This window comes from Emys orbicularis, chromosome 8 (assembly GCF_028017835.1).
Source record: "Emys orbicularis isolate rEmyOrb1 chromosome 8, rEmyOrb1.hap1, whole genome shotgun sequence".
Taxonomy (NCBI): Eukaryota; Metazoa; Chordata; order Testudines; family Emydidae; genus Emys; species Emys orbicularis.
The window spans coordinates 95,032,223-95,256,468 of record NC_088690.1 but is presented as its reverse complement, the minus strand read 5'-3'; the positions used below and the strand labels follow the sequence as shown (position 1 = coordinate 95,256,468).

Sequence of the window (224,246 nt, the reverse complement as noted above, 5' to 3'; positions counted from 1 at the left end):
GTGTTTTTAATGATCCTTCCTTTTTTATGTTGCAATACAGAGAGTTTTGCCACTTTTAATTAAATCATGTCTCTTGCTGAATCAACCTGTTAGTTGATCAACTACAGAGGGTAGTTCCCATTTTTTTAATTAGCTTGCATTCTACCCTTAAATGGTCACAGAAAAATCTGAATCGCCTGCAAAGCCTCCCCTGTAAGGTTGAAGCCCTCTCACCCATGGATGGACCTGTACACTGTTGTTCTCTCATTTTAATTTCTGTACTGTATCTAGCTATCACAGGGAATAAGCGGGGTGTGTGTGTGTGTGTGTGTGTGTGTGTGTGTGTGTGTGTGGCTTGAGGTGCTAATATAAAAATAAGCCGATATTAATGGTCTATATGTAAACACGTAAAGGATGAGCTGTGCAGTAGGTGAGTTATAACATCATCTGCAGCCCCATCCCGTCACCCCTGGAACTCTCATTGTCTGCAGTGGGAATTCTGGCCACCAAAATAATAATGAATTGAGTTCCTAATGCTTACAGTAGAGGGTCTGAGACTCGGGACTCCTGGGTTTTGCTCCTGGCCCTGCATCTAGCTTGCTGTGTGACCTAAAATACTTACCTGTCATACCTCATAGAGAGGTTTATGATAACAATTAAAATTGGCAAAGAATGTTGAGGTCAGGGTGTGAGGTTCTATGAAGATTTAAAGTGGTATTATTTATGGTATTATTTATTAAGATAACGTCTTCTAGTAACCTCCTTCCACACACTCACACCCTTAGGTAACAGGGGTGTGAGTGTTACAGACATAATGGAATTGGAGCTACAAAAGATAAATACGAATAAGTTAAAATGTTTCTGTGAAGGAAGTTGAAAGAATAATTTCTTTGGCATTCGTAAATAGTCAGTAATGGATGACCATGCCCACAGTAAATTTATTTGACATTCGTAATTAGTCAGTAATAGATAACCATGCCCACTGTAATTGAAAATCAAATTTTACAGTGGATTGATTAATGGTAAAGAAAATCTGTAACCTTATATAATTCCTAAACTGAGTATATCATTTGCCATGAGCTGATTTGCAATTTCCTCTAATTTATTCATTAATTGAAGGAATTTTATTATTTTTAGAAGGTTCTTTTAACTCTCTGGCTTGATCACAGACAGCTGTGAGTATTTACTGTCTGAGCTGTGTTGGTTAGTTGGGACTGGTCAGACAGGTGACATGGTATTATTTCTCTTCCCGTGGTTGAATTGAGAATGTCATTACTTCCAGTTTGTCTTCTCACTCCTGGTAACTTAAAACGCGTGACTTTGAAATTCAGTTCCCATGAACTTTCACGCAGTAAAACTTAATTGCATGAAGGTGTGTGGGAAGCAAATACCTGAGGCATGGCTGAAGAAAATTCATTGAGGGCCACATTCTGATTCCCTACTCACATTACTCCCAGCCCGAAAAATGCACGGTGATTATTTGTGGAATTGTTTTTAGTGTTCACTCAGCCCCACCCAGTCTTTCCTGTGCCTTAAAGTTCTTTATTTCATTGTCTTTCAAACATGCTATTAGATTGAATTTTCAATAAACACTATATACAGGCAGGGATCTTACATTTTTTTTTATATGTAAGAACCCACTGTTACAACTTACCTCCCTCGCATAGTAACATACGCAGCCAGCAGACTTAGAATAATATCATGTTAAAGAGACTGTGGGCCTGATCCTGTACTCCCAGTGCACTGTCAAATCCTACTGTAGTCAATAGAAATTTGAGGTACCTGGGGCGTATGGCATGAAGCCTGTGTAACATGTTTCTTAAGGTTTATGAGCAAGATTAACTTTGGTTTGGGACCCAGTTGTGCAACCCTCATTCATAGTGATGAGCATCTACCCTTGTGAGAAGACCAGCTGAAGTCAATGGAACTACTCCTGGGAGTGAGGACTCAGCAGTATAAGGGATGCACAGTTGGATCCTTGATGTCTACTCCCCTGGGTTTGTACAGTGTTTAGCACAATGGCGCCCTGGTCTTGATTAGTTGTGAGGGGCTGCTGATTAAGAATAATAATGATGTTCTTCTCCCTTCTGAGACTCATTTGGTTTTGACACCATACGTTAACAGCCTGGCAAATGTGTGGCGACGAATTTGCAATGTTCCTTAGTCTGTGACAATGACGGTGAGATGCTTCTTTTCTCTTTCCCCAGGTTCTGCACATAGCAAGTTCTACAGATCTTCTGAGAGAGCACTAGATGGTAATGCTAACTTCAGCGCTATGTGTCCCAGGCTGGTGATGTAACTGCATAAGAGAACTTTGGGCAAACTTCACCATGGGCGCAAACACCTCCAGCAAGCCACCGGTCTTCGATGAAAATGAAGAGGGTAAGAGCACTTTTTTACTGTTCTGTTTAAAAGAACAGATGGTCCCTATGTGTATTCCACACGTGGGATACGCATGTGCACCAGGCACCGCACTTTCTTGCAAGCAGTGGGTGTTGTCCTGCACCTGCGCTACAGCTGTCCTTGTGCTTCCAGCCCTGGGCATAAAGGGTGGTGCGGGCCGACATCTCTCGAGTTCTTTCTTACCACCGCATGGTCTGGGTTGGACTCTTCAGTGTCCTCAGCTCCGTTTTGCTGTGTCATTCCTCTAAGAATTGTATAGAGTTCATTTTTTAGTAGGTTTTGTAGTATAGCATAGCATAGATAGTTAGATAGCATTTTTCTCCTGCCCAGGGACTTTTCCCCCAAGAAGTCTGGCATTATGCCCAGAGTCCTGGGGTTCACACCTTTTCTGTGAGTGACTAACATCAATGCTGTCTTTACTGCCTGGGTGATGCTCACATCTCTGCCAAATGCAGCATCTGTCTCTCTTCTCCCCCCAGAACTCATGAGGGTCAGGAACTGAGACTCAGAAAACACCTCATGGAGAAGGCAATGAAGCCCAGCCAGATCTGGGCTGGGGACCCTCCCCTGTACATTAGCCTCAACAAGCAGGGAGTACCCTCTGAGTATGAGCTCAGGAATGGAGCTAATTCTGTTAAGCCTAAAGAGATGGCTTCAAAGGAGAGAAAGAGGCATTGTCATAGACATAAGGACAAGTTATCTATTGCCCTGAAAAGAAGGGATCCTTCCCTGACCCTGTCAAGACTCGGGAAAGCCAGCGCACCTGGGTGCTAAGGTCTTAGGCCCAACTATATCTTTTCAACAAGAGAAGGTGGTGTACAAGGGTATGTATCGAACAGTTCCAAAACCGGCTCTGGGGGTGAAGACTCAGGATAGACAGCTCCTAGTGCTTCCATCCACTTCGGGTACCGAGGCTGTACGATAGCAACATGGTCCCGGTGGGAGCTGACTGCCATGGTGCTCTCAAAGAGTCTCCAGATCAGCCAGCTCCACCAGTGGACTCTCCTCATACTCCAGGACAGTCGGAGACATGCATTTCCCCGGAAGACATATTTACCCTCCCCATCCGCATTCACAGATCCTATTGGGTCCATGTATATTCTGGGATGTTGTTACACCAGAGGAGGAGTCTGTCACAAGGAGGCGGAATCATTCCCCCCTTTCACCCACCAACCTTGAAGCACAGTCCTGCTGGTGATCAGGGATCCGGCCTTTGCTTCCGATCAGTCGGAGGCTCCACAGGATTCTTTGCGGCACTGAGGAGAGGTGGCCCCAGACAGAAGCCCTAGAAGATGAGGGTTCCAACCTCCAAATAGACACAGGAGGTACCCTATGCTGTGGGGTCCCCCCTCCATTAGTGGAGACATTTTATTGTCAGTATTGGGGATCATGGGAACCCTACCCCAGACACCCAGGCTCGGTGCACAAATTCTGTTTACCATTGCCTGGCCGTACGCAACCAGCCCCATTGGAGTATTTGGGAGGAGGAAGGAGGATCTGACCGTTCCAGTGGTTCCAGGATCAATCTCATCATGGTCACTGGATGAGGCAGCCTCTCCATCTTCTCGGTCTCTGCTGGATGACTTTAAAAAATACCAAGAGCTTATGCACAGGGTAGTGGCAGAGCTACAAATCCAGCTGGAGGAAACTCAGGAGCCTCAGCACAGCTTACTAGACATTCTGCAACCCTCCCGTCCCAGAGTGTCCTTCCCCATCAACAAGGCCATCACGGACCTAGCAAAGGCGGTCTGGCACACCCCTGCTTCTTGTGCTCCCACTCCTAAGAGGGCTAAGAAGTGCTACTTTGTCCCATCCCAGGGGGAAGAGTTCTTGTTTTCTCACCCTCTGCCAAACTCCCTGGTGGTGCAGGTGGTTACAAAGCGGCCCAAGCAAGAGCACTCAAAGGCTACTTCCTCTGATAAGGGATACAAGAGACTCAACCTTCTGGGAAGAAAGGCCTTCTCTTCCATCTTCCTCCAGTTCAGGCTCTTTAATTATCAGGCTGTCAATAACCTCAATTTTCAATGGGATAGATAAGTTCAACGATGAACAAAACACCTAGAGTGAAATGTGACTCTGAGATCCACATAACAGCCCCTATTCTGTAATCGCAGATCACCCAAACTTATTGGTTAAGCAAAGGCCATTCATGCCTTCTGACTGCACACACCAGCTATTACTTCACTTGCCTTTCCCAACTACCAGACGGTTTATAATGCCCACCTGAGGGCGGGGTTTGAAAAGTGACCCTCCCCCTGGGAGCCATTGGTTTTGAGAAGTGCCAGGCGAATCCCCTGGTGATTTGAGGGTGAGAACTGCTGGGTTTTGGAGATAAGAGAGCTTCTTGGGGGGTTGGCAATCACCTCAGTCACATGAGGAGTGCTGGATTTAAGGGTGGTGGGTAAACAACTTGAGGGCTGAGCGTTTCCCTGCCTGCTTTGGGCTTGGTGGGAAAGCTGCTTCAGGGGTGTCAACCAGTATCCTCGTTGGAGGGTCTTGATAACTTTGCCTTTCCAGGCCACCGTATTAGTTGTCACCATGAAACTAGAGCTCAGGGTTGGTATTACAGAACATGAGCATGCATTATCACAATATTAGCTCTGAGAGATAGTTGTCTTGGTGCTGCCATGATTATAGATGCGGCCTTTCAAATATGGCTCCATAAACATTTCCTGATGCACAGCGAGAGTCAGTTTATTAACTACCATATATGCTTCCACATGGCTGCATTAATACAATACATAAATAAATACAATACATAAAATACAGGTGACACAACATATAAGCTACTGTCCTAGACAGATAAAAGTAATACTGGTCAAATACTGAAAGATAACAGTATTTAATCATTAAAATGCTCAGTTTATCTTAGGAAACTTTGACTTCCACAGTAAGTTTTGAGTTTGGTTCAACACCTTATGAAATATATTTGATATTTATCAGTTGCAAAATGAAACCTTTGAAGTGCCTTTTTGATAACACTCACAATAACCTTTCATATTTTTATGCATGATGAAAGGCAGCAAAATATTAAATGTTAAAAATCCTGGAATGGTTGGAACAATTTTGTTTACTAGTTGCTCAGTTGCTCAGACCAGGGTTAGAGAAGGAACAGGAAGCTTTATACAAAGTGGTGTCCAATCAGCAGCCTGCTGCTAGTCATCTGATCCCACTGAGTCAGCAGGTACAGCATCTGGTTGCAGGGCCGTTGCTGCGATTCCCTTATCTGCCTTCACAGTGTGGTGGTGCAGTGGGTAAGGCTCTTGCCCTTTAACCCCATGGACCTGGGTTGGAGCTCTGTGGAGGCTGGCAAAGGATGGAAGTGTTATGGGGGTAGTATGCCTCAGGTGAAGGGAGCTCCTGCAGCCAGAACTCCCTTTCCTGGTTATCAGGAATGGTGTTGATAGGCTGTACTGTAAGCTGAGATTGGCATTCCTTAGTTAGCCTGAAAAATAGGGAGCAGGGGTGTGTGCTGGAGCCCAAGCAGAAACCAGTGCCACCCCCATGTCTATTTCAGGCCTGTGCCTCAGAGCACAATCTACTATTCAAACACCAAATTCACGAAGTAACACAAAACAGCCCTGGCCACTGCAGGACTCTGAGTATCTCTCTTCACCTCCCCGGAAAGAATACAGCCCTTCCTTTAGTCCCCTGCTGAACCGTGTGTCAGGCAAGCAGTCCTTAGCCCTTTCCAGCTGTTTCACCCTGCCCCAGTATGGAAATGGGGAGCTGGGGAATGCTGGCCTGCCTTGCTGCACAACTGTTGGGCAGAATGCCTGCCTGGCTCTCCGGAGAGCACTAGGAGAGGAGCGTTGGTTGTACACCAGCTAACGCGCCCTGGACTCAAGGGCATAGAGCTGCCTAGGGGCCTGGACAGCTCCTAAGTCTGCTTGTTGCAGTGCACAGTGAACCCCAGGTGCTGACACACGCTGTTCCTTTGTAAAGCAAGAGCAATTACACACAGCAGTGTATTCCCTCCGCTATCCTGAGCCATCCTTCCCTGAATCTGCAGCCCCAGTTCATGGCTGCTACCATGCCATTCCCCTACCTTCTGTTTACGGTGCTCTAAGACAGGATTTCACTCTCTGAGCTCACTCAGGGAATGGATTTATGATGATGTCCTCCAAATGTTATGAAATCTGATACACCACTTCCATTATTGCTTACCGGATTGCTGGCCTCATAATAAATGCTGAATAAGTACATGGACAACACTAGCCTGCACTTGGGCTAAACTGGCTGCTGGCCTCACTCCCTGATTATTATTAAACTACTGTTGGTTATTTTGCATTAAAGTAATTGGAAAAAATGATGGAAAAAAACCTCCATTTTGAGATTCTCCTGGAGGTTGCACCTCTTATTGCTGTACATTCGAATGCTCAGTATTGGCCTCTGTCATAAATAGCTGCCAGCACTGACTCAGCAGTATAGGTGGGTGATTTTCACTTTTCCCCTGGCCTTCCTTGGAGTGGCATGGCTGGGAGATTGTTGGTGACAAGGAGACTTCTCATCACATTAGCTGGGTCTCATTCATTTCCCATGGATTTGACATGCCTTGCATAACATCAGAGCAATGTGGCTTTGCTGATGGACACTTTTATAAACTGAAAATTAAATACATTGGTAAGAGACACAGTACCCTCTGCAAAGCAACTTTCCTAGCTGCCATTAATCTTTCAGGACAGGTGCTTTCCTGTGAGAGGAGCATTGGGGTTTGTCTGGAATGTGGCTGGTTGTAATGAATGAAAGCTGACAGGGCATTCAGCTTAGATGTGTAGATCCATTATATGGAAAATGGAGTTGGGTTTTCCAAATGTGAAGCACTGTTGCCACATGCCGTGTAGGGGTCAAAAAGTTCCGTGAATTTGATACGTATGTTAGTAATGACTTCCTTTTCATCTGTAGACAAGAGAAAAGCATGTCCAATCGTTAATGTCACATCTCAAAGGATTAAATACACTAGAACTATTCATAAACACTGTGATGCGTGGGAGACATGGCAGAAAGCGAAGGATTTCCCTGCTTAGGGGAGGATTCTCCAGGCATAGACCCCAATTCAGGAAAACACGTAATGTGCTAAAATCTTTCCCTATTCAGGAAAGCATTTAAAGTATGTGTTTAAGTCCCTTTGAACTCAATGCGATTGAAGCACTTGCTTAAAGTTAAGCATGTGAGTAAATGCTTTCCTGAACAGGGAAGCTTTCAGAGCTTTAATTCACACTGGAATGGCAAATGAAAAGTATTAATGCTATGGTGTAAGTTGAGGAGCGTAACTTAAAAAATAACTTTATACTGTTTGCAGGCAGATTCTGATCATGCTACAACCTGCACAGCATTATCAGCATTATCATAAATGTGCACATGCATAACCATTCATCCAAAGCTCTCAAAGCACTTTATATGTGATATTATTTCCATTATACAGTCAGTAAAAGTGATGCACAGAGAAGATAAATGATTTGCCCAGATTTACATAATATCTGATCCGGTGCGCATTGGAGTCAGTGACAAAGATTCCATTGACTTCAGTGAGTGCAAGTCCATAATGAGCCAGTGGCAGATTCAGAAATAGAGCCCAGGTGCCCTTCCTGTCTCCTAACCAGCTGTCATCTCACTGCCTCTCTTAAAGTGAACTTAAAATTCCTCCCCCAAATGGTGGACTCTAATAGGAACTGTGGCATGGACACTTTTAAAATCATTATCCCTCTATGGGATGGTCTGTCCTAAACAGCTGATTGTAAAAACCTGTGCTTTTATTTTCCCCCAAGTAAAATAGGTTGGATGTTTTGTGCTGGGCAGTGTCTTTTATTACATTTCCAATTAAATCTGTTCTTTTATGATCATAAGCTCTTTGGGGGGAGGGACAATCTCTTCCATTCCATTTGTGCAGTGCCTAGGACAATGGGGTCCTGATCCTGATTGGGGGCTATGGGCACTACCACAATACAATAACGGTAATACTCAATGCCAAGTGCAGATGTTTGACAATCTGCATGAATCCCATAAGTCTAATGTTCATTTAAAATAAGCATTCAAAACAATCTTTAAATGAACAGAATATCAGAGCTACTAGTTGTCAGGATAATTCATGCTTGATAATGTTATTTAAAAGGAGTTATTTTTATTAGTTGCTTCTTGTTTTCACTAAGTCTCACTGAGGACCTGATCTTCAGCCTACTGAAGCCAATGGAAAGACAATGATAGACTTCTAAGGGGCTTTGGATTGCCTTATTGCTATAACCTTTGTTCTACCTCCTCCCATCCTCTCCGTACTGTTTGTTAACCTTATGCATCACCACTTCTGTGTTGCAAGCCCTTCTTGGCAGGCACTGTGTGTTTCTGTTTGTGCTGTAAAGGGCCCAGCAACTTTTGGGCACTATAAAAAAAATATTCCTTGAAGTCAATAGGTGCTGAAGGTGCTGAGCAGCTGCCGGGAGGAACTCAGCATCTCCCAGTACTGGGCCCTAATTGCATCTGCACATCAGGTAATTGCCTGCTCAAGTATATTCTCTGGTCAGTGTTGTTGGGCTCAGTTAACAGGAGAGCAGTTGAAAGACCCTGAATGTCAATTGCATGATAAATTACTCTTGGCAAGTACTTAAATCCAAGGACTTGCTTATAAATTGTATTTATCTACTTATTTAGGGACCGATTCTGTCACCCTTACTCTCACACCAGAGTAGTACATTACTCTGTGAGTAGTTCCCTTGATTTCAGTGGGTCTGTTTCTGGAGTAATGTACTACTCAGCATGAGTAAGAGTGGCAGAATCTGGCTCTCAGTGATTTTGTCTCTCACGACTGTAGGAAAGTGATTCTTATAACACAGAGGTTCTCAAACTCTTTCATAGTGTGGCCCTTGCCTTAATACAGACAGCGTCTCATGGACACTTTCCCTCTCATATCTGATCTTATGGATTGTCCCTTCCCTATTTCCAATCTTCCAATCCCTGTGATAGCTATGGCCTTTACTGACATGGACAAGTGATATTAGGAAAGCATTGAATATATGCTTTGAGACTCTTTTAATGCGAAGTAGCAGCTGCAAACAATGAAAGCCAGCATCACATACCTGCCAAATCTCTGTGGACAAGCAGTAAGTGTTTCATGGACCAGGGGTTGAGAATCCTTGCCATAAACTGGTCCTCCTATCCCACCTTCCATTGAGGACTCATCTGCCATAAACTTCCAGCTGAGGCATGGAAAATGTGATGGGCCACAAAATGTGAATGTCCATGTCATTTTTTGCAATAATACACATCTCATTAAAATGCATGTTGAATTGCATGGCTAACTGGGCTATGCAGTGGTTCTGATTGCATACATAGATTGAGAAACTGAGTATGCAGATGGACCCCTAGATGTGCTGCTGGCTGTATGTTCAAGCAGGTACCTGACATATTCGTTGCCAGCACAAATAAGGTGCACAATTATGCATGCATTTTTCCATGCACCTAATTTTGAAAATCACTTCCTAAATGTTCAGTCCAGGGGTAGGCAACTTATGGCACACGTGCCGAAGGCGGCATGCGAGCTGATTTTCAGTGGCACTCACACTGCCCGGGTCCTGGCCACCCATCGGGGGGGGGTTCTGCATTTTAATTTAATTTTAAATGAAGCTTCTTAAACATTTTAAAAACCTTATTTACTTTACATACAACAATAGTTTAGTTATATATTATAGACTTATAGAAAGAGACCTTCTAAAAACGTTAAAATGTATTACTGGCATGCAAAACCTTAAATTAGAGTGAATAAATGAAGACTCGGCACATCACTTCTGAAAGGTTGCCGACCCCTGGTTCAGTCCAAGGCATGGCTGAACCAAAAAATAGGTACACTGAATGCAGTTTCATAAACATATTTGTGCAATTCATAACTGGGGAGCAAAAAGCTGAGCATATCTACCTCCACATTGAGGGAGGGGGTGAATTTCATGAGCTTACGTTCTACAATTCTCTGTGCAGTGCAAGACAATACAATTTTGGGTTTACACTCCAGAGGGGGTGTGCACTTGAGTGCTGGGCAATCCCCGAGCTGAGTCTTCCCACGCAGAGCTGATCTCAGTGTCTGTGTCTTTCTGCAGCTGGGTGTGGCCCTACCTGTGTGTGTGCTAGAGGAGGCTTGAGGGCCTGGCGTAGCAGGACAGTGAGGGAGCCCAGGCTGGTGGTACCCCAATACATCAGGTGGCACCCCGAAAGAGGGGGTAACCCATCACAGATGGATGGATAATTACTGGTACCTAGATTGATCACTCCCATAGTCCCTGGGGAGATTTGGAAAGGCATGTTGGTGAGAGTGGACAAGAAGTCAGCAGAGAGCTAGAGAGGAAAGGATTTGGCTGGGAGATTGTGTTTTATAGTGTGGGGAACCCATCGTGAAGATCATTAACTACTGTTCAGTCGCTATTGGAGAGAGGAGTGTTACATACTTCTGGAGAGAGGAGTGTTACGTACTTTGACCTGAAATCAGGCACTATTGGTATGTTGGACAAATATCATATTCCTGGATCATCATCTTTCCAAAAGCATCAACTAGCTGTAGAGGCAGATGATAAAGAGTCAAATATTTGAAAGGTTTCTGGTTGGAGTTCTTTTAAAACAAGGTCATTTTTTACTGAGCTAGTGGGGGGGGGGTGGATTTGTTTGTTTTGTGTTGTTTAACTAATGGACTCATTCAGAAGAAACCTGTCTGTTGTTTCTATCTCTAGAAACGGCTCATTCTGTACATTGGCCTAAATAGCATTAATAATGTATCACTTGGTACTGCTAGCCTGACAACATCAGTGATAAATGTCAGTTAATACCCGGTGCCAGATGCCAAGACATTTAAAGAAGAAAGGTGCTGGTGAGCCCATGAATAAGTTAAAATGGTAGTTTGAAAGACTTTTACTAGGACGTTCGTTTTATGTGCGCAGTAGCCTGGCAGGTTCCATGTTTGTTGATCAGCAATTAGCGCAGAACTTGGAGTACATATTTCTGGGACTTGCTTGGGGAAGGCACCGTCTCTTGTGTTTGGATTTGTATAGCACCTCGCACAACAGGATCCTGATTCTGACCAAGCCTCCTGGGGCTAATGTAATATAAATATGATACATATGTAACAGATCTGCATCTGACTCTACAGTCTCATCACTTTCTGTACTGCACTAAGCACACTCACTGCTCAGCTGATCATAAAATAATGTGAATCGTTCCTTACCTGGGTCTGCTGTACAGTAACGTAGGGTCCCACTGTCAAGCCACAGTGGCAAACCACTATTGTGCATGACTTTTATTCACTCCAGCAACCCGTACCGTTTTGTTATCATAATATCCTCATGGGTTTTTTATATTGCTTTTAACAGCACCCAGGGATCCATTGTGCTGGGAAAGGCATTCTGTAAATAACTTGATTAACAATGGGGAGGATTTTCCATTCTGATAATTCCTAACAAGTAACCAAAATTCCTTAATGGCTTCTCTCTGCTGGGGTTTCATTCACAAAGGGATCTTTTTAATATTTCCTGTAAGATGGAATGTGCATTTGTCAAACGGTGACACATAACAATACATCATTACTCCCGTTATTCAGGAAATAAACATCTATTTGTAAGAAAGATGTTGTGAGTATAAATAACATGCATCCAAACGCATGCCCCTATAGAGTTGTATCTACTTGTGCAGTCATTTAGCAGAGTCTCTGTATTGTGATAGTTCGGTATTTAATTATTCTAAAAGGTCTTTAGTTTTGCTAAGAATACAAGTGGCTTGAGAATACCCACCCAGTCAAAATGATGAATTTTGCAGAACAGAGACATGAAGTCAATAGACTGGGGCTCCGGAGAGCTGGGTGTAGTTCCCTGCTCTGCTACAACCTTCCTGTGTGACCTTGAACAAGTCACTTAGGGCATGTCTATATGGGAGCCTCTCAGCCTAGGTCCGCAGGCTTGTGGTAGCGGGACTCATGCCCGACCCCCCAGGCTTGAGAGCCTGAGCTCCAGCCCGAGTCGCAATGTCTACACAGCTATTTAGTGCAAGCCCCACTAACACAAGTTTGTCTACCTGTGTGGACTGTATTGTACTATGTATATATACAGTAACTAGCACAATGGGTCCTTATCTCAGTTGGGGTCTCTAGGCACTACTGTATTATACGTAAATAATGATAATGCATTTTGGATAACTTTCAGAATTGTTGCTATAATATGACTGTTTCAAACTGCGTTAGATGCTTCCTTTAAATGGATTTCTCAAGGGGTTTAATTTGACCTCCAGTGAAACAGGATGACGGCATTATTTTTCCATCAGTATTTACTCCAAGTAGGTACAGCTGCAGATTACAGCTAGTTAGTTAGTTTTAAAAGGAAATGTATTAACCAAACTAAGGGCCTATCGGATGAGTCAGGATCAGTCTACACTTATATAGTCAGGATCAGTCTACACTCATTGAGGGCCAGATTCTGGCCCCTGGCGCCATCCTCTTTGCATCACTCCTGTGCAAAGGGGCATGGAGAGCTTCCCTGAAGAGGGGAACCAAGATCCCTCTAATGTAGGGGGAGTTCCTGGTGGTGCAAAGCTGGCATATGGGGAGGAGACGGGTCGGCATGCTGGGTGTAGGACGGAGTACGTGATGCTCTGGCTGAGCCTATACCAGTGCTGTGGTCCCTACTGAACAGCTCCAGCTTGGAGTAATTTAGACCGAGGCTGTTAGGCTACAGTAAATTATGCTGGGGTTGTTTTGGTCTCAGATTGCCCCAGGATTGGAGGAGACAGAAAGGTGGTTTACACCTGCCTTCCTCCCCAGCTTGGGTCCTGCCCTGAACACCGATCGGCTGTATCTGGGGACTGCTGATACTTTCACATCACTGGGAAAGGGCTTTGTTTTTCTGGGGTGACAGGGACTTTTGTTCTTAAAGAAAAGGGGGGAAAACAGTCAGTTAAGTGATGGCAAATGGTGTCCGATTGACAGACCTAGAGACTGAGGGCCCATCCTCCAAAGCGCTTCCTGTGAGGTGCTGATCCCCCTCTGCTCTGGCTGAGATAGCTTGGTACCTTGCAGAATGAGGTGCTAAATCCTCTCCTGATCCAGTACGGCATAGGCAATATGGGAACACACTGCCTTGCCAATGTGCCTCAGCCCTGACCTGATGGGTGAGAAGAAAGTTCAGGGTGGGATTTCCAAAAGGACTCAGCATTGGCTTAATTTCTGTTCCAAATGAAGTCGATGGGGAATTTTACTGAACTGGGAATAGAAAATCCCTCCCTGTTTCCAAGCCCATCCATTCCTTGGCGCCTCTGCTAAAACTTCGAACACATAGGTTGGTCATTTCCAGTTGTAGGGGTGTTTTTTGTGATGTGAACCTCTTTCCAATGGGAACTGAGGTTAATCTGGTCCACGTCAGTCTACGAAGGCCCCCAAATAGCCATCAGATTGTAACAACCTTCTGTCACCTATAACTTCGGGCTGGGTTCAAGCCAGCAGCCAGAAATTGGAGGAACTTTCCAAAGGAATGCAGTATTCGTATTATAAAATGCACATACATGAATATGAGAGGTGTATGTGTATATACTGTACTCTAGATACACGGCTTAAGTCTATTCTCCCATTGGTGCATGCACAAAACTCCCATTAATGGAAATCAGAAGTATAGTTTGACGGAAGGAATGGAAGCCCTTATATACCATATGTTTCTGCTTCTCTAGCTGTACTGGAATGGGTGATAAGTATCTTTAAATCCTTGACTGCTGCTTAACAGATGGGGTTTTAACGAGGCTTTTGAGGGGTGATGTGTCCTTCATGAGGACATTTCTTATGCTTTGTTAGTTTGCACATATTTTATCTAAACATTGGTCCTGGTCTCTGGGTTCAGATATGAAATACCACCGCCTCTGGCATTAAAGTGGCATTTCCTACACATGCTTCAGCAGACACTTTAAAGCTATAGCAGTGTAAGCACTGCTCCCTGTCTCGAACACAGTCCGTTTGTCTGACCTTACGTTGTAACCAGGCTTGGCAGGAGTCAGTTTAAATCGTTAGTTGTCGCTAAACGTCCGTTTTACCCGACACACAGAAATAATGAAAAAAGAATCCATTGATAATTTTTGGCAAGTGCAGCATCCCCTGCACCTTGCACCTGCGGGGCTCCTGTGTCACCGGCCCCGCAGCTGTGCAGAGAGCCATGTGCAGCCCTGCTATCGCAGCCCCAGTCACTCACTCACCGGCTGGGAGTATTCGGGACTGTCCCCCAGCAGAAGCCATTCAGCAGCGGTCTGGCCTCCCCTGCACCTGGGCCCTCGTACTCCTCTTTGCAGCCCTGGCCAGGGGTCTCTGCTCTGCTGGGCCAAGGCTGTAGCCTCCTCTGTACCTTGTGCCTGGGTGTCTCAGAGCCCTTAGCTGGGCAAGGAGCCCCCTGCAGCCCCGCTGTCAGCACTGACCTTACCCTACCCCCCTCCCCCAATTTCCCACGAGTGTGAAAATTGAAATTGCTTAAAAATGCTTAAAATCAAAATTGATATTAATTGTGGAAATTGCAAAAAAATAAATGTCAACTTCTGCCAAGCCTAATTGTAATATGAATTCTGTCTCCGACATGGGAATGATTGAAATAGTTCCTTATCTGATGGCATCTAAAATGAATTAAGATTCTTGATTATGCAGACAAAGGTCCAGACTAAAAGATTTGGATTTAGTTCCAAATTTTGGTTGCTAGTGTTTGCACCTAAGATTTTTGGATTAGCCCATTGTGAGAGGCTAGAAACATAGGTAAGAAACAATGATCATCCCTAATGAAATGTTCTTCAAATCAGAAGTGTCATGTTACTTAGCGTTCACTTAGCTGGGTTAGCTGTATACTTTGTGTTAAAAGTGTTAGTAAATACCTTAATACAAAAAATGGAGCTGGAGAGTGCAAGTTTGTGAAGACTGGCTTCTGGTTTAGATTTTTAGATTTTAAGGATGGAAGGAACCCTTATGATCATGTAGTCTATCCAGAGGTGGATTACGGTTTTGTGGGACCCTGGGCCAGAGCAAGTGGGGGCCCCTCCTCACCCCTTCCGCTTGCAGTCTCACCCCTCCCACCCCCCACCCCCGGTGCTCCTGCTGGGGAAATGGGGTCGGGGCACAGGGGGTTGCCCCACCCCCCATCCTAGCACTCCTGCTGGGGAGTGGGGTCGGGGCATGGGGGCTTGGCCCACTCCACCCGCCTGGCGCTCCTGATGGGGAGTGGGTTGTGGGGGCAGGGGCTTCCCAACAGGAACGCCAGGCAGACAGAGCGGCTCAGGACACAGAGCCCATTTTTCTGGGACCCCCCAATTGGCTGGGGCCCCTGGGCATGGGCCCCATTGGCCCAGTGGCTAATTCGTTACTGAGTCTATCCTCCTGTGTAACATAGGCTGGGGAATTCCACTGTAAACCATAGAAGTTTCCAAAGCTTGCATGTGTTTGGGTCAAAGTGTTTGATTTAGATCCATTTCTATTAAGTAAGCAACAAAAGAAGAGTGTGCAGTTAGATCAAGATACCCTAGAAGAATAAGCAGTATCAATGAAAAAGACCTATTTGTTCCTCTACCTTATGGATTGTTCTCTGTGTAGATACCCATTCAGCATAAGTACATTCAGTCTCTGGAGAGAAGAAGAAATTTACCGCCACCAACACTTCTAGTTTCACACTTCTGGCCAGATGTGTTATGGGTGTTTTCACTCTTTCTCTGGAATATCATATATTGAACAGTGCTGGAGGCCAGTACCAGACCTGATGTCTGATGTCGTATGGTGAATTCTATGTAACATGTTGTTTGTGTTGAAAGAGGCCCAGTTTACATTACTGCCGTGTTAGTTTCTGTCTTTGGAAAACATGTTCATTTCTATATGAACAATATTTTAAAAGTATGAGGTTAAGCTGGGACTTAAATTTTGATCACATTCTGAGTTCTTTGTACTGTTGTGTACAGCGAAGCTGTAGCTTCATGTCAGTCTGTGTCTGTCCTGTTACCATAGTGAGATGCCCTTGTTTCAACTCCGAGACAGTGTATCCTGGAGAAAATGAATGTATTTCTGGCTGTTATCCTGTGTGAATCCTTGGTGGGGGAGAATGTGTCTGTTGCTGGGGAAGAGTGATTTACAGCAGCATTCTTGCTGAAAATCTCCGCTGATAAAATGCTTTGGGGACAAATGGCGCTTGGTTTCTGTGCAATTCAGTTCAGCTAATGAACAAGGCAGCAGATGGCAATTAGAGGACAGCTGGGCTTTCCAAGGGAGCCTTTGGTCTAAGAAACAAAGAAGAAGAGAGTTTAGTAGGGGTTGAGGCAGAAGGTGCTCACACACCAGTGGTGCCGTGAAAACAAGATTTCCAAACTCACTACACTTATTTAGCCTTCAGACTAAGGGAGGGTAACTTAGAATCTCTTCCTGGGCCTCAGAAGCCAGTGCCAGTAGCACATCATGGAATCTACCAGGAAGGAGTTTTCACGTGAGAGGTATGGTTGGAAACTGGGGCTGGAGAATGAAAGGATTAGAGGGTGTCGTCAGCATGGTGAACCTGGGCACCTACGGAGCCCGGGATGGCTTTCTTGGTCGCACTTAAACCTGCTGTAAATCCTCTGAAATTGGGGTAGGTGGAGACTTGATTGTGGGTGGAGCCTGAGAATACCCCCACTCTGTCTTCCCAAATTGACTCTGGGATATGGGGTTTTGTTTTGTGCTCCTCTCTAGCTCTGATGAGACGTCTAGGCAGTGATTTTCAAAGGGGCCTTAGGGAGCTGGACTCCTAACTCCCTTAGGACAAATCCTGTTGTAAGCAGTCAATGAAGCTTAACCTTGCTGGGCCTGGCGTACGTTAGTTGTAACCCAGGTGTCAATTTATTTTGGTTTTTAAAGCAAGCTCTTTCACTTTGATTTCACTTAAAATTCAAAATGGAATTCAGGTGGAGTGGCCATTATAGAGGAGAAAAGCCTTCAGACTTTGAAATGGCAATGTGTATTTAGACTGAAAGCCTTTCAGGTGCGAACTGTTTCACGTAGAGCACATTAGGTGTGCCCGGTAAATGATGAGGATCATACTGGTTTCATCTCTTTATGGTGGCTGCAGAACGCAACTCTTCATTGAGTGCTGGTCCCTGTGGGTACTCACTGTGCGTGAGTTGATGCTCCATGCGCATGAAACCAGAAGACTCTTCAGAGTTCATTGGTCCATGCCTATGCCTTTATCTCGCCCTCTATTGATTAACTCTGAACTGGGAATATAAGAGGCAGCACGGACAAACTGCTTCTCCAATTCCTTCCTATTGCTCATGGTCAAGCCTCCATACGTACGCTCCCAGAGCACTGTGCTGAGGACTATGGAGCCAGGTGTCTTCTAAAGTAATTAATAAAACGTCCACCATCCCAACAGGTGCTTTTGCTGGCAGGCCCATTACACCTGATCCTAATTGGCCCCCTTGCTGTCAATCTCAGCAGTGAGGCCATTGATTAAATGGGGCATGGAGGCTAAACTGTCCTCTGAGCCTCTAGGAAAGGGACATGTCGATAGAGCTGTGTGGGGAAAGCTTGCGCTGCTGCTGTTGCCTGTGTTGTCCTTGTTCAGGGGATAAACATTGGCATCTAAGGCTGTCAACCCAGCAAAACTCACTCTCTGTATAATATACCCTGGGAACAACTCTTTAAAAAATGTCATTGTCTGACCCCAGTGCTGAAGTTTTATTATTAAAGCAGTGAACAGTTTAGAATGCAACCTGCTGCCCAGCTAGTGGTGCAACTGTATGACAGGAAAAAGCTGGCATGAAGGAGTAATACGGTGTCTCGCTCTCTGTCACTTTCAATCCATCACCGACATTCTCGCTGGCCTGTATTGTTCCACTCAGAACGGGTTTTCAGCAAAGCAGGTCAGACGCATGGTCCCCTCCCATCCACTCACTAATTGACTGGAAATAAAGCAATGGACAAGACAAATTAACTCTGTGATTTCAGGCCCATCACTTCGGTGGTGCCTGATGGTTCTGGGGTCACAGTAATTAAGGCTAATGTGTTATTAGAAATCTACCAGTAGCTTTGATTTGGTGCCTCAAATCAGCCACCTAGTGAGGTTTAAGTGCCTTTAAAGCAGTGGCTAGTATAAGGAATGGATTCCCCATTATGAACTTTTCTAGCTAATGGCTGTATGGTATGGTGCTGTGGGATCTCGGGGTGTTGCTTCATACGGGTCTTGACCTAGTACTAGCTGAATTCAAACTCTGCAACTTAGAAATTACAGTTATGGTGCCTTGTCTTGCCTGCTGATCACCCTCAATTTCCAACTGAAGGCCATGGGTGACAGGGTTTGAACCCAGAACAGTTAATCTACCTCTTTGCTTTGATCTGCTGTTCATCTGGAAATCTCTTGCTTGCTTCTGCTGGGACACAGCCTAGCACACTGATTGATCACAAGCGCTTGATGTGAACAGATCATTCCAGTTAGTGTGAATGAGTCACCTGCCTAGCATTCACAGAGCGTATCCCAGGAACCCATCTCTGTTCAGAGGTCCCAACGGAGAATGAAATGGTTTCCTCCTTTGGACTACAGTTCACATTCCATAAAGCTGCATGGACGGGGCTGGGCTTTCCCCCACTGTGCAGAGACCAAACAGTGTTGATTCTGGGTGACAGAAGAGTTCTCAACTTTTGGGGTTGGTGGTTTTTATTAGTCGTTTAACAGAATAATAATCTAAAGCCCAAGAAGTACCTTCTGTACCTAGTCTCCTGAGCCAGGTGGTGCTTATTTCACAACAATCAAAGTGCATAGATCTTTGATGGAATGGACTCCGTGGATATTTTGCAGTTGACTTCAGTGGGAGCAAGATCAGACTCCCAGAGCTCAATAGTTGAGGTGATCTGAAAACATTTGTTTGATGGTTTCCTGCCTATATGCCATTGAAGAACGGACATTTACTGCCCCAAGAACTTGCTTTTACAGCCAAATGGGAAATAACATGAATAGCGTAACTACTGAGGGTGGTGCCCCAACTGTCCATCAGCAACCAGAGGAGAGAATCACTTGGAAATCCTTCATTTTTATTAACCGTCTCAGTTCAGGAGGGGTGGTGGAATTACAAAATCAAATTGCAGCTCAGACATTGAATTTATGAACATTTGTTGTTTCCTGCAGTGACCTTTGACCACTTTGAAATTTTGCGAGCCATTGGGAAAGGCAGCTTTGGAAAGGTAAGCTCCTCAAGAGTAAAACTACTGTATGAACAACAGAGACTGTAGCTAGCCAAGTACTGGGCACATCAGAGACGCTTACATTTGAGAGCTTATTGCAGAGTAATGGAATATTGCTTGTCGATGAGATTTGACCTGAACTTCAACTCCTAATAATCCAGGAAGAGTCTCTAAGTTTGACTCATCATCCATTTGGAATCCCCAACTTCTATTACAAGATATTAAACTGCAGTTAATGATAAACCCAATCAGCTGACTTTCATTATGTTAAATGGGTAAACATCCTCCGAATGGAGACTCCCCCACCAAAGCCCACTTGAGCATCCTGGTGTCTCCTTGACAAAGCACTATGATTCTCCGAGAGCAGCACTGCAGGGATCAAAGAAACATCTGTGTTTGAAATCCCACTTTGGGGATTTAAACATCGTGTTAGGGCTGTGGGTTTTTTCAGTAGGGTGATTTTCTATGACAAAACCCATGTCTGGAAGATGCCAAAAGCCCAGAGGTTTGATGGATCAGCTGTGCTACACTAGAAAGATTGTGCTGATCCTTATAGATAGGAGATGATGTCCCACTAGTACTCACAAGTCCTGCCTGCAGGGAGTGAGGCTGTCTCGGTGAATGCCCTCAGCTCCTACCCTACAGTCCTGCTTGGCGAAAGGGAGGCTCAGGGAGCAGCATGCAACACATGAATGATGGATAATTATGGGGAAAAAGCAGAGATTAGTCAGTCAGTTGATAAACCTGCAATACCCCAACTTTGCTTTGACAAACTCTGTACTCTAACTATGATTCTTCTTAGCATGAATATTGAATGCAGCACTTACAGGTGATGTGCAGGGTTAAATCATAAGAGCATGGGGCTGTGACCTAGTGACACGAATCTCATTGAAGTTAACAATAGGGTGCTCATAAGGGTACATTTCACCTGCACAAACTTGCTTTCATGTCTCCTAGCTACTCTGCCCACTCTAACATCTTGGTTTGCTCACTTAGGTCTGCATTGTACAGAAGAATGACACCAAGAAAATGTACGCCATGAAATACATGAACAAACAGAAATGTGTGGAGCGTAATGAAGTGAGAAATGTGTTCAAAGAGCTGCAGATTATGCAGGGCCTGGAACACCCCTTCCTGGTTAATTTGTGGTAAGTCATTAGTACTTTCTTTATACCTTTTCCATTTATTAGGAGCCTGCCTTTCAGGGGGGCTGAGCTCTTATCGACGTCAGTTGGAGCGGAGGCTGCTCAGCAACTCTGAAAACCTAGGAGGTTTTTTTTAAAAAATCCCTGTTTATAAAAAAAGCTGTGTTTCTAGTATGTGTCTTTTTGTTTCCCTTGTGGCTATTCTCCAGGGGTGTCTCCGACTGCCCGTAACCCAGTTTTATTTGACTCAGCTCCTTGATAAAAACAGCTTCCATTTCTAGCTGGAAATACAATTGGACTCAGATTCAAACGGTGCTCCCATAATGGGGCCCCCTTCCAGCTCCTATTTAGTTGAATGGATACCCACTGGCCTGAGGCAGCAGGTGCCCACTCCTTCCAGTTTTATTCCTCTCACAGTGGAGGCTGCCATGTCTTGCCTGGCAAAGTACAAATGCAATAGATTTTGCCCTGAGCTTTCTTTTTGCTGTGAAACAGTCACCTTTTGTGCCAAAGGGCCTTAGTGGACACCAAATGGGTTAGACCAGGTCGGCAACGTTTGGCACGCGGCTCGCCAGGGTAAGCACCCTGACGGGACGGGCCAGTTTATTTACCTGCTGACGCGGCAGGTTCGGCCGATCGCGGCCCCCACTCGCCGCGGTTCGCTGTCCCGGGCCAATGGGGGCGGCGAGAAGCGGCGCGGGCTGAGGGATGTGCTGGCCGTGGCTTCCCGCCGCCCCCATTGGCCCGGGACGGCGAACCACGGCCAGTGGGGGCCGCGATCGGCCGAACCTGCTGCGTCAGCAAGTAAATAAACTGGCCCGGCCCGCCAGGGTGCCAAACGTTGCCGACCCCTGGGTTAGACAATCACTGGTCTCCCAGACATACAAAGGCCGAATATAGTCTTTAGAAAATTGACACGATATGCTTCCTCTGTGGCATTTATAATGCCCCAGTTTACAATAAATGAAGCTTGATCCTCGGAGGTGCAGAGCACCCATAACTCCCACTGATTTCAACTCTGCAGGATTGGGCCTCTCAAGCTATTAAACAAGCACTAGCCCCATGGCTGGAATAAAGAAACATTGCTGGCTTTTAATGCAGAGTGCGTTAACTTCCTGCGCTAATGTGATTGATAGCCTTGGTGAAAGGACTGGATGTTATTCAAACTGGCTCCCTCTTGGCAGCAGATAACCAGAAATCTAATATTAAAGAGTGGGGTAGAAGCATGCATCACCCACTAAGTACCTCTGTAGATCAATCTTAATCTCGATCAATGTTGGTCTTCATCTTTCCTGTCCCTCCCTTTGCTCCCCCCTGCCTCCCGGTTGCTATTTTGTGGTTTATTCTATGCCATCAAAAGCTAGCCTTAAAACCTTATTGATATTTGCTGAACTAATGCTATTCAGCAAAGATAAAAGCCTTTGTTCAGTGGACAGAAAAAAAAATCCACCACAATTCAGATTTTATTGCAGAAACTCAGATCTCTCTTTGTGCGCATAAAACAGTCTCTTTCCTTTAAGCATACTTGATCAATGCAGCCTATACAGCCTTTTTTCAGTGGTTTGCCAGCCATCAGCACTGGGATTGATCAACACAAGGATAAAAGACATCTTAATCCTTCCATCTTCATTTGATTCAGCATGTTTTCCTGCAATAGCACAGTGGAACGAAGGTTTAAATAAGGCTCTGTTACTGTTAAATCCAGACAATAATTTTATTAGGACATCAATAACATTTCCAATTGTCTGGGGCTTAGATATCATGTGACTTGCCTTTAATTACATAGCAGCTTAATAGAGTCAATTGGTAAATAACATATAACTAGAAGGTCCCTGCAGGATACTGGGTAATTACACTTATTAGCTCTAAAGGTAATTTTCGAATGGGGTAAAACATTCAAAACAAAACCCAAACCCGTAGGAATCTTGCTTGGTTACTTGGAGTTTTGAGTTAAAAACTCAAAACCCACTGAGGATCACAAATCTTTGGAATGATTCGGAGTTCATTTATGGTTTCTTATTGAAATCTTCTGAGATATGTCGTTTCAGTGCTAAAGCAGGTGAAATGTAATAATTTTGATGGATAGAGAACTCAAAGCAGAACTCAGCCATGCAAACCCAAGTAGCACAACATGAAAGGTGATGTTTATGCATAGACCATTCCAAAGCAAAACCTCGGAATTTCCCATTTCTCTCATAATTATGGTGACCTCCAGCTCCCTTGTGGCCACATCCCCAAAATATGACAGCTAAGCTTTGCTTACGATCCATGGACCACATTTTTCACTGGATTATTTTGGTTGCTTGGTTTTGGTGATGCTTGCTGGTCTAACAAATTGATGAGATGCCAGCATGAATAGCCAATAGAAGGATGCTGCCCACAGCTGATCAATAGAGTTTTCTTGTGGGATACTTAGGAAACCTTACGCGATAAATGAAGACATCCAGTGGAGCTACTTAAACTGGAGCAGTAAATAACATCTGCATCCCCTATCTGAGCAACTGGTACTGCACTATTAACTGGCTCTTGGGAACCAGTCTCAAAAAATGCATGTGAATTAGTCATTCCTATACAAACCCAGACCCTATTTGTTGTGTTAATTGTGATTTTGAGTGCAGCTATGTACACCACCTTATGGCTTCATGCTGTGTCATCTTCCTGATTTTGATAGGATTCTTTGGGTCTACATAGGAGGAGACAGGGTAGCCCATCATAATTGGCAGAGTGATGCCAAAAGCAGGTGCACTGCCAGTTCAGAGCTCAGGCCAGATTGCTAATGCCATGCTGCATTTCCAGTAGACCAACCAGCCGGGGCTAGACACCATTATCTGGGGAAATGGCCTCCCTTATCCCCCCTCAGGCTTCCAAGATACAGGAGTATTTGGGGTCCATACAGCCTGGCTTTTACTGCCACTTTTTACCTAGCACCATCAAAGTAACTGCATTGGTGACTTGTTACAAGTGCACCAGGGTATAGTGATCAGCAGTAGCCTGTTTACATGTTTTTGTATTATTCCCTAATGCCTCCTGAGCGTACATGCAGAATAATAACAGTAAAGTTCTCCCGAATGGATTTCATAAATAGAAACTTTTTATTAGCTGATATAGATTTGCTGGCATCAATTCCTGACTACTCGAAAGAGGGAACAAATGCCTGTTGTATCCTGCATGAGGCTGTAGGAAAGGTTTGGAGGCCAAGCCTCCCAAAATAAGGGTGAGTTTAGGGTTTTACTCTGAACCTAAAACAATTGCACAGGTCCACAAATATGCAGCAGATCTAGGCTGTGCTGTTCAGTCAGACCAGCCCCACTACCTGCGCGATACGCACCTGCTGAGCTGCCCTCTGCCAAATCAATTTGCTCCCTCTCCCTTTGTTTATGTTTTGGGAAGCGAGGCCATGCCTACGTCCTGGTGGCCTCCTCACTTGCCCTCACTGGACACTGGGTAGCCACTCCCTCTGTTACATAGTTCAGCCTCCTCCCCCCCCCTCCCCAAAGGGAGTAGAAACATTTGAAATGTTGCTGTTCTTACTACTACTGACTGCTGCGCTGAAACAGGGACATATATAACCCACTCCACCTGGGCTGAAAGGTGGGTTTGAACCCAGGAGCTACTAATCTACAAGCATGAGCCTTTAGCACATGAGCTAAAAGACTTGTGTCCCATAGCTAGCGGCAGTAGCAATGGCCCGGTCAGCAGAAGGGGACAAAGAAGCACTCTTCCCCGATGAGAGAAACACAGATGCTCCTATTATGATGGCTAGTGGCTCTGGGGGATCCTAACACAGTTTCTAGGGAATGCCCAGTACTCCCCACATACTATAAAAATTATGATGTGTCTGTGTTTTATTGGTCACTGTGTTGCAGCCCACACGACCCAAATTCTGCAGGATTTACCTACCTCAGATTATGTACTGAATAGCAAAAAGGAGATGCAGATGCTTGTGATCCATCTAATGCGGGAGTGCTGGAACAATTTATATAGTGGGGGTGCTGAGAGCCACTGAACCAAACTGAAAACCCTGCATATGATAGAAACCACTTCAAGCCAGAGGGTGCGGGAGCACCCGCAGCACCCTTAGTTCCCGCACCTATGCTCTAATGGCCATGTTCTTTAAGCTAATGCTGTCAGAGAGGCAAGATATGAAGGGATTGATCCTATTTCATAACACACTGAGGACTTTGTTGAGGATTTGGAGAGAGATTACCTAATGTAGACACACACAAGTGAAATATCCGACTTCCCAACCTAAATAAACTCAGGGGCTGAGAGCGCTGCTGCCTGAAGCGCTTTCAATATTAGCGGGTGGAAAGATGACTTTTGTGGCTAATTAGTTAGTGAGGAGCCATTGGCTCTCTTTTTAGCATAGACACCCAGGTTGTCCTGTATTGTTGCACAGACTGAAGAACCCTGTATGGAGCAGCGTTGAGTAGCACCAGCTGAATTGCTCACTGGTCTTATCTCTTATAGACCTTTTTCTCAACAGAATTTTTTAGTCCTCCATAAAGCCAATCTGAGTCTCACTCCAGGCATGGTAATAATGCCATGTTGCTAGTGGACAAGTAGATACACCACAAAACTGCCCTAACTGGGACCCTCGTTGGCAGTCCCAGCAGAGCCAAAGACTGAAACCTCCTCTCCACAGAGGTAGTGCCATCAAAACAGCTTTTGGGCAGGCTGCGAGGAAAGTTTACTGCTGCTGCCTGTTCCGTATGTGTTCTGTGGCCCAACATAGGACTGCCTTGTCCAGCTGTAACTTCTTGCAAGCACAACGTTCACTTAAAACCCCCTTCTTATAAAAAAAAAAAGTGACCGTGATCAGCCACTCTTAGAGGCACGCGTGTGTGTTACAGAGCTTTTTGTGACTCAGTTTTACAGTGATTTAAGCCTTCCAGTATGATGAAGATTTACACAACTCTGCCACCTGGTTTGGTTGCTGAAGTTTGTGCAATCTGCTTTGCTTTTAAGCAAAGACGGAACCTGATTTAGCATCCTATTTGCTTATGCTGTTTCTTGGGGGAATCTCTTGGCACAAGATCAGGCATTTTTCATCTCTATATTCAGGAGCCTGCTGTGAGCACTGACTGCTCAGCGTCTGGAAAGTATTGATTACTTGAGCCATCGTTTGACTCCCAGTATTGTAGGCAGAGCTAACAATACCCATACCCACTTTCATTCTAAAACTCTGTTTTCAGTTACTTTTAACTTTACAAAACTTCAACAGTTTGGGCTGAAATTCCCCATGTTGGATGTCTGCCTCAGGTCTGAATTTTTTAGGAAAACTTCAGGGAAAATGGTCCAGCCTTTTCTGACAATGAGATTGGGGGACAAATATGCTGTTTTGTGCATTCTGATTTTTTTAACTGCTTAGCTGAGAAACTCTAATGCCTGCATGCTTTGGAGCAGGGACTTGACATTTGGCAGGGTGTGGCAGTGATGTGCCTTTTGCCATCCCTGTGCCGGTTTGCCCAAATTTGCCCACATTATAAGACTTTGAAAAATATCAGTGCATGCATGTTTAGTCAAGACTTGCTAGAGTTTATCAATGAAATTCTCTAAAGAATGCTTCAGCCCGAGGGACAATGACTGAGCAGGATTTCCTCTGCAGTTGCTGTTCCTGGCTAACATGGGCCATGTTAGGAATTAAGAGACTGAGATTTTCAAGGAAAGGTTGATGTTGATGGTGGAGCTATATAAAATCACCGTGTTGTGCATTTATACTCCTATAGTTATCTGATGAGCCGCAGTTCATTAACAAGGGCAGTACAACAGTTCTGCTGACTTCAGCGTTGATGCTGTTGCACAAACTAAATAGAGTACACAAATAAGGCCAAGCTGATGTCAAATTCCATGGTTTGGAAGCACAACTGAGGCTGAGGTGGGGTTGAGAGTTTAGAGGCAAATGGGAAGGGACATGTTAAAAACAGGGAATCCTTGTTTGCTAAATGGAAAAGCACAAATTGTTAAGAAAAAAATTTCATTTCCTGAGCCCCTAAGTCACTACTGGATAAAATAACCCTGAAACTACCCAAAGCATTTAACTATGTCCAGTCAAACATGCAGAATTTTTGCATTTGAGCTTTATTTCCGTCCTGTCAGAACAATAGGCTCATGACCTGATCCTAAGCAGAACAATTACTGTTCACTCCCACTGCTTTTAAAAGAGACAGAACTTTACCCAAATGAAATACCTACTTTTTACTATGTAAAAAAAATATCCTTCTACCTAAATGTTTGAAACACCTTTTCATCTAGAAAAATGGCTTTTTAATACTTTCCAGACACAACTTTACTCTGCACTTTATAACTACACCACTACCTCAATATAACGCCACCCAATATGACACGAATTTGGATATAACACGGTAAAGCAGTGCTCCGGGGGGGGGGGCCGGGCTACGCACTCCGGTGGATCAAAGCAAGTTCAATATAACACAGTTTCACCTATAACGCGGTAAGATTTTTTTGGCTCCCGTTGACAGCATTATATCGAGGTAGAGGTGTACTAACTGTCCTCACAACACCACTATGAAGTAGGTAGTAATTTAAAGGATGGGGGAATCAGGCAGCTAATGTAGGTGACTTGTTCAAGGTTACAGGGGAAGTCAGTATTAGAACAGGGATGGCTTTCATTCCCAGGGTCAGACATCTCCTTTTCCTAATAAAATTAGATGGGCCCCTTTCTGTTTAAGAAAAAAATTGGCATGTTGTTGCCTTTTAGACTGTCACCTTTGATAGCATCTGTAGCTAGTAGCAGGTCTCTGTTTTTCAGGTATGTACACAGCACGATGATGTGGGACTCTCTGTATTCTTGTGCCAGTATTTACTCAGGGGCACCTGCACGGTATGAACCGCTGCTCTCTCTCTCACTGGGCGTAGTTAATTGGATAACCAAACAGATGTGCCCAGATCAATCCAGTCATGAAATTGCCACAGAAATGTAAATAGAAGTGTGTGTAATTCAGCCATAATTACACATATCGGTATGCCTTGTGACTTATTGACATTAAAGAACACACTTTGAAAAATAACAGTATTGTCAAGGTCTCTTTTCGATTTGTTAAAAATAGTTTTCCCTTCTTCCCTAAAATAACTCTTTGGAAGCTTGAAAACAAAATCTGCTTCTTTGCTGATCTTACCTCCCTTCCGACATTTGTGAATGCACCAGCACTAGGCTGTTTGGTTATTTTACGGTTGCTCATAAGCACTGGATTGTTGACCCTGAGTTTTACTTTCCTATTTAGAAATAATGACCGCTGTGAACCAATTCCTTTTTCAAAAATACATATATAAAGATGTGTAAAGATGTATAGAGCTATTTAGAGAGGTATATCGAGAGACAAAGTCTTCATCAGTAATCAGTACATTTGTCCCAAATCTGATTAGTGTTAATACTATGAACTTACATACAGTATCAAACACAGACCTCGATCTCATTTGAAAAATGAGGGACCCAGTCTCAGGTGATGCTGAATGCCCTCCGCTCAGCAGGATTGCAAGAGGTGCTCAGCACCATTCTGGATTGGGCCCATAGGCTATGTCTACCCTGCAATTAGACACCCACGGCTGGCCGGTACCAGCTGATTCGGGTTTGGGCTGTTTCATTGCAGTGTAGACTTCCGGGCTCTGGGACCCCGGCACCTCACAGGATTCTAGAGCCTGGGCTCCAGCCTGAGCCCAGAAGTCAACACTGCAGTGAAACAGCCCTGCAGCCTGAGCCGGCTGGCCGGGTCAGCCACGGGTGTCTAATTGCAGTACATACATACCATATGTGTCTGTAAAACGTAGTATAGTCCAGACATATGAGTGGGAGTGACAAAACCCCATATCAGGATGTAGCACTATAATAATTTTGGTCAGATGTGGCTGTTGAGGGCAGCACTTTTGATCCCTTTTTCTTTGAACATTAGCTCTCCTGAGTCAAGACTTGGCTGTAGCATGGTGTTTCTACTCTCTCAGGTACTCATTCCAAGATGAGGAGGACATGTTCATGGTGGTGGATCTACTTCTTGGAGGAGATCTGCGTTATCATCTACAGCAAAATGTTCGATTTCAAGAAGCCACTGTGAAACTCTTCATCTGTGAGCTGGCATTGGCACTGGACTATCTCCAGAGCAGACACATCATCCACAGGTCAGTCATGGGCTTCAAAGGTGGGTTGATGTTGACATTCTGTTGTTGTGTCTTGGTACGCATTACCTTATGGTTGAGGCAGAACCAGTGGAGGTGATTTGTTTTAAACCTTAGCTATGAGAAAAAGACGTCAGCTTGTTACTCTGAGTCACAGCTGCCAACTTTACTCATTTTTGATGCCATCCACTAAGTGGAGCAAGGTGCATTCCGTTCTGCCTCATGCATCATTGCTGCAAAGTTAGTCACTACATTCTGATTCATAAATCTTTATAGCTGATGATCTACAAAGCAGAAAGAGCACAGCTTGATTTTCTGTTAGCAGGGGAGCCTGCTCTGTTAGTTGTAAGAAAAATGTTTTAATTTGTAAACTGAGGTAATTTGATAGGGAAATCATTGTTGGAAAGTAAATGTGATCATGTTCAGAAAATAATAATACCTAGCCACCTGTATGGTGACTTTTACTAGAGAACCTCAGAGTGCCTTACCAAGGAAGTATTTTTAACACAAAGGGAAATTGAAGCCTAGTGAAGTTAAGCAACTTGCCCTGTATCCTACAGAAGTCAGTAGCAGAATCAGGACTCCTGAGAAAGGTTTCAAGTTCTAACCACTTGACCATGTCTGGGTCCAAGTTGCATTTTTACAAAATAATTGTTTTGAACTGTACTTTGGCCAACTTTTCTTGGTTCAGGTCTTTCCCACTGCTCAGGTTTGGGAAGCACTTTGGAGGCAATGTATATCTATAGAAATTAGAAGTGAAAAAGGTATGTTAAGTCATCTGCTTCATTCCACCCAGGTCAGTGTGGCATACATAGCTTCTGGAACACCTCACATCATTCAACAGTGAAACTTGTAGGAACATGGACAGACTATTAAGGAAGTCTTTTCCAGGCTGCCTTGGTTGGGAGGAGGGTGCCCAGGATGTGGAGCATCAGGATGAGGTAGAGAGTCAAAGCTAGAGGAAATATTCTATGTAAGGGACTGCAGATGGCTCCCCTTTCCTGACAAACGAGAGTGGATATAACAGTACTCATCTGTCTTGTCCCTCACTGATATGGAAGGAGAAGCAGAAGCTTAGGGACAGGGCAGAAAACTCATATTTGTGTCTTCCTGAAATCTTTCCTTAGAGAAGTTTAAGGTTTTAAATATTTCTAATGCGGAGAGCACGCTATTTCCCTCCCTTAGGCAGACACCATAGAATATTTTTCCACTCATCCTGCAAGAAGATATAACTACTAGATTTAATTATCTCCAGCTCCTCAATGTCAGACCTATCCACTGAAGGAAATGCAGTGGAGAGAAGGCACCTCTACTGGGACCGCTGTTGTTGCATTTGAAGTTGTAGGCAGCAGGGCTAACTCTCTGTAAGAAACAGAAGGAAGAGGAATGGAAATAAATGCCCCTTCTCCTATATGTGAATTAAATGCCTCTCTCAATGTTGGGAATTTCTCACTGGAGTTTGTGCATGGCCAATGAAGCACAATTTGAGTTCTTCCAACCAATGAAACACCTTCTACTGTCTTTATGTCTATGTGGTATTTCTGTTAGCATGAATGGTAGCTCCAGTAGGATACAGGGTAGTAGAATATGGCAGAAGGAAACTGCCCCTGCGGTTCACAGGATACCACCTGCTCTGCAAGGTATCTACCACAGGGGGGGAAAAGAGAACTTTGATAACAGGTGATCTTGAAGGTGACCTTGAATTTCCACATCTCCTGTTCTGATTCCTTTCCTTTGCTTGCTTTATTCAGCTATGTTGGGTGGCAGGGAATGTTCAAAATTTGGAGGAAGTGATTACTTGCTTTTAAAAATACCCATAAGAATAACAAAACTAATTACAATCAGCCCTCAGGGCCTAATTGCAACCATCCCTCAGAAGAATAATTTCATGGAAACTAATTATTACAACTGAACACTACCAAAGAAGAATTTATATTTGTCTTTTAAAGTCTGATTTAAAAAAAAAATTATTCTTGACTGAATTATTAATGTGAGATTAAAAAATAGTGTATGCAGTACAGAGAAGTGATAGGTCACTTTCCATCACAATCCCATTATGATTGATATTTGGTATGTTTTACCTCAAAGAGGCAGTAATGTCAGGCTCCAAATGCAGACATTACTGGTGGGATTTTTTTTAACTTCTGGAACAATGATACAGCTTAATTAGACAACTAGTTATAAAAATACAGTAAATGTGATGCCAGAGGGTGAATCTGATGCCTTCCTTCTCTCTGTAAAACTCACTGTTTTAATCAAAATAGTAGGAATTGGCCAATATGCTGCATTTGTACATCATGACCATATTCTCTGCTGGTATAAATGGATGAAACTCCATTTAAGTCAATGGAGCTATGGCCATTTATATCAGCAGAGAATTTTTCTCTGTTTCAGTTTATAATAACATCATATTTCTATTACCTCTCATCCTGAATGATCACAAATATCTTTACAAACCTAATAATCTGATGTACAAACTGTACACAGGGTTCAAGTCATTCTACATTGAAATGCAGCCACCACAGGGGAGAAGCACAGCCACTGTTTGTTTTTCAGTGCACAGCAAATAACATGCAACAATTTAAGTCAGGAAGTAAAGGATACACCCTGCCCAGTTACAATTGCTTTGGGAGCTTATGTAGGCGCTTAGATGCTACAGTGATTGGTGGAGGGGGGAAGGCATAGAAGTACCAAGAGAGAGAAGTGAAAATGACCTAAAATAAAATGTAGCTAGGATCTCGGTTAGCACCCTACTCTTGAGAACAGTGCCATGGAATCTTTAATAGCCACAAGTTATCCAGATGTCGTTTTTACAATTTATCTCAAAGATGCCATTTCCATCAACATACGGCTGCCTAATATCATGTTAGGACATTGGTTCAGTACTGACTGAGAGGAACAAACGTCATCTACTGAATCACTAATGCCAGCCCTGTGGTACTCTGTGTTTTCCTTGGAGCTTTCAATAACTTCCATACAAGGATAGACCACCCTAGTGATACCTTACATAAGAACGGCCATACTTGGTCAGACCAATCATCCATCTAGCCCAGTATCTGGTCTTCCAACAGTGGCCAGTGCCAGATGCTTCAGAGGGAATGCACAGAACAGGGTAATTATCGAGTGATCCCATCGTCCAGTCCCAGCTTCTATCAATCAGAGGTTAGGATACCCAGAGCATGGGGTTGCATTCCTGGCCACCTGGGCTAATAGCTATTGATGGACCTATCCTCCATGAACTTATCTAATTCCTCTTTGAACCCAGTTATACTTTTGGCCTTCACAGCATCCCCTGGCAATGAGTTCCACAGGTTGAAGAAGTACATCGTTATGTTAGTTTTTACCCTGCTGTCTATTGATTTCATTGGGTAACCCCTGGTGCTTGTGTTATGTGATATGGTAAATAACACTTCCTTATTCACTTTCTCCACAACATTCATGATTTTATAAACTTCTATCATATCCCTGCTTAGTCGTCTCCCTTCTTAGCTGATAAGTCCCAGTCTTTTTAATTTCTTCTTATATAGAAGCTGTTCAGTACCCCTCATTTTTGTTGCCTATCACTGAACCTTTTCCATCTAATATATCTTTTTTTGGATGGGGTAACCAGAACTACGTGCAGAATTCAAAGTGTGGGCGTACCATGGATTTATATAGTGGCATTATGATATTTTCTATCTTATTATCTATTACTTTCCTGGTGGTTCCTAATAATCCAGTAGCTTTTTTTGATTGCTGCTGCACGTTGAGGAAATGTTTTCAGAGAACTATCCACAATGACTCCAAGACCTCTTTCTTCAATGGTAACAGCTCATTTAGACCCCATTGTTTTGTATGTACAGTTGGGATTATTTTTTCCAATGTGCATTACTTTGCGCATATCAACACTGAATTTCATCTGCCATTTTGAAGCGGAGTCACCCAGTTTTATGAGATCCCTTTGTAACTCTTTGCAGTCCGTTTTGGGCTTACCTATCTTCAGTAATTTTGTATCATCTGCAAATTTTGCTACCTCACTGTTCACCGCCTTTTCCAGATCATTTATGAATATGTTGAATACTTTCACTGGTGCCTCTTATTTTGCGTGACCATATAAATCAATTTGCCATTCTGATGGCAAAGAATGTAGGGAGGTTTAAATCAGTTAGCTGTAAATGATCATTTAGAATCGCTAGAGGCATAGGTTCCCCTTATTCTTCCACATGATCTTCTGTTATGGCAAGAGGCCTGCAACACTGATCGTATGTTCCATTCAGTGGAATCTCACTGCTTGCGTGTTGTTTTCAAATGACCAGCAGATGCCTACTGATTCTTTTGATTGGCCTTGGTAGCACATGAGTTTCTGGTGTAATGTGTTATTCCAATGACAGGTTCAGTAGAAATCCACTAAAGATTTTCAGTCTTTACTCAGGCAAAAAAACAATTAATCCAGTGGAATTTTGTTTGAGTGAGGACTGTAGGATTTGGCTTTAAATGGATAAATTGGTTGCATCAAAGTATTGTTACTTCCTACTTCTACTACAGTATGCATTACAAACATAACACACCAGAGACCTTTGGAATGAATATCTGTTAATAGAGAACACAGCTAAGGAATATAAAAAAGGGAAGAAGAGAATGAATTTAAAATTTGCTACAATAAGATTTATATAATAATAATTCCATGAAATCAGCTCAGCAAGAAACTCTGAGGTGTGAAGCTGTAGAAACAAGGCACTGCACAAAATTTAGAATATAATATGATTAAGAACACAATATAGAAAAAAAAAAAACCCAATATATTAATGAACGTTAGAATGAGTCAGCGTCACTAGACAGGGAAGGAACATCCTACTCAGGAGACAGTGAAGCTTAAAATACCTTTGAGTCTGATGTTTTACAAATGTGACAAACAGCAAAAGGCCTGACTTTCAATATTCTCATAGGAATAATTCACCCCTCAATTAAGAAGAATCCCAGCCCTGTTGAAAAGTTCAGCTCTTCTTGCAGCTTGAGACTGGCTCTGGCATGTTAGAGCTCCTATTTTCTCAGTAGTTTTATTTTTTCTTTCTTTTTCTTTTGTTTTAACACATGCCTGGATTTCTGCTTTGTGATGCGTTGAGCTCTCTGCAACCAGGCACAGTTCAGCTGCCCCTTTCAAACTCACTTACCCACAGACACCACCTTGCTCTGGGAAACAAAACTGTAGCGTGGTAATGAGGGTATTGGGTTAGCGTCTCTACCCTGCACCTGCTCACCAGCCACCAAATAATGGATGAGTATGAATTATACATTGTGAAGTAGGGGATAAGGTTTCTTTGGTACGGACACAGCGGCGAGATGAGGACAGACACATGGATGGATTTTAGTGGCAGCCCGCAACTTTTATTAAACATTAACCGGGGAGGTGCACATCTTGCCTATCGCCCATAGAGCCAAAAGATGCTCCACATGGCCGCCGTTCCAGGTTATATTCTGGGAGCTGGGGAATGCTGGCCAATCAGCACCCCTCCTCACTATCTCCCTCCCTCGCCGCTGGCCCCATCAAGTTCCCTTATCCGCCGAGGCAGGTAGTACTAGGCACTGTACTAGTACTGGTATACAGTACTAGTACTGGCATTTGTACTAGGCACTAAGTGCCAAAGCCTCAGGCCAGTGCTTGGCTTGAGTAGCTGGGCTGAGCATGTGCATAAGGGAGCAGTGGGGAGAAATCCTAACTCTCAGGTTGACATTGTGGGTATAATTGTTGATGTTATTAATTTATTTCTCTGTGGTAGTTCCTAGAGGCCCCAGTCAAGTGCTAGGGACTGAACACGTTATACCAAGAAGATGTTTATACTGCAAACCGAAAGAGTTTGCAGTATAAAACAAAAGGCAACAGGTTTGATTCAACAAACAGGAGGGAGCACCAGGCAACAAAGAGACAGTTCACGATTTGTGTGATAAGCAGCGGTCACACCAGCTGCCCCTTGACTTAACCACTGTTGAGTGTTGTGCATCCAGGCATGGGGTGTTTTAAGAAGAGATTTAAAGGAGGACAATGTAGTGGCCTTCTGGATTTTTTCAGAGAGCTCCTCCCATACACAAGTGGTAGCATGGGAGAAAGCAAGAAGCAACCCTCTGCTCCCATACATGCTTCCCACTGTAGGGTTAGGGGCCAGAGGATCCTTGGCTCACTCCTGCACTTCCCTCACAAGCTGACAAAGCTGTGCTGTGCTCCTCATGAGGGGTTCGCATCACCCTGTGTGCTGCCCTGCACAAAAGAACCACACCAGTCCAACTTTCACAGGACCCTCTATGGCCATTTTTTATGATTAACTTATATCAACAGCTGCTATCGGGACTCAACCCGCCTTCTAATGGCAATAGAAAAAAACAAAACTAAACCAGTCTGGCCTTGTTTATCATTCCATCTCTATGAAAAGCCACAGTTCATTAGAGGATGGCTAAACACTGCACATATACATGCACTAACTAGGAGTTGCTTGCCTGTGGGGAGTTGTTTGCTTACTACCCTTCATCAGACCTTTAGCAGAGAGGATATACTCTGGGACAGAAAACATATGCAGCAAAACTATGCATCTCTTCCCATCCACAGTTTCCACACATGTTTTTTCAAATAGACTGCAGAGTGCAATATGTCATTCTGTCTTTCCAATAAACACTGTTTAGGAATATACAGATCTAATCCCTAAAATGTGCATTGTAAATGGAAGAAACACTCACGTAAAACAGGCCTTAATCTAATGTAATTGAAACTTGCGAAGACTAAAGTCCAACAAGTATTTGATTTATTTGCTTCAGGTTTTTCCTATAAATTGCAGTGATGTGCCAACATCTGACTTGGGCTTACACTAGGTAAGAACTAGCCCGTAGTCAGAAAAGTGACTGCAGGAAATACCATCTCAGGTTCCATATTTATTCTTTTCAAGTGTCTTCAGAGCAAACATGCGCCATTTACAGATCAAAAGATTATATGTCATGGTCAGCCATCTTGGGGCATGGTCCGCATCCCAGCACATGTGCTGTTGAACTTTCTGCTATTCAGAGGCACTCTCTGCCTCTTTTTAAAGGAAAACAGCAGCATACATCCCAGCCCACGTTTCCCCACCTGGGCCAGCACAGGATGACTTTTCAAATATATACGAGGCTCTGAACAAATATGTGTCCTGTGTAGCTCCCAAGGTTTAGGGCAAGATGTGGCCCTAAATTAGAAGAAAATTTCCATTTGCCTTCCTTTACTGTCCACTTTCTGCACTTGCAACTGAAAGTTACATTACAGTCAGAATTCCAGTGGCATGACCACACCATCTCCAGAGGGCTTTGAATGGCCTCCAGCCGAGCAATAGTTCAATTGAGCCAGGGCTCCTTAATGCCTGAGAACAAATGCACTAAGCCCTGAAGAAACCAGCCTCTCTGCTCCAGAAACATTCACAAGAAGCGGAAGCCACCCTTAAGGAGCATGACATGCAATTGGAGCTGCAGCTGGGGCTGTTCGAGGTACACGTAATACGATGAAACATACTTGGCCAATTGCAAGATTTTGCAGGTCGTATAATTATCACTGTACCCCGAGGGGACGACATTAAATTGATAGAGTGACTGAGCAGAGGAGTACCGCATCTGTAATTGGGAACCTCAGGAGATGTGCAGATAATTGTTTACTTTGTATGAGCAAAGCTGTGACGAGGCAGCAAAGACAAAGACTGATGGCTTGAAATGTTGGTGCACGTATTTTTAAGGAAAGTGGAAAATATTAATTAATGTGTAGACATTAGGGACTGATTCTGATCTCACTGACACTGGTGGGACCCCACAGATTGCATACCAGAGTGAGTGAGATCAGAACTGGACCCAATGGTAATACATCATATTTAACCCTAAATAATTAGTAAAGCTGGTCAAAAAAAGAAAAACAATTTTTAATTAAATATTTCAAAATTTTGAAGGTGTTTTCATTTCAAAGGGTTAGAAAAGGGCCTGTTTTTTCTCTTTTTTGGGGGATTTTTTTTTAAAAGAAAAAATCAAATTATATTATAAAAAAACATTATTGAAAACATGATAGCAGTGGTTATTAAAATTTTTCATTTACCAAGAAGCCACACTTTTGACAACCTGGCCTTTATGTTTTGAACTGTGGTGTAGTAGGTACTGTGGACCGTTGCATTGTTTAATAAAAGAAAAAACCCACCTGCTGCATTCGACTCTGGAAGTGGTATTTCAGTGATGGTGAATTGATCTTTATACTTCTCTTACCCATCTCACGGGGGGTTCCAAGACGTAGTCAATTGGTGTTTGTGAATCATTGTGAGTTGCTCAGATGAAAGATGCTGTGCCGGTGCAAATTATTTAGTATTATGATTATACACATTTTCTTTTTTCCAAGATAAAGATGACTCTGTGAACCATACTTTTTTTTTTTTTTTAATAGATTATATTTTAAAAAGGCTAAATCCTAGCCTTTAGATTGTTCTCATTGGAACCGCGGGCCTGGTTGCAAGCACTCCACAGTTAAAGGGTTATTTTCATTGTGGCTGAAGGGTGTTCTTCGTGATTTCCATATGCTGTATTAAATTTCAAGGTGCCTGGCTCAGTCCCAGAGCAAGTGAGGGATGTGGTGTAATTAGCTTATTAAAACCAGGTAATGTCTTGTAAAGTCAATCAAGTGCATACAGCAGGAATATCAGTTGTGAGTTTTCTCTTGCAGTAGGGAGTATTCCCTTTCTTCACTTGTTATGGAAATAGCTTTTCCCATTGACAAAACAAAACCCCATCGTATGGAATGCATTTTTTTTTAAACAAAGATGTTAAATAAACTGTGTTAAGAGATCACTTCTGTAGGGGCACTTCTGTAATGATTTGTTTTGAATGGAAGCAAATTAAAAAAGAAATCCACATATTACAGCAGCCTGTGTATTTTTCATTAGCAAACCAAACTTTACTAAGGACCTTATTTTTGCTCAGACTATGCAATGTTGACTTCTCAAATGTTTTATTTTTCTGCTGAAATACTGTCTTCCAACAGGTGCAAATATTTTCTTCTCAGATTCTTTTGTAATTTAACTTTACACTGAGTTTTGTGCATTTCCTTTTCTTCCCTCCTGGTATCTCTCATCAGCTCCACTAGATCTCAGATTTTGTATAGTTTCCTCATAGAATCATAGAATATCAGGGTTGGAAGGGACCTCAGGAGGTCATCTAGTCCAACCCCCTGCTCAAAGCAGGACCAATTCCCAACTAAATCATCCCAGCCAGGGCTTTGTCAAGCCGGGCCTTAAAAACCTCCAAGGAAGGAGACTCCACCACCTCCCTAGGTAACGCATTTCAGTGCTTCACCACCCTCCTAGTGAAATAGTGTTTCCTAATATCCAACCTAGACCTCCCCCACTGCAACTTGAGACCATTGCTCCTTGTTCTGTCATCTGCCACCATTGAGAACAGCTGAGTTCCATCCTCTTTGGAACCCCTCTTCAGGTAGTTGTAGGCTGCTATCAAATCCCCCCTCATTCTTCTCTTCTGGAGACTAAACAATCCTAGTTCCCTCAGCCTCTCCTCATAAGTCATGCACTCCAGACCCCTAATCATTTTTGTTGCCCTCCGCTGGACTCTTTCCAATTTTTCCACATCCTTCTTGTAGTGTGGGGCCCAAAACTGGACACAGTACTCCAGATGAGGCCTCACCAATGTCGAATAAAGGGGAATGATCACGTCCCTCAATCTGCTGGCAATGCCCCTACTTATACAGCCCAAAATGCCGTTAGCCTTCTTGGCAACAAGAGCACACTGTTGACTCATATCCAGCTTCTCGTCCACTGTGACCCCTAGGTCCTTTTCTGCAGAACTGCTACCTAGCCATTCGGTCCCTAGTCTGTAGCTGTGCATGGGATTCTTCCGTCCTAAGTGCAGGACTCTGCACTTGTCCTTGTTGAACCTCATCAGGTTTCTTTTGGCCCAATCCTCTAATTTGTCTAGGTCCCTCTGTATCCGATCCCTACCCTCTAGTGTATCTACCACGCCTCCTAGTTTAGTGTCATCGGCAAACTTGCTGAGAGTGCAGTCCACTCCATCCTCCAGATCATTAATAAAGATATTAAACAAAACCGGCCCCAGGACCGACCCTTGGGGCACTCCGCTTGAAACTGGCTGCCAACTAGACATGGAGCCATTGATCACTACCCGTTGAGCCCGACGATCTAGCCAGCTTTCTATCCACCTTACAGTCCATTCATCCAGCCCATACTTCTTTAACTTGGCAGCAAGAATACTGTGGGAGACCGTATCAAAAGCTTTGCTAAAGTCAAGGAATAACACATCCACTGCTTTCCCCTCATCCACAGAGCCAGTTATCTCATCATAGAAGGCAATTAGGTTAGTCAGGCACGACTTCCCCTTGGTGAATCCATGCTGACTGTTCCTGATCACTTTCCTCTCCTCTAAGTGTTTCATAATTGATTCCTTGAGGACCTGCTCCATGATTTTTCCAGGGACTGAGGTGAGGCTGACTGGCCTGTAGTTCCCCGGATCCTCCTCCTTCCCTTTTTTAAAGATGGGCACTACATTAGCCTTTTTCCAGTCATCCGGGACCTCCCCCGATCGCCATGAGTTTTCAAAAATAATGGCTAATGGCTCTGCAATCTCATCCGCCAACTCCTTTAGCACCCTCGGATGCAGCGCATCCGGCCCCATGGACTTGTGCACGTCCAGTTTTTCTAAATAGTCCCGAACCACTTCTTTCTCCACAGAGGGCTGGTCACCTTCTCCCCATATTGTGCTGCCCAGTGCAGCAGTCTGGGAGCTGACCTTGTTTGTGAAGACAGAGGCAAAAAAATCATTGAGTACATTAGCTTTTTCCACATCCTCAGTCACTAGGTTGCCTCCCTCATTCAGTAAGGGTCCCACACTTTCCTTGACTTTCTTCTTGTTGCTAACATACCTGAAGAAACCCTTCTTGTTACTCTTAACATCTCTTGCTAGCTGCAACTCCAAGTGTGATTTGGCCTTCCTGATTTCACTCCTGCATGCCTGAGCAATATTTTTATACTCCTCCCTGGTCATTTGTCCAATCTTCCACTTCTTGTAAGCTTCTTTTTTGTGTTTAAGATCAGCAAGGATTTCACTGTTTAGCCAAGCTGGTCGCCTGCCATATTTACTATTCTTTCTACACATCGGGATGATTTGTTCCTGCAACCGCAATAAGGTTTCTTTAAAATACAGCCAGCTCTCCTGGACCCCTTTGCCCTTCATGTTATTCTCCCAGGGGATCCTGCCCATCTGTTCCCTGAGGGAGTCAAAGTCTGCTTTTCTGAAGTCCAGGGTCCGTATTCTGCTGCTCTCCTTTCTTCCTTGTGTCAGGATCCTGAACTCGACCATCTCATGGTCACTGCCTCCCAGGTTCCCATCCACTTTTGCTTCCCCTACTAATTCTTCCTGTTTGTGAGCAGCAGGTCAAGAAAAGCTCTGCCCCTAGTTGGTTCCTCCAGCACTTGCACCAGGAAATTGTCCCCTACACTTTCCAAAAACTTCCTGGATTGTCTGTGCACCGCTGTATTGCTCTCCCAGCAGATATCAGGGTAATTAAAGTCTCCCATGAGAACCAGGGCCTGCGATCTAGCAACTTCTGCTAGTTGCCAGAAGAAAGCCTCGTCCACCTCATCCCCCTGGTCTGGTGGTCTATAGCAGACTCCGACCACGACATCACCCTTGTTGCTCACACTTCTCAACTTTATCCAGAGACACTCAGGTTTTTCTTCAGTTTCATACCGGAGCTCTGAGCAGTCATACTCCTCTCTTACATACAACGCAACTCCCCCACCTTTTCTGCCCTGCCTGTCCTTCCTGAACAGTTTATATCCATCCATGAGAGTACTCCAGTCATGTGAGTTATCCCACCAAGTCTCTGTTATTCCAATCGCATCATAGTTCCCTGACTGTGCCAGGACTTCCAGTTCTCCCTGCTTGTTTCCCAGGCTTCTTGCATTTGTGTATAGGCACTTAAGATAACTCATTGATCGTCCCTCTTTCTCAGTATGAGCCAGGAGTCCTCCCCTCTTGCGCTCTCCTGCTTGTGCTTCCTCCCAGGATCCCATTTCCCCACTTACCTCAGGGCTTTGGTCTCCTTCCCCCGGTGAACCTAGTTTAAAGCCCTCCTCACTAGGTTAGCCAGCCTGCTGGCGAAGATGCTCTTCCCTCTCTTTGTTAGGTGGAGCCCCTCCCTGCCCAGCACTCCTCCTTCTTGGAACACCATCCCATGGTCGAAGAATCCAAAGCCTTCTCTCCGACACCACCTGCGTAGCCATTCGTTGACTTCCACGATTCGACGGTCTCTACCCAGGCCTTTTCCTTGCACAGGGAGGATGGACGAGAACACCACTTGCGCCTCAAACTCCTTTATCCTTCTTCCCAGAGCCACGTAGGTGAGATGCATTCAGTAATATGGCCAAGATTGGTAACGGACATAAACTAGGTCTGTTGATTAATCGCAGTTAACTCACACGATTAACTAAAAAAAAATGAATTGCGATTAATTGCAGTTTTAATCGCACCATTAAACAATAGAATACCAATTGAAATTTACTAAATATTTTGGATGTTTTTCTACATTTTCAAATATATTGATTTCAATTACAACACAGAATACAAAACGTACAGTGCTCACTTTATATTTATTTTTTATTATAAATATTTGCACTGTAAAAATAAAATAAATAGTATTTTTCAATTCACTTAATATAAGTACTGTACTGCAACTCTTTTTCATGAAAGTTGACCTTACAAAAGTAGAGTTATGTAAAAAATAATACAATGTAAAACTTTAGAGCCTACAAGTCCACTCAGTCCTACTTCTTGTGCAGCCAATCGTTAAGAGAAACAAGTTTGTTTACATTTACGGGTGATAATGCATAGCACGATAGAAGGGGCACCGCTGGCTCCCATGACCCTCAGTTCCTTCTTGCCGCCAGTGATGGTGCTAGAATGTCTGCTGCTTCGGCTAGCATTGTTTTGTTCTCTGTTCTTGCAAACTTTGAAAACCTATATATAGTTAGTAGTTTATTTGTTACCCTTAGTAGTAGTTCTCAAATTCTTCATTAGTCCCGAATGGGACTCAGCTGGGGGACGGGGCATGCCACGGTCACCAGGCTTTAAGCCCTGCGATCGTTGCAAACAGCCTATGCCCAAGCAGCTCAGGAGATCCTGACGCTCTCGGTGCCGCCCACACTAGCTCCAGCAATACCCCGGGGAGCAAGCTGCTGGACCACCAATGGAAGTGGAGGTTCCCGTGGCACCGGCATCGTCCTAGTTGTCGCCAGACGAGGCTATCATGGGGCCCCCTCACCCAGTTCCTCAGGACATAGGTGCCGACTTCTGGCGCCAGTGGATGCTTGACCTCCTTCTGCCCCCGGCCCCGCCCTGACTCCACCCCTGCCCTGCCCCCATTCCAACCCCTTCCCCAAAGTCCCCGCCCCAACTCCGCCCCCTCCCTGCCCCTATTCAACTCCTTCCCCAAATCCCCGCCCCAGTCCCACCTCTTCCCCGCCTCCTCCTTTGAGTGCGCCATGTTCCTGCTCCTCCCCCCTTCCTCCCAGAGCTTGCTACAGCTGTTCGGCGGTGACAAGCGCTGGGAGGGAGGGAGGAGTGGAGACGCGGCACGCTGGGAGGAGGAGGTGAGGCGGGGGGGCGGGGAGCTTGGCTGCCAGTGGGTGCAGAGCACCCACTAATTTTTCCCTGTGGGTGCTCCAGCCCAGGAGCACCCACGGAGTCGGTGCCTATGCCTCAGGATGACGCCATAGTGCACCAGGAACTTTTGAAGAGGGTCACTTCCAACCTGGGGCTTCAGGCAGAGGAATTGGAAGAGCCCTCGGACTCTCTGTTTGACATCCTCTGTTCCTCGGCTCCTGCCAGGGTGGCTCTACCCCTTCATGAAGGGGTTTCCAAGATCACTAATGCCTTGTGACAGACCCCCTCTTCCCTGGCCCCCATCTCTAAGAGGGCCGAGCGCAAGTACTTTGTGCCAACCAAGGGGCATGAGTACTTATACTTCCACCCTGCCCCCAATTCCCTTGTGGTCGAGGCAGTTAACCACAAGGAGAGGCAAGGACAACCCGGGGCCATGTCCAAAAATAAAGACTTGAGGAGGCTGGATCTTTTTTGACATAAGATTTATTCGTCTTCCAGCCTTCAGTTGAGAGTGGCCAATCACCAAGCTCTCCTTGGCTGATATGACTTTAATATGTGGGAAGCCATGGCCAAGTTCAAAGGGTCACTTCCCGAAGCTTCCAAGAATGAGTTCTGAGCGATCCTTGATGAAGGCACGACTGCGGCCAGGGCAGCCCTCCAGGTGGCATCAGACACTGCTGATGCTGCTGCCCGCACCATGGCTTCTGCTAGCTCCATATGGCAAGCCTCCTGCTGCTCCTCTTTGGGTTGTCCTCCGAGGCCCAGCAGTCAATGCAGGACTTGCCCTTCGACGGCCGAGCCCTATTTGCGGAGCAAATGGACAGCAAGTTGCCTGGCCTCAAGGACTCCCGCACCACTCTGAAAACCCTGGGTCTCTACATCCCAGCCCCAGCATAAGCGGCTCAAACCGCAGCAGCCTCAGGGCCAGGAGAGCCAGATTTGGCAGTACCAGCCCCACAAATGAGCCACGGGCTACAAGCGCTGTCCGAGCCACCCGCCTCCACCCTCTGCCCGGTCAGGCTTGACCCGTACCAAGTAAGGGGCCAAACGGTCATTTTGAGGGTGCGCCCAAGGGCGACCTACCAGACTATTCCCCGAATCCATCTGTCCCAGTGTTCTACAACCGCCTTTCCCTTTTCCTCCCTGCCTGGACAGCTATAACCTCGGACTTTTGGGTCCTCAGCACAGTGGAGCAGGGTTATACCCTCCAGTTCCTTTATACCCCCCCCCCTTCCTACCTGCCTTCCCCGTCCCTCTTCAGGGACCCCTCTCAGGAGAGTCTCCTCATGCAGGAGGTAAAGGGGTTACTACAGCTGGGTGCAGTGGAAGAAGTTCCTCTCAAGTACAGGAACAAGGAGTTCTATTCCCAGTACTTTTTAATCCCAAAGGACAAGGGCGGTCTATGGCCCATCCTGGACCTGCAAGATCTCAAGTACCTAAAGAAGCTAAAGTTCCGCATGGGCTCCCTGGCTTCTGTTATCCCCTCCATGGATCCAGGAGACTGATATGCCACCCTCGATTTGAAGGACACCTACTTCCACATAGCGATCTTTCAAGGACACAGATGCTTCCTCCGGTTTACGGTGGGGCCCCACCATGACCAGTTTGCGGTCCTCCCGTTCGGCCTGGTGACAGCACCGAGAGTGTTTACCAAGTGCATGTCGATGGTAGCTGGTTACCTCTGGTGCCGGGGTATCCAGATCTACCCGTACCTCGACGACTGGCTAGTCAAGGGCAGCTCCAGGTCTCAAGTCCAAAGGGATGTCATGGTGCTGCAAGCCAGGTGCTGCTCCCTGGGCCACCTGGTAAACGACAAAAAGTCAATGTTAGTGTCGGTGCAGAGGATATAGTTCATCGGAGTGGTCCTCGACTCGACCTGCGCTAAAGTGTTCCTGTCGCTGGAAAGGTTCCAGACATTTCCGCAATGAGGTTCGTCAGTCTCTGCGTTCCCTCTGACAACAGCCAGCGTCTGTCTGCGCCTGCTGGGTCACATGGCAGAGTGAACTTACCTTGTCTGCCATGCTAGGCTCTGGATATGGCCCATGCAGCAGTCCTGGGACCCCTGAAAAAGATCGTTACCATTCCCCAGATGATACTTACCTCGCTGTGATGGTGGACTGACAACAGGACAGTCCTGGAAGGGGTTCCGTTCGAAAACCCTCCACACTCCATTGAGTTGGTGTCGGACGCCTCTGGCCTTGGCTGGGGGGGGGCGCATCTCGGCGACCTCCAGACACAAGGGATGTGGTCCCTGGAGGAGGTAAAGTTGCACATAAATGTCAAAGAACTCAGAGTGGTCTGGCTGGCGTGCGGAGTCTTCCGGCCCCACCTGTCGGGCAAGGTGGTACGAGTCCTGACGGACAACACAGCCTCGATGTTCTACATCAACAGGCAAGGGGGAGTGTGCTTGTTGGCTCTCTGTCAGGAGCCGCTCCGTCTATGGGACTTCTGCATCAGCCACGAAATCCACCTGGAAGCTTGTCACCTTCCCGGCGTCAAGAATAGGCTGGCGGACCAGCTCAGCAGGGACTTCTCCTCTCACCACGAGTGGTTGCTCCATCCAGAGGTAGCCTGCATGATCTTCCAAAGGTGGGGAACTCTCCAAGTGGACCAGACAGAACAGGAAATGCCACTGGTTTTGTTCTCAGCAAGGTCTGGACAAGGGCTCCCTCTCCAATGTCTTCCTCCTGTCATGGTCAGGGAGCCTGATGTACGCGTTCCTTCTGATTCCACTCATCAGCAGGGTCCTGGCCAAGATCAAGAGAGACAAGGTGCAGGTATCATGATCACCCTGACGTGGCCTCACCAGCACTGGTTCGGCATGCTCATGAACCTGGCAGTGGCCCCTCCCTGGCCCCTGCCCAGGACCACAGGAAGAGGTTCATAAAGACCTGTTGTCACAGGACCACAGGAAGAGGTTCAACAGGTCCTCCTGGGAAGCAGGAAGCCCTCAACCAGACTGACTTACCTGGCCAAGTGGACGAGGTTTTCCCGCTGGGCATCTGAACATGGCGTCTCTCCCTCACGTTCTTCCATACAAGATGTCCTGTCTAGACTACCTACTTCCTTCCATTAGAGTTCATCTCGCGGCCATCTCCGCTTTTCACCCGCCGATCCAAGGACAGACGGTGTTTTCTCATGACATGACAGTCAGATTCTTGAGAGGGCTCAAGAGACTCTTCCCGCAGGTACAGACTCCTGTCCCACAGTGGGATCTTAACTTGGTCCTCTCTAGGCTCACCGGCTTGCCCTTTGAGCCGCTGGGCTTTTGCTCCCTTTCCCACCTGGTGGCGGTGACATTGGTGAGACAAGTCTCTGAGATTAAAGCCTTGACCTCAGAACCGCCATACACTGTCTTCTACAAAGACAAGGTTCAGTTGCGGCCCCACCTGGCCTTCCTGCCAAAGGTGGTGTCTACCTTCCATATGAACCAGGACATCTTCCTCCCCGTGTTCTGTCCCAAACCGCACAGGACCAGTGAAGAAAGGCGTCTTCACGCCCTGGATATCTGGAGGGCCTTGGCTTTTTACTTTGAACGTACCGAGCCTTTCCGTAAATCAACTCAGCTCTTCGTCACTACGGCAGACAGGATGAAAGGCCTTCCGGTGTCTGCGCAGAGGATTTCCAATTGGATCACCTCGTGCATAAAGACCAGTTATGACCTGGCAGGGGTTCTGCCGCCGCTGATTGTCAGAGCCCACTCAACGAGAGTTCAGGGGTCTTTGGCAGCCTTCCTGGCGCACATCCCTATCCAGGACATCTGTAGAGCTGTAACGTGGTCCTCTGTCCACACGTTCATGGCTCGTTATGCCATCACTCAGCAGGCCAGGGATGATACTGGGTTCGGCAGAGCTGTGTTGTAATCTACATGTCCATTAGCTCCTACCCACCTCCAGGGGTACTGCTTTGGGGTCACCTAATATGGAATGGACATGAGCAAGCACTTGAAGAAAAGACAGTTACCTTTTCCGTAACTGGTGATCTTCGAGATGTGTTGCTCATGTCCATTCCACGACCCACCCTCCTTCCCCACTGTCGGAGTTTCCGGCAAGAAGGAACTGAGGGTGTGGGGAGCCAGCAGCGCTCCTTATACTGCACCATACGGGCGCCACTCCAGAGCCGGTCCCCTACGGATACTGCTAAGGGGAAAACTTCTGGCACCGGTGCATGTGGTGAGCACATACACCTAATATGGAATGGACATGAGCAACACATCTCGAAGAACACCGGAAAAGGTAACTGTCTTTTATCAGTGTAGGTTCGGGTTATTTCACCCTTCAGCAACCATAATTGCATAGGTTTCATAAAATTAAAAGCAATGAAATAAAACCACCACTTGAAGAAATTTACATTGATCTTCAAGAGCCATTAAGTACGTCGTGAAATTCGATTAATCCTTTTGTGTGGGGTAAAAATCATTTTTTGCTTTGCAATTTTCATAGACGCCATATTAGAGAATACCACATGGTTACTAGCAAATATTGCCCTGCTTCTGGGAAACTCTTACACCATCTGGCTGGGAATTCCCTTTTGGCCATTCCTCTTGATAAACATATTTATGAATAATCAACCTTCTGGGCAATCGAAAAAACCATAACACAGCTGGAAAATTCAGGCTTTGAAACAATTACAAAAACTCTTATGATTAGAGAAGTAATGCAGTTTCATGAGGATAAACACAGTCCTTCTTGAAACTTTGTAAAGTGCATGGACCACTGTGTTACCTTCTTACTCTTCCCTTGATATCAGGTGCTTCTTCTGTTCTCCTCTCTTTCTTCTCTGAAAGTATAGCTGCTGTTGATTTTATTCACTGCGTAGTGTTGTCAAGCATATTCGAGGCTTAGTGATTAGCTGTATTCTCCTCCTTATGGGATGAAATTCACTCCTGTAGAGGGCCAGTATAAATCCTGTGTCCGATTTAAGCCTTGTTTTGGGCGATTAAATGGAATTTAAGTGATGCATATGCCCTGTTCTGGGCCTCTAAATGTGTGATTTTTACCCATGGAGAGGGATGGAGTGTGGAACTAATTCCAGGGGGCACATATCTTTCTCTTGTTATCTGTCCCTTTTTTAGATTTGGGCCTAGAGCACTGAGTTCAGATTCAAATTCACTGAAAGTTTGGACTTATGATATCCAGGGTTTTGGTTTGGGCCATTCTTTTTTTCCCCTCAATAAAATATTTATTACAAAAATTAACTACTGTGACAAAGTTCTGTCCTTGACTCCGTGGGTCCTGCGTTTCCTGACAGATTTTGCTAACCTCAGAGGCTCACTGTGACCCTCCACATAGCCCTTCTCTCTCTAGAGGCAAGGGTCACAGTCTACTGAGCCATTTTCATCATAAGCCAGCAAGGGAGGTGAGGAGAAACAACCCTCCCTCGCACAGTCTCTGTTGTCTCCCAGTATCAGTGATTAATCAGGGAGGGGAGGGGGGAGCCCGGGCCCACCCTCTACTCTGGGCTCCAGCCCAGGGACCCTAAAATTAGCAGCTATGGAAGCTGACTTTTTGGAAATGGGACATGTACAATTCCCTGGGCTACTTCTCCACAGCAGCCCCCACTCAATATCTTCTTCACAATTACCTCAGGATCTCCTTCCTTGCACCTGATATGGATTCATACTACTTCGTTCCTCCAACAACACAGTCTCCCTCCTATAGCTCCTGACACCCACACCGCACTGACTAACTGGGAGGCTTTTAACTAGTTCCAGCCAGTCCTTGATTGGCTTCAGGTGTCCCAATCAATCTAGCTTTCTCCGCTGCCTTCTAGAAGGATCTTAATTGGCCCCAGGTGTTTTGATTAACCTGGAGCAACTGCCATTTGGTTACCATGGTACCAGGGATTTGTTTAGCCTGGGGCTAACATACCTGTTCCTCACTACTTTACTGTAGCCATCTGGCCTTGCCCCATCACACTACTTTTAGGGTATATATTCCTTATGATTGAAATATAATTCATATTAAACCAAAATGGACTTCCATAACTAATCACTCACTTCTAAAATGTAATAGATGAAAGCAGAAACTATTCCAGTGCATTTTCTAACCAGTTTGCCCTCTGCATCTCAGTTTTTAAAATGTCTGCCAAAGTGTGATATGGCATGTTTTAAAATATTTCATATTTTTCATTTCATCATTTGAAAACTTTGAACAAATGTATGTCTTCCTGAATAACTACACTGTCATACTGCAGTGTAGTTTTCTCTTGCAAGCTCTTGGTAGGTACTGTTTGGCCAGAGAAGGGTAACTGGTTCGGAGTTTATGGGCTTATAGTGTCTAAATTATCACCGGACTGAAACCTATTGAACAGCCGTAGAACTCTGCAAAACTGGTGAACATTTCATGGCAAAATTTTACAAGGAAACATTTGTTCTTACATTTCAGGCAATTTTGCACTCTGTGTTTTAGTTTGTGAAATTCAATCAAAGGGTTATTTTTACATCGAAACATGAAAAAGTGTTCATTTGGGGATGTCAATTTTTGAATTCACCTTTTGATTTGAATGATCTAATTTTTGTTTGGCATGGGCCATTTTAAAGGGGGACACTTTTAAGCAAACCAGTGCAATTTTTACACCAATTTTCAAATTCATAATGAAATTTTCATAGTGAAAAAAATTATTTAAGATGTCACTGAGAAAGTTTTGCAGCAGCTTAGTTACTCCTTTTGAAACCTCACCAAGATATCCAACAAATAAAACATGCATCTGCCATGAAGAGCGGTTATTTTTAAGGAAGAGGGCATTGGTTTCAGATATGAAAACCGCCATGTGAAAACTGAATGTGAAGCAGAAAGCTGTACATCCTGACTCTGCTTGATATGTGTCTCCTGTTTAGGTCTGCTGACCCAAGGGAGGTCTGCTTTATGCCAGTCAGAACATTCTGAAGTAAACAGAGCTTTTGCACTTTTAGAGCCTTCCTATGATTGCACCTGAGAGAAGGGGGGAAGCTTCTGCTTTTTTTGTTTAGTTCCAAAATATGATTCTGTGATGTGATTGAACGCTTCTTAGTACAATACTGTGACACATTGGGGAATAGGTCTGTGTCTAATATGAATTCTATGAATTCTAAAGACAGATCTTGACTTTCCGCCCACTATAGATGAGATTAAGAAAGCTGTTAGCCAGATGAGTTCAGGGAAAGCTCCTGGAAAAGATGGGATACCAGCAGAGATATACAAAGCAGCAGGTCCAGCAGCACTAGCAGCGTTCCACAACATCTGGGAGGATGAAAACATACCACAGGACCTTCGCGATGCAACTATTGTCTCTCTTTTCAAGAACAAAGGCAGCAAAGCAGAATGTGGAAACTATAGAGGCATATCCCTCCTCTCTGTTGGAGGGAAGATCATCGCCCGCATCATCTTGAACCGCCTAATAGCCAGTATTTCCAAGGCAAATCTACCTGAAAGTCAATGTGGTTTTCGACCTGGCCGGAGCACAGTCGACATGGTGTTTGTTGTCAGACAAATACAAGAAAAGTGCATTGAACAGAACGTGCACCTGTATGCTGTCTTCATAGATCTGACAAAGGCGTTTGATACCGTCAACAGGGAAGCCCTTTGGACTATTCTAACACGACTTGGCTGCCCAAGCAAATTTGTCCAGATTATACACCTTTTTCATGACAGGCGAAGTATTGTCTGATGGAGCCACATCAGCCCCCTTTAACATCACCAACGGCGTGAAACAAGGATGTGTTCTCGCTCCTGTCCTATTTAACCTGTTCTTTGCATGTGTCCTTAACCATGCAATGAGAGATCTGGACCGAGGTATATACTTGAAATACCGGCACGATGGTTCATCTTTTGACCTCCGTCGCCTGAATGCAAAGACTAAGACAGTGCAGAAACTCTTTCTTGAGGCACTCTTTGCTGACGACTGTGCCCTCATGGCTCACACTGAAAATGATCTTCAGCACATTGTCAACAAGTTTGCTGAGGCCTCGCAACTTTTCGGACTAACTATCAGCCTCGGAAAGACAGAAGTTCTCCATCAACCTGCACCTGGATCAAATGCTTCTGTCCCGAGTATTTCCATCAATGGCACTCAACTGAAAGTGGTGGAGAACTTTAAATATCTGGGTAGTGTCATATCCAGTGATGGATCACTGGATAATGAGATCAATGCACGAATATCCAAAGCAAGCCAGGCACTTGGCTGTCTGCATGTCAAAGTTTTAAATCACCACAACATCCACCACAACATCCACAAAACTGCTTGTGTACAGAGCTGTTGTTCTTTCATCTCTTTTGTATGGGTGCGAAACATGGACACTATATAGGTGTCACATCAAGCAGCTCGAAGCATTTCACATGCGCTGCCTCCGCAACATCATGAAGATCCGCTGGCAAGACAAAGTGCCCAATCTCGAGGTCCTCAAGAGAGCCCAGATGACAAGCATCGAAATGATGATCATGAAGTCACAGCTATGTTGGACCGGTCATGTCAGCCGCATGGATGCCAACAGAATCCCCCGTCAGCTTCTGTATGGTGAGCTCTCCCAGGGCATCCGGCATATAGGTCGTCCACGGAAACGTTACAAGGACGCCATCAACGCCAATCTGCAGTACAGCAGTATCAAACCTAGGGACCTTGAGGACGCCGCCAGCGACAGAACACAGTGGCGTGCAACAGTCAGAAATACCTGCATCGCCTTTGAGGAAGACCGCTGCCGGCGTCTGCAAGAGGCACGCGAACGACGTCACAGAGCATCAGCAGCGCACAATCCACTGACCGCGAACTTCCCATGCACTATCTGCAGCAAAATGTGCACCTCTAGAATTGGCTTGTACAGCCATCAGAGGGCACACCATAAGACCATCAACAGATGATCTGCACAGATTTTGTCATCATCGGATCGATGGACTACCAAGAGAGGAATATGAATTCTATTTGGTTTCATGAACACTATTTGTAATTGTAACAATCATTGTGAATTAGCCCATCCATTTTGTAGCAAAAACTTGACATTTAGTGGGGAAATTATATTTGGAAAGCATGGGTAATGGAGTGGAAAATTTGTGGATGACACCAAGCTGGGAGGAGTTGCAAGCACTTTGGAGGGCAGGATTAGAATTCAAAATGACCTTGACAAATTGGAGAATCAGTCTGAAATCAATAAGATGAAATTCAATAAAGACAAGAGTAAAACAGTTAGGATGGAAAAATCAAATGCACAGCTACAAAATGGGGAATAACTGGCTAGGTGGTAGTACTGCTGAAAAAGATCTGAGGGTTGTAGTGGATCACAAATTGAATGAGAGTCAACAATGTGATGCAGTTGCAAAAAAGGCTAATATCATTCTGGGGTGTATTAACGGGAGTGTCATATGTAAGACATGGGAGGTAACTGTTCCCCTCTATTCGGCACTGGTGGGGCTGCAGCGGGAATACTGTGTCCAGTTTTGAGTGCCACACATTAGGAAAGGCGTGGAAAAATGGGAGAGTCCAAAGGAGAGCCACAAAAACGATAGAAGGTTGAGAAAATGCGACCTGTGAGGAAAGGTTAAAAAAAACTGGGCATGTTTAGTCTTGAAAAAAGAAGATCGAGGCAGGAGCTGGTAAGTCTTCAGATATGTTAAGGGCTGTTATAAAGAGGAAGGTGATCAGTATTTGTCTGTGTCCACTGAAAATAGGACAAGAAGTAATGGGCTTAATCTGTAGCAAGGGAGATTTAGGTTAGGTATTAGGGAAAATTTTCTAACTGTAAGGGTAGTTAACCTCTGAATAGGCTTCTGAGGGAGGTTGTGCAATCTCCATCACTGGAAGTTTTTAAGAACAAGTGGACAAACATCTGTCAGGGATGGTCTAGTTTTCTTGGTCCTGCCTCCATGCAGGGGGCTGGACTTGATGACTTTTTGAGGTCCCTTCCATCCCTACATTTCTGTGATTCTGTAACAGAGACATCAGGGATTATTAGCACTGAATGGCTCTGCACTGGTGAAACAATGAATTTGCTATGAGCAGGACCATTGACTTTAAATGGACTCTCTTCACAGAAACTTGTCTGGGGAGAAGGAAGGGGGCTGGAATTCCCCCACCCAGGTCTAAGCGAATGGGCTGGGAGAGCTGAGGGACAGGGTCTGTTTTAAAAAGGGGTGCTTCTCTAAACAAAAGGGGCCTTTTCATCTCCAGGACCAGAAGAAGGAGTGAAGGCAGGCGGGAACAAACCTGGGGATTTGCAAAATGGGATGAAATCAGACTAGGAGGATTCATTCAGGAGTTTCTTGGTTTCCAAGGATCTGTAACTGTCTCATGCTTTTTAAGAGTAAAGTATGTATGTATTTAAGAAATTCCTATGCTAAGCCTGTGTTCCTGGCTTTCCTACCACACTGTTCCTGAAGGGTGAAGCTAGGAAAACAAGAGCTTCCACAGCCAGTGGACTCTGTGATAAACATGTTGAAGCAAGTAGGAGGCTCTGGAGGGCTGTGGCAGTGGTTCCAGGGTTTAGGTGGCTGGACTGTAAGGTCCCACTGCCCAAGAATGTGGCAGATATGGGGTCTGCACCTGGAGAGTGCACCTGAGAGACCCAGAGCTAGGAATAGTGACCAGTCACTGTCCAGACCCAGGAAGCTTAGCAGCTTGTGAGATTCAGCAGTTGGATCCCCTTACAACAGACTCAGAGGCACCAACTTCTCCTGGCGCCGGTGGTTGCTTGACCCCCCCGGCCCTGCCCCGACTCCCTGCGCCCCCATTCCAACCCCTTCCCCAAAGTCCCCACCCCCTCCCTGCCCCTATTGGACTCCTTCCCCAAATCCCCGCCCTGGCCCTGCCTCTTTCCCACCTCACCTCTGCCTCCACCCCTGAGCGCACCGCGTTCCCGCTCCTCCCTCCTCCCTCCCACAGCTTGTTACGCTGCGAAACAGCTGTTCTGCGGTGGCAAGCGCTGGGAGGAGACGCGGGGCGCAGCGCGCTCAGGGGAGGAGGCGGAGGTGAGGTGAGCCGGGGCGGGGAGCTTGGCTGCCGGTGGGTGCAGTGCACCCACCAATTTTTCCCCGTGGGTGTTCCAGCCCCGGAGCACCCAAGGAATCGGTGCCTATGAACAGACTGGTGTCCATTCTGAGAGCAGGACTGGACCAGGGTCTAACAAATACTACTTCTGATCAAAACAAAGCTAATAGTAAAAAGAACCACTAATCTAGCTGGACTATCAAGAACCAGACACTGCAAACCAAAGCAGCCACATGATCATATCATAGGAACTCTAGTCCTCCCTTCACTTCTTTATCATCATTAATCTAATTATGTCTAAATTAAGGATCACCGGCTCACAGAGGAAGAAATACAGGATAATCCCACCCCACAAGGTCTCTGGTATACCAAGCCTCTGGTATACCATTTTACTCCTGTCTGTAAAATGCCAGCAAATGTGGGTGCTGTATAAATTATAATAATATATCTCGCACAAACCTTTCCCTAGGCTTGTACAGTCACATTATGTGTCACCATTCTATGCTGACATCCCTTTTTCCCTTCTCTGTCACTTCTAGGGACATGAAGCCTGACAACATCTTACTGGATGAGCATGGTAAGTGCCGGTTGTTTTGTGGTAACTGGAACATACGTGTGCACAGAGCAGCACAGAGCGGGTGACTTGAAATGGGCACCTTCCAGCCTGGATTTGGAGCCTTGTATTATGCAATGTGTTGTGTTGTCTGTGTTAAATTGTAAGCAGTTTGGGACAGGAACTGTCTTTTGTATTTTGTTTGTCTTCACCTGCTTTCTGTAAAGCACCATCATGTAATCTTCTGGTGCTTTACAGTCATAGAATACCAGGGTTGGAAGGGACCTCAGGAGGTCATCTAGTCCAACCCCCTGCTCAAAGCAGGACCAATCCCCAGACAGATTTTTGCCCCAGATCCCTAAATGGCCCCCTCAAGGATTGAGCTCACACTCTGGGTTTAGCAGGCCAATGCTCAAACCGCTGAGCTCTCTTCTACATTAATGTCCCATAATTTACCTCGTCTATTCTTAAATACTTACTGTAATTCAGTGACATTTCTAGAAGTCATTATTATAGGTGACACAATTAGCGCTGCCTGGAGTTGATTGCCCAACTGATCTCCTTAGAAGATCCTGGTTTCAGCTGCTTATAACTTTGTCAAACTTCAACCATTTGGACTGAAATTTTCCATGCTAGATCATGTAATAATAGACTCTATCATAATGCAGACACACACAGAGGGAATGAGGGGGTTGCACAGGCAACCTTAATTCTGTCATTTCCTAACTTTTGAATGCTTAACTCTGCAACCTTAATGTTCTTTTAATGTAGTTTTTTGTTTATAATGTAGATATAGATTTTAATCCTGGAATCTTCACTTAAGCCTTTCTCAGGCAGAACTTCAGATGAACTCCTGTATTACTCTCTACACTTTTTTTTTTTACTCTGGCAAAACTCCCATTGAAAATTTGTCTGATATTTATCTGCTTTTAAAATGTCAAATATCTGCTGAAAATCCTTGTAACCGGCTCATTTGTGAGAAATTTTTATTAGCGCTTGCAGTAAGCTACTTGTATAATAAAAAGCTGTTGCAGAGAGCATAGAATATATGAAAGTCATTATCACTTTGCAGGTTTGATGGGTTTTGGTGCAGATGCTGAAATTCCTAGAGAACTGCCATTGTTTTAGCTTGTAACTAGCTTTGTCTGGCATCACCACCTGTCCCCAGATTGTACTCATTTTGCATATGACCTCTAATTTCAAAGTGCTGGATAATTATTTATTTAAGAACTGTCAGAAAAGCTTTCCCTGCCTTTCTTTACAAATACACATCTCTTCCTTGTCTCACTCAGGGACTTCCTTCTGTCTCCTCAGACACAGGTGTAAATAAATAAATGGGCCATATTCTCGCTTTCTCTCTGCCCCCAATTCCAATCCAACCCATTTGCATTCATCAGACGGCACAAGTGGTCACCTATTGGCAATATCTAAGAATGCTTCTGGGGGTGGGGAGCTGCCAGCTAGCATTGTAGCTGGCTCCTACATCACCCTCTCCTCCTTGTCCTAGAGAGGGGAAGCTAGGCCCAGAAGGGGCAGTATTGGAGGTGGGAAGGCAAGTTGACAGAGCACAGCTCCATTCTGGCAATTCTTACCTAGTTGACTGAGGCCAATGGTGAAAAGTGCTACTCTGGCCTATATTGAGACCACGGCTTGAGCTGTGAAGGGCAGATATGTGCCACCTAATGTGTGCACTTTAATTGAATTCTTGTGGCACATCAAATTAGAACTGGTCCGGAAATGTCGTTTTTATTCCCTTGAAGAATTTCAAATTCTGTTGAAACTTTCCATCAAAAGTTCATGTTTTCCTTAAAAAAACAAAATCCCCCCCCCCAAAAAAAAGTTGGTCAAAATTGAACATTTCCTATGGAAATTGCTGCTTTGACAAAAAAGCCATTTTTCACTGACAAAAATGTTTCAAATGACAAATTTCAACTATCTCTACATAACATATTAAAATTAATTCATTGATATGTGTACAGAAATTTGATTCAATAGCTTTGTGCACTAAAGGGCTCTTTAATCTAGCGGAAGAAGGCATAACAAGAACTAATGTCTGGAAGTTAAAACCAGACAAACTCAAATTAGAAAAATTTGTGCCATCTTTAACATTGAGGATGATTAACCAGTGCAACAAACTAGCAAGGGAAGGGTGAATTCTTTGTCTCTTGCTGCCTTCAAATCAAGACTTGGATGCCTTTCCGGAAGACATGTTTTAGCTCAATACAAGAGTAACTGGGTGAAGTTCTATGGCCTGTGTTATACAGGAGGTCAGACTAGATGATGTAATTGTTCCTTCTGGTCTTAAAATATATGAACAATCAACATTTTATCTTTGGCTTTGAGGTTGCTGAGGGATATCTTTTGGGGATATTTAATTGATTTCCTTTAGTCTTCGCTAGCTGTCAGACCACTAGAACACCTGTTTCTGTCCATTTTCTTGTATGTAGGGGGTGAAGTTCACTTCTGAGGAGCTGATGCTGTTATCCCCAATTGCAAGAGTGATGGAGTATTTTGACAGTCTGATCCAGTAGGTGTCAGTCATAGATGGCATTCAACTCTAAGTGGTGCCTTTATTCTCATGTTCCTCTTGTTGTCCATATGCAGCCCAGCTCATTGGGGTTTTTCCTTCTTTCTGTGGGTAAGCTTCTGAGTTCCCACCTCTCCCGATGAAATTGGTGGCAATTGAAAGTGCTCACCACCTCTCAGGATTGGGTTTTGCAGAGTCAAATTACAGAGAGGCCTGAGCACTAAATTCAGATCCAAAACTGGGTTAAATATTTCCCAGTACAAAGTGGTGCTTGGATCTGGGATTGTGTTCTGCTTGGTATCAAGATAACTGCGAACTTCCTTAATGTCTGTGCAATTGGGGCTGGGTTTTTTGGCCCCATCTCTAGTTCAGTCTGAAATTTTAACTGGTTCAGGTTGAGGATGGATTTGTTTTAGTGTGTTCTTTTCTGGAGTTGTGCCCTGAGCTCCAGTGCCCTCCTGACTGTGACTTTCTGCTCTGTGGTTTCTCTCCCTGTGTTTGCTTCGCCATGGCAGTAGAGGTGTGTAATTCTATTCATGCGTGCAAAAAGCTTTTTACCTACAGTTCACATTTTTGTTTTCCCCTGAGCAATTGTTCTTGCAGCATCTGCATCTATATTTAGACTGGTAGATTATGCTTGTTTTCCAGTGGCTCTTCCCCTTTGGGATGGAGCTACAGACTCCACTTCCATCTCATGTTACTTTGACAGGTTTATGCCCGCACTATATGGGTACAGAGGAAGCTCTGTCGTCTGTTCAGATGTTCTTTCTATTTTTTGTTGTTTTGGTTCTTCCTTTAGGTGTAAGGGTCAGATTTTGAAAGGCATTTAAGCGCTTAAAGATGCGAATAGGTGCTTTTGAAAGTCCTACTAGTCACCTAACTTCTTCTTTAGGCACCTAAATACCTTTAAAAAAATCTGGCCTTAAGTGTATTCATTTAGATTCTGCTTGCCATCTGCCTAGCTTTGGGCATCCATTCAGTGCAATGCAGGCCTTTGGCCAAACTGTACATCTGTGAAATATATTTCAACAATTAAGCTCTACTTCCACATTGAAAGATATTAGTGTTTGGGTTACAAAGGGCACTGACTTTTTATTGATTTTGACCTTTAACTATCTTTGTAGATAGGACTTTCTTTTGTAAATTTTACTTACTCCTGATCAGTGGAAATACCTATTATCACATTACACATTAAAATAATTTTTATTGCATTGACTTGAATAAACTGAATATACGTACATAATATATTTGCAACTACTGTAATTTGGTTCACAGTCTGTAAGGGGTTGTTATGCATTGGAGATGAAATTCAGCCCAGTGCAGAGAGCTGGGTGAAGCTCTATGTACCACTGAAGTTCCAACCAAGGACCTACGTTGGGGCTTAAATGGCATAGGCCCTAGAAGGGCTTAGGTGTAGTCCCTAGAAGGGCCAATTCATCTCCCACTCAGGTCAGTGGACTTCAATGAGAGTTGGATTGAACCCTAGGAAAGAAGCCTCTTTCAACACCTGGTGATCACTAAATAATCATTCCAAGGCTAAGGTGATAGTTCTTTTTGATAATTTGCACATACCTCTTGGATTAAAGAAACCACAGGTTCATCTGAGAATGAAAGAATCCAGTTAAAGTAAATTTGCAGGAATCATGATTATTGTTTAAAAGGATTTGCTTAGTTTTACTACACTAACAAAACTGAGACAGAAGTGTCTCGTAATGGCCTCCGCTCACTTCTGTTTCCTCTGCTGCAGCCAGGAGTTTCTGCTTCTCACGTGGTTTGGTACTGAATTATACTAGTTCATCCTATCTCATATATAAAATCAGTAGATCCTAGCATGTAGCCAAGATCCTTTCTTAGTAACACCAGTCTGGGATTTACCTGTAACTGTCCAAGGTGAACTGGGCTGGCAAGCCATGAAGACTAATTTGAACTTTTAGTTTTTAGACTTAAAACATCCTGTTCACACTCATGGGGTTTCTTAACTCTTAAATTCCCAGCAACAGCCATGGATGGAATGAATAGGCTGCTTTCCTACCAAATATTAGACTGTAGCTACATCCCCAGCTGCAAATATTGAGGATTGAACAGACATAGATTATGATGTCAGGTGACTCTGCAACATTTTTGGCTTTCAGAACCCTGCTTCCAGCTTAGTGTTCCAATCAATCTGAGCTCTTGAGAGGTTAAAAGTTTTTAGGAAACTTGGGATGTGTTTAAATTAATCCCTTCAAATAAGTGATACATCTAGAAGAGCATGGATTTTGGCTCAGAATATCAAAGTCTGAATAATAATAACAGCATCTATAATTCATATATATTAATGTGATTTCCGGCAAAGAGGAGATGAGAGTGGCAGAGAGAATGAAAGCTGACACAAGGATGTGAAAAGAACCAAGCATTTGTCTCGTCTCTACGCAGTTCCTCCTTCAAGTGCTCTCCAAGGATTCAGTGCTGGGGTTTTCTTTTTGGAGTGAGAAGGGTGGTCTGGCTGATTTTGGAAGGCTGTTGAATTGGTAAAGGCAACACATGTTCTGTCTGCTAATTAGTCGGTGGCTGATAGATGCACTCTGACATCTCAGTCATGTTCTTCCAGCAGTGCAGATGGCAGGCCAGAGGGACAGTGGCTCCTCAAGCTTTGCTTTCTTCCATCAAAATCAAGCCAGACTGAAGCCTCACAGCATCCAGAAGGAAGTCTGTGCTTCTGTCAGCACTAACCCTACCTACAGGGCACTCAGGCACTGAGCAGGGTGTGGCCTTAATAGTGCTCTTAGCATATAAGCATTTATAGGAATCAATGCAGAGAACCACGTTTCCCAGTTTCAGGCCAGGCAGGCTGTCCGTGGAATGTGAAACTGCTGAAACTCCAGAAAGTGACTTTTTTGGAGTTATTCAGCATTGTCCTCTCCCGATGAAGGTGGATATATTAACCAATGAGCTGCGGCCCCATGGCCTTTATACTCAGACACTGTTTGGAATAAGACTTACCTACCTTTCGTGCCTAATCTATTATTTGTATTACAGTAGTGCCTAGAGGTATCCTAATTGAGGGTTCCTAGTGCCAGCACTGTTCACAAACGTCACAAAGAGACAGTCCCTTCCCAAGGGGCTTACAGTCTAAGCACTGTACAGTTAAATTTGCTTAATGTTGCCCATTTAAGACTTCATACTGGATACTCATCTTCACCTCCCTCTGTTGAAGCTCTGATTATTTTCTATTTTCATAGATTCTAAGTCCAGAAGGGACTGTTGCGATCATCTAGTCTGACCTCCTGTATAAAACACAGGCCATAGAACTTCCCCAAAATAATTCCTAGAGCAGATTTTTTAGAAAAAATATCCAGACTTGATTTTAAAGTGGTCAGTGATGGAGAACCCACCACAATTAATTAATTGCAGTGGTTAATTACTCTAACTTTTTTTTTTAATTACACCTTATTTCCAGTTTGAACTCTAGCTTCAATTTCCAGCAATTGGATCATATTATACCTTTCTCTGCTAGACAGAAGAGCCTATTATCAAATATTTGTTCCACACGTAGGCACTTGTAGACTGTAATCAAGTTGCCCTTAACCTTTTTTGTGTTAATATAAATAGACAGAGCTCCTTGAGTCTATCACTATAAGGCAGGTTTTCTAATTTTTTAATAATTCTTCTGGCTCTTTTCTGAACAATTTTTTAAACATCCATCTTGACTTGTGGACACCAGAACTGGACACAGTATTCCAGTAGTGGTGACACCAATGCCAAATACAGAGGTAAATTAAACCTCTCTACCCCTAGCCAAGAGTCCCCTGTTTATGCGTCCAAGGATTGCATTAACCCTTTTGGCGACAGCTTTACACTGATAGTTTCTGTTCAACTGATTATCCACCACAACCCCCAAGTCTTTTTCAGACTCACTCATCCCAGGGGAGAGTAGCATGGCCTACATTCTTTGTTCCTAGATGTATACATTTACATTTAGTTGTATTAAAACACATATTGTTTGCTTGCACCCAGCATACCAAAACAGTCTAGATCACTCTGTATTAGTGACTTGTCCTCTTTATTATTTACCACTCCCACAATGTTTGTGCTATCTGCACACTTTATCAGTGATGATTTTAGGTTTTCTTCCAGGTCATTGATAAAAGTGTTAAATAGCGTAGAGCCCAGTGGGAGCCTGCTTGTAACCCACCCACTCGGGGATGATTCCCCATTTATAATTACACCGTGACATCTATCAGTAGCGAGCTTTAATCCATGTAATGTGTGCCATGTTAATTTTATATCGTCTCATTTTTTAATCAAAATATCATGTGATACTCCATAAAACACTGTACAGAAGTCTAAGTACATGAACACTATTCACTTTATCAACCAAACTTGTAATCTCATTAAAAAAAAAAAATTAAGTTAGTTTGGCAGGCTCTATCTTCCATAAACCCATGTTGATTAGCATTAATTACCTAACCCTCCATTAATTCTTTATTAATCAAATACCATGTCAACCACTCCATTACCTTGCCCAAGTTTGATGTCAGACTGACAGGCCTATAATACCTGGGCCATCCAGTTTACCCTATTTAAATATTAGCACAACACTACCTTCTTTCCTGTTTTCTAGAATTTCCCCGGTGTTCCAAGATTTATTGAAAATCAACATTAATGGTCCGGCCAGTTCCTCAGCCAGCTCTTTGAAAACTCTTGGATGGAAGTTATACGAACTTGCTGATTTTAAAATGTCTAACTTTACTAGCTGCTGTTTCTGACTCATGACCCTGTTAATCTCCCATTGCAACAGACCATGGGAGAGACCAAATTGGACAACACACACCAAGATTTCAGTAGACGATATAGACATAGATGTTGATATAAATGGCCCTTCCTCGGGTCTCAGCCAAAGATGGTACTTAAAATCCTCACCTCCAGTGTGGAGGGATTCCCTGCAGAGAAGGCTGACATGCTGTCTGGCATGAAAGCAAATATCATATCCTGCAAGATACACTCAAAGGGACAGTAGCACCAAATATCCCTTGCACTCATATTGCTGTGAACATTGAAAGCAACATTTATGGCAGTATCACAGTGCCAATGGGCCTTCAGGAAGGATCATGGCCTAACAGGCCCATGACGACTCTGTGGGGAATACCTGGGAGCAAACAGGTGGTACCCCCTAGCTAATTAGAAATAGACCAACTGAGTTAGAGGGAGACTGCTAGAATGCTATAAAGAGAAAGTTGCCCAGCAGAGGGGTGGAAGCTCTCTCTAGAAAAGCTCTGTGACAAGCTGGAGGAACACACAGGAGGTGGAATAGGCCTTTGTGGGGACAAGCCCTGAATGGGGGCTTAGAGTTGACAGTAAGAGCCCCCAGAGAACTGTCGGCAGGGCTGCCCGGGGGGGGGGGCAAGTGGGACAATTTGCCCCAGGCCCCGGGCCCTGCAGGGGCCCTGCGAGCCCTGGCCGAGAATCCCTTTCCTCACCTGGTGGCTATCCGGGTCTTCGGCGGCATTTCGGTGGCAGGGGACCCTTCAGTGCTGCTGAAGACGCAGAACGACTGAAGGGCCCTCCGCCGCCAAAATGCCGCAGACTCAGAGTGCCGCCCGGTGAGTACAAGATACCCCGCTTTGCCCCAGGCTCCCTGAATCCTCTGTGCGGCCCTGACTGTCGGAGTCCCTGGGGATGGGAGACAGTGGGGAGCTTCTGTCAGGAAGCTCCAGGAAGAGAGCTGGAGACTGCCTCTAGACCAGAGAGAGCTACAGCGAGAGCCTGGCTCCTGGGAATGGAATAGGAAGATGAAGAGACCAAGAGACACTCTGGAGAAGGAGCAAGTAACTAAGAGATTAGCTCTCCAAGGAGGAATAGCAGGATAGGAACTGAACTCCAGCATGGGCACGGGTGGAGCAGTTGAGTCTGGGAGGCAAGCAGGACTGCTGGTGATTTACTGAAGAATGGAGGTAAGAAGCCAATGACTTCAGTGAGGAGGAAACTGAAGCCTGGGACAATTTCTTTGTTAGTTTATTGATGAATAACCCTCCTCCTCCCTCTCCCCACCCCAACATGAGCTTATTGAAGGTAAAGTCTGATGCAGATAAAGTCTGATTTATGTAGCCAAAAGAGGAAACCGAGGCACAATATGAGGCCTGGGCTTGTGACAAAGTGGTACCAGACTGAGTAAACATAGTTGTGGGAGGAAATGTGGACATGGAGGAAGTCTTGCGGATCCTGCAACAAGAGGCAGCAACATTAGAGCAACTGACGACAATATCTGTAAGGGAAATGGATACCTCAACTGAGCTACTGCTAGTGATTAAAGTGACAGGACAGAGTTTGACAAGAGCTCCAAAACATGCAGACATGGTCTCCCCATCATGATTTTTCTGGGAAGTGTAAGGAACCATGGAGCCTTGAGGACTATGGAAGCTGGATGAGAGGAGAAACCCGTGAAGGAGGTGTCTGCCTGGGGAGATGGGGCAGACTACCCCGGGTGTAATCAGACTAAGTAACAGGGGGGTGTCTGTTAGAAAATGAGATTAGAGGGGTCTTGCGGGAAGAACCTCAGAGCCTACCAAAGAGAAATGCCCTCACAACTGGGGGGGGGGGGGGAGTGGAGGGGGAAACTCTCTCACTGTGATGAAAGAGTGGGTGATACAGGGTCTTGGAGACAGCACCTGATAGGGGAGGCTCTGGTAGCAGGCAGTGCTTAATAAGGGAAAGGAGACAGGTTCCCAGATGGAGATTGTGATGGAGGAAGATGGGCTCCTGGTTCAGTCCTGAACACTAAAGGGATCTATATTGACTGTGCCCTGGGGAGGGTATGGAGTGTAGTGTGGGCCACACTGCACAGGATCTGAAATGGCATGGACTAAGGACTTGTTCCCTCCAGGACTGGGTTTAGGACCTGTGGGGAACTTGTGGGGAGCAGGGCCAGTGCACCTGTGCCTGGTCTGCTGACCCCAATTGATACTGAGCTCATTCAATCCTGTAAGATCATCACAGTGCAGAGGCGACTCATGGGGGGAGGGCATGGAGGGTCAAGTACTCTCCCCAGATTGGTTGGTCGGGGCGAGGAGCTAGGGTGACCAGATGTCCTGATTTTATAGGGAAAGTCCTGATTTTTGGATCTTTTTCTTATATAGGCTCCTATTACTCCCTACCCCCGTCCTGATTTTTCACATTTGCTGTCTGGTCATCCCTAAGAGGGGCTCTGTCCTTCTCTCCCTCCATTACTATTGATAATTCCCCCCCCCCCCCCCCCATCTAGTAAAGGACCAATACCATTATTGGGATTCTTTTTGTTCCCAATATATTTTAAAAAACTTATTGTCCTTAACTCTGATGGCCATAGAGTTCTTCTTGTATCTCTTTGCTTCCCTTATCAATTTTCTATAGTTTCTACCTTCTAATTTATATTAATTACTATTAATTTTCCCTTTCTTCCATTTGTTATATATTACTTTTTCATAGCGGCTTTCACTTCCCCTCTAAACCAAGTTGTTCTTTTAACTAATATGGCCTTCCTCGATTGTAGCTTTTGGGGCGTCTATTAAATTGTTCTTAAACAGTTCCCAATTGTCACTCACATTTTTCTGACTAAATTCTTCCTCCCAGGTGATTTGGCTCATAATTGTTTTCAGCTTTGTGAGCTTGACCCTTTTAAATTTCAAAGTTATATTGATTAGTTGTCTGGACTTTATTCTATTTTATTTCCTCTCTACCTGTGTGTTTCTGTGAGATATTTGTATAGCGCTTTATATCCTGATCACTACATGATCTTGGGAAAGTCTCGTAGGCTCTAATTTTGGTTTTTAATTTAGCCACAGAGTACCTGTATCAATAGCCCTATTCTTGTGTCTTCACAAGAAATATTTAGCCAGGATTGTGGAGAGGCACATAAAACCCTCTTGCATCATTCAGGCCAGAAACTCATTAGTAGAGTCTCTGTTCTTGCTCTCCAGAAAAGCTGATCTTATTTTACTTATATAGCTTTAACACCTGAAATAAAGCCAGGAGTGAATTCCTAGCTATGCCTAAGCAATACGATTTGATTTCATGAGCCCTTAACTCAGTGAGCAGAGGTGGAGGTTCTTACAGGTGTGGGCTTGATCTCTGGGGTAAAGGAAGGAAAAGCAATTCAACAATGTTCTCCTGTTTCAGAAAAAAGGCTGAGGAGTCTTTGAAACATCATAACATGCACAGAACCTCTCTATGAAGCTTGCTGTTCCTGATAAAGACACTGTTCCTGTCAAGCTCGGCACTCTGCAATCCCACTGAAGTCTCTGGGGACTGAGAGGCTCAGCACCTTTCAGGAGATGCTTGAACTCAGTGGGAGTTGAGGGCACCCAGTCACTGGCAGCCTTCAGCACCTTGCAGGGTTGTGCCCACACAGCCCACAGGGGTTCAAAAGGTGAAATTCACTGCAGTGCAGAGGGCCTTGCGGTGGGTGTTCGCACCACTCTGCATCAGAGGTCTGCCCGCTGAGCAGCTGCCTGACTGTCCCTTGTATGTGACAGGAAGGGTCTTGGCTTAGGCTCCACATAGAATGCCATGAAAGGCCACATTAGGGGAAGGCTGGAGGGGGAAGGGAGTGCACAGGAGAAGTTACAAAGCCATATTTATGCTGATCCAGTGGCCCCAACACCACCTTCAGCAGGTGCAGAGGGACTGTGCCTCTTAATCCAGGACTCAGCAGACGCTGTGGATTTCACCTCCCTAACTGCCAGGTGCTCCATGCACATAGAGCCCAAATACTCAGGTTCTAGGTGGTTGCAGTGATTTCACCCTTAATGCCCCTGCCTTCCTTATGCCAGGTTGGCATTTAGGTTCGCAGACGTGTTTTTGTTGCTGTTTTGGGGAGCAATATTACCTTAAAAGTGCCCTCCTTGTTACACTAATATAAGATCCTGTTGGTATTATTTTAAGAGGGATGAGGCAAAAATGCCAGGTTTATTGTAAATACAGAGAGAGAGCGAGAAATCAGGATATGCAATTCAATATTATTTCACTACCATTCCTTATTCATTCACACACTCATTCATACAAGTTCTGCAGAGTTGTTATAGTTACCAGACTAGAGGTTGCTCATGGCAGAGTACTGGCCAGGTAGTCTGCACATGAGGGTGGAGCCGAGTCCTTGTCAGATGCGCATCCGATGCTCCTGGAGGGTGGTTGCAGAACCAAACTCAAAGGTTTTCAGTCTTTAGAGTCTGTTCTTATAGGATTTTGTCCTTATACAAGTCTATGGGAATTGCTTCGTCCTGCTGATGTTTGTTTGAGGTGATTATCAATTAGCAGGTGGCACATCCCTGATGGCTGAATGTCTGAGTGTTATCTTGTTCTTCGGGAGTCTTCAGTCCTCCATCCGGTGGGGGGGCACTTGGGTGGATTCCGGCCTGCCCACCGGGGGTCATCCAATAATCTCTAGTCTGCGCATTCTTCAGCCAATCGAGACTGAAGTTGTAATTCTTAGGCTGGCACTTCCCTGACCATTCATTCTTTATCTAAATCAATTTATCCTTTATCTAAATCCAGCATCCATTCACATACATCCTCTATTTTAACATACATTTATCACTTATTACTTTACTATTTCTTAACTTCTAGCAACTCTCAGGATGTTGCAAATCTACTTAAACTTTAACATACATAGCAAACAAGTTAAAAGCTGTGTTCTGTTTTGAAGAACAATTACAGTTGTTTTTGCAAAGCCTGATTCCTTTTTGAGAACAGACTTTCTGTCTTAGGATGTGTTAACACAATTAGCAGTTTGGCCTTTCATGTTTCTCACAGAGAGGGAGAGACACAGAAATGGAAAAGCAAGAGGCCTAAAGTGTGGGGAATTCAATTGAATTCAATCTTACCCCTTATCTGTTAGTCTTAAAGGTGCCACAGGACCCTCTGTTGCTTTTTACAGATCCAGACTAACACGGCTACCCCTCTGAATCTTACCCCTTGTCTATCTTGGCCTCAGACTTGTTATACACGTACACTTTATGGTTCTAATACAGAAATTCCCTGATATGGTCCAACATCCTTTGGATTGAAGCAACACTGCAGAAAGGTGCCAGATTGATTTGCCTGCTCCATAATTGTGGTTCTGAATTTAGCCAGGAAGCAGTAACGTACAAAGTGCCTGCAAGAAAATGTATGCATCAAAGAGAGAAGATGAGGTAGGTGGAAACAAAAGGAGGGGGAAAGCCAGGCAAACACGTTCTTGGCAAGTGGCAAAACCCTTGTGTCAGGCTGCCTGAAATTTTGTACAACAAACTTTGCATGCCTTCTGCTGGGAAGTCCGTCTCTGTAAAGCCAATATTGTCAAGTTTAGAATGTTGAGATAAAAAGATTCAGGTCAGTACAGAATGAGTTCTCAGTAATAACAATTACCCAGACACCAGTTTTAATATGATGGATCAAAGATAATCAACATAATAATTTTAACATATGAATTGTTTCTTACCAGAGAGCTATGTGGATCTGCCTCTTTGGGCCAGGTACAGCTGCCCTCACTGAGTGGCCCACCCTTATGAAAAAAATTCTCTCTCCCATTTGAGAGGAGCAGTCTAGTTTACTTACCTAAGATAGAAGTTGGTGATTCTCTCCCTTTAACCTACAGGTCCCTGTGGTCTGCTCACCAGCCCTTGAGTTCACTCACCTATAATTTTCTTTACCTTTGGGAAGGGACTCATATTTGCCACTTCCCTGTGTATAGCCCTAATGAACACTCAGGAACAAGACAATTACAACCAACCACCTGCCTTCCCATCCCTCCAGAAATTACTGCCCCCCCCCTTTATTTACTTTTGTATTTTGAAGGGGATGACTATGGCTATTTAGAGAGAGGTAGCAATGAAACTGGCAAATTATCAAAGAGGATAAAAACTTGGAAAATATTTTCCAGTGTGGTTCCTCCACCCCTCCACCCCCACCCCAAGAGTGGATTTCACCACATTTAACAAACTTCCCATGCCAAACATCCCAGTTTTGCTGCTAAGGTTTCATCAATACAGAAACATTTGGTGCAGATCTAGCTATGTCCTGCTGGAGTAAGATGGCAAGACATTAAAAGCATGAAGTTATAAATGGGCAAGATTTTAGGTAGGCTAGAAGGTCAATGCTCAAACACTTGAAAGCAGTGGAACTTTAAATGAATGTTCTCTCTTGGAATGTGCTGAAGACCTTAGAAATGAGCTACAATTCTGGCCATGCCAGTTGAAGGTCACGGGGATAGTTGAAATCGGCATTGCTGTAGCAAGGTCTGGATTACGTTCTTTCTCGATAGCGCAAAACATCTTTATGGGTGTCTTCTTTGAGTGGGTAATGGTATTCTGAGCCCATAATGTCACAGCCATATTGTAACATAACAAGGTGAATAGAATCAAGGCCAGAAGGGACCACCAGATTCTCTAGTCTGACCTCCTGCACATCACAGGCCACTAAACTCCGCCCGGTTACCCCTGTTTATGAAACATGCCAAGAAATGAATTTACCTTGAACCAAGTCTTTTATTTATAATGATCCAAGACAAAATGAAAAGGGGAGACAGTAAAGGGAAATGTGTGCTCAAATCTCCCATTTGTGGGATTATGCATCAAGGAGTAAAATTCATTCCTATTAACCATTAAGAGACTATATTTATTTAGATTAGATTTGTAAAAGCATGAATAATTTCACAATCGAAGGTGCTTCCCATGTGAACTGCTCAAGAAGTGGGCTGCCACATTCTGCCCTAGCTTTAGTTTTTGAGTGGTCTTAATGAGGAGCTTCATGCAGAGCACATTACGGTAATCTAATATTCCAGCTATTAAACTGATTGGAGTCATGTACTTGCAGTTTACCCCAATTATGAATAAGAGAGGCTTGTGCTCCTCCTGTTTACCAAAGTTTTGGGGGCCTTGGGCTCACTTGGAAGAGTTAGGTTCCCGATGAGTTACATTCCCAATGAGTTGGATCCCCTTCTACACAGGCACCTTCCGTGTCTCCAAGCAGGATCCTGGTTAGTTGAATGGGATGATTAGATTATTTAATCACTAGTTGATTATCAAGGATTTATTTCTTGATAAGTGATAATTCAGTCATCTATAACACTAATATCATGATCTTAATGAATTATTCTATGAAATATAAATTAATTGCAGGGCTTAAGTGTGATTTGGACCTTTTAGGCGTAAATTTGCTCTTGTGGTTCACTGGATGTTTCCTTCAGTTTCAGTGCTCAGAAAAATGCTGTTTTCTCTTTTATAGTCTAGCTTCTAGCCTGTATGTTTCTATCTACTTGTTGCAATTTTCATAATTTCTTATATCCTGTATACAACTGGTTAATGTACTATTAAAGTGCTGCATATCTATGGAGGTGTGTTGGGTGCTGCTGTGAGAAGTTTTACAGTGATGTGTATCAAATAGGATATCAGAAAATTTGAAAGTCTGTTTCCCTTATGCTGTTCCCATAGACATGTTAATAATCCCCTCTGCTAAGGTATTATTAGTCTGGACCTCATTTACTTTGTCATCCGTGTCTTGCTCTTCCAAAAAGGAAATGAATTGGTGACGTAGTACATTTTGTTATTGCTTGGATTCTTAGCAGGTTCCCAGTATTTATTTATTTACTTACTTGTATTGTGGTAGCACATGGGAGCCCCAGTCATGGCCCAAGACCCCATTGTGCTAAACACTGTACAAACAGAGAACACAAAAAAAGCAGCCCTTGCCCCAAAGAAAGTATATACCTTGTTGTCCAGACTGCAGCGATTAGCTGCTTCCATGAGCCATTTATAGTCAATTGGAGGGGTGAGCCATATAGTTAACTAGCAGAAAAAGTATTTTGTTTCCTTTTCAAAAATCCTTTAGCACTGGATGCCGAAAGAGATGTTGTGAAGAAGGTTATGTTGCCTATGAAACCCCCTTTCCGCTCCAAATCTTCATACCATTTAAGAATGTATAAAGCAGATTAGGTCTGGGTTTAAAAATCTACTGGCAGCACCAGAATTGAACACAAAATAGAAATGAATGATTTATTAACTCCAATTTTTCTTTCAGGACATGTGCACATCACAGATTTCAACATTGCCACGATACTGACTAAAGGGATGCAGGTCACCACGATCGCTGGCACAAAGCCATATATGGGTAAGAATTCATAAAGATCTAGGCTACTTAAATGGCCATTCTTTGTTTAATACCTGCCCTTAATTCAAGGGATATATGAGGATAGAAGTAAAATCCTTTCAGAAAGTTTTAACTTTTTCCACTCCTGCCAGGTAGGAATGCTGTGGTTTTAAGTGAGATAAGCCACAGATGGAAAAAGGAAGATTCTTTTTGCCAGAAATTTTTTGTCTCCTATCTGTGAAATATTTTCTCATACAGATTTAGAATTGGGATCCATAGAGTGATTAACTATCAAAAAAAGTGGGGAGCCAGGAGAGGCCTGCTGGAGGCACTAATTTCAGTGACACTATTGTCATGCTACAAGGCCTTGTTCAAGTTTCTTGTGCCCAGGTCAGATGAGTGTTAAATAAAATTTCGCTCTATGCATTTTACAAATTTTAGTTAAGCTTCATATCCCCTCTATGAGGAAGGTACTATATGCATGATTATCCTCATTTCATAGCTGGATAAACTGAGGCACAGAGCTGAATTAGGCTGTCTGTTACACCGGTGTAATGACTCAATCCTGCAAAGGGCTGAACATCACCTGTGTGTGTTGAGCATGGACTGAGTACCTTGCAGAAGCTGCTCAGAGGCACCTCTCGTGATTGGGGTCTCAATCTGAACTAACTACACTGAAGTTCATAGCGTTACTCTGGATTTAGACCAGCTGTAATGGCAAGCAGAATTTGGCTTGTAGAACTTGCATGAGCTGCATCGATCAAATAGCATGCCAAGGGAAAGAATGCAGGGTCTCACGCTGTAAATTACGTTGGCATATAAACCCATGTAAGGAAGGGATGAATCAGGCTCCAGGAGTCCTGGGTGCTAATCCAGTGCTTTACCACTAGCCCAATATCCTCTGTTTAACATTGTATTCCTTTGCAAATATAAAATTAAAAGGACAAAGAAAAGCCAGTGTGGCTGCACAGTAGTATATAGACATTAAGATAAAAAATGCACTACACTTATATATAGGGAGCATTGGATAGATGCAAACATCACAGCCACAACTGGCAGGAAAGTAATGAGAATGGTTTTCGATCTCATTTTGAAGATTCCCTTTTTAAATTATTTACCCTGTTGATATGAATGAATTTGTGCCCATCTGTACCAAACAATCAGCCCAGCTGCAGTCTAGAAACTGAGGTGCACAAGGGAAAAAGCTTGAAAATAAGCTGGAGGGAAATAAGGGCCAGCAGGATGAGTCAGTTCCCTAGTGCGCAGCACATTTGTGCACTGACCTTCTGCACGTGTTAAGTGTTATGCTCTTGCTAGGAAAATGTGGTGAAAATCTTTGGGTTCCCATTGTGCTGGTAGCAGGGTCGGTTGCCATGGTGACAGAGGGAGTAGGGACACCATTTTTTTTCTTCTGTCCTTGGTTAGGAGAAAGAACAAATGTCCACAAATATTGCATTATTGCCCTATAGAGAGCACAAGGCACTAATTTGGTCCCATGCTAAGTAAAGTAGCAGGGCTACTGTGTGTATGAGTGAGGAATGTTGCTGTCTAGTGGTGGGGCCACAAAGTAGATCAGTGGTTCTCAACTGGGGTCTCCTGGGGGGCCACGAGCAGGCTTCGGGGGGGTCCATCAAGCAGGGCCAGCATCAGACTCACTGTGGCCCAGGGCAGAAAGCTGAAGCCCCACTGCATGGGTCTGAAGCCGAAGCAGCTTTGCTTCATGGGGCTCCCTGTGGTATGGGACCCCAAGTAATTGCCCTGTTTGCTACCCCCTAATGCCGACCCTGGCTTTTATATGCAGAAAGTCAGTTGTTGTGACAAAGGTGGGCCACAGAGGTTTTATAGCTTGCTCAGAAAGAAAAAGGTTGAGAACCCCTGAAGTGATAAGACTTGCTGCTACTACTACTCACTATAGGAGCTACTTTAGATCAAGGAGCAGCGCCCTCAGTTTTTGAGGTTGAAGGAACAGGGTTCTAGTCTTGGTTCCCTGGATACCTATGACGTTTATACAATAATGGTGTCTACTATATATGGTTTTACTACAGTGGAGGCACACACTAGAATCAGTTTGTTCAGTTAAGCCAGACTGAGTATTTAAAATGCAGCGTGCAGGGCTGGAGGTGAGTATTCCCTGCCACTGATGGGAATCTGTTCCATGTCTGGATATTGCTAAACTATCACTGCCACAGATACTGTTTCTTTCTTCATCTTAATGCTAGTCAGAGCAAACTCTTATGTCTTTGGAATGTACCAGATCACACCAATAGCACAGAGTATTACACATTTTTTCTCCATGTGGAATGATATTCCAGCTGTCACTAAAAAGGCTGCATCTATAACCTCCCTCCAAATCTCCTCTGTCTACCTACCCACTCAAGTTTGGGTGTATGGAGCAAAAATACCCAGTCTGTTTTTCAGACAGAGCTTGCTTACTATTCTTGCTGCTGCAGAAGTTTCATCTATTGATTTTCCCCTGCCACTAATGCAGAAAATTCTTACTTATACCTCTTTAATTGCTAAACCAGTAAAATACCTGGCTATTCAGAGACAAGAGGAGCCTGATTTTGACATCACTTTTATATAGTGTTGCCAACATTGTATTTCAAAAATAAGAGACTGTTTTCTTAGCACCCCTGCCCCACCCCTCTTCCCAATATTATCATCATCAACAATAAATAATAATCCTAAGCAGTACTCACCTACATTCACCAGAGGTATTGCTTGCTGCTTTTTGCAGTACTCAGCAACTCCCAATCTTGTTGTACAGAGATGAAAATAAGGGACATCCCATGTAATAAGGGACTGTTGGCAATCCCACTTTGTATGGGTGAAGTCAGAGGGGTTACACTAGGGTAACCCCACTGTAAGTAAGAGGAAAATCTGACCAACAGTGCACAGGAAATGGCTGACAAAAGAAGGTGCCAGAACTAGGGCAGTTTGAACTGAGAGGTTCCTTATTTAAAGTTAAGAAGTTATCTGTAAAATAGGCTATAAATCTGACCAACCATAACAGTCATGAAAGCATTTCACTGCAGATAGCACAAGGACCCTCACCTCACACAGCAAGGATGGTCTGTACAGGAAAGTTAAAGCATTATCTAAGGTTTTCCCCTTACTGCTGCCATCCCATCATAATTATTCCTTCCCTCCATGGGGGGCTCCTTTTATTAGCATAACAGAGCTGACCTTTCACCCTTCAGATCACCTGACTCAACCCTGTAGTATAAAAAGAAACATACAAACAAATCCCCCGCACCAGATTTCCCCCTTTGTTTTGTTTTATTCCTTTGACACTGATCCTCACCCTCCACCCCCTAAAAATATCACAGCATTTTCCTTAATCTTTCACATGGAGCTAATAAGGTCAGGTCATCTTCTGACCCTGCCCTACTTCCTGTCAGGCTAGCAGCTTTCTACTATAAAAGCAATGGCTGTTAGGCCCATGCCCAGCTAGAAGTCACTCCTTGCTTTCCAGAAATATAGCTTGCATTAGGTCCATGTGTGTATCTCCCAAATGCAGTGTTTACAATTTACCCTTTTAAGTTCTGCTAGACAGAAAGTGTTTTTGGATTCAGATAAAGGAAAGGGGATATGAAGGAGGAAATTAGCTGACCTCTCAAATAAAAAAGGTTGAGACGGCTCTAACTTGAGAGTGAGGACATCTCCTGCAGGATAAAAAGAGAGGATAGCTGGGTCAATATTAGCCTTGGACTTGATAGAGCAGGGTTCAGTTCCCTGCTCTGACACAGACTTGCTTGGGGAAGACACGGAGCCTCTTTATGCCTCAGTTCCCCATACGTGAAATGGGGATAATAGCACTGCCCTGCCTCCCAGGGGCTTGGCATGTTGGGAGGACAAATATATTAAAGATTGTGACGTGATCAAATATTATGGTGATAGAGGCTGTATAAGAACCTAAAATAGATTGAATTCCCACCCCCTAGTCAGTTACGTAATATTAGAAAACTAGTTTAACCCAATGAGTGGCATAATTCTTAGGAGACATACAAACACTTTGTAACACCAAATTAATTAAATTTTTTATCTATTATACATTGAGTGTTTAAATAATACTTTGTATTTCTCCATCCAAGGCTCCCAAGACTCTTACATCCATTAATGGATGTAATCTCACAACACCCCTTTAGGGTAAGAAAATAGTAATAGTACTATTTCCCATATGAGGGAAACTGAGGCAGGGAGGTGCTAAAAGTCTTGTCTAGGATCACAGAGCAAGTCAGTGACAGAGAATACTTCACACTAATCCTGTTTATACTGTCCATATCATTAGATTGCAAAGTCCAAATATTAATATGTGTTCAATTCTCAGTGTAGACATATATGAAAAGTTGGGTCAAACTATTAAATGAGTCAGATGCTGGTTCCACACCAAAGTGCAGTAATTTCCTAATGGATGGGAATTGGCCTCAAGTAACCATCCCACGGAAACTACAAATAGTAGCAGTGACACATTATATAGACCTTGTCATGTAATGACCCCAAAGCATTATATAAACATCAGCATTTAACTTAGCCTCCCACCATGATTTTTGAAGTAGCTAAATATTACTGTAGATTATGAAACTGAGGCCAAGAGGTTAAGTCACTTCCCCAAGGTTAATAAGCATAGCAATGGCAGAGCTCGGAAAAGAACTGTATCTAGGTGATAGGAATCCCAACCAGCCTGATACTGTCATCGCTTGTTAAAAACCAAAAAATAATCAAGTGAAAGACTGGGCAAAGGGGAACAAATTAAATATACGGTAACTAGAACAGTCTGGAATGCTTTTCACACCTTGGGACTGAAACATTATATACTGCTGAAAATAGTCAATGATTACTGTTTGAGACTCTGAAATAAAGCAAACAATTTTTTCTGTATTTTTCAGCGCCTGAGATGTTTAACTCAACAAAACCTACAGGCTATTCCTTTGCTGTTGACTGGTGGTCTTTAGGAATTACTGCCTATGAGCTACTTAGAGGCCGGGTATTGTACATACAGCTGCATTCATTATTTGTTTGGGTTTTTTTTTTTTTTACTCTTTACTGTTTTCAATACTGTATTGAAATAATAAGTGCTTTTTAACAGGGATGAAAAAAGGACGAGTAGGAATCTGGGCTTTAAAATCTATTATAAAACAGGCAGCAGAAATCAAATCTCCATCAAGATTCTTGTGATGGACTCATAAGAATTCAAAAAGAAACCACTGCAGTGCAGAATAACTCAGGGTGACAGGTTCTTGGAGTGTCCAACGCCCTGTCAGTTAACATAAGTTAGGCAGTAAAAACTGAGCCATCTAATTGATGGATAAGAATTCCAAAAGCAGGGACTGTAATAGAATTTAATCTGAGCTCAGAACACGCAAGAAAAAAAAATTAAAATCATTTTACTATTGCATTAAGGCTCTGCAGTCTGAGCAAACATGAACCACTGTGTGTGAATTATTAATACAACACTATTCATGCCCTGTCATGCCTCAGTCTTTGGCTGTAATTTACTTGCAAAGTTTGGTGCATCTTGGAGAAGTCCTTTTAAACAATTTTGTAAAAATAGGTGGGCAACATGGAAAGTTGCTTAGCATGAAATAAACTGTATTTTCCAAGCAAAAAGATTACATAACAGTTTGTGAGATTAAAAAAATACTCTTCAAATAATATTTACATGTCCAGCATATAGCACTTTTTATCTTTTAAGAAGCTGTGTGGGCAGAATGTATTTTAATTTATATCTATATATAAACTGATCTAAATTTTAAAGTGAATTTTGGGTGGCTCAAGTTTTGGGCCCCAACTTGGACAGGTTAAAAGGATATGGTTCTCAGATGTGCAGTGCACCCTTCCTGCAGCCGAGCACTCAAAACCAAAATCTCTAATCACTTTTGAAAATGTAAGTAATATATACTCACTTTATAATTAGAAAATAAAATGGATTGCGACACTGTTGCACTTACTATTCCAAGGCTTTTGACTTTGTGTTATTTCCAAATCTAGGTGTAGAAAATACTGCAGTATATTCAAACATCATAGCACAGCAAATTGATGATATTAGTGGTGACCACAGTATAATGTAATAAACTTTTATAGGAAGACTTGAGTTCCCCAGCATTGTTTGCAAATATTCAGTATAATGCATCTGTTTCCACATATTAATTTGTATCTGCTCACATATATTTTAAAATGAACACTTATTGTCAACATACACCTCTACCTCGATAGAACGCTGTCCTCGGGAGCCAAAAAATCTTACCGCGTTATAGGTGAAACCGCGTTATATTGAACTTGCTTTGATCCACTGGAGTGCGCAGCCCCCCCCCCCCCCCGGAGCACTGCTTTACCGCGTTATATCGGGTCGCGTTATATCAAGGTAGAGGTGTATTTTAATAAAAATCTGGGAATTAAAAAAACTTCAAAAACAAAATTATACAGCAATCCTTCCCTTGTATACACAAACTTCCCTTATTAATTTCAAGTTAAATGTTGAGCTGCATGTAGTTGCACGTACCAGTCAGATGTGCAATTGGTCTACATGCATTGTTATTGTGATTGTGCTTTGCCTGCTCGGTTGCACATCTTTTTTTCTGGAAAATTTAGACTTTGCACGCTCCAAGGTGCAACATCCTCTCCATCTTGCATATGTATCTTAAAGGTCTGTGGCCAGAATTCAGGTTGGCATCTAAAATGAAAGTGAAGCGTCCATTTATTCCTACCTCTAGGACATTCACCATGCATAAATGAACAGCCCTTCTGCATCCTGAGCCATACCTGTGAAACTCTGTTCAACTACCTCTGCTATGAGGTGTTATTTTTCAAATTGTTCTTTTTTCCCTTTGTTGCTGTTGTTATCTTTCCAAAGGAAAGAAGAAGCAGAGAGAAAAACCACTAGCCTCTACCTTGTCAATATTATCTCAAACTTGAGAAATGAACAGAAAATACCATTTACATTTAACAGAGAATGTTGAGAAAGTACTGGCCTTTGCAGTACCAGTAAATTAATTTCACTGTAATGGCCTCTTTAAGTACAAATACTGGCTTTGTCAACGAAATACCAGCTGGGTGACAGCTCTACCCTTTGCTTTTCCCTCCTATTCATCTTGCTGTTCAAATGTCTCATTATTATTATTTGTTATTATTCAGTCCTGTAGTAATCTATTTACTTCTATTGAGTTAGCCTCTGCAGTGACTGACTTTCAATGGTTCAATCTAGAGCAGCAATGGGGGGGCTTGGAGAATGGCACAAAGAGACTCTGTTTGGAGACTTCTTGCCCTAGGAAGATTTCCAAAAGATTTTTTTTTTTTTAATGAAATGGTTTCCTTGTGTTTTTCACAGAGGCCCTATCACATTCGCTCCAACACATCGACAAATGAAATTGCTCACGTGTTCAAGACAGCTACTGTCATGTATCCTGCTGCTTGGTCTAAAGAAATGGTGTCGCTACTCAAAAAGGTGAGGGCAGGTGGGGAAACGGGATAACTCAGGGGAATGGCTATATTCACATCTAAGAGGACATTGTGCTCACTGGCCCTTGGATTACTCCTTAGGTGTCCAGTGCAAATCTGGTCCAGGTCAGATCCAGTGTTAGTGACTTTCTCATGGCTCTTGGTGCCCTCTTTAAAATGACTAAAGGTATCCACACTGATATAATCACTAGCTGGAAGCCTTACTGACCGTGTCACCTCCAGGTCAGGGTACATTGAGGGCCCAGTAACAGGGAAGCTTGCACTGGTGTTGCCCCTGTTCTCAGGATATATGCAGGATTAGCGTCCTTCAGACTGGCCCAGTAGTCGCTTTTGTCCCTCTGAAATCATCGTTGGGAATTAGAGAGAGAATGAAATAGAGATGGTCAAAATTTTTCACACGAAACTTTCTATTTTGTTGAAAAAAAACATTTTTTCCAAAATGCAAACTTTTCACAAAAAATGCTGATATTCTCACTTTGTTCCATTTCCCATATCATTTTCTGAAACCGTTTTTCTCGATTTTCACTGACATTTTTATCAACATTGTTTTCAAAATTGTTATAAAAACTGTTTGTTAACCTAAACCCATGATTTCTTACTGAAGGCAGGTTTTCAGGAAACAAAACATTTGATAAGGATTTCAGAAACCATTTGAATAACAGTCTTAGCAGAAAATATCATGAAAAAGGGTAACTAGTCCATTTTGAACCCTGCTAAATGGGAACGTCAACATTTTGAATGATTCCCCATTTACAGTCACATTCTGAGACCTATCAGTTAGCCAGCTTTTAATTCACTGAATGTATGCCATGTTAATTTTATCTCATTCTAGTTTTTTTTAATCAAATTGTTGTATGGTACCACATTAGATACCTTATAGAAGTCTAATTATATTATATCAACAGTTTTGCCTTTATCAACCAAACTTCTGTAATCTCATACTATCAAAAATATAATCAAAAAATATATCAAGTTAGTTTGACAGGATCTATTTTCCATAAACCATGTTGATTGGCATTTAATTCTTTATTAATCAAATCCCATATCAGCTGCTACATTATCTTCCCTGGAATCAGTGTCAGACTGACAGGCCTACAATTACCTCGGTCATTCTGTTTACCCTTTTAAAATATTGGCACAACACTAACTTTCCTCTAGTCTTCTGGAGCAGCCCAGTTTTCCCAAACCTATTGAAAATCAACATTAACGGTCCAGTGATCTCCTCAGCTAGCTCTTTGGAGCTCTTGGATGCACGTTATCTGGACCTGCTGATTTAAAAATGTCTAACTTTAATAGCTGCTGTTTAACATCTTCCTGAGATGCTAGTGGAATGAAAAGAGTGTTATATGATATTACTACATCTTCTGTTTTTTCACAAGTACAGAACAGAAATATTTATTGAACACTTCTGTCTTTTCTGCATTATTATTGATGATTCTACCATGTCCATCTAGTAGTAGGCCAATACCAGTGTTAGGATTCTTTTTGTTCTTAAAGGTCGAGGTATGTCCCTCTTCATCATCTGCCATGCTGCATGTGTGGACACTTCTGACTCAGGATATGGGTCCCAGGCTGCTTATTCATCCACCTGCCCTGCTGCAGCAAGTGTTCTGCTGGTGATAGATTAGTTAGTCTCTGTTCTGTCCACAGCACCACGCCATTGGAGCACATAACTCTGTAACCTTTGGGCAGCTTGGATGTTCTCTCTGTCTCTCTCATACGCACACAGGTCAAACACTAACATTAATCACCTCTACGGAACCTGTCTTCATGCCTCAATGCTCACTGCTGCTGCCTGGGAGGCCCCAATTTATGACCGCTCTCTCTCTCCCTCCAGTTTACAGTCCCCCATCATAGCATACTCCCCAGTCCTTGCTCTCTGCTGCCTGTGTATCTGTCCGTTATTACCAGGAGTTTTGGGAGTGGAAGGGGGGGGGGGGAAGGTTTAGTGCACTTGTCCTTTTGAGTATAATTTTTGCCAGATTTCTCTGGCCAGCTCCTCGGAACGCTAGGGCCCAGAACTTGTTAGCATTTCTCATTCTGTCCACACTACTGATGCCTTTAGCTACCTGAAAGAATGAATTTCTTGAGACCAGTATTTCCAAAGCCTGTCTGCCTCAGATGCTTAGTGATGCTGTTCTACCTGATAACTAGCCCTACATATGAATAACTAGCCCTACATATGAATAATAAAAGAATCCCTAGCATTTATGACCATATTTCTTCCTAAAGACTCTGGGTACGGTTATCCCCACCACTGAAATAGACGTGGGCTAGGCTATAGACATGGGAACAATTCTTCATTGGAAATGGAGCACAGCAGTGTTTTTAGGAGGAAGATTGAAAAATATCCATTTAATTAAAATTAAATGGGAGAATTTAGGAAAGAGGAATAGTTAATACCTGAGCTAGAGTTTAACCAGGCCAAATAGCGACACAGGGATCTTTATGCAGACGTCCTTTGTATTTCTATATATTTTTACCTTTGCTGGAAGTTTTATCCTGAACCACAACATGCTGTAAATCCCACAGGCTACCTCTTGAATTATTAATGCAGTGTCACAATTTATTTAAATTTCCATGTGCCCCTTTGTATCTGGTTTAGCATCAATATTATATATGAGGCCAACTGGGATGTTAAGTTTTGTCCCGTTCAAATAGCTCAAGTGAATTTCATATTAAGGTTCAATGCGTTTGATCATTGGCAACAGACCCACATTACTTGCATTTTGTGTTTAAGCACAGTACTTGGAATGGGGAAAATGAATTGTGAGTGATGTTTACACTCAGCCTGCATATCATTCACACTCTGACAGTATAGATTTTGCACCTCCACTTTATATCATTCACACTCTGGTTGCAAGCGCTAATGCTAAAATGGTGTTTCAAGTTGTCAGCTTATTCATTACATTTGAGGAAGTGTTTTTATGGGGTTATTTTAGAATGTGCTACCAGAAGTTCTTGCAATCTTGAACCACAGAACTTGAAAGACACAATTCAGTCGCTAACTTGTATTATAGCTAATATGAAAAATCCCCACTGGTTTCATTGAGAAACGTGAAGACAAGTAGGACCCTGCCATGGTTTCATAGACTCATAGATGTTAGAAAGGGAGGATGGTTCAGTGGGTAGGGTATTATCCTGGAAATTGAGAGACCTGAGTTCAGTTTCCTGCTCCATCACAAATTACCGTAGGCAAGTCATTTAATCTTTCTTTGCCTCAGTTCCCCATCTCTAACGTGGGGGTAATGGCCCTTGCCTACCTCACAGGGGCATGTTGTGAGGATAAATCCACTGAAGGTTGTGGGGTGCCTAGATACAATAGTAATAGGAACCATCTGCATACCTCAATTAAATAAATATTAAGACAGCCAGTTGTTTCCTAACAATATAGAGCACAATCCATTGTGACTTCCACTGGTGTCCTTGGCAGACTATGATACAGCCTAATAGAGCTCACAATTAAAAACTTTTCTTAATATCCATACCCTGCATTTTTTTGCATCCCATTTCTCTTAATTATACCCCCTTATTACCACTCTGGCCAGTCCCTCTGCCTCCCTGGTGTTAACTAAGTTTTCTGTGCTGTGATTAGATGTGTCTTCTTTGGAAAGATGCCTTTTTGATCTGCAGTTTCCAATTTCACTGTTGTGTTGGAGACAGGAGAATAAAATGCCAAATACACGTACATTTTCAGTAGAGTTTAGTGGGGAAGTGGAGTGAGAAATCAGATCCAAATACCGAGAAAGTGAAGATGAAGCTGGTCCCACAGGGATTTTATTTAAACTGGAGAGAGGGGGGAAAGAAACATTGTAGAACCTGTTCCATTTTTCTGAGTTTCCCTGTGAAAGAAAAGAACCTGTTAAAACAGAGCAGTTTGGATGACTTGTTCACACTCAAGGACATCTGGTGACATCTCGGTGGATGTGCCGCTTAACTTGCTAATAAGAAAGAACTCACTGAGTCGTTACTAAAGGAAAATCTTCAGTTGTAGCCAAGTAAGCAGCCCAGTTGAAAAGTCATTAGCAATGAGATTACTTTGGCTCTGATGCTGGAGTCTGTGTGTCGCACCCTGGACTGGGTGATATGTGGGACCAGAGAATGGACTGAGATCTCTGTGCTGTGAGCTTCAGGCCAGCACAGATTAAACGATGTGGCTTCTGACCAAGATTAAAAAAAGACCCTGCGCTAAATGTGTACTGATCTGTAATGCCAGGTTGCTAACACAACCCTCTGGAGTGGTGCTGGTGACTCTTCCTGCTTGTACAGGAGGGTGGACGCCTGGAGCCATTGTCAGGCTGTTTAACTCTTACAGTATACTCTCAATGGGAGGGTTAAGGTTAACTCTGCCCATCCAGGCACTGCAGTCAGTTACGACTGCCCGAAAGCTAATGGAGAATGGAATCTTTCCTAAGAAGAGGAGGGGGAGAGTGGACAGAGTTAGGGTCAATGACATAGACAAGGGGCTACATTGTGCTGTTAGGCACCACTCTTAAGAGACTGGGCGGTGCATAAACTGCCAAACCAAGAGTAGCCCTCTTTGAGGCACCACTCCCTCCCTGCTACCCTCGTGCTTTGGGAATGGAGGAAATAATTTGCCATTGGCCTACAGCATAACAAATTACATCACCACCCAAACCAACTCAACTCTGCCAGCTGCTGTGTTGGGGAGCAGGAGAAGAACTCTGCCCATTCCCCTCTCTCCCTACCCACTTTATTGTGTGGTCTATAGTCAATAACAATGTAGCCTAAATTCTGTGCTCTTCCTACACATTGATAGATAGCAAATAACATTGATATTCGTGGTATCAACGATAAGCTTGAGGGTGTGCTTGTGTGTATATATTCCTATATAAACACAGATTGTTGCTCTTCAGAACTTTTCAATTTCCTTTATAACTACATAGCATTACTACTGTAGTATTTGAAGCATTCCCTAGGTATTCACTGAATAAAGAGAATAGGGTGAATATCATGGGATCAGTATCGAGCTAAGGCCAAATTGGTACATTTTAAAAAGTTAACTGCTGTACATATAGACAGATATAGATTCACAACCATGTGATTGATATATATACACACACACCCTTTTTCTCCTGATTGTCTTCCCATGGCCTGGTGTGTAAACTATTGTGTTTAATTCCCATTGCCAGTTGCTTGAACCAAATCCTGAGGAACGTTTTGCTCAGCTGAAAGATATCCAGGACTTTCCGTATCTGGCTGATATTAACTGGGATGCAGTCCTACAGAAGAGGATAATGCCAGGATTCATTCCCACTGTAAGGCAATTTAAAAAAAACAACAACATCGTTTAGGATGTCTACACAATCAGAGTAACCTCCTATACACTGCACCTGATTCTCCACTACTTTGCACTAGATCAGAAAAGTAATGTACTTTTGCACACACTTTGCACAGGTATATATGACTACACAAGGTGCAAGGCAAGGGAAAATCCAGGTGAGAATTTTCATTTTATGATTAAGACTATTAAAGGGATAATTACCAATGTTGGATGCTCACAATTTGTATTATTGTTAGAGTTGGTAATGTCCTCATTAATTCTCTGTCTGTGTATTCAGAAGAAGTGCTCTAATGCACTTACAAGAAACCCTGTATTTTCAAACCTGTGTGCAGAGAATTCAGTGCTTGTAACCAACCCTATAATAACAAACTAGCATGCCTATCCACTGTGCTTATGAGCAATCCTGCAGTAACAAACTGCTGTGAGCAACCGTGCTTGTGATCATTCTACAATTTAAAAAAACGTGCACAGCCCAGAACTTTCAGATAACCCTATGCGTATAACTTGGTTCTTGCCAGCCACTTTAGAATAGCCGCTTATCCTGACAAATGACCCTTGATAACAAACCAACGCATATATACCTAAGGAAGAAAATCATAATTATGGAAAGGAATACTCTAGATTTCTCTTTGAAGCATCCAAAGAATCAGTATAAACAACAATGAATAAATGAGAAAGTGATTTTTAGAATGATGCAATGTACCTTGACAGTGTCCTTCTAACCGAGGGGAGTGATAAAATATGTAAAAGGTTCAGCAGGAGCTCTGGCTAGGTTATTGTTGTTGGTTTATTCATTAGAGAGTTATTTCCCAGGTTCTTTCCTGTTTGTAAGAGCCTCTTCAAGGCAGGGTCGATTCAGCTAAGGTGACCTTTCTCTCCCCTATAGAAAGGTAGACTGAATTGTGACCCAACCTTCGAACTTGAAGAAATGATCCTGGAGTCCAAACCTCTTCATAAGAAAAAGAAGCGCTTAGCTAAGAAGGAGAAAGATACCAACAAAAGCTATTCCTCACAGGTGAGAGAGAAAGAGAGGCTGGTACCTACAGTCTTGGAAATTCCTTTCTTTGCACAAAAATCCTCTTGATATTTCATATGGATGCAGCAAAATGCAAACATGTAAATAGTCTGATTGTTGCTGTTGGGATGGCTTTGTTCACAAAACCTCTCTGTACTAGTGACAGAATATGTACCAGGGACAGCATGATATTATAATATGAACATTAACTTGTGCATAAATCTCTTTCCTAAATCTCTATCTTAATTATGTAATTTTGATGTTTCATAACATAGATTTTGCATTTAATTTCCTTTATAAAAAGTCAGAAGAGGGGGAAAAAGGAATTGCCTGTGGTGGCTAATGTTCGGATTTAAACAGTCTCAGATGGCTCTGAATTTCAGGGAATGGAGTACGGGAAGGACTAGTTTCTGACTTTGCTGCTGATAATGTTTTGCTGGAGATAATTTACTGCAAGACTGGGTCAGAGTGATAGGAAATGGTGTCGCTCCAGTTTCTCACACCTGGGCACAAGTCAGAAAGGTGTTTTGCAAGCTTCTTCCAAGCAGCGCTTCCAAGGTACCAGCAAACTCTTATGACTCCCCCACTATTCCAGACCTTGGCCTCTCTGCAGCCAACATGGCTCCATTATGCTAAGCTTGCAGCAGGATTTGCAATGTGGGCAAATCTTCATTATGGGCTAGGACAGGGGTAGGCAACCTATGGCATGCGTGCCAAAGGCGGCACACAAACTGATTTTCAGTGGCACTCACACTGCCCGGGTCCTGGCCACCAGTCCGGGGGGCTCTGCATTTTAATTTAATTTTAAATGAAGCTTCTTAAACATTTTAAAAACCTTATTTACTTTACATACAACAACAGTTTCGTTATATATTATAGACTTATAGAAAGAGCCCTTCTAAAAACGTTAAAATGTTTGACTGGCATGCAAAACCTTAATTAGAGTGAATAAATGAAGACTCGGCACACCACTTCTGAAAGGTTGCCGACCCCTGGGCTAGGATCAGACCACCCACAACCTCATTTTCAGTTGTGATCAAACTAAACCAGACATTGAGTCTATGTCTCAGGAAGTGGAAAGCCAGTTTTTAAGGCACACAATGTACCACCCAGTTTATTTGTAAGATGCTGAAGGCCAGTTTGGGGTAGGAGCCTGTCCTTCCTTTCAGTTCAGTCATCTAAAAGGTGAAGTGTTTCCAAGGCCATGTTTAGACTAGGAAAATCAGTTGTGTTTAAAACATGTTGACAGGTCATGATAACATTAGGAGGGAGCCTAACGAAGCCCTAGAGTGAAATCCGGGCCCCACTGAAGTCAATGTCAAAACTCCCATCAACTTCTGTGTGGCTGGAATTTCTCCCCTGCATAGATACCATAGGGCTTTGTTAAAGCTGAAGTCTCCCTTATCCCTCTTCTATGATAAAGATCCTCTAAGTAAATAGAATTGGATTCTTTTAAAAATTAAGTTATTTTAAAGGTCAGCTGAATCTCTGAGCATCTTAAATATTTTACCATGGCCTGGGATAAGAGCTCTTTCATTTACAAAACTGATCCTTTTTAATACTCTTCATCAGTGGAAGCAAAAGCAGCCTGATCCCCACTCCTTCTGAATCAGCTGTGCAGAGTGAATGTTGCCAGCAGGTTGAGTGCAGCCAAGAGGCAGCAGAACCCTGTAGAATGTGTTGGGTTTTGTGAAAAACCTAGGAATTTGGAAAGTTTATTCCAAAAACATGTTGTTATTTTTTAAGTAAAATTTCTCAAGAAACAAAATAAAACAGTGTTTTCTAAGGAGGCTGGTTTGACTGACAACCTATGGCATTAAACAGCAATGGTCTCCCTAGATGTGATAGTGGGTCATGCTTTGGTCTTCGCTGCACCCTTCCCCTCTCTTCTCATCTCTGGCACCCATCTCTTTCTTTGCTGTCAGGACTCTCTTCCTGCTTCTCCTCTCTTTGTCTGCATATCACCTCCCTGCTATAAAAGGCCTTTCTTTCCTCCCTCCGAACCCGCTACCGGTTTCCTCCTTTTAAAGGTATAGGTTCCCCTGCGCACACTTTCCCTTGCTGTAGGCCTCATTCTTTTAGTACCTTGAAAGGTAGGAGGTGTGAGGTGGAAGTGTCTGCAGTGATCATCTTTTTGGCTCCCATTCCTTTTTGATGGGAGGACTCTTTGAGATCAGAGGTTGAGGAGGAATGTACCGTCTGGGCAGTTTTCTCAGAAGCATCTTTAAATAAATTTAGTTTATAGTAGTTCAAAACCTCGTGTGTGAGGTAAACATTACAATATTCTTCATGTAGACCAGGGGTGAAAGTAAAATTGAGCTCTTACTGGTACAGGGCTGGCTCTCCCCTCCCCCCTGGAAGGGGCGGGGCCTCAGGCAGAAGGGGCGGGGGCGGGGGCCAGCGTCCCCCAGCCAGTCCATCTGCACTGCCTGGCCCGTGCCGCCAGGGGCTTCAGCCGTGATTTAAAGGGCCCAGAGCCCCACGCCCTTTTAAATCACCGGCCCCAGGGCAGCTGCTCCTTTTTGCCCCCCCTTCACCCTGGCTGGGGGGGCAAAAGGGGCAGTGACATTAAAGCGCTGCCGCGGCAGCGCTTTAAAGTCAGTGGTACGGGCTGGTACCGGCGGGCACATTTTACCAGTGCGCCGTACCAGCTCGTACTGCCTTACTTTCACCCCTGATGTAGACCATGGCTATAGGATTTTCTAGGGCATTTTATGTCTGCTTTACCGGTTTTCTTTGTGCATTTAGGTCTGGAGTTTACTGACACTAGTATTCATTCAGGGAGACCCTCAGGGTTAAGTTCGTTGTCAGCAGGCAGTGACAAAACCCGAGATATCTCTACTGTTCAAATCACTACCACTGTGTGTGTGTGTGTGTGTGTGTGTGTGTGTGTGTGTGTGTGTGTGTGAATGATGGCTCTGAGGACTGCAGCTGTATGAAGGAAGCAACAGCTGCGCATAATGCTCAGAGGAAATTAAAAGTGAAATGCAAGGTTATGAATTCTTGGGGTTGCATTAAACCAGAGCCTGTGTCATACATAGCAAGGAGAGGTGCACTGTTGCTCACGGCTTCGGGGAGTGCTAGAGCTGAGTCTTTTTAAGGAATCGTGTCAGTGTCTGACTTGTACAAATGGTTCAAAGAAGGCATTTGTCACTTTTTTCCTTTTACCATGCGCCAGTGACTGGAATGCAGGTGGTGTCTGGTGGCCCAGTGAAACGCTGTCTCTGAGGTGAATGAAGCAGCCAAACTCCAGAGCTATCAGAACCGATCTTGCCAGTCAGAGTTAGGGCTCGTAAATGTTTTATTTGCCTTCAGGCAGGTTTTTTTACCCCCTTTGTTTGTAGTCTGTGTGTGTGGCTGCTGATAGACAATGATAGAATGGAGTAGGTGTGACATTGATCCTGGCCTGAGGCTTGCCCATCTCTTCCATCAAGCTTCACTGAGCCCAAATGAGGCAGGCTCTCGACAGAGCTCCGTCACCTGGCCACAGCAGAAGGAAATCTGGCTTTCCATACTAACGCTTTGCCATCCATCCTAGGTGCTGAAAGCACTTGACCAGCATTAATGAAACCTCCCAGCACTCCTGGGGAGTGGGTATCATTCTCCCCACTTTACAGATGGGGAAACCACAAGCCAGAGCTGGGAACAGAACAGTTTTGAAACAAGGCCTGCACATAACTAACTGCATGAATCTATTTCCATTGCTCCTTTCCCCTCACCTACCACTTGTAGCTCTCACATGTTGTGCCCTGCCTACCCTTAAGCTGTCAGCTCTTCAGGGCAGGGAAAAATGTCTCTCTGTGTATTTTGTAAGGGGCCTAATGCCCTGTGATTAAATGGCAATCACAATAATGCGAACCCCCTAATTCTCTGCTTTAGACACAAGACTGCTCCTCCTTCCATCTCTCTTTATCTAATGAAAGAGGAGAGAGAAGAAGGTAGGTCTTTCTGTACGTTTTCAGCTCCCATGCCGCAAATTCTCTCTTTCAGACGAGAGGTAAAACGGAGGCCTCGGTCACTTATCATTATGAAAGATATCAATGGCACAGTTGGGACTATTGAGGAATATCAACCAGTCTGCCTTGGGGAAATTCTAGTTTGGGGATTTAATCTTTTGCCAACTTCAAGTGCCTCCTGTAGAATCAACTGCTGAAATAGTTCTTCCCAACTTCCTGGCCAAAGCAGTTGTGTGGTTTTGCTTGTGCGGTTCAATCATGCACCTTATTTCCCTTCCCTAAAAGCGTGTGGGAGGTATTTCAGGAATGGATGGAGGGATCCCTCTATACATTCTGTAAGGCACTTTGGGTTCACCACAGCATTAACTCAAGCAATTTACACTTAACTTACTTCTTTTATATTTGCCTAGCACGAGTGAGAAGAGGCAGCCTGCACAATAATTCTCAAGTTGTAATACCCTGCATCCACATTGGCGCTGCTCTCACTCGTGTGTGGTGCTAAGACTTCTGGGGGCACATCCCATGCTTTGTATAGCTGCGGTAAACTGAGCTCTTCTATGAATCCTTTCTCAAAACTGGAGACCTTCTGTGATGGAATAAGCACTGTTGAATATAATACATTGCCCTGATTGCCATTCTTCTACCTGTAGGGGCATACCCATTTATGCCTAATGGATGGGAACACCTCAGATACTGTCCTGTGTCAGTTGTGAACTCTAACTGTCCTCACCTCTGTTTTTTCCCTATTTCAACATGGAAGGGCTGCCGTCTTCAGAAGCACCTGGAGTCACTGCAAAGGGACTTCATTGTTTTCAACAGAGAAAAGTAAGTAGTGACTTAGGAGAAGTGGACCACTCTGGCAGGTTTTTCAATGTGTTGGTAAGACCTTCGACCCGACTAGCTCTCCATCTGCCCAAACCTCTATAGGGTTCTATTATATTTAAAAAAAAAAACAGTTGAAATAGCAGTGGAGAGGAGCAGATGTTAGTGAATGTTATTTAATCCAGGATCTGAAGGGGAACGGAGTGGCATTTTTACTCATGAGATAAAGGGTAAGGCCCACAGTACTGAAAACTGGAACCCATACTGCCTTAATTCCTAATGAATTTGGATAAACTGTTGTCAGAGATTGCATGGGATGTTCCCTGATGGTTTTTAATGGAATTTATTCTGCATCCATTGATGTTGAATCATATAAACCTCTCCAAACAGGGGACAGGCTGAGGAGGAGATAACCAATAAATCAATTAAAGAAAACCAAATACCCAGAAGTGTGCTCCAGCTTCATAAACCCCAGAGTGGAGACTGCCTCCCAGTTCTATGCATTAGCCACAGAACACAGCAGGACCAGTTCTACCACATCTAACCGAATCTCTGCAGTTACAAGTAACCCCTCATCGTCTGCTATAGAGCTGAACCTAGAGCCTAGTTAGTATATCTTAAATGAACAAGAAGTGAAGTTGGAATAAATTCCATTGAAATGCACTGAACATTAGATGAAATTAACACTCCAATCCTATGATATTCCATGCAAATTCATATGATTTTAAGGGTACATGCCTGTAACACTTGCTCATACAAGTAGAACCCATGGAAATCAGAGTCTACTTCTGTAAGTAAGTATTGTTCATGTGAGCAGGGATTGCTGGAGTGGGCCCAAAGTTTGTAATGATCCCCCTGAAGTAGAGCCTCCTTTTCGGGGGACGAAAAGAGCGCTAACTGTGAAATTGTCAGACTTGGCCCACCCAGGAACAGGGGAGAGAATATATTAGGGTGTACTCAGAAAATGGGTGGGGAAGAGTGCTGATAAGGGTGTGCTCAAGACAAGGGCTCAGCGGGCATGGCTGTTGCACTGTGCTAGCAGAAATAATGTAGCTAGCCGAAATGCTGTAGCACTCACTAGAGGAGAAATCGGCTGAAATCAAGCTTATGTATGGATTAAGAATTGACTGGTAAAATACACACCGAGCTGGCGGTGAAACAGGCATACGCTGCTGCCTCATGCTGGCTTTCTCCCTTGGGTTTTGACTCTTCATTTCTTTTTCTTTTTTTTAAGGATGAGGAGACACCACAATGAAATCCAAGAGAATATAACACTGGCACAAACCAAAGACCCAGAAGAAGAAGACAGCCAGAACAACAACCTCTGAGCTCACTTAGCCTCTGCCCTGGTGTGTTTCCCAAGGGTTCATTGCACACCTACACATGTTCATGGAGCTCGGTGAATAGAATTACCCACTGATAAAAGGACAATGCACATACCCCAGCACGGGGCGTCTAAGCCAGAAATTTGTGCACCTTTCTTTTCCTCCTTCCACCCTAGGTCAGGTGAATACAGGGGACCAGGGAGAGGTCTTTAGTACTGCCCCTGCAAATAACCTGCCAAAATTAACAAGAGTCAGAACCTCCTTCTCTGCCGGAGATGGTTGCAGGAATTTTACCACAAGATGTCTCTTTTTCAGACGAGATCCTGAGTGCAGGAAGGAGGAGCTTATCCTTGTGGAGCAGGATGCCTGCTGGCACAACATTTGGGTATTGAGTGCCTAGTGTAAATCTGGGCTAGGGATCAGTTGATTGCCAGTGGGAAGCAACAGAAGGGTATTTAATGCATAATTAGATCTGTCACATAGAATCAATATTAGAGAGGAGCCAGCAGCAGAATTACAGACCCACACTTTTTGGAAGTTTGGATTTTGACATGAGCCTCATAGCTTAGACTCATCTTTAATTGTTAGAGGCAGAAGGGGCTGCTCTCAGCTGCTGGGCAGAAGACAGGATCTTTGCTTACAGCAGGGTCACTTTCTAATATTTCTTTAGTCTGTGGTAGGGAAATGATCTAGTTCCTCAATATGGGGAAAAGGCAATAATGGTTTCTTATGTTTGTTTTGCTATTTCTGAGTGATGAAATTCCCTAGCTTCCCTGACCTTATGCTGTTGGGCAGGGCTGGCTCAGCAATGGCTAAGAACATGTGAACAATGGGGACTGGTAGGGAAACCTACTCATTTGGGTCAGAAAAGGAAAAGGAAAAGCTCTGTATTGCTGGATAACACGCTAGGGTGGATGCTTCACTAGCACATACTACAGACTAAGTTCACCACTGGAATAAGCAGATGCAACTCCATTGAGTCCAATGGGGTTGTGGCCCCTTACACCAGAGGTAAATTTGGTTATGCATCTTTAAGTGTGCTAGAACGTCAACTTTGTAGTCTCAATTTCCATTTCACTAAGGTGTTAGACATGAACATTATGGACCAAATTCAACCTTGGTCTAAGCAGCCACAATGCCCAATGGTAACTGCACCAACTTACACCAAGACTGAAATTGGCCAAAGCACCTGGTTTATAGTGATGCTGCGAATGATGCTATCTGTTAAAGCATTAGGGCCCTGAGTTCTCACCTTCTTGTTTTGCTTCTGTCTTACTCTCACTGTGTGTTAAACTGTCTCCCATCTGCCCAAAACTGTTCTTTGTATCCCCCTGCGACTTCCGTTCTCTCCTTGTCTGAATCTGATCAAGTAGAAGTCTGAATAAAAAAAAGGTATGAGACTCCTTCCCAGACAATTAAAAGCCAGTGTTGTTTCTGAGGTCACTTGCATTTCAAGCCAAAGTGTGAGTTTCCACTGTTCTGAGCCAACCGGGAATCTCCTTGACTTTTATTTTAAATGTGCTTTTCTCCTTCGCGAAGCTGTTTTAAAAATTCTTCAGGAACAGCATCTGCACACTGCAACCTGGAAGCAGGTCTTGGTTCCATTCTCTGATACAGTCAGAAAACTCAGGAAAAGAGCCATCCTTGCTTTACACGTTTAGACCACCTGGGGCAGGATGGGTGCCTTCTTACAGATGCAAATGGTTTATTAGTATTATGAGTAAGCCATATTCTGTTGATTAAACAGTGGCTATGTTGTTTGGTTTTGGAGGATGCAGTTTATCCTTAGGCATTAGCAAGCAGCTGCCCCAAGGAGTGCTCAGAGGCCTCTCCCCAGGCCCTGTGAGCATGCTTGAAGCTGAGTTGAGGTAGCTGTCAACAGAGTGAGCAAATAGAAAATAAAGCCCTTGTCTCAGTCCTGCATGGAGTCCGGGGTCTCAGCACCAGGAGTGGCTGATCCACTATTCCTTTTTAAAAATGTTAGTCTCTCGAAATAAAATAGTCCCAGGTAGGTGGCAGTGATTCAGCTCTGCTTTGCTTTGAGGATCAGCAAAGGACTAGAAGCCAGTAGCTCCCTCGGGCTGCAGCATGGCTCTAGGAATAGACTACTTTGTGAGATACCTTTCACCCACAGCTCTCCCGTAGCAGCAACCGGTTGGGGGGGCTGCTGGGCTCTAGGGAGAGTGATCGGTGTATGCAGCATTAGAAGTAGCAGCAGTTATGGCACCAGTGCACAATCCCTTTCTGAGAAGGTTGGACCCCCAAACCCAAACTCCAGATCTGAATGTCCCTGAACTGTGGGTGTGCTTGGAATCTGAATGCAGCACTGTAGCCTGAAGTTAGTCCCCATCTTTGTAACAGGGGAACTTTAGGGGGAGGAATGAAACACTGATCTGAATGCTGAGGCTTGAGCACATCACTGCTTTTAGCAGACAGAATCTCATATCGGAAGGATCTAGTGGGAATGGCCCCATCCTCACAGTGGGGTGTTTTGAGTTTGTTTTATTTCCCCCTATTTCATAAATCTACTAAGAGAAGCCCAACCCCACTATGCACTAGCCATGGCCCTCTTTCCTTCACAAGAAGTTGGATACCCTTCAAGATGTATCATCGCCGAATGATTGAAAACGGCCAATGGTATGAATTGAAGTCAAATGAAGCTAGCTGTTTCCTAGCTAGGCAGCTTCCGCTCTCTCAAATGGTCACCCAATGCTCTCTCTGAGGTGGTAAAGTCACCTTCTCCAAATTCCCTACCACCTTCCTCGTGGAGTCATCTTCAACGTTGATCCAATGAAAGCAGGATGGAAAAGACCAACAGAAAACCTAAAACACGATGGCTGGATGGCATCAATAGACACCTGTCCCTCACAGGCATCCTACCCCATGACATGCTCAGACACAGCATTGGGTTTTCAGTCAAGTCCTTACTTTGACCCAATTTGGATTGATTGATGGAATTACAGGGGGATCAAGTGACCCTCACCACTACCACCACATTCGACCACACTATCAATTAAAACTTACAACAGTCCTGGCTCCCAGTCCGTTGCTCTGAGCAATCTCAGTACTAGTACTTAGTGCTTACCTTAAAGTGCTGGTCAAGCATTAAGTAATGAATCCTTACAACACCCCACCACAGTGGTCCTGACACCCTTTTACAGATAGGGAAACTGAAGCAAAGTAAGGCTTGGAGTGCTGACCTTTTGCTTACAGGAACTGGCTGGGGCTTCAGGAGCTCCCGATTCAGTTCCTGGCTCTCCCAAACTTCCAGTGTGACCTAGCTCAAACTGCTTCATTTCTCAGTGGATCAGTTAGTCATCTGTAAAACAGGGATACACCTACCTCAGAGGGGTGTAGTGAGGCTAAAACGGACTCTTGGCGAAGTACTCAGATACTATGCTAATCGGTGCCCATATAAGGACCTAGTTGAAATGACCCAGGAAGACTGTTGAGAGCTAGGACTTGAACGCTAGTATGCCTAGCTGCTTGTTTTATGTAGCACCCTGGTATTCCAAGCCTTCTTGCTACAGACCCACTGCCTCACCTTACTACCAAACACAGGTCAGCGTTTGTGCTTACGCCCACCCCCAGGGTTTTGTCAAATCTGTTTTTTGACAGTGGGAGCCTCCTAACAGAGGAGAATGTTCTAAATGCCCCCATAGCCGAGCACTCTAAGTACTTTTGGACAGAACAAGCATGCATTGATTCAGCCCGCAGCTGTCAAAAGCCCCATGCAACCTGAGTGATAGGACTAAATGTCTCTCTCAACCCAGATGCCCACTTTTTATCCCTGACAGTGGGATCAGCTTGAGTTTGATCTCATCGCTGAAAGGAATGCTTGGTTCTCACACAATTGGCTGCATTCATCTCTTTCACCTACAGGTGTTAGCCCCAACCAGAGCTGCTTTGTTTTGCAATGGGCCATGCACATTGATGATGCGAAATAATTAAATCATAATCCCAGCGTTCCTGGAATCTCTGGTGGGGTTTTATTTGAGTAAATTAGTCGGTCATGAATGATTTCTGCCTTCAGCACATAGTATCAGCTGTGTAGGTATTTTTACCACCTGTGCCACAACAGTATTTGAGCACCATACTAAATACCAACAAGAGCTTCCCCTCACCCACTGATTCCAAGACATGAAGTGGAAGGAGTTTTCCCCCCCCTGTTGTAATGTATTATAAAATTCCAGGAAGCCTTTGCCCCGTGGGCATGTTTCACATTTCATGGCGACTTTCCTCGTGACCATTCCGAGTTCCACAGTCAGTGGCCCAATCCCAAGAAAGCATTGCCCTCCTCATATTAGTTCCATTGTTTCTGCTGAGGGCAGGTCATCTTTTCAGAAGTAAGGGAGGATCTCAGAGTTCCTCGGGCCCCACCCCAGTGGCCTTTGTCCAGGATAAGGAAGGAGTGTGAAGGGAGCCAGCATGGAGTCTGAAATACATGTAGATACAGTAGGTGGATTGCTTGTCAGCCTTTTAGAACTACATCATCTACCCTCATTCTAGATGAGGCTCCTGGATTTTGCACTGAGAGGGTTGGGATCCATCTCGCCCATCTACACATCCTAATCAGCTAGCTGACTCCCACTCCTCAAACTGGCCTGCAGGCTTTCTGTTGACCAATGAAAAGACCTGCAGACGGCAACCCTGAAGCACTATGCACCCTGTGTGGACCTTAACAAAACCATGCAGCTCCCACAGGCTGAAAAATCTAATTGCAGCTTGAATTTAGTGTTGAAAGCTCACTCAACAAGTAATTTGATATAGCATCTAATTCACTTTAGATGCAAGGGGCAGACAAGCACACGTTAAAGGTAACTTGCCATTTCTTCAGTCCTGTGGATGCTGGCACATTCGCAACTATCAGCCAAATGAAGAATTAAGACAACTTTTATACATGGTCTCCAAAAAGGACAACTGTGTGAACAGCTGCAGAGCCTCAAGGCGGATGAGAGAGAGCATTTCACTGGTGATTTGTCCATCCCTCTGGGCCATCCACCTTTTCCTTTTCTTCCAGAAAAGCCCAGTTGCTGTTAGTACTAAGAAAATCTCAATATTTTTCTCTACACATCCTAAAAAAAACCCCAAACAAACCTTTGAAGGTTTTACATTTTGACTCAACACCTGAGCCACTTCAATAGCTACTGTCACTTACATAGTGGGGAGCTGAAAGTTTTACAAGGTTGCCAACTTTCTCAATATTTTTTTTAAAGACCCAGCTGTTGAAATCATGTGACTACACAACACTGTCAGTTTTCATTTAAAAATAAATACAATTTCTAGCCCTTAGAGCTGTGGAGGAAACCTTGAAAACATAAAGCAGGTGCCACCAGAAACCATAAAACAAACAAGAACCAATTTAAAAAAAAAAAGCCTGATTCATGATTTTGGAATTCTTATGGTTGGAAATACTGCATTGCTCTTAATTCTCCCTGGACTCTTTATAATTAAGATGACAGAGTTTATTATGAGAGTGAAATGGGAACTGAAACTTTCATTGCCCCAAACAGTAGCAGTTAAGTTTTCCAAGTGAGTCCCTGATTTTGAATGTCTCAGTTCTTGTTGCCCAATGTGAAAGATGGTAGCCAGGGCCTGGCTTTTTAGAAGTGTTGTGTATCTATATATAACTCCCATTGATTCCAACTGGAGCTGTAGGGGCTCAGTCATCTGAAATATCAAGCCCACGATGTTTAAAGTTGAGCACCCAAAACCAAAGAACTCAGTCAGTGGTCATTTTTTAAAATTTGAGCCTAGAAATGTATCCAAGTTGAGTTGATTCTTCTTTCTCCTGGCATTGGTAACTGCAGGGTTACCAGGCAGTAGGAGAGGTCTAACCTCCTGCTACTGACCCAGCTCTGCAGTGGGATGGTGGAGACAGGCTGGCAAACACAACGTTTTAACTTAGTCCATTTTGAGTGTTTGCAATAGGTGTCAGCTTGGCAGCCCTGGAGGTAGAGATTGAAGTCATCTGTTTATCCCTGGCTTGGGCAGTAGCAAGAGAGGCTTCTCCCACATCTCACTACCCACCCTGTTCTGGAGGGGCCACTTCTAAACAAGACGGGATAGTTCAGGGTTCAAATCCATTCGGTTCCTGGCCTCTCTGAGACTGCCAAGAAATGGATCTCATTGTGGTATATTTAAAAAACCTGAAACCATCACTTTTCAGGGTCACTCTCCGTTGGATTTCTCGCCCCCTTCCAAATCCAGGAAAGCAGCTGAGGAACTAAGTAACCTGCAGCTCTTCGTTTCTGATATCCCAGCACCACCTTGTGGGGACAAGTTAGTATTGAAAATATAAAAAACAATCCAGACTCCAACGAGAAACTGCTGAACTTGAATTAACATGCAAACTAGATACAGTACCATTAATTTAGGCTTGAATAGAGACTGGGAATGGCTGAGTCATTACACACATTGAATCTATTTCCCCATGTTAAGTATCCTCACACCTCTTGTCAACTGTCGGAAATGGGCCATCTTGATTATCACTACAAAAGTTTTTTTTCTCCTGCTGATAATTGCTCATCTTAATTCATTAGCCTCTTAGAGTTGATATGGCTACTTCCACCTTTCCATGTTCTGTATGTATATATATGTCCTTACTATCTGTTCCATTCTGTGCATCTGAAGAAGTGGGCTGTAGCCCACGAAAGCTTGTGCTCAAATAAATGTGTTAGTCTCTAAGGTGCCACAAGTACTCCTGTTCAATCCACCTGCTAACATTCAGTAGGATCCAGGAGCTTCTTGTGATAGTGCCTGTTTGCTGAAGAGGGCGGAAGGAGGCACTGGCCATGTCTCAGGCGCCCTGTTGTGAAAGGGGCAGCATTAAGGTCACCTGCAATGAGCACCTTCCCGTAGTGCATATAAATGTGTCTAACGTGTCAGGCAGGGTTCATGGCAAAGTCTTCAAAAGGAGACAGGAACATCAATGCTGGGTCTTAAGAGAGTAAAGTGGGAGCAGGGAGAGGACCAAACAAGGATAAGGCTGTCTCAGGAGGCGCTAGAGTATTAGCAGGGACTTTTCCACAACCCCCTCACTTCCCAATCCCTACGCACACACCCCATGGGAATCTGGGGCCAACAGAGAGTTTCCCCTTTTATGGCCATGGAGAAAAAACAAACTGGTGCAGCGAATTGTTTGGAAGGAACAGTTGCTTTCTGTTTTTTAATAAAATGTACAAAGTAATAAAGTCTTACATGAGGCGATACAACAGAGCTGTTACAGAGATGATTCTGAGCTTCCCGATGGGCCTCACAACACAAGACGGAGGCAGCCATGTCTGACCAGCATTGAGTGGAAACAGATGAACACTGACACAACACACAGACCCACCTTACCCCTATCCACCTCCCACGATCCCTCCCCACAACCCTTCCACCCCACCCTCCCGCCGATTCCTTCTGAATAACCTGCCTAGCTAGTTCGTTCATGCCACGGTCATCCCAGCTTTCTCCGCCCCCTCCTTACGATGCGGCATCACACAAGCACTCAACACGTGTATTACAGACTCTTAACTTAGTGACCTGTCAGATCTGCATGCATGTAAAAATGAAAAAGAAAAAAATTAAGGCTATGCATAAACAGAAACCAAAGCAATATTTTTAAAGCTAGGTAGCGAATAGCGTTTGTGAAACATAAGGCTTGAGGCTTATTGATTCTTCAGCTCTGAACGGTTTTAAATTGCTTTTCCTTCTTAAATACCAATGTACCATTTTCCCCCTTGAATATTGGTGTTTCGTTCCCCGCTTGGGTGCTTAACTCAGGGAGGTTATATTGGAACGGCCTCCAGGGGGCGCTACAATGCGCTTGCTTGCTGAACGAACACCTTCGTCGACCTGGGTACCTGAAATTAGGACATGACCAGAAACAAAGGGAGGGGAGAAAGGGAAATTAGAGGGTTGTGGCTCACAGGCCAACCAGTCAGGAGGCCTGTGGTCTCTGAGAAGGTCCCTACACGCCTCACTGGGGGCAGATTACTCTTAAGAGACCTACCCACTTCCCTGTTCCTCCTTTCACTCCAATAGTACCTCAGTGCCCCCAGGCAGCCCGCAGCTGCACTGACCTCTCTGTGGAGCCTCCCCACTGGAGCTGCGCTGTCAGGGAGTGAGGGACTAGGAGGCAGTAGAGGGGCTCTGGCATTTAATCCCCTTTTAAGTCTGCAGGGGAAAAGGAGCTTGGGCAAGCTCCAGCCATCCCCCATTTAGGGGCCCCTCCGTGCAGCAAGCCCCACAGACTGGCAAGGGCAGCTCTCCCCAAGTCATCACCACAACCATTTGTACAAAATCTAACCCCAGTCCCACCCTGTGCCCAGCCCTCTGGGACCTGGTGTCACTGGGTTCTTCGGTCCATGGGTACGCAGCACTTTACCGCGCAGAGACGGCTCACACTCACCTGACAGGCTGAATCCAGATTGATGGAGATTCCTGACGGGAGGCGTCTGCCGGGTGGGGGATCCCCTGGTAGAGCCTGCAGGAGTACCGCCTTTAGGCGTGGCTGTCAAATCGAACACGGGCCCGTCATACATTCCTCTGGGCACGGCGTGCATCTCGGCCATCTGTTGTCAGAGAGAGGGCACGGGAAGCAATGACGCTGCTTCTCTTAGTTACTGAGAACACTGGCACTGGGAAACCAGGATTCCCTGAACAGCGCAGGGAGCCCCTCCATCCTCCACAGCCCTCATCTGATTCAAGGCCACCATGCCCGCTGCTGCTGTCTGCAATGCTCTCACCCACCTCACAGGGCTTGCCGTGCACCAGACCTCCCCAGCACAGATGCCCATGTTCCTGCTCCCTCACAGACTTCCTGTGTGACCTGGGGCAAATCCCTTAGCCTCAGTTCCATGCCTCAGTTCCCATCTGTAAAAGAGCCCTAAGCCCAGCGCAACAGGCGAATCCTTCACTGTGGATTACTGCCCCCCTGATGGGGAGAAAGTCTGCCCACTCCCCAGCAGGGCCGGCGCTTCCACTAGGCGACCCTAGGCGGTCGCCTAGGGCAGCAGGATTTGGGGGGCGGCATTTTGCCACCCTCGGCGGAAATTCGGAGGCGGGGGGTCCTTCCGCTCTGGGTCTTCGGTGGAAATTCAGCGGTGGGTCCTTCACTCGCTCCGGGACCCGCCGCCGAAGTGCCCCGAAGACGCGGAGCGGAAGGACCCCCGCCGCCGAATGCTCGGAGGAGGAGCGCTGCTGCCTAGGGTGGCAAAAACCCTGGCGCCACTCCTGCTCCTCAGCCTTGTAGCCTTTGCTTTCTTCAGTTCCCTCCAGACTGGCCATCCCGCCATTTACAGCAACGTGCAAACAGCCCAACATCCTACCTCTGCTGGTGGCATATACTCTACACCCTTTGATGAGGCACCAGGGCCCAGTTGGGTGCCTAGCTCCCGTTGATTTCTCATTTGAAACACACTAAGCGGGCAGCACTCAAGGGGCACAGTGACCAAAGCAGGAGAGTCCACTACTGCGGAAGAGAGCGACTCAGACATGTAGCTCCATTGGCGGTACCATTACAGCGATGGGAGTACAGCACGTGCACACGCTAAGCCCCTAAGGCAGCTGCAGTGTTTTCTCACACCTACGGGACTCGTTCTCCTGTGTTCCGGGTCTCCTCAACTCCTTACCTTCCTCCTGGCTTTAATGCGCTTGTAGACATAGTCTGGGAAAGGACTGCAGGGAATGAAGCGCCCAGCTCCCTGTGTCACATGCAGGTTGCCATCCTCCAGCATGATCTTCCCCTGGCATATGACGACCAGCGGAGCCCCACGTAACTCCATTCCTTCAAAGATGTTGTATTCAGCTGCCTGCAGCACACGGGGAGGGGCAACAGGAGCATGAACCCAGGCGTTCTGAACCAGAGCCTGGCCAACTGAGATGATGTCCAGACTCTGTTACTAACCAGTACCCACTCTGTGTACGGCCAAAGACTGGAATAGCAGGGGGTGCGAACAAGAACTGTGGCTAAGCACTAGAGCTCAGAACTGGCATCTTCCCCTTTTATTCAGGTGAGCACAGAGGTGCACAGTAGAGCCATGTGGGCCTGGAATAGTAACTAGGGGAGTTGTAGGTCAGGACAGAGGGGCGTTCGATGCTGTATTCAGGCTCAGAACTAAAAGAGCAAGAGGTGGTGGTCAGGACAAGCACAGCCCATCTCCTAGAGCCAGGGGCTGAGTGGTCTAACTCTGCAATCCAGGACCGAGTTACTTTCTTACATCCAAGTCTCCTACTTGGCAGTACAGAGCAGCTAACCTATCATGCCTGCCAGTTACACCAACCACCTCCCAACACTCCCTAGGCCAGCAGCTGACTTACCGACTGGTGGCTTTTAGCTGAGACAATCTTCACTGCATCAGGATCCCATATGACCAGGTCGCTGTCCGACCCCACCGCTATTCTCCCTTTCCGTGGATACATGTTGAAGATCTTGGCAGCATTGGTGCTCGTCACTGCCACAAACTGGTTTTCGTCCATCTTCCCCGTGGCCTGTTCAGACATAAAACGGGTGGGTCTTCAACCTAGTTGCATTCATAGCTCCACAGTTCAGTAGGATCTCATGGGGAGGGAGAGGATGGTATCCAAGGAAACAGTATACCCCTTGTGTGAGCTGTGAGAACAGAAATTTAACAAGCCCAGACTAAAATGCCCACTTCCCTTTAAAGCCAGTAGGATCGACTAAGGGTCAGCCACTGAATATGAAGGGGAAAACCCACCCACTGGAATTTGTTTAGAAAGGAAAATCTCTGCATTAAAAATTACCTGGCTTTTGAAAACTGATATAAGGGGAACTAGAGTCTAGCAAGCCTTGGGTATGTTTCCCTTACACAGATAACAGTAATACCCAGCTCTTATACAGAGCTTTTTATCAGACACTCTCAAAGCCCTTTACAAAGGAGGTCAGTAGCATTATCTCCATTTTACAGATGGGGAAAACTGAGGTGCAGTGCCTTGACCAAAGTCAGCCAGCAGGCCACTGACCAAGACAGAACTAGAACCCAGCTCTCCTTGATCCTAGTCCAGTGCTCCATCCATTAGGTCACACCACCTCTCAGCAGCACTGCATGCTTCACAGGTCCTGGATTCTCACCCTGAATGTGCTCCACTCCCCACACAATTCCCTCTCTTATTCCTGCCTGCTTGGCTTATGTAAACCTGCCATTGAGAAAGATGTCACCACGGGCAGGACCATGCCCCCTCCTCTGGGGAACCTGGATGAGTTACCCTCCCCTGACCCCAATCCGTTTCTTACCACTGCCTTGTCCCAGATGACGGACATCCGCTCCTCGATGCCATTGGTCCCTTCTGGGATTCCTGTGAAGTTGTCCTTCCCAATCGCCTTCTGTGCAGTGCTGAATGTGCAGTGAGCACTCCCCGAAAGCTGCAGGTCGCCACTGGTCGGGTGGGGACAAAAGGGTTAATGTAAGACATTTTGTTGGCCTCAGGCACGATCTGCTCCAGTCTAAATGGAGAGAAGGGTCAGGGGTGACCTCTATGCATGGGCAGCCCCTGATTTTGTCTGTTTCCTTTCCCCAAGTCCTGTTCCTATGACCCTTCTACTGTGGGGATATCCCTGCATCTTCCTATGTAGCCACAACCAAAGCCACTCAATGGACCAGCCTTTGGGGCACTGCAGAGTCTTTTGGCCCGAGCACACCCGCTGCGGAGGGCAGAAGCCACACTGGGTGGCTTGCAACAGACAGGATGGAAAACTGAGCTCAGACATTGCAATTAAACTGAAATGTGGCCAGGACACCGAGGTTAGTAGCCCAGCCCATGGGGAAAGTGCCATGGGATCTTTAATATCCACAAGTGGCCAGGAGCTTAGTTTTATGGCACATCTGAAAGAGGCAACCCTGAAAGATGCTCATCCCCTTAGCGGATCATCAGCACCCTACTGGGGCACAGACCTCACTGGAAGAGCCAAGTCTGGCTGGCTGCCATAAACAGCCTCATCCTAGGCCCTACCCTCTTGTCTCTGGAGTCTGGGGCAGCAGACACAAAAGTGCCCCCCTCTTGGACATGCCAGGATTACTTCCATTCTTGTAAATGTGCCGTATCGCTGCACACATGACATCTCCAGCAAAAGTAACCAAGCCAGGGGGCTTGCTTCAAGCCCATTTCATCTCAGCTGTTCAGAGAAGCTTCATTATTATTAGATTCCATGTCCCAAAGCCTGTTTAAAAAGCACCCCTAAAGAGCTTGCAGGGACTGAGCTGCCTGCTCTAGTCTGGTATATTCGTGTGTAAAGACACCAGAGGGCAGCAGCAAGCAGCTCTAGTGTCCGAACCAGCAACTGCATTTAGTTCTCTGGAAACTTCCTGGCTGCCGGGTATTCAGGGAGCAGAGAGGATGCAGGATAATTATGAAGTCATCCTGGTGGGGTGGGGGAGGAGGTGGGAGGAAACAATCCTCAAAGCCATGTCTAATGATAAGGAGGAAAAGTACAGGGATTGCTGGGTTTCCAGATGGACTGGGCGTGAATCTGAAAAGCACAGAGACACAAATACCCTGAGCCTTGTGCCCTTGGTCTGGGCCTAGGAACCTCAGTTCTAATCCACTGATAATCTCTATCTCCCCTTCACAATTGCTGCCATATGTCTGACCTACTGCCCAGACAGAAACCCAACCAGACGACAAAACAGGCTTCCTAATTGCCATCAGCTTTGTACCAGGACAAGAAAACAAGCCAAAGAGACCAGCTGGGATCAGAGAAGAGCTTCCTTTGATCTCTGGTTGGAGAATCCTACAGAAGAATATAAGGGGCTGCACACAGGAGGAAATCGGTGCAGTTTGGGAGAGGCACATGTGGGTCCCAAAGCTCTTCATACTTTTCTCCTTTTGGTCAGAGGCAGGTAAATGTGGTGCTCTTGTGAAGGGAGGGGTTGATAAGTCCATGCAATGGGCTCTGCACACTTTCCCACAACCCACTCAGCTAATGCCCCTTAAATATTGGTCTGCAGCTATTTCATTTCTGGGACCTCAACACAGCTCTGCCAGTGCACCTCAGTGCTGATCTTGGGCACATCCTGCTAACCCAGTCTTGGAGCTGCCCAGGCAGCACGACGTAGCCACTCCCGCTCCTGAACTGCGGCCGCACCCCATTATTCCAGACATACCCCTCCACACAATGCTAGCAACGCAACTCAATCCTGGCCTGCCGTCTCCTGTTAACCCAGTTTTGTGCCAGCACACAACTCTATCTACACACCTCATTCCTGTTCTGCAGCTGCTGCTTATCCAGTCCAAGGTTTTTCTTCAGTTAACACGGGAGTCAATACCATTGCTTTGAATGGTAAATATCCTCCACCGGCTAGCAAGGACCAGCCACCATGTATATAGTTAAATGTACAAACACTGGGGTAAAGCCTTTAACTTCCTACATGATGGACAGATCTGGGTAGCAAATGAACAGTGTCTGTGGGCACTGTGTTGTAGCACCATCCTTCATGTAAAGTGTAAAGTGTTCTTTACAACAGGGCCCATGTAAAAACAAGGGGACTTGGATCGTTATTATTTGCTCAGTATTTTCAACATGGCAGAGCAGGAGTTGGAGAATCCAGCAGTTCATTCTGCATCCCGCAAGGTAAGCCTTTCTCTTTTACTCTTAGAATTGTTAATCCCCCGGATCCAGATACCCCAGAACTTTGGGGCATTTCAAATATCAACCCCGGTTTTGCAAGGTTTTTGCAGCTTACAACCCAACAAATAGTCCAGTGCTTCCACTCTTCCTGCTGTGCCTCGCTGCTGAGTCCACAGCCCCCTCAGTCACTGACCCATCCAGAGTCAAGGTCCCCCTACACAACCCCAGATCCACAGCAGTCTCAGGTTCCTGAGAGGGAACTGCCCTGGCACAGCCCCAGCAATTTCTTCAGTGCAATTCTTGTGGGGAAAAGAGAGGTTTTCTCCCACTGCAAATCACCCACCTGGCCAGTAAGGAGTTGATGTAGTCGGGGGTTGTTGGGTCTGGACTCAAAGGTGGAGAGGTCACAAACGCAGCAGCCTTGGCCCAATTCTTGCTCCAATAGTGTGTCCCATCCGTACCAAGACTGGCTGTGATAGGCTCACCAAACACCACATTCCCTGTAGAGAAGAGATACGGATGGATCTCAGTGTGTTTTAGCTGAGCATGGGGGCATTCTCGTTTCCCCAGTGCTTATGGAATTGGACCTTCAATGGACAGATCACTTGGTTTATCTATTTTGATTTAGGATATTGGCTTGTGTGGATCAGATTGGGTGTGACTCCAAGTGGGAACGTATAGGGGCAGGGAGAACAAGCAGTGTCCAGTCTTTGCCTCTGGCACAGGTTCCAGGCATGATCCTGGTCCTGCACTCAAGGACCTGGGGTCTCAAGTTGCTGCGGTGAAACCCCAGTGGGGTCATTGAGGGGAAAGGAAAGAACTCTGGGGGTGAGCGATGCCGGGAACACCCACTGAGACAGCACAGATCACACTAGTGAGGATTATTGAATCACAACTTCGTCTGTGTATTTTCAGCTCTTTGGAGCAGAGGCTGCATTTTCCCCTCATTTGTATCGAGCACACTGGCACCACTCAGCGAGTAACAGCACAAGTGTAGGAATCCAGCTTGCCAGATGCATTCCCTTTGTGCCTGTTGCCTTCATATCTAGCCCCAAGAACAACAGCCACACGGCTACCAGAGTGATTGGCACCCTAGTAATACCTGACAGGAGTCAGAAATCCCACTGGCTGGCAGCAGGGTGCTCTGTCCAGAACAGATCTCACAATGCAAGCTTCCAACCTGAGTCAAATACACACAGTGCAGTTTGACACACCGGACGAAGGGTCAGACCTCTCAGGGTGTGTTCAGTTTCATCTGCCTCATGTTCTCTCTCTCCCACTCCTCCCTCTCTGCACATTTCAGACAGGTAAATATTTACCGAACACCATCAAAGCTCTGGCCACCTCTGCACTCCACAGATTCAGTTTCGTCACACTGATAACCTCTCTAAACCTGTGTAAAGGCCCCAGACACATGGAGATCTGTCTGCTAGCGTGAGGGGTTGGCTCAAGCGAGCCAAGATTTTCAAGTGTGTGTGTCTGTGGGTCTCTCTCTATTCCCTGTCAAAGGCAGTGGTGAGGAAGGTGAGATGTGGGTGCCGGACTTGGACACACAGAAGGCCAATAGGTTTGACAGACATTTTATTTAACATCTCTAGGGAAAACCAGGGAATGGTGAGGTAACTAATGCATGTGTGTATACACCCGTGTGCGGTGCGGGGAGTCACCTCTATCTGCCAGGAGCATCCAGCCTGCCAGACGGGGCTCCCCACACATCTAAAAGGCCTGATACCTCAATACAGACACCCACTGAAAGCGCCGGCACATCAAAAGGCAGGCAGGGGATATTTTTAGCAACGCAAATCACTTGCACATGGACGATACGCCTCTGCTTGGCAGAGAGAGCGTTTTATGGTCGGAGATAAACTCTGGTATTTAAACCAAACCCTCCATCCCTGATGTGCCTGCAGCTGGCACGCAACCAGAGTCAGCTCCAGATGGGCCTGGTACAAAGGGCCACGCATCAAACTATCCCCATATTAGCCAGAAAACCATGCAAGCCAGAGATCAACCCCATGATGGATTTCAAGTTCTGAGTCAAACTTGGCCTCTCACTCATATGCACACTCTACAGAAGCAGCTGGCCAGCTAAGTGCACCGAGACCATGGTGAGGGGCCTGGTTCAAGACCATGGGCAGGCTGGATGTAAGTAAGCAGGGATGCAGTCAATTTTTTTCTACCCCAATTGTTTCCTGCTAAACCCAGTTTCACGTAAGGGGCACGAGGACTCCAGGATACCCCCACTTAACAAGTCATGAAAAACCTCACAGTGGCTGGGTGACACTTCGGGAAGTAGGAGGCATTAATTTAAATTAGCTCAAGGGACATGTCTCCTTGCTAGCAACAAACAGAAAGACACAGAGGCCCTCTGCAGAAGGTGTTCCAGCAACACACACTCAGGGGGCAAGGAGGGTGATCTGAGACAGCAGCCACTCACCTTTTTTCCTGGCTTGCGAGATGATGTCAGCAGCACTCTTGCTCATCACTTTGGTCACATACAGAGGGCAGTTGGTCTGGCTAGCAATGGTGATGGCGCGGAAGACGGCTTCTGCCTCCAGCTGGAACACAGCAGCGATACACAGGTTGCAAATAACACACAAGGAGGAGGAGTCACCAACCACTCCACGATGTGGTGAATCCCACCATGCTGTGTCATTTCACTGGTCACGGGTGCCCTCTCTCTTAACCTCACCATGAGACCATCCCTCTCCCATTGGGTTTCAACAGGAAATTCCAAGGTCTTCATATAATGGGGACAACTGCCTATGAAGATGACCAATTCTGTCTCATTGTTTCCTTGTGCTCCCCAGTTGGTCACTCTGTATCCACCTTCTGTCTTTTATCTCATACTCAAAGCGTAAGATCTTTGGGATACTGACCGTCTTTTTTGTTCTGTGTTTGTACCGCACCTAACACAATGGGGCCCCGGTCCACAACCGTACTCCTACTACCACAATGCAAATGATAAATAACAACAAGATCAGAATGAGAGAGATCATTTGGGGCTGAAGTCTTGTAAAAAAAGCTTGACAGATCTGAGTGCTACGGAATCAGATGCCCAGCCCGGAGTCATAAACCCCAGCTTGCGCTTAATCTAGATCCAGATCTTTTGCTGCTACAAATTCACCAGCTTCTCAGCCTTTAATAATATTTAGCACTTATTATGGTGTTTCTTAGCCATATAGCTGAAAGAGATTCCTGTAGGGAGTAAGCATCATTATCCTCATTTTACAAAAGTGGAAACTGAAGCAGAGACAGGTTAGCTGACTTGCTCAAGGTCATACAGCAAATCAGCAGCAGGATCATGATTCCTGGCTTCCAGTTCAGTTCCCTCTCCACAGGGCTGAGTTGCTACCACAGGCTTCACTATGCATTTATTTTAATATTAAAGCTTGGTTGTCTGGGTGGGCAATTCGCAGCTGGTTATTTTGCAGGTAGTTCTGCCCCTGTCTGAGTCTGTTTGTGCTGCTACTCTGCTATTGGGGTTTTGTGCTATTACTCTGCCACTTCAGCCTCCAAGATTATCAGCCCTGGACTTTTATATCTTGTTTGCTGTTGTAACAGGGTGAATTTTCAGTACTTCAGCATGAGGGATCTCTTTGAAGAATTACATCATCCCCCATTCAGCCTGACTTCACTCCAAAAAGCCTTCCAAGATCTTTGTCAACAGTTTGGCTTAAGTCTTCAGTATTAAAAAAAATGTACAGAAAAAGAAACCCCAAACCTTAAAAAGGCAGGGTACCAATAAGCATAAATGCAAATTCCCCTGGGGAACTAGAGGCTGCCTTCTGCAGCCAGCACTTCTTGCTGAAACACCCATTTATGCAAACCTGATTTCTCCCACAACTGGAAAACTGAGCAATGCACACAAACCCGTTACGCTATTGTCCTTATGGTTACTGGATTCAACAAAAATGTTTCATCTGGGTGCTAAAATGGTTCTTGGGGGCACAGAATGAAAAATGTGCGGAAGAAAATATTATACAGTATACAAGCTTCTAAGTGTGTGTAAGTCCATATGCAGAGATGGGTCAACCTCAGCCACTGCAAAATACTCTTAACATTGGATATTGCAAACCACTGGGATGACATTTTGGAGCAGTTCACTTGCAGTATCAAATGATCACTGACATGACACCCTTACATTTCAACCCCATTCCCCTCACTAGTGATTACGGTGAACATGCCACACACACAGCTTGTCGCACTCTAGATTGACCCTTCAAACTGCAATGACACAGGACAAGTAACAACACTAATGTTTTGTCATCCACAGGTCGACTCTTCAACATACAAGTTTTGTTGAATGTTACTTGCTCTCAGCCTAGTATTCTAGCTCCAAGGAGTCCCCCAGTTAATTATTCCTAGGAGCAATGGTTCCAGAACAGTAGGATGCCTTCACAGACCATAGCCACAAACAATGGGTCTAGAGCACTTGAAGTGGGTATTATGGGCCAGATGGCAAGGGATAGTTGTTCTGAGAACCCTTGTGTCTATTTTTATTTCCAGCCTAACAAATGCTTACTAGCTGGTCATGAGGTTGTACTTCTGCATGTAACATGTTTGCAGGTGCTAAATAGAGCTCTAAGAGCAGAGATACCTGAAACCCTGTCACAGAGGAGTTGTGCTTGCGAACAAGTATAACTTGGTCTGCAGATATATTTTCTAGGTACACAATCAGCTTCATCTTCCCCTCCATCTTGCAAAATGATACTAAGGGTGCTATTTCTGCTCCTGTGTCATCTGGCTATAAGATTGGATGTGCTCTGAACATCCATTGGGTTATGCTAGCCTCAGCCACATACTCAACCCTTCCCCAGTGGGTCTGGATGCATGAAGTATTTCCGTGCATTTGTTCCCATGATGAAGACAGCAAGGGAAAGACCTTGAGAACTAAACCTTCAAACAGCGAGGACAGGAATATTTAGCTTCATGATTCCCATTTAGGTCAAGGGGAGCCATGCAGTTAAACCCCTGGCACACCAGATACTCATTGGTACTGGTTTTTTTTTAAATGGCTTACTCAGTTCTAACTGTATCCCTCATTCTCCCCAAAACCTCCCAATTTTTGCAGGGTTCTATAGCGTTAACCACCCCACTCAATTCCTAAGAGCCACCAAGGTGGCACATGTGCCATATGGCTGCAAACATTCAGGACCAGACAGGCTATGCTGAGTGAGTTCAGGCCACATGTGCCATCTGGCCTCATGGTGAGGAGACCACGTTGGTGGTTAGTGTGTAATGCCACGCAGACAGCTCCGTGACAGAAAGGATGAGATTGTCCGTGTGGCTCTGTGCCACTGAAACAGCGGAAGCACCTGAGAGACACATATCACGTGGACATTGGAGAGCAAGTAGCCTGGGCTTCCAAACTTTGTGGATTTGGGGGGCGGAAATAGAAAGCATAGGCAGTGTACAACAATATGATTTTCAGCTCATAGTGGCAATTAGGTCACAGGCAATAGAAGAGAACTTCCTCCAAACAACTGGGAGACATGTTAACATTTAGAATTCAGTGGCCAATCTTTCCCTCCCAATTAAAGTGTAATTATAGTAATTAAAGTGATGGTGTACAAATGGCAGCTCATTACTCCACATCTCTGCTCCCTATAGGGATCCAAATCTCACTTGAAAAACGAGTTTGCACTCCCTAGTGCTGCACACCCTGTACAGCTGTGCTGGGGCTACTTGTAGCCAGGGGGATTCTTTACTGCGTCATGCAGCCCTTCCACTTCCATTCACTCTATGTTCTGGCTGGGGAATCTTTGTGCCTGGCAAGGATGGAGGAGGCAGGAAGAACCCTAACTGACTTTCAGGTCCCAGGTTGAGTTTGATGAGCCAGCAATTTGTTCTGTGTTGGTATAATGCCTAGCACAATGGGGTCATCATTCAGGGCTAGGGCTCTTAGGCCCTGCCACAGGACAAATAGTAAATAATAATTAAGTAGGAAAAAAAGTATGAATGTGTATTTGCTGAACCAATGAGCTCTGGAGCCAGTTGGATGGAATGTGGCGCCTTCCAGGGCTATTTTTAGAGTCATTTTTCCAGCCAATCACTCTTCAAGAACAAAACATTCCACAACCCTTAACCAGCCTTGGACAATGAAAACCTCAACATTTGCCTTCTGATAACAAATAATGGACCAGATTCCCAGATGGTGTACATCAGCCTGGCTCCACTGAAGTCAATGCAACCATGTCAATTTACACCAGCTGAGGATCTGTTCCAGTAGAGTTAACATTGGGTCTTTTTTTCTGGAGGAGACATTTTAACGTCCCACATCTCAAAGAGAATAAACTATATATTATATAAACCTCGTTGGTATACCATTAATTTAAGCAGATTTATTTTATTTCTGATCGTAAATCTGAAGTACAAATCTTCACATCTACTCCCCTCTCCTCCCTGTGACTGCAGCAGATTTCAGTTATATTTTCTCTCTCTTGCTTCCATGTGTTGTAGAAAGTTTAAAACAGTTCTGAGCACACAGCTACCACAATCTGACATTTATAAAATAATCTAAAATTAGACTGACCTCAGATTAATGGGCAAATAAAAAGAGTAGACATAATCCAGTTAAATGTCTTGACAGTGATTCACAATCGGGAAATCCCCCATTCCCACCATCAGAGGCTTTGCGTGTCTTATTTTAACACATTCTAGACTGTAAGTAGAGATTAGATGAGGGAGAAGCTGGAGGTACAGTCCGCACTATTTTCCTTTACAATATGAATGCACTTTGAGAGTCAGTGGATGATGCCCTTTTTTTAAAGGTACTCTCATTTTCAGTGCACTGATTCTCTGATCTCAGGCTTCTTTCACCACTGGAATCACCTACCAAATGTGAATGCATCAGAAATAGCATTAACTGCAGCCTGACAGCACTGATTTCCTATGGCTACTGCATTACAGGAAGACCCGTGGACTCCTATCTATGCTAGGAAACTGAATCATTATTGAACATGGTTTATCACCAAAGGCCCCTCCCCTGAACTGATGATGGTTGAACTGCCAGTATTGATAAAATAGAACTGTTAGACACCAGTATGCTAAGTATGGCTGAAACCTTGTGGGGAAAGTGCCTCAGTGTAAGAAGGATGGTGCACTGTTTATCTTTTTTTCATTTGTCTTTTACCTCCTCTGGTCTACTCAGCACGTGGCCCTCTGGGCCAGTTATTCCCATCTCCAACATCCTGGTTTGTTCCTAGAAGAATGAAAAGACACAGGGAAGTTTAGAGACTCTGAATTTGATCTGACAGTTATGTCAAAAAACAAATGCCACCTTACTCAGCATTTTGTAAGGATTTAGATTATCAAATAGCACAGCAGATCTCTGTGGATTTGCTGCAGGTGGTTCACAAGACTACCAAGACACACAGAGAAAACAATGCGGAAGATAGGTAAATACATAGGTTGAGAGTAAGATAATCTTCCTTTGAAGTGATAATTCAGAATAAACAGGTCTGATATAATTGTAGCACAGGTGAAAAATAACAAATACAATTCCGGGGAAGGCATGTGTCTAATTTACTCTGCCTTTGCTATTCCCAAAGACATCCAAGCACTACTGAGAAAGAGATCATGAAAACTAAAAGAAATCCACTGTAGGCCAAATTCTCTTCTCAGTCACACCCGTGCAGCTCCATTAACATCAATACAGTTCACGGGTGTCAATGAGAGCAGAATCTGGCCCTGTATGAAAATGTTTTTAAATGTGTGGTTGCTTTCCCCCCACCACACAATCGGCAACACATTTTACTGCTATAATGAGGGACCACAACCACATACAGTACCATCGGACAGGCATGTACATGAATTTAATGGTATGCCTGACCCTTGGCATTCAGAAATTGTTCAGCTCAGTGGAAGATCGATCCTAACTGACATCCTTATCAGTGTGTTATCATCAGCCCACAGGGGGCTTGCAATCTGTTACATGGGGAAAACAGAGCTTGGGAGAGGCTTCCCCATACCCTTTACCTGGCTTCCAATCTGTCAGTCATGAATGGGTCAGGCATTCTGAATGCAAATGTTACTGCAATGTGCAGATCTGTTGCATTTTGAAATATTATCCTGTAAGTGTCTTTCAGCTTTTAAGCTCTTTGGGGCACTGATTGTCCTAATTTTTGTGTCTAACAGAGCACTGAGCATGCTGTTGGCACTAAAAAATAAAAAAATCACATCTAGATGAATAGTGAAGGTGGGATTCCAGTAGTGACAGTTAATATCTATACAACATTTGAAGAGGTAAATTGCCATATATATAATTGCCACGCATTTTTGCCTCCTACACCTACCTTCTCAGCCACAACACAAAGACCTGACAAAATAATGACTCAACAATGTTTTTTTCATTTCTCAATCTTCACCAACAACAAGGACCATATTCCACATCCCCCTGTTTCAGTTTCCACTGCTTGGTGCATCCCCCTTACTCTGCTCTATTTATCCCCTCTCCTCTCTCTTATGTGGATCAAACTCATACGAAACACGGGTGACCTTAGGACAGTAGAGAGAAAATAGCTCATGACCCAGAATAGAGGGGCTGGGGTTGGGGAAAGTCCCCTAACCTTCCTCCTAGGGAACAGAAGCAGGATCACTGACCAGCATCCTCACTTTTACAGCCTAACCTAATCCCATTCTGGATCAGTCACCAGTTTGTGACATTTTGTATCCATTAGCTTGGAAGGCAGAAGTAATTTTCAAGGCTGCACAGCACCAGTAAACCTTGCACACAGCTTTGGGTGGTTAGGGTGGGACTGAAGTAGCAAGAACTCCTAGTCAACACTGATTCTTTGATCTCTCCATTTTCGTATGAAAACAGACATTGACTAACTTTGGGGATCTTTAAATTGATTCTTGCCGTCTGCAGGGTTCTTCAGAGCTTAGTTTGGAGACTCTACTCCTAATCCACCCCCTCCAAAGAAAGGAGAAAGAAGAAACTGAGGATGTGCTACAGAGTAAAACTGAGCACATTTGTCCCTGGTTCTTCAAAATCACAGAGGTACTATTCTCTGTATCCACAATTCCAACTACAAGGCACTATAATAGTGCAATCCATCCATTTCAGATCAAAACAATATTTTCCCCATTACATATCCCATGAATTCAGCCCCATAAGCTGATTGCTTCCTTGTATTGGGCAGAAATTCCCCCTTCCCCTATGGCTCTGGTATTCTGCACATCATACTATAGCATAACTGGCCTTGCACATTGTGAGGGTCTTTTCCTTCTGCTGCAGCTTTCAGCATTGGCTGCTGTTAGAGTGAACATACTGGACTCAATGGACTGTTCTGTTCCATTAGGATAATTTCTGATTCACTGCGCATCAATTTCTCTAACAGTGAACGGAAATGTCTTCTACTGACTCCTGGGTTTAGCAAGGAAGATAAATTAGTCTTGTTTCTACATAAGAGTGACATGCACAGGGTACTGTGTACCTTTATTTCTGCTCTTAAGCAATAACAGAGCCCACTTCAACCCAAGAGAAGTCAATATAAAACACGAGAAGCTCATCCAGTTGGAAAATATTAATCTTTTCCTGATAGGCGTTTGCTTTTCTATTGCTGGCCACAGCATGTCTGGAAAAATCAAATAACCTCCACCCAACACTCTCTAGCTCAAAGGAGTCTATAGAGAGGAAAGCAGCTTCCATATAGGAAGAGCCCAGGTAGAAGCCATTTTCCCAGACATGTTTGGTTCCAATGAAGAAGCCATATAATATTCTAAAAGCAGCAGACTCTGGGAAGCATGGCCAGCAAATTCCCTTCCCAGTGCCATCCGGCTTTCTTCCTCAGGAGCAAAGGTACCAAAGCATTTCTGAGAAACTGTCTCACTTCTTTTAATGGGAGGAGGAGGCAGACTACAGTCTAGGGTATCAAATTACACAGAGCAAATGAATAAATTCTCTGCAGCATTAGCCCCAGTGCTGCTGCAAATGAGGCTGGGGAATGGTGATTTTGCATCATCCACCACCGGGGTGACAGGCTGGTACCCACTGATAACACAGCTTCAGAGGTAACACTATTTGGAAAACCTTCATGTTATGATACTACCAAGCTTCCTGGGCCTAAATCTGAAGATATGTTTGGAGGCATGGGAGGAATAACATCAGTTTCCAAAGTGCATGAGAATAAAAAGTAAAAAAAAAAACCCACACAAGCACATAAATTGGCTGCTGCCATGGTGTCTTATCAGGAATCACACTGTAATCAGATAGGAATGACTGTACTGTATCAAACCATTAGTCCATTCCTCCTACAGAGGCCAACACATATCACTTCAGGAGAGGATAAACCCTCCATAATGCACCCTGCCAATTGGGCAAGTCTATACAGGGGAACACCCCCCCTTCCCCATAGCACAAGATTTCATTATCCCACCTCTATCAGTACCTTAATTTACATAGCTGCAAAAGTTTTTAACAGTCAAATAATTATCCAGTCCTCTTTTTAAACCCAGCTATTTCATTTTGCTTGGTAAGTTCCCCTGACTGCAAGTCTACATTGCATAAGGAAGCAATTCCTTTAGCTAGTTTTAAAAATACTGCCCACTAATTTCAACAAGTATTCCAGCCAAAGTTTAACCAAAAAATAATTCTTATTCCGAGCATGAAATGCTGCAAAATTTTGTCATAAAATGGCACTGACAGGCCAGAATTAAAAACAAAACAAAACCCATTTAAAAACAAACAAAAACTCATCTATTGTAGAAGTTATTGCTTCAGATTAAGTGAAAGAATAATGCAAAAATCTCACTTTTCACGGTTTAATTTCATTCAGTTTGAACAACAAAAATTGATTAGTTAGTTTGTAGGGCTGGACTGCCAACATTGCAGGGAAATGGCGATTTGTTAAGAAAATTATTACCAGGGGAATTTTCATGGAAACACTCTCATTGTTCTTCAGTTTTATAGTACAATGATGGATGGATTTTTTTTTTTTTTTTTACAAAGCCTAAATGTTCAGCTGTGTCTGGCATGGCAGTCTCCCTTATGTAATATATATATCCTAGACCAGGGGTTCTCAAACAGGGGGGTCAGGACCCCTCAGGAGGGTTGCGAGGTTATTACATGGGGGTCGCGAGCTGTCAGCCTCTACCCCAAACCCCGCTTTGCCTCCAGCATTTATAATGGTGTTACATATATAAAAAAGTGTTTTTAATTTATAAGGGGGGGTCGCACTCAGAGACTTGCTATGTTAAAGGGGTCACCAGTAAAAAAGTTTGAGAGCCACTGTCCTAGACAGTAATCTTTTTGGGTCATTTAGTACGTATTTGTACAGTCCCTAGCACAATGGGGCCCTGACTTGGTTGGTCTCTAGGAACCAGATTTACAAAGGTATTTAGGAACCTAAAGACTCAGATAGGTATCTAGTGGGACTGACTTTCAATGGGAGTTAGGCACCTAACCTGCTTAGGCACTTTTGCAAATCCAACTAGGCATCTCTCTGCATCTTTAGATGCTTAAATACGTCTGAAAATCTGACCCTAGGTGCCCCACAGTATAAAATATTAAATAACAATAATATATTCCAGAAGATGTCTGCACAGCTTCCATGCAGTATCTTTCCTCTAATGTACAGCATCAAAATCTTTCTGTCTATACCACACTTTTCAGCAGCAGTGTAGGTAGAATAGCATTTACCTGTTCAATGATATCCCCATTTTCGGCATGAACTTGAGCTATTGCACCTAGATCTCCCAGGCAGCTAAATATCTCATACAGCTGAAACAGAGTGAAAGAGGAAACATTATTACTACTCAGCCATTTTCACTTGGTCTGTTTGACCTTTAAAAAGTTCCCACGCTGTATCTTTCAACCGAAATCTAGACAGGCCTTCAGGTAAGAACAATGGAGGGTTGGAGAGAAAGAATTTGGTGTCAGCACAACACAGACCTCATTCACAGTCAGAACAAGGCTTGGTGTGTGAACATGCCATGTCTCCCCTTTCAGAATGCCTCTCTGCCATTCACTGAAGCACTCAAAGATTTCACCAAACCTTTGGAACTTGTATCTACCACCTCTGCAGGTCCTCCCAGCCACATCATCACATCTTTAAAATGGAGGTGCAGTATGCAAAGACTATGCACCCCAGCAAGCTGCTGACAGCAAACTGAAACACTGCATTTCGGGATTGATAGAAATAGACTCCAAGGGCCTCTGGATTAAAACCAACTGTGGCTGCAAGCCGCACTGTAAAATTTAGCAACCTGAATCATGATCATCTTTGCCCTGCTCTGATCACTCAGTACACTGCTTTGTTTCCAGCTACTGTTCTAACGAAATAAAAGGGGCCCAACAATGATTGCACACAAAGCAGTAATGTAGCTCTTACCTCTGTGTTTGACATCTGGTACAAATCCTTGTAGGCCATGTAAACCATGAAGGAGTTAACTCCTAGGTGGAGAAGAGGGAAAAAGAAGAAAGAGAAATGATTCCATTCCAGCTCTCTCCCTCTTATACATTCACAAGGCATGTGATAATTACACAGACCTAATGGAATGGGAGCCTTTGGCAGTAGCTAGAGGTGAAGCAGACAGTTTTCTGGTTTTCTTCTTGTTTGTTTATTTTCAGGACATTCTAATTCTCCATCTACGGCTACACAGGATCCCAAGAGATGTTAGAAAACAAGGGGATAGCAGAAGGCAGTTCTCCAAAACTCTATCTGCCACTCATTTTAACCCCTTTAGCACTGTCTAAAAAGGTCTAATAAAGATGGTGGAGGGAGCGTGCTCAAAGCCACAGAGAGGACCACTGGTCTGGAAGGACATATGCAGAATGTGCATGAGACAGCAGACTGACGGATGCATGCACAGCTGACTTCCCCACTGACTAGCATAAGCATAGATGCTGTTATTGTACCTTCATGTTGGGACTTTCAGTGGAAATTCTGTGCCTAAGTCATTTAAGGGCGAGATTTTCAAAAGCACGCGAGTGTCTCAGGCCCTTTGTGAGACCTACTCAAAAAACCCAACGACTCTGATGTGTTGTAATGACGCATGGACTGTGATCTGAGGATCTCATGGTGCTTTATAAATATAAATGAAATAACTCTCATAACTTCTCTCCCCACATGAAGTATTATCTCCCTATTTTACAGATGTGAAAAACCGAGAAACAGAGCCTTGCCTAAACTCAGAGTGAATCGGTTGCAAATCATGGACAGAACCCAGGAGTCCTGAATCTCAGTTCTTTAATCGCACTTCATGCTCTTTCCTATGCCACACACACAATGGCCCAGATCCTCAAAAATATTAGACATCTAATTTTCATTGACTTCAATGAGCATTAGGCGCCTAAACTTTGCGGATCTGGGCCTATGTGCTAACTGAGTCACCAGAGCTGAGGGTGATGGGAGCATTCACTGGAAAAAGGAGATTAGGGTAAAGAGACTTGAGGAATAAAGGGCAAAGGCAAAGAGGCCCTCCCCCCATCTCTCCACAAACCTTTTTCTTTAATGAGCATCTGTACTTCCTGTTTGACACTGTCGTTCCAGTGGGTGATGTCCACATGCAGGGAGTAGTCACAGCAGGTCTTCCCATCGGCCCACTCTCGCCACTTCTCATATGCCTCTGTCAGGCTGGCCTCTGGCTCAGGGATCACATGGTCAACTGGATGTGACAAGAGAGGCAAGCAGAATTGAGGGTGTGAAAGAAGGGCTCTTCCTCCCCACGCCATGTGCCCACTATCCCATTGGTTCCTCATGTGCTCAGCGACCCAGTGACTGCTGGCTTCTCACTGCATCCTTTACTGGGTGCTTCTTTTAATCTGCCTCAGGTCTCTGCTACCTTAGTGCCTTACTGCCCTCCCATATCCCAACCAGATTAAAACAAAATACCCTGATGGGTCCAAACTGCTCTCCCCGGCTCCCACAGCACAAGGGGAAATGAAAACAGCAAGCAGGTCTTCAGAGCTTCCCCCTCCATCATTTTCTCAGACACATCCGAAGTGCATTTATCAGACAGGAAATGCACTGAGCCTTGGCTTAACAGCTTTTGGCATCGCACCAAGAGCTTTTACAGGCTTCTGCTGAGAAATCAGCTGGAAGCACTAGGACCCTCCTCCATCCCCACCCCTACTTCCACCCCATTAAAACTTAGTTTCCTGCTAAGACGCAGTCCTAATGCACCTTTTATTGCCCCTGATGTAATCTGCTGCGGCAGTCCATTTTACACAACAGATGCTGCGAGGAAGACCATTATTCCAGTGGCCACCAGGGGAAGGAGAGCAGAAAGAAAACCCAAACTTTCAGCAGTTGGATCAATGATTTTTCTTACACCCTAAGAAGCTATCCAAAGCACAGACAGCTGTGACCGCTGCAGTAAAGCCCAAGTTATAAACCAGAGCACATCTATAGCATCCTTGAGGGCAAGAATCACGAATTCTGATTCCTTTTTCATTAGTGCTGTTTATTTCTTTGGACAGCATGGGATACTGGGGTATCATTCTGTCCCTGTGCTTGAGTTCATCTGGACATGCTGCCCTATTGTGAAGAATATTGTGTTTGTTGTTGTTCTTTGTTAAGTTGCCCAGAGGCCCTGGCTGTGGGCACTGGAGCTGTGCAACCTCATGATGTGGATTTGGATGAACAACTCCTTAGGTTTTTTACCCACCCCAGTCCCCTGACCCTCTCCTGAGTTTCAGTAGGTTTAAATGACCCTCACTTGAGTTCTGGGTTCAAATGAATTTACCTCCCTGATGTAAGTGAACCTCAATCAAAAGAGCACGAAAACAGGAGTAAGTGCTCATTCCACCTACTGTTGGACTGAAATGATAACCCTACCCGTGTTTGCTCCAAGCTGGGCCAGGGATCACTCAGAAGATTCATGCACCATGGTGATCTTTCAGAAACACTGGGCTCAGTTGCAAGATGGTAACAAAACTTCAAAGCAGGAAGTTTCACCTGGTTTGGGGTTTTATTGCAGATGTCTTACCCAGCTGCAGTAGGGCACCTAAATATTAACATGGCTAATATGTGACACTTAAGAGCAATCAGGATGAGGGTCAACAAAAATAAAACTCAGCATTTAGAATGTGTATTATGGGCCAAATTCTGCTCTCAGCTACACAAATGCAATCTCACTGATGTCACTGGCGCTGCATACCTGTAACACAGCAGAATTTAACCCCACATTCTTCAAAGCATTGCACATTCATCAATCCTCTAGGAGAGTTTGAGGCGCAATATGTTAGGTGCTGTGGTTTATTGGTAATCTAGGGCAGAAGTGCTTCTGTGGCACTCAAGTGAGCCTCTTCTGAGCAAGGTAGGGTCGATGCACTAATAAGCCTCACATTTCAATACCCAAAGGCATATTTTGTCCATTGATTAAGGAAACTTATCTTCACAACCCTCCCCAATCAATTCTGATAGATTAAAAATACTACTACTGCTAAGATCTAGCAAACATTCTGATGACCATGTCTGCTGGTAGCAAATGCTAGCGTTCAGGCTCGGTTCCACTTTCTATTCTAAACCCCTTTTTAATTGGAGATGTCAGCGAGACAGGCCAAGAGATGGGATTGCATGGCAAGAGACAATTTAGTCTTGGAGAGAGAGAGAGAGAGAGAGAGAGAGAGAAAGATGTGTTTCTCCCTCTGTTATATAGCAGGTTACTACTTCCGGCTGCATGGGCATGGATGCAGACAATTTGTTTATCTTAGCTGCTCAGGTGGCAAGTTTTCTATTGGCATCTCCTACTCCACCTAGGGGCAGGCAAACTTTTTGGCCTGAAGGCCGCATCGGGTTTCAGAAATTGTATGGAGGGCCGGTTAGGGGAGGCTATGCCTCCCCAAACAGCCAGGCATGGCCTGGCCCCCGCCCCCTATCTGACACCCCCCCTGCTTCTCGCCCGCTGACGGCCCACCCTCCGGGACCCCTGCCCCATCCACCCCTCCTGCTCTCTGTCCCCTGACCACCCCCGGACCCGCCGCCCCTAACTGCCCCCCGCCACCCCATCCAACCCCCCTCTTCCTTCCTACTGCCTCCCCGGGATCCCTGCCCCATCCACCCCCCCTTCTCCCTGTCCCCTGACTGCCCCCAGAACCCCTGACTGCCCCCTGCTGCCCCATCCAATCGCTCCTCTCATTCCTGACAGCCCCCCCCGGGACCCCTGCTCCATCCACCCCCCTTCTCCCTGACCGCCCCTGGAACCCCCGCCCCCATTCAACCCCTGTGTTCCCCGGCCTCTGACCGCCCCCACCCCTATCCACACCCCCAGCCCCTGACCACCCCCTGAACTCCCCCGCCCTCTAGCCAACCTTACCGCACTGCCTGACACACCGGTGCCTGGCGGCGCTACAGCCGCACCGCCCGGCTGGAGCCGGCCATGCACTGCGCAGCACAGAGACTGGGTCAGGCCGGGCTCTGCAGTTGCGCTACCCCAGGAGCTCGCAGCCCCGCCGCCCAGAGCATTGCGCCCTCGGCGCAGTGAGCTGAGGCTGCGGGGGAGTGAGGACAGCAGGGGAGGGGCCGGGGGCTAGCCTCCTGGGCCAGGAGCTCAGGGGCCGGGCAGAACGGTCCCGTGGGCCGGATGTGGCCCGTGGGCCGTAGTTTGCCCACCTCTGACCTAGATCCTGCTACGGTTCTCCTTCTATTCAACCATTCTTTCCTATTTAACTTGGGTCTCCCGCATATCTACTGATGCTCCCCATTACCCCTCCTTGACACCAGTCCTTTTTCCACAGCTCCTGCTAGGGTCTCCTCCAGCTGTCCAACTCCTTTCCCCTATGCCCACATAGCTCCCACGCATTTCTCCCCAAATCCCAGTCCAACAGCTGCCTTCTCCTAATTCATCCCTCACCCTTCTTTCTGCATAACAATAGCCCCTTTCCATTGTCATTCTCACCCAAGCTTCTTCTGCCAAAAAACCCCCCAAACTCCAACCACAACACACACCCCTTCTCAGGAACTACAGAAGCCAAGACAGTAAACAAGCTAGTCTTTTGCAAGTATAGGATGCTGAATGCAGCAGGCCCTTTTTAAAGCCTCTGTGGAGTCAACATGAAAGGAACTGCCCAATGGACTTACTGATCATGGTGGTTCCGCCAGCCAGGGCTGCTTTCGTTCCCTGGAAGAAGTCATCCACAGCGGTCATCCCCTTGTATGGCATCTGCAAGTGAGTGTGGACATCGATTCCTCCAGGGATCACCATCTTCCCATTGGCTTCTATGGTTTTAACTCCTCCAGGGACGATTAGATTGTCTCCAATTTGCCTGATGAGATAGTAATCAGGATGGTGAGCCACACACATATGAAACTTGACTAGAACGTACTCTACCAATAACCTACCAAAGTAGGGAAAACCCCCTATCAGTACAAGACAGCAGTGGACTTGAGACAATCTAAACACAGAAGACAGCAAGAACCTAAACCAATGTGAACAAGCTCTGCAGAAACCACCACACAAGGAGTTCATTCAACAGGACCGCTTTAATGTATGAGTGACTGGGAAGGGCTAGAAAGAGTGAATGGTTTCAAAATCTCTAAATGCCAGCCCTGCCCCCAGTAAATATATTTACCTCCCCACCCCACCCCTTAAGGCTCAAGTCTGAGGCTTACTTCTTACAAAGAATGAGAACTCCTAAGAGCAATGATACACTTGCTGGGCCAGCCCTGGGTTTGCAGGGTTTTGCCATTCCACTCACATCACAAGGTCCCTAAAGTAAACAAAGGCCTCTCTCACAGACATCGCTGGCTGCAGCTTTTGTGAACTCAAGTGTGGTTTTCAAGCCCAGTGTGTTCACCGTGCTTCTATGAAATTAGGGAAGATGCCTTCCCACTCAGGGAGATTCCCATTAGACCCTGTCCTTCTTGGAGAGGAAGGACACCTTTGCTAACTGCAGTACTGCATTGTGGGCAAGGCAGCTAAAATCCCAGTTCACTAAAAGTCTCCTCTAGGACCCTATGTATCTAAAAACCCTCAACTATATACGTACCTAAAACCTAAAATGCTCCTTCACTTCTAATCCCTACAATCCTGGAATTCCGTATCCTATATCCACATAACATTCCCCTCCCTAGATGCACCCAAAGTATAAAATCCTCCTCCCCATAGGCACTTACCTCTCTTTTCTCCTATAAACTAGTGCACCTACACCTTAGTACTCCCTTCTCTATAAGCCCCACATATGCATCTCAATGCCCTTTGCACATCGATTCCTGCACCCAAACCCATAGCCCCTGCCCCTATAAGTCCTATATTCACCAATCCTCTTCTCACTCTGCCCCTATAAACTTAGGATAAAAGACTGTCTGGCCTCATCAGAGAACTTTCAATCTCTTTGGTGTATCTGGAAGGGACGTAAAATAGGACTATATCCCTGGTCCCTGCATTTCAGTGTCAGCCAGCCTAGAACACCTCTCGCAGACCAGTACTGAATATTCGGTAAACACTACTTCTTTCCATGACTCCTTCATGGCACCAAACCAGTGGTTAATAGGCTGCCTTTGTCTTCAGGCTTAAAACAGACATGCCTCTTAAAAATTATTTTCCTACTGCAGGTTTTAAAAATACATTGCCATCAAGGGAAGGGTGAATATTTTCTTTGTACCACAGGGCAAGGCATGTTTTTTTGGAAGTGTTTAAGTTCCCTTGCTATGAACTATCCTAGGGCTTGCAATCCACCAAACTGGGATTTAGTCCCATTTCATATACTTTACACATTAGAACAATTTCAGCCTTTAAACAGTGGAGTCATTATTGTACTCCAGAACACACCCAGAAGCCAGATAAAAAGATGAGATTCACAGTTTTGCCTGAAATCTCTGAGAATTTTAAAGACGTAGCTTCTCAAAAGCACAGATCCATCCTCTTTAGCTCTAACAAATGGGATCTTGTATAATTAGGGAAAGTGTCGTTCTTGTGACATAATCCTGCTGGATACTGGACAAAACAGAAACTAAAAGATCATCCCTGTTCCCACTGCAGTTAGATATTATCTCAGCATACAATGGATACTGTGTCATAACTTATCAGTTTAACTGAATTTTATTCACCGAGAAAGGAGAAGGAATTCAGTGTCTCACCAGGTGGGCAAGCAAACTACAGACTCCACCCAACCTGGACTGGCATACAATAGCCCACAGACCTACAATTCCTGCAGTCAAGAGGTAAAAAGAGTAGATAAGAGAATATGGGAATCCTGTACATACTTTATGAGACCATCCTCCATGTAAATGTCAGCATGGAACGACTGGTCATCATTGACTATTCTGCCTCCTTTAATAAGAAGACGATCACTCTGTGGATGGAGAAATAAAGCAGTCATGAGTGTTAGAAAATATATACTTGTTACTGCAAGGAACCTTCTTACTGCAAAACAGCTGTGCTTAGCAAATACATTATCTTCTATACAACATGTGCAGTGTGAATTAGTTTAGGTTATAAATTCTGACTGTTTAGTGATGTGCTGCGGTTGTATTAAGCTATTTCTGTATAAAACAGGTTTGCAGAAATAGAGGAGTGGCAAATAGCTTAATACAACCTGAATTTTCGAGTCTTTGGCATTACTTCACCTTAACATATAGGACGTAACAGATGAGTTACACAAAGCACAGGTGTTTTTTCAATTGTTGAGAAAGAACTCAATGCTTCCTAAACATAGCATGCAAATGATAAATATGCATATACTTTCCATACCACATACCAATATCTAATGTGAATTCAGCAGCAGTGCTGAAGTATTGGACTGATCTAATGCCCAACAAAATCAATGGAAATCTTTCCACTGAATTCACTGGGCTTTAGATCAGGCTCTGTGTCAATAATTGGCATAAAGTAATAAGAAACAGATTACCATTTCTTTGGATATTTGTATATTATTAGACAAAGATTAGAAAGTTACCAAGATTGTGAAATAAACCCCAAAGCTCAAGGATGAAAGGTTTCTCCCTCTAGCATAATCAAGCTCACTTTTTTGTCCTTAGAGTGATATCTGGTATAGCTATTGACAAGGGAAAAAAAACACCCTTTCAAAAAGTTATACTTATCTCTAGTTTTTCCTTCTAATATACAACTAAAATTCAGTACTAATGAAAGGTACAAGATAAGGTACAAGGTACAAGCCCTGGATGTGGAAGTTCTGCACTATTTACAGTACCTATATAACAGCATGGGCAACAGCACTGTCTTCTCCTCCCCACAGTGCCTCTGCAGAGGACAGAGGGGTAGTTCAGTTTCCGTAACCCATTCAATCCTGGGTTTCTGTTAACACTTCAAGACTGCCGAGAAGCGCCAGCTGTGCTGGTGGTTTTTGTGATGTGGGTATGTGTGTCCAGTGGAAATGGGAATGGAGTCCACCACACCCATTTCACATTCCACATAAGTAGGGTGACCAGATGTCCTGTTTTTAAAGGGACAGTCCCATATTTAAGCCATCCTGCTTTTTCTTTAAAATGGGCAAATTGTCCCGTATTTTCTGTCTCTCCCGCCCTCTCCCGAATCAGTACTGGTGAGTCCTGCTGCTGGCCAGATCCCTGCTCGCCAGCCGCCCGCCCACCAGCGGTGAATGGGGGTGGGAGGGTCCAGTGGCCGAAAATGGGTGTGGGTGTGCAAGGCTGGTGGCGGGGCAAAGATGCACCAGCTCTTGGCCAGCAGGGCTTCACCCCCATCCCATTTCTGGCCGGTGCTGGCTGTGCGCTGTGGTGGCTCGTGGGTGCAAGCAGGCTCCAGGCAGCGGCCAGTTATGTGTTGCCTCTGCTGCCCATCCTTTGGCCCTTTATGTCCTCTCCCTGCTTTTCCCCTCCCCCCCCCCCCCCCAGCGGGGCGCATCCCACTCCCAGCGCTATGTGGACAACCAGCCCCTGGTCAGAGCTTCACCTCCCCACCCCTCCCCCAGAACGTGGGGCTGCTCCGTCCCCTAGGCACCCTCCCCTGCTGAGCCACCTCTCTGGCCTGGTTCGCTGAAGCCCTGTAGTCAGGTTCCTTGGGCCCGGGTGCACAATCATCCTTAGGGCTTAACCCCTTCCTGCCTGTGCTGTAGCCGGAGGCGGCTGGGTTATGGCCAGTAGCAACCTGGAGGTGTTTGCTGCCTTTTGACATTATGCAGCAGCTAACCCCACCTTCCTTTCCCCCCCCCCTTCCAGCTGGAAGCAGCTCCCGTCCCTTCCCTCCCACACAGTGCCGAAAGGCTGCTGCTGGCCACATTCTGGTGTGAACCCTGGCAGAAATCTGGGGAGGACGGCATGTGACCCTGCATCCGTCCCTGTCCCCCCGGCATGTGTTGCCTCAGGAAGACGCGGCACCAGGTACCAGAAGAGGCAGGTCCGTCCCGGGGGCCCAGCTAGATATGGAGGGCAGAGAGCACCAGGCAGGGAGGGTCGGGTAGGTCAGTCATCCCCCGTGTGAGAGAGGTGTACGGGAGTGTGGGTGGAATGGGGGTGTCACCCCTCCCAATGTGAACCCTAAAGCCTTAAAGATAAGAAGGTAAATAAAAAGAATCTAACTATGCAGTATTTCTTTTTAATGGGGCTCAATACACTTGATGTTAATTTGAATGTTTGTACTGCATAGTTTTGATTGATTGCTGTTGAACTTGCTTGAATAAGTGTAATTTTACCAGGTGTCCCGTATTCAGCATAGGAAATATGGTCACCCTACATATAAACCTCCAAGCAGCCCTTCTGTGGCAATGATGTTTGGTCACTATATTGACTTAAACTGAATTTTAAAAAGTGAACTTGGAGGGGCAAGGCTATGTGTTCCATTCCCCATCCACTGATTCATCAACACTACTGTTTCCTGTTACAAGTGGCATAAGACTTCTCTGAAGCTATATCGCATGTGTATCTACAGAATAGTCGAGGAGCATCCATGTTATAATCACTAAAGACCCATCAGGGTATTAATTCTGAGGTCATCGTGAACCACTGCACAGTTGAACAGATGTGTTCTGGGAATGAATTTATTTTAGAAGTCAGAAAATAAAAAAGTAGATTCACACACACAAAGTCTGATTATGTGAACACATAGCTGTGCAAACAATGGAGACCTTAAGTCATCCAGGACATTTACCTTGATTAATTCACTCACAACTGAGGCTATGTCTACACTACCGCGGTAAGTCAACCTATGCTATGCAACTCCAGCTACAGCTGGAGTCAACGTACCTTAGGTTGAGTTACCGCTGGGTCTACACCGCGGGGGGTCGATGGGAGAAACTCTCCCGTCGACTTACCTTACTCTTCTCGTTGGGGGTAGAGTACAGGGATCGACTGAAGAGTGATCTGCTGTCGATCTGGCGGGTCTTCACTAGACCCGCTAAATCGACCGTTGGTGGATCGATCTCAGAGCGTCAATCTGGGCTGTAGTGTAGACCTGCCCTGAGCCTCATCTCTCCATGGGATGGAAGTGTTATTTTCCCTTTCCCACAATACAGAAACCAGGGGTCACCCAATAAAATGAATAGGCAGCAGGTTTAATATAAACAAGAGGAAATACATTTTCACACAACGCACAATTAACCTATGGAACTCATTGCCATGGGATGTTCTGATGGCCAAAAGTATAATTGGCCTAGGTATGAACTAGATAAGTTCATGGGGTACAGGTCCATCAATGGCTATTAGCCAAGATAGTCAGGGCAATCCTAAACCTCTGACTGCCAGAAACAGAGAGGGGAAGACAGGGGAGAATCTCCCCAAAATTTCCCTGGGCTGTGCACTGCCTCTGAAGCTCTGGTACTGGCCACTGCCACAGATAGGATACTGGGCCAGATGGACCACTGGTCTGACCCAGTATGGCAGCTCTTTCGCTCTTAAATACCATAATGAGACTGTAGCTATAGCAAAGCTGAGGTTGTTACTATACCAAAACTGTAATGAAAATCTAACGTGTCACAGCATCAAAATAACAGCTTTTGTGCCTCTGTATTCCAGTGTATATTGATGGAAGAACTGTGGCTATCATTTTAAGCAGCAAAATCCAGGTAAATAACAGTGTGAGTCAAGACTTAAGTTGGAAATCCTTGTCATTTCAGGGATCTGAATTAGGCCTTTTACAGCAAATTTCCCCAAGGCCTCCAAAATGGCTTCCCCAAGCGCATTTACACATATACCCCTTTGGCTTTTACGCACAAAAATGATTGTGTGCACAAATTTTGGAAACACATTTGAGGCTCTTTTACAACATGGCTACATGTTATTTCCATATACATAAACACTGAATTCACTTTGCGTTATTTTAAATGCTACTCGAGAAAGGGGAAAAAAGACAAATGTATGAAACCACCAGAATTTTACATGGGACGGTGGTGGTTGTTCAATCAAGGTGGTAACAAGTCCAATGGCAGCACACGAGAGAGTTGGACTGAAACTATTGTGTTTGCTGGAACAGTTGGGATTCTCCCTGGAGAGTTAGCCAAGTCAATGGAAAGCACACAAGATCGTCCTACTGTTTGTGGATTATTGACACAAGACTGGTCTGGCTAGTAATATATCTAGATGGTAGATATATGAGAAAAGAGCCTTTGGCGTGGGCTAACTTGGCAGTTGTTTTAGCTCAAATGGAAGAGTCTTTGCCCATGGACACCGGCTTGTATAGCCAGTGGCCTACATTTCCACTTCCATCTGCACCTGAAAGGATACTCTCCATGTTGGCAACCCAAGCTCATGTGACCTGACATTATACAAGGGTCCCTTTTGGCTTGGTGGCATTAGTTTTTTCTTCTGGGGAAGTACGTCCGCAACAGTAGTAAGGAAAGACCTTCGAAAAAACAAAATATTAATGGGTCGTACAGGAAGGGCAAGTAGCTCTCAAGACCACAAACCTCAAAAGCTAATACTCTGGCCGACCTCTGACATTTGAGATAAGGATCAACCACCAACCTTAACTACTTACAGTTGAGTCTAACCAGCCCAGCTCCAGGGACAAGCAACGTGGACAACTTCTAAAAGTCTTTTCTAGGGATGCCATACAGGATTTAGTCTTCTCAAAAGAAGATACATGGGATCTAAACAGTCCCCTTCAATCATCAGATTTTTTTTTTAAACTAATCTCCGACCCTGGCAATGTTCTGATCTGCCCCATCACTTTTCAAAACCCATCCCTCCCTTACTGTACTCTCAACTCCACCCAGTACCAACAGCAGCATCTTCCTCTATTTCCATTGGTAGGGAAGTAGCGTTTTAGTATCAGAGCCCCCCAACCAATACTGACTGAAGGTTCCATCTGCTCCCAGCAGCCACGGTCATTCTGAACTCTCACTCACAGCCCTTCCTCCTACAGCAAGTTCAGATTGTCCCCCCTATATCTCCCCACCCCCAAACTCTTCTTCAATTAATGAACTCTGGAAAGATCACCATAGTGATTGCAATTGGCAACCTAGCATAAAATGAGAGAAATATCCTCCTGGGGGTCTCTTCTGCATGCAACAGCCAATGCACCTGAGAGCTGTTTGTTTGTACATTCTCAATCATGTGCAAACAAGACAAAGAATCAGGGTGGGGAAGGGGTTTTAATGAACAACGCTCTGAACACTGACTGCACCTTGGCTCTGGGACCCGGAGAGAAAAGGCTTGTAAATTAGCCAAGGTTTTACCATGCAAAGGCTCTCCATTATTGTATTGCCTAAATCCTTAATTACCAGCAGCTGAAATAGCCTCACCCCTCTCTGCACCCCAAATATGCAGCATTAAAATAGGCCATGAACTCACATCCCACATGCAAAGTCAAACAGACACAGACTGAAAGTGTACCGCCCCGCCCCCCACCAAAGTGGCCTGGCAGAGAGAACTACAGCTTCCCCTGCTCCTTTTCACGGTTGACTTAAAGTTCAGACAGCAGAACTAGGCATTTTAAAAGGTTCACCGGCTAGAGGAAGAATTTTGGGGGCTGGGGTGTGGCCGCAGGTTATATAAATAGCTGTACAGGCTAGCCCAATGGGAGTGTCTAAACGGTCTAAACAAAAGATGGAAATGCAGCCGCACTGAAAGGGCAAGCGATTGACTATGTGACCTCTCTTCAACAGCAGAGGAGGTGGTTACAGCACTGGGCTGGAGTCAGGAGACCGGCTGTTACTGACTCTCTCTGCAACCTTGAGAAAGTCACAACCTGACTTGGTGTGTCAGTATCCTCATCTGTATAGTGAGGATATTAAGGCTTCCCTCACCTCTGTAAACACTTAGAAATCTGTGGATACACCAACTAAATATTTAGTAACCGACACTGGTTTGGTGAATAGCATCAGGAAAGCCCAACATGGAGATTACTACTGTTGTTATAAACCAGGGGTCGGCAACGTTTGGCACGCAGCTCGCCAGGGTAAGCACCCTAGCAGGCCGGGCCAGTTTATTTACCTGCTGACGCGGCAGGTTCGGCCGATCGCGGACCCCACTCGCTGCGGTTCGCCGTCCCGGTCCAATGGGGGCGGCGGGAAGCGGCGTGGGCTGAGGGATGTGTTGGCCGCGGCTTCCCGCCGCCCCCATTAGCCCGGGACGGCGAACCGCGGCCAGTGGGGGCCGCAACTGGCCGAACCTGCTGCGTCAGCAGGTAAATAAACTGGCCCGGCCCGCTAGGGTGCTTACCCTGGCGAGCCGCGTGCCGAACGTTGCCGACCCATGTTACAAACATACATTATCTAAATGTTTATTTCCCATCTCTGCTGAGTCCTGAGTTCCATGCTGCTGCTCTGCTTGTATTGTAGTCTGTACAGTCCTAGTAGTTAATGACTGGGTATAGTAACCAGTGGGAACGCAGAACTTCAACCTGATCTAATGGGTTCAGAATTTATACTAACTGCAGAAAAAATGAATGTCTATCCCTAGGGCCCCAAGGCTCTGGCAGATACTGGCATGGCAAGGAAATTCCCACCAAAAGCTATGCCTCCTACACTTCAGTCCCCACCAGCTTGGTGCGTAGGGATGCACATACTGCAGTGGAAGAGCGTACACCAGCACACCCCTGGCACCTCCCACCTTAGGTAGGGAGTTTGGGAAGCCCCAGCTACTGCTCAGAATTGCTTGGCTAGAAGAAGTTCAGAGAATCTGGAATAACTAAAGCTATTAAAGAAATAAAATAGTTTTAAAAATTACTCATTTTAATTGCCAACAAAAACATGCAAAAATAAATAATCAACTGGAAAAAAAAAATCTGGTCTCCTTCCTCCTGACCCCTCCAGGGCAGTTCTCCCCTCCTTGCATACACTAGCAACTTGTCTACACGAACAAGCTAGGGTTGCCAATTTTGGTTGGACATATTTCTGGAGGTTTCATCACATGACAATCTTTAATTAAAGAAAATTAATCTTTAATTCCTGGAGATTCCAGGATAACCCTTGGAGGGCTGATAACCCGTTAGCAAGCTGGGGTGTGAATCTATCCCATACTAGCCTATCCCAATCTATCCCACTGTCGCGGACTAACTGTCCATGGGCACCTTGCTGATGTGTGCTAACAGTTTGTTAAAGCGCTCTGATATAGTCCTCTGAAAACAGGACTAGCTCAAAGTGCTCTAACAACCTGTAAACACATGTCAGCAGGATACACACGGAGGGTTAGACCATGGCAGGCTAGTGCAGGGTAGATTCAAACCCCAGTTTGCCACAAACTAGTCATTCATGTAGACAAGCCCTATGGTTTCTCTCCCTCCACTATCTGTTATGGCCTATTGTTCCTTTTTTTTTTTTTTTTTTTTAATGTTCCAGATCTATTCTAGATCACAGGAACATTCCTTCTTTACCTACTTGCCAAGCACACCCATGTACCTACCCAAATCAGCAACGAATGCTGGTGACTGTTTATATCCTGTCTGAAGCTGAATTTCCTAAATGACTGGACAAAAAAAATACTGATTGATCAGCATGTCTCTTCCAGATGCCACCACTTAATACATACACATCATGGTGCTGCTAAGATTTGTCGTAGCTGAGAGTATCACAGGCTCTGAGGTCCTGAATCTGCAGAGCTTACTTGGGCAAAACTCCCATTAAAGTAGTGAATGGGAGTTTTGCTGGAGTCTGATCCACAGGATCAATTCCTGCCCTAAGTGCTGTGGCTTGGACGTGAGCGCACACAGAGCCTGAGCCCCAGTGAAGTCAATGGGAGTCTTTCGGCTGGCTTGTACGGGCTTTGGATCAGTCCCATGAACGGAGAGTGTGCTGAGCACACAGAGCACAAGCCTGTGTATTGAACACACATGCTAACCATTGTTACGCTTTGGTAGGGTTTTCTGAAGGACACTGAACCCTCATTTCAACAGCTGCTGTGGGCAAGTAGCTACTCTGTGCTCAGCACAGCATGCCTGGTAGCTCCTCCCTATTGGAGCTGCATAATGTCACTAATACAGATTAAAAAAAAAAGCACAGCATGATATGGACCAGCCTCCTCTGGCCTGCAAACCAAATGCAACTTCCATAGTCATCCTAAGGAAACCTCAGCTGTGAGTGGAAGCCAGCTGAACTGATTACAGGCAAGTGAGGAGGGAAGCAAAACACAAGGTGGCATGGTCACTATTTGAAAAAATATTAAGTGGCCCCCTCCGCTATAGGCAGTTCTCTGAAGAACGCTCTTCTCTCATCTATCTCCCACATCCATGTTCAGTTCTGGTGGTTGAGAGGCAGGTGGCTACGGAAGAGCAGAATGTTATAATTAAGGCCCTTCATTTCTGGTTTTTACTGATTTTTACCGAAAAAATCCCAGGTTTTACTAAAGCTATTGGTTTTTTACCAACTTTCATCCCAATTTTGGACCACTCAAGTACATGAAAATCCTGCTTATGTTAAGAAAATCCAATTAACTACATCAAGCAGACGAGTTTATATCAATAATAAATCAGTCTAAGTGTAAATGCGAAGCTGCCTATTAAAGGAAGGCAATGACATGGAAGAAACAGACACGCACACACATGCAGGTGCATATGTGTACATACTGTTAAGATTCAGTCCGTGAAATAAAGCACAGCATCAAAATGCTTTTACTTTCCAGACTCTTACAATTCTCTATTTGTTGCTTTTTCTTCTGTCCTCCAATATTAGAAAAAACGTTGAAGTTAATTTTTTGCACCAATTTTCACCTGATTATTTTTGTAATAAACACCAATACATTCCCAGGAAATGTTAAACAAAATAAAAACTGAAAACAAAGACCCGTGGTAATAATGCAGGGTAAGAAGATAGAGATTAGATAAGTACATAGCTGCTTAGAAAGAGCTCAAGGGCATCCAGGAATCACCTGTTCTCTATCATTAGCAAGGGGAGGAAAAATCCTTCAACCAAATCTGAAAGGTGGCCCAAGCTGCGGTCCCCAGAGACAAGGGATCTGGGCTTTGGAATGTGTCAGTGGGAAATTCAAAATTGCAGGCAATTGTTCGTCATCTATTTGTGGAGGCAGCCCGCTCCAGAGCTGACCTTATACTTTCAAGCTGGCAGCCAGCGTTGGGGATTGTGGCTTTAGGCAGATAACCACCAAATTACGCAACATCCTAATTCAGCCCAGCCAGGGTGTGTTTTGAGGGGCTCTGTGTCTGAGCTGCTCTTCAGTTTACACCATGTTTACAGGAGTCTGTGCAAGATGCAGGGGGATGGTCCCTTTGAGTGAGCAGGTGAGAGGTCTGATTACTATGCCTTTCAGTTCTAAGCACTTGGAAAGACTTTGCATTTTACATAAAATAAGCCAAACGCCGATGAATTGCTCAACAGGCACAGGCAGAATCTAGGGCTTTCCCTGCTTCTAATGGTTTGGGCTGAAACAATGATTTCCTAGGTCTTCCTAGATATTCAATGCCATTAAATACATTCAGCTCATTTTGTTTTGCAGTGTTCCCTCTCTCGTTGCCTGTAGTGCTCAAGCTGTGGTCTGAGACCCAGACTGCGAGGCAGGGACTCTGGAGTTTGAATCCAGGCTCTGACACTAGCTCCTTGTGTGACCTCAGGCAAGCTGCTTAACATCACTATGCCCTGCATCTGCACCCTGGAGAAATTACAGACCAGGGCCCAAGGGTAATACATTTTGAATCCAGATCCAAACTTTACCAGCATTCAAAGGGTGTTTCGATCAGAGGTTTTGAATCATGCTTATCTCTACTTATTCGCCTATCTAACCAGAGTGTTTTGACGATGCATTAGTGTTAAGCTCCATATATACATGTATATGTATCAGTGTACTAGCCCAAGCTGAGGTTACTTTGACTTTACTGGAATACATGCCTAATTTTCATCCTCCTCTTTCTTTTTCCTTGAGCTCATCAGATTTCCTTAGCTGTCTGCTTTCTGTCTGTCACACATTCCTTATAGCTAGCCACCTCGATGCTTGCTATGCTAGACAATATTGCTAGGCTGTAGGATGCAGCTACTGCTGTTTCCAAGCCCAGAGAAAAAAATCATCAAACGCTTTTGAATTTGAAGACTTTTTGGTTATCACCTTTCCTCCCCCACATAGTGAATGCAAACACAGGTTAACAGCACACACTCCTAATAAGAACAGAGCAGGCCTGGCAGCACCTCGTCATACAGAGCTCACGTACAGAAGGTCTTGCAGACTGAAGCCTCTTTAGAATGGATTCTTTCAAAAAATAAAAATATATTTGACACCACCTGCCCAATGGCATCCTAAATAAATAAGGCATCAATGTTTTATGGTGACAATGACAATCTGGGTGGGTGGTACAGTGCCTAGTGCACTCATCCTATAATGCTGGGTACCAGAGAGAAAATAAGAGAAAGAAGTGAGTGAGACACAACTGAAAAGAGAGAAACCACAACTGGAGAAGCCTTAGGACAGACAGAAATGGGACACCCCAACAGAGACAATCGGATCAGTCACAGACACTAAGGGCCAGGTTCTCAAAAGTGCTCTGCCCCCAGCAGCACTTACTGTGACACTAAGAGCCAGATTTCCCAGAGAGCTCAGTGGTCAAGGTGCTGAGAGCTCTTTTGAAAGCATGTCTCCAACTGCGAGTGCTGAGCTCTTGGGACAATCTGGCTGTAAGTGCTGTCTCCTGAAAGGCAAGAGGAACATTGGGATAAGGCCAGGGAAGGGGATAAGTCAATGGGTCTACCACAGAGCTAAGAACTCAGTGGAGATGTGACTCTGTAATCCATGACAGCATTTACACAGCACTGTAATAAATACAGGTGATGATTTATAAGAGTCAGCATCAGACACAGTCCCTGTTCCAGAGAACTAGCAGTTGCTAACCTGCTCTGATAATATATCTGTTACATGAACTTCATATTCTTAAGTGTATGGTTGCTCTTCTCTCATCCATGCCCTTAAAACCCACAATAAAAAATAAAAATAAATACCTCTCATTCTGATTAGGGGCATCATCCTAATGAGTCCCCCTCCAGAGGAGAATTTATCATTTAAAACTAACAGATCTGGTTAGCAATAAGACTCAGTTTTGTGGCAAGTAACTTGAAAGAGTTTATCCTGTCCAGCTAAAAGGGCCTCTGTCCAGATTCTCTGGGGCCAAAGTTTAATCTATATTTAGAATTTGATGGGGAAATATAAATGTCAAGTCCACTGCTAAGAAATTGAATAAAAGCTTGGTGGCCACCATTTGTGTGTGAGATACAAAAGTACCACCCCCACCCTCACCCCCTTACTCCTGCAGCAATTCTCTAACACCACACAATTAGCTGCTCCAGAGCCCATTGACAATGCTCCCAGTGACTTCAACAGGAGCAGAGTTACTTGTTCTCCCTAATTTGTGCAGGTAGTTTATCACTGCAGCACAAATATGCTACATGAACTGACGTGCTTGCTAGACACATTCATCTCATGAAAGTAGTATGTGGGTTATGGGAAAGGGAGCAAAATGTTTACTTCTTTGCTTCAAACAAAGGACAGTACATAAAAAATAAGAACTAAAAAAAAACCATCTGACAGCATCATTTTCTTGAGCTGTCTGGACTCCAGTTTTGAACATTTGTTACCGTAAAAAAAAAAAAAAAAAAAGAACCCCTACAAAACACAATAACATTAATAGAAACATTTGGCATTATTTGCCAAGAAAGGCAAAAAACAAAAAGGAAACAAAGGTTAAGTGGGGAAAAGGAATTGGAATTTTAAAACTCAAGATTTGCAACCTAAGGGTCAATCCTGCTAACACTTGCTACCAAACCTACCAAATGTTCAATACTAAGTGTCAGAAGAATAAGGACCTGGGCTAATGACACAGGAAAGGACATTATTTAAAAAAAATCCCAAACATATGTCCCAATCCTGAAATCAGATCCACACAGGTATGCAGAACCCCACTGACTTAAAGAGGACTTCATTGCAATGATAAGGATAAGCCTGACAAGATCAGATTGCAGGACTGGATCTGTGATTTTTATCTTAACCACGTCCTTATAAATTTAATCTGACTTGTTTTCCCAGCAGGCCCCTAGGATTCATTCCTTCTAGAAAGGGGAGGGACAGTAAATCAGTGAGAGCTGAAGACAAGGCAGCTGCAGGTGGAAGAATAATGATTCCTACACGCCTCACTCCACTGACTTGAAAATAGAGAGAGACAAACGACTGTTAAATAAGGAGATGAAAACACTTAAACCATTAAGGGGGGATTTAATTATAATTACTGGATAAAATGATGACATAATTTGGGGAACTATACATTTTTTTTTATTTCATTTTGTTGCAGATGTGAAGGGCTGCTCATTGCTAATAACTGCTAATGACCCTAATGACTTTATTTGTATATTATATGCTAGAGGATGAATGAGGCCTCAAATAAAAGGATACAGCTTTATCTGGGGTTCATCCTGGGCGCTGGAGCCAGACACTCTCCCCATATGAATAAGAAAGAGGAAGATCTGCATTAGCTCCTATCCATTAGCTTCAAGAAAAAAAAATGACATCATGTCTATGGGCTCTGGAATCTGTTTAGGAGGTGTCCAGATGTAAGGGGACTTGGGGGGGAGGAGGAGAAACTGAAACACTTTTGAGGAAATGGGCCTGAGTAATGGCCGGGCTTCTGCAGCATGTTCACTCAGAGCGGCCTCGGATTACAATAAAGACACTGTTCGCCCTGCCAAAGCTCATTTGTGCTTTTCCACACCCACCGAGTCTCCATGCCAGCCAGCGTCAGGCTGCAACATTAACCATTGTTGGACAAGGGACATTTATCTGCAACGTGCAGAGAACTGTGGAGAGAGTATGGTCATGGGGTTACATGGAGGAGACCAAGAGTCTGGATTCCTGGGCTCTCTTTCAGGCTCTGCTAGACTTGTCACGTAACCTGGGACAAAAATGCACTTCTCCGCTCTGTAACCTCAGTTTAGTACCCTGTGAAATGGGGATACAGCTAGATCTGTGGAGAGGTGTCGAGAGACTTGCTATTTGTAAGGCACCATTAGCTCCTCAGATGTAAGGGCTCTGCAGGTCATGTTGTCAGTGGCACAGCCCTCTTGTCACAGATACAACTCTTAGCTGTTGCACATCTCACTACCTGATTGCAGGCACAAATATGTGGCCTAATTTTCAGGAGCTGCTGCACACTCGTACATCCTAATGAAAGTCACTGAGAGAATCTCTGAAAACCAATCCTATAGCAAGCTTTTCACAATCAGTTCCAAGTGCATTTCTTTTGCAGGCACAGACTATGCACCCAACCCTGGTGGGATCTAAGCTTGGCTCAAAGTTTCCTCCTAATGCAACTTTGCCAAAATCCTTGGTGAGACAGCAGACATCTCACTCCTCATCTCCTTTATCCTTTTCCTGCATTCTTGACATTGGCATTTTTGACTGAGGTAATAGATTATTTTTTAAAAATAGTTACATTCTATCATGTCCATACTCAGCTGACATTCCAAAATATTGGGTATGCTCGTAATGCTTCACAGCATGATGCTGTATGGACCACAGGTAGCAATTCCAGAAAGGCATACTACCTCTAGCCAGGGACAGCAGCGCTCACCCTGTTTACAAGACACAAAGGCATAGGTAAGCATTCCATGGAAGCAGATGTGTGGCTTTAAATTCTCCTCTCATTAAAGGAACAATGGTAACTAAGATGTTCTTGCACCAGTGGTTTGATGTCCCCCTCTCATAGCAGTGAGTCCCAATTTTGTCCCCTCCTACTTACACAAGAGCCCAATGAGGGCCATGATCTGGAACTGTAGGGGTGGTAAATACCTATCTACCTCAATAATTCTCAAGCTATTTTCTATGGGTCACGGGTGGTGTAGGGAAAATCATAGCGGCTGGGGGTCTGCAGAGAGCTGGCTGGTCACATGGTGGTGGCCCTTTTGCTTGTTTCCATATGCTAAATCACATCAAGGAGGCTAAACACAGGTTTTCCACATAAGCAATTGTTGTAGTTGCCATAAAAGGTGTTAATGCAATCATGAATAGGGGGAGAGGTGGTACTTGCAGTGAATGGAATGGGACTGGCCACAAGACAAGCTATGTAGTACAACATGGTCCATAGTATGAAAAAGTTTGAGAACCCCAATCTATGCTATCTGGAGAGGAGGATGGATCTAGCAGTCAAAGCACAAGACTGAGAATCACGACATCTGGATTCTATCCATCACTCTGCCAAATACTGCATGGTTTCAGGCAAGTCACTTCACTGGGCCTCAGTTTCTCATTCGGCAAAATAGGGATAATAATGCTTACCTACCTCCTAAGGGGAAGAGGAGTGAATTATCTTTCTTATATCTAAAGATAATTTGGGGAAAGGAGGTGACCAGGAGCATCTCTGCTCACAGAAATTCAGGGGCTGAGATGACTTTCTCCTGACCTGGGGTCCAAGATTTATTACTGACATGAACTATAAGCTCCTCATTGCAGGGATGTCATTTATTATTCTCTAAAGTGCCCTCAACTTCTAAGGCACTGTATAAGCAGCAGTACTTACAGTCCTGAAGCAGTAAGTAATATTTCTGGATGAGCCAAGAATTATCTTGATACCTCTCCAGCTGCTCCATGTTTGTCCCCACATCCTATACAACAGACACTCTGGGCGCAACCAAATCAACTGCTCCGGGTCTCCCTGTGGTCCCCCTTCAGTGTGGATCATGCTTTAGCCATCTCTAACCTCTCTACAATCCATTTCTATGCAGTCCTTCCAGCTCATGCCGATACAGACTGTACACACACTCCACTCATCATCTACCACTCAAACGCTTGGCTCCTCCATTGCACTGGATTCTTGCCTATCACCAGTAGCCCTTGGAAACAGATTCACCAGAAAAACTCTGGGCCTCCTAGAAAATTATACAGTTGCTAACAATAATAAGATGGTCAATCCAAGGGACAGTTTATGCTGCAATTTTGCTGTTTGACATGGGAGAGGAACCAAAGGGCTGAGGAAGTACACGGAGTCCCACAACTAGATCCCTTTGATTTCCCAGTGCTTATAATTCCGAGGCACTGTATATCCTCTAAATCCCAATACATTCTTCAGGACAAAAGCCACTAAACCAAGTTTCCTCCTGCCCATTGCTAGTGGTTAATGAGGGAACAGCACTCTTGAGAGTGAGAGATACTGTGTTATGCCCATTATTCTCTCTCTCAACAGACCACATTTCTCATGCCCAAGACTCCAAGTGAGCTACCTTGGAGCACTGACCAAGAGCTGCATTTGCCTTCCCAGCCACAGCATTCATGTGATCTTAACTGTAATGCTAGAAGGTACTTTGGGCGACTTCATTTCCAAATGGTGTTATACTGCGCCAAATTCTATTCTAATAAGATGTGTAACTCCACTGGTGACCACTTACCCATAGATGCTGCTATGCACCCTGGTGGGGACAAAACAGATGCTGGGATGAGACAAATCTGGACTCTTAAAAAAAAGGAACTTATAAAGTTATTGAAAGACGATATGCAGCAGTGACCTTGACTATAGTGGGCCGCAGCCCTCATCAGCTAATGGAATGACTGAACAGGCTCATTTCTCCCTGAGAACAGAAGCAGTTGAGAGTGGAACTCCCAACCAGAGATAAGAAATGTACCTACATTCATTCCTTCATTGCTTCCTCTAGAGCTCAAGAAATTTTTCCTGGTACAAGGGCCATCTGAAATCAAGAACTTCAGAGATAGTGCCTCATTCCCCTCCACCCCAAATAAAGGCTGGGACTGGCTTTCAAGAGAGGGCAAAAAAGCAGAGTCCTGGAGAGCAAAAATACTGCAGTAATTACAAAGCTTTAAAAGTGGCCAAGAGGGTTACTAGGAAAAGAAAGTCAAACAGTGCAATCACAATTGACCATAGCCTTTAAAGCTTCAGTAGTTTGATGTAAGGATTTAGTGGAGGGAAAAATGTGGCATTGTGAGATTTATTAATAATGAGTGAGACCCTGCTCTCAGTAGCAAAAATTCCTATTGAATTCAGGAGGAGCAGGCCCAGCATTTGTAAAGTACTTTGAGATCCTCGTATAAAAGGTTGCAGAAAAAGAGCAAAGGGTTGTTTTAAAATAAAGACAAATTCCCTTTGTGCCATGTTCTTTTTAATGTCTTTCAGACAGGATTTTGTTTGCATTTGGATGTTAAAGAAAATATTTTAGCTCTCAAATAGAATTCTCTTCTTTCATCTTACAGCCAGAATCACTCCCGGGAGGAAAGCAGAGTTATACACAATTCAGGAGGAAAACAAAACATCAACTAGGTGGCCAGCTGTAGTGCCCAGGATCACCTTCACAGGAAGAACATGCACACAGCCTCCCATTTTCCTGTAGCACAGAAACAAATGAACCCACAACAGAGATAGAGGCTGTGTCCCAAAGAGGAAGTAGCAGGATAGATCAGAATATGAAAAATCCCATAGAAAGCCCGGCATCTGGAAGTGTTGACAGGACTCCCATGCAGAAGGCTTCCTGTGGCTTCAGAGAAAACATGTCGTCCAAGCCTCTTTCTCTTTCCTGAGAAGTGGCATGATGAAGGCACTCTGAGAGTAGGTGTGGTCACCCTGTGCTACTGCACAGAGCTTCAGACAGTGAAACTGCTGCACCTGATGCAGCAGATAAAGGAGCAGTATATCGAGTAATTTAGCTGATAATGTTTTACATTTAGATAACACCTTGCAGTCTCTGGATGAAGAAAAGCTACTGTGACTATAAAACACACTCTGTTGTTTTGAACTTGCCTGTCTAATATACATACCCCTTAACTGCATTGATCTTTAAAACCATTTGAAGACAATAAGAATTAGATTACATACAAAGACATTTACACACACACACCAAAAGTGTTTTAATACATTAAAAAAATCTAAATTATTCTGTAACACTCAGGAATCGTAGTCTATACTGCTATGAGTATCAAACAGATATCATCTCTATAATTAAGTCTCCATATCATTATCCCCTGCAGCCCTGGACAGGTTTCATAATAGATGGCATTTAAAAAGATAGAAAGGCTTGATGCGATGCGAGTCTGTCCCTGTGTTTATAACTGTACCCTTCAGTGAAACTGCTTTGGAGACTATAACACCTTAGTGAAATTGTTGTGTTTCTCCCAGTGAAATTTACAAGCTTGCAGCTATAAAGACTTGCTCCTTTGAGAAGCTCAAAGGTACTAAAATGTGCTTGCTCACACGCCATAGACGTCATTAAAATTTATATACGAACACCAAAATAGATAAAGAAGATGTTCTAAATCCAAGGATCTCTCAGGTAGGCTAACAAAACAAAAGGCTCTGATCAATAAAATGTTCTGAATCAATGTAATTTATGAACAAATAAAAAGATAGTTTAGAGAATTAATTATCATTTAAACAAGTATATTTAAAGGCCAGGCATCTGCAAAGACTTTTTTTCATCTGCTTGTGCTTCCTTTGTCTGCCTTACAAAGATGGAGTAACCTCCCATTTCCCCAATACACCCCCCATACCACAAAGGTTTAATTAAATTCACTGGAGACAAAGCACAGCTGCACTCCTTGCATGCATTTAAGCCAGCAACAATAAACCCCAGCCAAGGCCTACTGGAGACCAAGAGAGTACCCTTACCACAATGCATTTCATTGCATGGACAATAAATCAGGGTGGGCTATTTATCCACTGGAAAGGCACTTACAGTGCACAGCAAGAGGGATGCAGCTACTGGGTCTGATTATTACATTTCATTGCATTTTTCCTCCCACCCTGCCCATCTGACACCAACCCCATCTCCCCCAACACAAAAGATTTGTAGTGCATCTGTTTAGTTGCAAAGGAGGGAAATTGCTGCTTTTATTCTTGATCAGTTTGGCGATGTTCCTTATTTTTAAATCGTGACTTTCGCTTCTGCAGATGAATCAGTTCCTATTTTCACCTCATTTGCACCAGCAAAGCACATGACGCACCCATATATGCAGTAACGAAAAGAAACCGCAAAAGAGCAAGAGGGAAAACCCTGTCTTTGCTCAAGATAAGGAGTGACATAATCACAAGATAGCGATCAAATTGTTTCCTTACTTAAAAATCCAGCCCGATCTCTGAATTGAAAGGTCAATTTCCCTCACCCCCCTTTTTTCCCCCTCGTCCAAAAAGACGGCGACTGTCCAAAGAGGAAGGGAAACACTGCAAAAGCCTCTTGCTGTTATGCAGTGGGTGGGTGAGTAGGGGGACATACACAAGTTCCATTAAACTAAACGTCAGTTAATCCACCGCACACAGATGCACAACCGGGCACAAACACACAATCCCTTTTGCTAATCGCAAGGGTGAGTCGACTGCAACACAGTTCGCAAAGCGACCATCGGTTTGTGCCATGCATGACAACTGCATCCAGTCCAACCAACGGGAGGTGGTGGGCACCGCGCACCACAAATGGGTTTCACTCCAAGGAAAATCGCTTGCCCCCGAAAAGAAATTGCAGGATTTTAAATTCTCTCCCCAACCCTTTGCAAGCTGCGAGATTTACTGCCCCCAGGAATACCCAACAAGTAAAGATCCCATTTTGCACTGGATCCTTTCGCGCACTACGGGGACAGGGAGGGAGGCAGTGGGGGGCTGATACAAAACATACCAGAGGAGGAATAAGGGGGGCGTAGGGTGGAGAGGAGTAAGGCACTCACTGTTATCCTGGGGATGTTTTTCTTGCCTTGGTAGGACATGGTGATCTCCTGCTGCAGGGACAGAGCCGGCTCCTACCCTCCAACCTGAGCCCCTTTTGCAAGCTGGCGTCTGTCTAGACTGGTGCTTTGCCCAAGATCAGGTGGAACAAATGATGCTTCGTGTCCCCCCCCTTCCCCTCTCTCCCCCCTTTTCTTTCTCCTTCTGTCTTTCCCCCCTCCCTCTTGTTTTACACAATAGTCAATCCTCACACACACCCCTTTTTTCCCGTGCCAGCTGGGACCCTGTGAGACACGAATGGCTGATCAGGCGGCTCCTCCCTCCCTGAGTCTCTCCCTCTATTGATTTTTTCCCCTCTCTCTGCTGGTTACATTTGCCTCACCCACTTTGCGCTGCTGCTGCGGTGAGGCGCCGCGGCCGCCAGGGGGAGCAGCGAGAGGCCTGAGCTGCAAAGGAGGGCGGGGGCAGCAGGGTGGGTCACACAAAATCCCCAGGGATGTAGCTGCAGCGAGAGAACTAGCCCGCTAATCCCTAAACAGCAACGCATAAAACAGACCAAAGAGCAGCGGTAGCGGCTGGATTCTCATCTGTTATGCTCACCCCTCCCTTTGCAGAGGAAGATGCATCTTTCCCTCTCACCTAGACCTAGCAAAATCCCTTGTGTTCCGTTAGCAGACGGCTGGCTGCACCCCCTCTCTGCTGGTCCTTGACTCTCCATGCACAGGATTTGAACCCATTTGCAATGCTAAATTAATGTATGTAGAAGAGGGGGGCATATGTCCTTGATATTAATGCAGCAGGGATTGTTTTGCCCCAATTTGTTAAGAATCCTGTGCATCGATAGGGTGTGGGCAGGGCCAGCTCTAGGTTTTTTGCCGCCCCAAGCAAAAGAAAAAAGAAAAATCTCTGGGAGTGCAACTGCAGAAGCAAAAAAAAAAAAAAAAAAAGTGTCCGGAATGCCGCCCCTCTAATTGTGCCGCCCCCCAAGCATGTGCTTGGTTTGCTGGTGCCTAGAGCCGGCCCTGGGTGTGGGGATAGCTTTCTCTCTCCCTCCCCAGTATCTCTGTCCCTTGTGCATTTAATCCCGTCCTTTAGGCGCCATCCCAAATATATATTTATTAACTGAACATTAGGGCATGTCTACACAGAATCTGAAAGTGAGCCTCGCAGCCTGGTTCTGTGGACTCATCCTATGGGGCTTGCGTGCTAGCTGGCTACAAATAGCTGTGTAGACATCCCAGCTCCGGATCTCCAGCCTGAACAGCAAATTCTACTCAGCTATTTTTAGTGCAAGCCCCCTTAGCACAAATCTGTGGAGCCAGGCTCGCCCCTAGCTGCAGTGTAGACACCCCTAAGGGCCTGGTCCGAAGCCCACTGAAGTCAATGGAAAGGCTCACATTTACAGTAGAACCTCAGAGTTACGAACACCCCGGGAATGGAGGTTTTTCATAACTCTGAAATGTTCGTAACTCTGAACAAAACATGGTTGTTCTTTCAAAAGTTTACAGCTGAACATTACCTTAATATAGCTTTGAAACTTTACTATGCAGAAGAAAAATGCTGCTTTCCCCTTTTTTAAAGTAGTTTACATTTAACACAGTACTGTCCTGTATTTGCCTTTTTTGGGGGGGGAGGGGTCTCGGCTGCTGCTTGATTGTGTACTTCCGGTTCCAAATGAGGTGTGTGCTTAACTGGTCAGTTCATACCTCTCGTGTTCAAAACTCTAAGGTTCTACTGTACTTCAATAGGCTTTGGATCAGGCCTGAAATTTTTCCCCTCTGCTGACAGTCCCTAGCTCTGTGCTCTGAGGGCTTCTCAAGGCAGGGGATTTCCTGTGGAGGGTTCCACCGGTAGAATTCAGGTTCCACCTGTACAGCTTATAATGCCCTAGCCCAGCAGTTCTCAAACTGGGTCCTGACCCCCTTTGAGGTTGCCAGGGCTGGCTTAGACTTGCTGGGGCCTAAGGCTGAAGCCCAAGCCCAAGCTTCAGCCCTGGGTGGCAGGACTTAGGTTGCTGGCCCTCGGCCTGGGACTGAAGCCCTTGAGCTTCAGCTTTGGCCCCCTACCTGGAGTGGTGGGGCTCAGGCTTTTCCCCTGTGGGGCTTGGGCAGGCTCAGGCTTCGGTCCCTCCTTCTGGGGTTGTGGAGTAATTTTTGTTGTCAGAAGTGGGTCACGTTGCAATGAAGTTTGAGAACTCCTGCCCTAGCCAGTCACTGAGATATTTGTTATGATTGGTTGGATCAGCACAGGGAAAGCCTGTGGGGCTGTTTGTGTGGGCTACTGCAGACAGTTCCATATTGGCAAGCTCTCTGTGGGGTGAACTCTGACTGTACTGATTGCAATGGAAAAGGCCTAGAGGATCAGACCTTTAAAAACTTTGTTGCACTTCATTTGTTCCCTCACGCACCCAGCCACCATGGGGATGGTAAGGTTACCACCTTTAAAATGCAAAAAAAAAAAAAAAAAACGGCACCCGCCCCCAGCACAAGACAAGCCCACTGCAACCCCAACCACAAGGCAACTCGGCAACCCACTCTCTTCAACAGCCACTTCTAGTATCTAGATAGATAACACATAGAGAGAAGATTGATAACATTGCAGGTCTCCTCACTCTCATGTGACTCAAACCCGCTCTCACACACACCCACGGTGCACTTGAGTGTTGGTGGGCAGACAGTATTGTATTTTCAGCAGTTTTGATCGGTTATCGCTTAAACTGTGGAAGTGGGAACACGGCAGCATCTTTAGCCGGACACAGAAACTTTAACATTAGATATCCCAGTGTCTTGTGATGATAATGCAAATCTTTAGACCCACATAAAACACTGGCAGATTAAATTATTTTTCTGGCAAATCCATAAAAAAACCAGCCAGGCCAGTCAAATACCAGCCAGGTGGTAACCCTAGGGCAGTGGTTCTCAAACTTTTGTACTGGTGATCCCTTTCACATAGCAAGCCTCTGAGTGCGACCCCCCTTATAAATTAAAAACACTTTATATATATTTAACACCATTATAAATGCTGGAGGCAAAGTGGGGTTTGAAGTAGAGGCTGACAGCTCGCGACCCCCCATGTAATAACCTCTCAGCCCCCTGAGGGGTCCCGACCCCCAGTTTGAAACCCCTGCCCTAGGGGATGGGCAAGTAAAAACAAATAAAGATGCTGTATGCAGATTCTCAGAGAACAGAGGCAGTGAACAACTAGCCTAACCCTATTTACATGATGAGGCATTACTCAAAAAAGAATTTCTATTTGTGAGAGTTAGGACTAATCATTCAAGAGGTCAGGGTCCTGTATAAATACAGAGACCACATAAATGCAGCTACTCTTGAGATTGGAGAATGGCAATGGACCTGCGCTATTGTAGGGTATAAAGAGAATTTCCAACCAAGCACACTAAAGGCAAACCAGGTTTCCTCCAAAAGATCCACATAAAACCATGACCAGCGAGTACAAAGAGATCAACCAGCCCTCCAGGGTTTAAACTCAGTGTTCTAAAGAGTCTAGACATTTCAAAACCCACTGCTGAGAGCATCTCCTCCATATGTATACTGTATACATGCATGCACAAGACAGGTATTGTCAACAGTAAACATTCAAAAATCATGAGTCAGACCTCTGAAAATCCTGAGATTTAAAAAAATAATAAATGTGGGTTCTTTTTACTTAACTTCAGTTTTCAGAGTTGTTAGGGTGTGCTTGGGTCACATTTGCAAAATTTTCTGTGAAGCCACAAGAACTAAAAACGTACTTTGTCTAAAAATACTCCAAAAGCTGAGATTCTCATAAATTCACCCACCTCCAGGAGCTGGGACTTTATGTAAAAACCCAAATATCACAAGAGCTGGCAGAACCAAAAGCATTTACACTTTCTCGGCTGGCTGCAAAATCTTGGTTTATTCATTATTAATTATTATTATTTAATATTTGTATTATGGTAGTGGCTAGGAGCCCCATTGTGCTAGGCACTGTACAAACACAGAACAAAAAGGCAGTCCTGCCCCAAGGAAGATGGCTGGTTTAACTCTGTGCAACTGGAAAAATATTCTGTTTGTGCATTCAACCACTAGCGTAAACGTCTGAGATAAGCTATCCTGGGCCCATGATCCCAACAAAAGCTAGCCAGAATTTTTCTCTCTGTCAGGCCAAATGCATAATTCTTGCCTTTGCTAGTGCGCCGGATGTGTAGGACAATTTCCTATAGCTCATGTCACCTGATGACATGAGGAGGTATCTAAAGAGAGAGAGAGAGAGGTGTGTCATCTCGGTGTTTCATCCATTAGCTTCCACACAGCTAAAAGTGGGGAAAGCCCAGTGCAAATTTCAGGCTCAAAGCTCAGAGAATAGCACATGCATTGCATAGATAAGCATCACCCTCCACCCCACCCCCCTCATCTTTTGTTTTGTTTTCAAAGCTGGAACCACTATAAAATAGCTGAGCGTATCCAAAAAGCATTCTAGGTATTGGCATACAAATGATCAGAGAGATCTTTGTTACAGACCCCCTGGCCTAACCTGTATCTGCAGCCTTGTTTACCATGTTAAGATCCTACCGGGGGGGGGGGAGGGGGGGAGGTGGTTGTAGGAGTGGGGGCAGAGTAGAGAAAATATAGTTATGAACTGCTTGGTGTGCATGAATACCATTGGAGGGTATCAGGTGTTTAACTGTGTGCCACAAGCCTGCTAGTGCTAACTGATTCTCTTCTTGCTCAAGTCTCAGATACCTGGGTTTTTGAACCAGATGAACCAGCCTCCTAGCCCCACTCTCACTGCAAGCTGTGTTGGCGTCAATGGAGCTAGGCCGAGGGTCTAACCCAAATATTTTAATCATATTTTGTTCTTTTATAAGGCCCTTCATCTGATGCTCGCAGAATGTTTTTCTATACACATTAATTAATGACAAGTCAAAACATCCTTCAGTGACTTGAAGTAAAGGTCAACAGATGACAAAACTATTACAAGATTTGCAGTCCAAGAAAGTTGCAGTTAATCAGTCAATAAAGAAGCATTCAAAAATGTAAACAATTGCTTAAAGGGAAACTGATGATCTGAACACTAGACTGTTTAAAAAAAATGCATTGGGTACCCTGTGTTTCCTTGCCAAGTATTGTGGCTGTACAAGCAAGTTTCCATATTTTCAATATTTTTTCTCTCCCTGTTACTATGTGACACCCACACAAACAACAGGCACAAAGTGCTGTAATACGGTGCACAGAGTAAACAATATGAAAAGAATGAAGAGTTTTTTCCCTGTCATCTCTTTCAGTTACTGTCATCTTTGCTGTTACTTGTACAATTTAATAAATATTCAGACACAAGCGTAATTTTAAGTCAACTGTGTCCCTCTCAAGGGATTTCGATAAATACTATGAGATCTTTATAGTTCAAAATTTCTTTTTAAAAATCTAATTCACATTAGACACTCAGAGGACAACCTTTGCTATTGTTAATAACATGGCAATGCCCAAAGGTCTCAATCAGTACACAGCAAAAGACAGCCTCTGTCCCAAATAGTTTATAATCTAAACAAACCCCAACTCATAAATTCTGTATGCTCAGAAGCCAGTCACAACCCATTCCAGTGATTGCAGGTATTGGATAGTTAGGTACACTGAGTAGAGATTGGAAAAATCACTGTAACTGAATTTTTTTTTCTTTCTGAAACATATTGGTTTTGATTAAATTTTCCTCCGGTCCAGCATGCAATTTCTGGGCAGCAGGGACAGGGGAGAGACACCCCCACCTCCACCCCAGATTAGCCAATAGCCTGGTGATTAAGGCTCTCACCTAGGATGCAGGAGACCCAGGAGCAGGGACCTGAACCTGGGTCTCCGACATCCTAGGGGAGTGCCCTGGGGGTGTGTCTCTCTTTCTCTCGTGTTTTTTCACAAAAAAATTGTAAAAGTTTCCGTGTCATTTCAGATCAGAATGAAAATGCATTGCAAAACCTCTAAATGTTTTGTGAAATGGAATTTCTGTTTTCTTGCCAGCCCTGTTAGGAGCAAGGACACAAGTGGTCTTGCCTAGTGGTCAGAGCCAATGTCCAGGTCAGAGAACAGAAGCAGGGGACAGAGCCAGAGTCAACTGGGGCTGAGCCAGAGTCAGGACCAGGAATTGAAGCTGAGGATCAGAGTCAGATTCAGGTACCAAATGCCAGAGCCAAGGATTGAGCCAGTGTCAGAAATTTTCAGAGTCAGGATTGGTAGCTGATGGTCAGAAGCAAAGTGAAAGGGCAGGAACCAGAGAAGGGCCAGGATCAGGCAGGAGCAAGAGCCAGGCGGGAGTTAGGAATGAAGAGCACATCAGGAACACAACAGGAATCAGGAACTCGTGGGATCAGGTTTGCAGGAAGCAGGCAAGAGCGGGGTCCAATGTTGCCACAGTAGAAAGCCTGCACAGTTGCTCAGAGAGCCCACCCCGCTCACTTCCTGGCTTAAGGAGTGGGTGCTACAGGTCTTGGGTGCTCCAATAGAACTTCCTGTGGGGCCAGAGCTTCCAGATTTAGTGACGTGAGATGCTGCTTTGCCCATGTCTTGGTGGTGACAAGGGAGCGTCAGAGATCCAGGACCTCCATAGCCACGGGCTCTAGACCTGCACCCTTGAATCCTTACAAACACTAAGGCACAGGGAACATAAGCGGAGCAAGTCAGTGGCACAGCAACGAATAGAACCCAGGAGTCAGACCTAACTCTCAGCCAACTGCTCTAAACACAAGAGCATACTCCCCATCATTCCTTTCTTGCTGTATGCATATTCTTTAAAATCATTCCCACCTCTCCGCCAGGAGACATGCTCCCATTGGCAGAGCCCCCTCAATGCCATGCAGTAAAGTCCTTAGAAGGACAGCACAGCAAGGGTAAATGCTGCTTCAAGGAGCATTTGTTCCCGATTGGATCTCTGCTGAGATATCCATGGGATCACTAGAGGTGGTCCCTGGGGAACAGCTGGTGCCCTGCTCCCAGCACCTCCAGGAGCCCCAATATCCATAAAGCTCCCACAGAAGAGCTTCTGTGGGGTCCCTTGGAGAAGAGGGTTGATGCCAAAGAACTGTGAGGCCCCTTCTTTTGCAGCCCCCAACAGGGATCCACAGGGTCAGGAATTTCTGTGGAACTGCTTGTGGAAGCAGAGGGGACAATCCAGCCCTAAATGATTAGCACTTCCCACCAATGTTTTTGATCATTTAGGGCCCATTGAGGTCAGCAGCTAATCTCAGATCTCTCTGCTGCCATTTTGAAATTTAGGGCCTGATCCTGACTGTGTGAAAGGGGGAGTGTGGCAATCATCTCCCGCCTTCATAACACAACTGCCTAATGATCAGGCTGGCTTCCACACCATCTCCACAGTACAGGCCATCTCCCAGAGGCAACATACAGTATGCACAGGCATCACAACCTTTACAAATCAGACTCCAGAGCAAATGCGAATGGGGAGGAATTTGAAATGCAGCCATTCATGCTCAATGCACATGAACTCTGCCAAAAGAAAGAAGGGGCAGTGTAGACAGGAAGGGGGAGAAATGACCCATGTTTTCCTCGGTGGACAGGCTCTGCACAGTTTTCTCCTGACTGGAATTCACTTGTATTTGCTTTGGTAGTGAAAACAAGGAGAAAGAGCAACCGATATAATACTTTGAGCAAACTCTCCTCTTATGTTGGATTTACTGTTTTAAAGGAAATATCACCCATTTAAAAGCACTAGGGCTTTACCTCCGCTAAACTCCAACTGGATTAATGCATTTTTCAGGCCAGGAGATATATGTTGATTTTGCCTGACTGCCCAATTCAGTGCTCTGCAATAACTACTCCTGAGGGCATTCTGCGCCAAAAAAATTAAAATTCTGCACCAAAAAAAATTAAAATTCGGCACACAATATTTTTAAATTCTGCAAATTTCATTTGTCAAATAAATGTGGCGCCTCCAGCATGGCATTGGGGAACACAGGCCACTGACTGCACAGTGGTGAGAGATCACTGTGCAGCCCCCCTCCTCCACCTCTCCTCCCGGGACATGGACTCAGCGTTGAGGCTGCGCCCAACCCTGACACAGTGCAAGGACCAGGCCTGCCCCTCCATGACAGGTGCACCAGGTGTGGGCAGGCAGGCTCAGCAAGGCAGGATCCAAATGTGGAGGGGCTTAGTGTGGGTAGATTCAGTGTGGGTTGAGAGGGTTCTGTGTGGGGCAATCTGGGTGTGGGAGGCTCAGTGGGGGATGCGGGTGTGGAGGGGATCTGGATGCACGGGGTTTGTTGGGGGGGTTGGGTGCAATGGTAATGGGACTCTGCAGGGGGCTCCAAGTGAAGGTGGTTGGGGCTCAGCGGGGGGCATCTGGGTGTGGGGGGGATAGAGTTCAGCAGGGAGTTCTGTGGGGGGTGCAGATGATGGGGGAGTGGGGCTCAGTGGGTTGGGGATCCAGGTGCAACTGGTTAGGGCTTGGTGGGGTAGGGATCTGGGTGCGGGTGGCTTATTGGGGTGGTCCAGGTACAGAGGGAGTGGAGTTCATGGGTGGGGGTTCTGAGTGCGGGTGGGTGAGGCTCTGTGAGAGGGTCTGGTTATGAGGGAGTCTGGATGCACGGGGCTTGGGCGCATGGGGGAACAGCTCCCTGTACAGGGATCCCTCCCCCTGCAGCTGAGGAGCGATGGGTGCAGGAAGCAGGGGTGGGGAGTTGCAGAACCTCCTGCAGCTGGGGGAGAAATCTGGGGGTGGGTTTGACCCAGCCCTGAATGCCCTGCAGTGGAAGAGGAAGTCCCATCCTACCCAGCCCAGGCTAGCAGTTGAGCCCAGCACAGGGTAGGAGCCACCAGCCAGGTCTTTCCCAGTCCTGCCTCCTGCCCCACAGTGATTTACCTCTCTGCCGCCTGTCCTGGGCACCCAAAACATACTGCTGGGGAGGGCTGCATGACCGCTCTTGTGGCTTCCCTTTGCTTCCCCATCAGAAAGTCATTTTTCTGCGGGGAAGCAAAGAAATCTGCGGGGAGCATAAATTCTGTGCATGTGTAAATAACAGACTTGATAATTGCTAAAAGCAAGGGCTTATCCACAGCTGATTTGGGGTAACTGTCAGGGAGGACAGAGGGACATGGGAGTGAACAGACCCATCAAGAGAAATTTGGGGCTCTGGTACATCATGTTTGCTTAGGCCCCACCCCTGTCCATTTCACTTTATTTACACAGATGCTACAGATGTTTTGGGGGAGGCCTCTGATGGTGGTAACCCAGTACAACTGTCACTCTTTCTCCCCCTCTTGTCAGCCCTGAGTGTGAATATTTTTTCCCTGCACCAGGGAAAAATGAGGGTGAAACTGAACGTGACAAATGGAATAAGCTTGTGTGTGAATGAGCTAACACTGCTTAAAGCCTTAATTCACGTAGGGTTCAATCCTACAAGGTGCCAAGTGCCCTTGTCTCCTATTGACTTCCCCGGCAGTTGGGGAGTGCTCGTCATCTCTCTCAGGATCGGGGCTCTGTGTTGAACAATGCCTGGCAAGGGTGAAAAGGATGGCTCTGTCGCCTCAGGGGCTCTTGCAGGCAGTGGTAGCTGGCGCCAGCCAGTGCAGCAACTTACACGAGTCAGCATTAGGGCTGCGGAAAGCCATTCTCACTGTTCAGTGATACTGTTAATTTCAGTAGCTTCTGGATGAGAAATTTCACCCCTGCTGGCTTTGGAGAATAATCATCATCTCTCTCTCCAGCCCCTCCCTTTAAAAACAAGTTTGCAACAAGGAGAGTGCAGTAGATCTGAACATATGCCTTGATTTTATAAGTGACTATGTATATTAATGATTCCTGCCTTTCCCCCTCCCCCTCAAGCTCCCTGGCTTCCTTTTTCTCCCCCCTCCCCCCGAGTCTTTTTTCTATATGCTGTTTGCCTGGCAAGCCACAGAGAAGGCAATCCAGTTTAAAGATTAAAACCGAGCCGAGGACATCCATCAAAATTCCCAGGGGAGCAGCTTATGGCGAGACGCTGCAGACGCTCAGAGGAAGCAGAATTCCCACTCCTCTCCCAGAGCAGGTGGCCAGCTCGTCAGACATGACACAGCTTCTAATCACAGCAGGGGGCTGACATTAACCTGCAGTTGTGGGGACCTGCACTAAGTCCCCATTGGAAAGGGCTTGGCTGTGCAGGTGGAGCACAAGCACAACCCAAATTAGTATAAGAGAACAACTATCACTAATGCATCCTACTTATTCATTATTTCTACAGTGCTGCAGCATTCAAATCCCAGCTTCCCTGCAGCAGGTTGGCCCTGTGGGATGAATTCCATTGAAGAACACTGAGTTCCTCCTGTAAAGACACCCTTCCTGCAGGAGGGTGTTGAGGAGGGACTGGAGAGGCAGCACGGCATAGGAGTTTGAATTTGATGCAGAAGTGGCTCCAGAGCCAGCACAGGGATTCAGGGAAGGGCAGGAAGCTGGAGGACACAGTCAGCGTGGCAGGCAAAAAATGGAAAAAACTAAGATCGTATATTGACATTTCCTTTAGTTTGAGGGGACCTGCTGTTCCCTCCCCTTCCTGAGACTCCTCTAGGATCACTCAGTTCTCACACCCTTAATAGTCACCCCACCCCATGTCAAAGCACCACCACTATTCTGCTGGAGACGCTGATTCATCTGCCAGCGGGTGTCACTAGAGAGCAGAGTGAGAGAACCCCTATCTCCCATTCCCCCAGAGGTTGAGCATACTTACTGAAGTGCTGCCAACCCTTGTCCCCCCTGCCATGGGATTTGATCTCAGGACCCCCACATGGTGGTGCCGTTAGACAGCCCAGGCTCACGCTTACTAAAGGCTTATTTCTGGAATATTCCATTCAGTAGTGACTGGACCGGAATCAGAGAGGAGCTGAACTCACAGTTCCCACTAATAGCTGTGGGATCACAGGCCCTCAGGATCAGACCCTACATTTTAAATAGCTGGGCTTGAGCATGCACACTATCCCTATACGTTTAAAATTAGACTACCCAGGATGCCTCTTGTCCAATCAAAAGATAAAGTTGCTATCACATGATCCCTCAATGAAACCACTGCGCTAGTGAATGAGTAAAGACATCACCACAGTTCTCCCTCCCCATGCCCCTTGTTCTATTTTAGTCAATAACTAGCAGTTTCCCCGGGCTCAGTCCCCAGGCCCAACCAGAAACCCCACTGTCTCTCAGTTCCCCTCTCCTCTGTAGTACCCTTCATAGTAAAGAGGAGACAGGACTCACTTATACCTAGGCTTGGAAGGATTAGATTTTTATCGGTAAATGTTGGTAAACATCAGTGATGTCACCATACTCACAAACTGACGAAAAAATATTTCCATCGATGATAGTCGAAATTTACAGATACGCAAAGTAAGAAACATGCTCCTTGATAACTTATTAGAGTCAAAGTCCTATGACTTAGACTTATGAATTAGGTTTGTTATGAATGGACTAGCAAATGAATAGTAAAAACAGGCATGATTTGTTGATTTAAGGGCATTTACTTTGTATATTTTGACAGGTCATGTTGACAATTTGTGTTTTAATGTTTTATAAAGCTTTAAGTTTTTGAATTGCAACATCTACTGTCACTAAATAATTCTCACCCTCTCCCAATTTTCTGCAAATGTGAAAATTTAAATAAATAAAAATCTAAAAAAATACTTAAATAAACATTGTAAGTATCTGTCAATTATCAAAAAATAAAAAAATGAATTCTGTCAAACCGACTTATTCTGGACACGACAAAGATTTTCCCCATAATACTAGAAAACAAGGACCCTTAGCTAAACTGAAAGATAATTCCTTTAAAACAGATCAAAAGAAACACTTAAAAAAATGATACAACACATAGTTAACACATGGAACTCACTGCTGCAGAATAATATATAATCATAGCAAATAGCTTACAAAAGACACAACATAAGGAATAAGAACAGAATCAGCAGTGACACTAAGATACAGATTACAATGATATCAGTGCTACTTTTTTGGATTTCCAAGAAACTGGCCTTGTGCCACCTTGCTGGCCTCTCCACAACATACAATGGCAGCCGAAAAGGGTGTCGCAAAACCCTCCCGACAACTTTCTTCTGCTTGCTTTCTACCCCAGAAAAATATATTCCAGTTTCATCCTCCTGGCCCCACTCTACTGTGGCCGCACTCCCCTACCAATTCTCCAACCACTAGAGTTACCCCAAGGCAAACAAGACAAGACTTTTCAATAAAAAAACAAATCCCAGGCAAAATAAAAAATTGCTTCTGCGAAAATAAGTCCCCATCTATCACAAAGCAGGGCACAAGCCCGTATCCTTTTCGTTACAAGTCTCCTTTGAATGCAACAAGTTGTATGTAACAACTTGGGCAGTAAATATGTTCTGAGCCAACGTTTTCATAATGCCACATTAATTTTGGGTGCTCAACCCAAGATATTCAAGGACCTGATTTTCAAAGGTGCTGAACTGCTGTAGCTCCCATCTATTTCAGCTGGAGCTGTACGTGCTCCACGCCGCTGTAAATTAGGCACCAGGGGGCAGATTTTTGGTCCACGGGTCTCCATCAATGGGATCAGGTGCCTAACTGCTATTTGTATCTTTGCAAATCTCCCCATAGGCGCTTCACGGTGGGCACCCCAAATTAGTGAGGCACTTGTGAACATTTGATTGTAAAATCTTCTAGCCAAAGGACTGCTTTGATTCACCAAAACCACCATCTAAAAACTAGAGCTCCTTGCATGTTAAATCATCAGTGGACCAAAATTCTGCCATGCGACTAGCAAATTCAATGCCAAATTCAGTTCATCCACTGCTTCCTTAGTGTTTATGTTCAGAGCCAGGCTTTTCACTAGGTCCTGCTAGCTCAGCGCTCTGAGGAAGATTACGGTTTACATAGATTTCTCACTCTCGTCCACTAAAGTTCTCCATTCTGTTTTGGATCATTTCTGAAGGGTTGTTGCACTGCTCAGACTCCCCATACCTCACACTAGCATGCAGCATGCTAGGAGTCAGGCCTCAAAAACCATAAGATTGGCATAAAAACCTTTGGGGTTCTTCTTTGCCTTCTGGTTTCTGAGCCTTTAGGAAACACTCATGTCCTATTTTCAAGCTTTTCTCTAAAAACCCAAGGACAAGAGAATTACTCTTTAAGCTGAAATTGTCAGGTAATCACACGACTCCATTAGCTGAGGCTTTATGAAAAGTACCAAAGACCATGAAAGATGGCAACACTGGCCTATATGCTAAGCCCAATCCATTAGCATGTTCTGGCTGTCGCCCTCCAAACACTTCCCCTGTATTGGCATGTGCTGCTGGCAGTTCTTTCTGGGCCTGTTCATAACCCGTTCACCCCCATCCCCTTCCAAGCTTTCCATGTATGTCACTATCACTGAGTTTGTTTGTCTTGTTAGTGACAAAAATCACTCCAGGCACACTCTGTGTTCTCTACGCCAATTCAACACTGCTGATGGTTCCTCCTGTTTGGTGCAGACTCTGCCAACGTGCACCTTGCCAGAGGCTCTCCAATTTGGGATAGCTCTGTGGGGACGTCCCTGAGGTCAGCGCTGATTCTTCACTTGCCTGCTGTTTCATTATATTTTTGGCCAGTAATGCTACCTGCCTTCCTTCTCTAGTTAGAGGAAGCTATTACATTTTCTACTGCCGAGTACAGCAGCTCCCAGTCCTGATATTCTTGTTTTATCTGAGCCATCAGCAGCAGATGTGGAGGGAGCAGTTGTTTCCTGTTTCATTCCCTTACTTCTGAGAGCGGTATTCCAGGTCAGGTCCAGGGGCCTTATCAGCATGTACCACCCCCAGCACCAGTCACGAAGCTGAAGTAGCTGATGGGAGACAGCAGGCACTGGCTCAGAACTAGGGCTGCAGTCTGCACTGGCTCAAGAGCATCAAGAGCTGCAATGGATGCTTGCTTCCTCCAGCCATTCAGGGGGGTGGTAAAGGAGGCAGACTTCAGAAGTGGGCCAGGATGGCAGTAGTAATAATAAGAGCCGGGGGGAGGTTACAATGGAGCAGAAGCTATGGCAGCAGGAGCTGGGCTGGTGATACAGGGGATCAGGAGTTAAGTGTGGGGGACAAGGATCTTGGGGGGACAGGAAGGAGAAAGATTCCACAGATGCTGGACATGGGTAGGGGAGCAGGAGCACAGCTGAAAGTGCAGGAGTTGGGTTGATGGATGTAGCGGGGCTGGTACAATGGTACAGGAGAAGGTGGGTGTGGGAGAACCAGGACAGTACATGTCCTATGGGACTCTGTGTGTGTGTGCGCACGCGCAAGTGCGCTTGTGGGGAGTGGGGGAGGGTTGTATGTCAGAGATGGTGCTGGAAGGAGGCATTTCAATGATTGATTCTGCCCAGGAAGTGGCACCTCCTAGGTATTTCTTGCACTGAGAAGATTGGTAGGTGCAGTTCTGCTAATCCAGAGTATGAAAAAGCCTTTCCCAGCTGGGATGGCAGTTCCTAGTATCATCAACTTTTGTGATTTCATCAGGGTCTCACCATATTTTTCCTTAAAGCCCCAGCTCTTGGAGTCATGTGACTGCGTGAGGACCTCCTCGGCATATATTTAACAAAAAAACAAACAAGTACGTTTCTAGTGTTCAAGATTGGGGGGAGGGATAGCTCAGTGGTTTGAGCATTGGCCTGCTAAACCCAGGGTTGTGAGTTCAATCCTTGAGGGGGCCACTTGGGGATCTGGGGCAAAATCAGTACTTGGTCCTGCTAGTGAAGGCAGGGGGCTGGACTTGATGACCTTTCAAGGTCCCTTCCAGTTCTAGGAGATGGGATATCTCCATTAATTATTATTTTTATAATTATTATTATATAATAATTATTATTATTATGAATAAAAACTGGAAAACATGAACCTTAAAAGTTCAGAAAGCAGAAGGCAAATAAAAAGAACCCAACATTTATTATTTTTTAAAATCTCATTATTTTTATTCCAATCTCATGATTTTAGGGCCTGACACATGCTCTTTGAATACTTGGAATTGGCAGTACTGGGTTCCCGATGTTCCAGGGCATAAGCCGACCACCACATTCCTCCACTATGATATCTTTCAGCACATCCAGGTGCATTCTGGAGCTTTTACACCTCTCTCTGCAGCCTTTAGCCATGGCCAGAATTAGAGGCGCAATAGATGGACAGGTCGCAAAATACCTTAATGTTCCGGTAAGGCAAGTGGTGCAATAAGAGGCCTGACAGACCTCAGCTCACTTCTGACTGGCGTCCTGCCAGCTGCTGTGACTAAACAGACTAAACATGGGGTATCAGTTGGCTAATACCGGTGCTTCTGATTTCCACTACAATAGCTCAACTCCCTCACAGGGCTAAAGGGTGACGCCAAACTCATAAAGCAGAGGCATCTGTCCATTCCCCCTTAATTACATGCACAATGAAGAATGTAAAGAGAGGCTGAGTTTTCTGCTCAGCGTCATGTCTTTTCCCCCTTCAGCTGAATGGAAACACATGTTATTGGATGCAAATCTATCTGTGTAAAAGGATCATGGCTATTTCCCAACTGAAGGATAGGAAAGTCACTGCTGGACACTGACTCGCAGCAGCAAGCCAGCCTGGCCTTAAGAGCCAAGCGCTCCAGTTATACTTTCCAGCCTCTCAGCCCCGTCTCCAGGAAGGGAGCCTGGATGTTTGGTTTTTGTTTCTTCCTCCCATTTCCTCCATCCATCCATAGCAACTGCTCCTTAGCTGAGGAAGTTTAACAGGCTCCATCTCCCATCTCTTAGGCAGCGGTAACAGTGGAGAAACTCTGTCCAGATCCACAATAGGCCGTCACCCTTAGCAAAGCGCACTCAGGAGATGCAGGCTGAGAAGTCAGACAGGCAGTGTGTTTCTGAGGCTGCAGAGCAGGAACATGGCATTCTGTTAAGGACTAAGCCTTCCTTGTCAGGCTGATTCTGTACAGGGGCTAGATAGATTCATGCCTTAGACTTTTCACTTCTGGAAACTTAGCTGCAAAATCTTGGCTAGGCCGTACGTGAAATGAGTTTGCCAGGTCTTATACCATTCCTATTGTGTGTTTGTCTGCATCACAAAACCCTTTTGTGCTTTGATACAATTCGTAATGATCAGACATTTCTGCTCAAGCAGAGCCCAGGGTGGAACAGCAGAGGTGTGCATTAGCAGAGCAGGTGGGTTATCAGGCCTGAGTGGCAATGACAAAGTTGTTCTGTGGGCCCTGGATAAGAATAGGAGCAATGTTGCTGGTCAGGATTGAGATGCACTGGCAGAACTATACGTGGGAAGCTTGCAGTGCACCTCCTTGCAGCATTTCTGGCTCTAACCAGCATTTTTAGCTTGCCACAAAAACACCAAACCCACCCATAAAATTAAAAAAGGAATGAGTCAATGCTATTCAGCATCACCCTTTACAAAGAAGATGAAGCACAGTTTAATTTCAGATTCTCTCATCTGATACTATCCATCAGTGCATTGACTGCTCAGATATGCAGCCCTTTGCCATGCTGACGGGCATAGCATAAGATTCTAAAGGAAAATTTGCCAGTCTCCTTCAATATTTCACACCAGTAAGGTCTCCCTTTAGCCCTGTGATACGTGCACTGGGGTCTCTTGTCACTGGTTGGGGAATCTCTTCTCTTATAAATCAACTGCAATGGAGGGCAGACAGGACAACATTTTATCTTCAGGCATTCAAAATACATAGTGACATCCCCCCAGGCATGATTTGATGGAAACACCAATGGCAAAGTTTTTACAGTGTGGTCATGGGTGGGTGAGGTGGGTGCATCTGAGGATAAAGTCCAAAGCTCTTAGGAGTGCAGAAAAAAAGTATTTGAAAAGCAATGGCAACTGCAGAAAGGATGATACTATAAACAGGGAATTCTGTTACCATGATGATGTAAAGGCCAAGAGATGACACACAGAACTGCGAGAACTTGGGCACCTTGGAGAAAAATCACCTTTTGTTCCCTTCAAATGTGACCAGACTTTGAGGAGAGTCCCTTGTAGCTTTTGTTTGTGTGGGATTAAATCCATAGTGTTTGCTGAATACCGTCACTGAAATGGTACAATTGGATTATAGCTAGCTATTTTTTTTGTTTTTGTTTTGTAGTATCTCTGAAATTAGACGTGGGCAAGACCAATTAGGTCACTAGGCCATTCTCCAGCTAGAGAAGGATTGTTCCCTTCACTGTATTCTCAAGTGCTTTGTCTAGTCCAGGGACTGGCAACCTTTGGCACGCGGCTCGCCAGGGTAAGCACCTTGGCAGGCCGGGTCGGTTTGTTTACCTGCCGCGTCTGCAGGTTCGACCAATCGCAGCTCTCATTGGCCGCGGTTCGCCGCTCTAGGCCAATGGGGGTGGTGGGAAGCGGCGGCCAGGATATCCCTCGGCCCGCGCCGCTTCCCGCGGCCCCCATTGGCCTGGAGTGGTGAACCGCGGCTAGTGAGAGCCACGATCGGCCAAACCTGCGGACGCGGCAGGTAAACAAACCGGCCCGGCCCGCCAGGGTGCTTACCCTGGCGAGCCGCGTGCCAAAGGTTGCCGATCCCTGGACTAGTCTGTCCCAGGCAATCAGGTTTGCTCCTCTTACTTTAGGAGATGATTCCACAGCTCAACTTCATTGTTAAGATATTAACCCTCATATTCAGGGCTTGATTCTTCAATCACTTACACATTGCAACTCCACTGATTTCAGTGGGGTTGTTCCTGATTTATAACAGGGTATGGAAGGAGAAAAACAGACTCCCAGCTCAGACCACATTTTCTTGTACTCTGTTTCACTCTGCTACTCTGTTATATCTTCTTGTATCTGCCACGCCTAAACAAATCTTTTCCATCATGCTGATAATTATTCCTTTTTATGTCTCAATTAGCTCCACTCCACCTACTGAGATGAATTCATGCCTGTTATCACGCCACTGAAACGTATGGAGTGACATCAGGGATACATTTGTCCCATTAAATTCTTTTAATCTTTTCTCAGATCAATATATCTAACCCTTTAATCACATTTGCTGCTCTTCTTGGAATTCTCTGCAATTTGTCAATATCTCTCTGGTACTGAGGCACTCACAATTGAATGCATGTTGTAGGTTTAGTCCCAAAAGTGCCATACCAAAAGGAAAACCATATCCCCACTTTGGCTTGAAGCCCAAAATCTCACTGGACTTTTTGCACACTATATCACTGTGGAAGATTGTAAGCAGTTTGCTCTCCACCATCACTCATAGGATTTTCTTGGCATTAGTGTCCTCTACATATACAACATCTGTATTTTGGATTATTTACCCCCGTTGTCCTTGCATTTTTCCAAGTTGAATCTCATTTTGCTGTTTCTTGACCATATTTCTCACTCTCTATATCCCTCTGTATCATTGTCCTCTTTTCCCTGGTGTTCATAACACATCCCAGTTTACTGTCATCTGCAAATGTAATTAATGTACTATTTATCTTTCTTCCAGCTCATTAATAACAGTTTAAAACAAAACTGCCTCTAGCACTGATGCCTGCAGTTTCCCATGAACACCTCCCCCAGCTCAATACATCACCATGTTGTCCTTCTTTTCAGCCAGTTCTCACTGAGGCACATATCCAAGCCAATGTCACAGTGCTCGTATTCAAGCCAATATGATCCAACTTTTCCAGTAAGATTTCCTGAGGCTCTGCACACGCCTCTCCTGACCTTCGCTTGAGGTAAATCAAACCACACTAAAATTATGTGAAAGACAACAGACTTCCACGGTAAATGGAAATTTAGCATGGCAGTGGGGTTGGAGTAAAGGGCCAGGAGTTTCTCCTAGGAGCTAGGACACCCCCTTCTAGTCTAGGCAATACTAGGGTTGTTCCCTTTTTATGTTTTGGGTTTGTCCCAGTCAAAGGAAAATGTCATGGCAACACTGTACAGTGGGTAGTGCATGGAATTAGAAATCAGGAGATTGGGTTCCATTCTGACTCTGCCACTTACTTGCTGTGATTTTGGGGAATTTCCTTAGCCAGCCATGCCTCAGTTTAGCCTTCTGTAAAATGGGCAATAATGACACCTTTGTACAGTGTTTTGAGATCTAGAAATTATAGGTGCTAACATATATTATAACATGTTTTCTCACTCCATGCCCCTTTTGTGATCTCCTCTTCCCCTAAATTAAACCCCTTCCAACTCTGTTGTATTTCTGAATGGGGTATGTGAGTGGAGATCTCAACATCGCCAATTAGATCTGATGTGATTACACAGGGGGATAGCAACTGCCACAGAAACTCTCTGTGGGTTCCCAAGAGGTTTGGGGTGTATTCAAGGAGCTAATTCCCTTGGTGGTGTGGGATTGAGACCAAACAGTAAAGGGGAAATTCCACTAATGGGAAAAACACAGAAGCCAAACTCCAAGGCCAGTTCTCCAGGAAACCAAACCCCCACCCCACGCAATCAACTTGGTGGTGTCTCTGTGTGCAACACTGACCTCTACTGGAGGCAGACTGGAGCTGACTTTACAGTTAATGGAGGGCTGGTTCCCTCCATTCTGTCTTGCTCTTACTCCCCTCTCAGCTCACCTAAGCTGCATGTGATCCTCCAATCAATGCCCCAATCTGTGAATCCTCAGTGCAGGGCCATGAACCACTCAGTTCTGCTTCTACAAGGCTGGGTCTGCCCCTGTGACACATCTAATCAGTGCCCTGCCTGCAGCACATGTATCACTGCAGAGAGGAGAGTGGAATAGTGTTGATCAGAAGCCCTGCAGTTGTGGGAGTTGCATTGCCTCAATGCAGGAGGCTGTACAGGAACATGGACATTGTGGGGAAGGAATCATACTCTTGCTGTCCCAGAAAACAGGCCAGAACACCACTCCAAACATTGCCTTGCAGGGAGAGACAGACTGAGTGGAGCTGGCATGGGACAGGTAGGAAGGCAGCCATTATAGGACTGGCTCTGCAAGGGGAGAGAAGTGTTGTTAGTCAATGGGGCAAGGAAGATCCTGAGCCACTAACTAGGGCTCCTCTGTATCTTGTCACAAGGCCTAGCTCTTGACAGATGCCTGCCTGCCTGCCAGCAAGACCAAGTGTGCAGAGGGAACTTAAGCCCTCCCCCGCACTGCCAGACTGTATCAGCTATCCACAAACAGGGGAGTTCCCTCTACTAGTTGCATCAGGAGAGCTGCTCAGAAAGCTCACTAGGTAGCCCCCTCTGGGCCATAAGTGCTATCCCTGATGCTCCATGCAGTTTGACAATCCTGGTGTCTGTCTGAATGATATTGCACATGCTGCCCAATCTCACCTGGGCACGTGCAGTAACTTCAACTGCAAGCAGTAAGCCTAGGGTTACCATATTTCAGCTAGCAAAAAAGAGGACGGGAGGAGCCCCGCCCTAGCCCCGCCCCCATCCTGCCCTAGCCCCGCCCCTGCCCCTTCCACTCCTTCCCACTTCCCGCCCCCCTCAGAACCCCCAACCCTCCGCCCGCTCCTTGTCCCCTGACTGCCCCCTCCTGAGACCCTCCCCCCATCCTAACTGGCCCCCTAGGACCCTACCTGTACCCTGACTGCCCCAACCCTTATCCACACCCCCACCCCCAGACAGACCCCTGGGACTCCCAAGCCCCATCCAACCACTCCCCACCCCCTGACAGCCTCCCCCAGAACTCCCGACCCATCTAAACCCCTCTGCTCCCTGTCCCCTGACTGCTCCAATCCCTCTCCCCACCCCTGCCCCCTGACAGCCCCGCCCCCAGAACTCCCAACCCCCCCCCGCTCCTTGTCCCCTGACTGCCCCCTCCTGGGACCCCTGCTCCTAACTGCTCTCCAGAACCCCACCCCCTACCTAAGCCTCCCTGTTCCTTGTCCCCTAACTGCCCCTCCTAAGACCCCCCCCCACCCTAACTGCCCCCCCAGGACCCTACCCCCTACCTGTACCCTGACTGCCCAAAACCTTATCCACACCCCCCCCAGAAAGCCCCCCCCAAACTCCCGACCCCCCCCGTCTCTTGACTGCCCCCTCCAGAACCTCCCTGCCCCTTCTCCGACCCCCTGGCCCCCTTACCCTGCCGCTCGTCCCAGCATGCTGGGCAGCAGGGGAGGAGGAGCGGGGAAGGAGCTCCAGACTGCCGGAGGCGATCTGCGAATGCAGGGAGGGAGGGAGTGATCTCTGCTGCAGGGGAAGCGGAAGAGGGGCTCTCTCTAGCTGTCGGAGCCCCATGTAAGTGGCACCATCCGGCCGGCTGCCCTGTTAGCCATGCGCGCTCTGCATAGGGGGGGAAGTCCGGACATTTACAAATTCCCCCCGGACGCTATTTTTAGCTCAAAAAGCCGGACATGTCCAGGGGAATCCGGACGAATGGTAACCCTAAGTAAGCCCAGCAAGAGAGAGGCCAGGGATGGGCCTAAGGAACTGCCCCTTGTACATTGGAAAGGTTCCATTGTGGGATTTGCACTGCAGCTTCTTAACACATCCCATCTTCCTCTAGTAAAGCAAAATGACAGCGGGCGCAGAGAGCTGTCACATCAGAACCCATCCAGCTCTCTCCTGCCAACAGTTTTCCCCCCACTTGCCTCTTGCTGTTTCTAATGCTCCCCGGTGTTGTGTGATAGATCATGGAACCCTGGGAGGGTCAGATTAATGGGCTCAGTAAGAAACTGTGGGATGTGTGGGATTTCTCCAATTTCTAATTAAAAGCACCCTGGATTGGGAATCCCAAATGCAGCAGTGGAGGGAGTCAGCCTTAAGAAGGGACTCTTCAGTGCATTCCTCAACCATCTGGGCACAATGAAACTGAAATAGTGGAATGGTTTTGCTTAGAGATTGACTGGTTGCCCCAGTGGATGTTTAGCAAAAACTAAGGCCAACCTTGGATGCATCTGCTTCTCTGAAAGATGATCTCATCCCGATTCCACAGACAAGGAATCTTGAACTGGGTGGTAGCTGATTCCTGAAACAGCTTTGCAGATTTCTGTAAGGTTTCTTCACTCTCCCAGGCTATAGGTCAAGAAGCACTCTTTGCCCATCCAAAAACATTTGCTTCATGTTTAACCTAATGTACACATGGGACACATCTAGCAACTGGAAATCCATCCATTTGCAGACCATCCCTTTGCACTCATGCCCTTCCTGCCCTCTGTAAAGTGATCACCTCCCCGGGTGTTGAAATTTTTGGCATGTTTTGGGTTTCATGGAACTTTTTACAGTTCCACAGAATGTCTCCCTCCCTGCCTTCTCCTCCTTAATTAAAACCATTGTTTTTCTGGGGAAATTTAATTGAAAGAACATGTATTTCTAGCTGCCTCTTCTTTGGAAGAAAGAAAGAGCCTTCATGCTTGTGCTGCTTCTAGGACAACCAGGGGAATACAATAAAATCACAGCAGGACCCAAAACAAAGTCTTATATTCACGCACTCATGTACATACACTCAAAACTTTGTGATGCTTGAAATCCAGCTCCATAGTTTGCACTTGATTCTAATCTCTGAGTCAACAATTGCAGACACTTTCTTTGTAACTGCAGGGCAAGGACATAGTCAATTGCAGGTTTTTTATAGCTGGTGAAATCAGTACAAACAGCAAGAAATTTGTATATGTTTATCAAGGAAGATTAAAGTATGGGAGATGGCAGAATGTATAAATGGGTTTGGATTTCAAATACCCACAAAGTTCTGGAGTATTCAGAGTATTCTGGGTTTTAGTTTAAAGCCTGTCTTTAACAAGCATTTGCAAATACTTTTGACTTTATGCAATTATTTTTCAGTAATAAAATGTATGTGCACCACTATCCTCTACTTGATTAAATCAGAATTGCTCAACTATGTGTCATTACCTTAACCCTATACTGTTAACCATGACTCACCTCTAGCTCAAGTGGCTAGGGCCTGCAATTTTGGAGCAGGAGAATTTTAGTTTCTCTCTACTGCTGCTGTGAAGTTCTGAATCATGAATCATCAAGTTCCTAGATGTACATGGATTTGATCTTTCAGCTCTAAGGATTGCACTTCAAGATACTTTACAAACTGTGTAATGTACACCAATATATTGGGGGCTGATGGGCTCTTTCGGAGATGCAGCTGTCTCTGCAGTGGAATGATACCAGTGTCAACACAACACAATGGTTTAGATCAGGAACTGAATGATGATTTATCCAGTTCAGACTACAAGTGAGAATTTAGGTGGGAAGAGTGCATTAATCTGAGTTGGACTTTAGCCCAAACATCAGACACCAAGACTAATTCCTAGTGGAAAGAGCACTGGACTAGGACTCAGGAGACTTCAGTTCTAGTTACAGTTCTGCCACTACCCTGCTGATTGTATTTGGGTGAGTCACTTAATCTCTGAGCCTCACTTTCCCCATCTGTACAAAGGAGATAATGATACCAACAAAGAATAGATCATTTGATGATTACCTGTTCTGTTCATTCCCTCTGGGGCACTTGGCATTGGCCACTGTCGGAAGACAGGATACTGGGCTAGATGACCTTTGATCTGACCCAGTATGGCTGTTCTTATGTTCTACCTCCTTTGGAAAGTGCTTTGAATTCTACTGATGAAAAGAACTGCATAAGAGCTAGGCGTCCATTATTATTATCACTGAAATGAACCACGAGATCTTGAATAACCACAAATGGTCAGGAGTCAGTCCTTGTTTATCAGCTCACCCAATACCAAGCATCTTGGCAGCAGCACAGCACCCCCTAACACCATCCTGAGATATTGATTCAGTACTGACTCAGAGGAAAGAGCAGACCTATTGATTCACTGAAGCCACTTCTGGATGTAGCTGGTTTTCTGATAACTTCCATCCAACTACTTACTCAGATCACACCTGCTCCAAGGCCAAAAGAGGAACAATCACAGGTTGGTGTGTAAACTACTGTTGGCAGAACATAGAGAACTTTCTTTAAGCAGCAGCCGCACATATAATGTATGTGCATATTGGTGTACTTTATAATAACCTACAAAAATGTTGTTACAATTGGAATTGTTGTTTGAAAATAAATGTCACTTCATTTAATATTCCTATTCTTTTAACTCCCTAGCTGGAACCGGTGTTATTGGAAAAGGCCATTTCTTTCTCTATCCTCAGCCTCTCTCTATGGGATTATTCTCCCCAAAGTTGCTATGTGCTACGTATAAGATTGAGAAGAGAGCTGTTCACAAGACAAAGAAAAGATCTGAATGGTAGAAAAAGTGAGACTATGTGAGGAACTGTGTGCAAGAAACCATCCAAGTGAGTGTAGGACTGCTGGTGTAACATGGCAGCTGTATCCTCTACATTGTCTTGTTGATGGTATGGTTAATGCTGCATCAAAGCCTGTCTGCACAGACATCCCTATGGTTGTTCAGCCTACAATTAATGTGTCAGGCTGAGCTCTGCATTAGTTGTAAGCTCTAAGTAAAAAGATCACCAGGTCATTGTGAATACAAGTCCTTGAAGAAGTCTGCTCACAAAGGCAAGTGCTAGACTATCTCATGGGTATAGAGAATAATACAAAAAATATAACGCCTACAAATCAAGGGGTTGGCCTCACCCAGAACATTGTGCTCAGTTTGGGTCATATCATCTAAAAAAAAACCACCAGCAGAAATAAAGAATCATTCCTACACCTACTTATGGCAGCCAGATCCAGTCCTTCAAGGAGGCATCCATGACTAGTGAAATGAAGAGGACCAAGGATAAAGCTATATTTGTTGAGTATCAGGTGGCCTGGACCAATCTAGGTATTTATTAAAGTTGGTCAGAAAATTGGCTTTTTTCCCATTGAAAATGTTGACAAAAATGAAAAAAATAGTTTTCATATAATTTTCCATGGAGAAGCTTGACTTTTCAGCAAAAAATCAAAAACTGACATATATTGTCTGAAAATGAAATAGTTCAACTCAGAAATACTGATGTGATGCCGTGTGAGAGTTATAGTTTAGGTGCTGGGCTCCCACATTGGACTACATCTCCTATGATGCACAATGGCCCCCTCCCGCTCGGGTGAGTGAAGATGGTTGCATCATGGGAGTTCCTGGCCCTGGTGTATCTTGGGAGAAGTAGTTCAAGTAGGGAGCTCAGTCCATAAAGGAGAATGGTGACATGAGGGAGCTGAACTACAACTCTCATGAGGCGTCACAGCAGCATATCGAAATCAAAATATTTCAGTTTTCTGCTGAACTATTTTGGTTTTGGGGCATCTCACTTTTTTGATGAGAAAAGAAAATTTCCTATGCAAATCAGACACTTTTTGAGAAAAACTTTGTTTAGTTAAAATCCAAGTTTCCACCAATACATTTTTGATGAAAAATTTTCGATCAGCCCTAGTATTTATACCATGCTCATCATTATGATATCTGAGTGCCTGGTGAGTGATATTTACCAGCCTTCGTGTTCATCCTGGACATAGGACTGTTGGAAAGAACTTGCACCCTGGCATGTATAGCTCAAGCACTGATTTTTGATAACTATGCTTCAGGTTTTAGCTCTCTTTAGAATGTGATTGCAGGATTCTCTGAGGCAAACACAGGCTGTATGCAGCAAAATCAGAAAATTAACTTTTGTTTTACAATCAAAATCTATGATTTAACAAGACAGATTTTACCAGGGCTTTGGAGGGGAGCCCGGAGCTGGAGCGCAGAGCAGCTCCGGAGCAGAGGAGCTGCAGGTTTTTGCCTGGAGCTGGAGCGGAGCCGGAGCATAGCTCCAAAGCCCTGGATTTTACTGTCACTCCTGTGTCACACAGGCAACCTTTTCTATGGCCTTCCTGCAGGAGAAAGGGCCTGATTCTGCCCTCATTATCTTCAGGCTGAGAAGACCCTAACTGGTTTCTCTGAAGCACTATCAATTTCTCAGAATACTGTAACGTAGGTAAAGATGGGCCAACCCAACCCCCTCTGTAAAATGAGGAAAATAATACTCCCTACTGTATGGGGTGTTGCCAGGGTTTAATTTAATTAATTAATTAATTAATGGTATTAAAGTGCTTTGAGATCCCCCAATAAAAAGTGCTATATTAGTAGAGATGTGCAAATAACAGATTTTTCAGTTCACCGGCAATTATGAAAAATTATGGACAATAATTCATTTCAGGTCAAACCAAAAATTATTTTTTTTGAAAATTTTCAATGAATTAAAAAGTCAGAAAAAAATGTGTTTGGGGTCAAATAAAACAATGTTTTGGTTTGGTTTCAAGCTTTTTTATGTTTCTGTATTTTTTTTTAAATACAATTGAAGGAAATCTCAAAATGAAGTCATTTTGAACAGAAAAAATTCATCTAGAAAATGCTGAAACAAAATATTTCAACTTTTTGCAGAATTTTCTTTGTTTTTTTCCACATGAACAAGTCATCCAAACCAACATGAATTCACAAAATGTTTCAGTGTATGCAAATCTGCATTTTTCACCAGAAAAAGTTTTGGTCTAAAAATTCTGTCCAGCTCCATATGTAAGTGCAAAAATGTCACGATTACCATGCTAAATCAACAGGTAAAAATCTGCTGTGGTCTCAGTGATTCTTCTTGTAAATTATTGACACTGGAAATACAAACACTTGAAACTGAACTTATAAAATACTTGTGACAGAAGAAAAAAAAATCATTTTCTTTCAAGCTACCTCCTCTCTTAGGGTCTATCTTATAGTTGAGTTTGGGATTTTATCACATATTAAACGTGTGTGGTGGCATACAACTGGATTCTCTAAAAGGAATAATTACAGCAAGACTTTACTTTGTTGGTAGTATTTGTCAGCCCCTACTAAAGAGTTAGAGCCTTCTCCCTTGCAGCCCCAGTGATCTTCCTGCCTGAGCCTGCAGTGAAGTGGTTGTTATCCTGCATTTATAGCCATTACAACCAGTTGCCAAGGAAATGATGACTTCACTGCAGAACCGTGTAGCAGGATGGGATGAGAATCCTGGAATAAATATAATTGGGCCAAATGTTTCTTGTCTACTTCTTCGAACAGCAGGGAGCAGAAACGAGTGGAGCCGCAGTGTTGGGTAAGGAAGAGATACAAGAAAGAGGTGACTCCCCTACAAACCCATGAGCGGGGGGGAAGCACACTGCCATACAAATGGAATGTCACTTCCGATTGCACCTCTCCATTCCTTCTTCCCTCCTTCCTGTCCTCCCCAGTGCAACTCTGCCTCTGCAGAGGCAAAACTGAAAGTCAACAATGAAGTAGTGTACCATGTCAGGGCTGGATACGATGCATCACTGTTATTTCCTTTGGCTAAAGCAGAGTCCAGGTAATAATCCCAGCGAGCAACACCAGGACATAATTTCAGAGGGCGTTGTCAGAAAAGTCAGGGGTTAGAGAGAGATGCTATTTCATTTTGTTATGGTAAATTAAGTGGCTTATTACAATTCCATTAGCTGAAAAGCATGGCTGAAATTGGAACAAACTATGGAGGTTCTGATCTCAAGGGACATTATTTATAAAGACCAGTGTTGAGCAAAATGTGTGCTCAAATTTATTGTCAATCGAAAACAAAAAGCCAACAGCAGGCTTCGGGCTGCATGTACACCTGAAAATTCTCAACCAAGAGGGGAACCATGGACCTGATCCGGGCTCCCCCAAATCCCATTATATTCTATAGATGTTTTATGAGGGCTCTGCATGCTCGACCATGGAGGCATGTCCCTGCATCAGGGAGTGTGGTCACCATATTTATAATATGCCGTAAACACACGTCTCTGGCTTGGATTGCTGATGCAGTAGGCAACAGTATAACAGCAGCAATTTAATGTGGCAGATTTCTCAGGCCCTGTGGTTCAACTACACTTTATTACAAGTGATGGGGAAGGAAGAGGAGTTCCTCTTGTTAAACATTTACCTGGGAGCCAGAACTGTAACAGCCAGGTAATATGCAGTAACATGTAATTTCATGATGCAGTTCTAATGCAGTTATTTCACTACTGAAGTGGTGGTATTACTAATGCTTAGCATAGCTGCTCTCATGGTGTGTTGTTAAGAAAAGCAGCAATTTGTTGACATTGTGCTTCCAAGAATCTGTTCATAACAACTAAACATAAGTGAGAAACAAGCATTAAAAGCAGAGCACTTGCATAGGGTCCCCAATCTCTGCCCCCTCCCCCAACCCCTCCGATCACCAGGAAAAAGAAAACAAAACAAAACTGACAGGTTGTAGTTCTGTTCAGGGGCCCCCAATTTCCATAGTGCGGAGGGCCCCAAAATTCTTTATCAGACCCTGATTAGGAGAAGCAATTTGGCCTAGTGTCTTGTGCCCAGGACTAGGAACTGGGAACTTCTGTAATCCCAGTTCTGTCGGTGATTTCCTATATGGCCTTGAGCAAGTCACTTAACCTCTCTCTGTCTGATTTCTTACATGTAAAATCATTATAAGAAAAAAATCAATTTGTACTGAGAAATAACCATTTTAGGCCCTGATCCTGAAATGAGCTTTACACAAGCAACCTCTTGTGGCTCCGAAGACAGGACTGGGGTCACGTTGCGACCTGGTGCCCTTTAAAAGTGGGAGCTGTAGTTGTAGGTCGCATGCTGGCTCCTAGTCATGTGCTCCACAGGAAACTGTATACAAGGCCTCCTTAGGCAGAGATGCAGATAGGAGAGACCCAGGCTTAGGGAAGGGACTCGACTGTGTGTGCCTGCCAGGTGGAACACCTGAGAAGAAGAAACCTGCCGTGAGCAGGAGCCAGCTGGAGATTGTGGGGAAACCCTGGGGACAAGGACCTAGGCAAGACCCTGAGGGATAGTGAGGCTCTTTAGAATCTTTGTTTCTATATTAATAAAGAAAACAATTGAGGAAAGTCTGCAGACAGGCTGCTCCAGCATCTCCACTGCTGCTCAGAGTTTCCCAGAGCAGCAGCAGCTTGAAATTAACAATACACTGGCCAGTTTCACTGTCACTATTCAGAATCTTATGGACAACTGTGAAACTGACAAAAATAATGTTAATTTCATTCTTGCCTTGATAAAGCTATGAGCAGCAGCTGCAGCAGACACCGGGGAAGAGACAGAGGAATCAAAAAACAAAGGCTAAAAGGACACGGGATAGAGTAGTGGAGATATCTCAGAACGTGCTCTCTGCAGGAAAGGAAGAAGAGATCAAAGACTCCTTTCCAGCAAAAAGGAAGAGGTGGTTCAAATGTATTGGATACCTGCTAGGAAGAGATTTATATGAACAATGGAGACAAGCAGCAGAGACTAAGGATAGTGCCCCTGAAAGGATGCCCAGCACCTTCCCAAAAGCTAGGGCTGTGCGGAGGGCTGGGCTCCTCCATTTTGCTGGGGAACCTTTCACTTCCCAGTCAGACTTCGGTCACCTTAAGTTCTCTGATTCATAAATGTATGTTAAATACATCAAGCCTGGCATTCCATGTTCAAACTTGAGCATATGTAAAATTCACAGATACCAATTGTACTTCTTAATTCTCAAAGATTTATTGTGCAGCAAAATTATTTTTTCCCATTTTCTTTAAAAGCACACTTTACTTTTTCTGACCATGTTGCAAAGAATCCTTACAGACTGGCCCAGAGTATAAAAAGGGAAACACTTCTGACTATTATAATAATTTATTAAAAGATTCACCCAAGTATTGTCACTGACTTATAGGAATAATAATCATGTATCATGATCAAATCACTTTACAAAAGAGGAGCCTGATTGTGATAACACTTGCATCAAGTGTAAATTAGCAGTAAGCCCATTGAAGTTAATGAAGTTGAACTGGTGTTCAGTGATCTTACTGCCAATTTACATTGGTGTAAATAGGATCAAAGCCAAGGAAGTGAACATTTTTCAAACTCTGACAAAATCTCTATGTTGCTGAGCCCAGGGGAACTTTTATTTAATACTATATAGGGCAATATTTGAGTTTAGATCCAGTCTGGAAACCTTGGGCCTGAAGCCAATCTCATTGACAGCTCTTTTACACCAGTGTTACATCACTAGTTTGAGTGGAATTACTCCTCAGTTACACCAGTATAAGTGAAAAGAATGAAGCTCTTTTGGTTTAGACAACACTCAAGCTTAGATGTGAATTTAATCCCTTTTGAAAAAGCAAGAGATTTCCTTTCATGACCAGCCCTGGTAAAAGTTGGCAGCTTTTCTTCTGATGTGCAGCTTTACCATCCTTGGTAACTCAGTGGACCTTTTAAGTCAATAACTCCAAGAAATGCTGACATCCTGTTTCTTAGACAGGAGCTTTTTACGGTACAAACTGACAGCAAAAGGCTTTTCTTTCTCTCTCTCTTTTTCTAAAGAAACACAGGAGAATGTTGTAGATCCTCCTTTTGGTTAACCACAGATTCTATGAAACAGACTAAAGTTACAGTATGCACTGTCTGCAGTTCCTCTGAGTAAGAGATTTCCATTGCAAATTATTATTCATCATATTGGTGCATAATAATTATACTGTATCCATTTGGTCTCTGCAATCAAGACCTGGAGAGGAACAAATGTCTGACGAGTGACAGTATTTATCTACTGCTCTTCTTAGCTCCCAGTCTGAGCATCTTTTTTGAACTCTGAACCCTCTGACTTCCAAGAACTATAAAGGCACCATCAGAAACACAAAACAAAACAGTGTTTAACTTCTGTCAGTCTTCTAAAAGCCAGAAGTTTCTGAAAAAAGCAAATACAGAACTGATCTGCTTAGCTTGTGCTAAAAAGAAAACTATAGTTTCTTTTCTTTATTATTTTAAAAATACTACAGTAATTACAGCAATGAACCCAAGCCCTGCAGTAACTAGAATAAGCTGTAAAGTTTTGGGCCACGTACGGGAGTACGTCTTTCAGTAAAAGTAAACAGTTTAACAATTTGCAGCAACTCTAAGCAACAGTTCGTGCCGGCAGGATAATTGCAGCTATGTAACACGCACTGATCACATGAAAGCCATAAAGTGCCTTTAGGTAGCAATTAGCACAGGGTCATTCGGGTGTTTATATAAGCGTTTCTGTAACGAGGATGGAGTCCTGCCTCTCTTCCCTGCATCCCCGTGATGCCTGCCGCCCTCGCAGCCCAGCATTTCAATTGCAGAGGCTCCAGGCAGAGACACCGCTATGGGACAGGAGGGAGAGCTGAGCTCCAGCCGCGTGATGCCTGCAGCACTCCCCATGCCCAGCTTTTCGGATGCCCGATGGCTGCTGGCACCTTCACGGCAGAGAGGGGCGGACCCAGACCAGGGCGCTCACCTCACACTCAGCATTTCACATCTCCCAAGCTGGCCCCTCCATGCTGGCTCTGGGGTGCCCCCCGCCCAGCCCCCGTGCAGAGTAGGCGGCGGGGCGCCCCCCCCCCGTACCTTGTCCGGCTGGTGGCCGAGGTTCTGCAGCCGCTCCTTGTCCGAGCCGCTCCGGATCTCCACCCCGGGGGCGGCGGCGGGCTCCCGCGGGGGCTCGGGCTCGGGCGCCGCCGGCTGCGGTTGCCGGCTACCCCGGGCTCCGCGCTGCCCCACGCTCAGGGCCCCGAAGTCCAGCGTCTTGCTCTCGAAGGCGCCCTCCACGCTGCAGAACATGCCGCCGTACTTCTGCCGGGGGACCTGGGCCGTGGTGCCCGGCCGCGCCAGGTACACGGGCAGCTCGTCCTCCTCCCGGCCCCGCCGGCCGCTGCCGCCGCCCGAGGCCATGGCTGGGATCCGGAGCCGGGAGCCGAGCGCCGCGTCCTGAGGCAGGGGCAGCAGCGAGCGCCGCGCGCGGAGCGGGGGGGTCAGAGGAGGGAGGGGGGGCTCTCTGCTGCGGCGCCTCCGCCCGGGCGGGGAGCAGGACACGCGGGCTCAGCAGGGGGCTGGGCAGGGCGCGGGCAGCCAGAGCCGCTCGCGGCGGGCTGGGCACGGGGTCGGACACTCACACGAGAAGGGGGCCGGGCACCAGCACTCACGGCCGGGCCCCTCGCGCGCTCTGGGCACTAGCACTGGCCGGGGCTCCCGCTCGGCAGGCAGGCCGGGCACTAGTGCTCACAAGTGCTGCCCCTCAGGGCGGAGGGCTGAGCACTTGCACTCCCCCGCGCCCCTCAGGGCGGAGGGCTGAGCACTTGCACTCCCCCGCGCTAGCTCTGGCAAAGAGCAGCTCTGTGCACACACTCCCTCGCACGGAGCAAGGGGCTGCACGCTCCCTCGGATCTCCCCGGGCACCCGCCCTCTGTGCACACAACACACGTATCAAGAAGCATGGATGCACGCGGGGAATGGGGCTGGGTCCTGTGATTTCATTGAGAGACTACAGTTTTCTGCTTCTCAGTGTGAATGCTAGTGCCCCTAGGTTGCACTGGTAGGGTACAGCCCCACTCATTGAATGTGGGGGCTCATGGGCAGCTGTGTTCCCTGGCTGTGCTAGTGCACAGCCCCCTTTCTCAGCGTGACTGCTGGGGAGTGCTAGAGGACTGCCCCACCACGGTGAGGGGGAATGCTAGTGCCCAGCTCAGCACCCTGTGTGACCGATTGCTAGTGCAGATTCTCCCTTCCTGAGTGTTACCACCAGTGAGTAGAGAGCTGACCCGAACCCGACTACAGGTATGGTTTCTGGTCACTGCCTCCTGCCCGTAGGCCAGGGTCAGCGGGGCGATGGCTGTGGGCCCAGCTCATGCTGGTCACTGCCACCTTGCTGCACTCTGTGTGTGCAGCAGAGTGAGTGTACTGATGAGTTGTAGCATTTCCCACTCCAAGCACACTCAGCACTGCCAGGTGGTGGCCACCGCCATGCTGATCCCACTGGTAGGAGGCGGCTTGAGGCAGATCTCAGGCATGGAGAATAGGAAGGCCCCACTAGGCCGAGCTCCAAGGAAGTGGGGGGAAGTGTTGCGTTTGGGTCTGGTCAGTCATGAAAATGACTCCGCAGTCTCAGGACAGGTCCAGGTTGGGCTTTAAAGTTAGGCCCTAGCAGATCTCTGCTGATGAATACTAGTAGAGCCTCAACCTGCTCTCTAGGAAATGCTAATGTACAGTTCTCACTCTGTAATGAATACTGGAACTACTCACAGACTATACTCACTGTGCGGAATAATACTTAGCTCTTACACTGAACTTTTCATCCATAGATCTCAAAGCACTTTACAAAGGAGGTCAGTATCATTATCCTCATTTTACAGATTGAAAAGCTGAGGCACAACTAGGTGAAGTGACTTGCCGAAGGTCACCCAGCAAGGTCAGTGGCAGACCTTAGTCCCAATCCAGTGTTCTATCCACTAAAGTGGCAGAATCTGGCGTTGATTGGGGCAATCCACTAGTTTTTATACTGAGTGGGCTGTGCATAAGCACTCGTTTGCACACTCAGGCAGTGGTCCTGTGCATTTGTACACTCATTCACAAGCCCTCACCCAGATAATGATCATACCTGTGCACTCATAAGTCACTTGGTCACACTATTGCATAGTCACACATACACTGGCGTAGTCATGCACATAAAAACACTTTTACACTCATCAGCTACATAGAGACTTACAATAGACTCGTATTCACGCTACAATTACACATAGGCACAAGCTCATAAACGCACCTTCAGGCCCATTCATACTATCTCACTCGTGCATGGGCACATACATGCTTGTTTACATTGCATTTTGATGATCACATTGAGGCTTTTGTTTAAAAGCATAGACCTTAAGGACAGTTGTATGGCCAGAATTGGAGTTTACGTATTTCAGGAGAGTATTTAACAGACTAAAGCAATAACCTGCCAAGTCTGTCAGACTGTAGCAATTGTGATCAAACTAGTTTATTTTTTTTTTCATTCTTTTTCTGATCAGTGAACACTTTATCAGCTATGTTAATGTCTATACACAGTACCAAGGCTTTACGTCAGATCAACTGACTTCAGGCATACTGAGAATTATACCCATATGTGTTGCCAGTTATCATTTCTCCAATTTTTCATCACAAAAACCATGCAGTAGTTTTATCTCTATAAATTCAGGGCTTGATTCAGCCCCAGGTCTCAAGGTCCAGGATGTAGGGCCCTTAGTAGCAAAACATACACCTTGAGGGGGAGTGCTGTGATGCAAAGCACCTGCAAACCCCATTGATGACACAGTCCTAAAAATAACAGGAGTACTTGTGGCACCTTAGAGACTAACAAATTTATTAGTCTCTAAGGTGCCACAAGTACTCCTGTTATTTTTGCGGATACAGACTAACACGGCTGCTACTCTGAAAACAGTCCTAAAAGTGGGCCAGGGAGGAATGTTGATTCAACATGTCCCATGTGCATCCTTCCCTATGCTATCCACCTTCCTCCCTGATAACACCTTTCCCTGGACAGACAGGGTCTGTCTTCCCTAGAGTATGAACACATCTTAAGGTGCAACGGTTCCCATTAATGGAAGTGCAATTTATAACACAGCCCTCTAGCTTGCGTGCCAGCAGGGGTGACATGAGCCCACTGAATGCAGAGCCATTTCCTGATGCAGATGTCTGCAGCTCCAACAAATGCTTAGGAGAGTGGGGGGAATGTTCTTAATTCCTGATGTTGAACAGGCTACTGGAAAACTCGGCAAAACCATAGTGGCTGTGTGATCAGTAATGCAAGAGTCCAGGGTGAAATCGCTAGGGAAAATCCAAAATACTACAGGATCAAAGAGATGCTAAAAACAAATATGAAGCCAAAGGGTTTTGGTGAGCTTAGGTGAGCTGTGCTCTCAGGTTCACATTTATCACTCAGTAGAATGCACTGTCAGCACAATTCTACCCTCAGTTACACTAGTGCAGCTCCTGATCGTAGCTACTTTTGAAATCAAGCCGCATCTACCTTTGTAACTCTGTGGAAGGTTACCCATGTCTCTTTCATCCATGCAGCTTGGTTAAACATATACATGCTCTTTTGATGGCAGGAACAGCTCCTTGGGAAAAGCGTTCTGTGGTGCTTTTGCACATATTGTGCTATCCATCACATTATAGATAAGGTGACAGCAACAGTGCCTAAAAGTATGCACATGACTGAGAATGAAGAATTGGTTCGGGGAAGCAACATGGAGAACTTCAGGAGTTTGCTTTATAGCTAATATACATAACAAGCACATGACCTTGGAAGGCACTGTGGTCCACATAAGGGGTTCTCAACCTTTTTCTTTCTGAACCCCCCCCCCTCCCCCCCAACATGCTATAAAAACTCCGTGGCCCACCTGTGCCACAATAGCTGGTTTTCTACATATAAAAGCCAGGGCTGGTGTTGGGGGGTAGCAAGCAGGGCGATTGCCTGGGGACCCATGCCACATGGGCCCCCACGAAGCTACATTGCTCAGGCTTCAGCCCCAGGTGGTGAGGCTCAGGGCCCTGGGCTTCAGCCCCATGCAGTGGGGCTTTGACTTTCTGCCTTGGGCCCCAGCAAGTCTAATGCTGGCCCTGCTTGGAGGCCCCCCTGAAACGTGCTCGAGATCCTCTTGGGGTCCCATACCCCTGGTTCAGAACTACTGGTCCATAGGACTAGGAACCAGAAGAGTTGGATTTTATTTCTGGCTTTGCTACTGATTTTCTGTGTGTCCTTGGCTGCATCATTTCACCTATGTCTCTGTTTCTTCATCTGTAATGATGGGGCTACAATACTTACTTACCTTACAACAGTGTTGTGAGACTTAACCCACTGAAATTTGCAATATGCTTTGAGATACTCAGCTGCAAGGTACTATGAAGGGCACTAAACAGTTGTTATTGCTATGATAATTAAAGTGTTATTACTATTTTACTCCTATTCCTCAAAAAAGTTTTTAGTAATGTCATAGCCCATCTGTGGTTACTGTGCAGCCAATGCACTTCGAGGTCTTACTAACCCTTAAATAATATGTGATCACGATCAGTCTGACAGAGGGACCTCTGAGTCCCAGTGTGCATCTCATCGCAGTAGTTCAGACCAGTATGGTTGGAAATACTGATCGTCCCAGGCATGGTCATGAGAAGATGGGAGACAGGGCCTTTTCTGTTGAAGGGCTGTGACTTTGGGGTGCTCTTCCCAGCACACAGGCCAAACACGAGAGACTAAAGAGGATTTAGGTTCCGTTTCAGATTTATTTGATTTGGGATTGTTTTATATTCTGTCAGCTGAGATCTGACCTGGCCTTCCACAGGAATCAGGGATGGATGTAGGAACCCTTTACTCTTGCACAGGGCCACTGACAGCGGGTTTGGGCCCCAGTGAAAAAAAATTTTTCGGGCCCCCCAGCAGAGCTGTGCTGTTCCATTCACCTCCTGATTGCTCAGGGTTAGGGACCTCTTCAGCCCCAATAAGCTCATCTACTCCATGCTCCGTTTTGGATCTGCTTACTTGTAAGAGTGAGCTATCTCAGCCAGCCAGCTGGGGAGACCGGTCTCCACCTCTGTGGAATTGGAGCAGCTTTGAGCATATGCAGAGCATCTCTGTCATCACCCCCCAAAGGCGGGGGGTTGGGGCGGGGGTGGTGGTGATTAAGTCGCATACTCTGGATCCCTGGCAGGAGGCTGGAACCATTGCCACGCAGTCATCATATAGCAGCCTCTGGGGAGGGGAACCTTGCCACAAGTACTCCTGTTATTTTTTCTCAGGGTTGAAACTGATCCACAGCCACACACCTCCAAGCAGCTCTGCTGTTGACAGTAAAGTCAAGATTTGCCTCTAAATTTGGGCTGGGTGTGTAGCATTGCCAAGCCCTAGAATGTAAGTTCTTCAGAGCAAGAGAGCCATGTCGTTATGAGTCTTAACAGAGCCAGACACATTTTCAGTATTGTACGTACATTAATTAAAAACTATCTAGTCCAGATTCTAATGTTCTTACATATGTTGAGTAGTGCCTTACTCCATGAATGGGCTCATTGAAGTCACTGGGACATCCATGGAGTAAGGTGCTATTCAGTAAGAGAAAGGGCATCGAAATATGTCTCTTGTATATTGCTCAATAGGATGTGGGGGACAATTCTTGGTTTTGTTTCTATATCTTCTTTAGGATTAGCTCAAGTTGCCATTCACTTTTAAGATGTATTTTTGTTACATTGATAATAGATGCCCTGAGGCCTTTAATTAGAGGATGCCATGGAAATTAAAGTTGATTATGAATAATATTTAGTATTATATGTGCATCACGGCACATTTTATTGAGCCCAGCAGAGAGTGCTGTCTAAAGTGCTATATATGCATACTCCAGACCTGGTTAAAGGCTTTTAATTACACAATTGTAAAATTACCATATTAATTAATTAAATATATTTAATTTTATTTAAATAATGTATTACATGCTCATTGCCAGAAACGGATAGTTAAAATCATGAGCCAGGCACAGTGGCCAGGCTACAAAGCCCTACCACCAAACCTATCTCCCCTGTGTCATCTGCACAGGATAGTTGGAAACAAGGGAAGTGAAATGATCATGGATATAAATGACCAGTCCCAACATGTTTTGAAAACAGCCATGGGGGATACTTACCAGTTTCTACAGGGAGGGAATTCCTCTGAAAAAGCCATGTTCCTGACTTGAGCCCAAATTAATCTTGACATGAGAAGGAAGGACAACTCAGGTGATCTCAGTTGTCTTTGAGTTCATAAGGTCATACAATCTAGGCACCTTAGTCCTAGAGTATAGTTTCTTAGTCCAATAATTGAACAATTCCTTGGTCCTAGAACAATAGTGCCTATCTCCTAGTGTACAGGAGTCTAGGTCTCAGCCCGCTAGTTGGGCCATTTTGGTCATCCATTGAAACAAATAAATGCAGGGAACAACATTATTTTATGGGAAATTATCCCCTGTATTGACATGCATATATCTGATTTTATTATTGATAAGTAGCCCTTTTAACTGGGTAAGAATAATATTTTCATTAAGCCAGACACTCAAAGAAGGAAACTAGTCACCAGTTGTGTTACAGGGCTAACAGCGATAATTATGAATGAGGGGATGAGGTGCAGCCTTCTTAGAAATGCCCTTTAGGCAAATCCCTTTCTGATGCAGGATTAGTTAATGAGATAGGACATAGTCACCCTGCCTGGTGTGAACATTTTCTAATTTTGCACACTGGGCCCCATGGCTTGTTTCCTTTGTTGTTCTTGTCCTCTGCTGTCAGAGCAGCAGTTAGTACCTAGTTAGGGAAATCACTGAGTCATAATGATTACTAACCAATATGCTGAAAAGGTCACTATGATGCATAAAACATGGCGCAACATTCATGTGTATTTTTCATTTGCAGTAACCTGTTTGTAGAGTGCAATCTTTTTAATAACTATTTGAAGGGGGGATACAGCTGCATAGTGAATCATACAAACTGAGAAGTTATTCAGAAAGAAGTTTTATTAGGTCATCTAGTCCATCTGCCTGCCAAGACAGACTCGTTCCCTGACCCTGCTGTATATTTTCTAGTGTTTTGTCTAATCCATTTTTCAATGTTTCACGCTGTTGGATGATTAGCTGATTCATTAAACTGTGCACTATCAATCAACAAACCATTTTTTTTGGTAGCCCTTTTTCCCAAATGCTCTATTGAAATGAAATCATCTATAATAAAAATGGAATGGAGTTTTAAAAAAAGACATTTCCAAATCATTAGCTTCCTCTTTCCATTACCATGGGCTCTTGTCTATTGGAAATTGCTAAGTGCACCTGGAGGTTAGGAGCTGATTTTCTTTTCCATTGTCTCATTAACAAAATGAAATGCATGTCAGCCCTTGTTCTTGTTTTAAGGTACAAGCACATTTCTGTACCGAGAAACAAAAGCACTCCATTAAACTATAGTGCTGAGCTCTATAGCTGGATTTTATAAAGGGAGGGGTCATTTTATGACCTATGAGAACATCTGTAGTTCTTTAATGAGATGATTTTCTCTGTTATACCATGTTCAAGTCACCCCTTATATTTCTCTTTGATAAGCTAAATAGATTGTGCTCCTGGAGTTTCTCACTACAAAACATGGTTTTCAGTCTTTTACTCATTCTCATGGTTCTTTTTTGAACTCTCTCCAGTCTATCAACATCCTTCTTGAAGTGTGGATACCAGAACTGGATACAATATTCCAGTGGCAATTGCACCACCAAGTACAGAGGTAATATAAGTTCCCTACTTCTACTTGACATGCTCCTATTAAGCCCTTTTAGCCACAGTATCACTGTGCCATGCTGGCTCTAAAAGAATTACCTAGATCTGGAAAGCTCAATTATGGCACCTTGTTGCACCTGGAGGGTGGGCCAAGTCCAATTAAAGGTGAGTCACAGCTGGTGGGGTCTCAGCTGCTGGAGGGAGGGGACAAAGATGAGTCACAGTTGCTGTCTTCTTCATTATTTACTACTTCCCCAGTCTGTGTCACTTACAAACTTCATCAGTAATGATTTTATGTTGTAGTTTTTAAAAAATAATTTATAAAGGTCATTGATAAAAATATTAAATAACGTAAGGCCAAGAACCTAACATTGTGGAATCCCATTAAAAATACACTTACTTGATGATAATTCCGTTTACAACTACCTTTAGAGACCTATTAATTAGCTAGTTTTTAATACATTTTAGTATGCGTCACGTTGATTTTGTATCATTCTAGTTTCTTAATCAAAATGTTGTGTGGTATCAAGTCAAATATCTTATGAAGTCTAAGGCCTGGTCTACACTAACCCCCCAATTCGAACTAAGGTACGCAACTTCAGCTACGTTATGCTGAAGTCGACGTACCTTAGTTCGAACTTACCGCGGTCCAGTCGCGGCAGGCAGGCTCCCCCGTCGACTCCGCGTACTCCTCGCGCCGAGCAGGATTACCGGAGTCGACGGCGAGCACTTCTGGGTTCGATTTATCGCGTCCAGACAAGACGCGATAAATCGAACCCAGAAGTTCGATTGCCTGCCGCCGAACCAGCGCGTAAGTATAGACAAGCCCTGAGGTATATTACATTAACATTATTATCTTTAGCCACCAAACCTGTAATCTTATAAAAAAAAAAGTTAGTTTGACAAAATGTAGTTTCCCCCATGTTGATTGGCATTAATTATATTACCCTCCTTAATTCATTATTAATCGAGTCCTGTATCATCTACGTACCTTGTGGCTCAGACTGCTATATTTCTGGTTCTAACAAGAGGAGTGGTTTTCAATAAAATGTCTACTAAATTGCTCCCTTCCACAGCATCATTGCTTCAGCCAGTCGCAGACTCTGCCCCTTGCTCCTCCCCACAACAAACTCTTCCTTGGGTTGTGTATACCCATGGGGGAAGGAATGTGGGTACAAGCATTAGCTCACCATGCTGAGCATAAGGTGCATATTACGATTGCATATCACAAACTACGTAATTGTATGTGTATGACACTTTGCAGGTGCACATGTCCCAAGGGCACCATTTAAGCGACTACAAGACTACATTTTTTTTTATGGTAATTTTTGAATTGTTCTGGCGAGGAGAAGGAAATGAGGCAGCTGGGCCATGAAGTAACTCCCACAAGAAAGTGGCATGGTTTTCTAAGAGGAACTTGAAGCACCTTGGCTCCCGTTCTGGGAATGTGTGAAAATATGCATTGAAGAAGCTACTAAGAGATAGGACAATAAACTATGGGAAAGACTGCTTCTCCAGCTGTGCTGTAAAGGCATGAGTGAGGAGGAAATACTTCCTCACTGTAATGATTACAAATATGATTTGACATCTAAAAAGACATTGCACTGATCATGTTCACTGCAGGCGCCAAAATCTGTATTGATTTCAGTGGGAGAAGGAGCAGGCCCATTATCGTTTATTTATATTGTTGTAGATGTGCCAAATACGGCTAGATATAGTACACACAGAATGGAAAAATGGTCCCTGCCCCAAGGTGCTTTCATCTAGTTCCTGTGTTTATATCAGGAATGTCTCATTTCTTTTTACCATCCCTACTATGTCTGATATTCTTTCAGAGCTGGTCAAAGTGGGGCTCAGAACCTGTTAGAGGTCTCCTCCCTTCGGTGCTAGGGAAGTGCTGCCAGAAGCAGCTTGCTAGTGTAGAGATAAGTCTGCTTATCTTTGTGATGTCATTCAACACCTGGGCAAAGCACTGTAGTGGAACCCACTAGCTGGTAACTATTGCACTGAATCATATTAGCATCTGTTCTGACTCAATCATCCTCTAGATTATTTTCTGCATGAATGTTCTTTGATGTTAATAATGCTACAGTATTTGAAAGCAATGACCCAAACTCTGTTGCCCAACGATGTTACTACAGGGCTTTGGTTCATTACCATAGAGCAGTGTGCCGGGTGTGCTTTTTTTTTTAATAAGGTAATGTCTTGCTCAGTTATTAAGGTTCAATCCTGCAAGACTTTGATGTTAAAGGGAGTTCCTGCATGAGTATGAATTATTGCTGTGAAAAGTATTACCCACGCTACTGTGAGTCTGCATGATCTGGCACTTGATTTGTAAATTAGGTTAGTTAATGCTATGGATTTCAGCAGCAGACTCTACTAGTGTTGTTGTGCTCATTACAGTATATTGTTATTACAGAAAGGCCTGAGATGCCCTGAACCTGAGAGGTTTGGATCCAGAACTGGATCCAAATCTGTTTTGAACCAGAGTTTGGGGATGTTTGAATTCAGACTTCCAGTTCAGGCTTGTTATACTGATTGGAACTGCAAATCAAACCAAACTCCCTCAAAGTCCAGGGCACGGGATATAGGTTCCATGGTTGTCATTCCTTTGACCATTACTGCTTCTAATACTGAGCACTTATGCTGTGGCAAAAATGTCCTCAGGCTATACAAAATAGAAATTAGTAGACCTTCCCTGCCAAAAGATCTTGTACTCTAAGAGCCTCATTTAACTGCAACTGAAGTCAATGACAATTTTGCCTTTGACTTCAGTGGTTGCAATGGACAACACACAATAACTTTGGCTTACCAATAGTAGTTGCTGTGTGACTAAGGCCTGACCTTTTCTAACAGCTGTCATAGGATTCATTTTTACAGTGATCCCATGATTTTCATATCCTTGGCTTTAGCTATTTCTAACTTGTTTCATCCTGGCTTGCAATATTTGGATCCACCCTAGCATTTCTTAGCTCCCTGTTATCACAGAACATCGGCTGAGCTTGTCCTTTACATCAAAATGAGAAATATAAAGGTTTTGGCAGGTAGAAAGTCATGCCTGTGACATGTAACTATTTTTGAGTTTTGAGTGTCTTTCTGCAGTTACTCCCTTCTTTAGAGGGGTTAGGACAGTGGTGGGTAATCTGCGGCCCGTCAGGGTAAGCTGATTGCGGGCCGCAAGACATTTTGCGGACGTTGACCATCTGCAGGCATGGACCCCTGCAGCTCCCAGTGACTGCGGTTCACCGTTCCTGGCCAATGGGAGCTGCAGGTTGCCCACCACTGAGTTAGGAAGTTACATGGATGCACTTAACAGGCACCATAACTGTTTTTTCACAATGATCATTTGACTCAAAGAATCTTGTATTATTTAAGGGAAATAGGCTGTTGACATTAGTTGAGATTTGACCCCTCCCTCACCCAGTCCCCCAAGCCTGAGCTCCTGAAAGTCATGTCCTGAGTGAGGATGTTTTCCTTGCCACCAGATCAATGTAAAATGGTTTTACCCTGGTATTCCTGTAGGCCTGGAGACAGCAGACCTTTGTAATTGTGCATGGAAGGAACATAATGATGGCATAACCTTGTTAGCATGGCTGTTATACATCTGGCTTCATAGATCATTTGCTGCAGCAGTTTATTTGAAAATGCAATAAAAAGAAATTGGGGTGGATAGGAGGAAGAACCATCTCCTCTTCCATAACTAGTATGGGACTCTCTCTAAAAAATGCCATGGAAAACTGCACCCTACCTGTCAGTGTAACTATTAACCATAATAAAAAATAGAGTCATTTAATCCAATTCTAATTTGGAACCTTCTTTGCAGTAATACATCCCTCACCATATTATTATTATATGCAACTGGATGTCAGGTTCTAGGAAACTGCATAGATAAACAGAACTGTTCTGCTGACTCACTCTAGCAGCCAGACCAGGAGGACGCTTTTGTTGTTTTATAAGTCAGAACTGGGGAGAGAGACAGGAGTCCACTAGGGAGCTCTAAAAAAACCCACAAACAAACAAACCAATAAGCAGCTAGGAAGTCTGTTTGCTGCTATTTAAGATAAAAGTAAAGCAATTCCCTGGAACGGGGTAAATTTTGACCCTATCCAGGCTATGTGTGGGTCCATCTGTCCTGTGTTAGGAGCAGCGTGGGAATGCCACTTACTTAAAGGCCTTTTGCCAGATCCTTAACTAGTGTAAATCAGCATCACTTCACTGCCTTCAATGGGGCTACTCTTTGTAGCTAAGGATCTGGCCGATAATTTTGAAGCTTTGACACGCAGGAGTTGCATCATTGACTTCAGTGGGACTATTCACAGGCCCTTACAATGGAGGTATTCGATGGTTATTTTTATGATTATCATTATGAGATGATGATTAGCAGTTTGATTCCAAGAGGAGACTCTACTATCTTTGCTATGTACATACCAGTTTTCTTCCAAATAACCAATAATAAAACTCGTCAACTCAAATACTAAAGGATGTGGGGGGCTTCATTTCCAGTGTGTGATGACCTTTGGCTTAGCTTCATGATTAGCTTTACTCGCTTAAGAAATGTCATGCTCAGAAAAGGCAATGGACTAATAATCCAGAAACTGTAATCCTCTCCTTGTCCATGGAAAAGCAGCAGTGTAAGCTTTCTCCAGCATGCTCCAGACTTCATTTCTGACTTGAAGGAACCTCTTTTTGAGATGACAAGAAAAGTTCATTCTCCATGGTCCATCCAACCTTCTGCCTTTTTGATGTGATTGCCAGCTAAAGGTGGTCAAAATTTCTCCTCTAACACTTTTTAGGCAAAAAAAAAAAAAAAAAAAAAAAAATTAATTGGCTTTTTTTAATTAAATGGAAATTTGTGGGGGAAAAAAATCAACTTTGGAATTTTTCGTCAAACTGAAATTTCAACATCCAATATCTGCAAATGTTCCCATTTTCAAAACTGAAAAAAAAAATAGTTTTGGTGTTTTCATCAAATTCCTCAAAACTTTTTTTTATGAAAATGAACTTTTTTTTTAATTCAAAAATTTTAATGGAAAATCAAATGGGCCTTTGGAACCTTTGCTAGCTGTCACTCTTGTATCTGTCAGTTTCTTCAAATTATGGCCAGAGTCATTTGGTAGTACAGCAGCATAATTCAGGCTATTTTATAGCATTAGGACACATATTTGAAACAAATTCACTGGGATTAACACAGCTGTGAGGGGTGTAAGCAGTGTCTGATTCCTAGGTGGGAAAGAAGATTAAGGACCACTAGGCTACAGGATGCTTGCCTCAATCTGAGTCAGTATTTATTACTTTCTTAACAGAGTTCAATAACTGAGTCAATATATTATGTACATTATTGTAGTCAGATAACACATGCATTGGTATATGCCAAATTTATGTCATTTTAAAGTTTTGTTTGAAAATACTTTAAGAGAGTCCATATGGTATTACAAAGACTTGTCCTGGGGTGAGAACACTAGATTTGAGAAGAATGTAGAGGTATCTGCCTTGCCTTCCAGATTCCAGTTCAGAGGCCCTAATCTTGCAGTGGGATTATTCCCATGAGTTAGAACAATTTGCGTAATTGAGGATTGCTGGATTGAGCTCTCTCATGACTGTGATGAATTTGATTCAATATCTGTGCACTTTATGCAAGTAGTTAGAAAATGTACCTAAAATCTATTGCACATGTATAGCACATGATTTTCAAATATTTATGATTCATTCAAATCAAAACCAGTGGAATGCTTAAAGGCATGTCTCAGTGAGGAGTATTTCCATGCCAAATTTCAGTTTTCTACCACCAGCCATTCAACAGTTCAAAAAAAAAAAAAAAAAAATCACAATTCTTTACATTGGAGGAAGATTTTTGGAGTTATTCCAGATTTACGCTGGAGAATCATAAGGACACCCATTCAACTGTGTCAAATGCCCTTATTCAGCATCTAGTGTCAAAACCACAGGGGAATGTGAGTTGTTAGCATGTTGGCTTATATTGCAAAATGTTGCTGAGCTAGCCACATCTAACATTTTTTCTCTTAAATTCTATTTTATCATATTGTACTCTTTGAGTATTTAATGCTGACACATTTGCATAGATTATACAGCCTTGATGGGCAGTAAGTTAGATCTGTGACAGGTTGTTCCAAGAAAACTCTATTGGTGTTTCAGAAATGGAACAATGACTCTTCTTCTTTCCCATGGGAAATTCTGTCATTTTAACATTTGTTCCCAAACTGGATGAAATGTTGAAATTTTCTATGGAATGGAAATTTTGAAGAATTTTCCATTTGGAAATGTTGAAACGTTTAATAGATATAGATTTGAAGGCCAAAATGGACATTGCCAGCATCTAGTTCAGGGGTCGGCAACCTTTGGCATGTGGCTCACCAGGGTATGCACCCTGGCGGGCCGGGCCGGTTTGTTTACCTGCCACGTCCACAGGTTCGGCCAATCGCGGCTCCCACTGGCTGCGGTTTGCCGTCCCAGGCCAATGGGGGCAGCGGGAAGTGGCGGCCAGCACAACCCTTGGCCCGCACCGCTTCCCGCAGCCCCCATTGGCCTGAGACGGCGAACCGCGGCCATTGGGAGCCACGATCGGCCGAACCTGCGGACGCAGCAGGTAAACAAACCGGCCCGGCCCGCCAGGGTGCTTACCCTGGCGAGCCGCGTGCCAAAGGTTGCCAACCCCTGATCTAGTCTGACCTCCTGTATAATATAAGCCATAGAAGTTCCTCAAAATAATTCCTAGAGCATGTTTTTGAAAAACATCCAGTCTCTGGTGCATTGCCTTATGGAACTCGTATTGTGGCCCCCATTCTCTCTTATGAGCCAGGCTTCCTGGTTAGACTAAATCTCCCATAATGCACTGAGAGTCATGTAACTCCTCAGAGCTCAGTCAGATGGAAATCAGCACATTACTTGGAGCTGTTGGCCTCCAGGGAGCCCAGCCCATAAGAGAAAATATGGACCTGAATTACAACTCCTTTAAGATAATGTGTGAAAGGAAATGCAGTTTAATTGTTTTTTGGAGCTGATTCAAAACAAAACTCTTTGGGTCGGTTAAAAACAAATGAAATAACCTGTTTCAGATCAAACCTACCAAAAATGAAATATTTAATTTCAATTTTCCAAATAGAAAATCAAAAATTTTCAGCAAAATCAAAATTTTGGAAAATTTTGATTTTGTGGAAACTGCATTTTATGTCAGAAAATCTTTGCAACAGGAAATTCTGGACTAACTCTTAAGTGCTAAATAGTAATTTATAAAGCTAAGGGGTCATAATGTAGGGGTATTAGTCACTTGGAACTCAAATTGAAGAAAGTCTCTAAACTTTTGTAAAGCTTAATCAGAAGGCTGATTTTTTCTATAAAAAAAGCCCAAGTTATTTGGCATTCGGTATAGCCTAAGATAGAGAACTCAAAACTCTGCCCATGTTGTTAACGAAATTCTACTTTTATTACTACTCACTGAGAGCAAGAAATCAGAAATCAGATTATATCACAACAGAATGCACTTTTATGCTTCATACATTGCCCTGCAATGCCACCAAAATTCATTTTATGGAGCATTTCACATTTCATTCATTTACAGCAGTCATTGTAGGGTACAGAAATAACAAGCTCCACTTATGTAAAAGTTCCTTACTGTATTACTCAAATGAGATGTTAAAACTTAAAAGTTGTTTGTCTGTTTTTTTAATTTCTCCTGCAGGCTGCAAGGGCTTTCACATTACAGCTCTGTATGTTTTAAAGGATTATTAGCTGGAAAATCTTAGCTGTTACTTCAGGTAGGCTTTTAATATTTAGTCTGTGGCCAGGTGTAGTCCCGGCACAAGGTGAGGCAAGTGGCTGAAGATGTAGGACTGGATCCTCTGTGTCTTAAATTTGGCTGGACTAAACTTTCCTCCCCCAGCTAGTTTTAGGAACTAAGTGTACAACTTTCCCCCTCTGGATTTAGTCCTGGGCTCAGTAAGTACTGGTGGACACCCTCAGATGAGCTAAATAACACTAGAGACAAGGAGGGTGAGGTAATATTTTTTATTCGACAAACTTCTGTTGGTGAAAGAGAAACTTTCGAGCTACAGAAGAAGAGATTATGTTTCAGTCCTTTCAGAACTAGCTCTTTGCTCTTTTCCACTTCCCCGTGAAACACTGCATTATTCAAAACTGATAAGGTCTTATTTCCTGTGGGAAAGGTGCAAATGGCCTTGTTTCAATCTAGGAACATTCCATTCCATTCAGTATACGCCTTAAATTTTGCAGGATAAGCTCATGATCCTTGATCTCTACTAAAACCCATTTATAAAACCTAGGGTCACACTGATTTCATTCAACACAGCTAAAATCATTTTAAATTCTCATTTTGCTAGTTTTTATGTCTTTTTCACTAGTGTTATTCACCGCCTATAATAATTCCATTTTATGTCACATTAACTAGAAGGTCCAGATGACTCAGGATTAGTAATGGATTACCGAACCTTTCACCCCTGGGTTTTTGGTTTGAATTCATCCCAGGTCTGTAGCAATCAAAAGTGTGATTGACTATATATTAAGGTTTCACTAGCAAGTAGTTTATCAAGGATAAAAAAAGATTAATAAATATTTATAAACATGCTACAGATACAAGCAGCACATGTTATAGGTGGTTATAAGCACATCAATATAGGGTGCTTTACATGGGTATCGGCAACCTGTTGAATTCTATAATCTATAACAATTATCCATTTTTAACACATCAGCTAATTACGTATTAACCCTTTATAAATTGTTTATAAATGGAGCCTTAATATCAAGTGTGATCCAGAAGCCATTACCAATTGCTGGCCTACGTAGAATCAATGGACAATCTACATAATAAAATCCCAAATGGCACCCTCTCTGGCAGTCTCAACAGAGTGGCCAATGAATGAACTAATGCAGGGCAGCATGCTGATGGTTGTGATGCCATTCCCTTTGGTGTACATTTTTGGCCCAGTCTTGCATTCCTCAGGCACTGAAAACTACCACTAAGTTCAACAGGCATATTGGGTGTGAAAGGAATGTAGGATCAGGCTGTAAATCCTGCATTAAATTCACTTGCAAATAGTTTAGCGGAAAACCATTTTCTATAAAATAGAAGGATACATGTCACAATGGGGTTAGAATCTGTGTCTGCAATGAACAAGATTCCTTGTTAATTTGCCAATAATTCAAATGAGAAATTACTGGGATGGGAAATAAATGAAAGGGATATTATCTGATAACATGCAAAGCCAGACTACACTTACTTAACAACACAGTACCCATTGTGCCAACAGAGATTAATCCACTGTCTGCCTGCATTGCAGTGGTATAAACTTCAAGGTGGAATAATGACAACAGTCTGCCTGCCATGAAATCTTCCAGCCTGGCTTAGTGTTCACGACATGTGAAGTCACTGACAGCAGCTGAGAAAAGCCATCCCATTTGAGAGGAGCAACAGTCCACACTGCCGTTCCCCGGTGCTGAGCATTTGTTATGATTAACTTTAATTGCAAACATAAATGAATGGCTAGCGGTAGGCATAGCACATGCAGCAAGCAGGCTTGTCATAGTAACAACTCTCTTCAGAACAATCAGCAGATTAGAGCCAGTTCTTTACTGAATAGAATGACTCAGAAGAGTTCTTGAATGTCAATACAATATCACTTCCTGTCAGTGAATGCCCTATGCCTTAAAAGGAGTTCATGTTATCAGGGAAACTCTTATAGCAGGAGAAAGCAGTGTTCCTCACAATCTGGGTTTGATATAGGACGAAGCCATAACAGACTGTATAGTGCATTCCATAGAAAACATGCTGGTGAATTTTAATCACTTATAAAGGATGGGATGTGGGAGTGTTTTAATGGTTAAAGCACAGGACTGGGAGTCAGGACTTCTCAGGTGAAATCCTGAATCTTTTGAGTCTATGGCAAAACTCCCATAGTCTTTAGTGGGGCCAGGAATTCATCACTTGGCTGCATTTTTAGCTCTGCTGCTCACCCACTGTGTGAATTTGTGCAATTCTCTCAACCACCCTGTGCCTCAGTTTCCCAATTTCTAAAATGGGATTCATTATAATTACCTTCCTTGCAGGAGAGGTGTAAGCTTTAAATAATTACTTGTAAAGATGAGTTATTATTAACTTGAACTATTAATTTATTACTAATTTATGAAAATAATTAACTTTTTTGAAGGGCAGGTTCCTCCAAGATTCTCCATTTCTTTCTTCCATTCTTTCTCTTAGGCTTCATATTATAATCAAACCCCTGTCCTGCTCAGGAGAGTCGGTGACAGCTGTTTCAAGAGCCAGCAAAAAGGACGTCTCAAGTGTGAATCACTCCCTCCTAAACAGGCCAGCTACACGCTGGCCCAGCCAGTGAGCGTCCAATCCCAAGACTGGAACTTATCCATATGACACATATTATGCTGTCTGTAGACAACCAGTCTTGCCCCATCAGGTACTATATTGTGACATGTTGATTTGCCATACTGCTATCTAAGCTTGTGTCTCAACTCTGCGATAACTCAACGGAGGAACTCAGTCAACACCTCTGGAACACTACATAGCAATGTTAAGGCCATGATTTCCAATGACGACTGCTCACTAGTACTGTGCAGTGTATCCGGAATGAACAAAATGCCCAGCTCTCTATTTTAATTTGCTTTTTCAAATTAAATGATAATAGCAAGCTGCAATATTCCCTATAGCAGGCCACTTACGGCAATTGCCTTTTACGTCTCTAGTCACCACTTCTCAGGCCATAAGCCTTTCTCTGTCTTAGTGGAACAAACTACAGGGCGGGGGGAAAGAAGATTAATAGGAAATGAGAAATTTGGGCCCTGTCACATCACATTAGCTGATGCTCCAATAATATGTGTGCATTCCGTGAGGCAGCAACTGTAAGGGGGTAAGACAATGCCTGCATCAGTCTGACTATGTATATGAGGGTCAAAATATTCTTTACGGGTTATTTGTTTTTACTAATGACTTAAAGTTAGGTCCTGAGCTGTGTCCAAGCTATGCTTGGAATTACTCAGGAATGGAAGACAGTGGAGCAAAGGTGGCTTTAGGCTCTTCATGGCTCCTAATCCTGGAGCTGGTGAAGATAGAGCAGCATTTAGACTGCTCTTACTAATTGCCCACTATTTCAAGGGATGTCCTAGCTGCAAGGGATTGCCTTGGCATAGGAATGCCCCAGCTACACCACTTTTCCTTTGGGAATGGTCCCTGCAACAAGGACATGGCAGGAATTGGCATAGGGGCATATACAAAAGTCTCCATCTTGATTTTGGGGGTGGTTGGTTTTTAAAAGAAACCTAAGATTTTCATAGGATTTGTGAGTTCACTTCAGAGGAATATTTTGTCAGCAAGCCCTAGTGCACCTGATCCACCATTGTGTGAGTTGAGTTTTGCATGTAGTGTCAAAATTTAATGCTCCAATGAACTTGCGAGCCCTATGCAAATTTTTGTTTGTCATGGCTACAAAACCCCACAAAGCTAATATGGAGAGCTTTGTCCACTACTATCCTCAGATGAGCACAGGGCTCTTAAAAATGTCAAACTCTTGAGTTAGAACTTTCAAAACATGTTGTGTCAGCATTATTACCAAAATAAAACCCTATGTGACATGCAATGTGAGGCCCTTAGGACTGGGATGTAAAGGATTCAATACAACCAGAGGTAATAAAAGCAAAGGCTGTCCCAGCTTTAAAACTTGCTACTGAATCCAAACTGGCAAGAATTAAAGTACTTCAGTCTCTTTCCAAACCCTGCAAAGGAATCATATACTTAGTACTCTGGTTTTGTCTTCCATCCATATGAAAGCAAAAAGAAAAGCAAACACAAGAGATGTTTATACTTGCTTGGCCAGAGAATGAACCTAAGTACTGGCTGAAATTGCTGTTTGCTGAGATAAAACACTGCAGGACAGAGTCATCACGCATGAAAAGAAAACCTTTTGCTGTTGTTATTTTAAACTAAAGCAGAGTCTTTGGGAGATTTATGCATTAAGGAAAGCAGAAGAAAAAGAAAAAAACAGAAGTGATCCTCCTTTTAGAGCCTCCAATCTCAGAAATGTTAATCTTGGATCAGTGGAAAGTTCTATAGAATTTTAGCAGAGTGTTTTGTTTCATGTAGCTAGCTGGCTGAGGGGCTTAGTAACCATATACCACTGCTTTCACCTTTAAATCACTGGTTCAAATCTAACCAGCTCAGTAATGACTACAAAACCCTATAAAAATAATTTGTACTCATTTACTGAGCATCTCTCATCTGAAGATCTCGAAGTCCTTTGCATATGTTGTTTGTTTAAGCTTCACAAGACCCAGGTGTGGCAGGTAAGTATTATTATTGCCTTTTTATGGATTTGGAAACTTGGACACACTTGCCCAGTTCCTCAAAGGTATTTAGGTACCTAATTCTCATTGTTGTAGATGGGAATTAGCTGCCTTTATAGCTCTGAGGAAGTGGGTCAATGTGGCTAAAACTATGTCTACACTGCAATTAAAAAGGTGTGATTGGCCCATGCCAGCTGACTGGGGCTTGCGGGGCTCGGGCTAAGGGGCTGCTTAATTGCCTTGTAGATGTACAGGCTCACGCTGGAGCTCAGGCTCTAGGACCCTGCGAGGTGGGAGGATCCCCGAGCTCTGTTTGCAGCTGTCTACGTGGCAATTAAACTGTCCCTTAGCTTGAGTCAGTCCGGGTCAGCCTTGGGTGTTTAATGGCAGTGTAGATATACCCTAAGTGACTTGTCCAAGGTCACATGATGAGTCACTGGCAGAGCTGAGAAAAGGATCCAGGAGCCCTTACATGCTGCCTCCAACTTCGATCAGTAAGGGCAGGCCCGACGAGCGGGGGGGGGAAGCCGGTACAAATTACCGGGGCCCAGCGGTCCGGAAGGGGGCCCGGTGCCTGGCTTCCCCCCCCCTCGTCGCCTTACCGGGGCCCGGCTTCCCCCCCCTCTCGTCGACCCTGTTTAGCCTGTCCGCCCTTGCTTGGGGGCCCCAAAAAAATTTTTCATCGGGGCCCGAACCCGCTCTCGACGGCCCTGAGTAAGGGCATAGCTCCACCTAAAATGCTACATAGCACAGTTGCAGCGCTGCAGCTGGACCTCTGTAGGGCTTCAGTGTAGACACTCACGACAGCGATGGGAGGGGCTCTCCTGTCATTGTAGTTTATCCACTTACCTGAGAGGTGGTAGCTAGGTGAATGGAAGAATTCTTCCGTCAACCTAGCACTGTCTACACTGGGGGTTAGGTCAACATAGCTATGTCTCTGAGGGGTGTGGATTTTTCACACCCTGAGAGACATTGCTATGCCACTGAGTTTTCAGTGTAAACAAACCCTAAATAACATCTGTTGATGCTGATGGCTGGTAGGTGGAATGTGTGGACTGAGCCCATAGGTCTTAGTCCAGTTCTTAGAGGGCAAGTATTCATATCAGAGCCCACCATTGCATTTGGCACCTTTCTTGTCAATCTGACCAGAAGGGACAATTATTTAATGAACCCTGGAGGAGACTTGCTCTAAGGAATGGTCCCTTCAGATCAAGTCAGAGGTACAATGCTGTAGGAGTGCGGTGCTCAGGCAGTTGTCACTGCTTCTGCCCATGTTATACTTGCGTCTTGATTAAATACAAGACCTAGTTCTCAAATCCTGGCCCTTTGACACTTTTCACCCCAAACTAAATTCACTTAAAACCTTACTTTGAAATTTTAAAAAGGTTTTGATTAAAAGAAAGGAAAATACTGGGAAATGTAAGTGGACTTTTATACTTTAACCAAATCATTTCCTGGTTTTGTTTTTTGAAAACTCACAAATGTACTTGGTGCTCCATAGAAACCACACAAAAGACTTGTCTCTGTCCTGGGGAGTTTATAGTCTTGGGTCCCAATCCTGCAATGGGCTGTGTGCTGGGGTAGGAGTCCAGCTGTGCAGCTTACATCACAGGATAAGGGCCTCCCTCCTGTAGAAGCTAATGACAGTGATTCCCAGAATGAAATGACAGTCTCCTTTTGAGGCACCAGAACAACAATTTACCTTGTTTAATAGGCGTGATCTCTACCTGAGAGAGGTGACAGTTCTGTAGTCTGACAAAACAATGGCTCTAATTTTGTTAGCAGGACACAAAGAACCAAAGAAGAAATGTTGGATTAATTCTGATTGGTTAGTGGCGGTTTTTTACTCCCCCTGCCACCATTTCCTAATGGCTTCCTAATGAAGTCCCTCAGTGACCAGCCATCTGTTTCTCTTTTGGCTGAACCAGGTTGGAAGAAGATACTATCTCTAAAGGAGCTGATTTTTAAAATTCATGCTGAGTTGTAAGATTTACCAGCCAATGTTTTACTTCCATTCTGCAGCTTAACTATTTACTGTCAAAAGAATACATAATCAGAATGCAGCCTGGGTAGAAGAGTGACAGTTTTGTAGCTCTGCTGACCTGGCGGGGAGATTCTGATCTTATTTGCCTGCTGGAATGAAGTAAGAGTTTGGGGAAGAATTTGATTTCACTTTCACTGGGGTAAATCTGGAATAACCCCTTGGATGCCCCATTCATTGAGCTCATTCCTTTCCAAGGAATCACTCCAGATTTATACCAGTGAAAGTGAGATCAGAATCTGTCCCACTGCAATTACACCAGCGTAAAATTGGTGTACATGAACTCACAATCAGCCCCACTCTGTTTTATGGTAGCATTCACTGGCTTCTGATTATACCAGCGGATGAAAGCTGTCTGACTTCATCAGTGAAGCACAGCAAGAAGGCTCTGAGATGCAGTGAGAAAGCACACAGGAAGAAGTGAATGTGCTCAAGGTTCCTGGCCATCTAGGGTCTTCTCTTTGTGTTGTACCACTCGATGCTGGGCACAAAAGTTTGAAAGATTTTACACAGTATAAAAAGCAAAGACATAAAGCAGAAAAACAAGCGTTCACCCAGCCGATCCATTCACAGCAAGCAGCAGCTCTGTGTTAAGTTTGCCCTCGTTGTACTTGTGTTAGTGTTCTTATTTATTCCGTACTCTCTTTCCATTGGCGTCTTCTTTTGAAATGGTCACCAAAGGAGTGCTAAGGACATAGCTCAGTGGGTCCTTCCTTCAGAGACATTCAAATCAGGACAAACAGACAATTCCCCTTACCTTACTTGCCAGACAGGTAGTGGAAAGAAGTGAACTCACGTCCATCCAACTTGTGGAGTCTGCTTTTCGGGGAACACTGGAAAGAGGTGTCTCTCTGATGCCAAAAAAAAAAAAAAAAAAAAACCCAACAACCCCTAATGGGAGCATGCCTTGAACAGTCTCTTCTTTGTGAGTTCCTTCTGGAAGGATTTTGTTCCCCCAATTCCTTGTTCTACTTCCCACACAAAACTCAGGCCTCTGTCACAGGGTCAAATTCTAGTCTCAGTGGCAGTGGAGTAAACCTGGACTATACTGAATTCAATGGAGCCACTGCAGATTTCCTCCAGGGTAAGTGAGTCCAGTATCAACACTGTGTGTTGGGAGCAGGTGGACTAGAGCAGGCTCTGCCAGCTTTACGCCACCAGGGGATTCCCACATGCCAGGGAAATCCTCAACTGTTTCTTTAGGAAAGCTTTCCAGCTGCTGTGTGCCACTCACAGTGGCTAAGGATCTGGCCCAATGTGTATGAAAATAAGGTCTGCACAATACATTTGAAAAGAAGCAGGACATACACATAGGCTCATACACCTAGGATCTGTTGTTTTGGGGGCCAGCAAGGAGCAATATAATATTATTTTCAGCCAGGTGGCTCTCTTTTTGCTTTTCACCAGTCTCTGTTCAGTGGAACTGTCACTCATTGCTTCGCCTGTGATTGCAATATCCACTCCAGCATTTTATCTCTAATCATCCTCGGATGATAGCAGATTTCCATGAAGAGACAGGGAGCTTATGTCACCTGGAGCCTGGCACCACATGCGCTTTCCTATCCACCTATGGGTGGTGATGTTGATTGTGTTTAGTGGGCCTGATGCTCCGCAGCTTCCTATTCCGTCATTTACTCCGGTGCCAAGTGGGTGGAAAATGTTCTTCAGATCAGAATAGTTGCAATGTACGCCCACATGGCACTAGTGTAAATGACGGCACATGTGGGAGGCTGAGGAGAATCAGTATGCATTTCAGTACTGGTAATTCAGCTTACAGTAAGGTAGAGTTAAACATAGGGTAGGCTCTGGTCCTCCAGAATCTCCATGTCCCCTTACCTTACCAGATAACAAACAAAGGCTCTTGCTGCCTGTGTGTGCTCTCCCATGAAACTACATGCCTTTCTCTATACTCTCCTTCCTCTCCAACTGCAGGGCCTCCTCATAGATTCCTGCCTGACGTTGTCATCACAGTTGCTTTTATCCCTAAACCAAATAGCTCATCTCTATACTATCATCTGCAGGCTGCAATGAAGGGAACTAACCTAATTCACCATGCCACAAACCTGGCCCCATTTAGTAGTGGATTGCGCGGGTCACCACAAAATACCATTATGCTGAGCACCATTTCTCTGTAAATGTTCCTGTGTGTGGGATCCGATATAAAGAGACAAGCCCTTGCTGTGAAGGTTAGATCCATATCCAAATCGGAGGGGTTCTGAGCTGGGATTTTGATTTGGGCTCATTACAGAGTGTGTGCAAGTTGCAAATTTCAAACGTGTAGCTTTGAAAATATATGGTAAGGGGAGGGATATTGTGGATCTAGAATTCTGGTTCATGTAGTAAAATGATTATCAAGGGGTTAACCTGTTTAGTTAGTGGGAGTCCCCCCCTATGCACACACACACTCTTCTGATGCAAGAAAGCAGCAAGTTCTCAGCTTGCAGTCCTGTGAGTAGACATATGTTTGTTGCACTGAGTGATCCCTTCATAAAATTGGTGAGGAAAACATAAGAATGTTAATTTATGGGAAAATTGAGAAGTTTAATGAAGAAAATGAGGATTGGCAGCTATATATTGAAAGACTGGGCCACTACTTTCTTGCAAATGAGATTATGGATAAGGACAAACAGCAGTTTTCCTCTGTGTCTGTGGCAGTAATATTCATGCCTTCTTAAGGAGCTTGTTACTATCTCAGGGCAGGTCTACACTACCGCTTATGTCCATATAACTTACGTCACTCAGGGGTGTGAAAAAGCCACCCCCCTGAGTGACGCAAGTGACAGCAACCTAAGCCCTGTCCACACCAGCACTATGTCGGCGGGAGACGCTCTCCTGCCAACATAGCTTCTGCCTCTTGTAGAATTGGAGTAATTCTACTGATGGGAGAGCTCTCGCCTGTCGGCATAGAGCGTTTTCACCAGATGCGCTAAAGCAGCATAGCTGCATCAGTGCAGCTATGCCGATGTAGCACTTCTAGTGTAGACTCGCCCTCAGAAACCAGGACATAAAAGTTTAGAAGACCTGAAAATGATCTTAACAGAGCATTACGCACCAAAGCCAAGGATTACTATAGCATGTTTCCAACTTGTATAGTAGGATGAGGACACAAGGTGAAACTGTATCTATGTATGTGGGAGTACTAAAAAGATTAACTTAATATTGCTAATTAGGAAATGTCCCTAGAGGATATGCTGCAGGACAGATTCCTTTGTTGTATTAACAGAGAGAGAATTCAAAGATGAATGGTGGCTGAAGGGAACTTAACTTTGCCCAGAGCAGTAAAATTGACAGCAGCAAAGAAAGCTGCAGTGAAAAACTTACAAGATTTGCACTTAGGTTGCAGGGACAATCGAACATTCAGCTCCATCCCGGAATCAAAGTCAGCATATCATACCTCCCTCTGTCTGAGTTGGAAATCAGCCTGCATTCTAGATGTGGTGAAGTCAGACATATCCTTTTTTGCAATATGATATTCGATAAGTCATGCAGTTCTTCAAAAAGAATCAGAACCATAATTTTGAATGATTAAGAATCTGATTCTGCAGCCCTGTCTGCTGAACCAGGATCACATGAAGCTAAAATCGCTGTTTCATCTATATTTGATCTGGTATTGCTTACACCTCTTGGTGGTAACTAGGGATAGGTACATACCAGTCCTGAAGCCCTAATGTCCTTACTCCCATAAAATGCCCATTGATTTCAGTTTCAGATTTGCTTGGCCAAGAGCTGAGTAAAAAGCTTCAGGAATGGGCCCTCCGTGGAGAAATAAGTGGTTCGGGACTATTTAGAAAAACTGGATGAGCACAAATCCATGGGGCCGGATGCGCTGCATCCGAGGATGCTAAAGGAGTTGGCGGATGTGACTGCGGAGCCATTGGCCATCATCTTTGAAAACTCAAGGCGATCGGGGGAGGTCCCGGATGACTGGAAAAAGGCTAATGTAGTGCCCATCTTTAAAAAAGGGAAGAAGGAAGATCCGGGGAACTACAGGCCAGTCAGCCTCACCTCAGTCCCTGGAAAAATCATGGAACAGGTCCTCAAGGAATCAATTATGAAACTCTTAGAGGAGAAGAAAGTGATCAGGAACAGTCAGCATGGATTCACCAAGGGGAAGTCGTGCCTGACTAACCTAATTGCCTTCTATGATGAGATAACTGGCTCTGTGGATGAGGGGAAAGCAGTGGATGTGTTATTTCTTGACTTTAGCAAAGCTTTTGATACGGTCTCCCACAGTATTCTTGCCGCCAAGTTAAAGAAGTATGGGCTGGATGAATGGACTGTAAGGTGGATAGAAAGCTGGCTAGATCGTCGGGCTCAACGGATAGTGATCAATGGCTCCATGTCTAGTTGGCAGCCGGTTTCAAGCGGAGTGCCCCAAGGGTCGGTCCTGGGGCCGGTTTTATTTAATATCTTTATTAATGATCTGGAGGATGGTGTGGACTGCACTCTCAGCAAGTTTGTAGATGACACTAAACTGGGAGGCGTGGTAGATACACTGGAGGGTAGGGATCAGATACAGAGGGACCTAGACAAATTAGAGGATTGGGCCAAAAAAACCCTGATGAGGTTCAACAAGGACAAGTGCAGAGTCCTGCACTTAGGACGAAAGAATCCTATGCACTGCTACAGACAAGGAAACACAGTGGACGAGAAGCTGGATATGAGTCAACAGTGTGCTCTTGTAGCCAAGAAGGCTAACAGCATTTTGGGCTGTATAAGTAGGGGCATTGCCAGCAGATCGAGGAACGTGATCGTTCCCCTTTATTTGACATTGGTGAGGCCTCATCTGGAGTACTGTGTCCAGTTTTGGGCCCCACACTACAAGAAGGATGTGGAAAAATTGGAAAGAGTCCAGCGGAGGGCAACAAAAATGATTAGGGGGCTGGAGCACATGACTTATGAGGAGAGGCTGAGGGAACTGGGATTGTTTAGTCTCCAGAAGAGAAGAATGAGGGGGGATTTGATAGCTGCTTTCAACTACCTGAAGGGGGGTTCCAAAGAGGATGGAGCTCAGCTGTTCTCAGTGGTGGCAGATGACAGAACAAGGAGCAATGGTCTCAAGTTGCAGTGGGGAGGTCTAGGTTGGATATTAGGAAACACTATTTCACTAGGAGGGTGGTGAAGCACTGGAATGTGTTACCTAGGGAGGTGGTGGAATCTCCTTTCTTGGAGGTTTTTAAGGCCCGGCTTGACAAAGCCCTGGCGGGGATGATTTAGTTGGGAAATGGTCCTGCTTTGAGCAGGGGGTTGGACCAGATGACCTCTTGAGGTCCCTTCAGACCCTGATATTCTATGAATCTATGAATCTATGTAGAACCCCCCGATATAATTCACAACTGATTATTTTTTCAGTTTGGTCTTTGTATCTAGTTGTGTTTTTCTTTGGTCTTTTTACCATTTCTCATGTGTATGGCCATATATATATAGGTGCCAGTGTGTCCGTGTCCATACCCTTGTGTGTGTGTCTGTGTGTGCGCTTTTACAGGTCCTAGAACTAGAGAATCAATCATTCAACCATTCAAATCCTTCATCCCATGGTAAGGGGACCTTAAAAGCCAGGTGGGGATATCATAGTGAATTTAGGATGTTTCAGCGATTCTATATTCAGAATGTGGAGAATGTGAAACAGAGACTTTTCTTTCTTGCCAAGCTAGAATATCTGAATTCTTTTTCACAACTCATGTCCGTAAAACAACTGCAAGTGTGTTGGCCTGTTAACCTTAGGCTTAGAGAGGAATTTTAGGAGAGCTGGTTATTTTAAGGTTCTCCCCTGTCATCTACAAAGGAATCCAAACTATTTAACTATTGTAGGTTGTTGGTTTTTTTAATATAAATATTTGGCAGATATTGCCATTCCTAGGAGCTTAAACAACATGTTCCAAAGATTTATCATCTCCTTCGTTAAATCTGTATTCCCCATAGTTATAAAGAAAGCAAACACCGATGCTTTCCAGTTATGTCTAAAAACAACAGTGTTGTCTGAAAAAGTGTTTTGACCCTGAATGATGGGATTTCGGAGAAGAGCTTTGGGAACTTTAATCCTGGAAATCATAACATCTCAGGGACATATGAACTCCATCTCAGATAACTAATCACTGGTCTCCTGTGGCCTATTTTAAAAGCATGTGATATTATACCAAAACCACATTAAATGATCATGTACATTTTCTGTATTTCCCCTCATTGGTGACTGCAGTTTATTTGTATCTATATCTAGAAACTTTTACAGTGATAATAATGTACACTTCAGTAGTGCCTTCCATCTAAGGATCTCAAAGCACTTTGCAAAGATGGGTCAGCATTATTATCCTCAGGAGGAAGTGGAAGTACAGAGAGCTGGATTAGTTCTCCAGGGCCTCAGCAGGAGGTAGTCCTGTAAGAGTGGAGGTTGTGGCAGTAGGTGTGGTAGGGGTCTGGTTCAAAAAGCTGCTGGAAAGGGGGATGTGGTTGTGGCTCAGAGAATTATAAGAGACTAAGGCCCTGATCTTGCAAACACTTATGCATATTTCAGAGTAGCAGCCGTGTTAGTCTGTATCCGTAAAAAGAACAGGAGTACTTGTGGCACCTTAGAGACTAACAAATTTATTAGAGCATAAGCTTTCGTGGGCTACAACCCACTTGGGTTGTAGCCCACGAAAGCTTATGCTCTAATAAATTTGTTAGTCTCTAAGGTGCCACAAGTACTCCTGTTCTTTTTACTTATGCATATGTTTAAGCACATAAGCAATCCCACTGACATCAATAGGAGTATGCCTGTGCTTTAAGTTAAGCATGTGCGCGGGTGCTTGCAGGATCGAGGCCTAAGAGGTGCATGCAACCAATGTTACCTCTGGCCAAATGTTCACACTGGGGTGTCTGAAATTAGGCATTTAAATCCCTGTTTAGGCACCTACATAAAAATGGCCTGATTTTCCTTCAGGCCCCTTGATTTCAATGGGAGTTATGTATGTGTGTTTCAGTACTCGAAAAGCCACCCCATTTTATTTAGGTGCCTGGACAGGGATTAGGTGTCTAACTTTAGGCAGCCCAATTGGAAAATTTTGGCCATTGGCAGTTATATTTTTGCAAAGTCAGCAAAGGGCTTGTGGTGGAGGGGCACTCTGCTTTCAGATCTTTTGCATCATTCTTCATAGCTGATTCCGAGGCTACATTCTGCTCACATGGAATCTTGCAAAGCAGATCAGTACTTGTATCTTTTTATGTGCATTTTGATAATGTTAATATTATTGAATTTCTGTGGTGGTCCAAGACTGGAAGCCTTGTGAAAACAAAAAGCACCTCTGTCTGGAAGCTCCTGGACCAAAATGCATCTCAGCACATAACTCAATTAGGGCATTATAAATAAATAGAAGTAGATGGAGCCCTGTTATATGGTCATGATTGAGTTAGTTTTGCTGTTTGTTTATATTATGAACCATCAATGCATCTGGGATTCAGCAGTCGCTAATGACCAGATGTGCTGCTAAACTGAGAGGATTTAGTAACCTGTTGGTATAGTTCTCTTAAAGCCAGAGCCTCTTCAAGTGTTCTCAGCTTATGAATGCAGGCTCCACTAAAGCTATTATGTGTTTGTCTGCATCCTACATTCAAACATTTACATAACCATGTGTTGGACCAGCCTTGGTCATTAACCACTGGAATTGGTCTCTGATTGCTATGGACTGTGACTTGTTATAATCCAGATAGGATACACCACTCCATAGTCAGACCTAATGTGCGGGGAGGGATAGCTCAGTGGTTTGGGCATTGGCCTGCTAAATCCAGGGTTGTGAGGTCAGTCTTTGAGGGGGCTGTTTAGGGATCTGGGGCAAAAATCAGTATTTGGTTCTGCTAGTGAAGGCAGGGGGCTGGACTTGACTCGACTCAATGACCTTTCAGGGTCCCTTCCAGCTCTATGAGCTAGGTGTGTACATATATGTATATATATTTTATTACCCTGATTTCTAGCTTAACTGATAGGGAATTCCCATGCTGGCCTCCCATAAGACTTCTCCTTATTTGGGTCACTTTTCAGAAAATCTAATTAAGGTACTGATTTAGCAAGGCACTTAAGAGCATACCTTACCTGAAGTGTGCGAGCACTTCCACTAACATAAATGAGACTATTCAAATACTTAAGGTTAGGCAGATGCTAAATACCTTGCTGAACTGTGGCCTATTGCCTTTTTTGGTATATGATATGTGCCCTTCAAAAAAGTTGCACATAAATCTCAAATTCTTTCACCTAATGACCCAAATTCCTGCAATGAGCCCTTGTTGTGCAGAGCATTTCTGTGGATTACTTACTGTATTGATGTTAGTATTTCCTCTGAGGACAATAATGAAAGCTCCTCTCTGGAGCTTTTTATTTTTAGCTTAAATACTCAGGAGAATTTAGAATAGATGGAACATGGTTAGTTTCTGAAAGTCCTGGAAATTGAAGTCCTATGTTTAGGAACATAGGAATTGCCACATAACATTAGACCAGTGCCCCATTTAATCCAGTATTGTGTGTCTGGGACTGGGCAGAACTAGAACATTCAGAGAAAGGTACAAGCTTTCCATACACACCACTGGTTGACAGTGTGTTTCAACCTTGACCATGGGCAGCGAAGGGATAGTTCAGAATTTGTAGGCTAAAATTAAGAACAAAACATTGAGATAGTAGAGGAAACTAGTAGAAAACATAGAGGTATTACAGCCCCTCCAAAAACTGGAGAGGGGCCTGAGACAGGATTTTGGAGTTAGGGTTGGATGCAATGTTTGGTGATGTTTCAGTCCAAGTTTTCAGTTGAGGCCAGTTTCTGCTGGAAAGGTATAAATAAGAAGGCATGCAGTCTGTTAAGTGTGTACCATTAATTTAGCACTGGAGATATTTGATTAGGTGACAGGAAGGAAGAGAGTGAAATGAAGAAAGCATACTGCCCAACTGCTATGCAGTGTTTTCTGAATCCTTTTCCAAATGTTCTGTATGCAGCAGGCCAGTCCTTGCAAAGCATTCAGTATATGATACTTGAGGGATTCTTCACAGAACTACAGTTGTGTCTAAGCCACAAAGTTTGGAGGTGAACTTCCGCAGTGCTTGGGGATGGCAGAGTGTTTGGATCCAGAAGCTGGAGGTAGGCCCATGTCTCCATAGATCATTAGTGTTTAGACTGTAAACTCTCTGGAGCAGGTATCATCTTTTTGTTCTGTGTTTGCAGAGCACCTAGCACAAAGAGGTTCTGATCCATGACTAGGGGTCATAGGCGTTACAGTAATACAGATTAATAATAATAATAATGAAAGAAGCTGAAGGAGTTGGGACAGGAGCAGCTGGGAAGGACAAATTGGGCTGGACTAAGATATATCAGAAGAAATTCTATTTTTTATGCAAAGAATGTAGAGGCACAGGAGTTCCGTGTCCTACTCCACTGGCCTCTTGCACCAGAGGAGGAAGAACTCATTGGAATTCATGCGTTTTGTGAGTAGGTCCCTGACTGTGCATTTGTAGCTTAAAGAAGTACTAGAGCAGTTAGCTCATCACTGTGTGGTCTGGCTGCAGGAAGGGAATTTGTGTGCGTGGTGGTAATGAAGTCATTTCCTCTATTACAGGCTAATCTGTGAGCTATTTAGGAGATCATTGTTAGTTTGATGAGAGTTGGAAAATCAGAGAGATTGCAAGGGCTCCAGATGTTATTGGCATGAGAGGATGCCCTGTCCTGTCTGTTACAGGGGATGGGAGGTTAATAAGACTCATTTTACATTCTTGTTTCATGTTTTGAATTAAGAAGGCTTCGAGTTAACTGGCTCATCATAAACTTGATTCCTTTGCAGTAGCGTAGGAGTTAAGAGAACAGTTAAGAAAAAAAAAACAGTTGAAAACCCAATACAATTTCAAGGGATTTTTTTGACATTTTTATTGGTTTATTTTTTGAAATTTCAAAATGTACAAAAATGTCAAAATATCAACATTTTTCAGTTGTCATAAAGTTTCAACCAAATCTATAGCTCTCTGGAAAATCCAGCGTCTTTTGAGGAAATAGGAAAATTTCAGCTTTTATATCTTTATCTTTTAATAAAAAATTGAATTTTTGCCACAAAATGTAATAAAAAACACTTATTTGGGAGATTTCTACAAGGTATAATTATTTGTCTCCTAGCACCTACACTCTAAAGGCCAGATGGAAGCCAAGATGTCATTCTGTTTTTCCCATCATGCCCCTCTTCCTTCCTTTCCCTCCCCTCCCATCCATCCCATTCCCTTTCTTGTTCTCTTATTTTTTGGGGTAAATCAATAACATATGAATCAAAATAAAATAAATAACTACATTACGCATTTTAAAATGGGGCTTAACTTGGCTTGTTAAGATGAACACAGTTTTGAACAGTCAATTATTTTTAGGGCTGTCAATTAATCGCAGTTAACTCACGCGATTAACTCAAAAAATTAATTGCTCTGGGGCTGGGGATAAGGGGTTTGGGGTGCAGGAGGGGGCTCTGGGCTGGGGCAGAGGGGTTCGCAGTGAGGGAGGGGGTGTGGGCTCCGGCTGGGAGTATGGGCTCTGAGGTGTGGCCGGGGATGAGAGGTTTGGGGTGCAGGAGAGGGCTCCAGGCTGGGGCAGAGGGCTGGAGTGTGAGAGGGGGTGCCTGGTCCTGGTGGCTCTTACTGCGGCTCCCAGGAAGCGGCCGCCAGGTCCCTGCAGCTCCTAGAGGCAATGGGCGGCCAGGGAGGCTCCGCGCATTGTCCTCATGTCCAAAGGGGCCGCCCCTGCAGCTCCCATTGGTCGCGGTTCCCGGCCAGTGGGAGCTGCGGGGCTGGCCCTCGGTGCAGGGGCAGCACGTGGAGCCTCCCTGGCCACCCATGCGCCTAGGGGCTGCAAGGATCTGGTGGCTGCTTCTGGGAGCTGCGCGGAGCTAGGGCAGGAAGGGAGCCTGCCTTAGCCCCAGGCCCCTGCTGCGACGCCAACCGGACATTTAACAGCCCGGTCGGCGGTGCCAACTGGAGCCACCAGGGTCCCTTTTTGACCAGGTGTTCCAGTCAAAACCGGACGCCTGGCAACCCTACAATCAGATGTGTAACTTGGGCCTTGTCTACACAGGAAAGTTTTATCAATTATACCAGTGTAGTTATACAGGTATTCATACCAGTATAACCCACCATGTGGATACTTTTATTCTGGTATAACTATTTCAGTTTAAGTTCATACCTTAGATTATATGGAAACTTTCCAATACAGGCAAGGTCTTTCTGCCTCTTCTTTCTTCATCAGAACCGTCACTCCTGTCTTTCTTCTCCTTCTGACTCCTATTGGCAATCTACGCTTTAGAGCACCCAAGGAATCCATGTCCAAAGGCAGTTTAAATTGTCTCAACAATAACTCATGGAAGAAGCCACTTGTTTTATGAAGGGAGGCTTTCTCTTCCATCTGGAGAGGGAGAATTATTAAGATTATGAGCAGGCCAGTTCTTGGAGGTTAACAAGACTATTTGTGGGAGTTGCTGTGGTGACCATGAAATGCTAACCAGGAAGCCGAGAACAGTCAGCTGAGTCTCAGGACTTAATAATATGATTTCATGTAAGACATCAAAGAAGAATGCAATAACTCAGCAGCTGTGCTTTGTGGATCTAAGGGAAACCAGATGAAGCAAGGCAACACATAGATTTCTTATGCAAGTCACCTTGTTTTATGATATACTGCTCTTAGGGTGCATCTACACTGAGATAAAAGACATGCAGCATGGCTGCGGCTAGCCAGGGTCAGCTGAGGAGGGTTTACGGGGCTTGTATTAAGGGGCTGTTTATTTGCGATGTAGATGTTCAGGCTCTGGGACCCTCCCACCTTGCAGGGTCCTAGAGCCCGGGTTCCAGCCTGAGCCTGAACATCAACACCGCAATTAAGCAGCCCCTTAGCCCAAGTCAGCTGGCACAGACCAGTGGCAGGTATTTAATTGCAGTGTAGACATACCCTTTGAGTCCTTCCAGCACCAATGAACGTGTATGGATTTAGTGTTCATGCTGGGCTGAGAGGCCTGAATGCTGATGTTCTCAGTCCAGAGAACAGGTACAGCATGCCCTACACGCTATCCCAACAATATGCTTTGTCCCTGACCTGCAGCGACTATCATGGAGTGGGGAAGAGAGGAGTGCAGTATACATAAACCATACAGTCCTTGGCTGACAGTGGAGACAATTTTGCTGGTTATTTTCTCAATTGATGTTTATCCATTGGGAAGTGGCTGGAGACCCCCCAACTCCCTTCACGTAGAACAGACGTAGACAAATACCACGTAATATTACTTTTATTAACATTCGTTCCTATTTTTAATTTCTAACAGTTATGTTCATGCCCCTTTTGTATTTACATTCCTCATATACTCAGCAGAATGAACTTTACTACTACAAATACTTGTCTTTTTATGTATCTTTTTTATGTAAGTCTGAATGCTCAAATATTCACCAAAAGTGATTTTGTATATTAGATGTAACTGACAAGACTGTGATTCTTCAAATGTGAATTGCAAATATTTAATACGAAACTGAGATATGCAGCTTGAACAGCTCAAATCATTTAAGTTTCCAGTTAGGAAACAGAAATAAATGCATGTGATTTATGTAACTAACCTACCCTGCACAAATTTCAATTTTCAAATATGTGCAATGAATGGTTCATGAACAGTCTGCAAGCCAAGAATTATTTGTTGGAGGAACTCACACTAATTTTGAACAGTGACTACATCCATATGTGAAGAATTCATGAACAGTAAAAGAGGCAAAATTTGTCATCTAAACTATTCTTTATGAATTATTCTCTCACCTCTACTGAGCAACAATCAGATGATAACTTTGTCACTCCTGATCATGACTAGATTTGAAGTGGTGATCAGAGGTAAAAAAATATATTTTTATAGTCCTTTGAACACTGAGTGTTTATAAATCCAAACTAATTACTATTTCTATTTACAATTTTTTAATAAACACAGAGAAATACCATTAATGAAAAGCATATCCACTGTCCCTTTTGTAATGCAGTGCCATGTCATTGACATTTGGACTACATCTTATTCCAACATCATTATTATTATCATCATTTATTATTTGTACTATAGTTGTGGCCTGTAACCCCTGTCAGGATTGGGACCCCATTGTGCTAAACAATAGGAAGAGGCGGTCTATATCCCGAGGAACTTACACTCCTGAACCTGAACTGAGCTCCATGCAGATGAACCCCTCCTTGCAGATGTGCAGAGCACCACTTTGGTTTAAGACAGGGTGCAACAAACAAGCAGAAGGATTGGGGAAAGGAGAATGAGGGAAACTTTCCCTTCGCTATAAATTTGTATGATGCCGGCCCTAGCACAATGGGGCCCTGATCTCTAGGTGTCAGTGTAACACGTATAATGAGGTCAGACTAGATCAGTGTTTCTCAAACTGGGGTCGCCGCTTGTGTAGGGAAAGCCCCTGGCGGGCCGGGCCAGTTTGTTTACCTGCCCCGTCCGCAGGTCCGGCCGATCGCAGCTCCCACTGGGGCCAATGGGAGCTGCTGGAAGCGGCGCGGGCCGAGGGACTTACTGGCTGCCGCTTCCAGCAGCCCCCATTGGCCTGCAGTGGTGAACCGCGGCCAGTGGGAGCCGCGATCAGCCGGACCTGCGGACGGGGCAGGTAAACAAACCAGCCCGGCCCGCCAGGGGCTTTCCCTACACAAGCGGCGACCCCAGTTTGAGAAACACTGGACTAGATGATCTGATTATTCATAGATTCTAAGGCCATCTAGACTGACCTCCTGTATAACACAGGCCATACAACTTCCCCAAAATAATTCCTAGAGCAGATCTTCTAGATCAGGGGTCGGCAACCTTTCAGAAGTGGTGTGCCGAGTCTTCATTTATTCACTCTAATTTAAGGTTTCACGTGCCAGTAATACATTTTAACGTTTTTAGAAGGTCTCTTTCTATAAGTATATAATATATAACTAAACTATTGTTGTATGTAAAGTAAATAAGGTTTTTAAAATGTTTAAGAAGCTTCATTGAAAATTAAATTAAAATGTAGAGCCCCCCGGACCAATGGGCAGGACCCGTGCAGTGTGAGTGCCACCGAAAATCAGCTCGTGTGCCGCCTTCGGCACGCGTGCCATAGGTTGCCTACCCCTGTTCTAGATAAACATCCAATAGTGGTTTACAAATCATCAGTGATGGAGAATCCACCACAACCCTTGGTAAGTTGTTCCAATGGTTAATTACTTTCACTGTTAAAAATGTATGCCTTATTTCCAGTCTGAATGTGTCTAGTTTCACTTTCCAGCCATTGGACCATGTTATACCTTTCTCTGCTAGAATGAAGAGACCATAATTAAATGTTTGTTCCCCATGTAGATACTTATAGACTGTACTCAAGTCATCCTTTAGCATCTCTTTGTTAAGATAAATAGATTGAGCTTCTTGAGTCTATCTCTCAGGTCTTCTAATCCTTTAGTCATTCTCATGGCTGTTCTCTGAACCCTCTCCAATTTATCAACATCCTTCTTGAATTGTGGACACCAGAACTGGATACAGTATTCCAGCAATGATCAAACCAGTGCCAGATATAGAGGTAAAATAACCTCTCTACTTCTATTAGAGATTCCTCTGTTTATGCGTCCCAGGATCTTTTGTCCACAACGTCCCAGTGGGAGCTCATGTTCAACTGGTTATTCACCATGACCTCCAAATCCTTTTCAGAGTCTCTGCTTCCTAGGGTATAGTCCCCCATCCTTTAAGTATAGTCTACATTCTTTGTTCCTTGGTGTATAAATTTACATTAGCCCCGTTAAAACACATTGTTTGCTTGCGCCCAGTTTACCAAGCAGTACAGATTGCTCTGAATCAGTGACCTCTCCTCTTCATTATTTACCACTCCCAGTTTTTGTGTCCTCTGCAAAGTTTATCAGTGATGATTTTATGGTTTTTGCAGGTCATTGATAAAAATGTTAAATAGTATAGGGCCAAGAACTGATCTCTGTAGGACCCCATTGGAAACAGACCAGTTGGATGACAATTCCCCATTTACAGTTACATTTTGAGACCTATCAGTTAGCCAGTTTTTAATCCATTTAATGTGTGCCATGTTAATTTTTTATCATACTAGTTTTATAATCAAAATGTCATGTGGTACCAAGTGTTGTAGTCATATTGGTCCCAGGATATTAGAGAGACACGGTGGGTGAGGTAATATCTTTTATTGGACCAACTTCTGTCGGTGAGAGACAAACTTTTGTACTTAAACAAAACTCTTCAGGTCTGGGAAATGTGCTCAGTGTCACAGCTAGCTACAAGATGGAACAGATTGTTTAGCATAAGTAGTTAATACAAATTTCAAGTACCATTCAAGGTGAAGTGGCCCATTAATACCCCTCTAGTCATATGGGGAAAAGGAAGGGAGGGGGAGGGAAAGGCAGCTGGGGAGAGGGGGTTGTTAGTGAGTTATAGATTGTTTTAATAAGCCATAAATCCAGTGTCTCTATTCAGTCCTTGATTTTTATTGTCTAGCAAAGTTATGAATTTAAGCTCCCAGGCTCATCTTTTGAAAGTGTTGTCCAGGTTTCCTTTGAGGGTGATGACTGATAGGTCAGATATACAGTGATCGCTTTGTGAAAAATGTTCACCCACAGGTAATGTGGTGTTTTTGTCTTTTATGTTTTTCCTGTGTGAGTTCATTTGAGAGCATAGTGATTGTCTGGTTTCACCCTACATAGTTGTTATTGGGGCAGTTAGTGCACTGGATGAGGCACACTACATGTTGTGATAGGTGTATGTAGGACCCCTAGATCTTGAAAGGTGTGTTCTGGGGGGTGTTGATCATTGTAGCAGTGGAGATATGTCTGCAGGTTTTGCATCTGTTGTTCTAGCAGGGACTGGTGCCACTTTGAGTTGGTGTGTCCTGGTCTCTGGGGAGCTTGCTTCTGATGGTGAGCTTGGAAGAGGTGGGGAGTTGTTTGAAGGCCAGAAGAGGGGGTTCAGGGAAGATTTCTTTCAGAAGGGGGTCCTCACTGAGTAAGGACTATAGTTGTTTGATGATTGGGTTCCAGTGTGGGTTGGACGGTGACAGCTAGGGGTGTGCAGTTGGAGGCGGTTTTATTTCTGGATTAAAACAAATTATCTTGGGATATGTGGGTGGCCCCTTCCATGATGCAGTTTACTTCTTTGGTGGAGTGTCCTTATTTGGTGAAGGGGGGTTTGAGTGTGTTAAGGTGCATATCCTGGACTTTCTCCTCAGAACATATTGTATGATACCAAGTCAAATGTTATTATTTATTATTTAACTGTAACAGAAACATATAGTTACATAGATTAGCTACATGTACGGATACATCAAGTGATATTTTTAAAATAAATGGTATGATATCAATAAACAAACAAACACAATATTTACCAGTAGCCCTTACTAGTTTACAGACATCTATGTCTGCCTTTGAGATCCTTAATGGATGCTTAGGGCCACTGGAGTTTCAGTGGAAATGTACAAATTATTAGCTTCATTGAAGCCATCTTGGCTCCATACTGTGACAGAGAGCCGGGCAACAGCAGTTGAGCCAGCACTCTGGTCATTGCAACTCTAATTAATTACTCTGGAGCAGTTTATTAAGAAGAGCTGTGCCTAATTGAGGGGCTGAAGAGAACTAAGGACTAGTCTACACCAGAAGTGCTACAGCAGGGCAGCTGCACCGAGGCAGCTGTGTGGCTGTAGCGTGTCTGGTGAAGATGCTCTACGCCGACGGGAGAGAGCTCACCCATTGGCTTAATAATTCCACCTCTGTGAGAGCTTGTAGCTGTGTTGGTGGGAGAAGCTCTCCCACCAACATAGCACTGGCCGCACTGGTGCTTAGGTCGCTGTAATTTATGTCGCTCAGGGGTGTGGATTATTCACACCCCTGAGCAATGTAAGTTATACTGAAGTAAGTGATAGTGTAGACAAGGTCTAAGAGGCTAATTAGGCCATTAGGCAGAAGATACAAAAGGCACAGGAAGGAAATGGGAAAAGAAGCAGAAAGAGAGAAGGAGAGCGAGCAAGCAAGCTCACTTTTTCCTGCTTGCTGCAGGAGGCTGCCTCGGACTAGAAGGATATGTAATCTATAAGGGGGGTAGAAACTAATATTGTAAATAAACTGCACTGAGTGTTTTACCAGCAAAAAGGTCTTTGGCTGTTTGTGGTCTTGAGCGGAGGCAGGAGCGAGTGGGCTAGTCCAGGTCAGAGATTTGCAAACCAGGCACTGGCATAGACATGGACTCCTTCATGGAGATGTGATACACAGCTACAATAGTGCAGATGCAGGGAGTCCTTAATCTGTGGATTATTGCCACATAAACTGTCACAGCAGTAAATCATTGTGTATTAAGGAAGTGTGGTGGAGCCACAGGACCTTCCATTTGGATGGTAGTGTATCACAGAAACGATAAGGGCTGTAATGTGTTTGAAGGATCTATGTAATTAGAGAGTCTCTAATCCATAGATTATTGATTGTTAATTGTAAAGCCCCCATCTGTTATGCCAGTGTACACGTTGGTTCTTATACAGATTTTATTGTTCATGCAAAGTGGCCTGTTGTGTCTGCCAGACTGGTTAGTGTCCAATCCTCCCATCCCAAGGGCTGTGCTAGCTGGAAGCTTGACCATCACTGGAGGGGAAGTTGCAAATGCCTTACAACTCCAGCCCTTCAGTTTGACTGTATCTGACAAGGCCCTGCACACAGGATTATGCTGTCAGATGATGGTGTAATCTAGGGCCGCATCTAGCTGTGTGGCTGCATTACACTGAATATAATTAATTAACTGGTAAAAGTGAGGAGTCCAGTTCTAGATGAACATTCAGAGAAATTCACTTTAAAAATAGGACAAAGCATTTTTTTAACAATAAGAGCTGGTCAAATTTTAAAACTGTTTTGGAAATGTTGACAAATATTTTGAAAAAAATATTTCAAAATTCTTTAAGAAAAACGTTTGGTTTACTGTTTTTGACAAGCATATAGAGTGGTCAACATTTTGAAATTTTTAAAGAAAGCTTCATGAACTTTATGTGAAAAATTGTCTGCATTTTTCAACCAGCTCCTCTTTGCTCCTTCTTTGTCTATATCGGCTGCTGAATTTCCAGGGTGGCTAGAAAAGTTTTCACAGGTTTCCTCATGGCTTGAAGGACAATACCCTTCTGTAAGTCGCCATCTAAGACTTCCTGGGGTGATTGACTCTGCACCTTCTTGCCCTTTGAGTGCATCATTGTTCCAACAAGACCCAGGATCTGCCTTAACTTTTGTTTTAACTGCTCCACTGTTGAGGACTAGTGCAACAGCAGCTTCACCAACCTCAAGTAGGGGTTTCCTAACTGGTCTAGCATCTACTTTGAGACTTGAGATCAGCTTTGCTCAACTATCATGTATGAGGACGTGGACAAATGGTCGAGTGACAATGAAACCTGACCCTGGAAGTGAAGGCGATTTCTATGTTTCTAGCACCAATGAGGACTGGGGGTGGAGGCTCCATCTCTCATGTCCTAAACTGATCAGAACGTAGCATGTGGGCCGGGGTCTTGCCTCCACTCTCCCACAGAGTCCTCTTTCTTACCCATTTCTTCATGTGTCAGTCAGTACTTTCACAGACAGACTGATGGATACTCTCTAATTTGAACACGAGTCAGCTACTAAGGCTTGGAAATCCATTTATTTTCAGTGTTAGGAGGTTCTTCCAGCCCAATCTAGATACATAGCAGATGGCCCATTGATAATCCTTAGGGCATTTATTATATTCAGATAAACATGCAAACAGTGGAAAGCCATTGCAGTCAAAGTTAGCTGGGGAGGCAACACAGAGAAACCTTTTATCACACATAAGGAGTGACTATGTTTCTTTTTACACAAGCCCTTTATATTGCTTGTCACTGTCCATGACAGACACACTATTCACTTTGATTAATTGTGGTGACTGGGCTAAGGACTTGCTCTCAGGCTTGCTACAGGTTTCTTTACCCTTGCTATAATCCTCCTATATGAGGACAAGACCTGGAAGTTACTTGTTGCTTGTAATAATATTAGGGACATACCTAAATCCAAACATCTCTGAACTCGAGTAGAGGGTTAAGAATCTGATCCTGACTGGATCTGAATTTCATAGTTGTTCTCGGTGTCTGTAAAGGCCCAAAGCAAACCTTTGGCTCCTGTCACCTCCAAGCTTTGGGGAATTCAAAATTGGGCTCCATAACAAATATTGGGGCTTAAGCCCATCTTTAGGACTTGATTCTGATCTGACTCCTGTTATTTTTGTATCAGTGTCACTCTTCGTACTTCAGTAGACATACTCCTGATTTACACTGATGAACAATCAGAATCAGGTCCTTAGTTAGAATAATATCTACACTCAGCCGGGGAGTGGATTATGAGCAAGAGAACTCTGCCCTAAAAATATTTCTGTTTTTATCATACCAATCCTATGTGACAAGAGCAAATGCATTTAAGTATATTGATATCATAGGCTGATAGGTGTCTGGTTAGCTGCACAACCTAGCCCATAACTTGACTAACAGATTGGATGTTTCTTGGCACTGTAAATGTTGGCTTGGAATCTGGAGTCTGCTGCCTTTTCTTGGGAGGCACTGCTGAGTCCTTCTGTGCTGCCCATACTACTGTGGTAGCAGGATGACTGGCAGCTTGTTGACTGGATCTCTGGGGAGGAACTTGTCCGCTGTGCTTCTGCAGCATCCATGGCGAGGTTCCAAAACTGGTGCTTTTTATAAATTTAGCATATGGCTGGATTTTAAGTGAAACAGACTGGCGAAGCAGGGCAGTCTGTAATCATCAGGGCAGCATCATGTTGATTCATAGTCAGAATCTCTGGAAATTCAGAGTTCCTAACCTATCTTTTCTGGATTCTTGTATATTCAGATGTTTTTAAAGTGCATTCAGTGCTCTGGAATGGGGCCAGATTTACAGTCCTGTAGGCTGAGGTTCTCTTTCTCCATAGACAGGTACATCATGGACAACAGTGTGAGTTTCCTCTACATCCTGCCTCTGTATACCACCAATGAGTTTCTACTGTGACCTGGAGGGATAAAGTGGAGGGATTATACGATCATTCACTTTCCAAGCCCATCCAATCCTAAATCTTCTTGCCAAAATTGTCAGCAAGGGTGACAATGCTTATTGTGATCTTTCCCTTATGCAGATATTTGTCCACTAGGATTTGGAGAGATGGCGATCACATGCATTTAAAATATCAGGGGCCCAATTCTCCTCTCACTTACATTGGATTAAATAAAAAATAACTCCAATGAACTCAGTGGAGTTACCCAAATGTGAAACTGGCATGAAATCAGAATCAGGCCCTATGGCTCCTGCCCGCAGCACAATGCATCCAGTATTCAAGGTGTTCATATTCGCTACATAGAAATGGCTCCAAAAAGCTATTGATAAAACAATGCTTCTCTGTGGATAAACAGTGAGAGTTGCTTCAAGCTTCATCAAGTTGGAACACAGGAAGTACCATACCAGAACAAAGAAATGGTCTGTTTAGCCATGCTGACACAGAATAATGGTCCATCCTGGTCAGTATCCTGTCACTGAATAATGCTCCTAGATGGATGCTTCAGAAGAGGGTTACAATATCCCAATATTGCACCTAACCTGTGTAATCCATTGCAGCAGGATTGCTTGCAAGATTAAGGATTGGGGGTTTGGGCACTTAAAATGTAAACTCTTTAGAACCAAGTACACGTTTGGATGATAGATAAATAAATAACCTGTACACTGGGGGGAACTTATTTCTGTCCACATTTGGTGATCAGTTCATACTCTGAACCAAAAGTATTAATAAAATATATCCTGGCTGCAAAGGCTATTCTTATTCATGTATGTATAAAGAAGAGGCAGTCTTAGATCCAAACACCCTTGAATTTCCTTAAAGAGCCCACTCCAGGATCAAGATTCAAATTTAACAGCTAGCTTCTAATGGGCTCAGATCTGAATAACCCCATCCATTCTTATATTTTAGGAATATTTGAAATCTGGCTCCAGATACCACATCTTAAATCTGTGGCTCAGATCCATTTCTCACATATAAGAAATGTCACATATAGTACTTTTAAAAACAATTACTAAATTTTTGGCCTGAAAATCATGCAGCCGTGAGTTCCACAGGCCCTATTGTACATTATGTGCACAAAGGTTCCCTTTCATTCCATTCTAAATTTGTTGCTTTTTAATGTCGAGTGCCCTTGTGGTCTGGTATTATAAACAAGGGCAAAGATAAGTGCATAGCTCAACTTTTTTGTTCCATTCATTATTTTAAAAGTATTTTATAGATGGGCTAGAAATACATACCTTTGAGCTTTGTGGAAATTTGGATTTGGGTCCAGATCTGAATAGTTCAGGTTGGATCCATTTAATGTATTTTGTTATCTTTATACAAAGACACCATTTTTACTTTAAAGATCCAGTTCCCAGTGGTTTATGGAAAAAAATAACAGCTTAAGTAAACAGGACATTCTTGCATCAGGATCTGCTGTAGCTATAGAATATACTTAATCTAGGTTTGCTGTGGATTTGAGTATAAAAGGGTGGAAAGATTGTAAATTGCATGAGTAACTATATCTGTGCACTTTAAAAATGTGTTTTCCATTGCTTCTCTAAGACTTTCCCTGGCAAGTCTCTACAAGGGCTCTATTGTGGTGCATGCTGTTTGCACTGCCCTTCCGCCTATGGGATTATGGGCTTCCCCAAAAAGACAGAATAATATTTGGTCTCTCTGACAACAAATGCAGTGAAAGCATCACTATGCTGCTGCCCTGAGTAGGAGCATGAAAGGGACTGATTCTTCTCCGTGGAATGAAAACCTCAGCAAAAGCCTGACAAGCCCAGTTTGTTTACTGGAGCAGATGAGGGTTGTGGAACCTCAGGAGTGCGCCATGCACTGGGAATTCGTGGGAGGAGACACATTTTGAAGTGTCAACTGTGCTTTGAAGTTAGAAGCTTTGTCATGTCAGTGTTTTGGAGTTACTGTGTTGCCAATAACAGACATTACTTGTGACATGAGCAACACAAGGCGCAACAACTCCAGCACGTCCCATCAAGGATTAATATTCTCATGGTGAACAAGCCTAAGGAAAGAGACTTTTTATTTTTCACTGTTGCCCTTCTAAGTGTCAAAGTATGAATGCATTAAACCTCACTATCTGATAGATGGGGAAACTAAGGCACAGAAGTGAAGTAACATGCCCAGGGTCAAACAAAGAATCAGTGGCAGAGCGAGGGTTTCTCCAGGTTTCCTGGTGTCCAGCCCAGTCCTGTGCTTTAGCCAGCCCCATTATCAAAATGTATTCTCCGTGTCTGCATTCCCTTGGCTAGTATTTCAGGATTCATGTTGGAATAATGGCTATTCATGCCTGCTCAGCTCAGCATCACATCATTCTGTTTGGTCCTGCGGCAAAGTCATTATTGGTGTTTGCAACCTGCCAGGTCTTTGCCATGCACATATGGATGGGCAGTAAGATGACTGTGCAATGGAGTCGAATAGAAAAGAAAGATGGACTGGGGAGGAGAAAAACCTTGTTTAACCATAATACTACTGATCATTACTAGAGATAGGTCATGGCCCTGGAGTTCAGATCAAGTTTTGGCTTCAAACATGAACCTCCTTAAAGTTTGATCAGTCACATGCTGATTAGGGAGGGTCAGGAAATTTTTGATGAAATGGTTTTTCATTGAAAAATGCAGATTTGCCAAATGCAGAACTTGTGAAAAAATATCAGTTTTGAGTAAACTTCCTTAGGTCCAATGGAATTCCCAGTCAAAAAGAGAGAGAGAGAGAGAGACTGCCCACCCCCAAAGAGCCACTAGCCCAGTGGTAGGGCCACTCACATGTGGGAGCCCAGCTATGAGTCCCTGCTCTGAATCAGAAAAAAAGGGAGAGAGGTAGGGAATTGAACTTAGGACTCCCACATACTAAGCAAATAGCTTAGCTACCAGGCTATAGAGTCACTCTCTCCCTAGCCTTCTGAATATTTAATTATTTATTCAAAGTGGAACATCTGCCACAGACACCATTGACAGGTTTCAGAGTGGTAGCCGTGTTAGTCTGTATCAGCAAAAGGAATGAGGTGTCCTTGTGGCACCGTAGAGACTAACCACCCCAGAATAGCCACTATCCTAGCAGGGAATCAGGCAGATTAGGGACTAGAACCTGATGTTGCCCTATCCTAGGTGAGTGAACAAGAGACCACCTATACTGGGTCACACTAAAGGTCCCTCTAGCTCAGTAGCCTGTCCTCCGAGAGTGGCCAATTTAGGTGCCCCAGAGGGAATGAATAGACCAGGTAATCATCGAGTGATCCATTCCCAGCTTCTGGCAAACGGGCTAGGGACACCTTGCCATATTGAACTCTATCTCTTTTTTTAATTAGAAAAAAAAATCTTGGTTCCATCCTGATGTGGAATGGGAAATTTTTTTGAAATTTCAAACATTTTCACAGGACAGGAAAACCATTTGTCGCCCTGCTGTAATGCTGATCCAAGTCTGCCCATTATCGATCTGGGTGCAAGCTGTGAAGTTGGGATCTGATCTCTCTCACAGTTCAGGGATGGCAGTGGCAGTCATGAGGTAGGGGGAAAGGTCTGTTCCAATCCACGGTTGTGATTCAGACCTATCTGGTGAAATATCTATTTAAATTCCTTAAATGAGTTCCCAGTGGTGCAGGGCATCACAGAGATTTTAATCACCCACTGCAGCACATCAGCTCATTTGAGCAGCCATCCTGGTAGCAAAGGTAGTGAGAAGGACATATGTTTCAGATATAGGTGAAGGTTTGCCTCAGTCCCTTTTAACGTTGGTTTTGTGTCTGAAGAGCCTTACGGTTTAAACAGTAAAACCTGTGAAACCAGCACAATAGGGAGCTGGCTCCTGCTGAACTCAGAATGAATTAAATTCCCTTTAGACTTGAAGGCAGGATTGTTCCAGTGTGTTGCCATCTGCAAGTGACACAGTTTCGGGTGGACGTGGAAGTCTCTTGGGTAGCTGTAGTCCCACTCAGGTGGAAGGAGTTAAGGTAGTGAGCCAGGGCTCATGGCAAGGCCCCAATCAAGAGCCCAGGGCTCTGGAGAGAGAACCCTATAAAATGGCTCCCTGGGAAGCAGCTGGGAAAAATTACTCATGTTAGCAGGGACTGAGCCAAATATAACAGCTATAGAGTGGGCTGAGCTTTGCTCTGGGTTATTAGAGGTTTGCTGTAGCTTACTCAGGGACTTCTTATCTTTTGTTTGTTAATGAGCATTCAACTCAAACTCCCGGTGATAAGACTGGAGAAGTAAAGTTCTTTGGGAAATATTTCTCCTTGCTGAATTGCCCAGACTGACTTAGTAGCCTAACTCCCAGTTACAATTAATCTTTGCTCAGTGAGAAGCTGTTGGGTGGGGAGGAATGATTTTGCTCTAAGAGGTGGAGTATTTAGCATCCCATGTAAAGGGCCAAGACAACTTTTCCTTCTTCCTTGATTGCTTTGGTAACAATGCATGAAGGTATAAGGCAGGGGTTGGCAACGTTTGGCATGCGGCTCGCCAGGGTAAGCACCCTAGCGGGCCGGGCCAGTTTATTTACCTGCTGACGCGGCAGGTTCGTCCGATCGCGGCCCCCACTGGCCGCGGTTTGCCGTCCCGGGCCAATGGGGGCAGCGGGAAGCCGGGGGCAGCACATCCCGCGCCGCTTCCCGCCGCCCCCATTGGCCCGGGACAGCGAACCGCGGCCAGTGGGGGCCGCGATCGGCCGAACCTGCCGCGTCAGCAGGTAAATAAACTGGCCCGACCCGCTAGGGTGCTTACCCTGGCGAGCTGTGTGCCAAACGTTGCCAACCCCTGGTATAAGGCAAGGTTTTTGACAGCACCCAACTCTCATTGACTTTTAATGGCAGGTAAGTGCTCCTGAAAATCCTCCCCATAGTCATTTCTATTAAATCCTCTTCTGTAGGAGTTTCCCATAGGAGCAGTCTGGGAGATGCTAGGGTTCTAAGGGTTAAAACAGCATAGAAACTGGTTTAGTCTGCTACAAGGTTCTTATACTTCTGGGGCCCCAAATAAGGTCACTTTGCAATAGTATGTCAGTTGATGGCAGGAGATGGTTATATAAACATTTTAAATAGGAGTGCTAATTTCAGGTCATGAGTGACCGGGTGCCCCGGGGGAGCCAGCCAAGGTCACTCAATTAGGGTGAACTGCAAGGAATGGGGCAGACAACTCCAAAGCTGGTGGAAATTTTAATATTTAGATTTACCAACCCAGCACTAAACAGCTTCTATTATACCTCACTGGTTACTCAGAAGCCAACAACACAGTTCCCTCAAAGTAACCCAGCCTCAGGCCTCCACCTAGTTACCCAAGTCAGATATGATGAAGATTAATGAAAATCTTATTTCATCATAAAAAAAAGTTCTACCAATCCCAAAGGATCGGACACATTACCTCCCAGGTTAATGAATATTCCAGATCTTACCTAAATACACGCGTATAGCCAATTCTTATTAACTAAACTAAAATTTATTAAAAAAGAAAAGAGAGTGTATAGTTAAAAGATCAATATACATACGGACATGCGTTCAATTCTTGAGGTTCAGATTTATAGCAGAGATGGTGAGCTTTGTAGTTGCAAAGAGTTCTTTTAGAATTTAGTCCATAGGTTATAGTCCAGTGTCCAATATCATATCCAGGGTGTACCAGCTTAACTGGGATCTCATCTTGCGACTTCAACTTCCCCTGATGAAGCTTAAGCAGATCTGAGATAACAGGATCAGGACCCAAGCCATTTTTATATAGTGTTCTAGCATTCATTTGATCATACAGTCCTGGGTAAACAATAGGCTTTTGATATAACCTTCTGTTTCATAAACACCAGCAGTAATTAGTTACAAAAATTAACATAGGGCAATTTATCCTTTAGGCAGTCTATCGCAAACTTCAAAGAGACATATAGACAATGACATTATTTCACCCAAGATTAATCTAAATGTTGTTATTCCCTTTTTGATCTCAGAATCAATAGCTATAGTGACAGACAGGAACTGTCTGTTTACATGGCTAACGTTTATGAGTACACATATACAATTAGTATCATCCCTAACTTCTAACAATATAGGTTTGCATTTCAAAGTTCTAGCCTATCTACCATGAATGGCCCTAATTACTATTTGCATACCTTTCTAACATGACTTTAAAGGTTGGTTCTGGGTCATTCAGCCTGCAAGCTGCTTAATCCTTTCTGGCCATGAGTTATATTTTGTATAAGATTCGCTGCAATTATATAGCTGTGGTAACAACAATGATTTGCATGATTATATTTTAATTAGACAATGTCACAGCATGTCTGGTGCTTTGGCAATGTTCTACAGCACAAGAAATCCCAGTCTGAAACTCCCAGCAAACCTTGTTCAGTTCTTTCATTAACCCAAGGAGGTGTTTTAATCATTTACGGTGCAGAATGATAGTCTGTAACAGGGATCAGCAACCTTCGGCACACCACCCGCCAGGGTAAGCCCCCTGGTGGGCCAGGCCGGTTTGTTTACCTGCCGCGTCCACAGGTTTGGCCGATCGCGGCTCCCACTGGTGCGGTTCGCCACTCCAGGCCAATGGGGGCGGCGGGAAGTGGCGGCCAGCATATCCCTCGGCCCGCACCGCTTCCCGCAGCCCCCATTGGTCTGGAGCGGCGAACTGCGGCCAGTGGGAGCCGTGATCGGCCGAACCTGCGGACGCGGCAGGTAAACAAACCGGCCCGGCCCGCCAGGGAGCTTACCCTGGCGGGCCGCGTGCCAAAGGTTGCCGATCCCTGGTCTGTAACAATAACACATGTGCATCCTTTGCTCTCCTTCATGGAAAGAAGTAACATGCCAACAGAATGCCAATATTACCATTTCTACTGCTTACTTTAAGCTGGGCAATATATCACTTCCACAGGTGTTCCTATGCAGGGGATAAAGGCATCTAAATCATAAGTCTGTCTTTTTTTGGAACATTAGTAACAGATGAAACGTAGTTGTCCACTGCTTGCAAATGATAGTGGAAAATATTATGATCTGCACCTTAGGCTTGTGAACTCCAACAGGAAATGAAGAAAAATGTAACTGTTTCCCCTCATTATTAATATTGGTATTTTTAGAGCTGGATGAGTTACTGCAAAACATTTTCCCACCAGGGTTCATTTGAATTGTATGTAAATTCAGCTATGTTTATGCCACCTCTGTATTTATTTGCCATGAATATTCTAGTGAGTGAGTTCACTGGTTGGGATGTTTGCAAAAAACAGTGAATTTTTAGTGTATATATTCACAGAAAGGAATTTCAGATTCTTAATTTGTGAGTATTCACACAAAACTTGATTCTATGAGTTATGCTCATCCAGTGAGGGAAGAGAAACAATACCGTCTGACAAATGTGTCCAATCAAAATAGCCATAATGCTGATTATTGAATATTCATATGAACTGCTTGTGAACAAGCTACAGGCCAAGAAGCATTTGTAGAAATACTTTGGCTTTAACAATTTTACATTACAAATACATTAAAGAAAATTGTGATCCGTTTGTAGACAATTCACAAACTCAAACGGGGGAATTCACTAAACAGATAACTAACTACATGTTAATTGCTCAGCTCCTCATATTTGTAAGATGAGCAGGCCAGATTCTGCTCTGATTGATAGTGGTGTAAATCCAGAGTAATTGAAATCCATGGAGTTACTCCAGATTTACACAAAACACAGCTGAGATCACAATCTGGCCCAAAGTACAGGAGAAGCCCAAGCAAATGAGTCTGAGAAAAATCATATGACTGCTGCAAACAGAACCCCACAGGGAGAAAAAACCTAGACACAATAAATAACTTTTTATATCTATAAACAGAGGCAAAAATACTTGTGTTTTCAAATGCTGAAAATTCGGGAGTGATTCAGACTGACCTTCTCCTTCTCCTTTCCCCCTCCCCCCCAATCTGGCACAAGAGTGAGACTGAATTGTTGTGTGTGTGTGTAATTAATTAGTTCCAAGGCTGACTGTGAATGCTGAGTCTGTTAGATCTCTAAGTTAATTTACTGCATCTGCCATTGCTTAGCTGGCCCAGTCCCCAGGATGAAACATAGGGATTTCTTTTAAACAGGAGTACATTTTGAGTGGGCTTTGTTTTTTTTAGTTGTGACCCAGTGTAGCAGCAGAGAGGGTGAGACCCTTGCTCTCCGGTTAACATCCCTTTTGTGTGTATGTATGATGGAGGAACAGATATTTGAGGAAACAGAGATATGAAACTGGGGCACTGAAACTCACAAAGGAAAACTGCACTGACTTCCTCAGATTTTCTACTGACCCAACCCTTGTCTGGGGGAGTCTGGAAGAAAAATGCTGCCATCTTGTGATGAGACTTTGGAACTTCATCAGCACTGAGGCAAAAAAAAAAAAAAAGTGTATATGGCATATTTGAACTCTAGCTTGAGGTTTCACTTAGTCATATTTGGGGTAGTAATTAGAGACAGCAGTGTGATGCTGGAGGAAAGGCTAAATGCTCGAGCTCATTGGGATGCTGAGTCTCTGGCTGCCAAAGATGAAATGTGTGAGCAAGTCAATGTGGTTTTGGAAAATCTTGAAGTAGAAATGGGCACAAATAGACAAAGATGATGCCTAGATATTATGGTGATTGGTGAGCTGTAAGCACCTGAGAGAGAGAGCGAACCAAAAAGCTAATACATGAAAAATCCGGGTCCTAACATCCCTGAATACTGGGGACGTTGAAATGTTTGAAATCCAAAGCCAGATCTGGATTTGCATTTTCCATCTGGCCCCAACATTACAGTGGCTTGTGACAAAAGCCTGTATCTCAATGCCCAAATGCTGTGGCTTTAAGCCCATCACTACCTGACAATGCCCTGTTAAACAGGATGATACCTGCTGAGACAATAACCTCTTAAAGGGAGCAGGCAGCTACCTGCCCATGTAGGTAGTCTGGGGATTGGGCATTTTAGAAAGGGAGAGAGAGAGTATGTACAAACTTTCTTTCCACATTTTTATCACTTATTTAAATTATTAGTGCCCTTGTTTCATACTTCATTCTATCACCTTACACAGTGCTAAACGCTTTGAGATAACATTACATACTTACAACATCTTATGTAATAGATGTATGCGGATATAAAAAGTTGCCATAAAATGTGCTCTAGTAAAACATACAACTGTGTGGAATTTTTTCTCTTGCGAGGGATTTACCAATGTAATTAATGGCCACTGGCTTACTGGGAGATTGCTGCACTTTGTGATTTCAAGTTTTTTTTGTAGTCATTCAGAGTAAAGTCCCGGAGCTCATTGCTATGCAGGCAGGGGTAATTCAGTGTCTAGAGCGCTGCATAGAAGCCGGGCTGCAAGAGTAACCTTGGCCACAATGGAATTTACTCTTTAGAAGGAAAGGTTTGTTAACAATAAAGTCTATCAACTTCCATGGACTTATTAAATATAGTCCACTGGAGACTTAAGAAGCTTGTGGCTGATGCAATCAATGTGAAGAGCTAAGTTAGATCAGGATTGTGGTGAACAGGAACCTGACATATTATGAGGATGAATCTGTCAAGTGAAATATGCGAAAGAAAGCAGTGCTGCGTGGGCGGGAACTTAAAATGCCACTTCCAGCCCCCATTTGGTGGGGTTGCTCCAATGCGCCCTGCTTTTTGATTTGTTTATAAAACGAGCCTAATTGTTGACATATGAGGTGTATGCACAAAATAATAATAGAAAAATAATCATGGGCCCAAGTTTCAAACAGCTGCTTCTGTTTGCGCTTGTGTGACTTATTAGCAGCAAATACCTTACTGTGCCTGATGAGGGAGTCCACTGACAGGAGTTAGTGCTTGAAAACGCTGGGTGGTTGTGAGCACATGGAGAGAGCATGCGTAAGATCCCTTTGAAAACCGCATCCAGATTCTACAATCATAACAACCTTCCCCCCCAGCTATTCTCCAGAAACAAACTGAACATCAACCCCCTCCTGCCTGTCTCCTCAGTACCAGCCTGGAAGGAGAGGCAGGATTTACCCCTGCCCTAAAAGGTAGCAAATCTG

The 224,246-nt window shown here is 44.5% G+C and overlaps 2 protein-coding genes across 2 annotated transcripts; one reads left to right on the top strand and one right to left on the bottom strand.

Moving 5' to 3' along the window:
• The first annotated feature begins 19,507 nt into the window (after window positions 1–19,507).
• STK32A (serine/threonine kinase 32A) lies at window positions 19,508–89,477 on the top strand. The gene is made up of 11 exons (XM_065409734.1): window positions 19,508–19,555; window positions 20,552–20,703; window positions 28,660–28,833; window positions 53,976–54,013; window positions 69,525–69,614; window positions 74,483–74,580; window positions 76,921–77,037; window positions 82,205–82,330; window positions 83,243–83,371; window positions 88,088–88,152; window positions 89,384–89,477. The coding sequence occupies exons 2-11, from the start codon at window positions 20,585–20,587 to the stop codon at window positions 89,475–89,477; spliced, it is 1,050 nt and encodes a 349-aa protein (XP_065265806.1). The 5' UTR covers window positions 19,508–19,555; window positions 20,552–20,584.
• A 7,755-nt stretch (window positions 89,478–97,232) lies between these two features.
• Window positions 97,233–172,486, bottom strand: DPYSL3 (dihydropyrimidinase like 3). The gene is made up of 14 exons (XM_065408799.1): window positions 172,163–172,486; window positions 122,196–122,284; window positions 120,072–120,256; window positions 116,491–116,655; window positions 115,380–115,441; window positions 114,689–114,769; window positions 110,180–110,248; window positions 105,482–105,602; window positions 103,388–103,544; window positions 100,714–100,855; window positions 99,780–99,950; window positions 99,092–99,271; window positions 97,870–98,032; window positions 97,233–97,321 (listed from the first exon to the last, which is right to left on the bottom strand). Exons 1-14 carry the CDS (start codon window positions 172,484–172,486, stop codon window positions 97,233–97,235), a joined length of 1,998 nt encoding a protein of 665 aa, XP_065264871.1.
• Window positions 172,487–224,246: the final 51,760 nt, after the last annotated feature.

Bases quoted from the DNA above. Each gene is read 5' to 3' on its own strand.
- STK32A (XM_065409734.1), top strand. From the start codon at position 20,585: ATGTACGCCATGAAATACATGAACAAACAGAAATGTGTGGAGCGTAAT. The intron at 69,615-74,482 runs GTAAGAATTCAT...TGTATTTTTCAG, and splicing joins TGGCACAAAGCCATATATGG to CGCCTGAGATGTTTAACTCA. The intron at 88,153-89,383 runs GTAAGTAGTGAC...CTTTTTTTTAAG, and splicing joins ATTGTTTTCAACAGAGAAAA to GATGAGGAGACACCACAATG.
- DPYSL3 (XM_065408799.1), bottom strand. From the start codon at position 172,486: ATGGCCTCGGGCGGCGGCAGCGGCCGGCGGGGCCGGGAGGAGGACGAG. The intron at 116,656-120,071 runs GTAAGTCCATTG...TGTCACATCCAG, and splicing joins TGGCGGAACCACCATGATCA to TTGACCATGTGATCCCTGAG. The intron at 99,272-99,779 runs GTAAGTCAGCTG...CGTGTGCTGCAG, and splicing joins CAGCTAAAAGCCACCAGTCG to GCAGCTGAATACAACATCTT.